Genomic DNA, 288,358 nt, shown 5'->3' on the forward strand with positions numbered 1-288,358 from the left:
CCTACATGATAATAGCGATTCAGAGGTATTAGTTACATACATTTGCAAATATATGAATAAGCGCCAGGCCAATCGTCAAGGCTCCTCTATACTGGCGTCCCTAGCATTAAGGGGTTCACGTCCGAGAAGCAAGGCACCCCAAAAAAAAAAAAATTCCAACCAAGGGCCATCCCCAGGGCATCACACGAAAAAGGTGATAGTGAAGTATAAAGAAAAGATGTGTAAGTATAAATCAATAAGTGTTAATGAAATGAGAAAGAATTAAAATGACAGGTTTTATCACTTGTTGTGAGTGATAAAACTCGTTGATAAATGAGGCCGAGTTTGTCTTCCCTAGTCTCAGAGACCCCGCATCCAATTCAAATTACTCACCCTTACCTAGAAAGTCCTCAATACCATACCTTCATACATATCAAAGTTCCTCATGAAATACTCTCCCTAATGCCCTTAGATCTCCCTCTGACAGGCACCCTGCCTCCTCTCTCATAACCACCACTTCACCATACTATACTTCTCCAGTGTAGCTTCCAAACCATGGAACGCTTTCACCAATTTACTGCCTACCCTACTGCCACTGGTACACCCTCGCTACTATTACTGGTAAGTGCAACACACACACACACACACACACACACTTCAATAAGTAAGGTAACAAGACCTCTCACGTGCGTAATGTTCTCTATTTCATTCTAATTTACCTCCAGACCAGAGCAGGTAGACCACTGCTTCCCCTCACGCCTCATATACTATCCCAATATTAGTTGTAAGATGGCGGGACTGGCAGAAGCATGGTCAAACATTGAGGTGCTTAGTGTGTGATCAGATTTCTGCGTCTAAAGAGCACATTAGCATCTGGAATTTGTCGCCTACTTGTTGGGGTTTACGGTAATAACGTCATGTCACAGTAACAAGTTTGGGTTTGGTGCACTGCCTTTGATAACGGCAGGACAGACGTTCAAGATGAGCAGCAATTCGGCCGGCCAAATACATCCACCACAGATGACAATTTGTGTCACATTGAAGGTCTGATTCAGGAGGACAGACGCATTCAAGTTAGTGATATTGCTGATGAACTGACCATCTCAGTGGGTACTGTGCACAACATCGTTCAGGAGCAATTGAGTTACAGGAAAAAGTGTTCACGCTGGGTACCAAAGCAACTCACAGAAGTTCACAAAACCAATAGGATGGGAATGATTCTTTTGCACTTGACGCTGTGCCATGAGGAGGGAGTGCAGCTCCTGTAGCGTATTGTTACTGACGATGAAACGTGGGTGCATCATGTGACATCGGAAATGAAGCAAGCATCCCAAACATGGAAACACACATCAACCTCATCTTCAAAGAAACTCAAAACAACTCCATCAGCAAAGAAGGCGACAGGGTCATGGGTCGCCAAGGCTCATTCATGAGCACCTGTAGCAAAGGCTCGCCCGTCTGGTTCTATCCCACAGAAGAGCAAGATGTAGCACAAATTGCTGATGCAGTTTATGCTGGCTATGCTAGAAAGGTGACAGAACACACAGTGCATCGCAGCTTGCTGCATAGCCGCAGACGTCAGAGTGCCCATGCTGACCCCTGTCCACCGCCAAAAGCACCTGCAATGGGCACATGAGCGTCAGAATTGTACCACGGAGCATTAAAAGAAGGTAGTCTTGTCTAATGAATAACATTTTCTTTTACATCATGTGGAAGGCCGGAACCATGTGCATCATTTACCTTGGAAAAAGGGCTCATAGTGGCACAGGACCTTCTAAAAAACAGGCCTGTACAGATGCAGTCCGACAGTGTGACAACAGTGGCCTATATAAACCATCAAGGAGGCACATGAAGTCCAGTGGCCATGAAAGAAGTGGCAAGGATGCTGCGATGGGTGGAATGCCATCTTCCAGCAATATTCATCCCAGGGGTACTCAACTGGGAAGCTGAATTCCTAAGGCGCCAAGACATACATGCCGGAGAATGAGCTCTTCATCCGGAGGTATTTCAAATCCTGGTGGACAGGTGGGGGGGTGGGGGTTACCAGACGTAGACCTCATGGCATCACATCACAACCACAAGGTCCCCAGGTATGGGTCCAGGACAAAAGACCCCTCAGCAGCCTTTGTGGACGCTCTGACGGAGAGGTGGAACTTTAGGTTGGCATACTTGTTCCCTCCAATCTCCCTTCTCCCAAGAGTCTTCACAAAATTCAAACAAGTAGGCGGCAGGATGATTCTAATAGCTCCTGCCTGGCCCAGGAGGCATTGGTTCTCTGATCTGACACGTCTATCAATAGACAGTCCATTTCCACTGCCCCTGCGGAAGGACATGTTCCCTGCCTATACCGGGATACCGGGATAGGCAGGGTCCCTGCCTATACCGGGATTTACCTCGAAAGGCTTTGGCGGCTTGGCTCTTGAGTCTTCCATCTTAAAGACCAAGGGGTTTTCTCCTTCAATGATACAGACAATGCTGAGAGCCAGAAAGCCAGCTTCAGCTCGCATTATTCACAGGATTTGGCGGTCATATTTTCTGTGGTGTTCTAACAAAAAAATATGACCCTAAGATATTCAAGGTATCCAGGATACTTGGTTTTCTCCCAGTGGGATTAGACTTAGGTCTTCGCCTGGCTACCTTGAGAGTCCAAGTTTCGGCTTTGACTGTTTGGTTTCAGCGCAAGATTGCTCCCCTGCAGGACGTTAGAACATTCATGCAGGGGATACTGTGGCTGCAACCGCCTTTTCTCCATCCGTTGACACCGTGGGATTTGTCTTTGGTTCTCAGGGCTCTGCAGACGTATCCCTTTGAACTCCTGGATAAGGTGGACTTGAGATGGTTGACGGCGAAGACGCTGTTTCTCCTAGCTATCTCTTCAGCTCGCAGAGTCTCTGACTTGGCAGCTCTGTTGTGTCGCTCTCCATATTTGGTGTTCCATCCAAATAGAGCTGTCCTCTGTACCAAGGCGGGCTACCTTCAAAAGGTTGTTTCTCATTTTCATATTAATGAGGAAATTGTAGTCCCAGCCTTTAAGTCTTCAGACCTATCTTCAGGTGAGGCTTCCCTTGATGTGGTTCGAGCCCTCCAGATATACGTGGATCGGACCAAATCCATCAGGAAGTCGGATGCACTCTTTGTGTTATATGGTTTTCACAAAAGGGGTTGGCTGGCAAACAAACGAACCTTGTCTCGCTGACTTCGTAGGACCATCTCTAAGGTTTATACTCAGGCTGATCTCCTGGTTCCTAACAAGGTGACAGCCCATTCCACTCGGTCTGTTGGACCATCGTGGGTGGTAAGACAGGGGGCCTCTGCTGAACAGCTCTGCAAGGCAACCACCTGGTCTTCCGTGAGCATGTTCATAAAGTTTTATGCTTTTGATACGTATGCCTCCCAGGATGCTTCCTTTGGGCGGCGGATTCTCCTATCTACTCAGGAGCGTCCTCACCCTTAGGGGTACTGCTTCAAGACATCCAAAGGTAGTTCCTGTAGACCCTATGGAACCCGAAGAAGAAATATATTTCTTCTTCGGGTTCTTATCCGGGTTTTTGATAATTCTTTTTCTTCGAGGTCTATTGGGTCCACAGCACACCCACTCTGACGCACCTGGCCTCAGATGGACTTTGTATCACAGATTCCCTCTTCACTTGTTGAGTGTTTTCTGGTGACATTTTTCTTCCTTCTTCACTCTGCCTCTTTCTGCAAGGCTTGGTCACAAACTGAATGGCTGGGTGCGGGGTATATAGGGAGGGGGAACAGTGCATGCTGGGAGCTCCAAAGCTTTGCTGTTTGGTGCATTGGATGCTATCCAACTATATATCCCAAGGTAGTTCCTGTGGACCCTATGGACCGCGAAGAAAAAGAATTATCAAAAGGTATGTTACACTATAGTTCTATATTTTACATGTTTAAGGGCAGAATTAAGTATCCCTCTGATGTACCATACAGGAAAGCAGGATATACTGCATTGGAGATAATTCCTGATTTCTGTCCATTGGTGCCCACAGCAGCTGTTCCCATAGCTATTTATGAGGAGGGTATTTAACAAGATCCACAAAGTGAAGCTTTGCAGATCTTGCTTGCAGGGGCTAACAGATAGCGTCAGCCAATTACCTGCGATGGGGCTACCCTGCTGGAGAGGATCTAGTGATCCCTCTCCTGTGGGCTGCAGGACATCCCAAAGCGATTTGCAAAGTTTGCCACATTGCGCAGCTGGAAAGTCGCAGTAACCTCAAGAGGGTCAGTAGATATAAGTAAAGTGATTGCGGATGATTCGCAGTGATAAGGATCCTTAATTTTCATGGGTAAACTGCATATTTTGATAAATATGCCCTTATAGCCATATAGATTTCACATTCATGACATCAGTAAGTGACCCATACGCCATTGTTAGGTGCCATTTTTCTTATTTTTTTCTTGTCATATTACGGACCTGATCACAGAGAGTGTTTCCCTTTGTTCATTTGTAGAATCTCACTTTACACTGTTGATATAAAATAATTGGGGAGTGAAATTGAGGTTTTTGAAAGTAGGTGCTAGTCACACCCTACAGTACAGGCCACACCGTCATGATACTGGTCACACCCCCTGTGACGGCCAGGGGCGTTTCTAGAGAGGAGGTGGCCCGTGTGCAGTCTCCGACATGGGCCCCCTCCTCTCACTGAGCTGTGCGCGGCCAGCGCCGAAGTTATAGACTCTGGGCACTAGAGTGTACCCAGGGTCTATAGTGTATGCACAGACCACCGGGAAAATGGCAGCGAAGGCCATTTTCCCTGTGCTGCGCATGCGCAAATGACGGGAGAATGGCTGCCACGGTAAATGTGCATCATTTACCTTGGAAAAAGATGGCACCAGGATGCACTATGGGAAGAAGGCAAGACGGCAATGTTCTGCTGGGAAACCTTGGGTCCTGGCATTCATGTGGGTGCTACTTTGACATGTATCACCTACCTAAACATTATTGCAGACCAAGCACACCCCTTCATGGCAACAGCATTCCCTGATGGCAGCAGCCTCTTTCAGTAGGATAATGCATCCTGACACACTGCAAACATTGTTCAGGAATGTTTTGAGGAACATGACAAAGAGATCAAGGTGTTGACATGGCCTCCAAATTTCCCAGATCTCATTCCCATTGAGCATCGGTGGGATGTGCTGGAAAATACAAGTCCGAGCCATGGAGGCACCACCTCGCAACTTACAGGACTTAAAGGATCTGCTGCTAACGTCTTGGTGCCAGATACCACAGGGCACCTTCAGAGGTCATGTGGAGCCCATGCCTTGACGGGTTTAGCTTGCTGCTTTAGCGGCACAAAGGAAATCTACACAATATTAGGCATGTGGTTTTAATATTATGGCTGATGGGTGTATAGATGTGCTATACAATGCTAACAATGTATTAAACTTGTACCAGAAATATAATACAAGATTGCTTATTTGCAGTTTTTTGTTCCTAAAATTTTTTTATTGGATTTTCAGGTGAAATATAAAGATACAGATTATAGAAAACACAGACATTTTGGTAATATAATATAATCATTGCATCTAACCATCTAACAGGTGTTTATATTATGCAGATAAATACATCCTATCAGGCAACGGAGTATTTAAAATTCTCTTGTGACAAGCATACGGATTGGAATGATGCAAATACATCCTGTCTAGTAGACATAAATCAAGAGAGACATGATATAAAAAAGTGTCTATCATCCATAGATATGAAATATACGGGGGGCGGGGGAAAAGGACAAAAAATACAAAGTCAGAGGGGGAGGAACATAGGGATAATCTGTAAGCACTGCAGCCACTTCTGTAGAAAGACAACTTCTACGCTATGAGAAGAAAGATCAAGGTAAATAGGTGACTGCGAGTGAGTTAAGCATTCACCAACATTTGTCTATGTAAGTACCATTCTGTTGTTTAAAAAATTTTAAATATCTGAGTTTGGGTATTCTGATCCAATTTATCAATATATTTACCCCATTTTCTGTAGAATACCAGTACACCTGTTTCTATGTGTAGTTGTGCAGATTTTCTGTCAAAATATAGAAACCGGAGTAATTTCACTATAACCTCTGCGACGGAAGGGGAAGATCTAGAGACCAGTGTATCAATATAATTTTTTTTTTATATTGTCATAAACATGGTGAGAATTGGAATTAAAGAGGATTGGGAAGGACTCAAGTCCCATTTGGAGAAATTTGCGCGGAAACACGTTAGCGGATCAGGGAATGCATTGTTTGCATATAAATCATTTACATACATTGTAACTTTATTCCAAAAACGTTTGACCTTTCTACATTCCCAAATGCAGTGGACAAAGGAAGCAGATATACAGTTATATCAGGATTAAAGCGGACATGTTGAGAAGGCGATATATATGCCCTGTGTATCGTACGTAGGTATACTTCCTGGAGGTATGAAGAACTAAGAATTCTCATTGTAGAATCATAGTGCGATAATAGTTGGTATGGGGAGGTAAGAGAAGGAATATCTTTCTGCCACTGCAGAATCATCCCAGTCCCACCGGATTTGGTATGTATTCCAATAAGAGGTAAGTATATATATTTAATAAGATAACTGACCCTTTCGCATAAACTGATGATTGATAGAAGAATATCAGGAGAGGAAAAGGATGAACTGGAATATGTGGGATGAAGTGAGGAAAGCTAGTGTCCTACTTGTAAGTACATGTAGAAGTGTGATTGAGGTAGATTATATTTTTCCCTAATATCTGCGAATTGATGTAGTTTCCCTCCAGGATCATATACCTTGGAGGAATCGGTGAGGCCTTTCTGTCTCCAAAGAAGAAAATTAGTGTTAGTAAGAGATGGGGAAAAGTGGGAATGCCCCACAAGGGTGTGCGGGGAGATGATAGTGGATTTCTCTGGATTTTTTTATTTAGTGATAGCCATGAATAATAGATGCCATAAAATAGAGGTTTATGAAGTATATCTGGGGGGATATCAGAGGCCTTAGAGTGTAGTAAGGCACCTGGGGAGAATGGGAAAAAGAGAGCTCTGGCCCTGATTCAGAGCCGGACGCTCTGACAGAGCACTCGCTCTGAATCATGGCCGTCCCTCCTACTTTTTGGAGCGGACTCCTGGCCGCTCGCATAGCTGTGGGTGACCACCCACAGCTATGGCGAGCGGCCAAAATGATGGTCGCAATGGTCAAGACCATCGCGACCATCGGGCTTGCGACGAGACCCTTGCTGTAGGGTCTCGCTGCCGCAAGCAGTGGAGTGCTTTTGGAACTAGTGATGTCAGTGAGGCCGGCCCCAGACGGTAGGCGTTCCCATGGGAACGCCTCCGTCTGGGCAGCCACGCCCACCAAAGGGGGCGTGCTGTCAATCACCATCGACAGCATGCCCCCTTTGGTGCGAGACCCATAACGACGGCTTGGCTGTCATTCGGGTCTCGCGCATGCGCACAACGGAGCCGCCTCCGTCGTGTGCATGCGCACTTGGGCAACATCGACCCGCTTGCGAGCGCTCAACGCTCGCGAGCGGGTCTGAATTAGGTCCTCTGTCCAACCTAGAGTCTGTGTATATACTCCTGTCTAGCAGCCAGTCCAAAATGTATCTGAAAAAGATAGAGAGTGAGTAAGAAGCCATATCAGGGACTCTTGTACCTCCCATCTGTCCTGCAGCTATAAGTTTGTTGAAGGCGATTTTAGGTTTTTTTTGCGTTCCATATAAAATGTGTCATTTTCTTGAGCAGTAGAGCAATGTCTTTTTTAGATAAGGCTATTGGAAGCATTTGCATTAAATAAAATATTTTTGGGAAGATAATGCTTTTGAGCACTGCCCCCCTACCCAATATGAAGAGTGGGAGTGATTTCCAGTCATCTAAGAGTTATGCAAACTTGGCAATCATAAGAGTGAAATTCTCCTCATAGAGTCTAGACAAATCCGCCGTTACCTGAATCCTTAGAAAAGTCAAATTAGCTGAAGCCATTTTAAATGAAGGTAATGATGTAGGTAATTGGATTGGAGAAGTATGCTTGTTGAGGTGCAGTAATTCAGATTTAGTAATGTTAATACGTTATCCGGCTCTCATACCAAAGGAAGTCATTAAACGCATTATCTCTGGGATGGAAGTAGTCGGATTTCTGACGAATAATAGCATGTCGTCTGCGAATGGACTGAGTTTTAGCTCGACATCCCTAACTTTGATACGCTGAAAGAGACATTATGTCCTTAATGCTATTGCCAGGGGTTCTAAGGCGATGGCGAATAAAAGAGGGGAGAGGGGGCAACCCTGCCTTGTCCCTTTGCAGATAGTGATGGGAGTGGAAAGAAGCCCGTTACAGGCTATTTGCGTTCTTGAGTCCAGATATAGTTTTTCTTGAGGAGATCTACAAATGTTATCAGGAAACCAAAGTGGATCAGAGTCTGAAAAAGCTGGTCCCATTCTATTAGATCGAATGCCTTTTCGGCGTCTAGGGAAAGGATGACATTTGCCTGCGAGTCAGTAGAGGAAGTAGAAGAGTGAATGGCTGAGATGACCCATCTCATATTTACTGCAGAGTAAAGACCCGATATGAATCCTGCTTGATTCGAGTGCACTATGCTGGGGAGCATAGATTTTACTCGGTCAGCCAGGATTTTTGTGAGTAACTTGTAGTGTAAGTTTAATAAAGAGATAGGTCGATACGAACCTGGGAGTGAGGTTTTGGGAGAACTTTTAAAACCACAGAATTAAAATGAGGTGGTAAGGTTTCCACAATGAGTAATGACTTAAGCACCAAAACTAAGGAATCTCCAATTAATTGGAGAAGTACTTTGTAAAAATCACCCTTATATTCATCGGGGCCCAGGGCTTTATCACTTTTAAGACAACGAATGGCATTTTGTATCTCCTCTAAAGTTTTTGGGGCTGTGAGTGTCTGTGCCATCTCATCTGTGAGTTTAGGACAAGGCAAGGTTTCCCAGAAATCTTGGGGAAAAGAGGTTTCCAAATTAGTAGTAGAGGTGGGACGTCTATTGGAATAAAGGTCTGCATAGAAGGATTTCATTGTTTCGGCAATTTCAACATTAGAAGTAGTAAGAGGGCCCTGAGGGTTTTCAGTGGGTGAATTATCATGGGAGTGCGAGAACCGTTGAGGAGGTTGGTAAGAAGTTTGCCGGTCTTATTGCCAAATCTATAAAAGGGGTAACTGACTGAGAATAGATATCTCGTACCTAGCCCCTCCATAAATTCATCAAAGTGTGTCTTAGCCAAGACGTAAAGGTGTTTGGTGTGGGGAGTGGGGTCTGTTTTGTATTGCTGGAAAGCTGTTGTCAGAGATGACTGAAATTCAAGGTATTGCATGGCATAACGTTTGTTAGTGGCTGAAACGTAAGAGATAATGACATCCCTAATGACCATCTTAGCCAGAACAGTAATGGGTCAGACTCTAGGTGGGAAATATTGTCACTCTTGTATTCCTCCCAGGCAGCCTCCAATTTATTTTGACATTTAATCGACTTAGAGAGATAAGAAGGAAACCTCCAGGTTTTAAATGTGCCAGAGGATTCAGGAATATGTAAGGTAGCTGTAACCAGGGCATGATCCGAAATTGAAATTGTTTCAATTCGGGAGTCTGTTATTTTAGAAAATAATGTGTGTGAAACTAATATGTAGTCTAAGCGAGAAAGAGTATGGTGCGCTGCTGACAGACAGGTGTATTCCCTATCGATTGGGTGCAAGGCTCACCATACATCTACAGATTGGAGGTGTTTAGCTATTGATGGGACACCTAATTTTGGTAAAGAGAGTGTTCGGCGTGATTGATGAGATTTATCTAGAGTCCCTGAAGAGATCAAATTAAAATCTCCACACAGAATCAGGGAGGCTGGGAGAAGTGGAGTGAGAATAGCTAGTAGTTTACGGAAAAACAATTTGGAATATTTATTTGGTGCATAAATGTTGGAGAGTAAATAAACACAACCTCTGATTTTTAGAGAGATTATCACATATCTGCCCTCCTCATCCGCATATGTTTTCAGAACTTCCATTGGGATATGACGTTCGATCAGTATAACCACCCTACGTGTTTTGGAATTATGGGAATAAAATTTAGAACCAAAAAAGAAAACAGGTAGAAAAGATATTCCAGTTGGGACATGGTTATGGAACCGTACTTCCAGGAAACTGATCTAAATAAGAGTGTAAGTAGTACGAAACAAACACTAACAATAGGCAACATGTGTGGGATCAGGCTCCGACCAAATCACCAGAGCATCAAGAATAGTGATATATATATATATATATATACCTGGGTAATAATAGCTATAGAACAATCTATCAAAATATTATAAGGTGAACTAGTACAAGACTTATGCATTGGTAACAATGAAAAATGATTAGTCATTGTTTGTAAATGGGAGAATCAGCTGGATGATGCATTATGCAGCTAGTAAGAACCATATGTATCAACACACATACAAATAAGACCCAATGCGGTCTACCAACAGTGAAGTATGAGCAATAATAATAGCGAGAAACAACAGAGTTATACATTCTAATATTTAAAAATTCAGAAATGGCAAGCCTGTAATATAACCCATCAACGAATTTCAGCCAGAGGGAGAGTTACTGATATCGACATAAGAAGCATGGATCAATTCTTCCAAGTGCTCTTTAGCATCAGCAGGAGTGTAATATAACCCATCGACGAATTTCAGCCAGTGGGAGAGTCACTGATATCGGCATCTGAAGCATGGGATAATTCTTCCAAGTACGCTTCAGCATCAGCAGGAGTGGCGAAATCTTTGTGGCAGGATCCCTCATAAATATGGAGACGAGCCGTGTACAATAAACTGAACTTGCGGCCTTCCGAGTTTAATTGCGAGCAAATAGGCGAAAATTATTTACGGGCCCTAGTTAGTTCTACGGATAGTCCTGAAATATATAGAGTTTGTGACCCTCCCAGGTCAAATCTTTCTTGCACCGGGATGCTGACCAAAACGCCATCTTAAGTAGATTATTTAACCATTTAAAAAGGGTGACTCGGGGACGTGGCTTATTTGGTGAGGGTGGTGGTCCCACTTTGTGTACCCTCTCAATGACCAAGTCGCTGCACTCTTGCTCTGTACCCAGAATGGTGGGTAAGGTATTGCGGACGGGTGAGAGAGGACCCTTTCACAGATTCAGGGAGGCCTACTAGCCTTACATTGTTCTCGCGGGAACGGTTTTCTATGTCGTCTAATTTATTATGGATTTGGTAGTTTTCAGAGGTGAGTTTCTTCACAGCTTGCTTAAGATCTGCTCCCTCATGAAAAGCTGCTCGTATTTGATTTTCAGTGTGAGAGACTCTGCGAGAGCTGCTGTATCTGCAGCGTGATGTCATGCACAGCCTGTGAGAGGTGAGGTGTCATAGTCGACTTTATCGCCTCCACTATTTCCCCAGAGGTAACAGGGGAGTCTGGTGGAAGACATACCTGGGCCGGTGGCGTGATGTCTGTATCAGCAGCAGGCTTTTTGGGGGTTGGAGAGGTAGGATCGAGGTTTCTGATCGGCGCCACGTTGCCTACTGCACAGTGTTTCTCCTGGCGCGCTGAGAGCTGGCCGGGCTGCGAGGACGCGGTAACAAACCGATCCATATGATCCCGTCACAGTCGGGGGAGCAGCGGAGGAAGTATTCAGTAGGTTGTGGAGGCAGACAATGCCATTAAAAGGTTCACCCCGGGGATTGGTGACGGAGCTCAGGCTTGGTGGATCCTCACACTATGACGCCAGAACCGGAAGTTTCCTTGCAGTTCTCTATTTATTGCATACATAGCATACATTTAAGAAGGGAAAATAGACTTATACCTTCCAAATCCAGGTATCCAAAAACACTGGTCACCGGGCGTATAATCTACAATAAACATATAAACATACTCTACTGCAATACCATAAAACTAGTATGTAAAACACACTACTGCAATACCATAAAACTATGTAAAACACACTCTACTGCAATACCATAAAACTAGTATGTAAAACACACTCTACTGCAATACCATAAAACTATGTAAAACACACTCTACTGCAATACCATAAAACTACAAATTTTTATTCAAAAGGGGAGGGACCCCCAATCATAATATGGTCACACGAGAGAAAACAATACATACTTTAATGACTCCACCTCCACATCTGTGGATCTCCAAAATTGTTCACCTAAATCACCATAACAATCACTGCATTATAGAATGGATCTAATGCCTCAGGAAAAGTCTATAAAATCCCGGTAAAAGTCTCCGAAAGCCAGAAACAACTAACGCTTGGAGACGATGTGTACCATCCTCGTTAGCGATGCGTCCCTGCGGGGTGCCGGAATTGACAAGTGCATACACACTTGCCGATACCTGGAGCGATGGCGCGAGAGCGGGGGCCATGCTGCATATGCAGGTCCGATGGGCGATGTTGCGGACGATGCGTGGGAGCGCAGATCGTCAGTGACATTGAGGGTGCACACTAGCCGATGTGACCGATATGTTGCCCTAGCCGGCATTAGGGGTATGTTTACTAACGAGTGGGTATTTAGAAGTGGAGATGTTACCCATAGCAACCAGATTCTACTGAACATCTATCTAGCACCTTCTTGAAGATAATAGCTAGAATATGATTGGTTGCTATGGGCAACATTTCCACTTCTAAAAACCCGCACTTTAGTAAATATACCCCTTACCTAGATTGTATAGACTTTTTCTAAGGTATGATGCCAGTGAGTATTGATGAGTCAGGACTATTTCTGTGAGTAAGTTATGGTTTCAGGGAGGGGAGGGTGAGTAAAGGTGCCCACACACATACCGATGTTCTCACGATCCGACGATGTGTCCAATTTCCATTGAAACTCTCCCCGGCAGCTCTGAACACGATATGCACACGATATGCTGTCCAATCTTCATCCGATCTCCTGCAGCCAGAGTTTTTAACAGTGCATTTGTGTCTAGATTGTGAGATCTGCCGTACTGCACGGCAGATCTGAAGATGCAATGTGCGACCTGCGGGGGCACGCATCGCATCTTGATCGTGAGTGGGGACTCACGATTTGGGCATTTTTTACCCGCTCTGTCGTTCCAATGTGTCGGAATCGGCCAGATGGGGAAAAAAATCGCTATGTGTGTGGGCACCTTTAGGGTAATTACAGTACTTGTATGAGGTATGGGACATTGTTTTATGGGTCTCCTGTTAATTTGTTGCCTAGGTTCTCGCAAAGCCTATGGCCGCCTCTGGAATGAGTAAGGGTGTACTGTTTTTTTTTTTGGGTGGGGGGGGGGGGGGGTTTGATGATGTCGCATGGAGGAAGTGTGTAATGTATTTTAGGACGCTCTAGAAAGTGCTCTACTTACCGAAGCCGGCGGCCCTGCACCCTAGACATGACAATTTTAGGGGCAGGGCCGGCACAGGGCGGCATTGAGCCCAGTTATGGAACTGATCAGTCGTGAGGCAAGAAGGGCACGTGCCCTGGACGCTACATCAGACATAGATAATTTGTATATATAAAATTAAATAAACTAATAGTGTTTGCAGTGTTGTTGGTCATTCACTTCAAATTTCCAATCCACAACAGTTTGTATGTGCACATGGTATTCATCGCTGTTGCGTTTATGTTTTCTCGTGATCTTGCATTTCTCCTAAGTTGTGTTTCTAGTGCGTCTGAGTACCAACATAAGAATTCAGAATGAATTTTAAAGGATTGTTTTCAAGGGGAGTCATCAACTTCAGTTACACCTTTGTACCACACTTAGCCACGCCCCCAACAGCGGTTTGACCAGCTATAAGTTTTTAGTTGGATTCTAACCTTTGGCTTCCCAGATGGTTCCTCATGCCCCAGTACAGCACTGCCCATTCCCCACTTACAGAAGAATTGCACAGGCAATTGCTTTATTTGCATGCAATCCAGTGACGCTTAAGCATGTACACATCTGTTCACGGTGAGAGACGGGAAAAATAAAGGATTAGAGTGAAAAGAAGAGTACAAAGCGACAGGGTGATGGGGGAGCGATATGGGAAAGAAGAGTCAAAAAGATAGGGGCGGATAGGAGGAAGGGGGAGAGAGAGTGAGATGGGGAAAAGAAGACCTAGGGAGATAGAGATACAGATTGCCTTCTCTATGTACTGTTTGTCATACCCAGACTGCGAGGAGGCTCACCTTTTATATTTCAATACAATTTTTTTTTTTTTTACAGAAAATCACCTGAATGCTTAATGTAAATTTATTTACTAATGTATAAAACTGATCAGAATGCACTTGCATTAATAACCAGATTCCCATTTGTACTTTATGTAGAAGTGTTATACAATTCACCATCAGAGATTTAATATCTGGCCTTTGTGAATTGAGCACATTATTTACTGAATTCTGAGTTCGTATCCTGCACTGATCACTCTATTTTCTGACCCTGGCCAATATTGTGTCTGGTGAATTAATACAGTTCATGCTTGTTTCTCCCATTACATGCAGGTCATAGCCTATTACAAAATAATACATAATAATAAGAAAAAAGTGTGGATTCCACATAAACATCTACTCTTCAAATGTTCAGCAGACTCAACATAACAAAATCAGGAGAGGGCTTAGTAGTCCGGCCTGGGCAGTGTGATCTTCCTCACAAATTCCTCATACTTCACCATGCCATCAGCTCCCACCTCTGCATCCCGGAGGAGGTCATCAACTGCAGACAGAAAGACATGGTAGGGACAGAAAGACATGGTAGGTAGCAGGTCACCTGATGCTTAAATAACTTGCACATTTTCCCTCGTACTCCAAAACCCTATAGAGGCGCACAGGAAAATGTGTGGTGACGAATCACCATAACACTTGCTGATCTGTTCAGTCACATATTGCAACTGCGCATCAGAACCGTCACAAAGCATTTTAGCTACTAGACCCTAATTGTTTATATGTCCTAATCATAATATTGACACTTATGCTGTGTTATCTTTTTGTTCCCATGTAGAATTCTAATATAGCCTTCAGTTGCTGCTTATGGCAGACAACATTTATCTTGATTGAAGAGTTGGATGGGACATAAATCTCAAATTGAAGGGTTGGATTGAACATAAGGGGCATGGGGAGGGGTTAATTATGTTGGTACCCAGAAAAATGTAGGACCTCGGTTATTTTACATCATGGGTTCCTGGTTCCCAACCAATATTAACATTATTCTAACATTACTTTTTACTACATTTGTCAGTAGTCAGTGTGGGTTCCCCACTCTTGTAAACAATTTGTAATGTTTACAGCACACAACTGTATATCTCATTTCTTTCCTTGTCTCTACTATTACATTTATGGTTGTTGTTTTTTGTTTTTTAACCCCAGATTTTTTTATTCCTGTGAATTACTAGCGCTAGAGTAAGACTCCTGCACCCAAATCTAATTTACTACTTACAAGGTCCAGCGTTGTCTTCTTCTTCCTCTTTTGTCTTTTATACAACAGTTCTCATCTTATCTGGGCAGCTGGTAGGCTGAGGGCTCCTCTTTGCTGTGTTGCTGAGCGGTCTCCCCTGTAACATCCTGAGCTGAAGCCTCAGTAGGGGAGCTGGGGTACTACCAGGTGCTCAGCAAGTATTATCTATGGCAGCTTGCGTCCAGCATGTACATTGGGAGATGTGCACTGGGCCCTGGACATTGGCACTATGGACTCGGACAGTGGGTGTGCCACCACCAGGACATCACAGCCTGGGCGATGGCACAATCCACACGGCCATCCCTATGGCCTAGCCGCACGTCTCAGAGAATTAAATTGCCCCCTAAATGTAATGCAAAGATTAATTATATTTTTAAACTGAGACTTCTGCACACAGGCTCCCATAATAACTTACAGAGTGATAACAAACTATTCATAATTTACTGCAAACTTTATCCACTGTAGAATATAATTTTGAGGATATATGTCTGATTTTATATCTCTTTAGTCACCAATTTTATTAAGCAAAATAGTGTCTATGGGAATATTAAACTTGTTTCACATATACCAGTTGTTTATTTATTTGTAATGTATATCCTCTAGCTGTAAAGTTTTGTTTATTATACTATTGTACCTTCCTCAGACGTTAGCTTCTCCCCCATTTGGGTAAGTTTAGATTTGAGCTCAGCAAGTGGGATGAGTCCATTCTTTTGCCTGTCGGTCATTAACATGGCTACAAGAATCTCGTTCTCCGGGTCTTCCTGCTTCTGCTGGCGGTACATAATGGTCAGGAAGATAGAGAAATCTATCTCGCCATCTTTAGCTGCAGAGAAAACAAGTTACCTGTAAGATTTACATGTGAGATGTCATTCAGACACATACCTGCACATAGGGCCTGATTCAGCAAGGCAATAGCAATAGCGATTTCACATGCAGTTCAACTTCGATAATATGCTAATCCATTGCAATCGCTATGCCGCCGCTGCACTACATAAGGACGCCCACTTTACCTTACACACATCTGTAATGTTTAGCAAGACTGCAAAACCATCGGTACAATCGAGTACCATCGCAGCCTCACGCACACTTGCACAAGCCCTGACCTTACTCAGAAATTGCTAACTTCCCCGCACGCTATGAGACCTTATATGCAGTTTAGACTGTCACAGTGGATAATTTATGCACGGCTTTGAAACACACTGGCACGCCTGCGTTCGGCCGACCACCCACCTGGTTACCACTCACAAACCGCACTTCCTGTCAATTACTCTGCGATGGGCATGCGATCGCAGTCCCAATCGCAATGGCCAGTTTGCGCCCGCACACTGCGATGCATGCCCTGTATGCCATAATCGGCAGATTGCGTGCATATTAGCAACTGCACTTTTTGTTGAATCAGGTCCATAATCTCTTTGACATTGCATAACTTTCTTTCTGTACATTTTAGTATCATCATTGACTTTTTAAAGAAATACAATTCAAGGATATATTATCCAGAATAATTGAAGCTTGGGAGATCTCGGGATAAAGTTGTGATGTTTTTGTTTCTCAGAATTTAGATCACTCCATGTCCTGGGCATTCTGTTAAAGTGTGGGGTGGCAGGCCAGTTCACCTAATGTCAGCAACAAGTTGCAGGGTGGTATCATGTCAACGTGGACAGAAGGTTACAGTAACAATGTCGACATTGCGAATGTGGATAGGCGGCATGTCGAGCATACAGCTGCCCACTCCTAACCTAAATCACAGCCTAACCCTAAAATCATGTGCCAATATTCTATTGTCAACATTCACAAAGTGGACATAATATCATGTCGACATTCTGTCCTGTGAATATCAACATTCTGAACATATACCGATAAACAGAGAAACCATATAATACTTTCAATAATCCTCAATGGCTTCTTCTGTCTTTTGGTGAACTCACCTGCTGCCCTGTACTATTTGTTAGATCATACATTCACTTGAGGAGGAGCTATCGCAGAAGTATTCATGAGAGTTACTTTATATGACGGCAATAGAAATATAATAACACAGCTGAAAATACTGGAAATATTAAGTCTGAAAGCTGAGATCTGACCCAAGGTGGATCATAGTGAGTCGGACACCAGTAAGTCTATAAGTCTCCCGATCCCAAGGTTCATCCGAGTTACCAGGGACCCGGCGGATAAAGCTGGGGGAAAAGGAAGCATTATGAGGTTCAGGATGTAAGAGGTGACTTCATTTATAAGATGTCCAGCTAATGTTACCAATTATGATAGTGTTAATGCAAAACATGTCCAGGAAAATTTCAGTCAAATACAGAATTTCAATACTGACCATTTCCCCTAAAATGCAATGCACAGACATGTAAGAACATGAGATTGTGACATTTTTTATATTGTAATTTGACGGCTGTGTTATTTTTATAGAGAATAATCCCTAGTGTCCTCTCTCTCCCATAACTTCATACCGATTTTCTGGACCTGTAGGTGACGAGTGATTTCACCCGGGGTAGGACAGGTCCCCAGGCAGCGCATGACAGTCAGGAGGTCATCAGCAGGGATCTTTCCCTTTCCCTTCTTATCGTGCAGGGAAAAACATTCCTTGAACTCTGTGTATGAGAAAAGGAGTATAAGCACTGAGAGCAATGGGCAGAATAATCAGTTTTACAGCATGTTTTATCTAAAAGTGTTTATTCTTTATCTTGCCTTTAAGGTCAAGACCGGGGGCTTGTTGATGTTATTGGTGGCCTGGTATGTAATATTAGTTAGGGTTCTTATAGTATGCCCTGCCCCAGTTGTCTTACTTCTCACGGCACAATATCGATTACGTGTGCTTAAAAGAGGAGTGACCTAATTCAGTGGTTCTCTAACTGGTTTACTAGTACCCCCTAGGAGTATTTGAAAGATTGTCTGTAATCTAGGTAACAAATTAAGCCCTGTACACACTGGATAATGTGTTTACGGAGCGATATCGACTGCGGCGGGCCCGGCGGGGGTGCTGGCAACGGCAAACATGGCATCGCTAACGATATCCCCAGAATGGACTGCATATACAGATGACTGGGAATATTGTTAACGACCCGCGGGAACGCGCATCATTCGTTGGTAAGTGCATACACACTGGACGATTTGAACGATATATCGTTCAAAGATATCGTTGTCGCTCAAATCATTTAAATGAATCGTCCAGTGTGTACAGGGATTTGGGACCTCATTCAGAGTCGGTCGTTGCGGCCACACGGTCGTAAGGTAAAATGGGCCGGATATGCAAATGAAGCGCTCGCAAGTTGTGTCGTTAAGATGGGATCGTTCGCTGGACGAGCGAGGGGAGGATGCGGCCGTTAGACTAAAAATACGCCCCCTTCTCGTTCACATTACACTTCATCTCTGGGCATATAAGGATTAATCGAGACCATCGGGAACCATCGGAGCTGGTCGTAAAGCTTAAGGTTGACCATACCGTCTCTTAAGCTCTACGATCATGTCAGTGTAAAAACCACCCATGTCACATGTGCCATGACACCACTTAGTTAATTATGCACTCCCATAAAACGCTGTTTGCATAGTCAGGTACGCCTGCGTTCGGATCTCCACTCCCCCGTTCACAACCACCTTCCCCTGTTACCACCCACAAACGCCTCATCCTGTCACTCAAACTACCGACCTGGCTGTGTTCAAGGAGAGAACAATTTCTGATCGTAATAGCTAGTTTGCACACGCGCATTGCGAATTTTACGCATACGCAGTTTAGCTAACATCGGTGGCGTACGACCGAGCGGCCGCAACGACCGACTCGAATGAGGTCCTTAGACACATAAGGAAAGCAGTGTCCTAGGGATCTCTAGCCCCATACATCACAGTAGGACCCTGATAACAAAATTAAAAAGTCTATCAAGGTATCCCTGTAAAAGAAATCATATGTGGTTTTAATTTTAACTATTTCATAGTTATCCATGTTGACAGTCATAACACTAGAATGTCGACGTGGTTCAACATGTCAACAGTCACCAACTATACATCCTCAGAATGTCTGGAAGATGATGCTGGAGACGCCGCTACCGTCGGGACTAGATAAGTGACCACTGGGCCACCAGTTCAACCTTCTGTCATGTCGACATGTCATCCGTATAAACATGATAAATGACGACATGCTCATGTTCACCTTATGCATGTCGACATGAGAACTGTCGGCCTAACATACCACACCCATTTCGTAAAATGAAATACATTAAAATGATGTACAATTCTTCCTATTCTTGTGCCTTTTTTAAATCTTGTTTATAGCACATGTATTGCTTTTATATTTACTAAACATTATATCTAATAGCAATAATATTCATTACAAATGTATTGCTTTGCAAATGTGGGGTACAAATAACGCAAAGGGGAAAAGATTGAGAACCACTGGCCTTATTAATTGCGAGCTTGGCCACAGCTGGATAGGGTGGAAAGATGGATCGGGTCACTATACTATTTCAGAAGGTTTTTATGGTTCTGTCAGGTCAGAACTTAAGGAAATGTTTTATCATTTCAATTCATTAGTTTTACAGTTACATCTGTCTGTGCCAGTCACACACTAATTAAACATTCTAAATCATTAATGACATAATGAAGTAGCGCAACATGATAACATAAATATGAAGAGTGCAATTATTCATTTACAAAGCAAATATTCACCACTGACAAGAGTTGTCCAAAAAGTAGAGAGGGACTGCCCAGCCCAGGCCACCCGCATTGCTCTCACTCACTTTGTATGTCATCCTGAGACAGGAACTTGGTCTATAGAAAACACAATAATAGTTACATAAAACCACTCTACTACCAGAAACACATATAAACATGGAAATCAATAAAAAGTGGAATTTGCTTTAACATTATTCAGGCTGCTTCCTCCCCTGTAAGTCACATAGGACTGCCCAGGTCGGCCTGGTCCCCTTTGATCAATTAATGTAACTGAAAGTAACTTACCATCACTACTGTCAGAGCCGAGCTTCCTGCTTTGTGTGAGACGTTAAAGTCCACACAGGAAGACATAGGACATCCTGTCATAATTATTCTATTGCCATGGAGACCACGGGTCAGATTCCAGCATTATACACCAGATAACAGGTCCTCCAGGTTCATATTACCTTTGTAAAACAGCTGTCACACAAGACTCCTCATAAAGCATTTATAAGCTGCTGGGAGGTCAACCGCGGTCTTGGATGATTGTCATATTTGCCATTACATAGTACCTGTACCAAGAGTCAGTGGGTTCTTGGCTTCTGAGTGCACCACACCCTCATACTACTGACTCTGCCGGGATGGAAGATATGTCAAGTGCAAAATAACCTTTTTGCTTATTTTTATGTAATTTGTTCCTTTTTTTTTATTGCACTCTCTGGGGCTGATTCATAGTTGCATACAAGTCTATTTGGTTAGGTCTAAAATGAAGTAGGCTACACAACCTCTGACGTCACAACCATGTGACCCGGGCGGCAACAACAGGGGGAGGAGCAAGGTTCAGAACATGGGGCCAAAAGTGTACCCTCGCGGGCTCACTATGCTCGCCATGCTGTGGGCACGGTGGCTCGCTTTGCTTGCCAGAGGCTTATATTCTCCCTCTATGTCCACGCGATTAGCAAATGTGGCAGCTGACTGGCCCTGACATAGTGGTCACATGGTTGTGACGTCAGAGGTCCTTTCTTCCAATTTGGATCTAGCATCAACCCTACTTCAGGTGCCTGAGTGCATAGCGGATTAAGGGGTCTGGCACAGTGTGCATGCCATCTAGACAGGTCCTGTCAAATCAAAGATTGAATATTCTCATATGACCATTATAGAGGGCTGATGCAAACTGATACAACATGTATGTCCATTTTTGCACTGCACATAATCTGGAACAGAGGCCCTGATTCAGAGCCGGATGCTCTGAAAGAGCGCTCGCTCTGAATCTGGGCATATGTTTTTTTTGTGCGGCCTCCTGGCCGCTCGCATAGCTGTGGGTGACCACCCACAGCTATTGTGAGCGGCCAGAATGATGGTTGCGATGGTCAAGACCATTGCGACCATCAGGCTTGTGACGAGACCCTTGTGGTAGGGTCTTGTGGCCGCAAGCCCCAGAGAGCTTCTGGCTCTAATAGAGCCGGAAGCTCTCCCACTGACATCACTGGTGATGTCAGTGGGGCCGCCCACAAACGGCAGGCGTTCGCTTGGGAACGCCTCCATTTGTGAAGCCACCCCCTGGCCACGCCTACCAAACGGGGCGAGCTGTCAATCACCATCGACAGCTCGGCCCCTTTGGTGTGAGACCCGGAGCGACGGAGCACCCGTCGCTAGCCAGGTCTCGTGCATACGCACTACGGAGCCGGCTCCGTCGTGCGCATGCCCAGTGGGCAAACATCGACCCGGTTGCGAGTGCTCAGCGCTTGTGACTGGGTCTGAATCAGGTCCAGAGTACATATGAATACACTTTACACTGAACAGATGTAATGAGGCGATAACATGGTGGCAAAGTAAAGAGACAGCCTATTGACAATTGCAGGCTATGCTGAGTTGGACGGAAATGTAAATGCACCTGTCTCTCACGGAAATGTAAATGCACCTGTCTCTGACGGAAATGTAAATGCACCTGTGTCACACGGAAATGTAAATGCACCTGTTTCTGACAGATCTTTGAAACTATAACTATATGAAGTATAGGCTGATGTAAGTGTGCTCTGATGGTGATGATGATGGCTATAAAACTTAGCATATGTATAGGTGCAGTACATTATAGAGTTGCATGCATCTCTGCATAGGAGCAAACAATAGGCCAACTCAGCATCGGCCCCTATGTGTCCTGGCCACACATCTAATGATCATAATCAGTGGCGTAACTACCGTAGGTGCAAGGGGTGCAGCTGCTATGGTGCCCGGGCTGCCTTCAGGGTTTGCTGCTCCCCCTGCACCCAGTCATGCACAGATTGGACCTTCAGGAACAAGGGACACGCTGGGCCAGCTCCCACACAGGCATAGCTCCCTGTCACCCCCACACAGGCATAGTGAAAAGTGTGGGGGTGACATAGCAACCAATCAGCTTTGAAGTAGCATTTATCAAGTACAGTCAATAAAATAATAGGTAGGAGCTGATTGGCTGCTATGGGCAACTTCTCCACTGGTCCACTTCTCCATGCTTTTCACTGCTTGATAGATAGACCCCCTTAGTGTCTAACACTGGCTGCGCTGGCTGTATTAGGGAAGGATTGTAGGGTGGGGACGTGGCCACTGCTTTAGATCACCCACCATGCTCAGCTGTTGCCTGGGCAACGCTGGGCACTTCCAGGTGACTCAGACACTGACCAGGCGTGACCCTACTGATGTCGTCATGACGTCATAGGTCACGTTGCCGCACACTGTCCCCGGCTGTCCAGGCCCCACTGCCTTGTGAAGAGACCACATATCACCATACTAGCTAATCAGTGTTCCATTATATCTATGGATTTTTTAGATGTGGACAATGGGCCTGATTCAGCGAAGATCGCAAGTTCTAAGGCGCACACAGTTGGCTGATTTTCGTGATCTGCGTATGCATCGCAGTGCATGTGTGTGAACTAGCCATTGCGATTGGAAATGAGATCGCAGTGTGGGCCTGATTCAGAGCCGCTCGTTCGCTCCGAGCGATGTTCGCACAACTGCGCATGCGAATGGGTTGTAATGCGCATGCGCCAACCAGTCATTGCGGTCAGAAATCGAGCGCTCGCAAAATAGCGAGTGCCTGCTAATTTGAGTGACAGGATGAGGCGTTTGTGGGTGGTAACAGGGGAAGGTGCTTGAAAACGGGGAGTGGTGATCCGAACGCAGGCGTGACAAACGGTCAAAACGGGCGTTTTAAGGGTGTGCATAATTAACAAAGCAGCGACATCGACCACGTCACTTGGTTGTCTCTTAGCTTGAAATGTTCGCATAATTGCGGTAGGATAAACCTACCACAAGCACTGCGAGCAGTTCAGGTGCCTTTCGATGTACTCGATTAATCAAATAAATAGCGGAGATGACGTATGATGTAAAGACGCCCCCTGGCCGCTTTTTATAGATTTCTATGTATACACGTATATTTAAATGTATTAACCTCTCATATACATTTTTAATCTGCTGCACTTTACACTTGTTATTTTATTTGTATTTTAATATTTGGATGTTAGTCCTTTAGATTTAGTATATCATGAAAGGGCTTTTTAACAAAATCGCTACCTACATGATGACCAACTAAGATGGGTCAACTTGACAACGGCATGTTTACATGGGTGATTGACAAGTCTTTACAGGAAACCCAATGTCATCATTTTCAGCTTCATGAAACACTATTAAAAGTAACAAGCGGTTCCAGGTTGATGAGCAGAATTTTAGAAGCTTGTGTTTTTTGTAAGAATGGACACTGGACTGGAAACTTTTATAGTAGTTGTGTTAAATATGAACCTTATTGTAAATACTTGGCTTGTTTTATGTTATGTTTTCATTTTAGATATTTCGACTTTCAGTTTGTAATCCGAATGATCACTTCTGGTATAAATACCGGCTTCTTTTTATCAGTTCCTCCATACCTTGAAAAAGACTGAATAGATCGAAACGCGTTGATGATGGAGCAACATTAGGAATCAGAACCTTACTTGAGTGGAGTGTTCAACTGTGGCGACTTACCGGAGCTTGATCGCCTCCGGTTTCACGCTAATGTTTACATCTCATTCTGCTATGCACACAGATATCTTTATTTAGGATATGTATAAATCTTCTATGTGAATTTCATGTCTATAGATCTGATATACTATGAAATGAACGGTATCACATTATCATTTTTGGGGTCCTACACTACCGTCCATAGGGACGAGGGGAACAATTTAAAGACCATTATGTTGTGAATCAGACTGCCATTTAATGAGAGCCTCATTCTATACTTATTATGTAAGGACAGTGTGATCCATATTACCTTCCATAAACTGATGTGCCTGACTCACACTTTGGTCTTGTTAGTGTAACATTCTAAGGAGAAGTGTGAAGATTTCCACTGAGGTGCTGACGGTTCTTCAGACAATATTTCCTCACTCCCTCCCCTAATATCTTACATTCGTTTATATTGGGGGTAATAGACTATTGTGATTTTTCATGGTTCCATTGAGATGGATATCATTCAGAAACACAGGAGAATCTATCAGAAAAATAATTTGTCGCTCAATAAAGGGATTTATACATTTACAACACCTATATAACTGTGCACAAAATATTTCCCATTTATCAGATTAACCAAATTGTGAGATCGACCATTTTCCGGCATTTGGGCGTAAACTGACGATTGCCGATTGCTCCCATACATTACCAACTAGTTGGAGGAATTTTTACATTATCTAGCACCTGATTTCCCCAGCGGAGGGATCTACAGACTTTTTACAAAGAAACCCTGACTTCCTGTACCCCCACAATGATGAAATATACCAGCAGGATAATGCACTGTGTCATCAGTCCCAAGTTGTCCAGAATTGGTTTGGGGAGCATTTGGAAAGTTGCGATGAATGTTGTGGCCACCACATTCGCCTGACACGAACCCAATCGAACATTTATGGGACGTGTTGGAGAAGTCTATTTGCACCCAAGATCCTGCATCTACAAATATCAGGGAGCTGTGGGAAGTTATCCAGACGGCATGTGTCACCATCTCTCCAGAGGTCTTCTGTCCACTTGTGGAATTGATGCCACATTGAGTTGCTGCACTTCACATCAGGCTAGAGAGGATTCTAACCTGATACTAGGCATCTATCCCATGACTTTTGGCACTTCAGTCTGTGTATCTATCTATCTATCTATCTATCACTGTGCATGTCAATAAATATCTTTTTTTTTTTTTTTTCTTTCAAAGTCTGTATGCTCAAAATGTCTGGGTTAGGCAGCACCACCTTTTTGTCACTTACCACAATAAAACAGAGGGTTATTTAAAAGGTATGCTTATGATTGACAGGATTAAGAGGGATATAATAATAATACATATATTTATCATCTGTAAAATAGGTGGTTGGTATAATCCTTGCTTATTAGAAACCTTCTGTAAACATCCAGTTTCCTCTGGCACTCAGTAAATTCAAAGAAATTAAACATTTATGCATACCAGGTCACATACATATGACAAATTACACACGAAGGCTTACATTAAGGGAGCAACAATAGATCAGTCATGATCAAATGGATTAGGACATTAGAATTAGCAACTATAAATACCATAGGTTCAACAAAATGGTCTTTAAAAACGGTAGGAGGGTTCAATTTTTAAACAGGTGTGGTTAGTCTAACTGCTCTGGAGATAGCTCTGGGCATCAATATCAATTATAAATCTAACCCTAAGAAGCTCACACAGTTGCTAAAGAAAATATAGATGTAGTCTTTTTTTAATCATTTATCACAATAAAAAGAAAATATAGCTTTTATTCTCAAATATATATCTATATGTATAGTGCAGACATGTTTGAGTTGTCTTAACTGCATTAGCTGCCATCATTTCTGCTAGGAGACTATTACAAGCTTATCCATAAGTGATTGTCTGACGATATCCTTAGACCAAGAACTTCTAGGGAAGTGTTCTAGGCTGACATTGAAAAAATAGACGTAAGTAAAATGTATTGCTCTTCAGATTCTTTGCCACGATGATGACAAAAGTCTGGAGTTTGGTATTGTTCTAGAGAAATCAAGAGCTAAATAAAGCAATTCCTATATAGCAAAATAGAATATATATTAAAGTATCCAACTACAGTGTAAAGAAGAGTGCAGTGGTTTCCTGCTAATGATCGGCTTCTATTCTTGCTCTGTATGGTGGAAATGATAGAAGTCTACATTTGGTTCCACTCCTTTGTGTGGCTACAGGGGAAGGAGCAGTCTCCAGTCACTTTCAGTGCAAGCTATTGATGTGCAGCGTATAGAATGCCCATGGCTCAGGGATATAGATTACTCCAGGGTATTTTTTGCGCAGAATTTCATCATTCCATAACCATACGATCCAAACTGCGATGAGGAGCAAAGTGGATGAAAAGGAGAGGAGTAGGAAGAGGCCATTACTATCCAGGCGCAAACCCTTGCGCCTTTGGTGGAGGATGAGAGCGAGCATTGCAAAGAAGGTGAAAATGAAGATTATGAAGATTTGTCCTTCAGTCACCAGGTACCTACAAGAAATGGGAATGTAAGGATTCCATAGCAAAGACAAAACTGAGACAACAAATCTAAGTAGATGTATAGGTTCCTGACTATATGGGAGTGCAATAAGGATACTTGCCAGTAATATAGACCGCTAGGTGCCAGTAAAGACCAGGCTGATAAAGGCATCTGACTCTCCCCCCTCACGGTCGTGAAACAACCAGAAAAGTAGATAAACAGGATGAGGAAAAATGGAATGTACCTGTAAGAAAGCAAACACAGGAGGTTTAATTACTGTCAGACAGTGGTGATGCCTCTGGTATCTCCTCTGCTAGGATACTCTTGAACAGCCCTGATACTTAAATCATGTGCAAACTGCCATTTTCAAATGACTTTAAGGAACAGGGGGCTTCATAAATATGCCCCTTAACCATTAAAATTAGATTATTGGCAGGTGGCTTAATATTATTTTAGTGTAATATTAACAATGTTATATATTTCACAAATCAAGACACCCATGACTTCACCTTTTCACCAAACAGTATATAATTATAAACTCAAATATATTATAGGATGGCAGTTATAGAAATAGACAGGCACCTGTAAATAGTAAGCTAAAGTGCACCCATTCTATGGTCAATAATAGCCTCAAAGAGATTTTTTTTTATCTCATCCTACCATTATTAGCCTGAAAGGAATAACAACAGTGCCCTTGTTACTATATGGAACATTTAAGTTATTTAGTAATAGCTAGTATTTATTGTAAAAATTAACTAATAAATTCTTACTTTGTATTAGCATTATCTATAATATCCTCCCCCCCCGCCCAAGTATATGGTCCTCTGGGACAATTACGTGTACTGTTGCAGGTGTCACACAAACTCTTACCACATAGAATGACCCAAATATTCATCGTAGTAATACAACAACTCAAAGGAGTCCACCTGTGATATAGCAGAAGCAGATGTGATAAGACACAGGATGAGCACAGTAGATTAAAGACGAGTCCTATTTTACCTACATTCAATTAAAAAAAAAAAAAATAAGTAAAAGAATGGCTGCTTTATATTTGTGTGTGTATAGACATCGGGTCACTAATGCAGCAGATTACAACTTGGCAGACATGGCACATACATATCCAGCACACCTTCATCTGTGAGATAAAGTGTGTGTCTAAATATTTTATATATATATATATATATATATATATATATATGGTACTTAGAAAATAAGGCACTCAAAAAACTGATCTCGTGGAAAAGACATTGTCGGCCAGGACCTTACATCATAGTTAATGAGAGGTTCAAGAAATGAATTCCTGCTGGTTCCTGATCTTGACAGTGTGTCCCCTAACGGGCTTAATGAACAAATATCATAGTATTTTTTTTTTTTTTAAGTGGGTGGTGCTGTAGTATACATTGAAGTGTTCATCATTCCTTGTAGGAGATATGTGTGGCTTTGGCTAGATTTATATATGATACAATACTTCTATAGGCAACTACTTTATTGTATTTTATGTTAGCGCGTCTGTCAGTTTCTGATTTTTTTTTCTTAGATTTTTTTTTATTGTGTTAATTTGGTTTTATTGTTATGTCCATAGCTAGAGATGATCTACCGGGTTAAGATACCCCTTATTTTGGTTATGAAATCCAGTGATATAAGAATGTACTATCTATTAAATCAAGTATTTATGTGTTGCCATGCTGTGGTTTGTATTCCGCTATGGAACACACACTTTTTTGTTGTTGTCCACAGTGGTATGTATTGCACACGAGCAATGATGTCATCACGCACGTGACTTTGTGGTCGTGTATTGTTCCATCCCATGCATGGAGCAATATCAGAATGGATTGTTGTTAAGCATGCAGCTGCAATTCCTGGTGTGCGTTCCAGCGCGCTAAATGTGTGTATTGGTGGATCAGCAACTCTTCATGTTCCTGTTCTATTGTGCGTTCTGGCATGGTTCTACATACGGACACTGAGATAATGAGATACACCTGGTGGGTTGGGTTCGGTGATGTATAAGAGCATTGACATCTATTATGCATTTATCTGACTTCATCTTCACTGTCGGTGATTACTGTGGCACTCTTGACCTTGAAAACGTTCCACATAGGACTGAAACGTGGGCTACTTATACTGTTTAATACTGGTGGTATGTAATTAAAATTACACTTTTTCTCAAATAGATAGACGCGGTGAGTGTCTCCTTTCTATATATTTTACTGAGCTTTCAAGATTTCTTTGTTACACTGAGGACATACCCCAGAATTGTGGAATAATGCAGAAAGTGCAGGTTTCTACATAAATATCTACCAGTGACGTGCGGTGAGGTCACTGGCTGGGGAGGCACACACGTATAAAAACAGTTTTTATATCAAAACTCTGGAGCATGACAGGGAGTATGATAGGGGAGAGAGTATGACAGGGGAGGCTCTGCCTCCCCTACCTACCCTGAACGCACTCCCCTGATATCTATTTATATATTAGTGTGATTCCCCATTTCTCATTTTAATACAGAACAGTTTCCTCACCTCCCACATTACTGCTGCAGAACCCCATTCCCATCTTATCCCCCCGCCTTCTCACCAGGGTGGGGGGCTGCAACTTTTGCATTATTGGGTTGTCCCGCACAGACAGGTGGAGCTGATATCCGCTGAAGATCAGTCTGTGATTTACAGAGTCCCCCACAAGATGAATACTTGCCCCCATCACAAAGGTCATGATGCTGATATAGATTACAGAGTTAGGCAGGCTTTTTGGAGACCTTTCTATCAGCTGGAAGAGACAGAGACAAACATGAACAGCAGAACCTGAGAATATACTTAGATAAAGCAGGATGAGATGGCCGATTAATTATACAGCAATTGTACATCAACTTTTGGTTTTCTCCCCCATTTTTTGTTATACATGTGGAGAGTAGTAGGTCTGTTCTACCCATTTTACTTCACATCTAATATAACCCTTCATCTGGCAAGACTAAAGCAGGACTTTAAGTGCACCTGTCAACTGCACATAGTGAACTGAGACAGAGAGCAGCCTCCAAATGTATCAGGAACCAATGGCATAAATGAAGTACTGTCTGACGCTTACCTATTTATGTTCAGGAGATACTGGTTCCTAATAAACGGATTATCTAATTCTCATAATTATTAGTTAAGCCCTAGAAATTCCTTCCTTTGTTATGCGTAGGTAACAAGCCCACGGTAAGGTCCCTCTCAGCTTTACTTTACATGTGGCTCCCAGCTGATGGAAACCAAGCCTTATTGCTGGTGGTACTGCATTTTTGTGGTCTATGGTCTTATATTACTAAGACCCCAAACCATAGCTTGTTGTGGAAAATAAAAATAGGAACATACTATCTGGTCGAATGATTATATCCTACCAATAACATTATAACAAAATTACAATTGCGCTCTGTGATCACAGCACACGATACATTTATGAAGGACTTGTCTAGTTAATTGTGTGTTATAGCCACAGAGAGAGAGATTACATTCGTCATTTATCCCACGAAGCTACCACTCCATGTCCACCTTATCCTAGCAGATTTCCCACTTTGTCCCTACCATATTATTTTGCATAGGATGCCACTAGCCTTAACATGAAATGTGACAGATTAAAGGGCTAGGTAAACATAAAAATACTTCTAGGATAAATAATAAAAGTTAATCATATTTTTTTTTGCTACTACTTAAGGACTGTTCATTTTAATACATTTTCCATTCCTAATTCCACATTATTTATCATACTTTACCTTTAGGAGTAGGAGTGGAGTTATAATGTTATAAGCCATATGAAAGTAGTCGCCTGCACTGGGTTTATTCAATGGGAACCAGTCCAAGGGAAGGATAATCTGCAGAGGAAACAGGCAACGTAACTAGATTATACAAAGACTTGACTGTATAAAAATCATTTTTAAAATATTCACATTCCTTGAAGCAGCTTATTTGCTCACATTTAGATTTTAAAAAGGTATCTAAATTGGATGGCATATACTTTATTACAGTGTGAGGAACAAGTAGCATGTTGCAGCTATGCATAATAAAACAACAATACTTGAAAACACAATTGAGATTAGACAGCAACAGAATAGACAGGAATGCAATAACAGAAGACATCTGTAGGTACTAACAGAGTCTGTACGTGGCTGTAGGATAACTATAAATTAATTAGCAGCATGCAGGTACTGTAACATGCACCAAATGACCCTGTGCCCAGTACAACACACCTCATGTTACCTGACAGGATAATGTGACATCACAACGCTACGCTTCCTAGGATTACCACCTCTAAGGAGGAGAACATCACTTACTAACATTAGTAGTGGCTTATTATTGTCTGTGATAGTGTCACAGGTAGATATGTCAAACACAAATCATAGCACTTTTTTTCTGACCACTGAGCAAGAACCACCACAGCAATAGCGTGCATCGTTCACCAATTAGTATTGGTCCCAGACCTGTCTCAGACCACCAGTATTAGTTTATAATGTACCTATACGTTTCAACTGTTTATTTATTTATTTATTTTTTTACATATGCATTTTAGATGTATTTGTTCAAAGGCAAGTTGCTAAAGAGTAATCATATCCAAAACAGTCACAAATTTTCATGACAATTCTCAGTGGTGGAATAAAACTTGCATTTGATCAGGAGTCAATGCCCCCATAGGTGATCTGGTGGAAGACTGGAATTAGGCTATCGTACGCGCCATCACAGAATTCCTTCTCTCACTAATGTTCAGCGCCTTATATAAATAAACAATAATAATAATTAGTGACATGGACACCCTAAGGACAAGTGTCGTGCTCTCTGGAAATTGAGAACGCAAATGTAATTCCCCCTATCTGCATTGACAGCCCATGTCTCTCTTAGCTCAATAGTGTTCTTACCATAACAATGGGGCGCCCGAAGTCCAGGAGCCAGTTCTGCAGGGTGAAATAGAACCAGAGGTCCAGGTGAAAGTGGGAATTCCTGGAGCCATCATCCGGCTGCGCTGCGCCAAACCTGGGAAACCAGCACAAACAACAGTGCCCATTACTTTGTGCACCAGATGCCATGCAGCCCCTCCATAGGAGTGATGCCAGGCAGGCAGCGGGGACTCGGACACTTTAACTAATGCTACATAGGACACCAGTGCATGGACTGTGCAGGTAATCACCCTGCCTGGGTCTGTCCAGCTGCCCGGGAACTACAAGTCCCTGGATGCCCTGATGGGTGCTGGGGAGAGACACTGGGGGTGGTGGTAGGAGGAGGCACGCTGGTCGGGGCTGGGTACCTGGCCGGGGACCCCGCAGACTGGTGAAGTCTCCGCCGCACTGAGCTCTGCATGCCGCCGGCCGGGCTGTGTCTCCGAGGTGATACTGTTGGTGATGCCCGGGCTCCGTTACAACTATCGGGGCTGCAGCTCTCAGCGCAGCAGCCAATCAGGGAGCAGGCTGGGCTGGGGGCGGGGTTACTCAGGGGGAGCCAGCCATGTGACACAGTGACCAGCGGCGGCCGTTCCCTGCATGAAATGAGCGGCCCGGGCCGGGGATGACGGGATCACGGGCACCGGCGGGGGGTGACGTGAGAGTGTTGGGCAGACATGGCTCCGCGCCCCGTGCCTCCCCGGTGTGGTGTGCACACTGCTCCCCCTTCCGGCCGCGCACACCCGGAACCCCAGTGACGTGCGCCCGTTCCCAGGTAGACGGAGTCGGACCGGAAGTGAACACTCGCGGACTTCCTGCTGCTGCTGCGGCCCCGGGATGGCCCTGGAGGGGCTGTCTGTCTACGTGTATAAGGCGGCGGCTGAGGGCCGGGTGCTGACCCTGGCCGCGCTGCTACTGAACCGGACAGAGAGCGAGATCCGCAGCCTGCTCAGCTCGGTCACCCAGCACGGCGGCCAGCGCTCCACCCCGCTCATCATCGCCGCCCGCAACGGGCACAGCAAGGTGGTCCGGCTGCTGCTGGAGCATTACCGGGTGGAGACCCAGCAGACCGGCACCGTGCGCTTCGATGGGTGAGGAGCCTGGGGAAGCCGGAGGGGTCAGAGCAGCCTGGTGCCTTGGAGGGGGTAGGAAGGAGGGTGTCTCATAGGGGGGTGTAAGAGGAGGTTATACTCAGAGTAGGGAAGGCACTAATGGTGTTAGTGTCCCTGCAGATAGAGGAGGGGAGCAGGGCATGGGAGCTAATGTAGACATAAGTGTTTGGGTCTTGAAGTTGTCTAGAACTATTGGTCATGGTCAGGAAAGCCCCTATAATAGTCATTGTCACATTGTTATTGCCTTGGTCTTACGTGTCACTGTCCCTTCACACTTTCTTTTCTCTCTCTCTCTCCCTCCAGCTATGTCATCGACGGAGCCACGGCCCTCTGGTGCGCAGCTGGAGCTGGACACTACGAAGTGGTCAAACTGCTCGTCAGCCACGGTGCCAATGTTAACCATACCACTGTGACCAATTCCACACCGCTGAGAGCTGCCTGCTTTGATGGGAGACTGGACATTGTTCGCTTCCTCGTGGAAAATAATGCAAACATTAGTATTGCCAATAAGTATGATAACACATGCCTGATGATTGCTGCTTATAAGGGTCACACCGATGTAGTACGGTTCCTCCTGGAGCAGCATGCTGACCCAAATGCCAGGGCTCATTGTGGAGCCACAGCTCTGCACTTTGCTGCCGAGGCCGGACACTTAGACATTGTGCGTGAACTGGTTAAATGGAAGGCAGCTATGGTCGTGAATGGTCACGGGATGACGCCTTTGAAAGTAGCAGCTGAGAGCTGCAAGGCAGAGGTGGTGGAGCTGCTTCTTGCACATTCAGATTGTGATGTCCAGAGCAGAGTGGAGGCCTTGGAGCTGTTGGGTGCATCCTTTGCCAATGATCGGGAGAATTACAATATCACCAAGACTTATCAGTACTTGTACCTGGCAATGCTGGAACGTTTCAGGGATGCCGACAACATCCTTCACAAACAAGTTCTCCCTCCAATCCCGGCCTATGGCATGAGAACAGAATGTCGTAACCCGCGTGAATTGGATGCCATCCGCCGTGATACAGACGCATTACACATGGAGGGCTTGATTGTGCGTGAGCGAATACTTGGCTCTGATAACATCGATGTGTCTCACCCAATAATATATCGAGGTGCTGTGTATGCCGATAACATGGAATTTGAGCACTGTATTAAGCTCTGGCTACATGCCCTGCAGCTGCGTCAGAAAGGAAACCGTAACACTCACAAAGACCTGCTGAGGTTTGCACAGGTATTCTCGCAAATGATTCACTTGAATGAGCCTGTCAAAGCATATGATGTGGAGAGTGTATTGAGATGTAGTGTCCTGGAAATTGAACGTGGGGAAACGCGAATTCAGAATCCGCAGGAGCCTGATGCTCATTCTGCACTGGAAAACCATGAATGCAATCTTTTCACGTTTCTCTACCTCGTCTGTATCTCCACCAAGACTCAATGCTCCGAAGAAGAGCAGTCGCGCGTTAACAAGCAGATCTATCGGCTAGTGCATCTTGACCCTCGCACCCGGGAGGGATGTAGCCTCCTTCATCTAGCAGTTGATTCCAGCACACCTGTTGATGATTTCCACACAAATGATGTTTGTAATTTCCCCAGTGCCCCTGTAGCCAAGTTGCTTATAGACTGTGGTGCGAATGTTAATGCCACAGACAATGTAGGTAACACTCCGCTTCATTTGATTGTGCAGTACAACCGTCCCATTAGCGACTTTCTCACATTACACTCCATCATCATAAGCTTGGTGGAGGCGGGTGCACACACAGATATGACTAACAAGGAAAAGAAAACTCCACTGGACAGGAGCACTACAGGCGTATCGGAAATACTACTGAAAACACAGATGAAGCTCAGTCTGAAGTGCCTGGCTGCCCGAGCTGTGCGTCTGCACAACATCAAATACAAGAACCAGATTCCCAGAACACTTGAGGAGTTTGTGGAGTTTCATTGAATGCCTGTATGGACAAAATCCACTACTTATGTGCATGCAAAGATCTCCAGGATTGGATGTGCACAATTGCCTGTTCTGTGAGAACATGGGGCTTATTCAACACCAAGTCCCTTCATATGCACTGCTAAGCTGTCTTCCTGCTCTGTACAGAACTGTACTTTGTCCTGTTGAGCAGAGAAATGCTGTAAATGCTGTTGAATAGGTGTTGCTAAAACCACAAGATAAGGTGCTGAATTAGGAGTGTGGAGATCCTGTCAGGACAGGACACATAAGTGGGTGGATTGGGGCGCTAATAACCCCACAATCCCATTTTTGTTTTTTTAATCCAATTGAGGCTTTGCACATTTTTAAGTTAAATGAAGTTGGTTGTTTGACTATTTTCATGGATTGAACACTGGCTTAATTCCTGTTGTTGAAGATGTCTCTGCCGTGTGGGGAGAAAAATTTTGAAAACATGATCCTTATCTCCCCAGGTTTTCACATCTCCTATGACAGATTATGCGCGGCTTGTTCTTAGAGATGTAATGACATTGAACATGTGCCATTCATGAATGCTGCCCATATTCCAGTAAGCTATATGCCTAAGATTTTACTGCTGGCTTCTAGCTTTTTGGTATTCTAATTTTTAAGATGTCTGAATGCTCACCTTTTCTGTCTTAAATAAAAACTCAGGCTGGCTCCTTAATTCTTAGTGTATGTGCACCGTTGCTGTGAACTTCAATATAGTACTTCACATAGGAATGATTGCTTTTCCAGCTACAGGCCAAACACCCTGCATCCCAGGGGGAATACTAAAGGAGAACTCCAACCATAGTAGTATTTAAAAAAAAAAAAATCCTCCGCCATCTGTCACAACAATTGTAGCTCAATACGAGACCCCCAAATTGTGCATGCTTGCTGACAATGCATTCCGTAGTAGCTGCACGTAGAATCTTGTCACTGACACTAGTGTGGCAATGGTTGTCCCATTCTTCAAATTTCAGTCATCCTGCTAGTTTTGGAGACAGATTTGTAATGTCAGAGCATGCAATTGGTAACCGTTTGTTACTTAGCGCTTCACTATGGTTGGAGATCTTTTATAGAATGGAGTTGCATTGTCTACATTTGGACACGTATGCTAAAAAAATAAATACAAATAACCCACTCCCCCCATACAGCAAACAGGATGTTCCCTATGCCTTAGTACCTTTGTTTCCTGAAGCGAAGAGCTAGCTGGCTCTTGGTGCTGGGCTGCTATGCCATAGCTGTACAATCCTGTTGTATGGAAACTATGTGCAGTGAGCAGCATGGGATGAGGTCTGGCACATGGCTTCAGGTAGTAGGTTACCAGCAGAGGGAGCAGCCTTATTCATCTATATGGGCTTGAGCTAGGTCGGGGGGTATATTTTCTATGTCGCAGCTTATACTCTCTCCTAATAGTGCAAGCAGTCTTGTGCCATCCATCTTTAAAAATAGCACGGTTACTACTATGAATGTAAAAATGGCTACACGGTCAGGGTACACCTATGTCTTTAGTTCAGCCTAAGCCTTTAGATACACAGTACGTCTGTGTGCTGTTGTCAAGGTAGTCCAGAAAGTAAACTAATGCAGCACCTTTGTGTAGTACCGATGTGTACATCAGGTGCCGCCTCGTTGCCCCCTGCACTGCTACTGTATTAGAGGAATGCCTGGGACTAGATTAATGAGATGGAGTTTTCATATACGTTTATTTCTTTATAATTGGAGAACCATGACTAAATTTATGCTAATTAATAATTACCTTTAAGGCCCACGCCTTTTATATAGTACATTAAATACCTGTGGTGATTTTTTTAGATCATAAAAGTAAGCCCCATTTTCAGTAATAAGATACTGTACAAACGTCACAGCCTTTACTTCATGGAAATAGTATGCTGCTGTAATTCTGTATATTCTATCAAGATGTCCGCTTTAGTGCTTTATGGGGTGTGTGTACTTCCAGATACCCAATTTGGTCTATTAATTGTCTGCCTAATGTTTTATATATTTTTTTTCTCCATTATTTAAACCATGCATTCCTTTACTTATACATTTTCTCCTCCAAAATGAATTATCCTGTGCCCTTCCTCCATTTCACTTTTCTATTTATTTTTTATGACTTGAAACTTGCCTGCAGATACTGTATATTGCTCTGTTGCCTCCCTGTAAACTTGATGATATTGCACACCTGTGTTATACGTTGCATCTAGGCTTTTCCTGGTACACTGTAATGTGCTATGTAAGGTTGTATGTATGATGGTGAAATCCACAACTGTTGTACAAGCAAAGTTTAGTAGGGAGGCCATAAATACCGGATCAATACTCAAGGGATGGAGATGGCCCATTTTATAATTATATTACTGTGTTCAACTGGAACTTTCTAATATAAGATACAGTGCAGTAACATGAATTTAATATTCCACAGTGAATACTATATAGAGCAGAGGTGGGGAACCTTTTTTCTGCCGAGGGCCATTTTAATATACATATAATAATTTTCGCGGGCCTGGTGCAGGCCACGCCCCCTCTGTGTAACATCACACAGGGTTGGGGCCACAATCGCCGGTGATTATTACAGCACTGAGGATGCACCGGGGAGCTGTAAGGGCAGCGGTGTGACCATCTGAAGCTTCCTAAGGACACTACAGGCGGCACTGCTGCATAGATTCTGGCTGCAGGGTGCCATTCTAGACACCATGCTAGCCAGATGAGGCTAGCAGAAAAAAAAGCTCAGAGGGCCAAACCAAATGATTCCAGTGGCCTTATACAGCCCCCGGGCCTGAGGTTCCCCATCCCTGATATAGAACATAAACTTTCTTTGTATGTGTCACCTAGTTTTGAGAATCGGTTGTCTAGATCTGTCCCCACTTGTACACCATATGCTGACATTAGCCAGTTTTAGATTTTTATCTGCATAGTGCACCCATTATTGGTCCAGTGGAGTTATGGGAGCTAGCTGGCAAGCTGAGTGCCTTATCCCATTCGTGTGTGGTTTTGTGCAGGTTCACAGACTTGCTGGTGTTACTGTACCTGTACACGTTGCTGCATATTTCCACCTTGCATGGAAATGGTGGAATTAATTCTCTCAGGTACACGGGCAATGACTGAATGTGACTGAGCGGAGGTGTTGGCTAATTTTATAAATGTTACTTATCTTGGTGTAGCTTAAGCTTTTGTAAGTAAGAAAAAAATATATACAATAATAATTCTTGACTCTTGTGACTGATTTAGTTCTCATTCTGAATGCTAATACTCATTCTGAAATGGCCAGAAAATGTATAATAATAAAAAAAATAAAAGGTGCGGGCTAATTTTAGCATGTCTGTTTAGTGTATGAGTTGGGCAGTGCTTGGACTACCTTTGTTTCGTATTACGCGCACCCCACATGGCTGGAATTGTACCATACTGGCACTGTGTGGACCCCTTATTTGTAATGTGTGCTATTTTCCCCTGACACTGCATCCTCCGTTACCATGGATATGTACTGTACTACATTGTATTGCAAGCTTTGGGAATGAGCTTGTCGGTGAAAAACACAGGTCTGTTCATTGAATTGGATTCAAACGCAGGTGATTAATAAACAGCTCGATGCTAACAAGTGCTGGAGACTGGACACCCAGCACTGTAATGTAACTGGTGCCTGCATGTGTATAACACAGCTTCTTGTCATTGGTGCATCATTTTATCTATCCTCTGCTTTAGATAGTTTGTTCAAAAACACAGCAAGACAGGACCGTTCGTGCCCTCATTATTCTTTCCACTTTGAGTTGAAGAAATTTGGGTCCAAATGTTTTTGATATGATGGTTCAAATAGTTAGTGTAACACGCTAATATGAAATGTCATTGTATCACATCGGCATAGTTAGACATCAGATGTAGTAGCTGTCTTATATGGAGCGGACTATAACCATGACCGCTGAAGATTGTGGCACAGAGGGTGCAATTCAATTGTTCTGCTGGCAGCTATTTTTATTTTTTTTTTTTAAGACGCCCAACGGAGCAATTCAATTGTTGCCCCGTCTGAGCTCGATGGCCGCCGGCATTTCGAGGAAAAATGTGCGAGAAACCTGTGGTTAGGGCTCCTAACCAGAACTTTAGACTGGTGTAGCCATTTTCCATGGCTAAACTTAGTCTAATGAGGTATGAAGAAAGGTGATGAGCGCCCTTACCAAATGAATTGCAAGACTGGGTGCTCCTTAATTATCGCCGCCCACGCAACAATTGAATCGCCCTCATAGTCTTGGGAATTCAGCATTCTGCCAATTAGCCAAAGGCTTAGGAGACCATGGCACCTCTTTTGTATGCCAGTCAGTTGGTCACAGGCCCAAGTCAGTAATTTAAAATACGATTGCAATTTCCTCAGACTTTGGCGTTCAGTGACTGCTCAATTGCAACTTCTTAAATGCATAAATTGAAAGTTGAATAAGACTGTTCCTGTGTAGAGCTGACCACACTTGTTACAATCTGTTAAACATACCACATCATTTTTTTTTAAAAATCCGTATTTCTCAACACACGTAGAATGTTTCCATCTTATGATGGAAATAAAACACTAATGATGTTTCAACACTACTTCTTCCCTGCAGAAGCATGCAGCAGATGATAAAATGTTATTCGCAAGACAAGCATACTAGTACAAGCTCACTCATGACTAGGCAGTCGCCAATACAGCACTTAAAGTGAATCTGGAACTTACATGCAGTGTATGCAGCTGTTTTGTGACCTAAACCCACATCTGTCTTGAGAATGAATACTGTCTGTCCAGGACCCTGGGCCTCAGGAATATTTGGTCATGAAATGCCTTTAATGCCAATGGTATAAACTAAGTGAATTTTCTGCATTCTCACACATGGATGAGCCCATAAAATGGCTGCCTGAAATGGATGTAGTTGGTCAGGCCACTTTAAGGCTGCATAACACCTTAGAACTGTAATTTGCTAGGTAATATAAAATCGAATTGTCTCTGTGCATATTAAGTTCCTTATACAAGAGATTTAAAAAAATGAAGGAGCGTTTATTACTTTGTATACAAGGTTTTTTCTTTTATTATATATTAAATATATTGTAACCATTTCTTGTTCTGGTACTTGGAGCAAATGAATTGGGTGTGTTTCTGTATCAAAGTCCTAAATCATAACGGGCATGATACCAGCTGAAATAGGGATTGTCTGTGCCTACTACACTCACAGTAACTGTTCTCCATCAACTGGGCAGAAAGGAGTAATTAGGGCAAATGTCTTGTAGCTACATCATTTCTGTGTGCATAAATCTCATGTCAAATTATTCCAGATTTTCCAATAAAATATTTTTATATCATTGAAATTTTGTCCTCTATTGCTGTTTTAATGCCTAAAAGTCGCTATACATGTTGGCATGTACTTTATACTTTTGGTACCAGCACACTATGCTAAAAAGTCTATTGGCATAACTGAATGGAGGGTGCTGCTTTGTAACTAGTTACAGGACTGAAACGAGTGGGTAACATCATTGGGGAAGAGAGGGAAAAAAAGAAAAGAGTTGGAAGTGTCTTTTGAATCTGCTACTTTTTTTTTAAAAGTGCACCACCACACTTTTTTTTTTTATTCCATAATGAAAGAGTAAGTACCTCAGTGTGTATGGATGGAAATGTAAAACACTCAACAAACTTGTTTAAAATAGTATTTAATCTGGATTTTTAAATAGCACAAAATACAAAAGAACCTGTGTCATATTTACCATCTTCTGGTGCTGAGCTGGGTGTACACCTGTTTGCTTAGCATAATACACGCAAATTTGTACAGCTCATTCCCACAAACAAAATTTTTTTTTGTATACGTCCTTATTCAGATCTGACAATTGCGCCTACTTACGCAGGATGGGTGTGCAGATGCTGTCCAAGTACAGTTGGGAATTAACATAGGTACTCCCATCAGTAGCCGTATTACTCATAGTTGTCTGGGGGCTGATGCAAATACACATTGATGATCGTGATGGAGGTAGCCAGCGCTAGGCTAGCTGCTTATGATTGGCTGGTTGTAGGTTGACCTCTGAAGCTGATAGGTGCTTTCGTCATTGATCGTACCTGTATTTATGATTTTGTGGGTGTATTTTAGAATTTATATTTTGCTGCTTTCATTCATCCACAAGAGAAGATTATACCAGCTGTATTATAAATAGTTTACAAGTTGAGTCTCCCATATCCAAAATGCTTGGGACCAGGGGTATTTTGGATATCGGAATGTTCCGTATTTTGGAATAATTGCTTACCATATTGAAATGTCTTAGGAATAGGGCCCAGATCTAAACACAGAATGCATTTATGTGTTATATACACCTTATACACACAGCCTGAAAGTAATTTTATACAATATTTTCAATAATTTTGTGGCTCAAATAAAGTTTGTGTACAGAAATGAAATTCATTTATATTTCATATACACCTTATACATATAGCCTGAAGGTAATTTTTATACTTTATTTTTAATAATTTTGTGCCTTTTAAACAAAGTTTGTGTACATTGAGCCATCAAAAAGCAAAGATTTCACTATCTCAGTCATGCTAAATATATTCCGTATTTCGGAATATTTGGATATGGGAGACTCAACCTGTATTATTAAAATAAAACCGAATAGTGAATGTGGTTTTTACTATGTTAAACTTTTTTTGTGCTTGTGACCTGGCTGGGTATAAGTGGATCTAAGTCCATATGCTAACGGTGCTAAACCGGATGTATTGTGAGCTGTATGTGACTCCGCAGATTTATAATGCTTTTTTGTTTGTTTTTCTTTGACGCATGTGTTTTCAGCTCCACATCAGCTTCTTCTTTTATCCCCAGCATCTTTTACTCCAACAGCTGGTGACTATATACAATGCCTAGTTTACAATCACGCACCACCATACTAAGGTGTATCTGCCATCTACTCGCTGTGGATGCAGCCACTTAATGGACTAGAGACATTGCTGAGGCATGAGGCACTGTTACCTCAGTGATGTAACTGGTTCCTATTGTATTCAAAGGCATAACATTATTACAACCCACAAGACGGCTGTCTCTATGTGCCGATAGGCTCATTTTAAAGTCACCATGGAAATACAAAGGGCGACTCCCAAAAAAAACTTCTACAGATTAAATTGACAATAAGTGCAAATCCATACAATCATTTTTAGATTTTAAATGTACTCTGACTATAGACTGTCATTATACACATTGGGCCTGACGCAGAGTTGTAAGTACATCATGCACACATTGCTCTAATAAAGCGTATATTGGCACATGTGCAGAGCTGTATGCATCTCCAGTGGTGACCACATCTGCCTGTGCAGCATAGGTACCTGGAGTGCTGTTATCCTCATCATCCGTGAGTGTATTTTCCTTTAAGCCCAGTGTACATAGGACGCATTTGTATGAACACACCGCTGACCCCCTCTGTCACTGAAGTTTACGTGACCTCATCAGGTCACACCCTAGTTCCACATCTTCAGTCACAGGCCTAGATGCAATCAGAATGTGTTTTGCAATTTCAGTTGGGCTACTATGATAAAATGTTTATGTAATGTATAACGCTACAGGGAATTGTGTTGTACGGGATCTCGGACGTCAGAATACTGACAGCGGTATCCTAACATTCCGAATCCCGACGCCCAAAAGTAAGTACCCCTACACTAACCCTTAACCCACCTTTCCCTAAGCCTAACCCTCCCGCTAGTGCCTAAATCTAACCTGCTGCGATGCTGGTGTTGGCATTCTCACCGCTGTCCGGTGCCGGGATTGTGTGTGCTGGCATTCTGTGCGCTGGGATCCCAACTACATCCCGTGTCGCACATCTCGGCATGCAGAACAGGTAAAGAGGCTCTTTGCATTTGTAACTACACTAAAATCAGGGCCAGCTCAACAACTATAGGTTTCCTTTTATTACTGTTACACTATTATGTATGTAACTTTATATAGTCATTTCTTCTTAGAATTGTGTGTTCTTTTAAGAAGTTTTGTGTTGAGCTTAAGTTAACAGAATTTGGGGAGTGGAGATGTTACCCAAACCAACTAATCAGCTTCTAGGTAGCATTTATCAATTACATTCTATCAGAGCCCTAACTAGACTTTTTGGTGCCACGTGCCAGAGAGAGCATTGGCACCCCGGCCCCCCCCTCCACCCGTTTTTTTAAATAGGGACATAAGTGCATCTGATAAAGGGCCATGGCCTTATGGGAAAGGGCCAGGGAGGAGATAGGGGAGGCCAGGTGATGCTGGGGATAAAAGAAGAGGAAGCCACAAGTTAAGGTGCATACACACACAACGATTTTTTGAACAATTAACGATAACTATCGTTGATCATTCAATCGTTGGAAAAATCGTTCACTTTCTGAGTTAAAATGATGAACGATTATCGTTCATGCGCGTTCACGTTTCCAGTTCAGTCAGACTGACCAACTCAATGATTTTCATTAAGGGAATATGCAAAATTCATTTGTAGTTCAAAAAAATTGTTCATTACACTTTAAAAAAATCTGACAGAAAATCGTTGGTAACAAAATCGTTTGTGTGTGTATGCAGCTTAAGAATGATAATAAACAGGAACATTGACAGGCCCAAACAGTAGCCCCTGCCCTGCGGTATCCTGTGCCATCCTAGATACGACCCTGCATTCTATAAAATGCTAGGTAGCAGTTATATTCTGTTGAGCTGCAGAGACTCTTAAGCCAGAGGTTCTGAAACGCGGTCCTCAAGCCCTCCCCAACAGTTCAGGTTTTAGAGAGATCCATGGCTGAGCACAGGTGACTTAATTAGTACCTTAGTCAATTTTATTTACCCACCTGTGCTGAACTATGGATCGCTTTAAAACCTGAACTGTTGGGGAACCTTGAGGACTGCGTTTGGGAACCTCCCTATCTAAAGCTATGTTTATTTTTTTATTACATATGAATGTATTTTACTTGTATGTTTATTTACATACCAGTTTATTTAAATCTGTAATGGGAAAAATAGTACTGTTGATGTTACTGGTCCTGACTTAAATGGTATTCTTATAAATACTCTCATAACCCACAAAATGGCAGCCTCCGCTATGTGCTTCAAATTGTTTTTTTTTTTTTTTTTATAAACATTTTTACCTCGGAGGGTGATCAATGGAAAGTGATCTGTGCATGATTGTGAACTAAGACTGGGTACACGCGTAAAGATCTTCTGTCCAACCATCCAACTAGTTGATTGGTTGGAATGAAAATCTGGTAAGGTATGAAAGCAAATGACAATCAGCAATTTGCTCCCAACCGGCGGAAAATGGACAAAAACTGTTGTTTGAACAAATTATTTAGATCAAACATTTAACAAACTTGTCTGACGACCATTTTAATCTGTTTTCTGGCATTTAGGAGCAAATTGCTGATCATCAGTTACTCCCATACATTACCAGATTTTCATTCCAACCAATTAACTAGTTGGATGGTTGGACAGAAAATCTTTGTGTGTACCCAGCTTTAGGCTCTGTCTGTACCAAATCTCTATCCCAACATTCAGACTAAAAAACTATTATTTTTTTTATATCCAGCTAGGGGAAGTAGTTCTGATCTCTTCTGTTCCCTGGCCATGTTACAGGGTACTTTAGTAATAATAATAAAAAAAAGAATAAAAACTACAAAACTGATAATAATTCCAGGCTTAGAATACGGAGGGAAAACTCCAGGGAAATGGGCAGTGTGGTCTCCACCTGTTGGTAGTGACGGGCAGATTGATCCCTGAGCAGAACCTGTCAGAGCTTGCAAGTTCAGTCTTTGGCTGAAAGTTCAATGAATAGAAGTCAATAATGAAATAAATAGATGGCAAAGAGGAGGTGGGAGCTCGTACCCCCTGAGGCAGCATTCGGTGGTAACGTCCAGGTTACCCTTTTGTCTTCAACCCTGTGCAGTTAGGCCTTTTTCCGAGATAATTGCTACTGTCCATTGTTTTTCAATCATCTGAGCCAGCTGTCCTCTCTGACCCCCATGGCTTGGAGTATATATATGTGTGGGTGCAGACAGTGGGCTGAGAATTTCACTCTGCTGTCCCAGCCTCACTCCAAATCTTTGTCCTCTTCCTCCCTCTCATGGTGACTTCGTTTAAAGAATCCCAGCTGCACACACAGAAAGACAAGAATATAAGTCCTCACAGGTAGCCACTGTTCTGTAGCTGCACCTGCCTGATCACCATTCATTCTGGTTCATCTCAAGCATTCATTCTCTGGGCCTGATCCATACAGACGCTGTAGCACAGCCGCTGCGTCTCTGTACGCAGCGGCCATGTTACAATACGCAAAAGTCTTAGGAAGCGTCTTAAGTAATAAGATGCCCACTGCTGGCTTTTCTGATCTGATGCTGCATCCAGAGACGCAGCCATTGGATCAACTGTGTGAACATCAGTCATCCGAGTAACTCTCAGGTTACTCAAGATGGGCATATATTTCACGCTGCTGAGGCTGAGCCCAAGAACATATCAACTGGCCTTGGCACACCCAGAAAACAGGACTGACTCCTCCATTTTCTGGGACGCTGGCTGTCTTCACCCCCAAACGCATTTGAATCATGCTGTGGCTTAGGGGGCACTGCGACCCTCGTTGCAGCCACATATCTGCGCATGCACAGATCACCAAACATCGGAGTTGCACGTAAACCATCGGATTTGTGTACAACTCTGAATCAGGCCCTTTGTAATAAAGCCCCATAGAGGTGGCAGAAAGGGTATGCAGTCAGAATGCCGAATGTTTGCATCCCGACTCTCTAATCCCGGCAAGTGTCTAATGACGCGTTGAAATCCTGACGCCTGTCATTAGACCTACGCCGGGAGCCCGACACCCGGCTTACCGATCGAAGGTAAGCCGGGCGCGGACAGCCGCGGGGGTGGGGGGGGACTTAGGGTTAGGCACCCCCCCTGGGAGGTTAGGGCTAGGCTAGGGGAAGGGGGGATTAGGTTTAGGCACTTGGGGAGGAGTTTAGGGTTAGGTACCCCTAAGGGAGGGTTGTGGGGTGGGGGAGGTTAGGTTTGTCAATAGGAATAATACTTACCTGTCTGGATCTTCACTGCCAGGCTTCCGCTATCGGGATTTGAACCGTTGGCCATGCGGCTGGCGGTAAATCATGCTGTTTCCGCAGAAAGTAACAAACATCCACTATACCAGTGATTACCAAACTCAGTGGCTCAGTTACTTTCACAAGCGTTCATTTTGTGCTGTGTGTAATGTTAATGCCGTGTTTGCTCAATCTCATTTTCAATCTGTAGGCATGCGCCATCACAGTGTGCTGGGTGACACAGGCACACATGGTACTTCAACACTTGTAAAACTGAAGACTGTGGACGGTTAGAAGGTGAACGTACAACTAAATACTGTGGTGGGTGAAAGCATGCATAAAATTATGTACTTCACTCTCTTATGGTGACGACACAGCACAGTAGATGTTCTTGTCAGTGCTTATTCACGGCTGTAACACGGCGACTGTGCCGTATTCGTATAGTCTGAAAGCAGGCATGTATTTTTCCGTTTGACTACAAACACTCTACGGAAAAAAACTGTTTTTTTTCTGTCCGGACAAAACTGTCTGAAATAGCCCTAACAGTGCATGTTTTCCAGTTCTGGTTGGTGCACAGGTGTATTACTAGCTGAGACATTTTAAAAGATCCACCAGTGGAGATAATTATTTTACTTGTGATACTGAGGAAATCTGTAAAACATGCACTGTTGAGGCCCCTACATACTAGATGATTTTTTGAAACAATTTGCCCAATTCAGACGCATCAGAACAGCAAATTGTTAACCCAGTGTGTATGCACTATATCGTGTGTTGCGCGCTCACGTGGGGTCGTTGGTCGCATAGTCTGATCTTCCCTGCATCCAGTCCAATCAGAAGATGTTGCTGATGACACCATGCAGCTGGAATGCGGCAGGGTCCAACATATCGGGCACCGGATCGTTAAGTGTGTATGGGCCACCCAAAATGTCAGCCAGTTGGTTGTCTCATCGCTGGGTACACACGTCGTTTAGTGTGTACCCAGCTTTAGGGTTCCCACAAGGCCAAGTTTGGGAAATACTGCACTATACTATTACTGAAGGAATGTGTTGAACAATAGTGGTAGGCACCATTGCCATCTCTCGTTTTGTCTCCCTTATCCACCTTTCATCATCTCAGTTCAATGTTGTTGTACACCCATCTCTGTATAAACATGTACATTGCTCTGAATTGCTTACTTGAGACATGTTAATGAAATAAAACACTAAAGCTGCCCATATACTGCACAAAAACAGTCAACTAAATGATGGTTTGAATGATTGTTGGGCCTGATTCTGATCTGTATGTAAACCTTATGGTTTACGTACATATCTGATGTTTGGGAGTCTGCGCATGTCCAGAACAGGTCCTACTTCATTGTTCTTAATTCCGCCGTACTAAGATTGATATGCTGTGGCATTTGGGGGACAGAGCGGGCGTGGCGACTGGGACTGTTGTACAAAACGGGGTCGTGTCACTCCCTTTTTGTAGGTCTGCTAAGTGCAGGATCTGTGTTATTGAACGCAGACTTCCTGGACCTGGTAGAGGGGTTCCGATGGCCAGTCTGATTTAAGCTTTGGCTTATGGAGCCTGGCCAAGAGCATCCGAAGTAGCTTTTATGGACACTGCACTCGGATCGCAGATGCATGCAGGAGGTGTCTATTCCCTACAGACACCTGCTGCTGCATTCACATTTTAGGTGGACAGAATTGCACAACCACTTACTTGGAGTAGTACACTACCGTACATATCGGAATCGGGCACATCGTTCCGTGTATGGTCTTAAATGATAATCGCTCACAGACTGAAATCGGCTGATCATTTGGTTATCAAACCTGTTCGATACATCTGACTGTTGTGCACCCAACTTCATGCTGTGAATGGAGATCGCCTTCATACATTGTGCAGTGTATTATCAGGCCATCACTTCTCCCATTCTCTGTGTCGACTGCACTATCATACAGTCTATGGCCAAATTATGGGCCATTTATGGCCTTAGTCAGCCCCAAGGAAAATATAGGCCACCTCCATGGAGATGTTAAAAATATATATATATATATATATATATATATATATATATATATATATATATATATATATTTTTTTTTTTTTTTTTTGCTAGATGAAAAGTGTGATTTTAGGTGGATAAAAGGAGAGTTGCTTATCTGTAAAATAGTGCTTTCCAGCCCACAGTTATGGTTTGGCAAATTCGAGCCATTGCCTATTCCACTTATTTTTTAATTAGGACTGTTGACAGCTACCGGAATGCCTCTGCTGTATGGTGATTGGTGAGGAGTAAATCAAGACCACCAGAAGAAGGTGGAAACCTGTTATTGATTCTTCTAGTTTGCTGCCTCACCCCTTTTTCTGTCCATTCCAGCAACGCTCAATGTCTCCACAATCCACATCACACACAAGTTTCCAGTCCCGATTCACAGACCCTGAATGAACCAGGACTTATGGAGAAGTCAGCAAAGTTTTGCCAGAAAGTGGACGAGGTTGACTGGAAAGCAGTTGTGATTGGTTTGGGTTTCAATTAGTTGGGATGTGGCCTGAGCGGGATGGGACATTGGCTTTTTTGTACAGATTTGGCCTGAATAGATGCTGATAAAAGTTTAATTCATTGAGATAAGTGTTGGGCTTACCCCCTCCCCCAGCAAATTTATCACCTTTGGCCAAAGCCTGTTTGGCCTTTCCATATCCAAATCCGGTCCTGAAAGGGACATTCTGTTACATAGAACCTCAGTAAGGTAGATCACATTCACCTGCAGACACCTCTGTTTGGGCTAGGTTTAGCCTCATCAATGCAGATATCATGCCAACATGTGCCAATGTCAAGTTTCAGCATTTTGACATGTTTAGCATGTCAACTTTGACCATAATGACATGTTGACATGACTGGAATGTCGACAAACTTGGGTCTCAGAGGTGTTGTGCCGTCTTACTTGCGTTCCAGCTCTGGCAGTGCAGCAGTGTCTTCTGGTCCGGCGGTGTTATCTGACGGAGCATTCCGGCGGAGTCATCCGATCCAGCTGTGAGTACCCTAACCTCTATCCCTAATCCCGCAGCCTAATCCTAACCCTAATGTTGTTATTCTGCACAATGTAGACACTTCACATGTTAACATTCTGCAGATGCTCCATATCTACATTTCAGCAATGTCAACATCATAACTGCCAAGATTAATGTGGGCATGGTGACTGCATATCATTCTGGTCAACACATGAGGAACCACAGACGCAGCTTCAATAGATTTTCTATAGCAGATACACGTTGCTTCAGAGCTCATACAGATAGGGCTGACCTGTTACTGCATATATAGGGGAGACATGTTACCACCACAGACAGAGGTGATTGGCTTATACAGGTAGGGGTGACATGTAACATACTGTATCTTTATGATAAGGACACATCGTGCACACATGATGCAATTCATAGAGTGTCTATGTTTTCTCACCTTCCAGAGAGCCAGAACCAGAAGAGCAAGCAGCAGCAGCCCACCTAATGTACTGCTGATTATTATCCATGTTGGAACCTCCCATTCCTCCAGCTTAGTAATTTCAAATGCGATCTTAAAAAAAAAAATAAATAAATAAAAAACAGAATAAATTGATGCTTAAAAATAATGTGTACACACTTCTGCTAGATCAGGGCAGCCTATAGCCATTATACAGTAGTTTTATTTATATATATATATATATATATATATATATATATATATGCAAGAACAAAAATGGCAGACTTTGCTAGTATATTTAAGTGCGCAAACTTGGAGCTTTGTGAGAGGCCACTGTGCTTCTTTTGAGAGCGAAGACAGGTTAATATTTACAATTGTAAATGACCAGTTCAATTATACTAACGCAGCAAAGGGCTTTGATAATGGTATTGGGTCCTGAAAACACAAAATGAGACACCCATTTCTGCCCATTGTATGTTATTCCCAGTCTATTTGTAAACCACAGAAAGAAATTCCCGCAAAAAGTTATTTCAGTGCATTTTCGGATTCTAGCCAGCAGGAGGCAGTATTATACAAAATGAAATGTGTGCTAGTTCAGAAATGAACAGAGCACCACACAGATACTGTACATTGCATAGAAGGCTAGAAAAGCTGCACACTTATTGCTCAAAATTGCAGATTATAACATGAAATATCTGTATGTCTATGATAATGTTGCTCAGTTTTCCTTATTAAACTAAATGGCATAGTGTAAATGTGTAAATCTATTTTAATGTTATTCTTTGTGTTATTAAAAGTATTCATATATCATTAATGATCATAAATACATTCATTATTCTTTATTTATATATTGTATTACTAATAGCCAATAGAAAAATCATTTAAATTATGACTTGTTTAATTGTTGCAAAGTTGGTTATGTTTAAGTTGCTCTTAAATAAAAGACAAGGGAAATGGATTAAACTGCATATTTTGAAATGGCTACATATTCCGGGGTTACCATACTGCCGGCAATATTGGGTGATGTGCAGCAGGTTATGGGAAACCGTCATTATTAATGAAGAAAAAAACCTCCCTCCCTTTAATTCATCGGTCCCAGTCCAAAGCCGAATTGTGCACCTTCCAGTTCCATACAGAATCAGACCACTACAGAGGTGTATCTGATGCAATGGAGTTAATATCTGGCAAACCCGCCTACGTAATAGAAGGATAGCCAATCAAGAGCAGTCACATAACCATAAGGTATGGACCTGAACAACTATTCAGATAAACCCACCCCCCATCCCCAGAGGACTGGGCCTGATGTTAAGTAGCATGGCCAGCTATTGAAAAGAAGAGAGGGTGTTTTGTTTTCACATTCCTTTATGTTTTCTGTACATGCCGACAGACAGGATAGCTCAAACGGTATGCGTTTTGCATCCTGGTGGGCGGGATGCGGGACGCTTACATTACCAGCGCCAGAATACCTACGCCGGTCAGAATCCTGAAGGTGAGCAACAGGGTTGGGGGGAGGGTTAGGTTTAGGGATTAGGGTTAGGCACTAAGGGGGGAGAGTTAGGTTTAGGGTGCCGGGATGGGGAGGTTAGGTTCAGGCACTATGGGGAGGGTTAACATACCAACCAACAAGTGTTGGTATGTTAACCCTGTCGGGATCCCGGTGTCTGGATTCTGACCGCCAGGATTCCAACTGTCGGTATTTCATACAGATTCCAGCTCAAACTGCCAATCTCGCCTCTCAGAACTACTACTTTTTCCAATGGTTTTCCAGCAGCTGTTGCTTGATCAATCTCATTCTTTGCATTCTTATAATGGCAAAAAATGCTGGTATGGTTCTAGTTGCCTGGAAAACCTCAGCCCACACCATGACCACAATCAGGGGTATTTCTAGAGAGGAGGGGGCCCGTGTGCAGGCTACGACACGGGCCCCCTCCTCTCTATCCGGCGGCCGGCAGTGCACTGAACTGTGCGCGGCCAGCGCCGGAGTTATAGACTCTTGTCACTAGAGTGCGCCTAGAGTCTATAGAATATGTGCAGGTCACCAGGAAAATGGCCACGATGGCAATTTTCCCTGTACTGCGCATGCGCAAACAACAGGAAAATGGCCGCGGTGGCCATTTTCCAGTCGTCTTTACAGCGCCGGACCCCCGCGCCGACGTGGGACTCCGGAAAGGTAAGTAATACTATGGGTGCAGGGTGTGCGGTGTGGGGCCCCCCTGGACCCAGGGGCCCGTGTGCCCCGCACACCCTGCACCCATTATAGATACGCCCCTGACAACAATAGAAATAATATACTGTATAATACAATGTGTCAGCCACTAATAAATACACCTGTGCACCAACTAGGAGATCTAGAAAACATGCACTGTTAGGGGGGCAATGCTATAGACCATCTATAGGGTTAATTATTGATACTGTTTTCCAGTGCATAAGGAGACCAATATGTACAACTATGTCCAGGGCAGTTCTAGGCTCTTCTGCTGCTCCCCTAGACTCCCATTTTGCTCCCATGCTCTGGAATGGTGCCCACATGTGAAATAAATAACATTCAGCCCACGCAGGATGGCCCTACTGCTACATAATGGCTTACTGTGATCACTGGTCCTGTATATGGTGGAATTATGATATACACTACACTATGTATGACGCATATTAAATGCTAATTATGTCCTATTCTTGGACTGGCCATACTCACTCTAAAATCAAGCCTTTGGAAACCCCCCTCTAGAAATCCTGCATTTGCCACTGTTTTCAAAACAATTTGCTATCAGTTTGCCATTTCATCAATCTGCAGCACTGGCGTATCTACAATGGGTGCAGGGTGTGCGGTGCACATGGGCCTCAGGGTCCATGGGGGCCCCACATTCTGCACCCATGTTTCATACTTACCTCTCCAGAATCCCATTTTGGCGAAGCAGCCATTTTCCCGGAGATTTGCACATGAGCAGTAAATGGTGTCCCGGGTACCAAGGTGCAGACACCATGTTACCGGACAAGTGCACATGTGCAGTAGAGTTGTCCCCGGTACCATGGCATGGGCACCATGATACCGGAGACATGCACACAGGGGCACACAATGAGTAGTCTGCACACGAGACCCCTCCTCTCTTAAACCGCCCCTGATCTGCAGCTTGCCCCAAAGAATCGCCAGACAACTGTGTTTAGTTTAAGTCACTGCTTTATAAATTTTTACCTAATGGTCTTTTTTATATACTGTTTAGCTTCTCCATTCTTTATGCTCCTAATTGGCGATTTCTTTTATAGCAGGTCTAAAGGCAGATGCATTAAATGACTGGTGACACTACTTAAAATAAATATGTTTTAAATATGTTGATTTAAAAAAAAATAAAGTTTTAGTACCAAAACAAATGTCATTATTTACAAATATTACAGGTTGTCCATGGCACAACATGGAATTTAATGGCACCCAAGGAAATAGCAAAGCAGAAACTATTACGGATTTCTCAAAATACAACTAAAAGCAATTCACTAAAATAATGAAACTTAGATCTTAAAGCAACATGGCTCTAAAATGCACAGAAATTAGATATAAACATGCAATTATCATCACCTGGCGACTGGGCTCCTCCTCTCTGAAAATAAAAGGGCTGTGGAATTTCCGTTGTAAAACCGCAAAAGTAACCAGACCCACAGAGCGAAAGTTCATCTGCAATGAAAATTCTGACATCCTTAAAAACTCATAGACCAGACCCCTCATCTTCACTAACTACCCATGACAAGTTCCAGCTCTTACCACTCGGAAAGACCTCCTCCATAGCTGCCCATACAGGGCGAGTGCTGCTTCCTGATTGGATGCCAGTCTCATAGTGCAGTCAATAGACACCACATCAGCGTTACTGTGATTCTGAAAGAAATCGCAAACTGATCCGTCATCTCTGCTGATAATAAAACAAAAAATAGATTCCAAATGCTCTATTCCCGAATTTTCCACTTAATTTCCTGTTCCAGTTATTGGCTTTCACCAATAAATTAAGCATAGGTATCTGCAATCGGAAAAGAAGTAGGGAGCAGATGATGTACAAGCGGTTATGTAGTATGGCCAGAAAGAACGTGTAACAAATTAAGATGTGAACCATGCTCCAGTAATAGTGTAATAACTAAAAACATCAAATTAAAATTCTACTATAATTTACAAATAGAATAACAGGAGAGAAGTACCAACGAATCATTTATGAAGATTTCAGTCTAGTGTTCCACAGCAAAGTTAATCACAGACAGTCAGAGCAAAGTTACTACAGTTCCAAGATTGTGTCAAATGCTGTGAATAGTGTATTACACACAAAGGTTAAGGAAATCAGAAAATTCAAGTTTAAATGCTACATATGTCAAAATGTGAATGTTATGCAAAGCAAGAACTGCAACAGCGAAGAAGAAGCAGCCCTGAGTGTCATAGAAGCCGCAGAAAGGATTGTTGGTATATTCGAATCAAGTGCAACAAGGCATTTTAGCTGCAATGAGGAATAGTTCACTACAGTGACCACATGTGATCCTATCACATTCAAAGGAATTGTGCAATCAAGTGCTTACAGCTACAAAAGTTGGAACAATTAAGGCAACTTGAGAATTGGAACTAGAACAAATGTCACAGAAATCCAAGACACTGCTTTATGTGCCGGAGATGGGAACACGTCTTATAGCCATCAGTGTCCTAGAACAGAGAGGCTACAGAGTTCACTGTGCTAAAGGAAAGTGCATTGTGCGGAACAGAAAAGGCACCGTAATAACTACAGGCACTCTATTTCAGCAATTGTACATTCTTGATACACAGTATTGTTACAGTATGATGATGACTGATTCACAGTCACTGGTCCTCTGGCATAGAAGATTTGGTCACCTTGGATACAACAGTGTTCAAAAACTATGGCAACCGGAATGTCAGTCACTGACACAGAGAAACCCATATATAAGAGCTATGTACTGTAGAGCTACAGCACCACTTGAGTTAGTAAATACAGATGTGTGTGGTCTGATGGAAGTAAAGTCAATACGTGGATACAGATATTACGTGACATTCATAGATGACTTCACAAGAATGACAGACATATACTTCATTAGAGAGGTCTGAAGTAGTGAAGAAGATTGATTCTTTACAAGTATCTTGTAATCTGCAAACAGGTCACAAACTCAAAATCCTGAGATATGATATCGGTGGAGAATATCTAAACAGGTAGGTGGAATTATTCTTGAGAAAATAAGGAATTGAGCATCAATTAACCATTGCCTATACTACTGGACAAAATAATGTAAGCAAGTGAGCAAACCATACACTAGTGGAGAAAGCAGGATATATGCTTAAGGATGCAGGTCTAGACAATCAGTTTTTGGTGGAAGCCATGTCCACAGCAGTTTACCTGAAGAAACATTCATCTAAAGTTGCCTTGAATGATAAGAGACCTATGGAAGCATGGTCAAAGGGAAAACCAAGTGTAAAACATCTCAGAACTTTTGGAAGTAGTGCCTACATACACATACAAAAGTAAAGAAGATGCAGGCTCAATTCAAAATCTGTAAAGTGCATCATGCATGGCTATTGCCATGAAAGTAAAGGCTACAGATTATGGAATCCAAGTGCCAGAAAGCTTGTCAAGTCAAGAGATGTCATAGTCAAAGAAACAGCACAAGATACAGAAAAGCGTGAAATTGAAAAGCAGAACAAGTATGTGTTACTCTATATGCCAGCAACTGGAGTTATGTCTGGATCACACGCTACCAGTGTGGACATTTAGCCACAGAAAAGGTCTTTTGCAAGATCAAATATCAGAAGGCCCCCTAATAGATATGATGAGGAATTCGGAAATATTGCATTCAGTGTATGGCCTGAAGCAGAGTGCTATTCCTAAAGATGAGTGAACTGGAAGCTGCTTGATATGTTGATGTTTTCTAATTTGACTCACCCTGTATTTTTTTCTAGGTTGCTATGAAGAAGCTTTCAGTAAATGTTTGTGTAACATAGAGAAGCTTGTAGCGAGGGTGGGTTTAAAGATGGAGATTGCTACTGCGCACACTGCATTTTGGAACCTCGATGGAGAATTCACTCCCTTACCAAGATGGCAGCCGAACCTAGTACTGCACATGCACGGCACCATCTTGTTCACGGTGTTAGAGTGCCACAGTGGGAGACGCAAATCTTCCACAAAGCTCCATGAGACCTGCGATATACTGCATTATACAATAATCCCCTGCACCGCTACCTGCATACCCTAACCGGCTGGTGAGCTGTATGACGATCCGCTCAAGCTCTGCTCCGTAACTAATTGTGGATAACTGTGAGTATGGCTTTACTGCCACTACGATCAATAAACCACCCCACTGGTTAAGAAATCTGGGCTGTTCGTTGTCAAGGCTTCAGCTGATGGGTGCACTATCTCTGCCACACCAACCTGTACACACATATCCCAACATGTATGAATTACCAGCTGCGGGATGTGACTCAGGTCCTCCACTGATGGCCTCCTTCTGTAATCCGTACTGTTGCCCCACACATTGCAGTTTTCATTCCCCTAATACAGCGAGAACAATGATACATTGAGCTCTGCATGCCTTAGAAGATGTCTGTAGTTTGCTCACAGCAGGAAGCAGTACCTGGTCATTGATGAGCTGCTGTAGTATAAGCAGACGGTTCCCTCCACGAGTAGCCACTGGCACAGTTATCTTAACAGTGATGTCCTCAGGGAAAAAGCCCAAATTTTGGATCTGAAAATATGAGACATGTTTAGGATGTGACAAAGTAGGTGAAAACTCCTAATACATAAAGAGGGAGTGGTTGCTGCCCAAATCTATAAGTGGTGTTATGACCCTTTAAAATAAAGTAATGTACCAATTAGTTTAGAATACAAGACCTGATTCAGAGGTTCACAGTAATTCAGTCGCAGCTGCATCTTCTTGCGCAGTGCCACTGCGTCTTTATGCTAATGTCACAGACGATGGAATCCACACAGAGATGCCCACCGGCTGTGAATGAAAATCGCTGCTTTGCGTATAAGTCAGCACCATTATGTGCATCCGATGGTACTGATAGTGCCACCATCAATACCATCGGAAGCACATCGGTTGCACTGTCAGACATTAGAGCAGCCCTATAGTTGCTCATAATGTCCATCAGAAAGCATTGTCGCAGCCGGTGCCAGAGCAGCTGGGAAAATCAGTCGCAATCGCTGACTTCAACAGTCAACCCCTGTTGCCACCCAGGAACCGCAACTGAAATGGTCTCTCTCTGCGTCCAAATTTATTCTGTGACCTGCGGCGGTAACCACCAGGACACATGCATAGATCGACTTAGAAGCATGAGCAGCCTAAATACATCGACCAAAATAAATAAATTGGTATAATGAAAACGGTGGATATGGTCAACACATTGTCAATACGTTCAATGCTCATATATAGTCCAGCAGATTCTTCTGGTCAAGCTAATCTCTAACTTACCTTAAAGGTGCAGTTGAACGGAGGCCCGATTGCATTGTATCTGTCAGTAGACCGCTGAGAATTGACTTCATACTGATCCAGACTGGAATATCTATAACAGAAGAATCATTGTCAGGAGTTGGTCAGGTGACTGCCCTCCTGTACTGACCCCAATTTACACTTATCAAGAGCTTTAAATGGACTCTTCTTGCTTGCTGAGTAGTGCATAGATACAAGGGAAAGAATGTGCACTGGTTCCAGAAGCATGTGTCCCATATTTTCCTTATCACAAACATGTGTCACAGTGACATGGTCACATGTCACATCTGTACTGACAAAATAGAATTCCACATCAACTGGCATCGCTAGAAGCTTTTAAACACTCGCACATGTCTGGTCTGAAATGTGCGCAGGTAATAAAGAGACTCTTAATATGACAAGTGTGCAGTACACACAGCCAGACACCTCACTGTGAGTATTCTTTCTGGCTCTTGATTAAAGCACATACATATGCTGTATCATTTCTGCACTGTGTACGTTCCAATTTCCTAGTGTCTTTTGTACTTGAAGGTCACCCAAAAATTTCTGAATAATAACTGGAAACAAAACCAGTTGAAATAACTGTCTAGCGCCAAAGGCAAGTGAAGCTGTGGTGCATTGCTTTGTACCCTTCTGTGCCGTGTAATGGAAGGGGGTAGGTTCCAATCACAGGTAATAAGAAAACCATATTCATATATCAGGTTTCTAACGCGTTTCACTGCAATGTATGTTAGAATAGTCAGCAGCGGAAAGAGAACACAATGAAGGGAAAGCAGACCCAAGGCATGGACAGTTACTTAATAAATACTTGTTGGTTGGACACATGAAATAGGAGTATGAGATATTGAAAAACTTTGCGAAGCCTATAAACTATGGATCCCGACCAGAGCCGTAACTAGACTTTTTGGTGCCCTGTGCCAGAAAGAGCATTGGCGCCCCCCTCATTTTTCAAAGGGACATAATGCACCAAAGGCCCAGGACTTCATGGGGAAGGGCCAGGGAAGAGATAGGAGAGGCCAGGAGATGCTGGGGATGAAATAAGAGGAAGCTACAAGCAAGAATGATAATAAACAGAAATTTGACAGGCCCAAACAGCGCCCCCATGACCTGTGGTGCCCTGTGCGATGGCACCGGCCGCACTACCCTAGCTACGGCCCTGATCCCGACTATACTGTTCGGGAGGAATATTGGCTCCAACATAATGCTATACTTAACAATGAGAACACCACAACATAATCAGCAAATGTTAGGTCTTAAGGGTGAAAGCTCAGCTAATTGTTGTAAAATGTTCCCCATCCACAGAGAAAAGAAAAAAATAATTATATAAGGGCCAGCTATACACCTGTAATACCTCCAAGAGATAGATATGAGCCATCAAGAGTATTTATATAGCAGAAGTACCTAGTGAACAGGAGATCAGATTCATACTTCAGGTTGAAGCCCAACAAAACCTCATTATCGGCAATCGTCCCCTCAAGTTCTTCACTGTCACTGACAAAAGACATAAGATAATTCAACAGGTGACACATCTGATTCTATAATATATAATGGGAATAATTTACTCAGACTGTAATATATAAATATAGAAAATTCACAGAGGAGTTCAGCCAGCATACCACATGCACACGTATGCTGGCCGAGCGCTTTTATACAGCTCAATGACATCTGTGGTGATATCCTTTTTAGCTTACAGTAGCTGCTTGTGTTTGGTGATCCACAAGACTGGTCGTATTTTTAAATGATGACCGATATAAGAATATGACCAAACATACTGAATGAACAAGTGTAAAATACATAAGGGATTATGGGGGTCATTCAGACCCGGTCGTTAGCGCCGATGCGCTCGGACCGGGTGGATGGCCCCCCACAGAGCATGCGCACGACGGCACCGGCGCCGTTGTGCGCATGCGTGAGACCCGCTAAGACCGACAGCGCCGGTCGTAGCGGGTCTCGATCCAAAGGGGGCGAGCTGTCGATGTTGATTGACAGCTCGCCCCGTTTGGAAGGCGGGCCGGGGGGTGGCAGGCCAAACGGGGGCATTCCCATGGGAACGCCTACCGTTTGGGGGCCGCCCCACTGATATCACTAGTGATGTCAGTGGAGACCTTCCGGCTCAGACAGAGCCGAAAGCTCTCCGGGGCTTACGACAAGGGAGACCCTACCCTAGGGTCTCGTCATAAGCCCCGATGGTCGCGATGGTCTTGACCATCGTGACCATCACCTTAGGCGGTCGTAAGGCTGTGTGTGATAACCCACAGCCTTACCACCGCAAAGGAGGACGTCTTGAAAATTCAAGACGTCCCCCCCTCATTCAGACCGACCGCACGCTCTGTGCGACCGGCTCTAAATGAGGTCCTATGTATCCAACAGTGAAAACAGTGGAGAAGTTGCCCATAACAACCAATCAGCTTTGAGGTAGCATTAATCATGTACAGTCTATAAAATAATAGGTAGGAGCTGATTGGTTGCTATGGACAAATTCTCCACTAGTCCACTTCACGCTTTTCACTGCTTGATACATAAACCCCAATAGTTATGTTTTCACTCTCTGGCATGAATGAGATGTTTTGTGGCCTAATATGGTCACCATAGTAAAATATATGGTTACTGTTGATGAGAGACAAAGATAATGATGTATCCCACATCTGTTTAAACACCACTCACCTATTATAATGAAATATAACAAAGCACAGAATACAATACACATTAAATACTTATGCCATACAACGTAATAGTAAGTAACACACAAAACAATATGGGATGTAGTCAGTTTAACCCCGATTGGGATGCCGACGGGAAAAGTACCGGCATCGGAATCCCGACAGACGGCACCCGATCGTCAGTATAGCGGTTCCAGTTAGCTTCTAGCTGCGAGGGGGGGAGGGGTAGGTTTAGGCACCATGGGCGGGTTAGGGTTAGGCTGCGGGGGTGGTAGAATAGGGTTAGGCACCCCCGGGGGTGGGTTAGGGTTAGGCACCACCAGGTGGGTTAGGCGCCACCAAGGGGGGGTTAGAGTTAGGCACCACCAATGGGGGGTTAGGGTTAGGCAATAAGGGGGAGGGCTAGGGTAAGGATGCAGGAAGGAAGTGTTAGGGTTAGAGGGTGAAGGGTTAGGATACTTACCTAGCCCCTGTCGGGATACCCCTTACCCAACTCAACAACATAACAGTCTCCAGTTACATGGAGACTGGTATAACAGAGTGCTTCCAATACACATTGGACAAACCCACAGGGGGCTGTGTAAGTTCAAATTCTGTTTTAAAAGTTTTTGGCTTCTTTGCCGAGTACTGCAATGAGAGCTTCTACTTGCAGAAAACTATAAACAGAGCATACTTGCCATCTCTCCCAGAATGTCCGGGAGACACATGAATTTCGTTAAATTTCCCCCCTGGAATCCTAAGACAGAAGTCAGCTCTCGCAATTCCATAGTAAAATATGTATAAAGACAATAGGTAAGAAAAACAACTTACAATGAATCACTGCATTTTGCAGCGGATGCAGCACTTTGATGATGTAAATCATGTGCCATGGCTCTCTGATCTGCCACTTGCACCTTCTCTTTGGGTAGAGATGGCAATCGACAGGTTAACTATCAATGGTCAAAGAGTTTTTTTTAACCATTGGGAGTAAACCATCAATGGTTGAACCATCGATGGCCTCCTACTGAATGTACTCAGACCGCGGCCGCCATCCAACATCAGACTTACATCAGACCAATGGTGAACATCCATCATGGTATAACTATTTATAATGGTGTCAGACCATTGATGTTACTACCATATATGGTCTATGGTCATCCGGGAGACACCAGTAGGGGAGAGCAGCTAAAATGTAAATATGAAACAGGGCGAAATGCGCTAGTTTGAGGTGATATGTGTGGAGCTTTCCCTGGGTTTTTGTACAGTACATAGAACACACTTTCTGTCTATCCTGGAAACCTAACAACCAGCTCACTGAGAAATAAGGAAATTCATCAGTAACTGAGGGCCTGATTCAGACCCGCTCGCGGGTCGATGGTGGCCCAGTGCGCATGCGCGAGACCCGGATAGCGACGGGCAAACCGTCGCTCCGGGTCTCTTACCAAAGGGGGCATGCTGTCGATGTTGAGTGACAGCACGACCCCTTTGGTGGGCGGGCTGGGGTCGTGGCTGCCCAAACGGAGGCGTTCCCATGGGAACGCCTACCGTCTGGGGCCGGCCCCACTGACATCACAAGTGATGTCAGTGGGAGTGCTTTCTGTTAGATCCGAAAGCACTCTAGGGCTTGCGGCAACGAGACCCTACCACAAGGGTCTTGTCGCAAGCCCGATGGTCGCGATGGTCTTGACCATCGCGACCACCTTCCTGGCCGCTCGCTATAGCTGTGGGTGGTCACCCACAGCTATGCGAGCGGCCAGGAGGCCGCTCTAAAAAAACAGAAGGCCGGCCCTGATTCAGAGCGAGCGCTCTGTCAGAGCGTCCGTCTCTGAATCAGGCCTTGAGTTACCTGGTAGGGGCATGTGTCAGTTCACACACTGGGATGAGGTCCAGAGCACTTTCTGGAGAACAAACAGAACACATAACTACTCACCTGCTTGCTGTAAGATGGATTTGCAGAGATGGAAGAAACATAGATTTACTAAATTCAAAGTCTACTCGGAAAGCCACCTATTAGTCAGAAAGACATAGACAGGATCAGGATCATATCCTGGCAGATTGCTCGCTACATCCACCCTATAGTGAAAGCGTCTTGTTTTATTTCCCCAGCTTTAAATGGATCATTGTAGAACTAATCAGTGCAGCAGCCACTAGTGCAATCTCCCTTACATTTAGCTTATAATCGAAATACAGTTAACAGGAGAAATTCCACATCATATCGTATTATTGAGAGCAAATCATTCAAGTACAGCTATAGTAGTAGCGTCAACTGCAGTTTGTAAAAAGTAAATACACTCAAATAAATGTAAAAAAAACCTAAAATTCCTTTTTTTTTCCCTGAAGCACATTGTCATAATAAACTTATTAATAGTGGAACTTTCATCATGATAAGTAGAAATTACATATATCATGGAAGAGCTCTAGATCTAGAAAATAAATCAGAAAACACCACAACCTAAGGACAGTATTAGTAATATAAAGAGGGGTATTTTTCCTACATATAGATCTACTAAATACCGTGGTGGTATGCTAGCAATAGGTATACAGAGCATGCCAATCAGTAATCGTCTGTTTGCCTACCTTGGCTTTGGCTCTGAAGAAAGGGAAGCTGATGTTACAGATTTTGCAGTGTGGAATACGGTCATCACTCTTACATTCAATTTTAATGTCTGACTCCTCCTGCAGGAGATACACAGAGAGTTACCAGAGGGTGTGACAGTGGTTCTGCAAGCCACAGTGGGCCTCAATAGGATAAGGTCAATTTAAGGAACAATTTTCATTATTACGTATGTCTCTGTTACATGCTGGACATAAATATAGGCAGAGGTAGAGGCAGCACTATAGGATTTCAGGAATATGCAATGAAGTGTAATGGACAAAACAGCCGGCACAGACCATTTGCCAGAAGTCTAAATCCAGCAGTGATACCATGGCAGAGGACGTAAATAGTGCATTCTTCTGCCGGTATAACCAAGTCCTGTGAGAGCCGTTTTCTACATTACATGTTTTCTGCCAATATCGCATTGTGGGTTTTGCTTTTGCACTTTCATAATTGAGCCAGAATCTGTACAATTCTAGCACCAAGAATTGGAAACATGATATTTCTCTCGGCCTCACACAGCAGCCCTTGGTCCCACGAAAGGCTGCAAATGACTTTAGCAGAGCAGCATCGGATCACATTATGATATCATCGCAACAGAATGAAGTGTTCACAAAACTCTACACCCTAAACTATGTCTGGCTACGCCGAGTGAATGGACTGTGTCCACTGTGTGACATCAGATTCAATGGGAACAGGTTCAAGGTGGGGAAATTAGTATGGCCAACAAGGAAGTCATATGACCCAGTTGTGTGCTGCCCGTGGCCCCCTGTGCCACCTGTGGCCCTCTACTGAACTAGATCAACAGTCCAATTTACCATACATAAAGCCCATTCCCAACTCCACTCCTGCACACCATAGAAAACTACGGTGATCACTAAATATTGGCCGATACTACTGCTTGCCATACTCCAGCGCCAGATAACCAACCTGTGGTTCAGCAACTGTCGCAGAACTACAAATATCAGCATGGCTGTCAGTCTCAGGACGTCTAAGCTGCTTATATGTGAAATATTATAACCTCGGTATCACTGAATTCGAAGTTTCCTATTGTGTGTTTCTGCTCTTCCCATGTCCCAGGCTTAGACCCTTTTACCCTCCAAGTGTCTGTATAAAAACAGGAGCATCCTGAATAGATGACCTGTGTTCATGCAGAGGCTTATGTGCTCTCACCTTGGTGATCAGGCTGGCAAATTGCAGGTTCCGAGAGTGGGAAATGTTGATCACGGTACTATATGCGTTCTCCCCTCTGTTTTCCAGTGTTGCCTCCAAGGCTACGCGCCTTCTGCTCCCTTGAATGATGAAGACAGAATTGTCGAATGAGCGCATAAAGGTAGCGCATTCTGAAGGGGATCTTCTCAGAGATCGCTGGCAGTACTCCCTGAGTGCAGGAAGGAAGATGACACCATTATCAATAATACAATGCACAAAGTTACCCTGAAAGAACCTGCTGATACATTATCTAGTAAGAAAACAAGGCATCACATTGTGCACAGAGGAAGACTATAGCATCTAATTAAGGTCTAACGTTCTTTTTTTCTTTTGCAGCTTAGAAAATGAAAACCAACTTTATTAGTTGTTGCGGGTAACAGCACATCTGTGCATATTACATATTTTTACTAATTAAGCACCACTCTGTTTGGTTTATTCCACTCCATCCATTTGAAAGAATGATGAAACATTCAGAGCATATGTTGAAGTCACATCTAAATTTCACCTGACACATATTCATAAAACTCTGCACCTGTGTCATTACTACACAGAGTAAATTACAGGGCTGTTTTCATAATTCATGGAATATTTTCCATTGTAGGGTCTCAAGTCTACTGCGAAATGACACATTGGAAGATACTTTGAGGAAATTATTACATAAGTGGAAATACTGAAACAATTCACTGACATGCTCATTTTAAAAGGATAGCCAAGGAAATTTAAAGTAACAAAATAACTGATTGACATTGTACAGAGTTTTTCTTATATATTCTGTCAACGGAGGTCGGAGTAGAGATGCTATGGCCAAGTTTATTTTCATGTTATAGGAACTTTCACATACATGTTTGTGTAACTTTTCATATGGGATAAACTTGTTTATTAGGTTTGTGGCCATTTAACTAAACTCTGTGTCTGTCACTGCTGAGACCTATTAAATAATGGGGAGGCAGTATATCCAGACATAGGAGGAATGTAATAGTATACTCTCCACATCTGGCCATGTGCTACTTAGTCTTATTGTTAGCGTGCAGAGGGACTGATGGAAACATTTACATTACACTAACGTGATCTACATAACTCCCCGGCTCATGCGTAACTCAGACAATCTGGATTAGGCAACCCAATCACGTGAAGATACATCTATTTTGTGCCCTCATTAAACAAAGGTTTAGGACACATACTGTATATGGGTAGTGTATTAGTCAATAAACACAGCAATATCAACACCGGACTGTGGACCTGATTCAGCAAGGATCGCTATTCTGCTAGAACGCACGCACCACAGTTGCTAATATTAGCGGCAAAATGCAAATGTTTGCAATCGCATTGCGATCACAGCCTAACATAAGGACGCCCACTTTCCCTTACACACATCCGTATACTTGGACAATATAGTTAAATAATCAGTAATCGAGTAACATCGGACCCATACGTACAGTTAAGGCAGGTCAGACCACACTCAGGAATTACTAACTTCATGAGCCCTTATGCTGCGTATGGTATTGCCATGGATAATATATTCATGCGGTGTTGCAACGCACTGGCACGCCTGTGTTCGCCCGACCCCCCCATCACCACCCACAAACGGCACTTCCTGTCAATCAATGTGCTCTGGGTCTGCGTAGCCTCTGCAAATGCATTTCCCATCGCTATTGATAGTTCACGTACCATGCGCATTAATCGACCGATTGCGTGCGTCTTTGCTACTGTGATCCTTGCTGAATCAGGCCCTGTATGTATAGAAAACAGGCTAGCTGGAGAATATATTTTAAAGGAGCCAAGATGATCAAGAATAGGCAGTTTTTCCAGCCCATATTTCCCTTTAGTTCCCAAATAAGCAGTGGCGGGCTGGGCCGGGGGGCCGGGGGGCAGGGTGCCATGTGCCCTCCGGGCCGCTGCGCCATCTACTGTCCCGGGCCAGAAGGGTGACTGACTGAGGAGGTTCTGGCGAGCATGAGTAGCAGGCATGAGGGAGGACGCGTAGCGGGAACACTGTGGGTGAGGAGGAGTCAGCAGAGGTGGTGGAGCGGGAGGGGGGGTGTCTCGGGGGGGATTGGATCGCCGGGATAGTTCCCGCTGGGCCATTCCCTTTCATGCTTGTAGGGACCGGCGGCCACTGGTCACCCTTCCCTCTGCTCTGTGCCCGAGCTGCCGCGATCGGAGCTCAGCTCCGATTGGGCAGCGTACAGCTTACTGTACATAAATAAAAATGCCTGCCGGGGGAGCTGCTGCGCATGTTTAGCAGCAGCTCCTCCAATGAGCCTTTGCGGAGCCTGTTAGTCAATACTGACGGCTCCGCCTCCAGCCAGTCGGAGGACCATCTTCTACGATGTGCACGCTGCTACAACAAGCAGCCGCACACACAGACGGCCGGGAACAGCACCAGCCTGCAAATTCTGACTGTTATCACAGTCAGTAAGTAAAACTGTTTTGCTATATTTGAAATATGTCTGCCTGCCAAATATAAATATATATATATATATATATATACACACACACATACATACATACATACATGCATATATATACATACACACACATATATATATATATATATATATATATATACATACATACACAAAGTCTCCAGGTCCGGCACTCCAGATAATCAACCAAATCCTGCAGGGGTGCCCTCACATAGGGATAAATAGAAGCATGAAGGTGCAGCACTCCCCTCTCAATAAATCAAGCAGAGACCAAAGGATCAATAGAACGTTTCAGTACTTTTAGTACTATCTTCAACCATATGAAAGAGCGCTCGCTCTGAATCAGGGCCGGCCTATTTTTTTTATTTGTGTTGCGGCCTCCTGGCCGCTCGCTAAGCTGTGGGTGACCACCCTCAGCTTTAGCGAGCGGCCAGCTGATGGTCGCGATGGTCAAGATGGCTTGCCGACGTCTCGTCAGGGCTTGCAACGAGACCCTTGTGGTAGGGTCTCGTCCATCGCAAGCCCCAGTGAGCTTCTGGCTCTAATAGAGCCAGAAGCTCACTACTGAGGCCGCCCCCAAACGGCAAGCATTCTGTCGGGAACGCCTCCGTTTGGCCGGCCACCCCCCTGCCCACCTCCAGAACGAGTGTGCTCAATCATAATCGACAGCCACCCCGTTTTGGTGCGAGACCCGTAGCGAAGGACCGCCCGTCACTGGTCGGGTCTCGCGCATGCGCAGTGGGGGACCATCAACCCGCTTGCGAGTGCTGTGCGCTCGCGAGCGGGTCTGAATCAGGCCCTCAGTCCCGTCAACCCACCCTCACTGAGCTGTGACTATATGGGAGCGCCCTGTTAGAGTACTGTTACACATATTCAGCCATAAGTGAAGATGCACTTGAAACACCCACAGCTCTGCATCATTTGTATTCCTATACACTTTAGAGTATTAGCAGAGGGCCAGATTCAGAGTTGTATGCAATACAGATGTTTACGGAGTGGAGGGATTATCAGCAACCAGGGCCACTTTGTTGTACTTGCCCCCCAGGCTAAAAGTTGCAAGCCAGCCCCTGCAAATAAAATTAAAAACATCTATGTTTTCCATGCACACTGTGCATTTTTGTGTAGCCAGAGTTTGAATTATGGGAATACAATTATTGTGCATGATTTTGGGTGGAAAAGGAAGAGATTGTCCGGTGATACTGACAGGATACATGGCAGCCTGAGAATAAAGTATGATTTATAAAAATTATAAGGGCGTTAGGAATAACATTAAGCTAAGTGACACTATAAACGTATGGATCTTCTGAACCTGTAGAACCTAAGTTTATGGAGTATAAGCATAAGGGACTATAAATTTATGCCCAGGGGCAGCTGATCATCGGATTTTTCCTGCACATTGCATTGTCAAACACATTCCCTTCCATCAGCAATGCAAATAAACTGAGCAATTGGGGACAATCACCTGAGATAATGAGGGGATGAAGTCTGAATCCAGGCATGCGGGATGCAGACGGTCAATATACCGGCATCGGAATCCTGACAGTGTCTGGATCCTGGCTCCTGAATCCCGATCGTTGGCAACCCGAAGGTAAGTATCGGGTGTTAGGGGAGGGTTAGGTTTAGGCACTAGGGGGAGGGTTAGGGTTAGGCACTAAGGGGGGAAGGTTAGGTTTAGGCACTAGGGGGAGAGTTAGGCACTAAGGGGGGAGGGTTAGGTTTAGGGTGCAGGGAGGGGGAGGTTAGGTTTAGGCACTGGGGGGGGTTAGAGTTAGGCACTAAAAAGGGCGGGTTGGGGTTAGGGTAGGGAGAGGGGGAGGGTTAGCATACCGTCCAACAAGTGTCGGTATGTTAACCCTGTCGGGATCCCAGTGTTGGGATTTTGACCGCCGGGATCCCGACTGCCGGCAACCCATACCCAGACAGTAGGTCTGATTCAGAGTTGCACTCTATTGCAGTTGTGACTGTGTCTTTTGCTGCAGTGCAACATTGTCTTTATGCTAATGCAGCCGATGGGATTCGTACAGAGATGACCACCAGCTGCAGAGCTAATCAGCTGCTGTGCACATTGAGATGCACCATCTGCTGTATCAGTTGCACCAACGTATGCACCATCAGAGATTGCACCAGCCTTGTGACAGGTGTATTTTCTTCTGTCTGAGCATGGCCGCAGGACCAGTGTAACTGCTTAAGACACATTCGCTGACCGAGACACGCCTGTGCCTGGCTAGCCACCCCCGTTATCACCCAGAAACGTCCACTGAAATGGTCTCTCTCTACGTCCAAATTTGTTCTGCGGCTCCCGGTTGCAACCATTCTGAGGCATGTGCAGCTGGACTCAGACGCACGCGCAGAATGACAACATCGTCCGCTAGCGTGCGGCATCCACACTGCGTGCACCTCTGATTCAGGCCCAGTGTTGTTATATTCTGTTTTGTGTCAGAGGAAAGATGTATCTAACCTTCTAAAGAGAAAAAGTGGAGAAGTTGTCATAGCAACCAAATTATTGGTTGCTATGGGTAACGGGTAACTTTATCTCTCTGATATATCTCCCCCAGAACCAGCAAAGATTCTTGTAGTTTCAATGACAATATAGTTGATTAAAATATAGTAGGGTCACGGGTTTATGTTAATGGTTTGGAATATATAAGTGATTCTATAGAACAATAAAGTGGATGGGTATTGTATAATGAGCCATATATTATAGAAGTCCCTATGTTCACACTCACAGTGCAGTCGGGATATCGTGTTTCACATCCAGGAATAGGTCGGGTACACAGCGCTCATCCTGGCTACACCCATTCCAAAATGGAACCTGGAACAGCAGAGAAGTCATCAGCAGAAGGCATTGAAGAAAGAAAATAATAATTAGAATTAGGTAAAGCTGAGAGGAATGTATATCAGGGCTGATCCTGTTTCTTGTTAACCGATTCTTGTTGTTTCTAATAAACATCACAACCCCTGTCTGACAGCAATCCATATAAACCAGGCTCTCTGATTCTTCTCAGCTTTGTTTTATTTCTGTCACTGATCCCCACCACCCAACACTCATGTGTGGAAGCAATCGCCAGAATTGGCACATAATAAATAAATGGTAGAAAATTGAATTTGGGAAGAAAATGATCAATTGCAGAAGCCGGGATTTGTACATACTGAGGGCCTGATTTGTCTTTTTGCACAACAGAATCTGCTTCTTTATGCAAATGCCGCACAGATTCTCAGCCTACTGAGACTCCCACTAGCATCGGTGGTATTTTGTCACCGATTGTTCTAAGATGCACCATTAGTCACAACATCGAATATTGCATCTACCCTATGGCAGGTGCAATTTTGCCATCTGAACACGGGCGTTGGTGACAGTGCAACGCGATCGCGACACTCCCATCTCTGACTAACCATCCCCGTTTTACCTCCAAAAATGCCACTGGAATGACATCTCTCTGCCTGCAATTTAGATCTGCATCTTAGAGCAGTAACCATCGGGATGCGTACGCAGTTCAAATAGGACCCTGCGCAGACTGAAAGCATCAGCCGTCTGCGTGCGGCATCAACATTGCGTGCACCTCTGTCCCTGAATGAGATCTGAAAGAAACTAGAGCCCAGCACTCAGTCTCACACACTTGAGAATCCTGGCATCTAACAGTAATGTAAATGAATATCTGCTAATATTATTCTCAGGTCTTATGTGACCAGGGGCGTATCTATAATGGGTGCAGGGTGTGTGGGGAACACAGGCCCCTGGGTCCAGGGGGGCCCTGCAACGCACACCCTGGACCCATAATATTACTTACCTCTCCGGAGTCCCACGTCGGCGCGGGGACCGACGCTGTAAAACGACTGGAAAATTGCTGCGTCGGCCATTTTCCCATCGTTTGCGCATGCGCAGTACAGGGAAAATGGCCGCCGCGCCCATTTTCCCGGTGACCTGTGTAGACTCTGGGCACACTCTAGTGCCCAAAGTCTATAGCTCCGGCGCTGGCCGCGCACAGCTCAGTGCACTGCTGGTCGCCGGGCTGAGAGGAGGGATCCTGTGTTGGACACTGCACACGGGCCCCCTCCTCTCTAGAAATGCCCCATCACCTTTCAGTAGGTGTCAATGGTTGTTATTGTCAGTCAGTGTAGAGAAACAGTGAGTGGATATGTCACAGCCAATTTGCTGGTTGTTTCTGGATGAATTTTCTCTCAACATTTCATTTTTATTTTATCAGGAGCGGTTTACCAGGAACTTTCCATATCAATGTATGTGATATATGAAATGATATTCTGGATGAGACATAATGGAAGGATTATATAGAGAACCTCTAATAAAGACTGATTCAGAGCTGGAAGTAGTGTCAATGTCAGACTCAAGTGGACGATTTTTTTGGTCTGTGCATGTGTCCTGATTGTTACCACTGGGGGACACAGAACAAATTTGGATGCAGAGAGGGGCAATTTCAGTCTGCTTTCCTGGGTGGTAACAGGGGAGTGGGCTAGTCAGCTGTGGGCATGTCACGAGCACTGACTGTGACTTTTTACGCAGTAAGCGCTGATTTCACAGCAATGTTCAGACGGACATTCTGTGCATCTAGGGGGCTGGTGCAATGTTCTATGGTGCGACTAACGTGCGACCAATGGTGTGCTTTAATACACAAAGAGATGGATTAGCACCACAGCCAGTGAGCGTCTTTATACCTATTGGCTGCAGCATTAGCATAAAGCAGGGGTGGGGAACCTTTTTTCTGCTGAGGGCCATTTTGATAGATAAAACATTATTTGCGGGCCCGATGCAGGCCGCTCCCCCTCCATGTGACGTCACACAGGGCGGGGCCACAATTGCCAGTGATTACAGCAACGCTAGGAGCATCCTGAGGATGCTCTGGGGAGCTGTAAGGGCAGCGGTGTGACCGTCTGAAGCATCCTAAGGACACGCTAGGTGGTACTACTGCATAGATTCTGGCATCAGGGTGCCATTCTAGGCACCCTGGTAGCCAAATGAGACTAGCAGAAAAAAGCTCAGAGGGCCAGACCAAATGATTCCGCGGCTCTTATATGGCCCCCAGGCCTCAGGTTCCCCATCCCTGGCATAAAGGCACAGTCGCACTGCCTGAAAAAGAGTCAGTAAAGGCTGTATTATCGTCCACCTCTGCATCAGGCCCTCCATGGGCAGTTCCCTCTTGTCAGTGTGTGATAATACTTCATGGGCTAAACATCATTCAACTTCACTATATCGCAATCTAAAAACAAGGACACTTTACAATAATGTTATTTCCGCATAAAAAGTATAGGGTGGGGGTTAATAGTAACATTCAATTCATTCCATACTAAACTTGTGATCGTGTGCAGTGAACAATTGTCACTTGAATCTGCTCACCTCACATTGGGGGCAAATTTATTTACTGACAAATGTGCTTTAGTACCACTGTAATTCATAATTAATGTACTGTTTATGCAAAATTAAAAGATTATAAAAGTATTGTAGTTATTAAGACAGACATATAGTTTTCCATCCAAACAGCATGCCCCAGAGACTTCCTCCCCATGCCAAGCTGTCTGGTTATATCCAAGGGAATAAAAGCTTATAGGGCTTTATCCTACTGTATACTGTATATACTGAAGGGATTACTGCTGGTAATAAAGCAGGGTGAGATATTTCTGGCTCTTGCTCTACAAGGCTTCCCTGTGTTTAAGCATGTAAAACCTTTAATATAGTATTGCAGCGATGCAAGTACATATATATTTATATAAATATATATTTAGAGAGAGAGAGAGTCACTCAGCACTCAGCAATCATATACCAGCAACCCGGGTGCCCTCCACACTGGGGAAACATATTCCAAAAGGAAACTGGCGGCACTCCCAGGACTTAGCAGCAATGTGAAATAGAGACAATACAGTAGGCTGGACAATCAATGTTACAATTCATCTCAGTAAATTTTCATCAGGATACAACAGTATGTGAAGGTAAGTGTTCACATACTGTTGTTGTATCCTGATGAATACCTTCGGTGTATTATATATATATATATATATATATACATATATATATATATATATATATATATAAAACAAAAATAACAAACGCCTAGCCCAATCAGGGCAACTAACTCACTTCTTCAACCCTCTCTACCGTGGGTGCAGCTAATCTGCTAACAAAGCCTCTCACAGTCTCTGTGCCTTCCCTGTATCCTCCAGGTATACAGTCGGCCCTGGCTTCCTCAGCCTGCACGCCAGCTGCCTCAATGTCACTCAGTCTGAGAGTTTGTGGTCCCCCCTTGCCTCCTGCAAAGTCCAAACACAGGCCTCCTGGCCCCCAATGGCTCGCTCAGCTTCACTGGGCTCTCTGCTGCCACAATCCCACATGGACTGTTTCCCACAGCAGCCTGACTCTGGCACTGGTGAGCAGCAGTGCTCACCATATATATACATAGTTTGTTAATGACAGTTAAACTGTTTATACTGGAAACAGCCTGTAGTCATTATGTCGACATTCAGAATGTCGGCATGGTCAATGTGGATGTTACAGCTACGGTGAACGTGGCAACAGTCACAATGTTAACAGAGGGTTAGGCTTAGGGTAGGGCTCTAACATTACAAAACTTATGTTGACATGCTGTCAACATGCACAATGTTGATATTATGTCCATTATGATTATTCAGGTGTCAAAATTTCATATCACAGCCTTTCCTGAAATGATGTAAATTATGTTTAAACCACAAGTACTTGTCCAGATGAATGCTCCAAAATGCAGCGCAGTGCAAGAAATCCCTAAAAATGCTGCAGGCACCAGAAGGATTGATGCCAACACCGGCATGAGGTTGCTGTTCATGTGTAAACTGTGGGCCAGTCTAAATGCTGGGAAATCATGCTCGTATAGCATATGATAAAAGTGTCATTAGTACAGCTAAGGTGCTGCCATAAGGATCAGTTAGCAGTTCCATTTGTACCAGAAGGTGAATGGCGGGTGCATATGTGCTAAAGTAAAATCTGCATCTAGTGTGTATCTAATACATTTTAGTCATGATTTATTTTCTATGTAATGCTGGGAGCGAGGACTTAGTGCTGATCCTGTTTTTAGCTAACTGATTGTTGTTCTTAATAAGCATCACTACCTCCATCTGATAGGAAACCATATATACCTGGCACTATGCACAGTTCTTTCAGCTTTGCTGTGTGTCGCTGTCCCTGACCCGCACTCCTTAAGTCAGGAAACAGGGACATATGCCAGAATTGGGCAACATTTTCATAAATGATAGAAAATTGAATTTGGAAAGAAAATAATTGGTTGCAGAAGTTGGGGGTTGTGTTGCAATAGTTTGTTCATTATATAAGTAATATGTGTAAATCAGTTACAGTTCTGTAGGATTGTATAGAAATATTCTCATCTGAGCAGTATAATACCCCTTTTACACCGACTGAAATATCCCGGGTTGATGCACGTGAACGCGCCAGTGACCCGGGGATCCGACCCTGCTTGATTGCAGGGTTGAGCAGGGGTTGTTCCCGTGTCACCCTGCAATGCAAACGGCGCGGCCCGGCTCACGATGACCCGGGTCGTGCCGCATGCCGCCTGATTGGCCGGCTTCAGTAGCGCTTGGAGATGACATCATCTCCAAGCGGCCACTGCAAGCAGCGCCAGCCCGAGCGGCACGAAGCAGCGCACCCCACCTGCTCTCCCTGCCTCCGGAACCGCTGCAGGATAAGGTAAGTAGGTCGCAGAGGGGGAGGGAGGGGAAAAAGCGCTGGTCACCTTCGCCGGACAGACGGGTCAGTGCTGACCCAGGTCAGGTGTGAATGGTGCCGACTCGGGCATAGCCCGGGTCGGCCCCGCAGTGTAAAAGGGGGTTGTCCCGGGTCTGATCCGGGCTGGAAACGTGTTCCAAATACCAGGTCAGACCCGGGGACTTTGGTGTAAAAGGGGTATTAGTGTAGTAGGGGGTATAAGAAGATGTGGCTTTATCTAGAACTCTCACTATAAACATCTATATTGTAGTTATGAGGTACAAATGTAGCAAAAGCTCAAAACATTTAATAGATGTAGATGTATAAAGCTATAAAATGTTATAGAATACTACAGCCTAAAGTGTCACCTGATAACAATGAAAGAGACATGACCCATTTCACAGTTATACAAGAGCCAGCTCCTGATTCAGTAAAAAAATTAACTAAATGTGTTTGTTTTGGTTTTTGTACATTCATTGCATTCGGGAAGCCGACTGCCTAAATACCGGCAGCCGGCTTCCCGACTGTCATATCCCGGCAAGGGTGAAATGCCGGGCGTCTAGATGTAGACGCCCGACATTTACCCGACGCCGGGAGACCGGCGCCCGGCATCCCGATCGTAGGGATGCCGGGCGCCACGAGCAGACAGCCGCGGGGGGGGAGGGTTAGGTTTAGGGCTCCCAGGGGGGACTTAGGGTTAGGCACCCCCCCCAGGAGGGTTAGGGTTAGGCTAGGGGGAGGGAGGGTTAGGGTTAGGCACCCCCGGGGCCGGCAGTATTTCATACCGATTCCATTTATTGCACCTTACTGTTACAAAGTTGTTGGGATATTCAGTAGTATAGAATTTTGGAAGAATGATCTTGGAAAGCATAAATAATGACCTCATAGTGAGTAACAAATGTCACTGAGTAGGAAATGAAAGTTTCTGGGTCTAGGTCAAGTAGTGCCCAGAGCCTACGGTGGCAGAAGACAATAGATCAGTGATTCCTGAGTCTTTATATGAAGAGCATATTTATTCTAGAGACCTGCAAGAGTTGCCGGGAACATTCACACCTTGCAGGGACATTATACTAACTCATTATTGAAAAAACCCCAAAAACCAATAGTAGTAATATGGTTTATGGAGGATTTTTTTGCAGATATAAAATATGGCATCTCTCTGCTTACTGTATCTGTCCAATGTAAAGCAATGCCATATACATTTTTAAAAAACCAAATCTCAAAGTGCCAGCTGCCATTTATAGTATTAAAAGTGTGTTACACTACTACTTTTTTTTTTTTTATTTCTTGTCTTGGTAATGCTGAACAGAACATATATGTTCTCTTAAGCTGTCTCTCAGGGGAAAGCTTCTCTCCCAGGAAATATAAGAACTGTTGGCAATTCTCATCCACTTAATAGGATTTCTTTCTTCCTAAAGCACAACCACGTCCTGCCCACCAGCTAAGTGGGGGCCGCGGCAGATAGACAGTATGCTGCATCCATTGCATTACTTGTCCTTACATATAGATGGCACCTGATACACAATATGGCAGTTGCTCAGATCAATTTTTAGGTGCAAGCAAGGGAGGGGTTAATCTAGACTAGAAAAAAAAAGCAGAATTCCCCCAGCACACTGCAAACAGGCTAGTAACAGACATTTACAATTCTACATAATAGAATATGCAGAGATTTCAGTTACATACATTTGCAAACATATGGTAAGCCTCCAGCGATGGCTTTGGAGGTCCTAATGCTACATAATAATACGTAGTACCTACTTTGGGTCATATGTTCATGTATTTCAAAATTGAGAGCTAACTTATGAGGAGACCTCCAAAGATTCTCCAATATGGCACTACAAGGACCAGCATAACCTCCAACTGTGATCCTATTAATGCCTCTCAGAACAGTGATACACAATATGGCATTTGCTCAGATATAGATGGCACATTCAAGAAGCGGTTTCAGCACTACCGTTGCCTGCACATTCCGAAAAGATGACACTCCATGGGGTAACTGTCAATCTCCCATGAAGGTGGAGTAAGTTGGTCACACAGTGGACCTCATTCAGAGGCGCTCGCAAAATGCGAAAGCTCGCTCTGAGGACCTCATTCAGAGCCGCTCACCAAATGCGAGTGCTCGCTCTGAATGAGGACGGCCGCATCTCTAAAATGAGCCGGCCTCCTGGCCGCTCGCTAAGCTGTGGGTGTCCACCCACAGCTTTAGCGAGCGGCCAGGTTGATGGTCGTGATGGTCAAGACGATCGCGACCATCGGGGCTTGCGACGAGACCCTTGTGGTAGGGTCTAGTCTGCCGCAAGCCCCAGTGAGCTTTCAGCTCTATTAGAACCGGAAGCTCACCACTGATATCACGAGTTATGTCAGTGGGGTTGCCCCCAAACGGAAGCCGTTCCGTTGAGAACACCTCCGTTTGGCAAGCCACCCCCCCCGCCCCGCCTACAAAACGGTGCGAGCTGTCGATCACCATCGACAGCCGCCCCTTTTGTAGTAAGCCCCGGAGCGAGAGAATTTCTTCCTCGCTCCGGGGCTTGCGCACGCGCAGTGCGCCCGCTGCGCGCTTGCAGGGCCTCTACATTGACTCGCTTGCGAGCGCATCGTCGCTTGCGAGCGGGTCTGAATGAGACCCAGTGTGCATGCGCATGTTTGTGTGTATGTGTGCAGAGTTAGTAAGTTTTTTTTGTGGATCGTGGGACAAAAGACAAATAATGAACTTATTAAATGAAAATGTAATTTGTGTACATTTTCAGATTTAATTAATGTACCCTCCAACTTGTGTTCAGATTTAATTAATGTACCCTCCAACTCGTGTTCAGATTTAATTAATGTACCCTCCAAAAATTACAGTCAACACAATTACAATATACAGTTTCAATCTATTCTCTATCTTATTCCAAACATACCGATGCTTTGAGCGATGTTGGCCAGCCCTCCTCCAGTAGAGGCCCCTGCTCTGGAAATGCCAGCTCGTACTCCATGGAAAAGGTGATCGGCTTTACATAGTCTGCTGTATCCTACAGAGGAAGAGTCACATATAATAAAGAACATAAAATAGGTTTTTACAAATGGGATCTTTTCCCTAGTTATTCATCCTATTAATTTCTGCTTGGTAAGTATTAGCCTTTTCTGGCTCATCACTTGATCCCCAGATATGTTACCCATTCTAGCAACATTTGTCAAAAACAGTAGTAAAATAAAAATAAAAAATACAAATTTTAACGCCAACCTCGAACCGTAAATTTCAAATTGTAATAAATTTAAATCAGGCTACTCGGGATTGTGAAATTTTAACAATTTTGAACTGTTTCTATGTTCTCGAGCACCTTTAATCATAACTCTTTCAATCTTTCGAGATCTAAAATTTGCTTTTACTGTCTAACTTGCACTAGTATAGGTTTATATCTTTAAGCAATGTTAATAAATAAACCTTAGTATGTATGTTCTATCCTAATCTTTCCTATAGAGATATGCATAGCATGATCCGGGGCTGCATGGCGTCAAACAATTGACAGGAGGTACACCTATGAATACCTTCAGATTTTGTATCGTAATGGGGCACAGTAATACTCAGTTTCACACCCACCAAGACATGGAAGTTGAGCTGTTGGCACTGGCTGTGCCCACTTGTGGCTCTGATTGTTTTAATGAAGTGCTTGTCTCCTCCAATGTCATCAATAACAGCGCGGGGCGTGTATCTCCGCTCATCGATCGTGACATTGTATTTAATGGCTGAAAACACAAAAAGAACATAAGCAATATCACCAGTCATGTCAACAGGATGAAATATATATCTTATTCCTGAGTGTTGCAACAGGTCATTATCACATTCTGTAATGTAGTATGATCACATCATCTATCATAGATAGAGCTCATAGATATTGTGCACAAGATTAATAATTCCATTGTCAAATGCAAATGTGACATCCTATTCTGGTCTCTTTGTTTAATAGTTATAGCTTGCTAAATTCATCAAAACATTTTATACTTCAACCACTTCGGCACTAATACATTGGGGTATATGGGGAATGCTTAGTATAAAATGTTCAGTAATGTATAACAACTAAACAGCAATTAGGTTTGATTGATATAACGTAAGACAACGGACCTCATTTACGAAGCGCTAAACAGCAGAGATGCAGCTCAAAACCCTCATTGACTAATTCACCTCAATTCGTACAAGTGTGCCTCAATTTCTACCAGGACATGGGTTTATGGAGCAAGCCGCCACCATTTGTGGTGAAGCAGAAGTTTACGTGGCTGAAGGGAAAAACAAGAGATATGGTAAGAACTTACCTTTGTTATCTCTGTTTCTACGAAGTCCATAGGGTCCACAGGGTTGACCTTGGGGTATAGGTTGGGAACCAAATCCGGGCACCACGCAGTTAAAGCTTTTAGCTCCCAGGATGCACTTGGGTCCACTCTCCCTATAACCCCACCCCCAAGCCAGAGGCACCTCAGTTTGTAAGTAGCCAAAGGCCGGAGGAGGAGAGAAAAAGAGAGAGAAAACTGGAACACTCGATAACCATACTCACAGAAATGGGAGACGGAAAACCGGTGACCAGCCACACAGCCCATTTGAAGCCAGGGGCGTCAGGGCGGGCGCCCTGTGGACCCTATGGACTTCGTAGAAACAGAGATAACAAAGGTAAGTTCTTACCATATCTCTTGTTTTCTACTTCAGGGTCCATAGGGGGTCCACAGGGTTGACCTTGGGGATGTCCCAAAGCAGTTCAACCAAGGGAGGGGACGCTCCTGTGCTGAGAGGAGAATTCGCCGCCAAAAAGGAAGCATCCGGAGAGGCAAAGGAAACCAATGCCTAGAACCTTAAAAAGGTGTGGACAGAAGACCACGTGGCCATCTAGCAAAGCAAAACAGCCAAGGCGCCACAGCGAGCCACCCACGAGGGTTACATGGCTCGAGAAAAAACAAGTATCAACAACAGAAAGGCCTACCCATGGGTAGGCACCTGAAGAAGACATACGAGGCCATCCAGCCAACATTTGGCCACAGGCCGGCCATCCTTTCCTGTTAAAACCAGAAATCTCAGACCACCAATAAGGAGTCCGATTTCCGTCAGGAACTTGAACGGATCACATAAATCCACAGAGGCCGGACCACAGTCAATGAGGCCACACCAGCCGAGAGGACTGGGGACTGAATGGCCTCACCATAAGTTCCAGAATAATATGGAACCTAAAAATCACTAAGAAGAAACACAGGGTGAGAGCAACTCACACCCTGACAAGATGCCCTCCAGAAGAGGGAGCCACATGAGAACGCTCCCAATTCCGACACTTACCTGGGTGATATAAACTCCCTGAGAGAAAGAGAGAAAGCCAAAGCAATAGACCCTGTAATGGCTATCACAACCAGCGGTTCCATTAACTTTCCCCGGAGTTAACGAAGAACCACTACTAACTCCCAAGGAGTCCCTAGGGAGGACAAATGGAGGCATAATCCAGAAAAACACTCCAAAGGATGAACTGGATACCAGAGCCGAGCAATTCCATATCTTAATCATACTGACAGTGTAGAGATCCGCACTGTCAGGAAGGCCAGGCCGAGGGTGAAACCCAAGCCAGCCGGAAGGAATGCCAGAATATCTGGAAATCCTGGACACCAGAGGATCATATCGACAGGTATAATACCATAAGAATTATGGCTGCCACAGTTTGTGGTAGGTCCCAGCAAAAGCTGATCCATGTGCTCTAATCATTCCAACGATGACAAAGCCAGGGAAGCCGTAAGACCACTGTAGGGACGCAGTCAAAGACAAACGACCCAGGTCCAAGGCAAACCCCAGGACCCTGAGACAACAGGTCTGGGCAGTGAAGCATCAGGAATGGAGTATCGATGGAGAGACTCCGAAAAACCAAGTATCCCTGACATCTGGGGCAATCAGGAGCCACCAGCAGGAAAGCATCTCCGTCTCGATTGAAACACTTCCCTCGAGGAAGAATGGAGACGCAAATTGGAAGAACCACTTCACCGACAAAGAGTCACTGAAGGTTGCTTCAGAATCCCCAGAGTTGGACTGTAACACCATAGTGTGATAGAGTCAGAAGGCCATGAGGGTCACCTCAGGAGGACCCCCCCCTGCTCACCAGGAGATGAAACCTCTCTTGGGGAAGAGACTAGTCCCCTGGATGCACGTCGTGACGGCTGAGGACTCCCGCTTCCCAATGGAGAGCACCTGAAATGAACACTGTCGAGATGGTCGGGAGGAGACCCTCAGACAATGTCCGAATGTATGACATACCTGACATTGCCACCCAACGAACAGTATTGCTAAAAAGGAAGCCACTGTTCTGACCCTGTCGGACTGAACTTTTTCAGGTTCACCGGGAAACAAGGGCTATGCCAGAGTGAAGGCCCAAGACAGGCTAAAGTTCCAACAAGTTAATTGACAGGGTGGAATCGACAGACATCCAACTGCACTGAAATGGATGCGAACCAGACACTGTCCTTAGCAAAGAATACCCTGGACGAGATGGCCATAGTCACCCGAAAAGGGACCGACTTGCCTCCGGGGAGAGCATCATCGTTTGAACAGTGATCAGACAGAAAAAACTTGTTCCATCTGGAGATAAGCCAATTATGGAAAGGCCTGGAATGGAACTAAGCCCATTCCACCCTTCCAAAGGCAGACACTGAATACTGGACCATGCATCCCAGAGTGTAAAGACATATGTCGACTGCGCAGACATCCATGTACTCCTAATGGAAGAGTGGAGATGCCGTCTTACGCCAGAAGAATTCTCAGATTCTGAGAATCCAGCAGGGCTCCTAGGTGAAGAATACCCAGAGAGGGATGCAGGGAGGACTTTTTCCCCATTGATTAAACGTCTGCACCCTGAAGAAGCCACAGTCAACCTGACCCGGCTGTAAAGTACCCCGGTGATCCTGCTAAGAGCAGGAGGCCATCCAGGTACAGGAGCATTGGGATATACTGAACAGAAGAACTGTCAGAAAATCCAAAACGCTGGTAAACCCCTGTGGGGCTGAGAGCAGTCCCAACAGGCAGAGCCCGAAAAATCGTAAGTGCTGTGATACAGCGAACCTCAGTCCATGCTGAGGCAAGGTCTCTGTAAGTACCCGTAGGCACGCGTCCTGTATATCCAGTGATACCATAAAGTCCCCAGGTGCCAAACATAGTATGATGGAGCATAGGGATTGCCTCCTGAGCCCAGGTAGCTTTAGGAACTGGTTCAGGGAATTGAGACAGAGAATAGGCCAAAGAGGACCATTCAGCCACCGCACCAGAAAGAAAGCAGAACAACCAGTCCCTCGCTGAGAAAGTGGGGATGGCCCAATTAGCTCCGCTTACCGCAACAACTGTATAGCTTTCTGGATTTGTAAGGCCCTGTTCCGAATAAGGGCCTGCGTACCATCACATGGAAATAGGCCGCCTGAGCAAAGAGAGTGCGTACCCTCCTACCCACGTAGCCGCGGCAACTAGACACTAGTACCGGGCAAACTGAGAAATCGCCATCTCCCAGTGGTAGGCCTGTCTCGTCAGGCTGACAATATATCCGTAAGTTCAGAAGCAGGATCGGCTGGCAGTCCAGGCCTGCTCGGAACTGGATATGTCGGCCCTTGTAAAGGCCGACAGTCTATGAAGAAACAGACCTTTAGGCTGACCCAGAGGACAAAAAGACTTAATAGTCTGAGGCCCCGTAGTGAGCATAGCTGACGGCGGGAAATTTGTACTGCCACTGCCAAGGTCAGGACCCAACAAAATATACCCTATAGATGGTATCTGCACCTCTGCATTCCCAGAGCGCAGCCATAGGGTATTACGGAGGATACCGTCGCAGCCGGAACTCTGAAAGTTAGGAGCTGGTATCCAATATAGGCATGTCCACCTATGACAACTGCATATATTACGTGAGCGACCAAATACATTTGAACCCCAGACGTGTTGGAGGGGAAAAAACATTACAAATGCATCAGCTCAGTATGCAATAGTATTAACCAACCATGCTATAGCCATGGTAGGATGGGTAACAACCCCTGAAAGCGAGTATACTGATTTCAGGCAGAGTTACCACCTACGGATCAGAAGAATCCGACCACGCAGGAATGGGATGCGTAGTAACGTCTGTAATCCGACGAGTAACACGCCCATCCACCCCAGGAGGGGCTCATGATGATCCTCAGGAAATTTGGGACAGGAGACCAAACACTGTTGTAATACCTCATATCCGGCAACAGCCAGAGTCCCGCCATGCGATCCACCCGCTATTCACGGTAGAGCCAAGTGGGAAGTAACCACAGGGCGTCAACCACGCCAATTTGCGTTTCATAGAAAAACGACATCCACCCAGGGTGGCTGTTGTGGTAATCCCTGCAAGGGGCATGACAGACTATTGTGGCACCAGGGGGAATTCATATACTCGAAAAACCCCTGTAGGGAGCGGTAGTCTGTGTCACAGGGGATGTGCAAGAAACTGCGAGATACCCTGAGATGAAAAAGGGCAGTATGGTGAAGTAACCCCAAGTGAGGTACAACAATGGGGCCCGCCCGGCGATCCGCAATTAAGAGGATCCCGAGAAAACAAACCGCCCAAGGGGGTCGTGAAAGGGGCCGGCACCAGATGACGCCACACACAGAACCCTTTATGAAACAAATCCTCCGCACTAACACCTGCAGCACATGACTTGCAGGATAGTAAAAAATGGGTGCAGTATAACGCTCTATCTCCTGGTCAAACATATCTGACCAAGCCTTGTGATCAAGCAGCGCCATACTGGTCCTGACTGATACTAAAAATTAGCTGCAGGGACCCATTTTCAGCGTATGCAACACACAGTTCCACTCAAAATATGGCAACGTGCAGCACGCAACAGTATGTGACAAACCTCACAAATATTAACAAGTATATAAATGTGAGGTCTCAGAACCACCCTAAGTACAGCTGTATTAGGGCAGATAAGGAAAGGGATAGATATACACTGACAGGTGAGAGAATAAAGTACAGTCAGCACTAGCATAAGTCACATACAATGCAGATATACACATATATACATAAACATGTCATATAATATACTGCACTATTACACTGCATGCAACTTACCCAGATTCAGTGTCTGGGAAGGCTACAGCGCTGTGTACACTGACCTGATGGTGAGGTACGCAGGGGGACTGGGCTCACTGCCATCTCCAGAGATTTCTGCTGCACCACAGAGAAAATGGCCGCTGGAGACCTCAGAAGAAGCGTGGCCCGCGGAGGAAGCAGCTCAGCGACGCCAGACTATAGATACTGAAAGGCGCGCTGAGCTGAGGGGAGGAGCCGCTGTAACAGGGAAGGCTGTCTCCCCTGGCCGGCTATTAACCCCCGGGACGCCGGCTCCCTGCACCGAACACTAAGTCCCTGGTGGTCTAGTGGACACACGGGGTATGGGGGGCCCGCCGCCACTGCCGGCGCCTCCGGTCTGTCCCCAGAGACCGGAGGCACAGGACTGCATTTCAAATGCGCGAATCACCGCAAACGGTGACCCGCGCCTTACCTGCTCCCCGTGGATCCGGCAGCAGTCCTGGGCGCCCGCAGAGTCCGGCTAGTACAGACTCTGGGGTCCCGCTGAGATCCCCAGATCTGTACTGGCGTCTCAGCGCCAGCGGGGTGACGGAGCGGCAGCTTAGACGTCCTATGGACAGTCTGACGCTGCCGCTCTGAAGAATCCAAAGGAAAAATAAAAAACTCTGTCCTTTAGAAAAAATAAAGCTTAGGGGCTGCTAATCAGCTCCCCACTGCACTAAACGGTGACCCGATTCTGGCCGGGCACCAACTTAAACTGAGGTGCCTCTGGCTTGGGGGTGGGGTTATAGGGAGAGTGGACCCAAGTGCATCCTGGGAGCTAAAAGCTTTAACTGCGTGGTGCCCGGATTTGGTTCCCAACCTATACCCCAAGGTCAACCCTGTGGACCCCCTATGGACCCTGAAGTAGAAAGGTGGTTTCATAAGGGTGGGTATTAGGTTGCTGGCACCAGCTCTGGTGGAGATCAGATCTCTATTTAATTCCTTCCAGTTGTTCTATGATGGAGCAGAGGACTTTGCCTTATGTAAAGCAAGGCTTCAAATACACAAAAGTGCCACATGCAATAAAAGTAGTCCTAATATTCCATATAAAAGGCCAAACCAAGCAGTGTTATAGGAGAGAAACTGTAAAACAAGAGATATGGTAAGAACTTACCTTTGTTATCTCTGTTTCTACGAAGTCCATAGGGTCCACAGGGTTGACCTTGGGGTATAGCTGGATCTGGATCCACGGGCACCACGCAGTTAAAGCTTTGCTGCTCCCAGGATGCACTTGGGTCCGTCCTCCTCTATACCCCGCCCCGGCCACAGGCACCTCAGTTGGTAAGCAGCTAAGGCCGGAGGAGGAGACTAAACAGAGAGAAGGAAGACTGGAACACACAAGAAACCATACTCACAGAAATGGGAGACGGAAAACCGGTGACCAGCCACACAGCCCATTTGAAGCCAGGTGCGTCAGGGCGGGCGCCCTGTGGACCCTATGGACTTCGTAGAAACAGAGATAACAAAGGTAAGTTCTTACCATATCTCTTGTTTTCTACTTCAGGGTCCATAGGGGGTCCACAGGGTTGACCTTGGGGATGTCCCAAAGCAGTTCAACTAAGGGCGGGGACGCTCCTGTGCTGAAAGGAGTACCCGGCGCCCAAAGGATGCATCCTGAGAGGCGAAGGTGTCAAACGCATAAAACCTCAAAAACGTCTGAATTGAAGACCAAGTAGCCGCCTTACACAGCTGAACAGCGGAGGCGCCACGTCTAGCAGCCCAAGAGGGACCCACAGAACGAGTGGAATGAGCCTTAACAGAGGCTGGCACAGGTAAACCCTCCTGCGCATAAGCCTCACAAATAACTGAACGAAGCCAACGGGCTAACGTTTGCTTGTTGGCAGGCCAACCCCGCCTTGTGAAAACCGAAGAGGACAAACAAAGAATCCGACTTCCTAACCGAAGCAGTCCGGTCCACATAGATTCTAAGTGCCCGGACCACATCCAAGGAAGCCTCACCAGCAGAAAGATCAGGTGACTGAAAAGCTGGCACAACAAGTTCCTGATTAATGTGGAACTTTGAAACCACTTTGGGCAAAAACTCAGGACGCGTGCGGAGCACTGCCCTGTCCTGGTGAAAACATCAGAAAAGGAGGGCGACAGGAAAGCGCCCCCAATTCTGAAACCCTCCTGGCCGAAGCAATTGCCAGGAGAAAAATGGTCTTAAACGTCAGCCACTTGAGCTCCACCGACACAAGCGGCTCAAAAGGAGGACCCTGCAAGACCCTCAGTACCACCGTCAAGTCCCACGGAGCCACCGGAGGCACGAAGGGAGGCTGGATCCTGAGAACACCTTGGAAAAAGGTGTAAACATCTGGCAGTGTAGCAATCCGTCGCTGAAACCACACGGACAAAGCAGACACATGAACCTTCAGAGAGGCCAGGCGTAAGCCGAGGTCCAAACCCGATTGAAGAAATTCCAAGATTCTGGAAACCCGGAACACCTGCGGATCATAGTTTCTGGATTCACACCACTGAAAATAAGTGCGCCACACCCTGTGGTAAATCCACGCGGAAGCAGGCTTGCGTGCCCTAAGCATGGTACCAATCACTGAACTGGAGAAACCCCTAGACCTCAAGACGGCTGTCTCAAGAGCCACGCCGTCAAAGACAGCCGACCCAGATCCGGGTAAAGGCAGGGCCCCTGAGACAACAGGTCCCGACGCTGAGGAAGAAGGTACGGAGCGTCGATGGAGAGGCACCTCAGATCGGAGTACCAAGGACGTCTGGGCCACGCCGGAGCCACCAGCACGAGCGTGCCGCCGTCCTGCTTGAATTTCCGCAGAACCCGAGGAAGTAAGGATATCGGAGGAAACAGATACGCCAGGTGAAACGTCCATTTCACCGACAGAGCGTCTACCAGACAGGCGCCTGCGTTTCTTGTCCTTGACCCGTAAACGGGCAACTTGTGATTGTGACGGGAGGCCATCAAGTCCAGCTCCGGCAGCCCCCACCTGTCCACGAGTAGCTGAAACACCTCTGGGTGAAGCGACCATTCCCCGGGATGCACATCGTGACGGCTGAGGAAGTCCGCCTCCCAATTGAGGACTCCGGGAATGAAGACTGCCGAGATCGCTGGAACGTGACACTCCGCCCAAGCAAGAATGCGAGACACCTCCGACATTGCTGCCCGACTGCGAGGTCCCCCTTGGTGGTTGATGTACGCCACCGTGGTGGCGTTGTCGGACTGCACCTGAACCGCCCTTCCGTGAAGAGCGGGGCCGGACGACTGCAGGGCCCTGTAAACAGCCCGCAGTTCCAGGATGTTGATGGGGAGAAGTGCTTCTTCCGCGGACCAACGACCCTGAAGCGATAATGAGCCGGTCACTGCCCCCCAACCCCGAATACTGGCATCCGTCGTGAGCAGGACCCAGTCCGGGATCCAAAAGGGGCGCCCCTCGACCAGATGCGCCGTCTGAAGCCACCAAGCCAAAGACTGCCGAACCTCCGCGGACAACACCAGCATCTGAGAGCGGATCCGGTGAGGTAACCCGTTCCATTCCGATAGAATCAGCCCCTGCAGGGGCCGGGAATGGAACTGGGCAAATTCCACCATGTCGAATGTCGACACCATGGACCCCAGAACTCTCATAGCTGAATGGACCGACAGGCGGCAACTGCTCAGGCAACTGTGTATCCGCAGCTGCAGGGAGGAGACCTTCTCTGGAGTCAGGAAAATCCGCTGCTGACGAGAATCCAGCAGGGCTCCCAAATGAGCCATCCGCTGTGATGGAATCAGGGAGGACTTCTTCCAGTTTATCAACCACCCGTGTGCTTGAAGACAAGCAATGGTCAGGTGGAGATGTCGAAGAAGCACCTCCGGGGAGCTCGCCAGCAGCAGAAGATCGTCCAGGTACGGCAACAGACGTAGACCCTGACCCCGAAGGTGGGCAGCCATAACCGCCATCACCTTGGTGAACACCCTCGGAGCCGTGGAAAGGCCAAAAGGCAACGCCCGAAATTGGTAGTGATGGTTCAGGATAGCAAACCTCAGATACCGCTGATGTGCCGGTGCTATGGGCACATGGAGATAGGCGTCCTGGATATCGAGGGAGACCATATAATCCCCGGGTTCCATCGCCAGAATGATGGAACGTAACGTTTCCATCCTGAACCTGGGAACTCTGAGGTATCTGTTCAGAGACTTCAAATTCAGGATAGGGCAATGAGAACCATTGGGTTTCTGTACCAGAAACAGAGTAGAATAGTACCCCGTCCCGCGCTGAGACTGCGGAACGGGAACAATGACCCCTGCTTGTAGCAAGGATTCTATAGCTACCTGAATCTGACCAGCTTTGGTCTTGTCCAGAGAAGGACTCGTACAGAAAAACTGGTGGGGCGGCCTGAACCGAAAAGACAGGGCGTACCCCTGAGAGACTACTTCTCGAACCCAGGCATCCGTGGTGGTATTGTGCCAACACTGGGCGAATTGGAGAAGTCGGCCTCCCACTCTGGGGTCCCCCAGAGAGAGGCCCGTCCCATCAGGCAGCAGGCTTATCCTCCTGCTTGGAAGAAGGGCGCCGAGCACTCCATGCCTGCTTCTTGGGCTTGGGTGCGGCCTTGGTCGCCGAATGTCTCGGGAAGGACTGGCCCTTGGCCTTACCCTGAACCCGAAAGGACCGAAAGGCAGAGCTCCTCACTTTAGCCGGCGCAGAGGCCAAAGGGAGAAATGCCGACTTGGACTTAGCCAAAGTATCCACTATTCTGTCCAAATCCGGACCAAATAGTAAATCACCATTAAAAGGCAAGGCCTCCAGACCCTTTTTTGAATCTGCATCAGCCCTCCAGGACCTCAGCCACAGGGAGCGCCGAGCAGACACCGCTGCAGCCGACACCCTAGAAGTGAGCAGGCTGGCATCCAAAGACGCTTCCCCAATATAGGAAGCTGCATCCCGCATCTGTCCCACTAACGCTCTCTGGATATCCGGAGCCTCATCAGGAAAGGTATCCTCCAAGGCATTGGCCCATGCCTCAATGGCTTTAGCCACCCAGGAGATAGCCATGGATGGGCGAGCCACCGCCCCGGAAAGAGAATAAATGGACTTTAAACAAGTCTCCACCTTCCTGTCCGTGGGATCCTTCAAAGAGGAGATAGACGGCAATGGCAGCGTCGCGCTTTTGATCAAGCGGGTAACGTGGGAATCCACCGCCGGCGGAGTTTCCCATTTCCTGCAATGAGCTTCAGGAAAAGGATAGTTCACCGCCAACCTCTTCTGTGGATGGAACCTCTTACTAGGTAATTGCCAGGCCGCCGCCATATGATCCGATAATTGATCAGACAGGGGGAACACAGTTGAGGTCACCTTGGCCTTTTTAAAATTAGGAAACTTCGACCTAGGAGCCGGCGCATCATCCTCAACATGTAGGATAGCCCGCACCGCCCTAACTAAGGCTGGAACATTAATGGAGGACTTAGCTTCCACCTCCTGCCCCATGACATCAGAGTCAGAGTCCTCATGGATTTCTCCATCATCTGAGGACACTTCCGAGTCCGACAACTGCGCAGCTAGTGAACTCACAACCGGACGTTTAGACACCCTTGGTGGCACATCACCTTGCAACATGGACTGAAACGCCGAGGATGAAGCCGCCAGACTCTGTACGGAGCTGGATAGAACATCCACCCAAGGCGGAGGAGCCGTCGGAGCAAAACTCTGCAAAGGCACTACAGACTGACGCGTCCCTGGGGAAGACTGCACATACACAGGCAGTCCCGAGTAAGGACCCACAGTCTGGGCCCCGGGGGAAGACCGCAACATTTGTGGAACCCTCGGGGAATGGGGGATGGTGGGCTGCGGTAACGCCCTAGAAGGGACCGCTGATGGGACCGATAATCGGTCCGCAATAGACGCCAGCACCTGTGAAAACATCGCCCAAGGAGGGTCCTGTGATACAGGGGGGTTGGAGGGGCCCGGTACCAGCTGGCACCGCCCGCACAGACCATCCTGAGATAAGTCCTCCCCATCAACTCCAGCAGCACAACGTCTGCAGGAAAATAGCACAGGAGCCACAGAGCGCTCAGTCTCCTCATCAGACATGATACCGTAAATCACAAGAAATAGGTATCACCAGAGGAATTACGGTTTTAACACCCGCGCACTCACCAGTATGCGACACAACAGCCCAGATATGGTACTGTGTAGCACACAACAGTATGTGACTGACCCCACAAATACGTGTTTTATATAAGTGAGGGTCTCAGAAAAACGCCCTTCCCCCACACACCTGCCGGGCCGTAGGAGAAGGAAAGGGATAGTTATAAGCTGACAGTAAGGAGAATAAGTCACAGACAGGCAGCACTAGCAATAGTCACATACAATGCAGAAAAGTTAGTACTCACTGCACCTTCCGCTACAATCAACCGCCCAGATTCAGTGTCTGGGAGGGCTATAGCGCTGTGTACACTGTCCTTTTGCAGGGGAGAGGTACACAGGGGGACCGGTCCACTTGATACCGCCTGGGAGTCTGCGATGTGCCAGTAAAGATGGCCGCCGGAGACCTCAGAGGAGGAGTGGCCGAGAGATAAGAGCAGCTCAGCGACGCCAGACTCCTAGTTGAAAGGCGCGCTGAGCTGAGGGGAGGAGCCGCTAGACAGGGAAGGCTGCCTCCCCTGGCTAGCAATTAACCCCCGGGTTGCCGGTCCCGCTACCAGCCTGATACCCTGGTGGTCTAGCGTACACGCGGGGTATTCCTCAATTGAGGGGGAGCCCGCCGCCGCCGCTAGCGCCTCCGGTCTGTCCCCAGAGACCGGAGGCTCCTGACTGCATTGAAGTATCCGCGGCCCGCCGCACGCGGCGACCCGCGGCTTACCTGATCCCCGTCGCGTCCGGCAGCAGTCAAGGGAGTCCCCAGAGCCCGGCTAGTACAGGCTCTGGGGTCCCGCCGCGATCCCCAGAGCTGTACTGGCGTCGCGGCGCCAGCGGGGAGAAGGAGCGGCAGCGTGGACGTCCTAAAGGACAGTCTGATGCTGCCGCTCTAACAGTGTAAAAAAAGTAGAAAAAAATAAAAAATGTATCTTTTAAAATAAAGCTTAGGGGCTGCTCCTGCAGCCCCACTGCGACAGGGTGACCCGACTCCGGCCGGGCACCAACTAAAACTGAGGTGCCTGTGGCCGGGGCGGGGTATAGAGGAGGACGGACCCAAGTGCATCCTGGGAGCAGCAAAGCTTTAACTGCGTGGTGCCCGTGGATCCAGATCCAGCTATACCCCAAGGTCAACCCTGTGGACCCCCTATGGACCCTGAAGTAGAAAATCCATTTACTGAAAGAGATTGTCTGTAAAGTAACAGGAGGTTGAACTTCTGATGTGACATTTACTTTTTTTCACAGTCCTCCATGTTAGATATTTCCACTTCTTTAGATGCAGCTCTAGACTGTGAAGTATATATTGTGTGGCAAGATCAGGGTAAGGCTACTGTCTCCTATTGTAAACTGTTACACTTGTCATGCAGCAGCCAAGTTGTAGTACAACAGTCCAGGGCCTTGTTACAAGTACCTACACCTAATCTTATTTGCAGCACAAAAATAAACAAGACATAACAGTAAATCCTGGCCTGTCCGACTCTAACTAAATTAAATGATTCCCTCTCTCAGAGTAGAAGGAATTGTCCCTCTCACAAAACAGAAGTCTTTAGCACAGCACTTACATTCATTAATCACAGTACCTCTCAACAGGCCTCTGACCTGTTCCCCAGACAGTGAGAGACTGACTACAGAGACTGACCCACCCTTTATCAGCCTCTCACAAGTGGTCTGGCAATCAAGGTACCTTATTATCAATTGGGATGAAATAAAAAAAAGGCACTAACCCACACTCTGGCCATAGAATTGGGGTGCTTTAAACATTGGGGAGAAGCAGATGAACGCTGCCATGCAAGTGGCTTCTCGTCCGTTCCTGTGGCACTCTTTACTGAAAATGTTGATCTTTGGTGGTTCGAACCTGATGGTGGCATTAACCTGTATAATGCTGCGAGTCCTGCCGGGGAGAGCACAGAAGCATCAAGTTGTTGTGAGCCAAATAACATAAATATACAGCAATAGGGGACAGAAAACCAGGAGAAACAGTCTGAGGAGATCTGACAGTATCAGGGAAAGTTGAGGTCACTAGGAGATTTATATTAGGTAGTCTATACAGTAGTATTACTATGCTATGGTATTAGGACATGCTATAGGACATGCCATAGCAATCTACATCTTCATTTGTCCAGAGACCCCAAAGTAGCAGAGTAATGGGGTTCTCGGTGCGGGACTCTGTACAGGGTGCCAATAGGTGGGAATTACATTTAGTAATTATACAGATAATGGTGGAAATATCCTTTAGACGTCATGCTTATAGAAATCGATCAAGTAGTACAGCTGCATCTGTACTGTATCATCCACACACCAAAGAACAACAGCATTTCCCATGGAACCCACTGCCAAGTCCACCAGGCCGTCCTCATTCATATCCATCTCCCCATGAATACTGCAGCCAAAATACACCAGCTGTGGAGACAGGTCGGTGGCAGCAATACGCTGAAAGGGATAAAATCAAGAACAAGAGTCACACAGCAAGATATATATATATATATATATATATATATATATATATATATATATATATATACTGTATATACAAATAATATCATACAGATACAACATAGGAACAATTCCATCTATGAAAATATATTTGATTTTTGTAAGTGATCACAGATTTGTGATCACTTGTTTTTCCAACATTGCTCGTAGTTACAGCTTGTTTGGTAAAGCAGGGCCGAAACTAGAAGCTTTGTCACCCGGGGCAAGGCTGTAATTTAGCACCCCCTTGTAGTGGTAGTTCAATAGGCGAGGGAAAAAATAAATAATAGTAAAGAATAAAGCTACACTTAAAGTATTGTATACTCATTGCCAATGCACAGCAGACAGCTTTATCTTAAAAAGTACAGCTTATAAATTCACTAGGATCTACTTACGTCAATGAGGCACGAGGCACGAAGTGCCTCTGTAATGTTGATAGTGCCTAGTGAATTAATATACTGCATTCTCAGAAATATTGGTTCATCAGACGACAAAGGCTGCATCCCTAGCAAATAGGCGAATGGTACACTTCAGCTTATACCAAACATACAACTGTAAACTATACCCCCAACTTTGGAATGCCAATGAATTGGAGGGGCATGATACGGGGCACTCTTGGGGCCAAATGTAATAGGGTGAGAGTTTAGAAAATGTGAGAGTTTAGCAGTAAACTCTCACATTGGTTGAGTTTTATCTTCAAAATAGGATAACATCTGAATGAGATTTTAAATCGTGACAGTTTTTTAAGTCTAAAAAAACATGCAAGTTCGCTCTGTTACTTTGTTTTTGGACTATATTACATTGGCAAAGTTTAAAAAGTGTCAGAAACTCTCACTTTTCTAAACTCTCACCCTATTACATTTGGCCCTTGGTGTCCATCTTTTGCTGTCGGCACTTTTTATGCAATCTTTTAATGTCACGTTGGGGGGTTGCTGTTGCTGGCCCAGGGCACCTCTGCGCTCTGCTGTGGCACTGGTCACATACCCTGGGGGGCATATCTTGCACTTTTGAAGCACTAGGCAGACCCTTACCCCCAATGTCCAACACTTTAGCACCCACTCATTGCCCCCGATCTGCAGTGCCAGTTACGTTTTGTGCAGAGCAGAAATGAACAGGACATACCTCTCAAATTTCCCAATAGGGACAGTGGACAGATCCAATAAGTTGGGACAGTTGCGGCGGATATTTTAAGGCGCAGCCTCAGGATTTAAAGCTCTGTGCCGGGGACTTCAGACTCCCGACGGTGCCTTAGCAAAGCAGGAAGTCCGGAGTCGCACCAACTTAGAGAAGACGCATCGGGGGTGTGGTGAGGAGTGGGAGGGGGAGGGATCTCCTCCTCTTCTTCGGCTGGACCATTAATCCTCTCCCGCGGCATCCACCAGCATAATATTATGAGTCAGTCTGACTCATTATAGTATGCTTAAATCTGTCACCCAGTGCACACGCACCCCTAGCCACCCTAGTTGCGGCCCTGGGTAAAGCATATGTTTTCCATAAGAACCTGTTTTTAGCTGTAAACTGCTAACTGCCACTTTGCTGCTCCGAGTGGCGATCGCCTGAGGACATTAGCACACATGGATATGACAATGATGACAAGCATGAGGTTACCACCACTCAGGAAGACAGTTGAAAGCTGGACCAGTTGCATTGTTTTTACTAGTAGCCTATTGTGCAATGACCAGTGTATCTAAACTGTACTGTGTGTTTCTAAGGTTACTCCTATATTGTTTACAGTGTATATATGGTACCACACTGACCCTGCAAGTCAGTACGTTCAGAATTAAAGCCTTGTGTTGGTGTCAACCGCTCATGTGCATTGTATGGGCGGTACTCTTTGTGTTTCTTTATGCAAATAAATATTTGGGACTTTGGAACGCCAAGTAAGCTGATCAGACTTCACAATTATTTTACTTTAATGTTTTACATACAGTACAAAGCAAAGTTCTTTACTGCCCTTGATATGACAGAAAATGATTCTGGATATAACTCTATCCAATTGCTCAGAGGAGCTGTGAGGTAGAGGTCGCTAAGGGAAATATAAATAATCAACACAGCCAGGTAGATATGAAGACCTTGATGAAAAACACAGAGGGAAGCCAGAAATATAAAGCAATAAATTTAGTGAACATTGTGGGCAGGTATATAAAAATCATTTAAGTAAATTGTCTGATAGTGGAAACCCCCTTCAAAGCTGCAATGTATCCACACGTTATTTTCAGTAGTATTACAGTTGTGGTTCTTACCTGTTTGTACCTTTTCAAAATGTTCTTTTTAAACCCATGGAAGATATAGATTGCACCTTTGTGGCCGTCTTCTAGGGGAGCTCCAATCACCACGTCGTTTAAAGAGTCCTGATTAAGATCTGGCACCGCAGCTATGGAATATCCAAAACGGGAGTCCTGCGAGCTGTCCCAGTCTTGGAGAACCCCATCTGGAACAAACCGCTTCTGTAACAACAACATATGCCGAGGTTTCTCTCTGTATTCTATATAGAAGGTACATACATATCACCTTTCCATGCAAAATTTAATTAAAACCCAGAATGGGGGTTCATTATACAAGCGCGACTTTTCAATCACTTAATTGTGCAGCCTACCTACTGATTCTTTCTCATACATACTGTTTTATATGGCTTTTGTCAGTTCATTTATTTATTATCCTTTTGCAATGGGACCTTCATATACCTAGCTATGCCTCTGGCTTTAAGTGTTAATTGTTAGTTATTATAGCAATGATATACTGCAAGACGATATTCTAAAATAAAAGTTTGCTTCACCATACTAGTGACCGTAATATACCCAGAGGCGTCAACAGCTGTGCCGGGCCCGGGGGGAGGGGGCATTACCTAATTGCAGCAGGAGTGGCCACGTCCCCTTAGGCTAAAAAAGCAAGGGGGGCACAATCAGTGTGATCGCTCCCCCCCATAGGCATATGAGATTATTACTGCTGCGTGTGCTGGGCAGCTGTGAAATTAGAGGGTGGCCCCTCTAGCAAGCTTGGTCCCGGGTAATTAGTACCCCACCCCCTCTTGGCGCCCCTAAATATACTTAAGCATCTACCATAAGAGTATAGAATAGTCCTATCTCTGTGCAAAATGCTGACAGAACAGGTCAGACCGAGTTTTTAGTAGCCCTGTATATGAGGAAGTCTATATGTAGTGTATGTCAGCACTGGTGAGCAGGATACTTACTTCTCTCAGCACATACACAGAGACCCGGCCACGCTCCCTGACATCACTGAAGAACATCGGAGCTCCAACCAAGAGAACATCAGTTACCCCATCACCATCCACATCTACAGAGTCAATTTCACTGCCGAAATAAGATCCAATCTAGCAGAGAGGAAAGAAACTTGATGATAATATTCTATTAAACTTGGAGGACAATTATAGAAAAGACGCAAATGGTACGAGTGATGTTGTCACTAGCAACCAGTGGGAAGTTTGATTCCATTTTCTAAACTGTGCTAGAAAATTGACAATTAGAATCTGATTGGTTGCCATTGACAACACCACAATTTCTCTTCCAAACAACTGTAATAAATATCCCCCGAGTTATAATTTTCCGTAGCATAGCCAGTGTGTATTTACAGTAACTCACCAACATCCATAGTAAAGAAGTCACTAGTCATCCCAGTCTCACATCACAATCACTCTCAGTATAGTAACTAGCTCACGTCATCACTGATGTCTCTTACAATGGCACGTGATTATTACCTGCTCCCCTCGAAGAGACTGGTGGATGATGAGATTGTCCATTCCCTGCATGCTGAAGATGATCACTTTCCCTGTGTGGTTGAACCGTGGAGCCCCTGCCACATACTGTCTGACACGCTGCGGGGTCATCACAGAGGTGACAGTGTAGCCTGCGCAGAGACAGACACAAACAGTGACCCCATGAGCTGAGATTGTGCTGAGCAATGTGTTAGATGTGGGTGACCTACCAATAGCATGACAAAACAATACAGTAGTCTAGTGACCTAGTGGAAAAAAACATGGCTGTGTAACAAATCCCCAAAATTATATAATAAAAAACGAATGAGAAAGGGATTTACTTAATTACATGGGATTAGTATGGTAGGCTCATATATGTTCTATAACCCCTTGCAAGCTATAAGATAATAGTGCATTTTTCTTACACTACTTATAAAATGAAATCTAATATACAAAACATTGCTATGGGCTTCCACCACATATATGCCATTAAATAATGCGTCATTGAATAAGTTAGTGCCTCTGTGACCAAATAGGTTACACTGACCCAGTTACCTGACAACGTAAAGCTGACAGAAGGAGCAGCAGACACACTATAGGACAGAGATTTTGTTTGAGCGAAGATGTTTGCACCATAAGCATGGTCACATGGTCAGTCTCTAAGGGCCTGATTCAGATTTGTACGTTATGCCGATACTTATGCAGCTCGGCCAATATTTTTATTACAGCGCACTCATCTAAGTCACACGGCGCAAGCGTCCCGGGGCTTATTCAATGTTGCTCGCAGAGAGGATTTAGACACAGAATGACTGACAGTTAGGAATCGTTTGTGGGTTGTAACAGTGGGGTGGTTAGAAAAACGTGGGGGTGTCGCAAGCGTTTCATAGAAGTGTCGATTCCATAGACTGCATCTTTGTATGCAGTATCACTGCTGCTAGTGTCTTAGGGCCTGATTCAGAGCCGGACGCTATTTGCGGACGGTCGTTCTGAAAAGGGGGCCGGATATTTAAATTAAGCGCTCGCTCTTTACGGTCTGTTGACGCCTCTATGTCTGAACGAGCGAACGAAACATGCGCTCGCTATTTTGAAAAAACGCCCCCTGGCCGCTCGCATCATACGTCATCTCCGCTATTTATTAGATTAATCGAGTACATCGAAAGGCGTATGAACTGCTCGCTATTCTTGTGGTAGCATTTTCCTACCGCAATCATGCGAGCAGTTCAGGCTAAAAGACAACCAACTGACGTGGTCAATGACGCTGCTTTGTTAATTATGCACACCCTTAAAACGCCCGTTTTGACCTTTTGGCACGCCTGCGTTCGGATCTCCACTCCCCATTTTCAAGCACCTTCCCCTGTTACCACCCACAAACGCCTCATTCTGTCACTCAAATTAGCAGGCATTTGCTATTTTGCGAGCACACGATTTTCGACCGCACTGACTGGTTGGCGCATGCGCATTACAACCCATACGCATGCGCAGATGTGCGAACATCGCTCGGAACAAACGAGCAGCCGCTTATGAGCGGCTCTGAATCAGGCCCTTAGTTCCATCGTTCATCCAGTCATAGGGTTACTCAGAAGGCCGGTGACTGACTGACCAGAGAGCAATGCTGCACCATTTCACACAGATGCATGGATCTGCAAAGCCGCACCTGGGCGTCTCAATACATCTCTGAGCGGCTGCCACATTTGCATATTTTCACATAGCAGCAGCGTAAAAAGTTGCAGTCGCAACGGGTTTAGAGTACAAGGATCAGGCCCTATGTTGTGCCTCTCTACAGTCGCTAACCGTGGTCCTGACAAACAGCTTGAGTCACAACCGCTAATGCCCAAAGGGTTAATAATGAAAGGTGTGGAGAATTTGGGATAGGATACAGGAGCAGGCTGAGGATTTTTATGCACATCTTGGCCCTGGACTGTTGGCTCGCGGCCTTTCATAACATTATTGTACAAGCTGGAAGTATAGGGGTAAGACAATCCCTAATGCAGGAGAGCAGCTCTCAGCAATCACACATTCCCCCTGCAGCAATCGCTGGGTCTGTGGTGTGGTGAGCAATTCCGGGCAGGGGGCCAGGCCTCTTTTCCACAGGACCTAACGCAATAAGACCCAGCCTGGACATTGCGGATATAAAACACTTATTTTCAGCCCCACAATTTTCCAAGTCATGTTCCAAGACATAGATCAGAATTCATAGCTGGGCATTAACCCGCAAGGTGCCCATGATCCAGTATTGTGAGTACGCATAATGCACTAAACATAAGTTATTATTAATCACTTGTGTAAAATAATTTATGTAAATAATATATGTAAGTGGGTTGGTACATGGGTCATAGAGGGATTTATGCAATCCTGTTAGTTTTCAGTATTCACACAGCATATAGGAAAGGCATTCCGAGTTACTATATACACTGTGCATATTAGAGATGCAATTGGGAGCAGTTAATAAATCAGTGGAAAAGATGTTATGGGCCAATAATGGTATTAAGACGAGACATGATCTGGCCGGGAAAAATGAAAGATTAATTTTCTATGTTAGTGGGGATTGCTATGAGGGATTTAAATTTGTAAACTCCATTATGTGCATATTCTGCTTGCCAAGATTGGTTCCATTTAATATTATAAAGTAAGTCTCCTTGGTTTATAGTTGTATAAGCAGACAGATTTGTCCAGGTGTTGCCACTCTTTCACTCAATACTTTTACAATAAAATCTCACTACTTAGCCTCATTAACTAAGCACAGAAACTTCTTTGGATTCTATGCTTAGAATTTCACAAGTCTGCCTAGATGACCACTAAGGCACATAATTTTACGAAGCACAATAGTGTGTTTTGGGAAAGAACAGAAGTTTGCAACAGCTGAAGGGAGCAGTTGATGGAACCTATAGGTTAATCAGTACAATGTCTGATTAACAGCAGAGTGGCTAGGGCCCCACACACAGACCTAGCCAGGTGAAGACCCAATAGGGTCCTAGGCAATTTACTGGTTTGGAACCCACTTCTTCTGATCGATTTGTTCCTTTATATTAAAGTATACTAATACTATACACAGAGATGTGTATAGCAGGCATGCAACTAGGTTGTCATAATAAGCATGAGTCAGTATATGGTGAACATTGGACTTTGGGTGGCATGGGGCTGTAATACTGGCCGGGTTGGGTATGAGATCCTGGCAGTCGAGATGCCGCTGGTCAGAATACCGACAGCTGCATTCCGACAGTCAGAATTACGCTGCTATGCTGTGTATGGTGGGCATGAGGGTGTGATGATGGACACACATCTGTACAGTATATGATCAGCATGGCACTGTGGTTGCAATGAGGTTATTATGCTGAGTGTGATATGAGACTGGTGGGAATGAGACTATAGTGCTGAGCAGAGGACTGTGGGAATGAGACTATAGTGCTGAGCAGAGGACTGTGGGAATGAGACTATAGTGCTGAGCAGAGGAGTGTGGGAATGAGACTATAGTGCTGAGCAGAGGAGTGTGGGAATGAGACTATAGTGCTGAGCAGAGGAGTGTGGGAATGAGACTATAGTGCTGAGCAGAGGAGTGTGGGAATGAGACTATAGTGCTGAGCAGAGGAGTGTGGGAATGAGACTATAGCGCTGAGCATAGGACTGTGGGAATAAGACTATAGTGCTGAGCAGAGGACTGTGGGAATGAGACTATAGTGCTGAGCAGAGGACTGTGGAAATAAGACTAGTGCTGAGCAGAGGACTGTGGGAATGAGACTATAGTGCTGAGCAGAGGACTGTAGGAATGAGACTATAGTGCTGAGCATAGGACTGTGGGAATAAGACTATAGTGCTGAGCAGAGGACTGTGGGAATGAGACTATAGTGCTGAGCAGAGGACTGTGGAAATAAGACTAGTGCTGAGCAGAGGACTGTGGGAATGAGACTATAGTGCTGAGCAGAGGACTGTAGGAATGAGACTATAGTGCTGAGCAGAGGACTGTAGGAATGAGACTATAGTGCTGAGCAGAGGACTGTGGGAATGAGACTATAGTGCTGAGCAGAGGACTGTGGGAATGAGACTATAGTGCTGAGCAGAGGACTGTGGGAATGAGACTATAGTGCTGAGTAGAGGACTGTGGGAATGAGACTGTAGTGGACATGAGGCAGTTACATGATGGTCATGAGGATGTACTATACAGGTGGGTTGTATATCAGATCCATGAGACAGTAATTAGTTTTTTGCAAATTAAAATAAAAGTCAGTAACAAGTGCACTAAATAATCACAGGGATTTACTCTGCCTGCAAAGTGCAAATCTGTACAGGGCTGCCTGTAACCGGCCCGGCGGTACACACTCGGTAGACCCTTTCTCTGCATTATGTGCATTTCTGGTCTCTAAGGGAGAAGGAGGAGGGAAACCTTTATATCAACTAGCAGGAAATCCGTCCCTGCACACAGGGAGCCACTGCACATGGAAACAGGCCTTGGGGAGTGCCAGCTCTTTACCGTATTGGGAGCATGGCAGATAATAGAGATAGTGTGCCTAGCTCCCTGCACTTCATGGTTGCAGATGTCAACTAATAATGACACCGTAATGTTGTTAAAGTAGAGCAGCTGGAAGTACCCAGCGGGCTCACACACAGCACAGAGCATATAGTAAAGCACTTTGAGGCCTTTAGGAGAAAAGCGCTATATAAATAAAATAATTATTATTATTATAGTAGTGGACAGACAGTAAGTTGCAATACTCAAATTTATGTCCACTTGCTGAATGCTGCGTGAGTTGGAGACCGGGTGGATAATGGTAGCCAGCCAGCACTGTAGTACTGTAGTTGGTGAATAATATGCCAACTTCTGAATTGTTTTTGAGCAAGTTAGTTACCCTGGGGACCCAACAAACTTACATCTTGCCCTGACTAAGAGGGAGTTCCTTGCAGAGTATGGAGAACATGTTGTGGTGCAGAGCAGTGTAAATATGAGGCATTTTGCAGAATGAGATTACTGAATCATGATAAAAGAGTGGAGAGGTGCATATTCTAGTGTGGTAGTAGTCTTGTGATTTTTCTACCTCTCAGTAGCAGTTTATATTTGTCACTATATCTCCTGAGAGTGGATAGTCTGCATGCAGAGAGACAGACTATCTATGCACTTTGTGCTGCATATCTGGCTAGAAGCAGAGTTGGAAGTAAGTCCGATGTATATTACTCCAAAGAAGCGTGCATGGAAAAAATGCAAATATTCACCCACTTACAGAGTTGTGTGCATCTTGAGATGCGACCGCCCCAATGTGGGCACCTGGTTTGCTACTAGTCATTATCATCAGTGCAACTGCATACTTGAACCTGCAAAGGATATGTCTCCAAACAGGCATATTTTCACTTATATCCAACTCTGCATAGTACGCTGTTGCGCTAACACCCTGTTACAGCCCAGTTACTCCTCTTCAGATGAAAGCGTCAATGCAATTGAAATGCATAAGAACCATATGACTTTGAATCTCTCTTATTTACGTGCACTAAGTTCCGGAGCATACGCAATAACAAAACACGCAATATATTCAAAGCAAAAATGCATACATTCAACTCTGCATCAGCACCGCTGTAAACATCTATGGATACCACCAGTGGCAGCTCAAGACGTGGGCGGCAGCACAGTTCAAAAGTCAATTAGGGGAGCCACACCAACTGCCACCCCAAACACTGCCAACATTGCCAGCCGGTACTCACTGGCAGTTGGTGTGGTTCCAATATTTGAATTTTGGACTACACTGTAGCCCCATCTCTCGAGTCGCCACTGGTTACCACCAATCTGGACCGCCTGGAAATCTGGTCATCTGTCCAAATTGTTAGTAATCCTGGATAGGCAGCGTCTGGAAACCCAAACTGCACGGTCACGAGTGCAGCAGATCTCTCTGCTTCCGACGATTGCCCACCTCCTCCTAACTGCAGCCCGCTTCCTCTCTGCTCCCACAAGTGGCCCACCTCCTCTCAGTTCCCGCTTGCATCCTACCTCCACCCTCTGAAGTAGACTTATGCCCATGCTGACTTCTGGAGTCCTGTCAGGCAGTGCTCCCATGCCTCTGAATCTTCACCAACAGCCCCAATATTGGCTACCATTGTACTACTGTGTACAAGATAAGTAAGCCAAGCCAAGGGCAAGGAGGCTATGGATCTGATGGCATATAGTTGCCGGCCATGAGGGGGATCTGCCTCTGGCATATAAAAGAGCTCTGATCATGGCATGTGGTTCTCTGCCTCTTGCATATAAAGGTGCATGATGCAGGGATTTGATGCCATATAAAGAGGTATAAGGGGGCTCTGACATATTTAGGGGCATAAGGGTGCTCTGATGGCATATTATAATAATAATTATTTTATTTATGTAGCACTTTTCTCCAATAGGACAAAGGAGCATTTGGGAGCTCTGAATGCATATAAAGCAGATGACATTTAAAGGGACTCTGATGGCATATAAGGTGCACAATAGGGCTCTGATGACATATAAAGGTACATGTGGTGAATCTGATGGAATATAAAGGGGCCTGTGGGGCTCTGATTGCATATAGGGTGCACAATAGGGCTCTAATGACATATAAAAGGACATGCGGGGACTCTGATTGCAAATAAGGTGCATAATAGGGCTCTGATTGCATATAAAGGGGCATGTGGATGGAATCTGATGCAGTAATCCACATTTTTGCCTTCATTAGAGTGGTAAGAAAATGTCAAAAGAAATAAAATGATTGTAACTCTATGGTGGTCTTATCCACAACCCTAAACACTTGCCTTGGCAAATCCTCCTGTCTGGGAATATGAAAATAAAAAGGTGGTAACTCTATGCACCACATAAATTAGGTTCACTGTTAAACTCTATCATAAAGATTCAAAAAAAATCTCACCCCAAATTGGATTACGCCAGGATTAAGCCAAATGTTTGTGACCGCACAATTAAAACTACTGTAGTAGTTTTAAACTCAAGGGAGTAAGAAAACTTGCCTCATAGTGTTATGAAGTTTCAACACTTCATGCTGGTAATCACTGAACTATTGTTATATCTGCACCATATTTATATTTGTGGCTTTCATCTTAATGATTCCCATTACCAAGGTAAGCTCCGTGGTTCTTAAGCTCATCGGGAAATTCTTTCAGATAGGACTCTCTGCGTGGTATTGCTTTTCCACTACTTGTTTCTTTTAAAATGGCTCCATTCCAGTCATATGCCCCAACAGCACCAAGCAATATCCCATCCTAGAGGATGAAACAATTGTTAGTTACAGGTCATAGATAATACACCTGGTGAATATATGTCTACAGTGAACTAATATCTTAATTGAAAGCATAAATGCAGCTGCAGTCTGGGCAGAGCCGTAACTAGACATTTTGGTGGTCTGTGCAAGAGAGAGCATTGCAACCAGTGGCAAACGCAGGATTTCTAGAAGGGGGTTTCCAAATGCTTGATTTTAGAGTGAGTGTGGCCAGTCCATGAAGAAGGCAAAATTAGCACTTATCCAGCTTTAATATGTTTGTACACTACAAAGTATATTGTGTTGCATAATTCGAGTATATACAGCACCAGCGATCATAGTAAGCCATTAGATGCGGAAGTTGGTCCATCCTGTCTGAGCTGAATGTTTCTACAGTACAGTATGTCACATGTGGGCACCATTCCTGAGCATTGGAGCAAGTCCGGGAGTCTGAGGGAGCAGCAGAAGAACTTAGCACAGCCTTGGACATATATGTACATATCAGTCTCCTTATGTACTGGATAGTGTATTATTATACAGTATTAATAATTAACCCTACCTATTAATGGTCTATAGCAGTGCACCACTAACAGTGCATGTTTTCCACATCTCCTAGTTGGTGTACAGGTATATTTATTACTGGCTGAAAGATCCACAGATGGTGCTAATCATTTCATTTGTGATACTGAGAAGAACATGCATCACTAATAATGTTCTACTATATTACTATTTCTATTGTGGTCATGGTTTGTCCTGGGGAGGGAGGTTTCCAGGCAGATGGAACCCCCTGCGTTTGCCTATGCCCCCCCCCATTTTTTAAATAGGGATATAAGATAGTTCCCCTGAAAAAGGGCCATGGCCTCACGGAGAAGGGCCAGGGAAGAGATAGGGGAGGCCAGGAGATGCTGGAGATCAGAGCCGTAACTAGACATTTTGGTGCCCTGGGCCAGAAAGAGCATTGGCGCAAACCTATTTTTTAAATAGGTGACATAACGCACCCGAAAAATGGGCATGATCTCATGGGGAAGGGCCAGGGAAGAGATAGGAGAGGCCAGGAGATGCTGGGGATAAAAGAAGAGGAAGCTACAAGTGAGAATGATAAAAACAGGAAAATTGACAGTCCCAAATAACGCCCCCTGCCCTAGGGTGGCATTGGTCGCACCACCCTAGTTACAGCCCTGAGTCTGGGGTCATGTGATACTTGAAGAAATCTCTTAATCTCTATTCTGAGGTGCATTTGTAATGCATTCACCTATTGGTGAATTTAGTACTGGATGAGGTGCCATGTACAGTTGCACACATGACCATCAGTATGTAAGTTACTGTCTCCCAGGCAGCTGAAAATGACTGCCAAAAAAATTCCCATATCCATTAAATCAGAACTGAATGAGAGCGGTTGTATAATACTACTGTATGTTATGTATGTGAGAGCGGTTGTATAATACTACTGTATGTTACGTATGTGAGAGCGGTTGTATAATACTACTGTATGTTACGTATGTGAGAGCTGTTGTGTAATACTACTGTATGTTATGTATGTGAGAGCTGTTGTGTAATACTACTGTATGTTATGTATGTGAGAGCTGTTGTTTAATACCAGGGGCGTATCTACTCATTGACCAGGATGGCACTTGCCAGGGGCGCGCCATCCGGTGGTGCCACCCGTGGACAAGGGGTAGATGTTTAGGGCCCCTTCTCCTCCCCCCCACCACCCAGCCCCTGCAGCCCACACAGATAGATACTTACAGTGAGGCTGCGGCAGGCTCCTCAGTAAGAGCAGGAATGCGGCACACGTGACGTCATGACGTCACGCGCGCCTTGTGTAAAAAAACCTTTATGAATCATTTGCTCGTACCACTAGCAGCCGCCGGCAATCACCAGTGCATAAGGGGCACTACTACTTTAGGGGGCCTGCATAAGCACTGTATATGGGTCAAAACTACAGGGGGCACTGCATAAGGGGCCCTGCATATGGGGCACTACTTTAGGGGGACCTGCATATAGGGCAAATCTACTGGGGGCACTGCAGAAGGGGCACTACTTTAGGGACACTGTATATGGGGCACAAATATAGGGGGCACTGCTTAAGGGTCACAATACAGATACACATAATTAAAAATGGGGGGGTATATATATATATATATATATATATTATATATACATACATGAAAATCATTTTGTGATTGAAACGTTGAAGTAAAGTAGGTTCTCTGCAACCTGCTATTGTATATTATTGAGGAGTGCCGCTGCCACTGTTGTTTGCCTATATATATATATATATATTTATATATATATATATAGATAGATAGGTAGATAGATAGATAGATAGATAAGGAGAGAGATATTTGGAAACCCCCCCCCCCTAAAAATCCTGCATTTGCCCCTGTCTGGGGACACAGGAAGGGAAAGGCTAATGACTGGGGAGGCAGAAGGGGGATGGATGGGGAGACATAATGTAATTGTTCACAAAATATGGAGCGAGGGGGCGCCAGTCCATTACTTTGCCAGGGGCGCACAGACCACTAGATACTCCCCTGTTTAAAGCTACTGTATGTTATGTATGTGAGAGCTGTTGTATAATACTACTGTATGTTATGTATGTGAGAGTGGTTGTATAAAACTACTGTACGTTATGTATGTGAGAGCTGTTGTTTAATACTACTGTATTTTATGTATGTGAGAGCTGTTGTGTAATACTACTGTATTTTAATTATGTGACAGCGGTTGTATAATACTAGTGTATGTTATGTATGTGAGAGCTGTTGTGTAACACTACTGTATGTGAGAGTTGTTGTGTAATACTACTGTATGTTATGTATGTGAGAGCTGTTGTATAATACTACTGTATTTTATGTATGTGAGAGCTGTTGTATAATACTACTGTATGTTATGTATGTGAGAGCTGTTGTGTAATACTATTGTATGTTATGTATGTGAGAGCTGTTGTATAATACTACTGTATTTTATGTATGTGAGAGCAGTTGTATAATACTGCTGTATGTTATGTATGTGAGAGCTGTTATATAACACTACTGTATGTTATGTATGTGAGAGCTGTTGTATAATACTACTGTATGTTATGTATGTGAGAGCTATTGTATAATACTACTGTATGTTATGTATGTGAGAGCTGTTGTATAATACTACTGTATGTTATGTATGTGAGAGCTATTGTATAATACTACTGTATTTTATGTATGTGAGAGCTGTTGTGTAATACTACTGTATTTTAATTATGTGACAGCGGTTGTATAATACTAGTGTATGTTATGTATGTGAGAGCTGTTGTGTAACACTACTGTATGTGAGAGCTGTTGTGTAATACTACTGTATGTTATGTATGTGAGAGCTGTTGTATAATACTACTGTATTTTATGTATGTGAGAGCTGTTGTATAATACTACTGTATGTTATGTATGTGAGAGCTGTTGTGTAATACTATTGTATGTTATGTATGTGAGAGCTATTGTATAATACTACTGTATGTTATGTATGTGAGAGCTGTTGTATAATACTACTGTATGTTATGTATGTGAGAGCTATTGTATAATACTACTGTATTTTATGTATGTGAGAGCTGTTGTGTAATACTACTGTATGTTATGTATGTGAGAGCTGTTGTATAATACTACTGTATGTTATGTATGTGAGAGCTGTTGTATAATACTACTGTATGTTATGTATGTGAGAGCTGTTGTATAATACTACTGTATGTTATGTATGTGAGAGGTGTTTGGAAAACAACACCAGTGCGCCTGTGTGGAGCATAGTGCCTGTGAGCCTGATACAGAGGTGGACTGTATTAGGCCTGCCTACCCTCCCGATTTGGTCGGGAGCCTCCCGAATACCGGGAGCCGCTCCCAACCCCCTGAAAGACAGGCAAGCCTCCCGGTTGCCGACTGCCCCCCCCCCCAACCACTACAAGAAACCCCACAGCGGGGGGGCCCGTATGACACGCTTCGCGCTTCACAATGCCAATATTTTTGGCATTGTGAAGAGGGCGGAGCCACAATTACGCAATCCTGAGGCCCCGCCCCCAAACTGCATCATTACCTGACCACGCCCCCCCGCTGTGCGCAGATATTCAGTTCCCTCCTGGAAGGAGGGAGCTGAATGTCGGCAAGCATGCTCTGTATTTCTTACAGATTTACATCTGCAAAAATATGCAGTCACTGTCTCTAATGCCAGCGATCCCAAAAGCAGCTGCGATCGCCATTGTACAGTTAGGCGATTTCGCAGTAACAAAAATAAATAGCTCAACAGCGCAAACATTGGCATAACTTCCACCTTTGAATCAGGCCCAATGACGCTGGTAGATCACCGCTAAGTGAACAAAAAGTAGATCCCAGGTCACAAAAGTCCGGCCACTCCTGCATTAAATTATATTGAAAGATGTCACACCAGTGATTTTCCGCTAGTGATCCACCAACAGCTGCTGCTTACAGTAATTTAGCCCAGAAGGCAAAATGCTACTGGAAAATATAAATTTAGAAAAATAAATGATATATAGCAATTACCTGGCACTTAGAGCATAGCTACTGCTATTAGGCAGTTCTTTGCAGTTGCTCTTTTCCTCTATGGGCCTTATTCAATTAGGCTGCGTCAGAATTGTCGATAAATTATTGGCAATGACGTCATTTTCGCATGTTTCAATTATCCTCGTATTCAATTTCAAAGACTTTTCGCCGATGCGAAAAGTCTTTGAAGAAAAACGGGGCTAAGTTTTCACCATGTTTTACATGGCGAAAAAAAGTGCAGAATTGGGGTTTAGGGTGCAGGATTTAAAAAAAATAGCCGGCACCGCTGGTAATAGCCCCTAAAAATGAAGTGTGTCAAAAAAAGTTTAAAATTAAAAATAAGGACACCTCAAAAGAATTAGTTCAATTTTGGGGTTAAATAAAAAAATCATGGGGAACACATTGTAAACTAACGAAAACAATTCAGGGGGGGTTCCCAAGTATGTGGCAGGTGTTTTAAAGAATGCGGGTGGTAGCGGCAGGTGCATGTTTGAAGAATTTTCAAAATGCACCTTAGGGACTTAAAAATAGGCTTGCACCCATTTTCATGTACCCCAGATTTGATGCACCTAGTTTTTTTTTTGTAAAAAAACCCCCTAAGTGCTCTTCTTCACCCCTTCTTCCCTGTCGGGAAAAAACACCTGCCACGGCTATTTAAAAAACATACTTACCTTCTGCAGGCCAAAATGGGGGTATCCATAATGATCCCCCATGTCAGGACATCATCATTAGGGGAGTCCCTCGATGCTTTCCCTAATATTCCTGAATTTTTTCCTATACTCACCCGTTTTCGCACCTTTCAAATTGAATACGGGGATAAAGCGGGCGTGAGCTCGATACTTTATCCCCGTAAAACCTCCGATGTGAATCTAATTTAATACGGGCCTTTGTGTGAGACCTGAAAACGGACAGAAAATCTCTCAATATTTACAGGAGCTATTTTCAGCAGTAGAAAATCAGTGACGTGAATTACCCCAATGGCAGACTAGCAGAGAACAGTGACAGCAAGCATAGGTAATGAATAAATGACTCTGTATAGAGATGGGCATTCTTTAAGAGCAAATTTGAATATCCTATTAGTGGAATTTTGCTGCATTGGATAAAACATAATTTATCATGCAGCTTGTTTTTCAAACCGCAGTAAAGTTTTACAAGGTAGAAGCTTCCTGCAGACATTAAGAACAGAACACTTAATCCATGCATTGTGCACGTGGAAACTGCTATTACGTGGCCTTGACCGACAATCAATCTATCAATTCACTAGTATGAGCTATTAACAGTGGCCAACTCTTGGCTTTGACTAGCTGCCAGTAAATTTGCAGATAGTACTGTATTTAACTTCACATAGCACTCAGGGCCTGATTCAGAGCGAGCGCTCTGTCAGAGCGTCCGGCTCTGAATCAGGGCCTCAGTACACCAGTTTGCATATAAAGAGTGTACTTATCTAATGTTTGTCCAGAGATCAGCATGAAGCAATAGCTCGTCAACGGGAATACATTGCTAGGAAAAAAATCCTAATGCGTAGCAGCGATAAGTGAATTGAAATAAAAAGAAAATATGGAAGAAGGGGGAAATAAGAGAAAGCTAACAAGAAGACGTTTAGGCACAGAATCTAAAGGACGAAGGAAGCAAAAAGAAATCATAGCCACAATAATAGTAATAGTATCAGTGGAAGGGATCATCAAATCATCATCATCGGGGTGTATTTAGCACAAGTGGTGGAGCACCCATAAGTGATCCACAACCTGACGCATGTGTGCCCTTGTTGTGGTCTGTCCTCAGCCAGTGCTTGCACACATTCATCATCCATTTCTTCTCTTCTGGTTGGGAGATGTACCAAGCCTTGGAGAGTGATAATGTGGAGAACAGGGCCGGCTCCAGGGGTAGCCGCGCCCTGTGCCCGGATGGTGAACATGGTGCCCTCTAGTCGCGCGCGGTTTACTGAAAATAGGTGTGTGACCTAATTACCATAAGCCACTTCCCCATAATTTGTAGGCGTGCACGCGTGGCACGCCTCCTGTGTAACGTCAGGCTGGGGGAGAGCCCAGCATTCCGACACTAGCTGGACTTCCCCCAGCCCTCTCCCGGCACTGAATGGATGCCGCGCTCATGCGCGCAGCATCTATTCAGCTACTCTGGGGTCTGGCACCGCCGTACAGCTAACGGGGTGGGGATGCCCAACCTCCCGATTTGACCACCCGCAGGACACTTCGGCCCATGGGTGAAACAGTGCGGTCCTGCTGAAATCGGGATGTTGGGAGGGGTGCGCCCTCTATAGGGTGGCGCCCCTGTTTGTCCGCACTGGTCGAACACCCCAAGAGCCATCCCTGGTGGAAAAGTTGCCTAAAGCAGGCAATCAGCTTTTAACTGTAATTTCAAAGACTGTGCTAGATAAATGACAGAAGATAATTGGTTGCTTTGGGCAACTTTTTCCCTCTCCAAGGCTTGATATATCTTCCCCTCTATGTGTATAGAGGCAGTAGCGCAAAGTGCATTTACATTTACATAGGCAAGGATGTGCAACACAAAACATTAGATATTATGATGAGAAAACATGCTGTGTCCAACTCTACAATAGACCCATACATAACATGGTTACTTTAGATACCTGGCTTATAAGGGAAACAATTGGGGGCTTGTCATTAAATACCTCCTCTGTACTCACCTCCACCACATGTGACGAGAACCCTGCCTGGGACATTTCAAGCCCAAATGATGTCTCATTCTTATTGGTTCCTGCGATTAAAATGAAAACATTACTTGATTGATTGGACACTATCTGCAATGTATAGTGTGATCTGTGCATGGGTTAGTGCGCAAATAAGACAATTTCTATAAAAGCAATTCAAGGGCCACTTTATAAAACAAAACCTTAATTAATCATAACTGCCTTTAGAGAGCAGCATCGAATATTTATGTTCAGTGCTCTGAAATCTTTTCACCTGCAAATGACTGTAAAACCATCCAGATCCATTCATACAGTGTAAGTATGAATGCATTTGGATGGTTTTACAGTATTTGGATGGGATTACCGAATCGGGCTTGTTTTCCAATTAGTAATGTAAACGCAAACAAATAATGGGCCTGACTAAGAGGTGGACGCAAACGGATGGAGTTGAGCGATTATGTACTATTGAGCATGCACAAAAAATACTGAAAACCACTACGGCAAATTCCACTGATTGAATGCGATTGCTTACGGGATCGCTGGCATTAGGCAAAACCATGAGTGTTCCTGAGTAGTGACTGGGAGGTGGCCTGAAGTGTGCGGAAAAAAGTCTGTCTCAGGGACGTGTGTGTTGGGAGTGTCTCGGGTGTGTCAGTGAACACGGCTGCATTCTCAGTCACAGAGCTGCAGCCACAGAGGCCATGTTTCTATAGGTAGTTGAGAAGTAGACATAGGCTGGTGCAAGGATCAATGGTGCTCGTGGTGGTGCGCACAATTGTGGATTATCCATAACCACCAGCAAAGTTGCATTGTCCACGGGCTTTGGAAGTGGCCGTCTCAGGGCTTGCACTCTCTGGCGCTCGCTAGTACACAATGGGAAAGCTGAAACTAGCATTTGCATATTACCACCGCTGCAACTCCGCAAAAAGTTGCAGGCGCAATAGCGATCACCTCTAAATCAGGCCCAATGGGTCGTTGTATGAAACAGTGATTGTGTCGCTTTCTGTGTGAGAACGCCTGGTATCCGCCAAGTGGCACGCACATACCTCTCGTGCACGCTCACTTCACTCTCATTGCCGCTGTATACTTTGTAGTGACTTTTCCCACCAAGCGTATTATCAGATGTTTCCTTCTGCAAACCTACACAGTCAATTTTCTAATACTGTACAAGCACCCCCATTATGAATTTACAATTTGCTGCTAAAATATGCAGCAGTTTAGCCCCATTTGTGGCTTAAATGAATCATGAGTGAGGGGATATACAGTAACTGATCAACCACATACCTTCTAACATTAGGGGTGGTATTCAATGCAAGCGCTTATTAGAGTGCGAGTCCAATTGGATACACACGTTAGATACACTTTCTCACTCGAGGACTTAATGAATCGCTTGGATTGCAGTGATTTTTCTCTTTGCATTATGTGTAGTGTTTTGTTTTGCACTTTATATACTAAATTCTGATTCTCGCATATCGTGAACATGGTTATTATTGTAATAATATTTATTGACTGCTTTTCTTTGTATGTATTATGTTGTTTGCCGTTTAGTTACTGATGGGATGATGTAAGTAGTGTGCTCCCTGCTCCGTATAGCCGCTATGCGCTCCACTAAGATGTATTTGGAACACAGAAGTATGCGGTTTGGAGAACACTCCAATCTCAGGTGCGGGTAATAACGTCCTTAATATGGAAAGGTTCTCTCATGCCCTGCCTTGTAGTAAGTGTTGGGTGACTGGAGCGCTGGGGAACAGGAGGTCAGTGGGCAAGTGCTGCTCGGGGTGGCAGAAGAGTCCTGCTGGTCTACAGCCTCCAACCCTACTTCTACTACTGAAACTTTCCTCCACTTTATTGAATGTTGTATTTGTATTATTGTTGTGCATATTTTCGAGACATGACACAAAAATATATAAGCATTAAATAAAAAACAACAACCTGTTAATGATTACTTTGCAGTAAGAAGAATTACCTCCTTCTAGACTGAAAATCCTTTCCCCGAGCGCATCCACAATGTCCTTTAAAGCGGCCTCATCTGTCACATTAAAGAAGTGCTTGTCATCGGGGTCACTGGCAATGAATTTGATCTCATTCAGGAAAGCTTCAGGATTAATCCCTCGTCTGTTGTAGTATCCCAGAACCTGACGGTAAATCAGAGCACAGTCATCTTCTTTTCACTTGGTACTTGTAATCACCAGTATTTACTATCCCTATAGTCCAGGGATGTGGAATCATTTGATCTGGCCCTCGGAGCTTTTTTCCTAGAATGGCACCCTGATGCCAGAATCTATGCAGCAGTGCCACCTGGAGCGTCCTCAGGATGCTTCAGACGGTCACACCGCTGCCCTTACAGCTCCCCGGAGCATCCTCAGGATGCTCCAGGCATTGCTGTAATAACCGGCTATTGTGGCCCCGCCCCATGTGATGTCACACAGAGGGGGCGTGGCCTGCAAGGCCCATGAATTATGTAATGTATACCAAGATGGCCCTCGGGATAAAAAAGGTTCCCTACTCCTGCTATAGTCTTAAGGGGCCTATCCATTAGCAGATCTTTCTGAAAGACAAAAGATTTATCTTTTGAAAATTCCTGGGGCTGCGGTGACAGATATCTGTCATGTACATGACAGATTTTTGCAAACGACGAACGATATTGCATGACATCATTCTGGGAGTGGATTTTTTTAATATTTCTATTCATTTTCATAAAAAAATCGTACGTCGTTCAGATATTTCTAATATCTGTCAGCGATAAACGATAATTGACCAACATGTTGGAGAGACAAAAGACCCAATTTGTCAGCCACTGGAGTGCGCATTTTTATCGTTCAGAGCCTATCCATTAGCAGATAAATTGAACGACTGAACAATAAATCGTTCATCGTTCAAATTTATCTGCTAATGGATAGGCCCCTTTAGCCAGATTCTTATAAATCAATGTTCCTTTACAATATCCAGGACAGTCTGAGTTGTACAGTATGCTAACCGTGTAACTTAATATGTTATGGTGCACTACAAAACCTATTGTTGCATTTGTAATATCACAGGACATACATTGCAGTATTACTCTGCCAAGATGGCTCCTGTGCGCCTGAAGGTGGTCGTTCAGCATACAATGGGCCTGATTCTGGGTTGCCCGCAATCTGCCTGCAATGCCGATATTCACGTAGTTAATCAATTATTTGCACCTGCGCATGTGCAAAAACTCCTGAAAGCCCCTACAATGCATGCATTACACAGTGTGCGCACAGAGCTGCTGCTGCATTTGGGACAGACTGTGGACCTCATTCAGAGCCGGTCGCACAGAGCGTGCGGTCGGTCTGAATGAGGGGAGGACGTCTTGAATTTTCAAGACGTCCTGCTTTTGCGGTGGTAAGGCTGTGGGTTAACACTAGGGGTGAGCGGGTTCGGATTTCTGAAATCCGAACCCCCCCGAGCCCCCCCGATCCGAGTCCGATCCGAGTCAGGCTCGACTTTTCCCGCCTGACTCGGATCTGAAATCGAGGCAAAACGTCATCTTCCCGCCTTCCGAGTCTCGCGGGTTTTGGATCCTATATAAGGTACACACGTCGGCGCCATTTTCTCACTCGGCTGTGGACAGTGAAGAGGGAGGGTGGGAGTTAGGGCTGTGTAGTGTAGTGTAGTGTAGTGCTGCTGTTGTCCACTACTTCAAAGTCCATAGGGGCTGGCTGTGTTGTGCTGTGCTGCTGTTGTTAATAGGGGCTGTGTCCACTACTTCAAAGTCCATAGGGGCTGGCTGGACTGTGTTGTGCAGTCAGTTCTCCATAGGGGCTGTGTCCACTCCAAAGTCCTGTGCAGTGTCCCAGTCCTAAAGGAGTGCTGTAGTGTTGTCCAGGGGGTGCTCTGTCCATCAGGGGTGCTCCCCCCAAGTGCTAAAAAAATAATATATTTTCTGTGTTTGTGAATTGTGTGCGCAGTAGCCGCACGTGCATCAACAAAGTAGTGCCAAGCGTGCGCCTGTGTCATAAGTAAAGGGCCGGCTGGCTTGACCGTTAAGGGTGCTGTAACCCCCGAAAGTACACTCCAGTCCAAACCAAAAAAAAAATTATTTTCTGTGTTTGTGAATTGTGTGCGCAGTAGCCGCACGTGCATCAACAAAGTAGTGCCAAGCGTGCGCCTGTGTCATAAGTAAAGGGCCGGCTGGCTTGACCGTTAAGGGTGCTGTAACCCCCGAAAGTACACTCCAGTCCAAACCAAAAAAAAAATTATTTTCTGTGTTTGTGAATTGTGTGCGCAGTAGCCGCACGTGCATCAACAAAGTAGTGCCAAGCGTGCGCCTGTGTCATAAGTAAAGGGCCGGCTGGCTTGACCGTTAAGGGTGCTGTAACCCCCGAAAGTACACTCCAGTCCAAACCAAAAAAAATATTATTTTCTGTGTTTGTGAATTGTGTGCGCAGTAGTCGCACGTGCATCAACAAAGTAGTGCCAAGCGTGCGCCTGTGTCATAAGTAAAGGGCCGGCTGGCTTGACCGTTAAAGGGTGCTGTAACCCCCAAGTACACTCCAGTCCAAACCAAAAAAAAAATTATTTTCTGTGTTTGTGAATTGTGTGCGCAGTAGCCGCACGTGCATCAACAAAGTAGTGCCAAGCGTGCGCCTGTGTCATAAGTAAAGGGCCGGCTGGCTTGACCGTTAAGGGTGCTGTAACCCCCGAAAGTACACTCCAGTCCAAACCAAAAAAAAAATTATTTTCTGTGTTTGTGAATTGTGTGCGCAGTAGCCGCACGTGCATCAACAAAGTAGTGCCAAGCGTGCGCCTGTGTCATAAGTAAAGGGCCGGCTGGCTTGACCGTTAAAGGGTGCTGTAACCCCCGAAAGTACACTCCAGTCCTAACCAAAAAAAAATTATTTTCTGTGTTTGTGAATTGTGTGCGCAGTAGCCGCACGTGCATCAACAAAGTAGTGCCAAGAGTGCGCCTGTGTCATAAGTAAAGGGCCGGCTGGCTTGACCGTTAAGGGTGCTGTAACCCCCGAAAGTACACTCCAGTCCAAACCAAAAAAAAAATTATTTTCTGTGTTTGTGAATTGTGTGCGCAGTAGCCGCACGTGCATCAACAAAGTAGTGCCAAGCGTGCGCCTGTGTCATAAGTAAAGGGCCGGCTGGCTTGACCGTTAAGGGTGCTGTAACCCCCGAAAGTACACTCCAGTCCAAACCAAAAAAAAATTATTTTCTGTGTTTGTGAATTGTGTGCGCAGTAGCCGCACGTGCATCAACAAAGTAGTGCCAAGCGTGCGCCTGTGTCATAAGTAAAGGGCCGGCTGGCTTGACCGTTAAGGGTGCTGTAACCCCCGAAAGTACACTCCAGTCCAAACCAAAAAAAAAATTATTTTCTGTGTTTGTGAATTGTGTGCGCAGTAGCCACACGTGCATCAACAAAGTAGTGCCAAGCGTGCGCCTGTGTCATAAGTAAAGGGCCGGCTGGCTTGACCGTTAAGGGTGCTGTAACCCCCGAAAGTACACTCCAGTCCAAACCAAAAAAAAAATTATTTTCTGTGTTTGTGAATTGTGTGCGCAGTAGCCGCACGTGCATCAACAAAGTAGTGCCAAGCGTGCGCCTGTGTCATAAGTAAAGGGCCGGCTGGCTTGACCGTTAAGGGTGCTGTAACCCCCAAAGTACACTCCAGTCCAAACCAAAAAAAAATTATTTTCTGTGTTTGTGAATTGTGTGCGCAGTAGCCGCACGTGCATCAACAAAGTAGTGCCAAGCGTGCGCCTGTGTCATAAGTAAAGGGCCGGCTGGCTTGACCGTTAAGGGTGCTGTAACCCCCGAAAGTACACTCCAGTCCAAACCAAAAAAAAAATTATTTTCTGTGTTTGTGAATTGTGTGCGCAGTAGCCACACGTGCATCAACAAAGTAGTGCCAAGCGTGCGCCTGTGTCATAAGTAAAGGGCCGGCTGGCTTGACCGTTAAGGGTGCTGTAACCCCCGAAAGTACACTCCAGTCCAAACCAAAAAAAAAATTATTTTCTGTGTTTGTGAATTGTGTGCGCAGTAGCCACACGTGCATCAACAAAGTAGTGCCAAGCGTGCGCCTGTGTCATAAGTAAAGGGCCGGCTGGCTTGACCGTTAAGGGTGCTGTAACCCCCGAAAGTACACTCCAGTCCAAACCAAAAAAAAAATTATTTTCTGTGTTTGTGAATTGTGTGCGCAGTAGCCGCACGTGCATCAACAAAGTAGTGCCAAGCGTGCGCCTGTGTCATAAGTAAAGGGCCGGCTGGCTTGACCGTTAAGGGTGCTGTAACCCCCGAAAGTACACTCCAGTCCAAACCAAAAAAAAAATTATTTTCTGTGTTTGTGAATTGTGTGCGCAGTAGCCGCACGTGCATCAACAAAGTAGTGCCAAGAGTGCGCCTGTGTCATAAGTAAAGGGCCGGCTGGCTTGACCGTTAAAGGGTGCTGTAACCCACAAAGTACACTCCAGTCCAAACCAAAAAAAAAATTATTTTCTGTGTTTAGCCGCACGTATATATCAAATCGATATAACATAAATGGAGGACCAAACTTTCTCCGATAAAAATAAAATAGAGAAAGATCAAGAACCACTTCCTCCTAGTGCTGAAGCTGCTGCCACTAGTCATGACATAGACGATAACATGCCATCAACGTCGTCTGCCAAGGCCGATGCCCAATGTCATAGTAGAGGGCACATACAATCCCAAATGGCAAAGTTCAGGAAAATGACCTTGAAAAAGACATTTAAATCAGCTGAAGAGAAACGTAAACTTGCCAATATGCCATTTACGACACGGAGTGGCAAGGAACGGCTAAGGTCGATCCCTAGTATGTTCATGACTAGTGGTTCAGCTTCACATGATGATGGAAGCCCTCCTCCCACTAAAAAAATCAAAAGAGTTAAGCTGGCAAAAGCACAGCGAAGAACTGTGCTTTCTAAGAAGATATCACAAATCCCCAAGGAGAGTCCAAGTGTGGTGGTGGTTGCGATGCCTGACCTTCCCAGCACTGGACGGGAAGAGGTGGCTCTTTCCACCATTTGCACGCCCCCTGCAAGTGCTGAAAGGAGCACCCACAGTCCACTTGCTGATATGCAAATTGAAGATGTCACTGTTGAAGTACAACAGGATGAGGATACTGGTGTAGCTGGCGCTGAGGAGGAAGTTGGCGAGGAGGATTCTGATGGTGATGTGGTTTGTTTAAATCAGGCTCCGGGGGAGACAGTTGTTGTCCGTGGGATGAAAAAGCCCATCACGGTCATGCCTGGGCAGAAGACCAAACATTCCACCTCTTTGGTCTGGCAATATTTCTATCCAAATCCGGACAACAACTGTCTTGCCATATGTACCATATGTAAAGGTGAAATAAGTAGGGGTAGGGACGTCAACCACCTAGGAACATCCTCCCTTATACGGCACCTGCAGCGCGTTCATAAAAAGTTACTGTCAAGTTCAGAAACTTTGGCTAAGACCGTAAGCAGTCCAGGGACACCTAAATCCCGTTGTCCTGTTGTATCCAAGCGCCTGCAAACCACACCGTCAACTCCCTCCTCGTCAATTTCCTCCTTAGTCAGGATCGGAAGTAGTCCTGCAGGCCATGTCACTGGCATGACTGACTCTCCTATCCGGGATTCCTCTGGAGGATCCTGCATTGCTACGCCTACTGCTGCCGCTGCTGCTGTTGCTGCTGCTGGGAGTCGTTCATCATCCCAGAGAGGAAGTAGGAACACCACTACTTTTACTAAACAATTGACCCTCCAACAGTCCTTAGCGAGGAGGATGAAGTACGACAGCAGTCATCCTGAAGCAAAACGTATAACTGAGGCCTTGACTGCTATGTTGGTGTTAGACGTGCGTCCGGTATCCGCCATTAGTGCAGTGGGATTTAGACAATTGATGGAGGTAGTGTGTCCCCGGTTCCAAATCCCGTCTAGATTCCACTTCACTAGGCAGGCGATACCGAGACTGTACAGAAACGTCAGAAAAAGTGTCCTCAGTGTCCTGAAAAATGCCGTTGTACACAATGTCCACTTAACCACGGACATGTGGACAAGTGGAACAGGGCAGACTAAGGACTATATGACTGTGACAGCCCACTGGGTAGATGTATCACCTTACGCAGCAACAGCAGCAGCGTCACCAGTAGCAGCATCTCAGAAATGCCAGCTCGTTACAAGGCAGGCTACGCTGTGTATCACCGGTTTCAGTAAGAGGCACACCGCCGACAACCTCTTAGAGAAACTGAGGGAAATCATCGCCCAGTGGCTTACCCCACTTAGACTCTCCTGGGGATTTGTGATATCTGACAACGCCACCAATATTGTGCGGGCATTACATCTGGGCAAATTCCAGCACGTCCCATGTTTTGCTCACACAATAAACTTGGTGGTGCAGAATTTTCTGAAAAGCGACAGGGGCGTGCAGGAGACGCTTTGGGTGGCCCGAAAAATTTCTGGCCACTTTCGCCATTCAGCGACTGCGTGCCGAAGACTGGAGCGCCAGCAAACACTCTTGAACCTGCCCCGCCATCACCTGAAGCAAGAGGTTGTGACGCGGTGGAACTCAACCCTCTATATGCTTCAGAGGATGGAGGAGCAGCAAAAGGCCATACAAGCCTATACATCCACCTATGACATAGGCAAAGGAGGGGGTATGCACCTGACTCAAGCGCAGTGGAGAATGATTTCCGTGTTGTGCAAGGTTCTCCAGCCCTTCGAACTTGCCACACGTGAAGTCAGTTCAGACACTGCCAGCTTGAGTCAGGTCATTCCCCTCATCAGGCTTTTGCAGAAGCAGCTGGAGAAAGTGAAGGAGGAGCTAAGACGGAGCGATTCCGCTCGGCATGTGGGACTTGTGGATGAAGCCCTTCATTCGCTTTGCCAGGATTCCAGGGTGGTCAATCTGTTGAAATCAGACCACTACGTTTTGGCCACCGTGCTCGATCCTAGGTTTAAAGCCTATGTGGTGTCTCTCTTTCCGGCCGACACAAGCCTGCAGAGGTGCAAAGACCTGCTGGTGAACACACTGTCAGCTGAAGCGGAACGTGACACGTCAACGGCTCCTTCTTCATTTTCTCCTGCAACTGGGGCTGCCAGGAAAAAACTTAGGTATCCTAAGCAACCCGCTGGCGGTGATGCAGGGCAGGCAGGACCAAGTTTGGACATCTGGTCCGGACTGAAGGACCTGGCAACAATTTCTGACATGTCTACTGTCACTGCATATGATACTGTCACCATTGACAGAATGGTGGAGGATTACATCGGTGACAGCATCCAAGTAGGCATGTCAGACAGTCCATACCTGTACTGGCAGGAAAAAGAGGCAATTTGGAGGCCCCTGTACAAACTGGCTCTATTTTACCTGAGTTGCCCCCCCTCCAGTGTGTACTCTGAAAGAGTGTTTAGTGCAGCCGGGAACCTTGTCAGCGAAAGGCGTAGGAGGTTGCTTCCACAGAATGTGGAGAAGATGATGTTCATCAAAATGAATTATCAGCTCTTCCAGGGAGACCAGCCTCCAGAAGGTACAGAGGGACCTGTGGTGGTGGATTCAAGTGGGGACGAGTTAATACTTTGTGAGGATGAGGATGTACACACTGAAGAGGGTGAGGAATCGGTGGATGAGGAGGATGAGGATGACATCTTGCCTCCATAGAGCCAGTTTGTGCAGGGACAGATTAATTGCCAGCTTGTTTTGTGGGGGCCCAAACGAACCAATCATTTCAGCCACAGTTGTGTGGCAGACCCTGGCGCTGAAATGATTGGTTTGTTAAAGTGTGCATGTCCTGTTTATACAACATAAGGGTGGGTGGGAGGGCCCAAGGACAATTCCATCTTGCACCTCTTTTTTTTCTTTGCATTATGTACAGTTTGGGGCCTAGTTTTTCAAACTGCCATCCTGTCTGCCACTGCAGTTTCACGCCTAGATGGGTCACGTGTTTGTGCCGCCCACTCGTGTCGCTTAGCATAGTCATCCAGCTACCTCGGTGCAACGTTTTGGACATAAAAACACTATTGTGAGGTGTGAGGTGTTCAGAATAGACTGGAAATGAGTGGAAATTAAGGTTATTGAGGTTAATAATAGCATAGGAGCAGAAAAACCTACAAATTCTGTGATTTTAGCTGTTTTTATGCTTTTTTAAAAAAAAATACAGATCCAAAACACAAAACCCAGAACCCAAAACACGGAAGGGTGGTTTTGGCAAAACCAATCCAGATCCAAAACACGAAGAAAGATCCAGATCCAAAACCAAAACACAAAACACGAAAAGTGGCCGGTGCACACCCCTAGTTAACACCCACAGCCTTACGACCGCCTAAGGTGATGGTCACGATGGTCAAGACCATCGCGACCATCGGGGCTTACGACGAGACCCTAGGGTAGGGTCTCCCTTGTCGTAAGCCCCGGTGAGCTTTCGGCTCTCTGAGCCGGAAGCTCTCCACTGACATCACTAGTGATGTCAGTGGGGCCGCCCCCAAACGGTAGGCGTTCCCATGGGAACGCCCCCGTTTGGGCTGCCACCCCCCCGGCCCGCCTTCCAAACGGGGCGAGCTGTCAATCAACATCGACAGCTCGCCCCCTTTGGATCGAGACCCGCTACGACCGGCGCTGTTGGTCGTAGCGGGTCTCACGCATGCGCACGATGGCGCCGGCGCCATCGTGCGCATGCTCTGTGGGGGGCCATCGACCCGGTCCGAGCGCATCGGCGCTAATGACCGGGTCTGAATGACCCCCAGTATCAGATATGGGCGGCAAAGTGATGGGCGGTCCTGGGTGGCGGCTTGAAGTGAACGCAAGAAAAGTCAGTCTCGTAGGCATGTAATGGGAGTATCGTGGGCGTGTCATTGCAGGCTTAGGAGGATGCGGTCAGACCGACAGACTGCACATGCTATAGGGCCGATGCAATTTTCAATGGTGCCACCAATGGTGACGTATAAGGATGCACCAATCGGTTTTACAGCGTGCACAGACGCTAAACATGGGTGTCCCGCTCCTTGCACATTCAGCCGCAGGGATTTACAGAAGGGAAGGAGTTTGTAGGTCGTATGCATAAACTCCAATCAGGCCCAAGGTGTGGTCTGTAGGAATAAAAACACATATCTGATTATCTGTACACCTAAAGTGGCACACAATCTAATCCAAAGTAGGGACTGTGCAAAGCTTATTAAACTGAGCTGCTTCTTAGACATGACAGTATCTGTAGTAGGGACATGCAGTCAGTGTAGGCAGATTACCTGTCATACTCCTGAGATTTGATATAAAAATGATTAGAATAACACAAAGAAGAACTTCTAAACATCTTCTTTGTTTATTGTGGAGCTCCCTGGGAGGCAACTGAGAGCGCATAAAGTAACCAAAGACCAATGATTTAATATCTCGGTAAAAGTGTTTGTAAAAATAAAAAAACATAGATATACAGTATATGACCCCATGGGGAACAAACACTAGAGCAGTGATTTTCAACCTTTTTTAAATCAAGGCACACTACACAAGATTTTAAAATTGCCAAGACACACCATCCGGTGATTTGGCGTGCGCGACCTATGAAAAAACACACTACATTGGCCCCCGCAGGAATAAAACACACTACATTTGCAACCACAGGAATAAAAGAATCACATTTTTGGGCCCCCACAAAAATAAAAATAAAGCAGTCACATTGGCCCCCACAGAAATAAAGCAATCATATTGGCCCCCACAGAAATAAAGCAATCATATTGGCCCCCACAGAAATAAAGCAATCATATTGGCCCCATGCAGAAATAAAACAATCACATTGGCCCCATGCAGAAATAAAACAATCACATTGGCCCCCAAAGAAATAAAACAATCACATTGGCCCCCAAAGAAATAAAACAATCACATTGGCCCCCAAAGAAATAAAACAATCACATTGGCCCCTACAGAGAAAAAAAACACATTGCTCCCCAACTGAAAAAAAAGCAGATTGGCTCACCCTGCCCCCGGGCTGGAAGCGCTGGCTCTGTCACTGTCGCGGGGCAGGAAGGAAGCGCCGGCTCAGTCACTGGCGCGGGGCGGGAAGGAAGCGCCAGCTCAGTCACTGGCGTGGGCAGGCAGAAGCGATGGCTCTTTCAAAAGTACGGGCAGGAAGCTCCGGCTCATTCACTAGCGCGGGCTTTCTGGAGGCAATGCGGCTTGTGTCACTTGTGATGTCACGCCACCGTGTCTAGGGAGGTGACGGCCTGGGCGCGTCTGAGCCTCCCTAAAGAGCTCAGCAGCAGCCCGGACCATACATTAATTTATAATGTGCCTGGCGGCTCTGACAGCCGCCGCGGCACACTTCACAACTGCCCACGGCACTAGTGTGCCGCGGCACACCGGTTGAAAACCTCTGCACTAGAGTATAGTAATCTAGCGTATACAAATAAAAGCATAAAATAAACACATAATATACAAAATAATAAATAAAACAGAACTAGCAGCTGACAATACCCATTAAGGGCAGACATATATATATATATATATATATACACACTGTGGCCACAAGTTGTAATCAAATATGTAAATGCAGTCCGACTTAAATGCTAGCTTTTTATACTCCGCACATCCTGCATCCATATTTTTAATACTTACCTCTCCGGAGACCCACATCAGCGGTATCAGTGCTGCACAAATCGCCTGGAAAATGGCCAACACAGCCACTTTCCCGGCGTTTCGCGCATGCGCAGTAAGAAAATCGCAGGGAAAATGGCGCGGCAGTAGACTCTGGTGCGCTGCCGGAAAGAGAGGAGAGGGCCCCAGACGGAGACTGCACACAGGCCCCCTCGTCTCTTAATACGCCCCTGCGCACCAGCACCGCCAAGTCAGACGTCCGTAGCAGTGAAAGAGATCGCAGAGACAGTTGATTTTCGGATCAGCTCTCTCCATACCGGAGCAATGTTGAATTGCTCCAGTGAATATGTATCCACCGCTGCCACTCGCAGTGAGTTGGATACTTAATTATCGGGGGCTGCTCGGCCCCCGATTAAATAACATGCTGAATGGACCCCATAATGTTAACTACTGGGGGCCGCCCAGCCCCAATAATTAACATAATGAATATGCCCCCAAGTCTGGGAGAGTTTTAGGACCAGCAGTCAGTGAGAAAACCTAGATCATGAATGTTTGTAGGGGGTTTTCTTCCTATATATAAAGCAGGTGTGGTTGAAATAGGGGCACTTTGGGTGGCAATTCTGGGCACTAACAGTATGACCTGGTTGAGAGAAAAGGTGATCTTGGTGTGGGGGGATTTGCTGAATATTACTTTGTACCTTGAAGCTTGCTATGTAGATTTAATGTTATCTCCACTGGATTTAAAAAGAAAAGATATTTTACTGAGTCATCATACACAAAAAAGCATGTCAAGCGGGGGCACATGACTGTATCATTATCCCAGGCCCATGGTAGGTTTAAATTCTACTGATCTAAGGCTTTTTTCTCTGTATAATCTAATACATGTGCTGTAATCACAGTAAGCTGACAGCATGTCTACCACATGTAAAGTACTCATTTTTATTACTATGGCAGTGATAAATACATTGCTTTTTTTAGCACTGGCCTACTAATTTATATATATATCTATATATATTGCTCTCACTATGTTTATCTGATGCGAAAGCTATGTATTTATTAACTCAGTAATAGTATAGCCCTCCTATTGAAAAACAAATTGTTTAACTGTAATTTTTGGATTGATTTATATTAATTAGGGGTGAGCGGGTTCGGATTTCTGAAATCCGAACCCCCCCGAGCCCCCCGGATCCGAGGCCGATCCGAGTCAGGCTCGACTTTTCCCGCCTGACTCGGATCTGAAATCGAGGCAAAACGTCATCATCCCGCTTTCCGGGTCTCGCAGGTTTTGGATCCTATATAAGGTACCCGCGTCGGCGCCATTTTCTCACTCGGCTGTGGACAGTGAAGAGGGAGGGTGGGAGTTAGGGCTGGCTGGGCTGTGTAGTGTAGTGTAGTGTAGTGCAGAGTAGTGTTGTGCTGCGCTGTGCTGCTGTTGTCCACTACTTCAAAGTCCATAGGGGCTGGCTGTGTTGTGCTGTGCTGCTGTTGTTAATAGGGGCTGTGTCCACTACTTCAAAGTCCATAGGGGCTGGCTGGACTGTGTTGTGCAGTCAGTTCTCCATAGGGGCTGTGTCCACTCCAAAGTCCTGTGCAGTGTCCCAGTCCTAAAGGGGTGCTGTAGTGTTGTCCAGGGGGTGCTCTGTCCATCAGGGGTGCTCCCCCCAAGTGCTAAAAAAATATTTTTTGTGTGTTTGTGAATTGTGTGCGCAGTAGCCGCACGTGCATCAACAAAGTAGTACCAAGCGTGCGCCTGTGTCATAAGTAAAGGGCCGGCTGGCTTGACCGTTAAAGGGTGCTGTAACCCCCAAAGTACACTCCAGTCCAAACCAAAAAAAAATTATTTTCTGTATTTGTGAATTGTGTGCGCAGTAGCCGCACGTGCATCAACAAAGTAGTGCCAAGCGTGCGCCTGTGTCATATTAATATATATTTATGTTAAATACCTGACATGATGACTTTTTAATATATTTTTTAATACTTTTTGGTTTTGGGTACTTATATTGTCTGTTGTGGGAATTGTGATCTTTGGGTTGTATATGTAGTCATTTGTTATTTATTTATTTTGAGGTTTGTTTTTTTTGCTTTATTCCCTGAGCGCAGGGGCGCCGAGAGGGGGGGGATTGTGTACAAATTACCCAGGCCCGGGCTTCCTGAGGGGCCCGGTGGGGGCCCGGGTCCGACGCCGCCCCCCCCATCACAGCAACCCAGCCACAGCCATAGGCGAAACTGGGGGGTGGTCCGGGGGTTCACAGGACTACCCATTAGCCCAGTTCGCCGAACTGCCCCTGCCCACCCACCGCTGTCCAGGGCAGTAGCCGGCAGCCGCCGTGCACCCTCCCACACCCACTGCCACAATCGGAGCTGAGCTCCGATCGAGCAGCTCTACAGTCTCCAGCTTCTGCGCAATGCGCATGCGCAGAAGCTTACCTTTTTTTTAAAGAGGGAGCCCACACTGCACAGTGCTCACCCGTACTTCTGGCACCCCCCACCACACCGGACCACTGGGGTTCAGGCGGCAAGGCCACACCCCTTCCCAAGTGACCACGCCCCCTGTCCATGAGGCCATGCACCCTTTCCGGTGGCGCACGGCGTAGCAGCGCACACAAGGTCTCTCCCCACACAGAGTAACACCATGGGGACAGACGCCACTGGTGTGTGTGTGATACTGTTTTCTTTTCCAAGAAACAGTAACACAATATTTGACATGCTAAAACTGGGACCACCCATTACCAGATCTCTAGCTTTGCCTATGGTCACAGCAGTCTCCTATGCCTGTGAGGGGGGAGCGATCACACTGATCGCGCCCCCCCTGGCTTTGCACCGGGCTGAGGGGTCTCAGAGCACAACCCTCGCCAGCGCGCGGCGCTGAAAATATATTTTTTTTCGAAGGGGGCGTGGCCACGCCTCCCGTGATTAGGCCACACCCCCTGTTACCCAGGCACACCGCGGCTCTTGGCGGGCCTGCCTGAGCGTGCTATAAAGTCCCTACCATTTGCACCATTCCCTTTATCAGATATGTCGGGTCCATTAGGCTTGTAGATCCAGGATGCACAGTATAAATTTATGACTATAACATTGGGGTTTGCGCTCTTTTTTGCTTTACTTCCTGTTTGCGTCCCACTGGGTGTTCCAGTGCGTTCCGCACAGCACACTTCTGGGTAGGCGCTTCATGCTTTTGGGCTGCTCTATGGAGGTGGTATGAACACTTCCGGGTGCAGCATGTATCAGTATTGTACTGGTGGCCGGCTTCTTGTTTTGCGTTCCATAGTGGAAAGGTATATATCCCCTTCAGTTTCTGTACCTGGAAGTGACATGGAGTGAGGGTGGAAGTGTGGTTCCCTGCCCATACAGTCCACCAAAAACATTAACTTGTCCCCTCTCGGGCTCGCTTCGCTCTCCACGCTTCGGGCTCGCCACAAGATTGTATTCCCCCTCTATGCCCACATGGATGGTAGGGAATGACGTTGGACAGTAGCTGATGACGTCACGGTACAAAAACTGAAGGGGATCTATCCACTTACAGGGCCAGGAGGGGCATGTAATAGAAAGCATCAGGAGTATCTCTGCAACTGTATAAAATGATACATTATGTTCATTATGAACTAACCAAAACTTACATATTTCTCATTTCCAACACCAGCTGTGCGCTGAATGCAGAGAGCTACAGTACTTACTGCCACTGCATAGCGTGTTATATTGTCCCTTTCACTGGTTTCTATCACCCTCTGAAGGTCAGGGCTGTCGTGGGATTCCCCATCTGTAATAACAATCATCACTTTCTTGGCTCCCTTCCGTCCACCATGCTGGAATGCCTCAGTCCTGCACAGGGATATAAACATCAGTGTATTCCGACAGACACATATATTAATTCTTTAGACATAATGTATATTAGATCTCTGTGTACACAACATGTTCATGTCTCCTTACGTGGCTTTCTCGATCCCCAATGCAGTGCGGGTCTCTGTGCCTCCTCTCTGCTCAATACGTTTTGCAGCCTCCACCACATCATTCACTGAGCGAAAGTCATTCAGGTAGAATTCATGGACGACCTCCTCACCATACTGCAGTACCCCAACCTGTCACAGAGAGCAGGGAGTGTTAGGCCACGCATGGCTGTCATACAGCACTACAGCCAACTGTTTACTGTGTTACCTGAATCTGACCCGGTGCAATATAGAATTTCTGCAGGATGCTGATGAGGAAGCTCTGTACCTCCCCCCAAGGGTAGATGCTGTTGGACCCATCCATCACAATGACAATATCCATGAAAGTTGGGCATTCTGAAGACGGAAACCAGGGGCACATATATTGTAGGCACTTGCAGGATTTATGCTACACACTGTCAAAATCACTTGTTCAGTCTTCTCCTTATACTAAAACAGACTGATCACCTATGATACTATGAGAAGTCACCTGAGTGCTGGCTTTATCCCCTAAAAAAGATCTCAGCCCCTATGTGTGCCACCTTGCCTCCCCCCCTATAGTTTGTAATCTCTCACAAACAGGTGCCCCTTCCCTCATGTACTACTGTATTTCTTTCCGCAAGTAAATTATTATCTACCCCCCATACTTACAGTGGCCCCCCCTGAGCCTGTCAGTTGCACCCCTCAGCTAGGGTACTGCTTTCAGCCATCGCTGACTTTGTTGTTATATCTGTATATGCAGAAGTGTCTGTTTATTATCTGGCTTGTTTGTATCATAATGTTATGTAATATACATCCTATTTGTTTGCACTTTTGTTCTGATTCAGTGTTGTACGCAGACGCGATGGTTTGCGACTTTGCGCACAATACCAATGGTGAGAGATCTGCTCACGTGGAGAATCAGCCCTGCGCTATTACACAAGACGTCTCCGGCAGCATTAGCAGATCTACACACAGCTTCTATGTCCACCTCTAAACATACCTATAAGTAAAGGTTATTGATGATGATAATAATAATAATAATAATAATAATAATAATAATAAATATGATCAGAGTCTAGCAGACAGCCACATATAAAAGTATGTGTGCTGCACTGCAGGCAACAAGCACAATATCTTGGATAGGTTGGGGTTAGTTTCTCTTTGAATGCGATTGATATCTACCTCTGAGTAACCACAGTATTATGTATGTCTGTATCATGGTGGCACTGACAGTTCTGAGCCCACTTCTTAGTGTCTCATAGAGTAGGTGACACGGCCAACTATACTCCATACTGGATTGTAGGTTGTGAAATTCATGTTTATTTTTGTCTTACTTTGCAGAGCAGGGGCCACAATTCTGGAGAAGCGGAAATTGGCATTGACTCTGGAGCACATCCCGGTGGTATAATAAGAGCTTCCACACTCATGAGACCAGAGTGGACTGCATGCCTGAAACATGAATTATAATGACAATTAATGTACACTCCACATTGGGTATGGCTAATACTGATGAATGAGGCAGGCAAGACAGAACAGAAACAAGGCCAGCCAGGATTCACTGAAGGTAACTCAAGAAAGGACACAGACAAAGCCTGGGACATAGGACACATCATGCTGCAAGGATTGCTTTGGAAGACAGGGAAAGATCCAAGGCCGGTGTATGGTAGAAAGGGGTATCTAGGGTAAGCTCAGAAGACAATAAAACCTTACCACAAAGCTGTTATCTTTGGGGTTTGTGACTAAGCTCATTCCCAAGCGCATGTTATCCTTTCGCTCCGAGATATTGGACAGCGTCACCCTGCCTGAGAGACCTCCAGTTACCAGAGACACAGACCTCTGAGACCTCCATAGAGACCTGAGAAACCTCTGAATTACCATAGAGATCTTAGAGACAACCAAACTACCACATAAACCCGAGTCTAACAAAAATCTCCATGGGGGAGATGTATCAAGCCTTGGAGATAGATACAGTGGAGAAGTTGCCCAAAGCTTCTGTTATTTCACATACATGACACAAGCTGATTGATTGCTTTGGGCAACTTCTTCCCTTGATCTCTCTCCAAAGATTGATGCATCTCCCCCCATGTCCTGCCAGAATCAACAGCCAAATATCATATGTTACATGAATATAAATGGACTAAATATTAACTGAGGCTCCTTATTGTATGCTATGTAAATTGTCATGTTATACACCCTATGTCATCTACAAGTGCACTGTTCATCTGTGAACCATACACAGTGCATGTTAATGTAATGGTGTGTGAGTTAGGGTGGTTACTGTCACTTACCAATTCCAAGCTTGCTGCAGTCATTGGAGGTATCATTGGTGACTGAACATCGGTATATGTCCCCAGTCTTCTGAGCACCATTCTGATCAAAGGGGGCTCCCACCACCAGCCTGCATAAGGAGACACAACATGAAACTATGAGTGAGAAGGAGCTGGACAAAGTGCATACTGATAACTAGCAGATGTACCCGGTTTCACCAGGGTAGACCTTAGATATTTACTGTTTCAATTTCCATCTCACCACTCCAATAGCACACTAATCCTTCACCTCTATAGTAAAGCATCACTGCTATAGTAAGACATTAACTTCCCTTACCTGTGTACTAACATATTCCACTCCCTCACCTCTGTAGTAACACCTTTGCCTCCCTTGCCCATGTTGTAACACATTCGGCATTCCCCGCCCTCACCTGTGTAGAAATACAATCCCTCTCTCACACCTGTAGTAACTCATTACCCTTACTTACCCGTGTTGTACCACATTCCCTTCCTTCACCCCATAGTAACACATTTGACATTCCCCTCCCTCACCTCTGTAGTAACACAGTCCCCTGCCTCACCTGTGTAGTAACACATTCCCCTGCCTCACCTGTGTAGTAAAACTTTCTCTTCCTTTGCCCCATAGTAACACATGATATTCCACTCCCTCACTTCTGTAGTAACACATTTTCCTCTCTCACCTCTGTAGTAACACATTCCTTTCCCTCACTAAATAAATAGGGGAGCCACACCAACTGCCAGTGATGTTTGGCAGCACTTGGGATGACAGTTGGTGTTTGAATATGACTTGTGCTACAGCCACGATGAGTCAGGCAGGCAGGACACTGCACAGGGGGAGGAAACATTTTAGCCCTTTTCACCCCCTTAGGAGTAGAATTTCGAAAAAATCCCTTTTTAATGGGCACCTATGTCATGGAAGGAATATACTCCACGATTTTCATGTTTCTAGGTCCAGAAACATGATAAATGAAGGCAAGTTAGTCATATGTGATTTTCATAACTAATTATGTTCTCCATTAAGTAACCCTATTAAACTTACTGGACAACAGGCATATTGCTAATAATTAAGTAACCCTGCTAATATATTATGGAATGACAGCTGTCTCAGGTGGATGTAATATATGCTTCTTGTCTAGTTAAACCCACTTAAGAAAACAAAATCTATTTAGATTATAGAGAAGAGTGTGATCAAGTATTACTGTATTAATGATCTACCACATGTTCTCCAATTGTAAGGCATTATCATACTCATTCCTGCAATAGATGTGGAAACATCTCGGTAAGACTTGGATGGGTGAAAACATCAAGTGCCCGCTCACACAGCCCAGGAGGGGAAACGCTTATTACGGGTGATTGGTGACTGCTTAACAGACTGGCCATTACATGGTCTTTCAAACCTATTTCTGGGAACGCACTTCACCATTCAACTCATAGGGGTCTATTTACTAAGCAGTGTTAGGAGAAGTGAAAAGTGAAGAGTGAAAAGTGATAAGGTGCCAGCCAATCAGCTCCCAACTACCATTTTTCAAACACAGCCTGTGAGATGGCAGTTAGGAGCTGATTGGCTGGCACCTTATCACTTTTCACTCTTCACTTTTCACTTCTCCTAACACTGCTTAGTAAATAGACCCCATAATCTTATATGCTTCTGTTACTATTGTTTGGGTGCGCAGTTTTAATATAAGGATTACCAGGTCAGTTCATATCAGGCGCCCAGAGGTGAAATAGACGGTGGTGCCCCCTCCCTCCTATAAGGTGTTTGTTACGTTTTATTTTGTATATTACTGAAGTATGTGCAAATAAAAGTTTATCTGGTATGCAATTCATGCACTATTGGAGAATTTTTTTCCTTTTGTCTTCTATTGGTTATGTCTGTGAAAACACTATGGGGTAGAATAGATGGCTGATCCAGGAAAAGATATGTATTATACAGTGTAAGAAGTAAGGGCAATACCTTAAGGGGTCCTTAGACCCATTTCTATCTATTTACCTACAGGAGCACTATGCCATCTCTCCACACTTGGTGTGTTTATTATGAGGATAACACACTATTATGTGGAATTGGACTTCTCTGAACAATGAGGAATCTCCTCAAGGGCATAGCCATACTTGCCTACTCTACCGGAAGTCTCGGGAAGCTCCCGATTTTTCGGGTAGCCCCCCTGAAAGAGTAGGAAGATCTCCCGCATCCCGCCCACTTCCTAGTGAAGTGAGCAGGATGGGGAGATTTTACAGGGAATTTGCAGGTTCGTAGAGAGGGGGCGGGGCTAATTTACGTGTATCGCATAATTTATCTCCATCCATTCCTTGTGGACTTGCCCATAAAAAGGGGTGGGGCCTAATAATGATGCCTACAGTCTGGCCCAGCCCCCACAAGATGACAGCAGTGTCTCCTCTCCAGGCTGCTCCCGTAGTATGGGGCGTATATATAGTAGGTGCAGAGATTGAGGCTGCTATGAGGCCCAGGCCACATCAGGGGCCTGACGCTCTCCCTGCATTGAGTTACACTGCCATCTCCTGAGCCCCGTCATTTCTATCCTCCCCAGAGTGCTGCTGCAGGGTATCTGGGCCCAGAGTTGATCTAAGCTACAGCCATCTCTAGCTGCTGCCTGCATGCATTGTGATGTCAAAGTGCAGGTCACAGCCCTATATAAAGGTTGCTCTGCTACTGGCAGCCATTTTGTGTTGACATTTTGTCCTAGTTGATACTCTGAGTAGTTCCTGCTTTTAAGCAACTTTGGATAATGACTACTGATATGCACTTTGGATTACAGCTTTTAATAAGGTCCTGAAAAGCAACATCTTCAGAAAAAGAATCTGAATAACATCTTCAGGTAAGAACTATATAACTTTTTTATTTTTTTTGCTTATAATACTTATTGTACAGTATGCTAATCCCCATTCATTTAATCCTGCATGTCAGAAAAGTGGGCAGATAGTGCATATGGGGGGGGCTGTGGATATTTTGCTATGGGGCCTCCATAGGTCTTGCTATGCCCCTGATTCTACTGTTTTGAGAACATTGGTGGATTATTGAAAATAGACTGCCTTAAGCCGCATACACACTAGACGATCTATATGAACGGTAACTATATCGTTCAACGATATATATCGTTCAGTGTGTATGCAGTAAACGACCAATGATGCGCGCTAACAATGTCTTCAAGATTTGCCTGTTCAGAGATGTGGCAGGATGAGTCTGCACTACAGAAAGTTCAAGGGAAATCTTTCACCAATATCGTTCATACAGCACATTGTCTAGTGTGTATGAGCCTTTAGCCTTTCATAAGGGATTCAGTATGATTTACCGCCAGCCGCATGGGGTTCAAATCCCGACAGCGGCATCCCGGCAGCAGTAAAAACTCTGATCGTCGAGAGGTAAGTATTGACTAACCTATTCTCCACCCCTAACCCTTACTTAGGGATGCCTAACCCTACCCCCCCAGTACCTAACCCTAATCCTCCCTCTAAGTGCCTAAACCTAACCCCCCTTCCCCGCCGCCTAAACCTAAGTCCCCCGGGGGGGTGCCTAACCCTAACCCTCCCTTCCCCTAGACTAACCCTAAACTCCCAGGGGGTGCCTAACCCTAAATCCCCCCTGGGAACCCTAAACCTAACCCTCCCCCCATGGCTGTCCGCGCCCGGCTTACTTTCGATCGGTAAGCCAGGTGTCGGACTCCCGGCATAGGTAAAATGACAGGCGTCAGGACTTCGATGACTGTCATTTAGCCCTTGCCAGGATTAGACATTCGGGAAGCCGACGGTTGGGATTCCGTCCATCGGCTTCCCGACTGCTTCCCTTTCCTAAAGACTGATTTCATTGATTGACTGTTGGATATACATTGGTGTCAGAGGAAACCTATATGTTTGTTTTATATATGTCAAGTGGAATTGCTTGGCTCCTTTAAAAGGGTAACCTAGGCTAGCCTTTGTTTACAGTGCGCCTTAGTGGTTTACATTTTCATTAAATGTATTACTGCATAAATGACCTAACGCATGTTTTCCAAATTTTAAGGCATTGTCATACATCCCACTAATATAGAGCATTTTTGTTAAACATATGCTATAATTTAATTACAATGTAATCAAATTATATCTTTTTTTAGATTAGCGTTTTTTTATTACAAATTACAGTAATAAATGTATTGCTATGTATATTTGTTTTTAACTTAGTAAGTATGCATTAAATTCTTTTTAATTTTCCAAGTAAACCTCCTGTTCTTTTAACTCCTTTATAGCAAAATCATTTTGAGAAAACAGTGTTTCCCTTTTCCATGCTGGGGACCATCTCGTGGTTAGGGATATGTTTGTGGTTTCTCTTGTATGAGAAATCACAGTGGAGGAATATTGTGCTATTACAGTATGTATGCCATTAGTTACATGCTTGTTCTTCTACTGGTCTTCTGTAATCTTTAGTAAAGTTAAAGCCATGCAACACTCATTATCAATATCATTAACCACATGCAACTGGTGGGGCATGACTAAATTGCAGTACACCTCAACTCTTTTAGACAGCATCGCTAGAGTGTGGCTTATTCAGAGGTAGACGCAGTGTCGATGTCAGACTCAAGCTGCGATGCTTTCAGTCAGGGCATGTGTCCAATTCACACTGTGCATTCAGCCCGATGGTCACAGCTGAGGGATGCAGAACAAATTTTGATGCAAAACGAGGCAATTTCAGTGCGCATTCCTGGGTGGTAAAAGGGGGGTGAATGCATTTTTCTGCACATGCATTGATTTTGGTGGCCATGTTCAGACAGAAATTCTGTGCGTCCATAGTGCAATGTCCGATGATGCGACCGATGATGCATCTTTGTATGCCCAGCACTGGATTAGCAAAGCATCCGGTGGGCATCTCAATAAGAAGCCCATCCATTCTGCAGTTGCGGCTGCATTAGCATCTATCTCTGATTCAGGACCTAAATGTGCCCATGTGCAAAACGCTCCTGCTACCGATATAGCAATAGGATTATGGTTTGGACTATGGGGGAGAAGTATTAAACTTTATAAAGGAGTGGTGGGTGACAGGTGGCCCTGGGGCCACATGTGGCCCTCCAAGCCTTCACTTGTTGTGCCAAGCTTCTTCCTGCTTTGTAATCATATTTATTATAGATTGTAACACTTGTTAACAAGTCTGCTGATATATTATTACAGAAAGGCGCCTCCTTCATTGGTTATATGTATTCATTTAACTTACTACTGACATTAAGAGCAATGTATGACCCTTTTGAAGGTTAGGGGCCACCCAGTGCGGCCCCCAAAGTGTATTAGGCTGCCTGTTCTAAAGAGAAAAAGTGGTTGAGTTGCCCATAGCTGTTATCTTAAGACTGCATTTATTCCATTACATATATATATATATATCCTATTCGTTTTACTGTGATTAATATCTGGCATTGTGGTCACATCCTGCAATAGCCCACCAATTTCCCAATATAAGCTTGAGCTATCAGAATGAGATGCCAGTTTAATGGTTTAACATATATAAAGCTTCATTAAGGCCAATTAATTACTGATCCTGCAATTTGTCTTATGTAGTTTGTAGCGCGCAGGAACTTAAATAGTGGCTGCATAATCATGTGCTTTCTTCCACATCTGCTGAATGTAGCAGTTCCCAGCCTGTATGCCTGGACACATGTGTATCCTGGTACTAGATCCGTTGTGTCACAGGCATGTAGGTGCGATAAGTGTACTGCAGTGTTCTGTGACACTTCATTTATACTGAACACTCATCTAGTTTGGCCCCATGTGAGGCTGAAGATGACCACACACACAGGATTTTAGTGACCAGATTTACAGTCGTCTCCAATAATGACCGAATCAGACTACTACGAGCTTTTTGGGGCACAGGGCACCAAAAAGTCTAGTTACGGCTCTGAACATTGTTAAACGATTAAATGAAAGCTTCTATACAACAAATCTGTACCTGCAGGTGTAATGTCTACATTTGCAGATCCTTCAATAAAAGAAGCTGCCAGTCTCATTATTCGGACCTGGCTGCCATCAATGGAAATTTCTCTTTTTTGGACCTCTCTGCCAAATGTAGTAACATGAGGCACGCCACCACTAGTCCACAAACACTGCATAACCAGACAACACAGAACACAGCTGCTAACTAGCCAGAGGGACCAAGATAGACATTATATATGTGTATCCTTATTTACCAGAAGATGCATCACTCACAAGTTGTGTAGTAATCTGTAAACATTTTATTTGATACGATTTGCCTAGTCTATATGTGTCATTGCTGTAGCAAAATAAAATTACGTCTCAGTTTTGCAAATGTCTCTAAGATTACAGCTATGGCTTCTAGAAAGACTGTGGCAGGTGAACCTAGGCGTGCTCACAGGAAATGGAATGTTTATGTGGGAATGTGTCCATTTAATCATATACTGTACTTATCATTTCGTAATACAATTGATGCTACAATAACAGAGTCACCACAGGGAGACCATACTAAGGGGCCCATTTATCAATGAGTTTTATCATACGCAACGAGTTTTAAAACTTGTTGCGTATGATAAATGGTGCTCCAGCCAATCAGTTCCCAACTGTCATTTTTCAAACAGATGACAGTTAGAAGCTGATTGGCCGGAGCATCATTAACATACGCAAGAAGTTTTGAAACTTGTTGTGTTTGATAAAACTTATTGTGTATGATAAGTGGTGCTCCAGCCAATCAGTTCCCAACTGTCATTTTTCAAACAGATGACAGTTAGAAGCTGATTGGATGGAGCATCATTAACATACGCAGCAAGTTTTGAAACTCATTGCATATGATAACACTTGTTGATAAATGAGCCCCTATACCCATAAATCCAAACTGTCTCATATTTGGCTTCAAATCCCCCATCCCTTCTTTGTCCCTCCAGCTTTGTCCCTCTGTTAGATGTGTTGTGCAGATTTGTACAGATTTTTCATCACCTCCGCCTTCAAAACCTGTCTATTTTGCTCTGGATAGCATTTACCCAACATATCATTAAGCAATTTGTGCATTGTCCTGCTTACAGGAATGTACTGCATGTTATGTTGTTTATGTTGTTTATAATAATCTGTAAGAAGAACTTTCCTGAGCCACGTGTGCATGTCTGCATGCATGCAAAGACAACTGTTTGCTTTATTAGTAAAGTATAGCATCTTTCATTTCCATCTGTGCCTATTGAAATTGAGTGAGGTATCTTAGGGGCCTTTGTATTAATAATTGCAGAACTGCCACCATTATTAAGGTTCCGTATCGCGGATAATATTTAAAATTTTTAAGGAAAATATGCCAGATATGTACCAAGGGAAACTCGCAGGGACAGCGGTTGCGGTAACCGCTGCCCCAAAAATGGTCGTGATACGACAGCATTTCCGTCTCCAGCTTTCCTTTACGTCCCCCAAATGCTCCTTAGCTACCAATCCCTTTGTGGCCAGATCCTTTCTGAGACTGGCAAAGGTAATGACACTTGACGCATTTGCAGATCACTGATAATTGCTCAACTGGGTAACCATTGGCATTGCATCCATCTATGTATTAGACCCTATGTCCATGGGGGTGAGTGGTCTATGACTGTGGGGGCCAGGGTTAGGTGTCCATGTCCTTGGTGGGGGGGGATTTGACTGGTCTATGTCCAGGAGGTGGGGGCGGAGGTTAGGTGGCGAGTAATCTATGCCAGGAGAGGGTGTTGTCGCGCACCCCTTAACCACAGCCTTCTTAAGCAAATGCAATAAGGTAGAGTATAACAAGAAACAGCCCAAGCAAAGCCTGCTAACTTGATGAATCCAGGACTCTCACTGCCCATGTACAGTTGCAGTTTAGGAGTGTGCAAGATGTAATTTTATTTTATAGGTTTTGGGTTCATTCTCAGTAGACAAAGCGACTTTATGATTCTATCCATAAGACCGAGGCGGCAGCCAAAAACTACTCAGCAAAACCAGATGTACAGGGAGGGTTTGTATTGTCTCATTAAGCAAGGGGGACCTTAGCTAAAAATGTTATCCTATAAAAGACACAAGTATACACTGCACCACACAACAAGTGTATTTTTGTACCTAAAGACGCACAGAACTGCTCATGTCTATAATCAGTGACTTTATGAGTCCTTGCTGCCTCCCCACACACAGTGCACATCTCTTGCTGTGCACATGTGGCCACGCTGCTGATGGGGACATTCCGAAGAACAGACATAAAGGAGGAAACTTCTACCATCTGGCCTAAAGGAGCAGTGCCAGGAAAAAAATAAGCAGCAGCAGAAGTGTAACCCAGCAACGGGATGGACTTGTGAGACTCTTATGTGAGAGTCGTACAGACTATATGACAGTATGCTTAGATCTGATGACACCCAATATAGAGATTTGCTCTCTATTTTCACATACAGTAGAAATGTATTAAACCTTTTGGAGAAGGTTCTCCCATAGCAACCAATCAGCTTCTACCTATTCATTTATAGAATATACTTGATAAATCACAGCACTGAGGTCTTGGGTTTGATTCCCATCTCAGCCCTAACCTTGTGGAGTTTGTATATTCTCCCCGTGCCTGCGTAGGTTTCCTCCGGGGTTATCTGGTTTCCTCCAACAATCCAAAAATATACTGGCAGGTTAACTGGCTCCTGACAAAAAATTAACCCTAGTGTGTGTATGTGTGTGTACTTGGGGTAAGGAATATAGGGCCTGATTCAGAGCTGGACGTAATGGCGATTACGGGCGCAGATCGAGCGACTGTTTTGCATTGTGCATGTGAATAAGCCACACCGCGTGCGCGCAGTGTTTGCATTGCGACTACGGACGCACAGAGGAATCCATCACAGAGTGAGTGACAGGTTGTCAGCATTTGGGGGTGGTGACGGGGGGTAGTCTGAAAAACGCAGGTGCGTCTGTTTGAACGCCGTTACATGGGTGTGCATAAATCAGCCCATGTTGATCTTCTATGTAGCAGATGTTACAGATATTTACACAAATAAGTGATGTTGTATGCATATGAGAAAGCAGCAGTGGGCATCCTTATGCTCGGATAAGCTTTGCAACCATTAGCATATTGTCGCAGCTGCGATGTGTACAAAATCGCAGCTGCAATTGCATTAGATTGTAGATTGTAAGATCCACTGGGGCAGGGACTGATGTGAGTGGTCAAATACTCTCTGTAAACGACTGTGGAATATGTGTGCGCTATATAAATAACTGGTAATAATAATTGCTAGCTAGAATCTGATTGGTTGCTTTGGGCACATTACCACTCTATAGAAGGTTTAATACCATACTTGCAAGCTCTCTCGCAATGGCCGGGAGGCTCCCAAATATCGGGTGAAATTCCCGCGCCCCCCTCCCCCCGCAGGAGATGGCAATTCTTCTGCTTTGGCTGCCAGCCCCACACCTCCCCGCACTTACCTGTCTAAAGTGGGCGGCCCTCAGGGGTCAGATAATGCGATTCGTGCTGAATTGCATCATTGTAGCCCCGCCTCCTGCCTTACAATGACAGAAATCTCAGCATTGTATAGCGTATAGCGGGGTGTGGAGTCCGATAATGGCAGCCAGAAAGTCGGCAAGCGTGTTTAATACATTTACCCAATAGCATTTTCTATGAAGAGTACAACGGAGATACTGGTTTAACTTTCCCGTAGACACTACAGTAAAAGGACCCATACTTGTGCAACTGATTGCCGCATTTCCCCGTTCGGGGATCAGAGAAAATTTAACATGTTGGATTTCCCCGACTCACTGATTCCGACCAAATAAATGTCGGGATCGTAGAATAGGGATTTTCAACACTGTGTTTTTCCCTGATCCACCAGCGGATCGCCGATCCTCGACGACTGCAGTTTTGATAGCCGGGGGATCTGATCTGCAGAACGGGGAATCGGGGGACATAGATGTACAGCCCGCATTAGATCTCTAAATAACTGATTCACGTGGCAAGGGAAATGGAAATGCCATAGTTACTGTACCAGACGACAATTATTAGAAAAAAACAATGGGAGCTTTCATGTCAAGTAATAAATTGTCTTAAAAATGCCACAGTTAAGTAATATCTTATTGCTTGTGGCACTGGCAATACTGCTTTACTGTCCAGGTTTGCAGTCATCAAATCCAGGGTCATCCTGAGGATCTGCCATAATACCACTGTTCCAATTCTAAGGAGCAGAGACATAAGAGAGACACAAGGCAGGGCCATCCTTAGTGTGACAGATTGCATACAGTATGAGTTCTTAAGTTGCAGTTTCACAGTGAATGTCACTAGTACAGACCTTGATAAATTCTAATAGTCTAATACAGGTCTGGCCAACTTGTGGTTCTCCAGCTGTTATGAAACTACAAGTATACCCTCCCACCGATCAGCTGGTAAAGCATGCTGAGACTTGGTCTAATAGGTCCAGAGTAGGGTAACAAGAATAACCACTGTATGTATTGTGATGACTTGGGGTATTTAGATCAGCAGAGGGTGGATGGGTGCAGTGTTTAGGTGCTTATTGAGGGTCCACACAAACGGTTTTCAAGCAAACAAACAATGCTTTTACTTCCAGCTTGTGAATTCAGGATACAGAAAATAACAAACAGAAAATAACAAAACAACCTAGCCCCTGTTTACGGCATCTAGCTCACTTCTTGAGCCCTCTCTAGTGTGACGCAGCTAGTCTGCCAACAAAGTCCCAGCCTGCTTCTTGCAGGCCTATCGCCGGCTCCAGCCTGGCTTGGCTGCCACAGCTACACAAACACAATCCTGGTGGCCTTCCCTGTATCACACAGATATAGGCCCTGGCTTTCTCAGCCCGCAGCTTTACTGCTTCAATGTCCCCACGGTCAGAGAGTTTTGTGGTCCTCCCTTGCCTCCGGCAAGGTCCAAACACCGGCCTCCTGGCCCCCAATGGCTCGCTCAGCTTCACTGGGCTTTCTGGCTTGTAAAGTCCCAACTTCTCATTAGCTCACACCTGAGCCCTCTCCACCAGGCAGGTGTATCACCAGTCAGTATTTCAACCCTGTGTGGGAGGATCTCTCCAATCCCACACAGAATCTGCTGCTCACCAACGCCACCTCTGGTGATACTGCCACAGTACTTATACATTTGCTCTAAATTTTTGTAAAACCACATTTAAAAGATTTAACACATTAGTTATTGTTATCCTTTTATAGACAAGTAAGTCCTGTTTCTGTAATTAATACCTTATTTTGCACTTGCTATAGGGCGGTACAAATGCTGATGATGCCATGTCGTAAACTAAATGCATAAGTTGCTTATGCAGAGGCCAGATGGGTATGGGTCGGCATCTGCATATGTGCAGAAATCCACAATGTTTGTGTGAATCTATTTTTTTAAAAAGCAATTTGCACCCATTTTGCTACCAATTCTGGGGCTGATTCTGAGTCGCACGCTGTTGCTACCACTTTAGCATCTTTTGTGCAAGTCCCGTCTGTGACTTTATGCTAATGCCAGTGTCTTCCCCTTGTGTACAAGCGTGCGTCTGTATGCACAAGGGCTGGGATGCCCACTCTGTGCAGCTGCAGTCACAACCATTAATAACACCATTGGGACTTGCACCACCCATATGCTATGCAGAATCTCCATCAGTGTGTGGCCTCCATATATAGGCATATTTATAATGGGTGCAGGGTATGCGGTGCACAAGGGCCCCTGGCTCCAGATGGCACTGCACCGCACACCCTACACACAAAATAAATATACTTGCCTTGCTCAGGCAAGCGGGCCCCTCCTCTTCCTCCACAGTGCCATCTACCCAGTGACATCTTCAGGAAGATGGCACTGTGTAGTGACAGCAAAGACTGGCACTGTACCAAAGCCTTTTCTCTCTAGTGTACATACACCATCTTCCCGAATCTCACTGGAAGGACGGTGCCACAGAGGGGGAGGACAGACCCGCTTTCCAAAGAGAGGTAAGATTCCTGGTTGAAGGGGCTCGCTGCTCAGATGAGGGGGTCCGCTGCAATACGCCCCTGCCTCCAATGTACGCGATTAAGCGTCTGAGTTCACAACAACTCCTGCGACACTCCTATTACAAACCCATAAGATGGAATATTTTCATGCGTGTTAGCCCAGGAATGCCCAATACTTTAAGGATTTAGACGCATGTGCAGTTGCAAAAAATCGCCACTTTACATGAATATCATCATTGATTGTGACTCAGAATCAACCCCTCTGTGTCAGCTACTTTATAAGCACATTGTGCCACAGCAGATCATGCAAAATGTATTTCTAAGATTCTGGCATGTCATGGGCTTGCCTTAGTTACGTTGTATAATACCTACTTTTTAACACCTGTCAGGTGTCAACTAATGCAGTCATACATCTACAGCCTTAATTCCCCTTTCTGACTATACGATCCGATCCACCAATCAGTGACCTGAAAGACAGCATGTTAAAATTCCCAGACTCTCCGGTCCAGACCATTTCTTGGTCTGGGAAATTTTCGAGTTGGGAAATTCCAACATGTTGAATTTCTCCAATCCCCAGAGCTAGCCGTCGGCAGAACGGGGAATTTCGGTAATCAGTCGCAGATGTATGGGCCCTTTACTCCATATAATGTAACAAGGCAGATTTCTCACCATGTCCCTTGACAGCTAATCTTTCTAATGAATTTGTCATAAATCATTAGTTGCCTTATTTTACCCATACATTAGAGACAGTACTTGACAGATCCATAATTAGACCTTGATGGCAATAGATTTTTTTTTGATCAGTGCTTGATCATCAGTAAATCTACAGAAACAAGTTAGTTGAGGTATAATTTTCTATTAATCTAAAGTTACTAATGACCTAGAGTTGCGGAAGTCTATAGTAATTCAGGTTTGTCCACAGTCAGTGGAGATGGTGCTGTATGTAACCTCTAGTTTTGTTTGCTTTATAACATGTTCCTATTTCTAAATGTGAAATATACCAGTTGGTAGCTCACAGCAGAGGATCTGAGAAGTTATGCAAATGTTGCAGCCGCCATTTTTAGTACAGAGACGCCCACCTCCGGCTTCTCAGATCCGCCGCTTGCATACAAAGACGCTGTACAGGATGAACATCCATCACATCATTGGATCACTGGGCAATCCTATGGTTGCTCAGTATGTCCATTGCAACTATACTGCCGGGGCCAGCTGGCTGCGACACGCCACTGAAACGGTGCATTTTTTACGCCACTCCTCCGTTACCTCCCCCAAATGGTTGCTGTCTGTCAATCACCCTTATTATTATAATTATCATTTATTTATAATGATTTATAATTTATCATTTCTGCAGCGCCCTACAAAGTACATAAACAAATAGGTGACCAGTGACTTACAGTACAATACAATGCAGGACAAGGACATGGATAATATACATTGCTAGTTGCAACATTAGCGACCATAATGCCTAGATAAGCAACAGAGCAAAGTAACCAAGTGTTAGGTACCCTAGTGGGGAGTAAGATGTAGATGAATGTAGGGAGAAGCACAAGAGGGTAAAGGGCCCTGCTCGTAAGAGCTTACATTCTAATAGGGAAGGGCAGACAAACAGGTGTGACACAGATGAGGTAGATGGGGAGGGAGGAACATGTAGCAGGGAGTTAGAATGATAGTGGGAAGGCTTTGATGAAGTAGTGGGTCTTGAGAGCCCGTTTGAATGATTGTAGAGAGGTGGAGAGTCTGATGGGGAGAGGGAGAGAGTTCCAAAGGTGGGGAGCAGCACGGGCAAAATCTTGGAGGCGGGAGTGGGAGGAAGAAATCAGTTGGCATGAAAGGCGGCGTGCATTAGTTGAACGAAGAGGGCAGACAGGAGAGTGAAGGGAGTTGAGATCAGAGATGTAAATGGGAGAAGATTGGGTGAGGACTTTGTAAGCGAGCGTGAGAACCTTAAATTCAGTTCTGAAAGGTAAGGAGAGCCAGTGGAGGGCTTGTAGGAGAGGGGAGGCAGATGTAGAGTGTTTGGAGAGGAAGATGAGCCGACCAGCACCATTGAGGACAGACTGGAGAGGAGAGAGATGGGATTTGGGGAGGCCAGATAGGAAGAGGTTACAGTAGCTCAATCTGGAGATGACCAGTGAGTGTATGAGGTTTTTAGTAGCATCCTGTGTGAGATAGAGTATGATCTTAGAAATATTTTTGAAATGGAAATTTCAGGACTGCAAGAGGTGCTGTATATGTGGTTTGAAGGAGAGGGATGAGTCCAGGATGACTCCAAGACAGTGCACTTTGGGGCTAAATGAGATAGTTGTGCCATCAATTTATAAAGAAATAGGTGTAAGTGAGGTTATGTGGGAGGGAAGACGATCAGCTCAGTCTTAGATATATTAAGTTTAAGAAATTGCTGTGATATCCAGGAAGAGACAGCAGAGAGACAGTTGGAGATACGAGTCAGTACAGAGGAGGAGAGATCAGGGGAGCATAGAGATGATAATGGAGGTCAAAAGAGCTGATGAGTTCACCTAGAGAGGATGTATAGCAAGAGAATAGGTGATGTTCAACTACAGAACCTTGGGGAACACCTATTGTAAGAGGCTGTGGGGGAGGGGGAAAGAGGAGTCAAGAGAGGAAACAGTGAAGGATCAGTCAGAGAAGAAGGAGGACAGCCAGTAGAGGTCAGTGTCACGTAGACCAAGGGAGTGAAGGATTTGCAGCAGGAGAGGGTGGTCCACAGTGTTGAAAGCAGCAGATAGGTCAATCGAGAATGAGCAGAGAGTAGTGGCCCTTGGATTTGGCAGCAAGGAGGTCGTTGCTTACATTCGTGAGGGCAGTTTCAGTGGAGTGGAGAGAATGGACGCCAGACTAAAAAGGGTCAAGGAGGGTGTGGGAGGAAAGAAAGGCAATAAGATGGTTGTAAACAATGCGCTCAAGGAGTTTGGAGGCAAAAGGGAGGAGAGAGATGGGTCAGTAGTTAGAGATAATGTTAGGATCAAGGGTAGGTTTTTTAAGAATGGGGGAGACAAGGGCATGCCTGAACGCAGAAGAGACAGGGGAGAAGGATGTCAGAGTCTGTAAAAATGGATGGGGAGGGGTGATCCAGGAAAGGAGGAGGTGGAGAGCCAGGGGACTGGTGGGTTATGATGTCCCAACATATGGAGAGTCAATAGCAGAAGGGAGGCATTGTATAGGGAAGCAGCTTGTTCAGAGCAGGAGAGAGAGAGGATAGGGGAGAGAAGTGAGTCAAGCAGGGAAGAAAAGGAAATGGTGTTGATAGCCTCAATGTTACGTTTAGTGATGGTGGCTTTAGGAGGTAGAGGAGGGGAAGGAGAGAGGGATAGGTTTAAAGAGAGAAGGTGATGGTCAGAGAGGGGGAATGGGGAATTGGAGTAATCAGAAATATCACAACGGTGAGTGAAGACCAGATCAAGCAAATGCCCACTCACATGGGAGGGTGAGGAGGTCCATTGGGAGAGGCCAAATGAAGAAGTGTGGGTGAGGAGTTTGGAGACAGAGGATTCTGTGGGGATATCAATTGGAATATTGAAGTCACCTAGGATAATAGAGGAAAGGTCTGAGGAGAGAAAGTGAGGGAGCCAGGAAGCAAAGTTGTCAAGGAACTTGGAAGTAGGGCCAGGGGGATGGTAAATGACAGCAAGCTGGAGGTGTACTAGTTGGAAGTGGCAAGAGGTGTGAGTTGGTATGAGTAACCAGGGATAGAAGAACACCAACACCACCACATGGTGATCCCCCAGGCTGGGGGGGGGGGGTGTAGGAGAAGGTGAGGCCCCCAAAGGAGAGAGCTGCAGGAGAAGTGGTGTCAGAGGTTGAAATCTAGGTTTCAGTAATGGCTAGGAGATTCAGGAAGTTGGAGATGAAAAGGCCATGGGTGGGGACCAGTTTATTACAGACTGATCTGGCATTCCAGAGGGCATAGGATAGAGGGACAGAGTTTGTGAGAGAGATGTGAATGTGATTATCAGGGTTGCTGTAGCATGCAGGTGAGATTAATTTGGGGGACCGAGATGAATGGCGTGTATTGATCGTGCAAGCTCCAGTGCTAGAAGGCGAACCTGTAGGAGGTGGGCAGGGAGAGAAATTAATGAGATGTGGATGGAGGTGGGGTGAAGTGACAGGGAGAGGAGGGTGGGAGGAGGGATTAGCAGTGGGGTAGTAGGACCCCCGTGGGGTATAAGAGAATGAAAGTGGAGTAATGGGAGAAGCGGGGGAGGAAGGCAGACAGAGGAGGGGAGATAAGGGGAGGAGGAAGTGGAGGAGACCAGGGGAAAAGGATAAAGGTGGAAGCAAGGGGCAGAACAAAAGATTAGGTAGACACTGAGTAAAGGGGGGAGTTGAAGAAAACATGGTCATGGTAAAGTTGACGTAAATAGGGGAAGGAAAAGCTGAAAGTAGGACTGAAGAAACAATGTAATCCCTGCACTCTAGTTTACCCTGAAACTGGCATAGCAAGACTATCTCCGCACATACTGCATCGACCCCTGAATCGGGCCCACTGTGGAGCTGATCCTGAATCGGATGCAGCTGTGTCCATGTCTGGGGGAGATTCAAATGTTTTGCCGGTGGCTTTTTTTTTTTTAAGACGCCCGACGGAGCAATTCAATTGTTGCTCCGCCAGGGCGCGATAGCCGCCGGCGCCGGCATTTCTGCTCGCACCCTCAGGAGGGTGCAAGCAGAAATGTGTGAGAAACCCTCTGGTTAGGGCGGGCTAACCACAGTTAGCGCGCCCTAACCAGAATTTAAGATGGGTTTTGCCGTTATACATGGCTAAACTCGGGGTGAAGAGGGCAGTAATTAATGAGCACCCAGAACAATTGAATTGCAACACTGGGCGCCCATTAATTATCACAGCTTAAAAAACAATTGAATCGCCCCCTGTGAGTCTTCTGTGACTTTATACTAATCCCGACAGCGTAAGCCCGACTGCAGTGGACTGCATAGTCTCTAGTAGTTGAGCAAAATATTGTAGGACGCACCAGGGAATGACCATGAGCTCCCAAAAACTGGGTGTGGCTCCCGGCTGCTCGGAAAAGTGTCTCCTGCACATACCCACACTCCCACCAGCCACTCGCAACCCCCTCCCGCAACTGCCCACTTACAGGGCACAAGAGGGTGTTCCGTAGGGGGGGTGATGATGCATTTTGCGCTGAATTGCGCCATCGTAGCCCCCCTCCCACTATGCAATGCCTGTTTTCTCTGCACTGTATACCAATTGAGCAGCCACGCCCACTGCACAGCCCACCTTTGCAGCTGTCGCTTCCTTTCTGTGCCAACCTGGCTGCCCCGAGGAGGAAGCAGCAAAGTCGTCTAGTATACTGCAGTCAACTATAGTGGTCCATGAGGAAACAGGCAAGACTGAGGGGTGACTACAACCATGGGGTGTAGGAGACTGTGTACGTGTTTCCTTATGCTCAGGAAGACCCTGAACATTTTGATTGGAGCAATATAAGAAAGTAATTCAGTAACTGTGTGGGTAGGTCTAAGCAGGACTTCTTAATGTTGTACAATATATATTTCAATAATCACTTGTTTGTGTGTCATTAAATATTTTACCCAGTGCTGTAACACGACTTCCATGTGCACTGTGCCAGTCCTGCCCCTTGAGCTCATGGCATACTCAGAGGATCCAAAGGACACTTCGCGCGGCACTGCCAAAGTGATACTTGCTGCAGGGTGCGGTCATAAGCACCCTGCTAGCCAGAAGCAAGCACCATGGGGGAAACGACTGTGCCGCCCACGGAGCCCTGCACTCTGTGTGGTGGCACCAAATGCACACCCCTAGTTACGGCTCTGATTTCACCACAAACACCCAACATTTAAGGCTGACTTTTTATTGCTAAAATATCTAAACAAAAAACTTGAAAATCTGCAAAAGACCTCTCTATAGGGGGAAATTTATCAAAGCTTGGAGAGAGATAAAGTACTAACCAATTAGCTCCTAATTGTCACTTTACAGGCTGTGTTTGAAAAATAACAGTTAGGAGCTGGTTTGTTGGTACTTTATCTCTCTCCAAGATTGTTACATCTCCCCCTATAATGTCAAGCGAAGAAATCAGTATTGTTTTGGTTTTTTGCCTCATATATTTGAATGTTACCGAATTCCTTGGCAACGACTCCTAGAGCACTGCATGTGAATTTCCAGGTTCTGCTATTCACACAAATACCACAAATATAGGGAAGAAGCTACAGCTTGTAACACAATGTCAAAGAAAGGGTGAAGAGTCTCCAGTTCAAGCTTCGCATCATATCAGTAATAAGACATAAACCAGACTTTCTCCAGCAGGAAAAATCATATTCTCCTGACTCAATCTCCCCTTTAGATTCCTTAATGTGGTGTCTGGGCCAGAACTGCACAACATTCATTGAACATCATATCTCCTCTTCCCGCACATGCTGTTACTGCCAAACTGTTGTATACAAAGAATGATTCTTACATCACTTTTGTATCCTGAAGTCAGTGCAGAGCTGGCACTTCTGAAATGCATTGACGCCTTCTGATCTAGGAAAGTTACGCATCACATGAACTCATTCCTTAAGCCTTCCATTTAATGAGAACCTTCCCTTGGGTCAACCTCACATTACACTAAAACCTGGACACAATAACACTTGTTACATAACAGTGATAATATCTCCGCATCCATACTCTTCGCACAAACAGTCCCATTCACTGTTCCAGAGGTGACATGACTAGTTCTTGCACATATTAAAATATAAGCGATCATTACATTTTATAATTCCATTCATTATATTTATTTGTGTGTCATTGTCATCCATGTGCCCATGACAGCTGTGGAGATAAATATACTGAAACAATAATTTCATTTTCTGTCAGAAAATAATACTACTATTCATAGCTACAGGGGAATCCCAGTGGTAACCACCTTAGTTGTGGACTATAATACAAATATATTAGTTACTGAGGATATTATGGAGACATTGAGTCAGTAATTTAAGGGTATTTGTCATAAAGAGTTTTGCTAAATATGGTGGAACAACCACAGTGGACAACAAAACCTTTACATTGTGACAACAGTCTGAATATTGTCCATTAATCTCCTCTACCAAGAAGTGTTGGGCACCACAGTACACACATTGCACGTCCATAGCACCCAAAGAGTAGTATTGTGACAAATAGGTCATGTCCAATGCAAGCGGCGTATCAGTTGATCTTGTTATATGTTGTTTAATATTTTTGAACTGCGCGCTCTGGGTGACCTGTAAGGGTTCCACCACATTGACATCCTTGAGGCCGGCCTCTAGGCATGTTTGGTGTAAACAATGTGAGGTGAAGTGAATAATGAAAAACACAGCGGTTGGTGATTGTGATCCCTGCAAGTCACATTGATAAATGTGGTTGCAAATAACTATAACAGTTTCCAGACTTCCCAGCAGATCACATGTTCCAGGTCACCCAGCAGGTGCACAGGGAGAGTTCAGTAACTGACACATTTCCGAGACCACCCAGCAGATCACATGTTCCAAGTCGCCCAGCAGGTGCACAGAGAGAGTTCACCAACTGTCACATTTTCAAAATCACAATGTTGATGCATTGTAAATGGCAGGCAGACGTTTTGCCCCATAACTCGGAAACGAAGCAACCAATTACAACCCAATATTTTTCTGCAAATCTACAGACCAAGACCTTTAATTTGGTATATGATGTACCCTGCTCAGACAATGGCATCATAGAAATATGAGAAAACAGTGCTGGAAACAATGTAATTTAAAAAAGTTTAACATTTAGGGGTCTATTTACTAAGCAGTGTTAGGAGACAGAGTGAAAAGTGATAAGGTGTCAGCCAATCAGCTCCCAACTGTCATTTTTCAAACACAGCCTGTGAGATGGCAGTTAGGAGCTAATTGGCTGGCAGTGTCTCCTAACACTGCTTAGTAAATAGACCCCTTAATCTTATAAATGCAACATCAATAAAAACATACTAATAAAGCTGGCATGGAAATGTATGAAAGCAACCTTGGCACTGGGGAAGAATAGTACAGTTCTTGCATACCAGGTAGTACATTCAGTAATGGACACTTGGAGTACAGCCAGACACCTTTGAAAAAGCTGAAAGTCAAGCAGCGAAATGTGTTAGTGACTGCACCCTGACACTGGATTATTGCTTTGGGAAGCTTGCCTGTACCTTTGGGACATTATCCTGAGATTGGGTTCACCAGCCTTCAATTTCCTGAACTGTAGCCAAGGACTCCATATTTGTGCGTTGGACCTCTGTGCTGATTTGGACTATCGCTAATCGGGATCCTCATTCATTGTTGCCACAAGCCGGTAAAAAGCATTTTAATTAACTGGACTACTGTTACCCATTGGACCCTACCTGGTATGCAAGAACTGTACTATTCTTCCCCAGTGCCAGGACTGCTTTAATAAATTTCCACACCAGCTTTATTATGCTTGTACCAAACTGTCCTATGATGTTGCACTTACAAGATTTATATGTTGTTAAACTTTTTAAAATTACATTGTTTCTAGCGCTGTTTTTCCATTTTCCTGTGCATGTGTATACTAAGGAGACTGACTATCTCCAAATAACAGCTGCTTGGAGAAATAACTCGTAGCAGTGCCCTTTTTTTACTATATTTCTAGTAATTATTTTCTCTATTATAGAAATATGTCACTTATAAAAGTCGTCCTTCTGCTATTAATATATAATCAAATGATAAATCAAGCAAACAGCATTTTGATCCATCTACACGTTCCTTAAGGGGGGTATCCACTAACGATAAAGTTGAACGATTGAACGATAAACGTTTCCATTTTATCTTTATTCTGGAATTGAATCAATTGTGGGCAATGTCCACAATGTGCCAATTTCAACACCATATTAATTAATTAATATTTATATTATACAATGCTTTCAGGGAATATTTGGCCATTCACCTCAGTCCCTGCCCCAGTGGAGTTTACAATCTATATTCCCTACCACATGTACACATACACACTAGGGTTCATTTTTTGTTAGGAACCAATTAACCTACCTGCATATTTTTGGATAGTGGGACCCGTGGAGAATATACAAACTCCACACACTCATGCATACTCACCTACAATAAAGTTCTACTGTCAGTGTGTGAGTCTTGTCTTAAAGGCCCCCATACATCAGCAATTGATTGCAGCAATTGTGCAATTTGCAATCGATTGTGTATAAAATTTTTTCCCTTTTTCCATCGATTGCAGATTGCAGAATTGCCACAATCGATTGGAAAAGGGAAATATTTTTATAATTAATCGATTGCAAATAATCAAACATGAAATCACTAGTCAAAATTGAACCACACCAAATTAAATTTAGAAAAAAAGGCTTACAAAATCGAATTTTTGTAAATGTGGGATTTTGACAGTGATTTCTACATTCAATTTGATTCGGTTTCAGGTGAGCTAAAGCGAACATAAAATCGAATGCAAAAATCAAACTTTGATAAATATACCCATTTGATTTTGAGTTCGATTTGTGGGCTTGCTAGATGCGTTCGCACATAGCGAAAGTATGCAAATCCGCGATCGCGCGACAAAGCAATAGCATGCCCACTATGTCTTGGCGTGGGATTGCGGTGTGTATTTAGATGCCCACCAGCCTGTCTTAAGACACCCACTTTCCCACGTCATGTCCAGGAAGTGTATTCAACCATCGGTAACATCGAGTACCATCAGAAGCGAACGCAGCACTTGTGGTTGACCATACCCTACCTCAAGCACTGCGAGTGCTTCAGTGTGTAAAACATCCATGTGACGTGTACTATGATGCTGCGTCTTAATTATGCACGCCTCTGAAACGGCGTTAAAATGCTCAGGCATGCCTGCGTTCGCACCACCACTCCCCCGTTTCCATCGACCATCCCCTGTCACCACTCACAAACGGCTTGTCCGGTCACTCATTCTAGCGAGCTGGCTATGTGCAGCGAGCGAACGCTTCCCAGTTGCATGGACTAGTTCGCGCACTGCGCTGCATATGCATGCGCAGATTGCAAACATCGGCAGGCTGCGTGCGAACACAGCCTAGCGAGCGGGTCTGAATCGGGCCCAGTGTTCGATTTACAAATCGAATTTTAGTAAATCTGGGGATTCTATATTCCTCTATGGGAAACCATTGATGTTTAGCCGATATTCGAATTTGAGTGGGATTTGACTGGGATTCGGTTTAATGTTCAATTTTACATCAGATTCGATTTTCCAAATCGAATGAAAATTGAATGCAAATCAAATGTAAAATCACTCAAAACTCAAAATCGAACTTTGATACATATTTACACCATAGTGTTGGACTGTAAGGCAGACAATCCATACATAAATCAGGAACATATAAGATAGACATGATAAATGCAGACAGATATCATAGGGTAGTGGAGGGTGGTTAGCAGGGATAATGCAAGATGCAGATCAGAGGGCCTGATTCAGAGCCGCTCGTAAGCGGCCGCTCATTTGCTCCGAGCGATGTTTGCACATCTGCGCATGTGTATGGGTATTAGTACGCATGCGCCAACCAGTCAGTGCAGTCGGAACTCGTGTGCTCGCAAAATAGCGAATGCCTGCTAATTTGAGTGACAGGATGAGACGTTTGTGGGTGGTAACAGGGGAAGGTGCTTGAAAACGGGGAGTGGAGATCCGAACGCAGGCGTGCCAAACGGTCAAAACGGGCATTTTAAGGGTGTGCATAATTAACAAAGCAGCGTCATCGACCACGTCAGTTGGTTGTCTTTTAGCCTGAACTGCTCGCATGATTGCGGTAGGAAAATGCTACCACAAGAATAGCGAGCAGTTCATACGCCTTTCGATGTACTCGATTATTCTTATAAATAGCGGAGATGACGAATGATGCGAGCGGCCAGGGGGCGTCTTTACAAAATAGCGAGCGCATGTTTCGTACGCTCGCTCAGACATAGAGGCGTCAACAGACCGCAAAGAGCGAGCGCTCAATTTAAATAGCCAGCCCCTTTTTCTGAACGAGCGTCCGCAAATAGCGTCCGGCTCTGAATCAGGGCCAGAGTTAGATCTAAGAGGGCAGGAGGGAGAGTAAATTTTCGTTGAGATCTGAGATGTATGAAAGCTGGTGTTGTTGAGGGCTTTGTAGTTATGGGTGAGTAACTGGATTCTGGAGAACACAGGGAGCCTGTATAGGGTCCTGCAAAGTGGTGCAACAGATGTGGAGCAGTGGGAGAGGAAGTCTTACTGCAGTGTTTAGGATGGATAGAAGTAGTGGTAGATAGGTGAGGACAATGTCAGATTGGAGGATGCAGTAGTCAAGGTGTGAAATTATGAGAGTTTTGTTAGCACTGTGGGTAAGAAAAGGGTATATTCTGACAAAAATGCAAAGGTGAAGGTGACAGGACTGGGGGGAGATAGAATATGAAGAATAAAGCAAAGGACAGTATCAATTGTGACACCAAGGAAGCAGACACTGAGGAAATTGTGGCGTGAGTGATGGTAAGGAAGATCAGGTGGTGACTCTGGAAGGGGGGAGATGGTAAGCTCTGTTTTCAACAAGTTGAGCTTTAAAAAATGTTGGGACATGTGTGTGGATATACCAGAGATACAGCCGGTTACACAAGGAAGAGGTAAGGAGAGGAGAGGTAGATGTCAGAGGTGGTATTGGAGGCCGAATACGCAAGTTAGTCATCCTACAGTAGAATTGTAATAAAAAAACAGAGGGCAAAAATTAAAGTCTTGTAGGGCCCCAACAGATAGCGGGAATGGAGTGGAGTATGTTTCAGAGATAATGGGCGGGATGTACTAAAGGTGAAAATGCAGTTTTCGGGGGGGGGGTTACCGCATACCCCATATCTACTAAGCAGCGGAATACGATGCATTTCGGTGCTTCGTCCCGATGGGTAAAGCCATCTTCAGGTGGCGTTAACCAATAGAAGCCTATGAGCTTCTTTTTGGGACGCCTCTCCTGAGGGGGGTCCAACCAGATCCCTCCCATCACCCCCCATGGCCGGCGTCCTACACATGTGCAGAAGGACGCCAGAGGGTGTTAAACTTGGAAGTCCCTCTCTCTGGAGCCATCACAAAGGACAGCTCTTATGGGGAGAGCTGTTTTTTGCGATATTCTAGGTACATACCATGGTAATCAACCATGGTATGTACCAAAAGAGAGGCGGGAAGTTCCGCATCGCTAATGTAATGCTTAGTACATCCCGCCCAGAGACACTAAAAGAGCAGTTCAAAAGGAAGAGAGTGAGGAGTGAAAGAGGGAAACTGATCAACAACAAAAGCATCAGAGAGTTCCAGGAGTATAGTATGGAGAAGTGACACTTTAGACTTTGCTGGACAGTGATTAGCATTGCTGTCTCACTGCTCTGGGGTCATGGCTTCAACTCCAACTACGGCACTATCTGTGTAGAGTTTGTATATTTTCTACATATTTGCGTGGGTTCCTCTGGTTTCCTCCCACACTTCAAAAACATGATGAACATGTTGACACTGGCAACATGTCAACATATTCAAAAATACATGTCTACATTATGAACATAGCTGTGTTAGGATTAGAGTTAGGGTTAGGCTGCAGTAGGATTAAGGTTAGGTCACCGTTAGGGTTAAATAGTGTTGTCGACTTTCACACTGTCAACGTGCATAATGTCGACATTATGTCAGTGTCTACTTAGTTAATGTCGATGTCACAACTGTTGACTTTTAAACCCTGACGACATTTAGACTTCTCGTGTCGACACGGTGAGTGTCTGCATTATGAATATAGATCTCGTATACCACAACCTCTATGTGTGTAGTATGTATGTGGTATGTGTGTATAGTATGTGAGTGGTATGTGTGAAGTATGTAAGTAGTATGTGTGTGGCAGGGACAGGGCTGCCATCAGAAATTGTGGGGCCCTGTACTGACAAAATAGGTAGTGGATGTGGGTGGAGCTACTTTGGGAGCAGGACATCAACCAGTTTAAAAATTCTCAAAGTTTAGTCTGTGGGGGCAATTGGACTAGGGGGGCCAAGGGCAGGAAAGGCCAGCTGGACTGGACGAGGGGCAGGGTAGGCATGTTGGACTAGTGGGGCTCAGGGAAAGCTGGCTGGACTGGGGCAGGAGAGGCAAGCTGGCTGGACTGGGGGGTGTTGCAGAAAGTCCGCCTAGACTGAGACAGGGAGGGAAGACAGGCTGGACTAGGGGGATGCAGGGAAGGCTGGCTGGACTAGGGGGACGCTGGGTAGACTGACTGGACTTGGGGGACGCAGGGAAGGCTGACTGGACTAGGGGGATGCAGGGAAGGCTGGATGGACTAGGGGGACACAGGGAAGGCTGGCTGGACTAGGGGGATGCAGGGAAGGCTGGCTGGACTAGGGGGATGCTGGGTAGGCTGACTGGACTTGGGGGATGCAGGGAAGGTTGACTGGACTAGGGGGACGCAGGGAAGGCTGGATGGACTAGGGGGACACAGGGAAGGCTGGCTGGACTAGGGGGACGCTGGGTAGGCTGACTGGACTTGGGGGATGCAGGGAAGGTTGACTGGCCTAGGGGGACGCAGGGAAGGCTGGATGGACTAGGGGGACACAGGGAAGGCTGGCTGGACTAGGGGGACGCAGGGAAGGCTGGCTGGACTAGGGGGACGCAGGGAAGGCTGGCTGGACTAGGGGGAGAGGCAGGGAGGCAGACTGGCCTTCTATATAAGGCTGGCTGGACTGGGGGTTGCAGACAGGAGAAGGCAGGCAGGCTGTCTGGACTGGGCTAGGGGGAGCGCATGAAATACTGGCTGGACAATAACAGAGTAGACAGGCCAGGTGCAGATTACCTCATGTCTCCATAACGAACACATGCTCCGGCGCCAGCAGCATTTCCTGATGGAGAGGGGGCCCGGGTGACAGCAGGGAGAAGTACACGCCAGCAGGCACAGGCAGGGAGAATAAACATCAACGCGGCAGCAGCATTTGAAATAAGGCAATCAGGAGCGGTACGGGACGGCCGCGAGCCAACCACAGCTCCCGGAACGGCAGCCGCTCCTGATTGGCTGCCATTCCGCGAGCTGTGATTGGCTCCTGGCCAGCCCCATATGTCAAATGCAGCTGCCGTGCTACGCCGATGCTCCTTTTCCCTGCCGCCCGTGTATTATACCCCAATGCCATCCGGGCCCCCTCTCTCTCTGGGCCCAGGACTGGAGTCCCGACTGTCCCCTCCTGATGGCGGCCCTGGGTAGGGAAGTTAGTCTAGAAGCTCCCATGTGACAGGGACAGTTTCAAATCATTACATATCTGAACAGTGATGTGTTTTCGTAGGCAAAATATAAATAAATCATTATAATAATTTGTGGCATTTTAATTTGATTTACTCTTGCAATTGTAATATTCTCATTCTGCTGCTTGGTCTTTGCCAATTCCAAATTGTCATCAATAAGAAAAGTGGAAGGCGGATACTCCCAAAGGTATCTGATGTTTTATCAAGAAAAACATGACTAATTCCAGCTGCCTGTGATTATATTGTTACCATGGTAAACAAGCAGACCCTCCTATACTGGCGCTGAGATGTACTGCTACAGAAAATAATGAGAAGGGAAAGCTCAGTGTCAATAGGAAGGATAGGGGTACAGTACTAAATAATAATAATAATAATAAATAGGAGTGCAAAACATTAAGGATCAAAGATCTCATACTTTCATTTCAAATCTATGAATTAAAAAATCACATTACTGCCGCGATTATTAACGGTCCAACTTGCCAGGGATATTTTAATTTTTAATAATAATATCCCCGCTATGTACTATAGGAAACTCACAGCGACAGCAGTTGGGGTAAAAGCTTCCCCAGCAAGTTATATCCCCGGCATTAATTTCTGTGAAATCTCCTGAATTGTGCTATTAGTACATATGATCGATACATAAAATTATTCCGAAACTGCAGTTTCTGCATAATTTTATGTAAGAATCAGCTTGATACATATGCCCCCAAGTCTTACAATGTGGGGTACAGATAAATTCATCCTTTTGGCTATTTTATGTCTGGCCCGGGTATGCTTTGTTCTCGGGGTAGGGGCTAGGGTGAATTGGAGGCAACAGACGAGGAGGTAATATATAAGTCTTCCTCAAAGGCCACTCACAGATATTGGCAAGACCTACACCAGGGCGTGGAGTCTAATCCACCCAATGGTATTCACCAGTGACCCCTCAAAGCAGGATATGGGTTTCTCTGCACCAGGTGAACAGGTCGCGGCACCCGGAGTAGGTATCTGAGAGTAGCAAGTAAACAGGGGACAAAACCACAAATGTACTGGAGGGACAACTAGAAGGACAAGCAAGATGGGGCAGGTGGCAATAGCGATGGGGACAACTCTGGCACTCCAGGTAATGTTTGCCACGGATAGCTGCACTGGCACTACGGATAACTGCACTGGCACACCAGACGCTGTATGGTGAAATAGTACTACTAGTTGATCTGGTCGCTGAATAGTGGAGATGAGACCCCGAGTATCCAGATGCAAAGTAGCAATAGGCAACAGCCTGGAGTGAATCAGATGCTGTATAGTGATGGATGACAGCTTCGAGTGAACCAGACGCTGTATAGTGAGGGATGACAGCTTCGAGTGAACCAGACGCTGTATAGTGAGGGATGACAGCTTCGAGTGAACCAGACGCTGTATAGTGAGGGATGACAGCTTCGAGTGAACCAGACGCTGTATAGTGAGGGATGACAGCTTCGAGTGAACCAGACGCTGTATAGTGAGGGATGACAGCTTCGAGTGAACCAGACGCTGTATAGTGAGGGATGACAGCTTCGACAGATGCTATATCACCCGCGCACGCAGGGGGGGTTTCCGAGTACCTAGAAACCCCCCCTGCCCGCCACTCCATCGCAGCCCAGCTTAACAATATATATATTTTTTTGTTTAAAACATGAGAGAGCCCAACAACTGTCCCTGGCTGAGCTGCCTGTAGGGGGAGCTGCAGCGCTTGCGCACAGCTCCTCCCGGGCAGTTCCCATAGAGCACAGCACAACAGCATTGTTGGAGGCTGAGTCATCGGAGCCTGCTGCGTGACAGTGACCGGTGCTCTCTCCCAGAGCCGCACCACAGGTGGGTGTAATGTTTGACATGTTGGGGGAGGGTGATCTTTGTCAGTGTGTGTCTAGGCTTTGTCAGTGCAGTGTCTGTCAGTGTATATGTGTGTCAGTGTGTGTGTGTATAGGCTTTGTCAGTGCAGTGTCTGTCAGTGTATATGTGTGTGTGTGTGTGTGTATATGCTTTGTCAGTGCAGTGTGTGTGTTAGTGTGTCTGTGTCAGTGCAGTGTGCGTATAGGCTTTGTCAGTGCAGTGTGTGTGTTAGTGTGTCTGTGTCAGTGCAGTCTGTGTCAGTGTGTGCGTCTGTGTGCGTGTATATGTCACTGTGTATGTTTGCAATGCCGCCTTTTTATTTATTCAAGGAGCTGAAAAGCTCCATATAAATATAGTCAGGTAGACTCCAAATAAAAAAGTTCAACACCTGGGGTGCAGATCCTAAGAACTAAGCAGACCGCTCAGTCGTGAAAATACAATCACATGCTGGCAGCGCTCCTCAGGTACTCAGTAATCCAAGCTTGTTAATCCATTACTGTGCAACGTTTAAGATGCAAGTATTACATATTTCGTCAAGGCATTGATGAAATATGTAATAAATTCATCTGAAACGTTGCACAGTAATGGATTAACATGCTTGGATTATTGAGTATTGATTATTGAGTACCCGAGAAGTGCTGCCTGTATGTGGTTAGATTTTTTGCCATTGGTTTTGTAACCAAGTATTGGAACCCCCCCTTTCAAAATCCTGCGTTTGCCACTGTATATAGTGAGGGATGACTGCTTCGAGTGTACCACAAGCTGTATAGCGATGAGAATCACAGGGGTTGCAACTTGATAGAGAACACTAGGGAATAGTGTTGAGCCTATGACGCAGTCTCAGCAAATGAACACTAGAGAAGCGAAGTTGCCCAGGCAACTTCCTGTTCCATAGACTAAGCTCAAATACCCTTAGGTAGCTGGTCATTGGCTGAAAGAAGCAGCTGACCGACCACAGGCTGCCAGTGGAGGTACTAGTCAGATGACTCGAACCAACATGACGGCGCCCATGTCCACGCTAATGGAACCAAGACGGGCACATGTAGGAGACCCCGGGTAGAATACTCAGCCGCAACCACTCCTAGGCCTGCCATCCAAACGCCTTGGAGCACGAAGACGACGGCGTAAATGGTGAGTAGCGGCCGATCCCTGGACACATCCTAACATTTTAGAGATGTTAATAAGAACTGTATGGCACTGGAAAAGAAAACACTAGGTTTATTACTGTTAAATAATCCATATGACATTTATTTCTGATGGGAAGGCAAATGAACCATATAATCTGTAACTGATTTCCATAAGGTAGCAATTGCCAGACAAAACCTAAAGTCATTGTCCAAGAGATACATTCTTATTCTCACATTTCGAAGTTATTTGTAGAATTTGTTGGCAGTCTGTCGGGGCTCTGTATAACCTGGTTGCCATTCTAATTGTCTGTCTCTGCTATCAGAGCCTGCACTGTATCAAGTGAACATTGAAGGCACCAGTAATGGTTTTCTGTCATCCTGTGTGTGCTTGTCAGCCCTGCTTTCACATTATGCAAAGTTTCTGTACTCTAGTTTTTATAATCATCAGCAGTCTGTATATTTTAAACTATTGACTAATCTATATATCTTGAGCTACTCTCAATAGTTTCCGCTAATGATACAATTCCAAGTGACTTATTTGATTTATCACTTTTCTGACGCTAACTCTTCACAACCAGGGGCGTATCTATAATGGGTGCAGGGTGTGCGGGGAACACGGGCCCCTGGGTCCAGGGGGGCCCCGCACACCCTGCACCCATAATATTACTTACCTTTTTCCGGAGTCTCACGTCGGCGCGGGCGTCCGGTGCTGTAAAACGACTGTCGGGATTTCCTTGTCAGGATTGAGACCGTTGGCATTGCGGCCACCTGTCTCGTAACTATATCCAATATATACATACATGGGATACATTCAATTTTCCGCACTTTGGTTGGCAAAAATTACGCGGGCATCACAATAATTTTTCAAATGCAGCAGCTATGCGTGCTCCCGATAGCCACGGTATTACATCTTTAAAATATGGTTGCAAATATTTGAGCCTCTCGTCACCTTCCGCAGACATAGTTCACAGCAGAGGGGCAATATGCCCATATCACAGCCTCTGCTCAGAGGGGGGAGTGGGCTCTCTCGGGGCTGGGTGCCCCTGCCACTTACGGTAAGGCCAGGTACAGTCAATAGGAGGTCGCACTTTAGCAGCACCCCACACACACATCAGCAGCACCCCACACACACACACCGGCAGCACACACACACATCAGCAGCACCCCACACACACACACCGGCAACACACACACATCGGCAGCACACACACATCAGCAACACCCCACACACACACACCGGCAGCACACACACACATCAGCAGCACCCCACACACACACCGGCAGCACACACACACATCAGCAGCACCCCACACACACACCGGCAGCACACACACACATCAGCAGCACCCCACAGACACATCAGCAGCACCCCACACACACACACCGGCAGCACACACACACATCAGCAGCACCCCACACACACTCACCGGCAGCACACACACATCAGCAGCACCCCCCACACACACACCGGCAGCACACACACACATCAGCAGCACCCCACACACACACCGGCAGCACACACACACATCAGCAGCACACACACACATCAGCAGCACCCCACACACACACACCGGCAGCACACACACACCGGCAGCACACACACACATCAGCAGCACCCCACACACACACACCGGCAGCACACACACATCAGCAGCACCCCCCACACACACACACCGGCAGCACACACACACATCAGCAGCACCCCACACACACACCGGCAGCACACACACACATCAGCAGCACCCCACACACACACACCGGCAGCACACACACACATCAGCAGCACCCCACACACACACACCGGCAGCACACACACACATCAGCAGCACCCCACAGACACACCGGCAGCACACACACACATCAGCAGCACCCCACAGACACACCGGCAGCACACACACACATCAGCAGCACCCCACAGACACACCGGCAGCACACACACACATCAGCAGCACCCCACAGACACACCGGCAGCACACACACACATCAGCAGCACCCCACAGACACACCGGCAGCACACACACACATCAGCAGCACCCCACACACACACACCGGCAGCACACACACACATCAGCAGCACCCCACACACACACACCGGCAGCACACACACATCAGCAGCACCCCACACACACACACCGGCAGCACACACACATCAGCAGCACCCCCCACACACACACCGGCAGCACACACACACATCAGCAGCACCCCACACACACACCGGCAGCACACACACACATCAGCAGCACCCCCCACACACACACCGGCAGCACACACACACATCAGCAGCACCCCCCACACACACCGGCAGCACACACACACATCAGCAGCACCCCACACACACACCGGCAGCACACACACACATCAGCAGCACCCCACATACACACCGGCAGCACACACACATCAGCAGCACCCCACAGACACACCGGCAGCACACACACACATCAGCAGCACCCCACAGACACACCGGCAGCACACACACACATCAGCAGCACCCCACATACACACCGGCAGCACACACACATCAGCAGCACCCCACACACACACCGGCAGCACACACACAGCAGTACTGACCAAAGTCTTGGGTGCTCAGCAAGAAGACGGAGATAGACTTCAGCATGTCGGGGCAGCAGAGGAGGAGTAGGACAAGGCTGCCAGAAGGTAAGTCACACACATGCATACAGTCACATACCTAAACACATAGGGGTAAATATACTGTACTAAGATGGGAGTTCTATTAAGAAGTGATGTTGCCCATAGCAATCAGTCAGATTCCATGTATTATCTTCTAGAAGGTGCTAGATAAATGAGAAGTAGAATCTGATTGGTTGCTATGGGCAACATCACTTCTTAATAGAACTCCCATCTTAGTAAATTTATCCCATACAGTCACACACATGCACACATACATAGTCACACCTGTACACATACATTTATAGTCACACATTTATATTCCTACATAGGGCCTCATTTATCAATGAGTTTTATCATTCACAATGAGTGATAAAACTCGCTGTGTATGATAAGTGGTGCTCCAGCCAATCAGCTCCCAACTGTCATTTTTCAAACAGATGACATTCTTGAAATTAAGGTAATGGGCCCCTATTAGGTTTTGAGGGATGCACATGTGAAGTATGTCATGTTGCCCATCACTGGCTTACATAATCATTTACAATTATAATTGAGTCGCGGACATTTAGATAGGGGCAGGGCCAGAAGCAATATCATATAATCGCGTCATTAAGCCCTGCCCCCTCCACCGGACCGCGGATTCACTGTAAGATTCTCCCCATTCTGGCAACTTCACTAGGAAGTGGACAGGATGTGGGAGAAGTGTGTACTCTTCCAGGGGTGCCAGGGTCTACTTAGTATTAGTATTTAGACTGATGCAGAGTCTAATGTGAGTGATTATTGTAAAGCACCGTGTTATATGTTAGTACAATATAAATAATGATTAACAATTATGTGGACTCATTCTTCTTGAATTTTCGCCTTTATTTGGAATCATATCCAAACTCTAGACACCTCCTTATATAATTCCTCCAAATATGACCCAGTCAGCACTGGAGATTCCTAAGGATCCCAAATGTGATACAAACACACCACAACAATTCAAACACATGGAATCCTCCTAACTGTATCACTGCAGTGTCACAATACTAAAATCCTGCTCTGTCTTTTATAGTTGGTGCAATGGGCCTGTTGGTAAATACGCTATATTGGAGCAGCATAAAGTATAATCAAACAGGAACTCTTTATGTATAAACAGGAACAAACACTTGCTACAAACTTAATATGCTGCTTTCAAGATGGAGGAAAGGAAAGAAGGAAATCCCTTCTTCTATAACAGAGTCTGGATAAACACATCCCCTAGCTACCTTCTTTTTTAACTAACACCAGGACTGATTCAGAGAAGGACGTAAATCCTGTTGCGACTGGTAATGACTTAGCTGATATCTTGTGCACTGAGACACCCACCTCTGGCGTCTCGCATCCGACCTCTTTCGTACAACATTGGAAATCCTTTAGAATGTAAGCTTTTACGAGCAGGGCCCTCTACCCTCTTTTGCTTCTCCTTACTTTACTTTTATCTACTTCTTACTCCCCACTAGGGCATATAACACTTGGTTGCTTTGCTCTGTTGCTTATCTGGGTGTTATGGTCGCTAATGTAGCAATGTATATTATCCTTGTCCTCATCCTGTATTGTATTGTACTGTAAGTCACTGGTCACCTATTTGGTTATGTACTTTGTAAGGTGCTGCGGAACACTTGTGGCGTCATATAAATAAAGGATAATAATAATAATAATAAAACATCAGTCGCACATCTAACCTCTGAGTAAGCCTATGCTGTCTCAGATAGAGTGGCTATCCTAAGCCGCCGGGGCCACTCTAGCTGTGAGAGACTTTGCCGAGGCCTACTAGAGCACGCTCAGAAAATGGTCTTAACACAACTGTGTTTTTCTAAGCACCCGCTGTTACCCCCCCCCCCCCCCCCCCGAAACGCTGACTACCTGTCTCTTATTTTGAGAATAAACCCTCTCTACAACGCCTTTGATAATCTTTCGGCACGCGTGCACAGTGGCAAAAAATTTACATTGCGTCCATCTCTGAATTAGACCCTTTATCAGCAGCTGAACGCTGATGGCATCTGCATGTATAATGAGCACAATTGAGAACAGTGGCTGCAATATCAAAATTCCAAATCCTCTCAGCTCACTACATCATTTGCACTATGACTGTGGTTGCCATAGTAGTCCTCAGTCATAAATAATTAATAGCAGCCAGGAGAAGGAAAACAAAGGGCGAGATGTTAAATACCAATATTTTTTTTATAGTTTACCACAGAGATTTATGTTAAGTAAAACACCCATGATTTTTTTCTCATGGGTTTGCTGCTATTAATTACTTCAAGCATGTCAGCGGCAAACGCTCACTGACATTTGTTTTTAAACTCTGGTAATCCATTTAAAGGCATTATGTTGTATAAAGAGGATGCTACATCATCCAAAACACCAAAGGTGTTGCCCCCTCCCAGAGGGGATCCTGAAAGTTGGCAGGTATGGCATTTGCATGAAGTTGGGGTGATACTCGCATAGTTGAGTGGATGCTCCCAATAGTAGTAATAGGTAGTAAGCAGGCTACCACAGCCGGACGGTAAGGCGGCCGTGGATGCGTCACACAGAATCAGTATATTTCAAAGTACATTAATCCAAAATGTCATACTTACAAAATATGCTCCAAATGTGATATATACTACGAGGATTAAATACCCATTATGTGCCAAGTCATTTCAGGAAAATAGCATTTATAAATCAAATTATAATTTCTAGAACAAAGATACACATTTTATTTTTACAAAGGGCGCTGTAGTGTCTGCCGGCTGCTGTGGTGGGGACTTCAGAAATGCATGGAACGAACATACTGGTTTTGTTAACACTTACTATAAACAGAAAATATTCAGGGGATAAAAAAGCAATTCCCCAAATGTCACTATAGTACATTGGGGTATTAGGAACATCAAAATCTACTTAGCTGCACCATCTTGACCTGCTAAGCCACATGTGACAGATTCACACATAAATCACATATATGATGTCACAGCATTGGTCTTGTAGCTTTGTAATGTATAATTAGCACTAGTTACTTCTTTTTTTTATTAGGATTTATTTTCTAATTCAAACTACTCTTTTACAAATATCTAAACAGCTTATTCTGTATAGTGACACAGTATAGGCGGTCTCTAATTAGCAGCGCTAAAGTAGCGCTGCTAATGGATCGCGACGGGACTATCCAATTAGCCCCGAAGTGGCACCCGACGCCAACACTTATCGTAGACCTAATGTGTCTTGAAAAATAATCCACGAAAAGTGCTGTTTTTTCACAGCTGAAATGCCGAAAACAGATAGGGATCTATTTACTAAGCAGTGTTAGGAGACAAAGTGAAAAGTGATAAGAAAGTGATAAGGTGCCAGCCAATCAGCTGCCAACTGCCATCTCACAGGCTGTGTTTGAAAAGTGACAGTTGGGAGCTGATTGGCTGGCACCTTATCACTTTCTTATCACTTTTCACTCTGTCTCCTAACACTGCTTAGTAAATAGACCCCATAGGTCTGTAAGCTTATCACGGATCCTATGTTTTTTCGTGAGAAATATAGTATTATTTGTCCGAAATAATAGAATAAGGGGGGAAAAAAACATCGCCGAAAAACATGAATAATAGTCGAAAAATCCCAGTTTTTTGCCAATCGCAACTAATTGGATACCCCCTTATGTCTTCATTTGCTGTTCCAAATTTGCTTGTAAGTGTGTTGTACTTTACTGTATTACAGTGCTTCACAAATCCAGTCCCCGAGACACACTAACAGTGCAGGTGTTCCATAACTCCTTGCTGGAGCCCAGGTGTATTTATTCTTGACTGACTAATTTTAGAAGATCTACAAATGGTTCTAAATCTAATTATTTCACTTGTGATTCTGTGAGGAGACATGGAAAACATGCTGTTAGTGTGTCCCAAGGAAAGAATTTGAAAAGCACTGCTGTGTTATACTATAATGTACTATACAATGGTTCCCAAACTCAGGCCCTGATTCAGAGCCGGACGCTCTGAAAGAGCGCTCGCTCTGAATCAGGGCGTTTTTTTTTTTTATTTTGTGCGGCCTCTTGGCCGTTCGCATAGCTGTGGGTGACCACCCACAGTTATTGCGAGCGGCCAGGATGATGGTAGCGATGGTCAAGACCATCGCGACCATCGGGGTTGCGACGAGACCCTTGTGGTAGGGTCTCGTTGCCGGAAGCCCCAGAGAGCTTCTGGCTCTAATAGAGCCGGAAGCTCTCCCACTGACATCACTGGTGATGTTAGTGGGGCCACCCACAAACGGCAGGCGTTCGCATGGGAACGCCTACGTTTGTGAAGCCACCCCCCTGCCACGCCTACAAAATGGGGCGAGCTGTCGATCAACATCGACAGCCGCCCCTTTTGTAGTGAGTCACGGAGCGAGAAAATTTCTCTCTCGCTCCGGGCTTGTGCACGCGCAGTGCGGCCGCTGCGCGTGCGCAGAGAACACCATCGACCCGCTCGCGAGCGGGTCTGAATCAGGCCCTCAGTCCTCAAGGCACTCTAAAGCTGGGTACACAAGTAACGATTTTCTGCCCAACCATCCAACTAGCTGACTGGTTGGAATGAAAATATGGTCATGTATGGGAGTAAATGATGATCAGCAATTTGCTCCTAAATGCCAGAAAACAGATGAAAATGGTAGTCAGACAAGTTTGTTAAATGTTTGATCTAAACAATTTGTTCAAACAACAGTTTTTGTCCATTTTCCGGCATTTGGGAGCAAATTGCTGATTGTCATTTGCTTTCATACCTTACCTGATTTTCATTCCAACCAATCAACTAGTTCAATGGTTGGACAGAAAATCTTTACGTGTGTATGCACCTTTACAGTTCAGGTTTTAAGGATATCCATGCTTGAGCACAGGTGGCTTAATTAGTACCGTAGTCAATTTAATTTGACCATCTGCTAAAGCTTGGATATACGTGAAACATGGACTATTAGGGCCCCTTAAGGACCAAGTTTGGGAATCTCAGCCGTCTAAAACAGTGATCTATGCTCTTATTAGCACTATACTGTCCAATTAGTAAAGTACATCATGATTAAAAAGTGATTAATATTCCAGTGTTCAAACTGGATAGAATGTGGTTTAAATTATGAAAATCTACCTTTGTAATAAGTATCATTGACGTGGAAAGTTTTTTGGTAGTTTGGTGGGAAAAAATAGCACTTGAAATTCCACATTTTAAAGTGTTTCCTGAAGCTTTCAATGAATATTATGTTTCTATATAGTTTAAATCAATAGTTCTCTGCTTCAGGTTGAGCTTCATGTTTTACCAACAGGTATTGTTTTGAATTGAACATTTATGTCTGTGGAACTGTGCATTATTAAAGAAATCCACAAAACATGCCCTGTTAGTGGTATTTGAGCAATGGAGTTGAAAACCACTGGATTAAATTGTTATCTATTCAAATTTGCTGCCATTTTACTTTCCCCCTCAGAAACAATCAAGTAAAGGAAGAACTATGGTAAGAGCGTTACGTAGACAAGTGACAGAAATGGCACCCATCTTTGGTAAGGAGGTATCTATAACTGGTTTCCCACCACAATTCTCTGAACTTCCTATAACTGGGGCCTACTCAGGCCATGCACATATGCTCCTAGACAAATAAGGCAAATATTGGGGAGCACGTACCATTTCTTGCCTGCAATCTGATGCTGCTGTACCGTATACCCAAAGAAAGCATCCTTTGACCCAGGGATTATCCTCGGTTTCTTGTCATCAATGTTGAATGTATTAGTGAGACCTGGAAGAGAAAGAGACAGAATAAAGTGAGACTGAGGTGTTTAATATATAATACAGCAGGGTTTCCCAAACTCGCTCCCCAGGGCATCCTAACAGTCCAAGTTTTAAGGATATCCATGATTGCGCACAGATAGCATAATCAAACTGACTACGGCACTATTTATGTCACCTGTGCTTAAGCATGAATATTCTTAAAACCTGGGCTGTTAGGATGCCTTGAGGACCAAGTTTGGGAATCACAGTAGCACAAAATAAGTGCATGTGTCTAGTGCAGTGGTTCCCAAACTGTGTGCCATGGCACCCTGGGGTGCCTTTGGACACTTGCAGTGGTGCCTCAGGTTGGTGGTTCAGCACCAAATCAAATTATTTATGGTCAATGTAATGTAAATAATATATGAACAAACATAAGCACCTGTCCTACACCACATAACTGACCCTAAGGATGACAGGTAACCACAATTTACTTTACTTTGCTACATTATTTTCTGAATTTCTCAATAACTAACTTAAATGTAGGGGTGCCATGAAAACAATGCTGATACTCTAGGGTGCTGTGATTCAAAAAAGTTTGGGAACCACTGGTCTAGTGTATGAATCAGCTGCATCCCGTAGGCTGAGTAATGGCGTATAGGTGTGTGCTCTTAGGCTGGGTACACACCTAAACGGCCGGCAATCGTGCCGATGTTCAGGGTGATTTGCCTTCACCCTGGACATCACATGATTGCCGGTACACACTTAAAAGATTTAGGGGTCTACGTACTAAGCAGTGATAAGTGACAGAGTGAAAAGTGATAAGACAGTGATATGTTGCCAGCCAATCAGCTTCCAACTGTCATATCACAGGCTGTGTTTGAAAAATTACAGTTGGGAGCTGATTGGCTGGCACTTATCACAGACTTATCACTTTTCACTCTGTCACTTATCACTGCTTAGTAAATAGACCCCTTAATGAACGACGGAACAATCACTGTTTCTTCCTTCATTAATATGTACAGCCTCACATGCACATATTAGTGTCTGTGAGCTATTACAGACAGCTTGGCTACAGACAATGAAGGCATGAGAGCAAAGGAGCCCCGTATACAGGTGAAGCAGATTGATATCTGTGAGAGCTATACACATAAACTATAAAATGTAAAATATCCAACATGGCACCATTAGCTTGGCTAGCCGATGACCACATTGTGCTATCATTGAATCAGATTTACCTTTCACCCCATGACATCTAATATTTTGACAGGATTAGTAGTGGGGGTGGTAGTGGAGGAGGGGGGTGAGGGGTGTTTGGAGAGGAGGAGCATACACAATGTCATTTGTAAGATCTAAAATGGAGTAATAAACCATCACAGTTGAAGTATGCATGGGCACTATATTGACCTGAATGAGAACTATTAGTCCACTTATGAATTAGCAGCAATAGAAAAGTCCTCAAAGGCTCATACAGTAACATTTGTCTATGCAGCATTCATGTACTAAGCAGATTCACAATATAATTCCTCTCTCAATAATTGACTGTTATGATTCAGTCTTATTTGTTGAAATCCAGATTACATTTCTTTGTAATTAAAAGACTTGTCCATTATCCCATAGAATTCCACATTTGCTCCATTGTCCACAGAACATTATTTGATTAGTCTTTTGGATCATTTAAGTGGTTTGTGGCAAATGTGGGACAGACGACATTGTTAATTATTGTGGAGAGCAATGGTGTCTCCCTGTATATCTTCCCATGAACACCAGCAGGGCCGTAACCAGGGTAATGCGACCTGTGCACCGCAGGACAGGGGGCACTGTTCTGGCCTGTCAATTTTCTGTTTATTATCATTCTCACTTGTAGCTTTCTTTTCTTTTATCCCCAGCATCTCCTGGCCTCCCCTATCTCTTCCCTGGCCCTTCCCCATGAGGCCAAGGCCCTTTTTCAAGTGCGTGTCTTATGGCCCTAGTTGAAAAATAGGAAAAGGGGGGGCACCAATTCTCTTTCTGGCACAGGACACCAAAAAGTCTAGTTACGGCTCTGAACACCAGCATTGTTCAGGGTTTTCCTTATAGCCAAGTTACAAACAGTTGATAAAATAATAGGGTACTTCGCGCTCACTGCCATTTGGCAGCAAAATCCTAGTATTGAGGTCCCCTACCTCTTTTCAATGGTAAACAAAAAAAAGTTACAAACAGTAACATTACACAAAATAAATGAAGCCCGCAAATCCACAGCCATTCGTTTGGGATCTATGTAACCACCACTCAAAGTATTGAATACAGTACCTTGGCCTATCACAGAGGCATTTTCAATAGCTGGGGAGCCTATATGTATGAGCCCCCACCATGCAGCGACCACCATATCTTTTCCTGGCTTTGCCATTCTTCCGATCCGGTAATATATTTGAAAAGATGGTATATAGACGCTGGCATGGTGAGTCTATGCCAGCTGTTGCGAGGAGCCATCTTTCCCAATATATCACCGGAAAGATGGGGAGGCAGGTGCGCTGCTTGGCAGACACTGGTGAATTGGATGCAAGGTGTGTAGCGCAGACCAGCCCTGGACACATGGACTGGTGCAAATCAATGGACTATTGCAAGACAATGGAACTTATTTATCAAAAGGTGAAAAGTCCTGTTGCCACCGAAAACCAGAGGGATTCTTTTGTTTCTTCTTCTATATCAAAGGGTTATTTGTTTCCTCGGCTTTCTCCGATAAAGGCTCTCACAATGTCTTTGCATGGAAAAGCCTATTAAACAAGTATTGAGGCAAAATTTGTACCAACTGTTCTGTTATTGTTATTTCCAGATCACGATAATAGATTCATATAATGTTATACTTTCTTATTTAAATAAAGTTTTTTTTACAGAATATTTATGTACCTTTTTTACAGGTTTTTTTTTTTTTTTAAATCTTTTTCTTTTGAAAATAGTATGTAATATACAATAGCAGGCAAAAGATTAGGATATACAAATCCAGTAACAGTAAAAAATGTTGTTGGTAAACTTGAAACAAGAAAGGAAAACATTGATCAACTTCTAGCGGTTGGAGAGGAAAGGGAGGAGCATGTAGCAGAGGGACCACCATAAGGTGCTGAGAGGAAATGAATAGGTAGGTTTGATGACGGTGAAGAGCAGTGTGTGGTAGGGGCTTTGGGAGGAAGGGGGGCAGGAAAAGGGGGAGATGGAGCGAGCCAGGACGGAGAACAGTTTAAAAAAAAAGGCTTGGCAATGCGCTCAGTTAACTCATACTACTCCAGCCCACAATATCTTTTTTTGCAGTGACGAGTCATTCCCTGCTGCGATAGCATACAAATACAAAATCTTCCTTATTTTTGCATTCAGGGCTCTATTGATAAATAAGTCCCTAGTCTGGTGGTATTTTAACCATTTTTGTGAAGTCTTCAGAATCTTGTTTTTTTGTGTGACATAACTCACTTCCACAGTAGACTGATGGTAACAACTAAGGTTTGCGTTTTCAGAAGTGAAGAAGAACCCAGGGGGCATTTTGAGGGAGATGACAGAAAAGGATCTGGTTAGTTGCCCAGTTGTGTGAGAGATCCAGGTACTGCATTTAAGATTTTAACACCAAACCCAGTACTCCCAGCATTATGTGGATTAGAGTGCGCATGAGTGATGTCATCATACACATGGAGGCCTACTCTATACATTGGCGCATGATGTAATTGCAAAATAAAATTAGCACATTTGTAAAATAGAGCGGAAAAAGAACAGTGGAACCTGGAAGTTATTGCCTGGGAGTGATACACTGGTACGGTATTGTGGCTTGGCAGTTGAGCTGTATTACTGTATATATTATATGAGCACTGTGCCTAAGACTTAATGGGGGCATTTAAAGATATGGCCACCAGTTGCCTTCATTCAGACCATTTCCCCAGCAATTTGGCAATAGATAATTATTACACAATGACAATTTAAAAATAATTAAATACATTTGGATTAAAATTAATTATTTCCAAGTTGTCAATTTTGCATGTACATTTCTCAGCAATATATCAACAAATTCAATATCGAGAAAGCAAATTGTAGACATGGGCCTGATTCAGAGCCGCTCGCTAGATGCGATCGCTCGCTCCCAGTGTATGCAAATCCAGCGCACGCCCAGGAAGGCAAGCGATCGCTCGACAAGGCATTAGCACGCCCACTATGTCTTGGCGAGCGATCACTTTGCGTAAGTAGATGCCCACCAGCCATTCATAAGTCGCCCACTTGTACACATCATCTCTAGAAAGTGCATGAAAACATTGGTACATCGAGGACCATCGGATGTGCTCGCAGCACTTGAGGTTGCAAGCACTGCGATCCCTTCAGTGTGAAATACAACCAGGTGACGTGTACAATGACGCTGCCTGTCAATTATGCACGCCTGTGAAACGGCGTTGAGACACTTAGGCACGCCTGCGTTTGCGCCTCCACTCCCCCGTTTCTAGTGGACTGCCCCTGAAACCACCCACAAATGGCCTCTCCTGTCACTCATTCAACTATTCAACTGGGCTGTCTATGCTGGGCGAGCGAGCGCTTCCCGGTCTGTTGCAGTGGTTCGCGCACGCGCAATGTGATGCAGACGCATGCGCAGAATGCAAAAATCGGCCAGCAATGAGCGAGCGCATCCTAGCGAGCAGGTCTGAATCAGGTCCATAGCTTTATGTTATCCCTGAGTAAAGCTATGAGCAAACTATGGCTTTTTTAGTGACTAAGGGGCCTATGTATCATGCTGTTTTTTCTACATAAGATGATGCAGAAACTGCAATTTCTGCATAATATTATCTATGTACTAATGGCATAAAGCAGGAGATCTCACAGAAATCTCTGCCAAAGTGCTAATTAGCGCTGCAGATTGCAGTCCCCATTTTTAACAATGGGGACTATGATCTGACCCCTATGTACTAAACTCCAAAAAGCAAAGCAAAGTTCAGATGGTGTAAACTAGTACAAGCCTATGGAGGCTCCAGGTGCAGGAGAGAGATTTTTCATTGTCTCTCTCGCAGCCTTCGGCCAGCACTGAAAACCGACGCTGTGCGCATACGCATTGTCAGCTTCCCCCCGGAGAAGTCTTTCATTTCTGTGAAAGACTTCTACAATTTGCTGGGGATATAACTCGCAGGGACAGCTGTCACCACAACCGCTGTCCCTACGGGTTCCCCTTTGATATGTATATATAATAATCATCGGTTTCTATAGTTACAGCGTCCGTCACGTGTCTACATGAGTAGGGATCAAGACACGTGACACGCGCTGTAGAGTTTCATGAGCAGATGGGTTTGAACAGGAGGCTCGGAGCGCGACGTAATCTGACGCCACGCCCCACTGCCTAGCTATGGCCCGGTCACGTGACTTGATGAAACCAATGAGCATCTAGTGATTTGTAAACAAACAACCAAGGGACCGCTTACTACCACGATCGGACCCGCAGCTCCTGTAGTAAGTAGTTACTCTAGTTTTTCTCATTTCCCAAATTTGGTAGTAGTATGGAATAGGTTTGCCTCATAGTATTTATTTATACACTATTATGTCTTATAAATGCATGAATTTATATGAATGTGGATCTTAATTGATTGCACCTGAGGACGATTTGGTACAAATAGAAGGTACTATATAAAGGCTGCTTAACACGCATACAGACACCTTGAATAAAGCTGCCACTGTGCAACGAAACACATTGGTGATACCTACCCTGCTATTTGGCACTTATCAATTTGGACTCTAGCACCCTGTCACCCTTTGGGGGCACCATTTGGATTTGGGACTTTTGTGCAATACATCCAGCATCTGGTCACCACGAGGCTTCATCTGTGTCCGTTGGACCATATCATTTATGAAGACCATCGCTAATTAAAGAACTCAGCATCGTGATTACAGGCTGGTAATATACCTATACCATTTCTGGACTTTGCCACCCATTTATGACTTCAATTCATGGTGCATGTTCATTTGTCATGCTGATTTACCCAGTGCCTACAGGGTACTAAAGCTTTATGCCTTTAGGAATGAATTAACCTATGTTCATGTCATAATTTTACAATTTATTGATTTCCTCAGTACTGAGTTTTATTTTGTACAATATTCATTGTTTATCTTATTAAACTGTTTTTTTGTTATCAGCGCTGCTATTATACTGTAAACAAAAAATATATAACCACATTAATAATATATGCTTTAAAAATACAAAAGAAATAAAACAAAACTGTAAATCTACAGCCATAGTAATTAAAAATCATAATGTCTATTAGGTGTAACACAAGTTGTGGCAGACATGGTGATAACATGCAACTTCATGTGTGCAGAAAACTGCAGGGACTAAAGGGGAAAAAAACAGAATATTGTTGGCTGTGCTTCAAATAATGGCAGCAGGAGTGAGGCAAGTGACAATACTGGCTTCTCTGTGGCTTACAGATGCCAGTACTTAGTACATGTCTGTATAAGCGTATGCCCTCAGTGATATAGAACTGTGGATTGTATGCAGAGGCAGATGTGAGCCGCAAGTTGTTATAAGTTTTCAGATGACCACAAACCAAAACAGCTTGTTTCAGCGTTATAAAAGCAAGGCTAGATTTAAACATGTCGGAAAAATCCTCCTATTTCCAACTCTATTGCTATCATCTATACATGGAATAACAGAAGGAATAAGTGATCTTATGGTTAGCTGTAAAAAAGTTACAAGTACCGGGCTGACGGGTGCAGAAATGCATCATTGGAAAGTAGTTAGCTGGCGTTGTGTGTGATGCCGTTAATGTTAAGCAATATACATACTGACCTGCTGACAGCAGCAGGAAAAACTCTGCTTATAACAGTTACCAACAACAATAATATACTGACAGCATGACTATGCTGTATGCCTTGATTTGTATAAGGGCACACAGATAGCACATAGATATATGATATTGATATTGGGGTTTGGTGAGACGAAGAAGCTTACACTTGCTGATGGGAGGATATATGTAGTAAGTGCACCATTGCGCCAAGTTGTCTGGAGCAGTGCAAAAAACACTATTCAATTTGCGTAGCAAGATAACTGAAATGAGGTAATGACGTGGGGAGGGCTGCTTTGGTTTCACAGGATAACGTGTCAGCAGACTAGTAAGTGAGCTCTACTAAGAATATTGTAGCACCCTCAGTAACCGAGTATGTCCCACACTCCAAGGTGCAAGAGCCAAAAAGTCAGATTCAATATCCAAGATTGGACTCAACAGGAAGCAAAGTTATTTTAGACCCCTGTAGTGTCGAGGCCTACTACAAGCTCGGATGTAGGACACTTTCTTACAGGCAGCTCTGAGCTGCAGGTTACAATTCAGTCCAGCCGCAAACTAGCTACTGTAAGAGAAGAGCCCACCAGCTGGACAACAAATAATGGTTTCCGTGCTGCTGACACCACAAGCTGGTACCAAAGTGTAATGGATGCCATCTTGACTATATACATTGAAGTGGTCATTATAAATAAATAAAACAGCTGACACACACTATAATCAGGTCACATATATAATAATTTATCAATCTACAGTATATATTAACCCCTGCAGGAAACCAATTGCCCCAAATTATGCCCCTACTCTAAAATGTTGCAGACTCCATCAGAGGAAACACCCATCAGCATATGTGAAGCCTAACCCTGGTATCACTAGCAAAACTAATAAATATCTATATTAGCGGCTTAGTGGAGGCTGGAATAACACAGTATCTTTAACTATGAAGTTGTGTAATCAGCCCGGCTCAGCCGAATTACTAAGCAGCAGACATACATTCTTCTCATATACTCATAATTATACTTCTGTGTAGATTCTCTCCTGACGAAGAAGTTATCCCTCCAACAAATGCAGACTATAGATATTCTACCAATAACATGGCCAAACCATGCAACCCTGATATAGAAATGAGATTTAAAAACTATATACACTAACTCCCCCCTCCCCCAAATCCATGGAGATTAGCAAATGATTTACTATCATTAACCGAGGCCAAACAACTCTTGCAGGAAACACTACACATTTTTACACAAGCAAACGCCCCAGAAGACACATTAATATTTACGTATTGGTGTACTCTTAAGGCAACAGTAAGAAAATAAATGAACAAGAACAGTTTCATTTCTGAAAATAAATTCTATAACTTAAAGAGCAACATAAAAGATGTCCCACAAACATTTATATTTTCCACAAAGTTTCAGGGGTAGATTTACTAAAGCTTCTAAAAATTAAAAGTGGAGGTGTTGCCCATAGCAACCAATCAGATTGCAGCTATCATCTCTATTGCTTTCTAGAAAATGATAGACAGAATCTGATTGGTTGCTATCAGCAACACCTCCACTTGTCTGTTTTTGAAGGTTTAGTAATCTATCCCTCAGACAAGGAAAACACTCCACACACTTGTCTCTGACACAAACGTAAAGAATTATTGCTCCCCTGAGAAAGTTTTACACACTTGGCAGTTGAGCAAGCAGATTGCTAGCTTGTATGCAAACTCATACTCCTCTCACACTACAAGCAATAACCCGGGTTACTGTGCAGTGTGAAAGGGCCAGGATGAAATAGGCCAGGTCACGAGAAGGGTTGAACACTGGTTCAACACGGCTCGTGATGCAATGAGAACGGGTAACCCGGGTCGATTCGACCCGAGTCCCGTTCGCTGCATAGGAAGAGCTGGCATTTGGAGATGATCTCATCTCCTAGTGCCAGCTCAACACGTGACGGCTGCCAGTCTGAAAGGGTCCTCAGCGAGGTTGTACCCGGGATGGACCTGTGAACAAAATCCCAGGTGCGACCCAGCATTCTAATGTGAAAGGGGTATAAGAGGGAAAATAGCACTACAAAGAAAAAAGAACATAGATTATTATAAGCAAGGGGTTCAAGTATCAAACCCTCTTGATGGTTCGAACAGCTGAACGCCTAAACGGCTTATCACGTGAAACTACACAATCTAGAAAACAACTCTGTATACAACCCACAATAGATTAAATAAATATCCCCTTGGACCATATAAGATTACCAACTATAACTCCTGAAATAGCACAATCTCTTTGTACCCCTTGGACAGTTGAGGAGATAATAGGGTCACTCACAAAGCCCCAGACACAGACTACTATATATCACATTTCAACAAGACCTAGCACCAATAGTAATTAGATTATTTAATAAGGTCACTGATGAAAACTACTTACAGTACATAAGTAGATAATAGAAGCCAGATCATTACTATGCCCAAGCTTGGTAAAGAAATACCCCTTACTATATCTAAACTATCGCTGGTGAAAAGGGTCTCCGGGCTGTGGCATTACAGCCCGGCTGTTTTGGGTCCGGTGCTGGTTTTAAATATAGGGGGGACCCTACGCAATTCCCCCCCTATATTTAAAACCAGGACTGGCCCTGCAGCCTGGTGTTGGTTTCTAAATTACGATGGTACCCTACACATTTTGTTCCCCGTAATTTTAGAAACCAGGACAGGCTGGCAAGTCCGGGGCTGGTTAAACTTTAGGGGGGGGACCCTATGTATTTTTTTTTCTGATATTTAAATTTTTTTTATATATTTACAGGCAGAAACATACATGGATCACAGTGATCTGTTTATGTTTCTGCCAAACTCGCAGATCACAGGCAGGTGTATTTATTTCACAAGTTTTTACAGGGGAGTTTTCCCATCTCATGAGAGTTTAGAAACTCTCTGCTTTGTAAATTCCAGAATCCTATCTTCACTAGTGAAAAGGTTCTCCAGTTTTGCCGATGGTGAATTGAAGAGAGTTTGCTATCTTTCCAGTATTTTCCCGTAGCAAAGGAGGAGATCCCTCTCCAGAGTTTGACATTAGCAAATTTGCAAGTGGGAAAAAATTACCAAACTCTCCTGAGTTTGCACACTCTCCCAAACTCTCACTTTAGTAAATTTACCCCTAGGAGTTTTTTCAATATAGAAGTTTCTCACATATAGGGCTCTATTTACTACAATCCGCATATTGAATGCAGATTGTAGTGTGATATTAACGACTGAATTCGCATTGCAATGTCACAGGGATTAACTACAAATCCCTTGCAGGGACAGAGCTTGCGATAAAGCTCTGTCCCTGCGAATCCCCGTGACAAAGTGCCCACGCATGCGCCGACCGGCCGCCGCTGCTACCCCCGGCGCAAAGCCCCGCCCCGGACGCTAAGCCCCACAATCGCGGACCCCCCGCGACCCCCCCTCCCTTAATTACACTTACCTGCATGATCCGGGCCTCCAGTGATGTTCTCCATACCACCGGTCAGGTGATCTCCCATACTGCACTAGGACCTGATGACCGGGCAGCAGTGCACTATGGGAGACCAGCTGACCGGAGGGAGGACATCACCCGGAGCCCCGACCACCGGTTCCTGGAGTCAGGTAAGTTTTTGCTATTTTTTTTTGTTGCAGTAAATAGCGTGCGGTCTGTTTAGACCACACAGCTGATTACAGGGATCGACTCCCGGCTCTGCTCTCCCTGTTAGAGCAGAGTAGGAGGCCGGTAACCGGGGGAGACCCTGGATAACGCCACCTCCAGGTGGCGTTATAATCACAGGGATTTCTCAGGTATTTTTTTACAATTTATTTTTAGTAACTTTGGTCGGATCACATTTCCCATTACAATTATGGGAAATGCGATCTGGTTACTAAAAATAAGTGATACTTAGGGGTTGGAGTAGAATTTTACGAATTCTATAGCTGATACTAAAATAATGTGAAAAGGGTGTGAAAACACCCCTATTCCCTTTATTTTAGTCAAAATAATGTTAATAAATAGAGCCCATAGTGGTCTAACCCTCAGATCATTATCATTATATGTATAAAGAAAAAGTGTTTGGCTGACCTCTCGGGTATTTAACAAATGTACTCACTAAATTTGAGTGTACATGCTGATCCTTGCAAGAGATTCTTATTCTATACAAATGCCCGTCAGCACCAGTATTTAGTAATGTATCCCTTTCATCTTGTTTTAATATTAACAAAGGAACCAAGGACACCCCCCTATCTTCCCTGATATTTTTTCGTGCTACATAAATATTAGCTGACAAAATATGTATGACAGATAGATTGTCAAGGACACTTGTGTAGGTAATACAGATCACAAGTTTTTTGCAGACCATGGGGTATATTTGCAGACCATGGGATATGTTTACTAAGCAGCGGATTGTCAAAGCTGCCCCTTGTCAGAGATCCGGGCTGCCAGATTTCAAAGATCAATAATACATATGCAACCAAGAGTGTTTTGCATTTGATATTATTGCCATTTTAAGCCAATGGCCAAAACTGTCAGTTAGTGGAAATGCTTCAAGACCATGCAAAATAATCTCTGTATAAAGTTAGTACTGATAATTTGGAAGATCTTCCTATAAAAAGTTAGAGAGAGATGCTAAAGCCTCTTAAAAATAATTTCACGTGTAACTGGCAATCCAAAGCATTAAGCTACCTAGTATACAAATTCTCAAACATGAATGAAATATGCTATTAAATACGCTGAACTAACTTTACCAAACATACATCGTCCCAAGTATTAACAAGCCCCATACTCTTACTAACAAATGGTACTCCCCATCTCCACAGAAACTATGGGTATGAATGAGACTTTACCCATAGTAGACCTTGTATAGATCTTAAAATAATTATACCCAACAACACTGATACTCCAAGACTCACCACAAACTCATTCTGCGCCTATGATAAAATGATATCCCTTACCAAAGAATTTACCCAACCGTCAATTAATGATCAATCCTGGGCCTAGCTAAATTAGTCCTAGACTTAAACCTTAAATTTTGGCATTAACCATACTTGCCCACATTTTCTTACATCCCCTTAGATCCTGGAGCGGAGGTCCTGGGGGCAAGTGCAGGTGGCAAGACAGAAGGATTTACATCATCATAGTGCCGTCCTGCTACACAATGCCGCAAATCACGCCATGCAGTAGGGTACGAGGCCAAGATGATGTGATTAACAGTGATTCACATCATCAAGCCCGGCTCACTTTACTAGGGAGGGTGACTTGCTCTACCAGGAAAACTTCTAGAGCTTTACGGACATTGCGGTAAAATAGCCAGATATGGCATAACCATGGAATTACTAAAATACAGAACATCTATCAGTCTCATGACCTTTACTCATATCCAAGCTAAATACAAAAAATAGGTGTGCACGACTTCTACACAAGAAAGACACAAGCTACAAAGCCATCTTATCTACTCTCTAAGCTATTGTCACAAAGCCACAAAGGAGGCATGGGAATCTGTGACTGGCTTTACATATTGTTACCCAGTCGAGATAATAAGCTAGCAGTGCAGACTCCGGTGGGAAGCAGTTCTTTAGATCATGTTTTCTACATCAGCGTGGGAGTCGATCTTACAAAACTGCTACTGCTGGTCTAAATGTATACATCATTCAGAAAGGCTTCCCAAATTAATTCACAGGTCTTAGTTAACTAGATATAGATTTCAGAAAATCTGGCGAAGTACAGCTAAATACTGTTGGTGAGATTACAGAGGAGTGGGAGGTCTGATGCATGAATATAACCATTGTGGATAGAAGCATTTGATTTAATCCACCAAGTGACAGGTCCACGCTTAGATCCTTCAGCAGTAATAGCAATTCTGTACTATTTTCCCTTAAGTTTCCAGGACACAACAAGTATGTCTCAGGTCATATTCTCATAGCTACTAGAGAGCAGCACTAGCAAGCCCTGGTGGGGCCCTAATTCTCCACCCTTCCACAAGATTATAGCCAAAATTATCAAAAAATATGAGATGAAGACAATAGGATTTAAATTCACCACAGCAGCACCCTCCACGTTCATCCAAAGTCATAAGTGGAAATAACATCAAACAAATGGAATGTCTGATAACCTAATGCTAACTGCTGTGATTAAAACATTCTCTTGATGAAGAATAGACAGGATTCAGTCACCAGGTCTACTAAACCTAGACCCTTGTCAGTTGTGTCTTGTGACATTACTTAATGACTTGGATGTCCATCTACAGTAGGTGCATGGAACAAAAGGTGCTTTGCAGTGCACATTGGGTCTGATTCAGAGTTGCAAGCAAGTCTGAACTGAGCACGCGTCCAAGCCAGCCATATGCAACTATGGGCAATTCAGAGGCATACACTGGGGTGCTGAGAGGTTGGAGGGGGGGGGGGGGGGGGGGAGTGTGTACTAATTACCCAGGCCTGGGCTTGTTGGAGGGGCCTGGGTCCACCCCTGTACCACTTCTTACCTCTCAGCTGTAGCAGCTTCCATCCCCAGCCCAGCGCACGTTGCTGTGAGCTGGGCTGTGGAGAGTCCAGGCCCATCCTCGTTCTCTACTGCCCTGATCGTATGTTTCCTAGCTGCATTTCCATCTGACTGATAGGGTGTAGCTAGAAGTGTGTGTTGTGTGTGTATATGTGAAACCATGGGCATGGTGAGTTGTGTACATGCAGAGATATGATCGATTTCAGACTGATATCTTGCACCAGGCATAGGGCTTGGGCAAATGTTAATAGTTTGGACAGTTACTTTCACAAGTGAACGGATAGGACCATAGGGGTAGTGCAGCCGCGTCATAGTTGCAGCCAACCCTGAATATGGGCAAACATCCGCATCTATTTCCAAGCATGCAATGTGGTCCAATCTGCATCCGACGTGTGCGCAACCCTGAATTGTAAATGATACTCAAGGCCTCCATAGGAGCAGTGGTTTAGTTTCAGGTCTGCGTGATGCATCATTGTGCACAAGTTGGGAAAGCATGCATTATCTGGCTGCTGAGAAGAATATTTAGTTACTTACAGAATAATGTCCTGAGAAAACCTCCAGACGGAAAGTGCACAACCCACAGGAATGTCGTAAAAAAAATGATCTGCACGGGAGCTGTTCTTAAATTAACCCATATGAGTGCTCAGGAAGGGATTTCAGGCTGCTCTGCAAGTTCTCCGACGAATACTTGTAGCTGATATCATAGCAGGACCATAACATGGAGAATATTATACTTTACTACAGTATTGATGGTGGTCAATGCAGCTCTCATTTTATATTTCCCTATGTGAAGGCCAATGAGTAACTCTGACATTACAATGATAACACTAGCAGTATATTAATACACGTCTTCATGTACAGTAGTATATGATTGCACTAACAGTATCTATACTAAGTTTATGTATTCATTTTATTTTATATTTAGTAAAATGTGCAAAAATTCTCGAAAGTGAGGAAACAGAAATCTACAGCCAGTCTCCTGATCCATGAGGATAGATTGTAAACATTTTGTCAACGTGTAATCTGTCCACATGTTTCATGTTATATGAGAGCTAGAGACTTTTCTGTGGCTTTCTAGTTCTGTAAAACAGTGGGATAATTATAGAAAATGTAGCGACAATATCACCAGTGGGAGATCCACATCTGTTCCCAGGCATAGGGAAAGGGCTCGTACAGTTGTCAATGCCCCAACTGTTTTTCTTCCAATTATTATTATTTTGTATTTATTCTGCTGTATAACATTTATGGAACAATTATAATAAGTGTGGTTCATAAAATCACATTAGTACAAGTATACAACACCCTTCATGAAAGATGCAGATTTAGCGAGGCCATTTAGGACATTTAGGAGATTTAGGAGCAAAGCAAAAAAAATAAATAAAAAAAAAAGGGTAATATTTGCTCCTGGATAAACCTAGTCACAATGTGGAGTGCAAATGCTCTTATGTATGTTTGCATGCAGGGAAAATACGGGCTGCTTTTGTATGTACCGTAGCCCACAAATACTGTGCAGAAATTTAGAATCGAGCTAGGACATACCCTTTCCAACCCAAAAATCGTCATGGTTTTGTTTATAAAATACACCTAAAAGTATATCTTACAGGGGAATGGGAAAGAAGGTTGTCTAAGCCCCACCTTCCCTTTATTTTTTTGTTTCCTTTTAATTATTTTCCTATGCTTTAAAGTCATGTACAGTACATTATTGGTTATGCAGGTTTATAGAAGTGGAGATGTTGCTTGTAGCAACCAATCAGATTCTAGCTATTATCTTCTAGAACACGGGTGAGGAACCTTTTTTCTGCCGAGGGCCATTTTGATACATATAACATTATTCACGGGCCTGGTGCAGGTCACGCCCCTCCGTGTGATGTCACAAGGGGGCGGGGCCACTATCGCCTGTGATTACAGCAATGCCCAGAGTATCCTGCGGATGTTCCAGGGAGCTGTAAAGGCAGCGGTATGACAGTCTGAAGCATCCTAAGGACACTCCAGGTGGCACTGCTGCATAGATTCTGATTGCAGGCTGCCATTCTAGACACTCTGCTAGCCAGATGAGGCCAGCAGGAAAAAGCTCAGAGGGCCAAACCAAATGATTCTGAGTGCCTTATACGGCCCCCGAACAGTAGGTTCCCCATCCCTGTTCTAGAAGATGCTAGATAAATAAGTAGAATCTGACTCCACTTATAGAAGTAGAATCTCCACTTCTATAAACCTGCACTTTAGTAAATATACCCCTATGTCATTAGTCACTTGGAGCAAATTGACTAGGAGGTGGCTGGCAAATACCGCCTCTTCTCTGCCTTTTTAAGTAGGAAATTTAAAACTTCAACGCTATTCAAAAACATGCCGTGTTTTGCTTGGAATACTAGTATTGCCATTTTAAATGTCTTGCTTACACAAACCGAGAATCTGCTCTAGTTTACTAAGTTTATGCCTTGAAATGTTAGAAAGAATGTTCTATATATTATACATACATTGCATAAACCTTCATTATAATCTATCTTTGGCTTCACTCTCATCGTATATATCTTCTCTGCTCAGGGTAACTCTGCTTTTTCTATTCCTAAACTACATTAACTGATCACAATAAAATCCTCAGGTTAAAAAGTCATTACTCCATAAAATAGATACCAATAAATTATTCATTTGGTTTCTTCTGATTGCCCCCTGAAATCCCATAAAATCTCCACACTCCAATAAATCTTGTTGTTCCATAGATCAACCAGTGACTCATGACTACTAGATATACTTCATCCATACTACTGCTGCTTAGAACGTCTACTTATAAGTTATAATGCAGCTTATGCATAATAACACAGACAAGTCTTATTGCTCAGTATAAGTACTTTTTACCTATTCTTCCTACAATTCATACTGTGACACTCATTATATATTCAGGTATGGTATCTGTTGAGAAACCTATTATCCAGAGAGGTCTGAAAATAAAAGTAAAAATATAAATTGCTTCATCCAGGTTCTTCTAAGCAATCCTGACAACGGACACTACACCTGTTTCTAAAACTGGGTACATACTTGTCCAATTCTCATCCAATCAGGTGCGTTTTAAAAGAGCGCCCGTGTGCAGACTCAGTGCGGCCCCCTCCTCTCTGGCAGCACAGTAGATTCTGGCTTGATGCCTTATTCCTGGGACATGTCTATTGCACATGCGCAAGTCACTAGGGAAATAGCCGCTGCCATTTTCCCTGTGATTTTTTGCTGCTCAGCAGCACAGCCCGGCACTGCAGAGCAGCACTCCGGAGACTGCGAAGAGGTAAGTATAACTATATATGGGTGCAGGGTGTGCGGTGGTGGCCCTCTGGATCAAGGGGTCCCTGTGCATTGCACACCCTGCACCCATTATAGCTAAGCCATTGCATCTAATCCAACCTACCAGTTGGGTAGACAGTAGAGAGTGCACGCTCACACAACCTCTGGTTTCCTCCAATCCTTCTTGTCAAAAGAATGTTAAACCTGATGAAAAATCAGGAGACCAGATCGCCAATCACCAGATCAATTTAGAAGTGTGTGCACTCCTGAGACTGGTATGTCCAATTCTTCTCCCAATTCATCCTTGTGAGTAGCAGGCAATCTGCCAAAGAAGGAAGAGTATGTACGGTCACACAATTGGCAGATGCTTGGCAGAGATCTTCTGCAAAATTGGACAGGTGTGTACCCGTAGATTGGGTTTTGTATCTGCGACCAGGTTTCCAATAGGATTGAGTCAATAGTCTGGTCTAAAGTGGGATCCCTGGAGATGTGGACAAGTGTGCACACAGCTTTATACTCTTCAAATTGCTCCATATTAATAAACACATCATCTTACCCACTTTCTGGATGCCCCCTCCAGGAGTGAGCGGCCAGATCGGCTATGCAGGAGTTGTAGTGCAGCAAAGTGGGCAGTGCGTGGGAGAGTGACAGCACGATTGTCTCATCATATCTCTGCCCTGTGCAACACAATGCTGCTATTGCCAGCATTTTGAAGGGAGAGTGGGGCCACGGTGACACTATTTGGCACAAATTGAGTCAATGGCCACCCTGATTGCCCACTTCACTCGGGAAGTAGGCAGCTGCGGTAGCCTCCGGGAGACTTGTCTACTCTACTGGGTGTCCGCGAGTGCCACCTGAAATTCGGGAGCCTCCTGGATGTTTCGGGGGGAGTAAGCAAGTACAACACACATCCTGCCCACTTTTCCTTATGTTCTTTCTACTGGAACCTACAAATATCTGGTGCAGACCTAAATTTCATTCGCATGGGGAGTACGACAAAAGGGTGTAAGCCAGAAAATGTTAGCTTCAAAATCCAATAATGTATACAGTGTGTGAATGGAATATGTAATCGGGTTATAAACAATGACCTCAAGATAAATTGATGCGGTGTCCTACTGAAAGTACATTTAGAGGTATTTGAGGGAAAGGGTTAGCAGGCTGTAAGAAAGTGATGGAAAGACCTTTTATGTCACATACACCAATGACTTGTACCTATTACTCCAAGTAAATGCCTTAAGTAACTATTTCTACCGCATATAAGCATTTTTCTCAGTTTGTAGAGGTTACCCATTGCTTCTGTTTGGATACCAAGGACAACAGAACTGTTACATATGCCTATTGTCATCATTTATTACACAAGGTTCATGAGAAGCCCACATTTTAAGAAAGCAAGAAGTGTCCTGGGAAATCTAAGACACATTTGAGGCTTAGGCTTTGGCACCAACTTACATCACAGTGGGCACTGCCATAGAAGGGATAGATACCAGTTCCCAGTTATGGATGGATACCAGCTGTTATCATGGAAGAAATATTCAAGTCACAGAACTGTTTATAACTAAGGTAAATAGAGTTTATACTATTCAGCCAGGAAGTTAATCTGGTAAAATGGACGGATGGTAAAACTTTTTCCAGACCTGTTAGCTCACACAAGCAGTTACTAAATGAATAATACTCAGGATTCACCTAGTGAAAGTAAAGCACTTCCTTAGGCGTCTACTCTCTACTAGTAGGTGACTTTCAAAATGAAATAGAAAAGCTTCTATTAGCATACTGGGTCATGTCATTATAACAATTTAGTAGGCACACCTCTCTCTCTATAGAGATACGTTAGCACTCTGCACCCTGTCCTGTGTTTATCAGCCACAGGAACCCATTGGTTGTCAGCTGATCCTGAGCACTTAGCTCACAGAGTTCATCAATGTTGGTCTGACAAACACCTCGTGTTTATTTGCTCATTCTGCCTAGACTTAAGGAGCCCTTACATCTAATGCCCCGATTCCCCATTCTGCAAATCCATTGGTGGATCGGGGGATATTCAACATTTCAAAAATCCAAGACTCGCCAATTACAACCATTTTTGGGGTGAGATCGGGGAATCGAGATTTTTCAATATGTTGAATATCCCAGATTCCATGACCCCAGCTTCAGCAGAATGGGTAATTGCTGCAGTCAGTTGCAGATGTATGGGTCCCATTAATAGTCAGCATGCCTAGACTGGCAATTGTCAGAAGGTGAGCTGTTTTGGACTCAAAAATGATTGTTAAAATGGGCTGTGCAGACTCTCTCAGTGTCAGCTTCCCAGCCCTGCTTAGGGTACGCTTCACTTTGTCACACACTTTGTCACTGGTTTGGTGTTACTACAAGAACATAGCTGAGAAACTGAGGTGGAGTGCCTTGTTTAACATGGTTATTTTTTCTTAGTTTGCCCATTGTATTAACAAGATGGAATTAACTACTTAACAGAACAACAGCTAAGCCAGAACTAACAGAAGGTTGGTCAGCAGGAGATGAACAAGGGTAATACCATTCTCATAGAGGTGGAACCTCTCCAGAGAGAGTTATACCTATGTATCTCCATCTAAAACTTCACATTTACATTATACAGGGCCGGCTCCAGGCACGTTCGACCAGTGCTGTTGAACAAAGGCGCCACCCTAGAGGGCGCACCACTGTCAACCACCCCGATTTCAGCGGGATAGTCCCACTTTTCGGGCACTGTCCCGCTGATGGACCCACGGGCCGAAGTGTCCCGTGGGTGGTTGGGAGGTTGGGCACCCCCACCACCACAGCTGTGAGGTGGTGGCGGACCCTGGAGAAGCTGAATGGATGCTGCACGCATGCACGTGACTTCCATTCAGCGCATGGAGAAGGCTGGGGGCAGCCCAGCTACTGACGGAGTGTTGGGCTCGCCCCCAGCCTGACGTTAAATGGGAGGCGTGTCATATGGACAGACCCACAAATAACTTAATTTAAGGGTGTGGCCTATGCTAATTAGGTCACGCCCTTTTCAGTTGTACACAGCTTTGCCGTGCGCAGGGTTAACGGGGCGCCTCTGTCCCCTTCTGCACAGGGCTCGGCTCCTACTGGAGCCGGCCCTGACATTAGATACCGCTATGTATTACGCCACATTTACATCTGATATAACCCACCTATCACTTCACATTTACCTGTCATATAACCCACCTATCACTCCACATTTATATGTTGTATAACGTTATCTATCACTACATATTTACATGTCATAGAACCTTATCATTCCATATTTACATGTTGTATAACCCTACCTACAGTATAACTACAAAATGTATGTTATATAACCCCACCTACAGTATTACGCTACATTTACCTATTCATCATCACTTCATTTTTAAAAAAAGATGATGAAAATTAACATTTTCACCTGCAATTGTAAAAATTAAGTTATCGGGCCATTCATTAAAAAGGTAAAGAAGAAGAGAGAGAGAGAGAGATGTAATAGAGGTCAGTTGAAACAGCTGTCGCCTTGTGTGGAGTGGACAAGATGAGTATTCTTATACCATTTATTCTGGACCCTGCACTGCTGCTCATTTACCTGCATTTCCTTGATTGGGTGCTATCTCATATAAAGATTGTATTTATATTACTTCTTAAAGAATAAATAAATAAATTTTATTTGTAGGTGCCACACACAATACTGTTATTTACTCATAATTACCCAGCTTTTTAAATAGCAATTTACTAGCTCATAATATACAACTGCTTCCGGACATACTGATCTGTGTCCTGCAGGATAGTCCCATCTTTCCCCAGGTACCATACTGTCCCATCATTATTATCCCTTTTCCTATGACGTGCACTCTCCTTAGCCCAGTGACGTGACGCTGAGTCTCTCCTGACATGCTGACAGTTCCTAAAATATTTAAAGTCATTTCGGACCTGTCCTCCACTGCCTCCTTTCGGTCCTGAGCTCCCCAATTCTGCAACATCTACAGAAGATACAAAGCCCTGCACCCCTGCCCCCTACCCCACTGCTCCTGCCTTTCATCTCTCAAGCCCCCTGCTCCTCACATTTCTGCTATGCTTTGGGATTTTGGGCTGATGGGAGATTTTGTTTCCAGTTACTGCCAGATGTTAAGCTCTCGGGGAGAGTCCAGACAGACAGAAAGGGAAGATTACTCCTCATTAAAGGGACAAAGTGTATGATCCATAACACAGTACCAGCTCCTATCGCTATGGTCACCACTTTACATGTTAATAGCAGATCTCCTTCCATACATCTCACAGCAGATGTCCTGCAGGTGACTCTGCTTCTCATGTCTTTAAATCCAGCTACCTTTGTATTGCCTATAATGCTGGGTGCATGGCAATTATAATTTCTGCATGCAAAACTTTATTATAAGGGTTAAGTCTGAATGGATGTTACTAAAGTGGTTACAGCTGTTATAAAAAAAAAAGTCATTTTTTAGCTCTCATTAAGCAATAACCTTATTGTAAGCGCTACAGAATAAGCTGGTGCTAATAAAAATATGTTATTAAATAATTGTTATTAAACAGTTCCCTATGACTTTAGGCACTTCAATCATCTAAATAACTTCTCCCTCTTACAATCAGGAGGACTATGTAGAATGTATCCACTCTCAGGAAATGTCTATGGAGGTACTTTTATTCCCAAAGAGCTAACAATTTATTTTATTTTATTGGGCTTTATTCAGGGTATTATTATCAAATGAACCAAATACGATGAATCAGACCATGTCGGCTCTACAGCAATAAAGTTACAGCATTAGATGCAGTTTAATGTGACATTTTAGGGGTTAATCAGAAGATGATGTGACTTTTAGGTCTGTGTGTCAATTGTGCAGCTCACCTGTCAGTAGTAGAAGAGTCCAGGCAGTAATGAGCCCTTTCAGGTGGTACATGCTCCAGGCTCTCATTCTGTCAGTGGTGATCCCTCTGCCAGACTGGTAGCTGGAGAAGCTGCCACTTTCCCACTTCAGTCTCCGCTATTCCCTGGCTCCCAAACTTTAGATTTTCATAGCAGACGGAGGAAGTGGGAGGACCAGACTCTAGTAGGAGGTGTATGTGGTGCAGAGGACAGGACAAGAGCAAAATAGTGGGCTGTAAGGGGGCATTAATCATATGGTCATCAATAAGAAACCAAGAATGTGAACCCTTCTAGTGTGGCCCCTTAAATAGACCCATGAGTCAGATCATATATAGAGATGAAGGACTACTATTTCAGCTTCTGTGTTGCAATGCTTTGGATACCTGCTCATTTTTTTTGTTCATTTTTTTTTCTTTTGGTCTTCTTGGCAAAAATCTCAAAGGGATCTGTAGTCACTGATACAGTGTCAGTCTGAGTCATAAACTGTCTTCACATCTGGCAGCATCTTATTACACAATAACAATTCTGGTGTAAGAGCTGGTGCAATAATATAATACAGGTTGAGCCTCCCATATCCAAATATTCCGAAATACAGAATATTTCGAAATATGGAATTATTTTGGCCTGACTGATATAATGAAACCTTTGATTTTTGATGGTTCAATGTACACAAACTTTGTCTAAGGCACAAATTATTAAAAATATTGTATAAAATTACCTTCAGGCTGTGTGTATAAGGTGTATATGAAACATAAATTAATTTAATTTCTGTACACAAACTTTGCTTGAGCCACAAAATTATTGAAAAGATTGTATAAAATGACCTGCAGGCTGTGTGTATAAGGTGTATATAACACATAAATGCATTCTGTGCGTTTATTTGGGTCCCATTCCCAAGATATTTCATTATGATATGCAAATATTCCAAAATACGGAATAATCCGTTATCCAAAATACCCCTGGTCCCAAGCATTTTGGATATGGGAGACTCAATCTGTATAGCTCTTCACAGGTGCATGAAAAGGGAGGGGTTATTCAAGAGAGGAAAAAGGTAAAAATGTCCCCCCAGTACTCTGCAAAGGGCCAGCAATGAGATTTGAGTAGTACATGTTAATAGAAATACAGAGATCAGTTTGCATATATTTTCAAATATATTTTTTTATGCCACCAGGCCGCATCAAGGTTCTTTTGTTCTGGTGGTTCCTAACGTTACGTGATAATAGCACCCACTTTGGGTCATATAATTGTATCCTGTTAGGCTATACGATAATAGTACATACATTAACATATCTAATTTGAGAACCAACTCACCTGGAGGAACCCAAAAGTCCTCCAAATGGCACTACATGAACTAGCACACCCTCCAAATGCTGATCCATCCATGCCTCTCAGAACAGTAACGGCTCATACACTCTGGACGATGTGTGTATGAGCCGATATTGGCAGCGGCGGAACCGGCGGGGGTGCCAGCATCTGTCAGTGCATACAGACTTGTTGATGCCGGCATCAAGGAACGACGGCGTGGGTGGGCGACCATGATGCATTCAGCAGCATGGCATTGTTAACGATATTCCCTGAATTGGCTGCATGTACAGCCGACTGGAGATACCGCTAATGACCCACGAGAGCGCGCATCTTTCGTCGGTGAGGGCACACACATTGGGCTATCTGAAAGATATATCGTTGAACGATATCATTATCGTTCATATCGTTCATAAATATCGTCGAGTGTGTATCGAGTGTTTCACTCACTATTGGCCCCAAAATTTTCCTTATAACTTTTAAAGTGAAGTAATTTAGTGAAATTTGACACAAACATACCTTGGTCTAAAACACAGGTTCTCTCCTCAAGACCCCAAACAGTGCATGTTTTCCTCAGATTCAAGTGAAACGATTAGCTCCACCTGTGGATCTTTTAAAATGTGCCATACTCCTTGACAGCAAAAACCCAGGTTTTTGGATGTGAACGTGCATCAACCCGGGTTTTTGCTATATGTAAACAGGAACGACCCGGGTCGAAGTCCTGGGTCCATGACCCTGCTCTGTACTACCCCTTTCACACTGAAAATGGAATTACCGGGTTATACCACTTTCAGACAGAAAATGGCAAAAAACCCGGATTATCCCCGACTTTTGTGTACCGGGTTGTTTTGCCACTCTCTGTCTGTACCCCCCTTCAGACAGAAGAGCAAATTACCGGGTCTAAAATTTCAACCTGGTAATTTGCTGTTTTACACGTGTATTTCTTGTGTCTGAAAGGGTCAACCCGGGACTAAATTCCTGTGTCTCCGACCCTGGTAAATTCCTGGGTCGAAGTCCCGGGAATTTAGACACGGGATGACCCTTTTAGACAGAAAAAAGTCCTGTGTAAATCACCAAATTACCGGGTTGAAATGTTTAACCCAGTAATTTGGATTTCTGTCTGAAAGGGGTATAATTCACTTTTACCCATTGTCTCCGGGAGTTCCGCCACTGCATACTGACCACATGGCTGGGGAGCAAATTAATTTAAGTGTGTATTATTTTTAGAGATGTGCACCGGCCCCCGTGTTTTGGTTTTGGATCTGGATCTCCCCTGGTTTTGGATCTGGATTGGTTTTGCCAAAATCTCACCTCCGTGGTTTGTTTTCGTGTTTTGGTTTTGGATCTGGATTTTTTCTTAAAAAATAAAAAAACTGCCAATTGTGGCTGAAATGATTGGTTTGTTTGGACCCCCATAAAACAAGCTGCCAATGTGATATGGACATGGAAATGAAAATGATCCCATACACAAACTGGCTTTACATTACTAGTTGTCATCGTCCTCGTCCTTGTCATCCCCATCAGTGTGTACATCCTCTTCTTCACTCAATATTAATTTGTCCCCGCTGGAATCCACCATAGGCGCCTCTGTAATTTTTTCATGTAATTGTTGGTAGAGGTCTTCCTCATAGAATTTGTAATTAATTTTAATGAACATCATCTTTTCCACATTTTGAGGAAGTAACCTCCTACGCCGATCACTGACAAGGTTGCCAGCTGCACTGAAAACTCTTTCGGAGTACACACTGGAGGGTGGGTAACTTAGGTAATGCAAAGCCAGTTTGTGTATGGGACTCCAAATTGCCTCTTTTTCCTACCAGTTCTGAAAGGGACTATCTGACATGCCTATTAGGATGTTATCTCTGAAATAGTCCTCCACCATTCTGTGAATGGAGACCGTATCACAGATAGTCACGGTAGAAGACATGTCAGTAGTAGGCAGTTCTCTCAGGCCTGACCAGATGTAATTTTTTAGTGAACGATCTGCATGACCAGCAGGCATTCTGTAAGGAAAATTGAGTCTTTTCCTGGCAGCTGCAGAAACTGAAGGAGGAGATGATGGCATTTCACGTGCGGCTGCAGCTGACAATTTTTTACCAACATCTCTTTGCATAGTTTTAGATTTCGGTCTGTTGGAAAAACTCACAAGGTAGGACTTCAACCTAGGATCCAGAATGGTCGCCAAAATATATTTTTCAAATTTCAATAGATTGACGACTCTTGGATCCTGGTGAAGTGAATCAAGAGCTTGATCCACCAGTCGACATCCGTTTCACCCCCTCCTTCAGTTTCTCCAGCTGTTTTTGCAAAAGTCTGATGAGGGGAATGACCTGACTGGATGGCCTTTTGCTGTTCCTCCATCCGCTGAAGCATATAGAGGGTAGAATTCCACCGAGTTACTACTTCTTGCTTCAGCTGATGGCAGGGCAAATTTAACAGTACCTGCTGGTCATGCAATCTTCGACAAGCGTTTGCCAAATGTCTAAAATGTCCAGATATTTTTTGCGGGCCACGTAGAGCATCTCCTGCATGACCCTGTCATTTTAAAAAAAATGTTGCACCACCAAAATAATTGTGCGAGCAAAACATGGGACGTGTTGGAATTCGCCCAGATGTAATGCTCTCACAATATTGGTGGCATTGTCCGAAATCACAAATCCTCGAGGAGAGTCCAAGTAGGGTAAGCCATTTAGCAATGATTTCCCTGAGTTTTTCTAAGAGGTTCTCAGCGGTATGCCTCTTAGTGAAACCAGTTATACAAAGAGTAGCCTGCCTCTGTATCAGCTGTCTTTTGGTAGATGTTGCTGCTGCTGTTGCCAGGGCCGGACTGGCCATCGGGCACATCTGTCATATGCCGGAAGGGCCGATGGCCTAAGGACCGGCTCGAAGACGGGGTGAAGGAAAAGACCCCGCCCTCCACCCAACGGCTCCGAAATCATTAAGATTTCACGGAGCCGGAAGGGGTGGAGGCATGTATGGGCCGGCAGCGGCTGTACTGGGCCAAAGAGAGACAGGGGCGTGCGCGAGGCCAGTCCCCGTGACTCGTGACACGCCCCCTTTCATTTACCACGCCCCCCTCTACATGGTGCAGGGCGGACTGCCAGGGCTGATATACAGCCCCAGTCCATCCCTGACTGTTGCTGTTGTAGGCAATACACCTACCCAGTGGGCTGTCACAGTCATGTAATCCTTAGTTTGCCTTGTCCCACTTGTCCACATATCAGTGGTCAAGTGGACTATGGGTACAACGGCATTTATGAGGACATTAATACGTTTTTTTTTAATGTCCTTATACAGATTTGGAATTGCTGTTCTAGCGAAGTGGAATCTAAAAGGGATCTGGTAGCGAGGATACATGACCTCAATTAACTGTTGAAACCCCACTGCGGTAATGGCGGATACTGGAAACACATCTAATACCAGCATAGCTGTTATGGCGTCAGTAATCCGCTTTGCAACTGTGTGATTGCTGTCATACTTGTTTGCCCTTGCAAACGATTGTTTGACAGTTAATTGTTTTTTGGAAGATACACTACAAGTAGTCTTCCTACTGGTCCTCTTCTGGGATGAAGATCCACTGACAGCAACAGCAGCAGCAACAGGCGTAGTCATCAAGGATCCTCCTGAGGATCACGGATAGGAGAGGAGTCAATCATGCTTCCAATAACAACATTGGATGCAGCAGGACTATTCCCGATGACGAATGAGGATGTTGATGATGCAGGTGTTGGTGTTGGAGATCGAAGTTGCTTGGATCCCACAGAGAGGGTGCAGGTAGGTGACACTGGACTTAAGTTTTGAGTTTTGGAACTTGGCGACGTACACTTTGATATTTGATGAATGAGCTCCAGGTGACGTAACAAGGAGCAGGATCCTAGGTGGTTTAGGTCCCTCCTTCTACTCACTCTTGCTAGGCAGCATTTACATATGTCTTGTCCGGATTGGAGTGGAAATAATTTCACATGTGAGAAGTGGATTTTTTTGTCTTTTGCCCCGGCATGACAACAATGGGCTTTGGTGTTTTCAATCCATGGGCAACAGCTGTTGCCTTACTTACACAAAGGACATCCTCGGCATCAACATCCTCATCACCAACATCTTCATCATCAACATCCTCATCATCCTTAGCGCCTTCAAATACCAAAATATCCTCGTTCTCCATGTGCAATTCCACAGAAGCATCCTCACTGACTATGTCTGCAAGATGTTGACTGCCTTTCCCCACATTTACAGAGGGCACACAAATGTTGGAACTTGGAGGATCCTCCAGTACACTAGTATTTAGGTTGGGCTCACACATGACAACCGCGGACACACTTGCACTCTCCTCTGGGATTTGTGATTTCGATTTCTCAGGGCACACAGTTGGTTTTTCCGGAGCTGTCTTAACAACTTTCACATTTTTAATTGGACCACCACCACCACTACTACTACAAGCAGAAGGGCTATCAGAATCAGCAGTCTTCATAAAGAAAGGCCAAGGCCTTATCCTTTCCTTGCCACTTCGTGTAGTGAATGGCATATTGCCAATTTTTTGTTTATCTAAAGGCAAATTTCCTTTCAATTTTTTTTTCTTAACTTCAGTAAAACTTGCTTTACCATATCGATGGCATGACTTAAGCCCTGGGGCATGGGCCTTCATAGAGGACGAGGAAGTTGACGGCCTTGCACTGCTTGTGACAGCTACAACATGTGGTTCTTGAACTGGCTCTCTTGTCATGTGACAGCCCTCCATATTTTATGCGTTCTTGAAGCAGTGTCATAAGCACCAATAGTGTAGCCAAGGTGTGGTTACAAAATTCACACACGTGCAGTCGTGCGGACACAGACAAATAATAGACGAAAAAAATTCTTTACATTTTTTTTCAGGTCCAGAACTTGGGCCCAGAGCACTGATTGATGACGACTGGAGTTGGGCAGCACTAGGTTGCAACTTGCGTTGCTGGCTGGATCTTGTGCAATTAAGCCTAACACGCACACGCACACCCAGACAAAGATAAAAAAAAGACAATTTATTTTTAATTTTTTTCAGCTCCAGAACTTGGGCTCAGAGCACCGATTGATGATGACTGGAGTTGGGCAGCACTAGGTTGCAACTTGCGTTGCTGGTTGGATCTTGTGCGGTTAAGCCTAACACGCACACACACAGAAATATATTACACAAAAAAGACACTTTTATTGGTTTTTTTTTTGACAATACATATATATATATTTTTTTTTTTGAGTCCAGAACTTGGGCCCAGATGGACGCAGCACCAGCCCAGATGTATCTGCACCAGCCCAGATGGACACAGCAGACAGCACAGCACCGGCCCAGAATGGATCAGCAGCACCAGCCCAGGATACACCAGACAGCACCAGCCCAGAATGGATCAGTGCACCTGCCCAGGACACAGCAGACAGCACACGAGCACCAGCACCTCTCCCAGCCCTACACTACCCACCCTCCCTGTTCAGTCTCCACAGCCGGAGTGAAATGGCGTCCGCCGCGTGGTCCCTATATACTACCGCGAAATTTCCGACTCTATGGTTTGACTCGGTTTTGAGATCCGAGTCAGGCAGGAAACCCCGAGCCTGCTTGGATCCGACACGGATCTGCTAAATTCGGGTGGGTTCGGATCTCAAAAAAAGTTTGGAAACAAACTTTGTGGCCTTTACTCTAAAACAGCAAATTTTTATATTATGTCATTACTGTGAACAAAAAAAAAAGTCCCCTTTAAATCCACACCAAGTTCCAGTGCAGACCTGGGTTCAGTGTGAACGTATTCGACCCTGGAATTTCCCGGGTTTTGGTGTGGTTTGAATTGGGATCTCAGACTAAAGTTGGGCATACACTATACAATTTTCTGTCAGATATCTGTCCAATCTGGCTGGTTGGAATGAAAACCTGGTAATGTATGGGAGCAAATGACAGTTGATCATATGGTTTTTAAACACTGAAAAAAGTACAAAAAAGACCTGGGAATTTCCAGGGTTGATAGAGCCGGGAAGTACCCATGTATTTCCCGAGGCTGATGTCTGAAATGTGTATCAGTGAGTAATGAATACACCTGTGCACCTGATGGGTGACCTGGAAAACATGAACTGTGTGGGGTCCTGAGGACCAAGTTTGAGAACCACTGGTCTAATACCCCTTTTCCACCTAAATTCCGGGTCTGACCTGGAGTTGGAACAAAGTTCCTATCCGGATCAGACCCGGAATTTTGCCGGCGCCGACTCGGGATATTCCCGAGTCAGCGCCGCTCACACAGCAGTCGGGTCTGCATAGACCCGGCTTTTGCGGAGTGAAAGTCGTCGCTTGGAGATGACGTCATCTCCAAGCGCCACTGAAGCCGGACCAATCGGCCGGCTAGCAGCGCACTCCGGGTCATCGTGACCCGGAGTGCGCTGTTCTCACAGCAGGGTTTCACGGGCTACTCCCGTGTTAAACCCTACTAGTTACCTGGGTTGGATTGCCGGGTCACTCGACCCGGTGATCCAACTCTCTCCCCTTTTACACCAGGGAGCTGCCCGGGTTAACCCTTCAAAAACCCGGGTTTTAGCTCCGGTGTAAAAGGGGTATAAGAGAAAAATGAGGAAATCATAGCCAGTGTTGAAAGTGTTCGCCATTAGCATCCAGGCCAACTGTTCACACATGTGCAAAGTTAAGGCCAGTTGTTCCCCACCCTATTCAGCATCGCATGCATCGCATCGCAGCATTAAACCTCAATATTAAAAAGTGAAGTCAGGTGAGTATACACCGATCAGCCATAACATTAAAACCACTGACCGGTGAAGTAAATAACATTGATTATCTTATTACAATGGTACCTGGCAAGGGGTGGTATATACGTATTAGGCAGGACGTGATCACTAAAGCTGGCCATACACCAGACCAACTCTCCTCCAACCATACAACTTGTTGGTTGTTTGAAATGAAAATCTGGTAATATATGACAATCAGCCATTTACTCCCAAACACCACAAAACACGAAAAAGGTCGTTCAGGCAAGTTGGTTAAATCTGTTTGATTTAAAAAGAAAAAACTTGTCTGAACAACAGCTTTCATCAGCTTTCCGGTGTTTGGGAGCAATTGCAACATTGTTTGTTCCAGATACAAGGTTACTTACTTTTTTTTTCTGTGCTCCCAACCCAGAAGGGTAATGTTTACCTGGGCCCTGGCTTGCTGGAGGGTCCCGGGGCTGGCGGGAGCCCAAGTCAGTTGCTGAGAGGTATATCCTCTCCCCCGGCACTATCATCCAGCCTGAGCATCCGATAATCAGTCAGTTACGTGGCGGCTGCACAGCTCGGCCGGGATCAGGGGATATGGTCCAGGCAGCAGCAGCAGGAACAGCCGCTCTGTGTTCCGCTGGAGGAGGCAGAGTACCTCAGCTGCATCCTCACTGCGGCCATGCACACGTGTGAACTCGGGGCCAGATAGGAAGGGGTAAGTAAAACTTTTATTTCGGTAGCATTGTTGGGGATATAGGGGACAACTGCTTTTTCGGAGCAGCTTTCCCAGAATCGGAGCCAGGGGCTGGCTGGCAACTTTTAGCCTGGGGGGCAAATGCATGCAGGCGGCCATGGCAGAGGAGTAGTGTGTAGCCAGGGTGCCCGGAGCATGTGCGTGCTACGCCCCGCCCCCCTCAAGTGTTCCAGGGAGGAGGCGGGTCCATATGGGATTAATGCAAAGTAAAAAATAAAGATATGGGGCAGCCCCCTGTAGTGGTACCCATATGCAGTGCCCCCTGTGCCCCAAGAGAGGACCCCCTTATGCAAGCCTCCAGTAGTGCCCCCAGTAGTGATCCCCCCTATGCAGTGCCCCTTATACAGTGCCCCCAGTAGTGGTCCCCTCTGTGCAATGCCCCTTGTGCCCCCAGTAGTAAGCCACTTACATAGTGCCCCCAGTAGTGGTACCCCCTATGCAGTACCTCCAGTAGTGGTACCCCCTATGCAGTGCCTCCAGTAGTGGTACCCCTTATGCAGTGCCCCCAGTAGCCGTCCACCCCCCATGCAGTGCCCCCAATAGTGGTAACCCTTATGCAGTGCCCCTTAAATAATGGCCCCAGTTGTAGTCCCCTCCTATGCAGTACCCCCAATATTGCCCTTTATATAGAGGCCCCAATAGTGGTCCCCCGATGCAGTGCCCCCAGTGGTAGTCCCCACCCCCTATGCAGTGCCCCTAGTAGTAGTCCCCTCCCCCCTATACAGTGCCCCTAGTAGTAGTCCCCTCCCCTTGTAGTGCCCCTAGTAGTAGTCCCCCCTTGTAGTGCCCCAGTAGTAGTAGTCTCCCCCGCTTGTAGTGCCCCCAGTAGTAGTACCCCAGTTGTTGTCCCCCCCCTTGAAGTGCCCCCAGTAGTAGTCCCCAGTAGTGGTCTCCCCCTTGTAGTGCCCCCCAGTAGTGCCCCCAGTAGTAGTCCCCCCCCTTGTAGTGCCCCTAGAAGTGGTCCCCCCCTTGTAGTGCCCCTTGTAGTAGTCCCCTTTGTAGTGCCCCTAGTAGTAGTAGTCCCCCCCTTGTAGTGCCCCCAGTAGTAGTCCCCCGCTTGAAGTGCCCCCAGTAGTAGTCCCCCCCCTTGTAGTTCCCCCAGTAGTGGTCTCCCCCTTGTAGTGCCCCCAGTAGTGGTCTTCCCCTTGTAGTGCCCTCCCCCTTGTAGTGCGGTAGACACACATAATAGAAAAAAAACCACTTACCTGGATCCCCGCTCCCGCCACCATCCGCTCCTCCGTCTGTCCTCCCGGGCCGGCCCGCTCTGCATTATGGGAGAGACGTCATGACGTCTCTCCCATTACCCACTGCAGGAGCCGGAAGATGGCCCAGCTCTGGCAGTGGGTGCAGCAGTCAGTGAGAGTCTGACAGACTCTCATTGGCTGCTACTTAAAGTAAACACACAGGTGCCGGGCACCGGTGGCTGTGTGTTTGTCACTGTGTAGTGCTGACCGAACTCCGTCTGGTCAGCACTACATGCGCGGTGCAGCTGTGTCACAGAGACACAGACTGCCCGCAGCCCTCATGGCGCTGTGGCCTGGGGGGCACATGGCACCCTGCCCGCCGGCCTAGCCCGCCTCTGATCGGAGCCATACTGAATTGCTCTGGTATGTAAGTATCCACTGCTGTAACTCATGGCGAGTTGGATACTTAATTATCAGGGGCCAACTAGCCCCCGATGATGAATAGGCCCCCTAGGAGAGCGATTAAACAAATCTTTGAGACAGATAAAGTGGAGAAGTTGCATTGTAGCTGTCATTTTTATAGCACAGTCTATAAAATGACAGTTAGAAGCTGATTGGTTGCTATCCCCCTAGCTCTTTATTCATTTCACAATCCAGAATCGTGAAGAGCAATATTTGATGGTGACAGAATTTTTTTGTTTTGTTTTTACAGTGAAAAGTCCAGTGAAGCCCACATCTGATTATTACCTCACTCATTGGAGCATCTGGCTCGTGTTATCCCTAAACACAACTGATTACCCCATAGGTTCACATCATTTTTTTTAACAAAGACAGTCAATATTAGACCAGTGTATTCAATTAACATGAAAGCCTTACATACTCTCAGTAAGTTGATTCATCAGATCCTCTTATCTATTATTAGGACTTAGATGAAAATCAGATAATATTTTAGATCAAATAAATGGAAGAGCGCAGGTAGTTCTTTGTAGGTTTCTACCCTGCTGTAGTTACTTACCACACTCATAGTTATTTTTAGAGCTTAAAGAAAAATTCAACCTTTATATAATACTTGTAACAAAGCATATATACGCCAATAAATGTGTATGAGTATATTATCCGTTTTCAGGCTGTGCATCATTTCAAAACTGCTGTAAATACACCGATGTATGGCAGCACTGGTGCCCTACACACTAGCGGTGGTGATACTGTAAAAGGGGCGTGGCGTGCATGTTGCCTTCTGCCGTGTAGGTGTAGACCTGTGGCTTACCTTATGTCGCACCCTCTCGCCTTCAGGCCGTTGGGTAATAGATGGTCCTGGTATGCAGCCTGGACACAAGCACGAAAGAGGAGGTATAGGAGGAAGGAAAGGAGGTGAGAGCTTTCCTCACTCAAGCCAACTGTCATGACCTACCGAGCCGAGAACCGCTCCCAACGGAAAAAGGAATTTGGGTTTAAGTGAAGATGATCACTGGCACTTTTGGACTCAGATCCCAACTTTCACCTATGGGTACTCATGCACCAGTGGAAAACCCACTGTCTGCTCAGAAGGAAGATAGACAGAAAGAAGCAGACAGACACAGAGCTTCTCACCAGTGGCACTCATAGAACACCGTGCAGGGCCCTATACTAAACGAACAGTGTCACACTAATACACTTAATAATATGTACATTAACCATGGCCCTTACTAACTGGCCCAACAACCTATGTGTGTAGTGTAACACAATCTACGAAAGTAAACACAACAGTGCTAAATATATTTACCCTGCACAGCTCAATAATACGATGAACATAGCAAGGACAGTTATACCGTTCAAAAGAAAACAGACAATAAACCAAAGTACTTTCCATTTAAGCCCTGCCTAACTAGAGCTGGTCAGCTCCTCTACTAACTGATGGGAAACCACACTATTTAATGTGGGAGCCTGACAGCTCTCCACATGAGGGCAGGGCTGGAGCAAACCCGTTAAGTAGATCAGTCTGTTGTTGCTGCTGCCAGCTGATGCTGCGCCTGGCACAGCTGAGCCTGAGCGACTCTTCACACAGACTCCCACCCCTTGCTGTACCCTCTCCTGGCCAGGCCCCTCCCCATCCTCTCATCCCCTCTGCGCTGAGCCTTACATGCTGTTAAGGCAGCGTCTGAACCTACCTGGCTAAGTGGCTCCTTACCCGTATGCAAGCTTGGACTGGGTGGAGACTCCGCCCTTATATGTGAGGGGGCGGGGGTCAGGCGGCGGGTTGACAGTGCCCAGCATGTTCTGGCTGTCAACTTCACCCTAAGATACCCAGCGGGTCACATGACTGCTGTCATGCTCGGGGCTGGTCACTTCTGCAGCTGCTGCCTGTGAAACTGTCTCTGCTTCCTCCACTGCCTTAAACTCCGCCCCTACCCTTTCGTGAGTCTCCGCCCCTTTATTTCTACCCTGTCTCTGTCCTTCTCCTCTATCCTCCTCCCATAGTTCCTGTCCCATCCTCTCCTCTACCTACCTGCCAGCTTCTGGGTGTATCCTCCGAGTCCTCCTCTGGAGCTCCACTGTGCTGAGACCAGGCAGCTTTCTTCATGGTGAAGTAAGTGCATGCGGAGGGTATGGGTGAATGAATGCAATATGGGGGTGGGGAGCATTAATGTTATTGTTATCTGTGTTTATGTTCATTTTAATGGAATTGGGGGGAGTATTATTATTATAAATATATATTGTTGTTATCAGGGTGTATATTAAAGCTGTTTTGGGGGTATAGTAATATTGAGTGGGGGTAATATGGGTATAGTAGTGGGAGCAGCTGCAGATGTGGTAATGTATTGATGTTTTCCATATAAATACACACACACACACGTACACACACACCGAAAGTTTCAGGTTCTTTAACCACTTGCCTGGTGTGGTCACATCAGATGTGACCACACCAGGCTGGGCTTTCCCTGACATGGTCGCATCTGATGCGACCAGTCAGAAACAGTTGCAGGAAGCTAATCTTCCAGCAGCCACCTATATCAGAGGGACCTCCCGGTCCCTCCGCAATCGCAGCTCCACCTCCAATTACTCCTGATCACTGGCCATAGTGATCGGGTAGCCCAGCGGCACCCTCAGGCCCCTGCCCAACCCTGCAGCCACGGCTCTGCCCTTAGTGTCCTGATCACTGTGCCCACAGTGATTGGGTAGCCCCACACACAGAGAGTTACCCTCCCAGCCCTGCACTGCAGCAGCAGCTACCTCTGCCCCCAGTGTCCAGATCCCTGTGGCCACAGTGATTGGGTAGCCATGCGGCACTGCCGGTCCTCCGCCCAGCCAGCATCCGAAAAAATCTGCCCTCAGTGTCTCGCCGATGACTTTGGCCATAGTAGCCCCGTGGCACACAGAATTCTCCTCCCAGTGCCGCACTGAAACCACAACTACCTCTGCCCTCAGTAGCCCCCAGTCCAACACTGCCCGCACATCACTGCTCACCACTACCAGTGGCACCGCCACTCTTGTTCCCTCTAGCCCCATCTTCCCGGTGCGCCTAACCTGCTGATGAACCTGTGCTGTCAAACTGAATGGCAGCCAGGCAGCAAGCTGAACCTGCTCCTGAGCCAAGCGGCTCTTTCCCCTGGCCGGGTCCCCCCCCCTTCCTCCCCTCCCCTCTCCGCTGAGCATGACATGCTGTTGAATGACAGCCAGGCAGCGGGCTGAGCCTGCCTAGCTAAGCGGCTCCTCACATATTCTGCGTCCTGATGAGGCTTCGGTTAGTAGCTATGTAAGAGTACATTTCCAGGTGATTTCTGCAGCGCTGCAGGCAGCGCCAGGCCGACAAAGAAGTAAGTATATTTAATTGGGTGCAGGGTGTGCATTGTGTGCCCCCCCCGGGCTTGTATGCACCGCACACCTTGCACCCATTATAAATACTCTCCTGCTTCTAGGAGAACTGGGACACAAGGGACCATTATGGAAATGAGGAGGGCACAAATTTATAGTTTCCAAGGGGAGCGCTGAACACCCTAGCACCAGCCCTGCATGAGGGGTAATGGTTTTAGCTAAGTGTGGGGAGCCGGACTGCCCTCCGCACAGGGGATGTAACCCTAGGGTGGGTGGCACATGGCTACGTCACTCCTCAGCTACAGATCCCAACACACATCCACTTTTAACTGAGCCTGCTACCCAGGCTCACCAGAGAGCACTTTTCAATTAACTGGGTCTAATGTACAATCACACACAAGGGCTAGTGCCTAGGATCTTACAGTTGGTTCAGTCTCTTGGGCCTGCCCACTTATAACAGCAATGGTCTGGGCCTAATGCCCAAAACCACTCACAAAGGGTTCAGGCTTAATGCCTGCCTACTGGTGTACAATGGGATCTTGGGCCTAATACCCAAGGTCCCTTTATGTAAAGAGGATTCAGGCATTGCAGCCTGTCTAAGGGTGGACACAAATAGTGACTTGGGCCTACTGCCCAGAGTTACTTTATTCAGGGCTCAGGCCTATGGGCCTGCCTACTTAGGGCACAAAGAGGGACCTGGGCCTAACGCCCAAAGTCTCTTTACTTATTGGTGCTCAGGCTGTTGGCCTGCCTACTGGGGCCACTCTTAATGAGTTGGGCCTGATGTCCAAGGCCATTATTAATGGCACGGGCCTAATACCCACCCAACAATGGCACAATTAGTAACCTGGGCCTAATGCCCAGTTCACTCACACCTAATTGGGGGACAGTTTCAATCTACAGGGCCTAGTGCCCTCTAAGGACCTCGGGCCTAATGGCCGTCTACTCACCCACAGGCCTAATGCCTGACTGGCTCCACAGGCCTTGTGCCTGAACACCCTGGGGTCTAGGGAGGATTAAAGGTAGGCAGTTGTGGCCCAGGGTCACCTGCCTGTATCGCTGGAAGAGGCTGCAGTGGGGTGCTTCATCAAGCTCTTTTGCATTCCACCACTGCAGTTCTCTCTGGTCCTCAGTCACAACTCTGCCTACTCTGCGGCCGCCGGAACTTCAATGACTGTGCCCGCCTTCTTCTTGCTTGGTCCCTCTGCCTTCTGCCCTCTTCCGCAGCCACTGGAACTCTTCTCGGGAGGTCCTTCCTCCTTTGTTGCTGCCATCGAACTAACTGCCCCCATGGGTGGAGCTATGATGCGGCGAGCCCTGATTGGCATGCCACAACCGATTCCTATTGGCTGCCACGACACAAGCCATGATTGGCTTGCCGGTGGCATCAAGTTTAAACTGCTGCCCGACTGGCACCAACAGGTGCTCCCGGCACCGGACTCCCGCCGTGACCATACATCTGGTGCTGGGAGCCAACAGGCGGTCCCGGGCGCTGGACTCCCGCCATGACTGCACCTCCGGCACTGGGAGCCAATAGGTGGCATCAGACAACCGCCGCAACTGCACCTCCGGTGCTGGGATCCGACACCCTAACCCAGCGCTGTCAGCCACAGCAAGGGTGCTAGGGCACCTTTCCACAATACAACAATTAAATTATGTTGCAGTCCACATTCCTGCAAGTAAAGGCTCTGAGCAGGAAAATCAGACATTTGGTCAACATTTTACTAAATTCATAAACTGCACTAACTAAAGCATGCTACATCAGATCTCTAATAAAGGGGTGTTAAGTAACAATGTTGATGGTCCTCCCTGAACTAGAAAAAAATGTAATTACACTTAAGCTGGCCACACATGGCGATTTTTTACCCGATTTGGAAAATTTCGACGAATCGTGAGGACAAATCGTGTAGAATATGGCCAAATCCTCAGTAAATCGTGAGTCACTCATGATCATGATACGATGCGCGTCCCCGCTGGTCGCACATCGCATAGTCAGATTTGCCGTGCAGTAGGGCAGATCTGACAATCTAGGACGCGATGCACTGTGAAAGTCTGGATGCAGGAGAGATTGTATGAAGATTGGACACCAAATTGTGTGCAGATCGTGTGGAGAGCTGCCGGGGAGAGTTTCAAGGGAAATCATACACAAATCGTACACATCGGCTGATCGTGTGCAGATCGCCATGTGTGTGGCCAACATGACTCTTAGAAGTAAGAAAAGCAATAGCAGGTATTCTTCCACTTCCTTCTTTTGCAGTTGAGTAAACAGCACTTGATGCTCTCACACTTCTTGGACACTTGCTTTGGAATTCAGGACATATAATAGACTTCCACTCTTGCCAATCATAGGTTGATTTAGCAACATGAAGTATCTAAAGTACACAGTAAGTCCAGCAAACTCCAGTTTTTTTGTAGGTTTCCCCTTGTTGCTCCTCATGGAACTAATTTTCCCCAAATGGTTATTTACTTTTGTTATTTCAATTTCTGACATGCTTTCAGCTCAGGCATATCCAGCGACACAGGTCCTTGTGGCTGTATAATACTCCTGTTAATTCTAACTGAAGTAGTCTTGTGAAACACAATGTCACATGATAGTATGAACTTCTGTTTTTAGGATTCCAAATCTTTGCTCTGATTACAGTATCCTAGCATGATGTACTCGATGAACTTGTAATCCAGTTTGTGTTTTTTTCTCTTTGGGTACCTTAGAGTAAGATCTACTTCCGAATACATGTAGATGGCTTTTTACCAGTCCACACATCCAATGGTGGTATCTCCATGACTGGCACTGTGGGTGATCGATTTTTAAGGTAAACCGCTGTTTTCACTGCTTCAGCCCAAAACTTCTTGTTGAGTTTTAAATCATTCAGTGTAGCTGGTGTTTAGGCAATAACACTGCACGACAATGAAAATGTTTCCGATGTGAAAATAGTTACTTCTAATTGATTTCAGCATGCAAAGAATGAATATGACATTTAAAACTCTCAGTTAGCTCTGAGTTCCGAGATATAGCTCATTTATGACGATGTAGGGGTATTCCTAGTGAAGTGGGCAGAATGGAGAGAATCTTATCAGCAATCTGCGTTCCGCGCAGAGGGGGCGGGGCCTAATGACCCAATTAAATGAATCAGTTATTTGTCGCCTCCCCTATTCAAATATATGCGATTCTCGGGATTACCCACACAAGATAACTGTGGTCCACTGAGTGACAAGCATAGTGAGCGATTCCACTAAGACATTTCAGCAATGGAACAAAGATATCAGGGTAGGTGAATCACTACTGTTGGACAGTGACAAGAGATGACCCTGAAGAGGAGTACCAGCGACAAGCAAAGCGAAAGCAACACCCATGAATAGGCCAAGTACTTTCGTAAGATGTATGTTTGTTTCGTATGCTGTATGTTTGTTTTGTATGCTGTATGTTTGTTTCATTTTGTGTTATTATTTGTGAATGATTGAATTAAAACAACTGTTATTTATTTTCTATCAAGAAAATATCAGATTATTTTAAAATAGCTTTTCACTATGACTATATTACTAATGTACATACAGTATAGTGCAATTAGTGTAGCTCAAAAAATAGAGCTATTAAAAAAATTCTGAAATCATTTTAGATTTTCTTGACTTCAAATTAGTAATGTATGACTATTTTTAGAAAGCAAACAAATTAAAAGTATTAATTTGTTGTACAGTGTAATTAGCTGATGCTGTATGTCATTTTCTTTCAGATACTTAGTTAATTCTCTATTCTAGTATTCTCCACCATTGTCAGATCTTAGCACTTTCAGCTTCTGGCCTGTTTGGGTTTCAACAAGATTATTGTTTTTTTGCTTTAACCCTTCACTGTTTGTTTATTATACATGTACTTCACTTTTTTATTTTCATTCTTTATATGCAGCTGTGGCAGCTCTTAACTATCTCTTTTACACTGCACTTTTCTTACTATGGCGGTGCCCTGGGGCGGCTTAGCTGGGCTAGTTTGGTGGTGTCCTGCGCTCTGGATTTGAACCCTAGTATGTTAGGGACCTACCCTAAAGAGGTTACCTGGATATGGTGGGTAGGCCCATAACCTTGGCCATGATTATGCTAAAAACCTCTATTGATTGCAAAATTTTATTGCATTTATATATTATCAGTAATCTGGAGTTGTGCACCTGAGATTTGTCTGTTTCTGTGCCTGCAATTAGTCTCATCAGGTAGCACCTCCCATTATATATATTAAGGGTGTGCAGTCCAGTAAGCTTTCCTATACACTCATGGATTCAACCTCCATTGGTGCACACACGTCACTATGCACTAACTCCAATGACACTTGTGCTTCGGATGCGAACTTAGGAAGGTGCAACTTGTTTGCTTGCCCTTCACATAGCTCTCATATGCTGGTCTTTCATGACTGACCTTTGACATCCGTCACCATACCACTCCGAAGCCTCTGCACATTGTCATAGCCTAGGTGTCCTAGCTGCTTGTGCCACAGTTCAATTGATTGAGTGGATTCCTCAGCGACCATTGAACAACACTCCACAGTGTCTAGGGGGGATGTAGTTACAGTAAATTGCAGGCGTTTGGAATGCCGGCCTTCAACACTCCCGATGCCTAAATCCTGAAGTACTACTAAAGACTGTCACCAGAATCCAGACGTGGTATGAGATCCCGACATCTAAATCCCGACGCCCGGCATCCCAAACGATATTACAGCGGGTAAGTATAGTTTTACGCTGTGCGGGGGGAGTTAGCTTGCGGCACCATGGGGGGGGGTTAGCGTTAGGTTAAGGCACCACAGGGGGGGGTAGGTTTAGGCACCACCGTGGGGGGGGGGGTTGGGGTTAGGCACTACAGGGGCGGGTTAGGGTGCATGAAGAGAGGGTTAGGGGGTTAAGGGGGGAAGGTCAGTGTACTTACCCGTCTAGGGTATATAGTTTTAGTTCCTGGGTTGTTGCAGCAATAACAGTTCCTCTTTGATTGTAAACAATGCACTTACCTTTTGCAAATTGGACTCTGCATCCTCTGCTTTCAAGAACACTTATGGCAATTAAGGCCCTGATTCAGAGCCAGACGCTCTGACCAGAGCGCTCGCTCTGAATCAGGGCCCACCTCCATTAATATGGAGCGTCCTCCTGGACGCTCGTATAGCTGTGGGTCACCACCAACAGCATATACGAGCGTACAGGATGAAGGTCGCGATGGTCTTGACCATCGCGACCATCGAAACTGCGAGCAACAGCCTGCGGTTGAGGCTTTCAACCGCAAGGCCAGGAGTGATTTTGGCTCTATCAGAGCCAAAATCACTCCCACTGACATCACTAGTGATGTCAGTGGGGCCGGCTTCAGACGGTAGGCGTTGGGAACGCCTCCGTCTGGCAGGCACGCCCACCAAAGGGGGCGTGCTGTCAGTCAACATCGACAGCACGCCCCCTTTGATGAGACACTCCGAGCGAAGGAAAGTCCTTCGCTCGGCGCGTCTTGCGCATGCGCATGACGGAGCTCCCTCCGTCGTGCGCATGCGCAGTGCAGACCATCGACCCACTTGCGAGCGGACAGCCGCTCGCGAGTGGGTCTGAATGAGGGCCTAAGTTGGTTCCTAGCTTAGGCATAAATAGTGTTAGAGGGAAGTGCGATCCTGCACTGTCTCGTCCTTTGATGTAACATGTTGGCGAGATGACCTCACTGTCAGGCGTGTGCGCATGCCTGAACTCCATTCACACCACTGTGCAGAGTGCCACAGTACTGGACAGACTGCAGTATTTAGCTCCTGTTAGTGAGACCTGTATTACCGCTGCCATTACTGTTACTGCTTTTAACCCTATGCTTACTGCTGTGTTACTGCTACCACCCCTGTTAACCCTGTGTATACCATCTGTTACCAAACAAAACATCCAGTCTGGTTCAGGACATCTGTCTGGACTAACCTCCATTTCACATTCCAATGACACCTATTGTGACCAAACAGGTTTTACTAATAGGTCACCGACATACCAATATGTTATGGTCCTAGGGCTTGATTCAGCAAGGAACGCAGTTGCTAATACGCACACAATCGGTCGATTGTTGCGTACTGCGCATGCGTGTATGCTAGCCACTGCAGCCAGGATTGCAATCGCAGTGACTACTCAGACCCATCGCAGAGTGATTGACAGGTAGTGCTGTTTGTGGGTGGTTACAGGGGGGGGGTTGCCAAACACAGGCATGCCAATGCATTTCATAGCCATTGCAAGGGAGTGCATAAATTAGCCACTACGATGCCCTATGCAGCCTGAGGCCTCATAGTGTGCGATGAAGTTAGCAATTTCTGAGTAAGGTCAGGGCTTGTGCAAGTGTGCATGAGGTTGCGATGGTACTCGATTGTACCGATGTTTTTGCAGCCTTGCTAAGGATTACGGATGTGTGTAAGGTAAAGTGGGCGTCCTTATGTAGTGCTGTGTCGGCATTGCGATCGCAACGGATTAGCATACTATCGCAGTTGAACTGCATGCGTAATCGCTATTGCATTTGCAGTTGCGATCTGTAATGAATCAGGCACCTAATACCCGGAGTGTGAAAGTACAGAAAAGTCCTGTATTTGGATCAAGACAGAAAATGCAGTGTTGTAGCCAGCATGAGCTTTGTCAGATTAAGAAGCCTAGGGATTACGCCACTTGGAAATTCGCTATGGAGATGCAGCTAATGCGAGTAAAGTTGTGGAAGATCACAAATGATCCTAATGACAATGATACATGGACTGTTGTTAACAGACCGAGCCACATCAAGGCAGTTAATAACAAGTGGATCTTTTGTAAAAAAGATAAATACAGATGGTACTTTTTCCCATTACAAAGCCTGCCTTGTTGCTAAAGGATATACACAAAAATCCATGATTGATTGTGGGGAAATCCTCTCGCCTGTTTCAAGCTACAGTACATTATGTTTAGTTATTGCCATATCTGCCATGCATGATTTACTGCTGTACTAATTATACTTTGACTCAACTTTCTTAAATGGATAATTAGTTGAAGAAATGTATATGGAACCTCCTGAGCAGTACAATGAAGACATCTCCCAAGATGGAAAAGTTTTCCTCTTGAAAAAAGTATTGTATAGTCTAAAATGGAGCTTTTCAATGTTGGAACATTAAGCTAGATGTTATACTATTAGAGATGGACTCTGAGTGTTCAGAAACTGAACACTCAATAGAGCAAAAAGTGTTCATTTTAGTAATATACATGGATGCAGGGGCGTATCTATAATGGGTGCAGGGTGTGCGGGACACTTGGGCCCCTGGGTCCAGGGGGCCCCGCACACCCTGCACCCATAGTATTACTTACCTCTCCGGAGTCCCACGGCCGCAGCCATTTTCCAGTCGCATGCGCAGTACAGGGAAAATGGCCGCCGGTGACCTGCGCATACTCTATAGACTCTGGGCGCACTCTAGTGCCCACAGGCTATAACTCCTGCGCTGGCCGCACACAGCTCAGTGCGCTGCCGGCCGCCGGACAGAGAGGAGGGGGCCCGTGTTGGAGACTGCACACGGGCCCCCTCCTCTCTAGAAATGCCCCTGCGTAGATAATCTGTTGCTAGCAAGTCAGGAGAAACATATAGCTTGTGTCAAGCATCTGTTAGTCAAAAATTTAAGTTAAAAGACCTAGGGCCTGCGCATTACCTGTCAGGCTTAAGGACCTACCAGAACTGTCGCAACCGATCAACGGGGATATATAGAGGCAATACTTACTAATTATGCAATGACAGGCGCAAAATCAGTCAGTAATCCCATTGACAAAGACACAAAAATAACAAGAGCCATGTCACCAACAAGCGAGGCAGAGATAGAGTAAAATCAAGGAAGTTCATTATCAGAGCGGTGTTGGAAGTTTGATGCATGCAAGCATTGGAACTTGTGTAGACATCACACATGCTGTGAGCCAATTCGCAATTAACCCTGGGAAACAACGCTGGACTGAGGTTAAAAGAATCCTGAGATACTTAAAAGGAACAACTTCCTTAAAATTTGAGTTTTCAGAGTCTAGAAATTCTGTATTGAAATCTTTCTGTGATGCCGACTGGGGATGAGGTGACCATCATTCATATATGGGATACCTGTTTGTACTTGCAGACACAGCCATCAGTCGGGCAAGCAGAAAGCAACCCACAGTTGCCCTGTCCACCACTGATGTGCAGTACACGGCACTTACAGAAACCAACAAGGAAGCCTAATGCTTAAAAGAGACTTTGGGCCTGATTCAGAGATGTACGCTATTCCGATTGTGTGCGGGATCGCAGCTGCAAATGCATTAGTGTACATCTCTGAATCATGCCCTTTGTGTGATTTAAGTCTTCTTAGCCAAGATGAGACTATCAGCACTGAGTGTGACAACAAGGGTGCAGCTGACTTTTCCTATAGCACCAAGCACCATGGACTATTAGTGCCTGATTAAGAGATGTATGGGAGCTGCACTGTAATGCTATTGTACAGCGCCTGGCTACCGGTCACTTAGGAGGAGTCGGCTTTGCTGGGAGAGTCTCTGGGGACAGCCTGACATCTCTGGTAGTGCTGTGTTTGCCTGCAGAGTGATGAAAGCGGAAGGATAGGGAAAGGCGTGACTACACCCCTTTCCCGGTAGGCCACACGCCTGTTTTGGACACACTAGATGTCATAAACCCCAGTGACGCTGCTGAATATACCACCTGTTACCAAATAAACCATCCAGACTGGTTAAGAACATCTATGTGGACTTACCTCCATTTCACATTCCAATGACACCTATTGTGAACAAACAGGCTTTAACCAATAGGTTATACCAGTAATAGTACGTATTCCATATCAGTGACAACTTTCTTGCCTCTCACTCTTAAGCAGAGTATATTTGTCCCGACTTTTGCCTCCTATAATTCGAACTTTGGTTGAGATGCCTTGTAGCTCCTGGGTCTATGTAATAGCAATCCTTATGGTAGCTATCTACTTAAGGCTGGCTCATTCCATTAAGTGATGAGATGTTACTTGATACATTTGATCTGCAATCTGAGGCGTTATGTCCCAACTTGTTACATATGAAACATCTGATCTTAGGCTTTCTGTACTACAAACTTTTTAGACAACAGATTCTCAGTATTTATTTCAGTTGAATATTATTATTATTATTATCCTTTATTTATATGGCGCCACAAAGGTTCCGCAGAGCCTTACACAGTACATAGATGAGCACACAAGAAAACAGTTAATAGTAATACAAAACAATGTAGGACAAGGACATGGTTTATAAACATAGCTGCAGCAGGACATGAGCAACCAGGTGTTAGGTGTCATTGTGGGGAGTTAGGAGTAAATTATACTATAAGTAGGGGGAGGAGAAGCACGTGAGGGATGAGGGCCCTGCTCGTTAGAGCTTACATTCTAAAGGGGAAGGGCAGACAGACAGGGGCGACACAGATGGGGTAGATAGTGAGGAAGGAGCATGGAGCAGTGGGTTAGGATATGTACTGCGGTATGTGTGTGTTTAAGATAACCTGATGTTATGTCAAGATTATGCACTAGGTACAGTATGCGCTCTTGAAACTGCAATAATTTAGCACGTACAGTTTCTGTGGTTTGCTTTGTAGTACTTGATGCTAATGCTACTACCAAGAAGCATACAATGTGCATCTCACGTTAATTCTCCTCATGAAGGGCGTGATGTACCAAAAGCAAAAAGCAGCAGAAACTGCAGTTTTCGGGGTTCTGGCCACACTCCTAGGCCCGTCAAGAGCCGCACCGAGCCCTGGTGAAAAAAGGGGCGTGACTTAATCACGGGAGGTGTGGTCACACCCCCTTAGGTAAAAAAAAATAATTTTGCAGCTGCGCGCTGGCGAGGGGGTGGCACAGTGAGCCACCTCAGCCAGGCGCATAACTAGTGAGAGGCGCGATCAGCTTGATCGCTCCCCCCACAGGCATACTGTAGGAGACTGCTGTGGCTGCTTCTTAGCAGCCGCGAGCAGTCTCCAGGGCAGTCCAGCACACAGCAGCGTGTGCTGGGCTGCTGTGTGATGTAACAGGGGGGGAAGCGGTGTCGGGCCCCTCCAGCAAGCCTGGGCCCAGGTAATTTGTACCCGCCCCCACACTTGGCGCCAATGCACACTCCTCATATGTATCAAGTTCCAGAATGCAACACTCTCCAAAGCTTGGACCCGTTAGGCAATGCCATTTATAGAGCATACTGTAGGTAAGTGGAAACCTGATGCTGGGGGCTACAGAAAGGCAGCAGAAAATAACCCTATAAATAAGTCACCAAATCTTGTAAACACATGAATACAGAAAAGACAAAGGGAAATTAAATATTGCGCCAATCTTGTTCCAGTCAAACGGACCATCTCAGTCCAATATATAAGGAGATCTGGGCCTGATTCAGACCCGCTCGCGAGCGCTGAATGCTCGCAAGCGGGTCGATGTTGCTCAAGTGCGCATGCACACGATGGAGGCGGCTCCGTCGTGCGCATGCGCGAGACCCGAATAACGACGGCCAAGCCGTCGTTATGGTTCTCGCATCGAAGGGGGCGTGCTGTCGATGGTGATTGACAGCACGCCCCCTTTGATGGGCGTGCTGGGGGCGTGGCTGCCCAGACGGAGGCGTTCCCATGGGAACGCCTACCGTCTGGGGCCGGCCCCACTGACATCACTAGTGATGTCAGTGGGAGTGCTACCACAAGATCGCGACCATCATTTTGGCCGCTCGCTATAGCTGTGGGTGTTCACCCACAGCTATGCGAGCAGCCAGGAGGCCGCTCCAAAAAGTAAGAAGGATGGCCCTGATTCAGAGCGAGCTCTCTGTCAGAGCGTCCGGCTCTGAATCAGGGCCTCTATGCGGGTTCACTCTCAGATGTGTACAAATTCCTCAGTTGAAGAATATACCATAAAATCACATAAATTAAATATATTCGAAAAATGGTCTGAAGTCTCTACAATACACTCTGAGTGCAGATTTTAATAGCATGCAGGTGAATGTCCTACGGAAAATAGCTCAACCAGAATAATAGCGGAACACTTCATCATCAGTGGTAACTACTGGAAAATGCCTAAACACCAGATAGATGTAACAAATGGATCAGCATGAAACAGCACAGGGATGGAACCCGGGTATTTCTATAACTGGAGCTGCTCTGGTCCCTCTGGTAATGGATAATAGATCGCCCTCTGGCCCTGATTCAGAGCTGGACGCTCTGACAGAGCGCTCGCTCTGAATCAGGGCGTCTTTTTTTTTTTTTTTTTTTTATGGAGCAGCATCCTGGCCGCTCGCATTGCTGTACAGCTAATGCGAGCAGCCAGGGTGATGGTCGCGATGGTCAAGACCATCGCGACCATCGGGCTTGTGACGAGACCCTTGTGGTAGGGTCTCGTGGCCGCAAGCCCCAGAGAGTTTTCGGCTCAAACAGAGCCGAAAGCTCTCCCACTGACATCACTTGTGATAACCCCACGTACAGGCATGTATCACATGCATAGCAGCCAGTAGCAGTGTTATCATGTCACACAGCCTCCCTCAGTGACCATCACACACCTCCCATCCAGCTGCTCTCTTATCTCCATCCTCCGTCACTAGGACACCGGTGCCCACTGGATCCCATCCCCAGATGTGACAGCACTACCTGAACGGAGAAGAGCACTTAGCAACCACATTGCCACCTCCTTATTACCCAGCACATGAACAGGAGGTGATCAGAAACAGAGAGGAGATGGGAAGGATGAGGGGGATGTGGCCAGAGAGTAGATGGGACAGAAGGGGAGTCGGCCAGGCAGGAGATAGGGTGGAGATCAGAAGGAGAGGGGCGGCCAGGGAAGAGATGGGATAGAGGGGGGTGATCAGATGCAGAGAAAGAAAGGAGATTGTCAGGCGCTGCTGAACAGCGACCCCTACCTTATGACTCCCTGTGTTATGTCACACGTTGCACCGCCCAAGTTACGGCCCTGGACGCAAATGTGTTTCAGCTGTGATCTCTCATGGATTCACAATTGCAAAAATTTCTAATGAGCCACTCACCGTCCAGTGCTTAGAGACGCCCCTGAAAGCATCTCACATCTGACCGTCACGCACAAAATCGGAAACATCTTCCTATTGGCCAGGATGGCGCTTGTCATGGGCGCCGGATTCCACTCGCGGCCAGTTCTTTCTCTGCTGCTGCTGATCTCTGAGTCAGAAGCATCAGCGCTGGACAATGAGAGGAGGTGGGGGGTGTGATCGCCATCCGTACAGCCAAGAAGGTGTCTGTTTACTAACTGCTTGGATCAGATTGCCCCCGTCCCCTCCCTCGTTGTCCAGCGCTGGTGCTTGTGACTGAGAACAGCAGCAGCACATACTTTTAGGAGACCGTACTGAGAATAGAGCAGGGGGGGCTCCAGGAGGAAGCCGGAGGTGAGGATGTAACAAGCCGCCTCACAGGTGTATCTGGCTCATAGGGAGCAGGAACATTGCAATTAGGGGTGTGCACCGGCCACTTTTCGTGTTTTGTGTTTTGGATCTGGATCTTTCTTCGTGTTTTGGATCTGGATTGGTTTTGCCAAAACCACCCTTCTGTGTTTTGGGTTCTGGGTTTTGTGTTTTGGATCTATATTTTTTTGAAAAAAAGCATAAAAACAGCTAAAATCACAGAATTTGTAGGTTTTTCTGCTCCTATGCTATTATTATCCTCAATAACCTTAATTTCCACTAATTTCCAGTCTATTCTGAACACCTCACACCTCACAATAGTGTTTTTATGTCCAAAAGGTTGCACCGAGGTAGCTGGATGACTATGCTAAGCGATACAAGTGGGCGGCACAAACACGTGGCCCATCTAGGAGTGACACTGCAGTGGCAGACAGGATGGCAGTTTGAAAAACTAGGCCCCAAACTGTACATAATGCAAAGAAAAAAAAGAGGTGCAAGATGGAATTGTCCTTGGGCCCTCCCACCCACCCTTATGTTGTATAAACAGGACATGCACACTTTAACAAACCAATCATTTCAGCGCCAGGGTCTGCCAGACAACTGTGGCTGAAATGATTGGTTCGTTTGGGCCCCCACAAAACAAGCTGGCAATTAATGTGTCCCTGCACAAACTGGCTCTACGGAGGCAAGATGTCATCCTCATCCTCCTCATCCACCGATTCCTCACCCTCTTCAGTGTGTACATCCTCATCCTCACAAAGTATTAACTCGTCCCCACTTGAATCCACCACCACAGGTCCCTCTGTACCTTCTGGAGGCTGGTCTCCCTGGAAGAGCTGATAATTCATTTTGATGAACATCATCTTCTCCACATTCTGTGGAAGCAACCTCCTACGCCTTTCGCTGACAAGGTTCCCGGCTGCACTAAACACTCTTTCGGAGTACACACTGGAGGGGGGGCAACTCAGGTAAAATAGAGCCAGTTTGTACAGGGGCCTCCAAATTGCCTCTTTTTCCTGCCAGTACAGGTATGGACTGTCTGACATGCCTACTTGGATGCTGTCACCGATGTAATCCTCCACCATTCTGTCAATGGTGACAGTATCATATGCAGTGACAGTAGACATGTCAGAAATTGTTGCCAGGTCCTTCAGTCCGGACCAGATGTCCAAACTTGGTCCTGCCTGCCCTGCATCACCGCCAGCGGGTTGCTTAGGATACCTAAGTTTTTTCCTGGCAGCCCCAGTTGCGGGAGAAAATGAAGAAGGAGCCGTTGACGTGTCACGTTCCGCTTCAGCTGACAGTGTGTTCACCAGCAGGTCTTTGCACCTCTGCAGGCTTGTGTCGGCCGGAAAGAGAGACACCACATAGGCTTTAAACCTAGGATCGAGCACGGTGGCCAAAATGTAGTGGTCTGATTTCAACAGATTGACCACCCTGGAATCCTGGCAAAGCGAATGAAGGGCTTCATCCACAAGTCCCACATGCCGAGCGGAATCGCTCCGTCTTAGCTCCTCCTTTACTTTCTCCAGCTGCTTCTGCAAAAGCCTGGTGAGGGGAATGACCTTACTCAAGCTGGCAGTGTCTGAACTGACTTCATGTGTGGCAAGTTCGAAGGGCTGGAGAACCTTGCACAACACGGAAATCATTCTCCACTGCGCTTGAGTCAGGTGCATACCCCCTCCTTTGCCTATGTCATAGGTGGATGTATAGGCTTGTATGGCCTTTTGCTGCTCCTCCATCCTCTGAAGCATATAGAGGGTTGAGTTCCACCGCGTCACAACCTCTTGCTTCAGGTGATGGCGGGGCAGGTTCAAGAGTGTTTGCTGGCGCTCCAGTCTTCGGCACGCAGTCGCTGAATGGCGAAAGTGGCCAGAAATTTTTCGGGCCACCCAAAGCATCTCCTGCACGCCCCTGTCGCTTTTCAGAAAATTCTGCACCACCAAGTTTATTGTGTGAGCAAAACATGGGACGTGCTGGAATTTGCCCAGATGTAATGCCCGCACAATATTGGTGGCGTTGTCAGATATCACAAATCCCCAGGAGAGTCTAAGTGGGGTAAGCCACTGGGCGATGATTTCCCTCAGTTTCTCTAAGAGGTTGTCGGCGGTGTGCCTCTTACTGAAACCGGTGATACACAGCGTAGCCTGCCTTGTAACGAGCTGGCGTTTCTGAGATGCTGCTACTGGTGACGCTGCTGCTGTTGCTGCGTAAGGTGATACATCTACCCAGTGGGCTGTCACAGTCATATAGTCCTTAGTCTGCCCTGTTCCACTTGTCCACATGTCCGTGGTTAAGTGGACATTGGGTACAACGGCATTTTTCAGGACACTGAGGACACTTTTTCTGACGTTTCTGTACAGTCTCGGTATCGCCTGCCTAGTGAAGTGGAATCTAGACGGGATTTGGAACCGGGGACACACTACCTCCATCAATTGTCTAAATCCCACTGCACTAATGGCGGATACCGGACGCACGTCTAACACCAACATAGCAGTCAAGGCCTCAGTTATACGTTTTGCTTCAGGATGACTGCTGTCGTACTTCATCCTCCTCGCTAAGGACTGTTGGAGGGTCAATTGTTTAGTAAAAGTAGTGGTGTTCCTACTTCCTCTCTGGGATGATGAACGACTCCCAGCAGTAGCAACAGCAGCAGCGGCAGCAGTAGGCGTAGCAATGCAGGATCCTCCGGAGGAATCCCAGATAGGAGAGTCAGTCATGCCAGTGACATGGCCTGCAGGACTACTTCCGATCCTGACTAAGGAGGAAATTGACGTGGAGGGAGTTGACGGTGTGGTTTGCAGGCACTTGGATACAACAGGACAATGGGATTTAGGTGTCCCTGGACTGCTTACGGTCTTAGCCAAAGTTTCTGAACTTGACAGTAACTTTTTATGAATGCGCTGCAGGTGCCGTTTAAGGGAGGATGTTCCTAGGTGGTTGACGTCCCTACCCCTACTTATTTCACCTTTACATATGGTACATATGGCAAGACAGTTGTTGTCTGGATTTGGATAGAAATATTGCCAGACCAAAGAGGTGGAATGTTTGGCCTTCTGCCCAGGCATGACCGTGATGGGCTTTTTCATCCCACGGACAACAACTGTCTTCCCCTGGAGCCTGATTTAAACAAACCACATCACCATCAGAATCCTCCTCGCCAACTTCCTCCTCAGCGCCAGCTACACCAGTATCATCATCCTGTTGTACTTCAACAGTGACATCTTCAATTTGCATATCAGCAAGTGGACTGTGGGTGCTCCTTTCAGCACTTGCAGGGGGCGTGCAAATGGTGGAAAGAGCCACCTCTTCCCGTCCAGTGCTGGGAAGGTCAGGCATCGCAACCACCACCACACTTGGACTCTCCTTGGGAATTTGTGATATCTTCTTAGAAAGCACAGTTCTTCGCTGTGCTTTTGCCAGCTTAACTCTTTTGATTTTTTTAGTGGGAGGAGGGCTTCCATCATCATGTGAAGCTGAACCACTAGTCATGAACATACTAGTGATCGACCTTAGCCGTTCCTTGCCACTCCGTGTCGTAAATGGCATATTGGCAAGTTTACGTTTCTCTTCAGCTGATTTAAATGTTTTTTTCAAGGTCATTTTCTTGAACTTTGTCATTTGGGATTGTATGTGCCCTCTACTATGACATTGGGCATCGGCCTTGGCAGACGACGTTGATGGCATGTTATCGTCTATGTCATGACTAGTGGCAGCAGCTTCAGCACTAGGAGGAAGTGGTTCTTGAACTTTCTCTATTTTATTTTTATCGGAGAAAGTTTGGTCCTCCATTTATGTTATATCGATTTGATATATACGTGCGGCTAAACACAGAAAATATTTTTTTATTTTTGCTGGAGAGTAGTGCACTTTGTGGGTTACACCAGCCTTTAAGAAATGAGCCAGCCGGCTCTTTACTTATGGGACACAGGCGCACGCTTGGCGCTGCTCCTTTGTTGATGCACGTGCGGCTACTGCGCACACAATTCACAAACACAGAAAATAATTTTTTTTTTGGTTTGGACTGGAGTGTACTTTTGGGGGTTACAGCACCCTTTAACGGTCAAGCCAGCCGGCCCTTTACTTATGACACAGGCGCACGCTTGGCACTACTTTGTTGATGCACGTGCGGCTACTGCGCACACAATTCACAAACACAGAAAATATTTTTTTTTTTGGTTTGGACTGGAGTGTACTTTTGGGGGTTACAGCACCCTTTAACAGTCAAGCCAGCCGGCCCTTTACTTATGACACAGGCGCACGCTTGGCACTACTTTGTTGATGCACGTGCGGCTACTGCGCACACAATTCACAAACACAGAAAATAATTTTTTTTTTGGTTTGGACTGGAGTGTACTGGCTTGACCATTAAAGGGGGTTACAGCACCCTTTAACGGTCAAGCCAGCCGGCCCTTTACTTATGACACAGGCACACGCTTGGCACTACTTTGTTGATGCACATGCGGCTACTGCGCACACAATTCACAAACACAGAAAATAATTTTTTTTTTGGTTTGGACTGGAGTGTACTTTCGGGGGTTACAGCACCCTTTAACGGTCAAGTCAGCCGGCCCTTTACTTATGACACAGGCGCACGCTTGGCACTACTTTGTTGATGCACGTGCGGCTACTGCGCACACAATTCACAAACACAGAAAATAATTTTTTTTTTGGTTTGGACTGGAGTGTACTTTTGGGGGTTACAGCACCCTTTAACGGTCAAGCCAGCCGGCCCTTTACTTATGACACAGGCGCACGCTTTTCACTACTTTGTTGATGCACGTGCGGCTACTGCGCACACAATTCACAAACACAGAAAATAATTTTTTTTTTGGTTTGGACTGGAGTGTACTTTTGGGGGTTACAGCACCCTTTAACGGTCAAGCCAGCCGGCCCTTTACTTATGACACAGGCGCACGCTTGGCACTACTTTGTTGATGCACGTACGGCTACTGCGCACACAATTCACAAACACAGAAAATAATTTTTTTTTTGGTTTGGACTGGAGTGTACTTTCGGGGGTTACAGCACCCTTAACGGTCAAGCCAGCCGGCCCTTTACTTATGACACAGGCGCACGCTTGGCACTACTTTGTTGATGCACGTGCGGCTACTGCGCACACAATTCACAAACACAGAAAATAATTGTTTTTTGGTTTGGACTGGAGTGTACTTTCGGGGGTTACAGCACCCTTTAACGGTCAAGCCAGCCGGCCCTTTACTTATGACACAGGCGCACGCTTGGCACTACTTTGTTGATGCACGTGCGGCTACTGCGCACACAATTCACAAACACAGAAAATATATTATTTTTTTAGCACTTGGGGGGAGCACCCCTGATGGACAGAGCACCCCCTGGACAACACTACAGCACTCCTTTAGGACTGGGACACTGCACAGGACTTTGGAGTGGACACAGCCCCTATGGAGAACTGACTGCACAACACAGTCCAGCCAGCCCCTATGGACTTTGAAGTAGTGGACACAGCCCCTATTAACAACAGCAGCACAGCACAACACAGCCAGCCCCTATGGACTTTGAAGTAGTGGACAACAGCAGCACTACACTACACTACACAGCCCTAACTCCCACCCTCCCTCTTCACTGTCCACAGCCGAGTGAGAAAATGGCGCCGACGCGGGTACCTTATATAGGATCCAAAACCCGCGAGACTCGGAAGGCGGGATGATGACGTTTTGCCTCGATTTCAGATCCGAGTCAGGCGGGAAAAGTCGAGCCTGACTCGGATCAGACTCGGATCGGGGGGGCTCGGGGGGGTTCGGATTTCAGAAATCCGAACCCGCTCACCCCTAATTGCAATACACATTTTTTTTCTAAGCGTGTCTAATAGTTATACTGTAGCTGATCAGAGCTGTATTCAAGGGGAGTACAAATATACAACTGGATGATATAAAGGCACTGTTGAAAAGGAAAGTATACACAAGCCCAACCAATACATGACAGAAAGCAGCAGCAGACTTTTGACAGACAGCTGGACAGGCAGAGCCCTCCCTTCCCCTGGTTAGGTGTCACATACTGCACCTGTCCCACCCACCAAACACATTTCATAAGGGGGGCGGGCACCAGTTCCCTACTTTGCCAGGGGCCCTCAGACCCCTACAGCTTGAAAGTTTGTGAACTCTTCAGAATTTTCTATATTTCTGCTGAAATTTGCCCTAAAACTACCTCAGATTTTCACACAAGAGAACCAAATCAATCAAATGAGTCAAAAAAATTAGACCTGCTCATTTTTTTTATTGAGAAAAATTATCCAATATCACATATCTGTGAGTGTCAAAAGTATGTGAACCTTTGCTTTCAGGATCTGGTATGACCCAATTGTGCAGCAATAACTGCTTCTAAACGTTTCCGGTAACTTCCTGCTTCTAACCATTTCTGGATCAGTTGCTACAATATACTAATGCATCAACCAGCGGAATTTGTATTGAGACGCCCACTGCGTTCACAAATGCAGCATTGGACGCAGATCCTCAAAACATTGAATCCTCAAGTGAGTCTATGGTCTCTCTAAATGAACATGGTGTTTGAGATGCTGGAGGTTTGTTGAAGCGTGCGCAGTTGCAGGCTCTGGCTCGTACACGCCCAGGAAATGGCCCCGACGCACCTGCGTTTTTGCCGGCATCCACAAACGGTCTCTTCCTGTCAATCGATAGCAAGCGAATCTTCACAGCAAGCGCGATCGCAATTCATTCACAGCGCGTGCGCAATGCGGCTGTGACGCATGCGCAAACCACCGATAATCCCTCAACTGCGTGAACATCGCAATAGCGTTCAACTCTGAATCAGGCGCATAGATTCAGGAAAATGTTGGCATTTCTGTCTGGATTGGGACAGGATTTGGGTAGATTGGAGAGGATGTGTGGATTGGGGACCAGTGGCAAACGCAGGAATTCGAAAGGGGGATTTCCAAATATTGCATATACCTCCAAAAAACAAACGACACTAGGACACTGGGGTAAAGAACAATAGCTTGTCGTCAGGACCATACAAACTGTTGATCTTGTTACAATAAAATCTATTGTTCTTTACACCAGTGTCTTAGTGCCGTTTGTTTTTTGGAGGCGTATGATAGTGGATTCTGGCACAGGATCAAGTTTTAACAGCATTGTTCAGAGTGCCAGCAGAAGTGTGTGTGTGTGTGTATATATATATATATATATATATATATATACATACACATACATACACACACACACACTATATATATATATATATATATATATATATACACACACACATACACAGTATATACATATATTTGGATGATGGACAGTCAGTTCGGCATCTCACACACAATGACACAGACACGCAAACAGACACACACACACTCTAACCTAGACAGACAATCACAAAGACTACACACAGACACACACACCAACGCAGACACTGACACACATATATACACACACACATCTTTCACAAACGAACATAAGCACAGGCAAAGAAGTACAGCGTCAGTTATTAAACACCCATACTGGCAACCTCCCCCCCCCCCCGTGCTGACAGTAAACCCCCGCCGGCAGCTCCTCTTCCACTGGGCACCCCCCACATAAATTCACCTTGGCTCCAGGTCCAGGAGAAAGCACCGGTAACGCAGTCACCCGGCGGCAGCTCACAGCCTGGCCCTCTTGCAGTCAATCCTTCCTAGGAGGAGCTGCGCGCTGCCGCAACAGCTCCCCCTACAGTCAGCCAGCCCAGCTCCAGCTGCAGGTACAGTTGCTCCTGCGGTTTCCGGCAGCTCCTTTTAATAAAAAAAATATATAAAAATGCTGTTTAGCTGCGCGGGGCGATGGAGCGGCGGCCAGGGGAGTTTCTAGGTACTCAGAACCCCCCCCATGCGTGCGCGTATGGGGACAGAGCCTATTTTGTCCCAATTTGGTATTTGTAAATGTTGCATGAGCTTAAGGACAAGATGAAGGGATTATGTAGAAGGGATATCGAACCATGGTAACTCTACTGAATGGTAACTTCTGCAACAGACCTAGTGACACCATACCTCCCAACAATCCCACTGCAGCACTGTCCTGCAAGCGGGGTGGGTACCAGATGCCGACGCTCGGGATTCTGTCAGTCAGAATCCCGACGCCGGCATCCCGACAAGGTTAGCATACTGACACTTGTTGGTCGGTATGCTAACCCTTCCGACCCGGTGTCTGACCCTAACCTCCCCCCCCCAGTGCCTAAACCTAACCTCCCCCTCCCTGCACCTTAAACCTAACCCTTCCGCTTAGTGCCTAAATCTCCCCCTAGTGCCTAACCCTAACCCCTACTGCCTAACCCTAACCTCTAAACTTAACCCTCTCCCCAACACTTACCTTCGGATTCTGACCGGCATTGGGATTCCGGCGCCGGTAATGTAAGCGTCAGCATCTCGACCGCTGGGATGCTGAACGTATCCCCCAGAAAAGATCATGGGTGCATAAAAGCGTAGTGAGGTATTAAATACCACCATAGAAAATATTTTCTTCACATTGATAGGACAAGGAATAATCATTGGTGATACATGGTAAGGTTTGCATAAATGAGACAAATGTGTCCACACTAGGGATGAGCGGGTTCGGATTTCTGAAATCCAAACTACCCCCGAGCCACCCCGATCCGAGCCGGGAACCTAGTCTGGCTAGGGTTTTCCCGCCTGACTCGGAACTGAAATCGAGGCAAAACATCATCATCCCGCCTCCCGGATCTCGCAGATTTTGGATTCTATAAAAGGTCCCCGCGTTGGCGCCATTTCTCATTCCGGCTGTGGACAGTGAAGAGGGAGGGTGGGAGTTATTGCTGGCTGTGTTGTGTTGTGCTGTGCTGCTGTTGTCCATAGGGGCTGTGTCCACTCCTCCAAAGTCCATAGGGGCTGGCTGGGCTGTGTTGTGATGCTGTTGTCCATAGGGGCTGGCTGGACTGTGTTGTGCTGCTGTTGTCCATAGGGGTTGGCTGGACTGTGTTGTGCTGCTGTTGTCCATAGGGGCTGTCTGGGCTGTGTTGTGCTGCTGTTGTCCATAGGGGCTGGCTGGGCTGTGTTGTGCTGCTGTTGTCCATAGGGGCTGGCTGGGCTGTGTTGTGCAGTCAGTTGTCCATAGTGGCTGTGTCCACTCCAAAAGTCTATAGGGGCTGGCTGGGTTGTGTTGTGCAGTGTCCCATAAAGGCTGTAGTCCTAAAGGGGTGCTGTAGTGTTGTCCAGGGGGTGATCTGTCCATCAGGGGTGTTCCCCCCAAGTGCAAAAAAAAACATTTATTTCTGTGTTTGTGTGTGAAATGTATGCGCAGTAGCCACACGTGCATCAATAAAGGAGCAGCGCCAAGCGTGCACCTGTGTCATAAGTAAAGGGCCGGCTGGCACGTATGTTAAAGGGTGGTGTAACCCCCAAAGTGCACTCCAGAAAAGATTTTAAATTCTTCTTTTCTGTGTTTGTGAATTGTGTGCGCAGTAGCCGCACGTGCATCAACAAAGGAGCTGCGCCAAGCGTGCGCCTGTCTGTGTCATAAGTAAAGGGCCGGCTGGCTCATCTGTTAAAGGGTGGTGTATCTCCCAAAGTGCACTCCACAAAAAATAAACAATTCTTTTTTTCTGTTTGTGTGTGAATTGTGTGCGCAGTAGCCGCACGTGCATCAACAAAGGAGCAACGCCAAGCGTGCGCCTGTGTCATAAGTAAAGGGCCTGCTGGCTTGTCTGTTAAAGGATGGTGTAACCCCCAAAGTGCACTCCAAAAAAAATTTTAAATTCTTTTCTGTGTTTCTGTGCACCTTAGCCGCACGTATATATCAATATAACATAAATGGAGGACAAAACTTTGGGCCTGATTCAGACCCACTCGCGAGTGGCTGTCCGCTCGCAAGTGGGTCGATGGTGTGCACTGCGCATGCGCACGACGGAGGGAGCTCCGTCGTTCGCATGCGCGAGACGCGACGAGCGAAGGACTTTCCTTCGCTCGTTGTGTCTGATCAAAGGGGGCGTGCTGTCGATGTTGATTGACAGCATGCCCCCTTTGGTGGGCGTGCCTCCCAGACGGAGGCGTTCCCAAGGGAACGCCTACCGTCAGAAGCCGGCACTAGTGATGTCAGTGGGCGTGATTTTGGCTCTGATAGAGCCAAAATCACTCCGGGCCTTGCGGTTGAGAAACTCAACCGCAGGCTTCGACTCGCACTGGCGATGGTCACGATGGTCAAGACCATCGCGACCATCATCCTGCACGCTCGTATAGGCTGTGGGTGGTGACCCACAGCTATACGAGCGTCCAGGAGGACGCTCCATAATTATGGAGGTGGGAAGAGATTCAGAGCGAGCGCTCTGGTCAGAGCGTCCGGCTCTGAACCAGGGCCTTTGTCTGATAAAAATAAAATAGGGAAATATCAAGAACCACTTCCTCCTAGTGCTGAAGCTGCTGCCACTAGTCACTAGTCATGACAACGACGATAAAATGCCATCAACGTCGTCTTTCAAGGTCGATGTCCGATGTCATAGTAGAGGGCATATAAAATCTCAAATGACAAAGTTCAGGAAAATTACCTTTTAAAAAACATTTAAATCAACTGAGGAGAAACGTAAACTTGCCAATATGCCATTTATGACACGGAGTGGCACGGAACGGCTAAAGTCTTTCCCTATGTTCATGACTAGTGGTTCAGCTTCACATGACGATGGAAGCCCTCTTCCCGCTACAAAAATCAAACGAGTTAAGCTGGCAAAAGCACAGCGAAGAACTGTGCGTTCTAAGAAGATATCAGAAATCCCCAAGGAGTGTCCAAGTGTGGTGGCGGTTGCGATGCCTGACCTTCCCAACACTGGACGGGAAGATGTGGCTCTTTCCACCATTTGCGCGCCCTCTGCAAGTGCTGAAAGGAGCACCCACAGTCCACTTGCTAATATGCAAATTGAAGATGTCACTGTTGAAGTACAACAGGATGAGGATACTGGTGTAGCTGGCGCTGAGGAGGAAGTTGGCGAGGAGGATTCTGATGGTGATGTGGTTTGTTTAAATCAGGCTCCGGGGGAGACAGTTTTTTCTGGCAATATTTCTATCCAATCCGGACAACAATTGTCTTCCCATATGTACCATACGTAAAGGTGAAATAAGTAGGGGTAGGGACGTTAACCACCTAGGAACATCCTCCCTTATACGTCACCGGCAGGGCGTTCATAAAAAGTTACTGTCAAGTTCAGAAACTTTGGCTAAGACCGTAAGCAGTCCAGGTACACCTAAATCCCTTTGTCCTTTTGTATCCAAGCGCCTGCAAACCACACCGTCAACTCCCTGCTCGTCAATTTCCTCCTTAGTCAGGATCGGAAGTAGTCCTGCAGGCCATGTCACTGGCATGACTGACTCTCCTATCCGGGATTCCTCCAGAGGATCCTGCATTGCTACGCCTACTGCTGCAGCTGCTGCTGTTGCTGCTGGGAGTCGTTCATCATCCCAGAGAGGAAGTAGGAAAACCACTACTTTTACTAAACAATCGACCCTCCAACAGTCCTTAGCGAGGAGGATGAAGTATGACAGCAATCATCCTGAAGCAAAACGGATAACTGAGGCCTTGACTGCTATGTTGGTGTTAGACGTGCGTCCGGTATCCGCCATTAGTGCAGTGGGATTTAGACAAATGATGGAGGTAGTGTGTCCCCGGTACCAAATTCCGTCTAGATTCCACTTCACTAGGCAGGCGATACCGAGACTGTACAGAAACGTCAGAAAATGTGTCCTCAGTGTCCTAAAAAATGCGGTTGTACCCAATGTCCACTTAACCACGGACATGTGGACAAGTGGAACAGGGCAGACTAAGGACTATATGACTGTGACAGCCCACTGGGTAGATGTATCACCTTATGCAGCAACAACAGCAGCGTCACCAGTAGCAGCATCTCAGAATCGCCAGCTCGTTCCAAGGCAGGCTACGCTGTGTATCACCGGTTTCAATAAGAGGCACACCACCGACAACCTCTTAGAGAAACTGAGGGAAATCATTGCCCAGTGGCTTACCCCACTTACACTGTCCTGGGGATTTGTGATATCTGACAATGCCACCAATATTGTGCGGGCATTACATCTGGGCAAATTCCAGCACGTCCCATGTTTTGCTCACACAACAAATTTGGTGGTGCAGAATTTTCTGAAAAACGGCAGGGGCGTGCAGGAGACGCTTTGGATGGCCCGAAAAATTTTGTCCACTTTCGCCATTCAGCGACTGCGTGCCGAAGACTGGAGCGCCAGCAAACACTCTTGAACCTGCCCCGCCATCACCTGAAGCAAGTGGTTGTGATGCGGTGGAACTCAACCCTCTATATGCTTCAGAGGATGGAGGAGCAGCAAAAGGCCATTCAAGCCTATAAATCCACCTATGACATAGGCAAAGGAGGGGGTATGCACCTGACTCAAGCGCAGTGGAGAATGATTTCCGTGTTGTGCAAGGTTCTCCAGCCCTTCGAACTTGCCACACGTGAAGTCAGTTCAGACACTGCCAGCTTGAGTCAGGTCATTCCCCTCACCAGGCTTTTGCAGAAGCAGCTGGAGAAAGTGAAGGAGGAGCTAAGACAGAGTGATTCCGCTCGGCTTGCCGATGAAGCCCTTCATTCACTTTGCCAGGATTCCAGGGTGGTCAATCTGTTGAAATCAGACCACTACATTTTGGCCACCGTGCTCGATCCTAGGTTTAAAGCCTATGTGGTGTCTCTCTTTCCAGCCGACACAAGCCTGCAGAGGTGCAAAGACCTGCTGGTGAAAACACTGTCAGCTGAAGCGGAACGTGACATGTCAACAGCTCAGTCTTCATTTTGTCCCGCAACTGGGGCTGCCAGGAAACAACTTAGGTATCCTAAGCAACCTGCTGGCAGTGATGCAGGGCAGGCAGGACCAAGTTTGGACATCTGGTCCGGACTGAAGGACCTGGCAACAATTTCTGACATGTCTACTGTCACTGCATATGATACTGTCACCATTGACAGAATGGTGGAGTATTACATCGGTGACAGCATCCAAGTAGGCATGTCAGATAGTCCGTACCTGTACTGGCAGGAAAAAGAGGCAATTTGGAGGCCCTGTACAAACTGGCTCTATTTTACCTGAGTTGCCCCCCCTCCAGTGTGTACTCCGAAAGAGTGTTTAGTGCAGCCGGGAACCTTGTCAGCGAAAGGTGTAGGAGGTTGCTTCCACAAAATGTGGAGAAGATGATGTTCATCAAAATGAATGATCAACTCTTCCAGGGAGACCAGCCTCCAGAACATACAGAGGGACCTGTGGTGGTGGATTCCAGCGGGGACGAATTAATACTCTGTGAGGATGAGGATGTACACAACACTGAAGAGGGTGAGGAGTCGGTGGATGAGGAGGATGAGGACAACATCTTGCCTCCGTAGAGCCAGTTTGTGCTGGGACAGATTAATTGCCAGCTTGTTTTGTGGGGGCCCAAATGAACCAATCATTTCAGCCACAGTCGTGTGGCAGACCCTGGCGCTGAAATGATTGGTTTGTTAAAGTGTGCATGTCCTGTTTATACAACATAAGGGTGGGTGGTAGGGCCCAAGGACAATTCTATCTTGCACCTCTTTTTTTTCTTTGCATAATGTACTGTTTGGGGCCTAGTTTTTCAAACTGCCATCCTGTCTGCCACTGCAGTATCACTCCTAGATGGGCCACGTGTTTGTGCCGCCCACTAGTGTCGCTTAGCATAGTCATCCAGCTACCTCGGTGCAACCTTTTGGACTAAAAACAATATTGTGAGGTGTTCAGAATATACTGGAAATGAGTGTAAATTAATGTTATTGAGGTGAATAATAGCATAGGAGCAGAAAAACCCACAAATTCTGTGATTTTAGCTGTTTTTATGCTTTTTAAAAAAAAAATACAGATCCAAAACACAAAACCCAGAACCCAAAACATGGAAGGGTGGTTTTGGTAAAACCAATCCAGATCCAAAACAAAAACACCACACACGAAAAGTGGCCGGTGCACACTCCTAGTCCATACAAACTTATTCTCAAATAATGGTAGAAGTACAGAGCATGACCACTCTGGACACTGCATGCTGCAGCGGTGTGCCAGTCACAAGGCAGGATCAAGGTCTGTGGGAGCCCCTGGCAACAAATGTGTGGGGGTCCCTATCAATAAAAGTTGTGTGCATATATATATATATATAATTTAGGGGTGAGCGGGTTCGGATTTCTAAAATCCGAACCCCCCCGAGCCCCCCCGATCCGAGTCAGGCTCGACTTTTCCCGCCTGACTCGGATCTGAAATCGAGGCAAAACGTCATCATCCCGCCTTCCGAGTCTCGCGGGTTTTGGATCCTATATAAGGTACCCGCGTCGGCGCCATTTTCTCACTCGGCTGTGGACAGTGAAGAGGGAGGGTGGGAGTTAGGGCTGTGTAGTGTAGTGTAGTGTAGTGTAGTGCTGCTGTTGTCCACTACTTCAAAGTCCATAGGGGCTGGCTGTGTTGTGCTGTGCTGCTGTTGTTAATAGGGGCTGTGTCCACTACTTCAAAGTCCATAGGGGCTGGCTGGACTGTGTTGTGCAGTCAGTTCTCCATAGGGGCTGTGTCCACTCCAAAGTCCTGTGCAGTGTCCCAGTCCTAAAGGAGAGCTGTAGTGTTGTCCAGGGGGTGCTCTGTCCATCAGGGGCGCTCCCCCCAAGTGCTAAAAAAATAATATATTTTCTGTGTTTGTGAATTGTGTGCGCAGTAGCCGTACGTGCATCAACAAAGTAGTGCCAAGCGTGCGCCTGTGTCATAAGTAAAGGGCCGGCTGGCTTGACCGTTAAAGGGTGCTGTAACCCCCGAAAGTACACTCCAGTCCAAACCAAAAAAAAATTATTTTCTGTGTTTGTGAATTGTGTGCGCAGTAGCCGCACGTGCATCAACAAAGTAGTGCCAAGCGTGCGCCTGTGTCATAAGTAAAGGGCCGGCTGGCTTGACCGTTAAGGGTGCTGTAACCCCCGAAAGTACACTCCAGTCCAAACCAAAAAAAAAATTATTTTCTGTGTTTGTGAATTGTGTGCGCAGTAGCCGCACGTGCATCAACAAAGTAGTGCCAAGCGTGCGCCTGTGTCATAAGTAAAGGGCCGGCTGGCTTGACCGTTAAGGGTGCTGTAACCCCCGAAAGTACACTCCAGTCCAAACCAAAAAAAAAATTATTTTCTGTGTTTGTGAATTGTGTGCGCAGTAGCCGCACGTGCATCAACAAAGTAGTGCCAAGCGTGCGCCTGTGTCATAAGTAAAGGGCCGGCTGGCTTGACCGTTAAGGGTGCTGTAACCCCCGAAAGTACACTCCAGTCCAAACCAAAAAAAAAATTATTTTCTGTGTTTGTGAATTGTGTGCGCAGTAGCCGCACGTGCATCAACAAAGTAGTGCCAAGCGTGCACCTGTGTCATAAGTAAAGGGCCGGCTGGCTTGACCGTTAAAGGGTGCTGTAACCCCCGAAAGTACACTCCAGTCCAAACCAAAAAAAAAATTATTTTCTGTGTTTGTGAATTGTGTGCGCAGTAGCCGCACGTGCATCAACAAAGTAGTGCCAAGCGTGCGCCTGTGTCATAAGTAAAGGGCCGGCTGGCTTGACCGTTAAGGGTGCTGTAACCCCCGAAAGTACACTCCAGTCCAAACCAAAAAAAAAATTATTTTCTGTGTTTAGCCGCACGTATATATCAAATCGATATAACATAAATGGAGGACCAAACTTTCTCCGATAAAAATAAAATAGAGAAAGATCAAGAACCACTTCCTCCTAGTGCTGAAGCTGCTGCCACTAGTCATGACATAGACGATAACATGCCATCAACGTCGTCTGCCAAGGCCGATGCCCAATGTCATAGTAGAGGGCACATACAATCCCAAATGGCAAAGTTCAGGAAAATGACCTTGAAAAAGACATTTAAATCAGCTGAAGAGAAACGTAAACTTGCCAATATGCCATTTACGACACGGAGTGGCAAGGAACGGCTAAGGTCGATCCCTAGTATGTTCATGACTAGTGGTTCAGCTTCACATGACGATGGAAGCCCTCCTCCCACTAAAAAAATCAAAAGAGTTAAGCTGGCAAAAGCACAGCGAAGAACTGTGCTTTCTAAGAAGATATCACAAATCCCCAAGGAGAGTCCAAGTGTGGTGGTGGTTGCGATGCCTGACCTTCCCAGCACTGGACGTGAAGAGGTGGCTCTTTCCACCATTTGCACGCCCCCTGCAAGTGCTGAAAGGAGCACCCACAGTCCACTTGCTGATATGCAAATTGAAGATGTCACTGTTGAAGTACAACAGGATGAGGATACTGGTGTAGCTGGCGCTGAGGAGGAAGTTGGCGAGGAGGATTCTGATGGTGATGTGGTTTGTTTAAATCAGGCTCCGGGGGAGACAGTTGTTGTCCGTGGGATGAAAAAGCCCATCACGGTCATGCCTGGGCAGAAGACCAAACATTCCACCTCTTTGGTCTGGCAATATTTCTATCCAAATCCGGACAACAACTGTCTTGCCATATGTACCATATGTAAAGGTGAAATAAGTAGGGGTAGGGACGTCAACCACCTAGGAACATCCTCCCTTATACGGCACCTGCAGCGCGTTCATAAATAGTTACTGTCAAGTTCAGAAACTTTGGCTAAGACCGTAAGCAGTCCAGGGACACCTAAATCCCGTTGTCCTGTTGTATCCAAGCGCCTGCAAACCACACCGTCAACTCCCTCCTCGTCAATTTCCTCCTTAGTCAGGATCGGAAGTAGTCCTGCAGGCCATGTCACTGGCATGACTGACTCTCCTATCCGGGATTCCTCTGGAGGATCCTGCATTGCTACGCCTACTGCTGCCGCTGCTGCTGTTGCTGCTGCTGGGAGTCGTTCATCATCCCAGAGAGGAAGTAGGAACACCACTACTTTTACTAAACAATTGACCCTCCAACAGTCCTTAGCGAGGAGGATGAAGTACGACAGCAGTCATCCTGAAGCAAAACGTATAACTGAGGCCTTGACTGCTATGTTGGTGTTAGACGTGCGTCCGGTATCCGCCATTAGTGCAGTGGGATTTAGACAATTGATGGAGGTAGTGTGTCCCCGGTTCCAAATCCCGTCTAGATTCCACTTCACTAGGCAGGCGATACCGAGACTGTACAGAAACGTCAGAAAAAGTGTCCTCAGTGTCCTGAAAAATGCCGTTGTACACAATGTCCACTTAACCACGGACATGTGGACAAGTGGAACAGGGCAGACTAAGGACTATATGACTGTGACAGCCCACTGGGTAGATGTATCACCTTACGCAGCAACAGCAGCAGCGTCACCAGTAGCAGCATCTCAGAAACGCCAGCTCGTTACAAGGCAGGCTACGCTGTGTATCACCGGTTTCAGTAAGAGGCACACCGCCGACAACCTCTTAGAGAAACTGAGGGAAATCATCGCCCAGTGGCTTACCCCACTTAGACTCTCCTGGGGATTTGTGATATCTGACAACGCCACCAATATTGTGCGGGCATTACATCTGGGCAAATTCCAGCACGTCCCATGTTTTGCTCACACAATAAACTTGGTGGTGCAGAATTTTCTGAAAAACGGCAGGGGCGTGCAGGAGACGCTTTGGATGGCCCGAAAAATTTTGTCCACTTTCGCCATTCAGCGACTGCGTGCCGAAGACTGGAGCGCCAGCAAACACTCTTGAACCTGCCCCGCCATCACCTGAAGCAAGTGGTTGTGATGCGGTGGAAGGAGGAGCTAAGACGGAGCGATTCCGCTCGGCATGTGGGACTTGTGGATGAAGCCCTTCATTCGCTTTGCCAGGATTCCAGGGTGGTCAATCTGTTGAAATCAGACCACTACATTTTGGCCACCGTGCTTGATCCTAGGTTTAAAGCCTATGTGGTGTCTCTCTTTCCGGCCGACACAAGCCTGCAGAGGTGCAAAGACCTGCTGGTGAACACACTGTCAGCTGAAGCGGAACGTGACACGTCAACGGCTCCTTCTTCATTTTCTCCCGCAACTGGGGCTGCCAGGAAAAAACTTAGGTATCCTAAGCAACCCGCTGGCGGTGATGCAGGGCAGGCAGGACCAAGTTTGGACATCTGGTCCGGACTGAAGGACCTGGCAACAATTTCTGACATGTCTACTGTCACTGCATATGATACTGTCACCATTGACAGAATGGTGGAGGATTACATCGGTGACAGCATCCAAGTAGGCATGTCAGACAGTCCATACCTGTACTGGCAGGAAAAAGAGGCAATTTGGAGGCCCCTGTACAAGCTGGCTCTATTTTACCTGAGTTGCCCCCCCTCCAGTGTGTACTCCGAAAGAGTGTTTAGTGCAGCCGGGAACCTTGTCAGCGAAAGGCGTAGGAGGTTGCTTCCACAGAATGTGGAGAAGATGATGTTCATCAAAATGAATTATCAGCTCTTCCAGGCAGACCAGCCTCCAGAAGGTACAGAGGGACCTGTGGTGGTGGATTCAAGTGGGGACGAGTTAATACTTTGTGAGGATGAGGATGTACACACTGAAGAGGGTGAGGAATCGGTGGATGAGGATGACATCTTGCCTCCGTAGAGCCAGTTTGTGCAGGGACACATTAATTGCCAGCTTGTTTTGTGGGGGCCCAAACGAACCAATCATTTCAGCCACAGTTGTGTGGCAGACCCTGGCGCTGAAATGATTGATTTGTTAAAGTGTGCATGTCCTGTTTATACAACATAAGGGTGGGTGGGAGGGCCCAAGGACAATTCCATCTTGCACTTCTTTTTTTTCTTTGCATTATGTACAGTTTGGGGCCTAGTTTTTCTAACTGCCATCCTGTCTGCCACTGCAGTGTCACTCCTAGATGGGTCACGTGTTTGTGCCGCCCACTCGTGTCGCTTAGCATAGTCATCCAGCTACCTCGGTGCAACCTTTTGGACATGAAAACACTATTGTGAGGTGTGAGGTGTTCAGAATAGACTGGAAATGAGTGGAAATTAAGGTTATTGAGGTTAATAATAGCATAGGAGCAGAGAAACCAACAAATTCTGTGATTTTAGCTGTTTTTATGCTTTTTAAAAAAAAAATACAGATCCAAAACACAAAACCCAGAACCCAAAACACGGAAGGGTGGTTTTGGCAAAACCAATCCAGATCCAAAACACGAAGAAAGATCCAGATCCAAAACCAAAACACGAAAAGTGGCCGGTGCACACCCCTAATATAATTGCATAAGAAAGTCCCGGCACTCCTTAAGCCCCAAGCTGGGCAAATACCTTGTTCCAGGTGCCCTCAATGAGGCAGAGATCACTCGCCTCTATCCAAACCACAGCATACACAGCGGCACTCAGGAGACTTGACACTGAGGTGAAATAACGTGTTTACTTCAACGTTTCGGGATACGGGATATGTGTGTTCCTGAAGACGGGTTCTTCGTATCCCGAAATGTTGAAGTAAACACGTTATTTCACCTCAGTGTCAAGTCTCCTGAGTGCCGCTGTGTATGCTGTGGTTTATATATATATATATATATATATATATATATACACACGCATATATATACCCATATATGTGTATATGTATGTAGGGATGTAGTTAATAACCCAGGCAAAATGCTGACGCCGCTATCTCTGCACGAATCAGGATACCGGCGTCGGAATCCCAAGGAAGAGCGTCCCAATAAAAAGCCCATAGGCTTCTATAGGGTAATGCCACCTTAATGTGGCATTACCCATCAGGATGACCTGTGCTTTGTACATATGGGGAATTAGGTAAATCCCCCGAAAACATAATTTTCAGGGGTTTTACCACATTTTCGCCATTAGTACATCCCGCCCATAGACACGAAAGTTTGAGAATCTCTACTCATGACAAAGCATCTAAGTCTTGCCGTGTGTCTTAAACCAATGGAGCAAAAACAATTGGTGAATGAGGACACATCTGTACACACGGCGACACCTGGCAGCTTACTCCTGGCTCTGCTCCTTAACTCAAAAGAGAATATTATTAACATTTCTGGAATTTGACAAACAGCTACAATTGAAACTAAAATCACATATGGTCACAAAATCTAAATGGGCACGAAAGAGGCAGCTTGGGTCAGAATTACTTAATCAAGGAGAAAACAATAACCCACTATTTCCTTCTCTGTTACTGGATGTGCTCCCTTAGTTCTAGACTCAAGTTCCAGAATCCCACAATTAACGAAGCGTTTGACCCCTGTAGCACCATAAAAGTGTCTGTGGCAATAGGTGACCTCATCCCCGTAACTGGATCGCTGCTGTACCCTCAAACAGGAAGAGTTAACGTGATTATATCAGAGCTCAGGCTGATGTGAGGTTTGGGAAAGAATTTGCAGACGGATATTTTATCTGTTTATAGCTTACCTTGCGCAATGCGAGGGACAGGCAGGAATGTTCAGAAAAGAAATGGAACAGGCGTCCTAGGACAGCTGTGGATCAGAGGAGATCTCTATAAATCATCCATTCCAATAAATGATACACACTAGGAATGTCACAATGTGCCATGGCTGTGACCTAACCACACATTTATCTTCATCACCAGTATTTTTCCATAGTAGAATCTCCTGAGCTTCAGCCCACCACTTACATAATGTGGACCCATTAACCCCTTGCACTCCATAAGCAGCAACAACTGCCCAGTCGATAAAATTAGGGATCTTAACACAGATGTGGAACACAGAAGATTGATACATAAAATTATATAGTGATATTATAGACAGGTATGAAGTGCAGAATTTAATTCCATGCGGAATGCAGGCAAACGTATTAAACAAAAATTGAGTTCACTGATGATGTCTGTTTATAATACATTGTGTACTTTGTTATACGGAAGGAGAGAGTATACAGGGGGGAGATATCCAGGCACAAGAATGTGGTGCGGTGTCCCGCAGCAAGGAGGGTGGCGTACTCACACCTGAGATGCTCCTCTAACTCTCCGGGTCAAGGTTGTAGAGGGAGCTGGGGTACTACACGCCACCCACTTGCAGCATCTTAAGCCAGTGCATCTCCGTCAATGGTGCATATTTAGACTAACCATTGGCGCACCATCATAACTTGCACCAGCCCTATGGAAGGGGCAGTTTCTCCATCTGCGTATAGCCTCCTGTGTGAGCAATTGTGCTTCTTTGTATGCAGACACTTTCAGAGAAATGCCCGTGTAGTCTTCGCAGCCCCCTTTTACTGTACCTCCCAGGTATTAGCAGAGTAATCTGCGCCAACACTCTGGTCTTTAACCTATTAGCAGAGTATAGAGTTAACACGTTGCTGGAGATTTGGGCACCGAGCCTATGTCATATCAGCGGAGTGTGAAATGCAAGCAGACGTGCTGGGTACAGTAGTACTCCAGACAGTTGCTATGCCAGGATACATACAGTATATATTTGGCCAAGGTGTTGAATATGTAATGCACTTGTTGGTGCTGGTGGTAGTCCACATGTGGTACAGCTTAACCAGTTTTTAGATTTATTGAATCAGGTAGAACAACAAGTAGCATAAGACACAGGGATGTCACAGGTGTAACAGCGGCATGCAGATATATACTGTATATTATATATATGAGTCTCCCCTCTTGTTTGGGGATTTTACAATATTGGATTTATATGTGTTTTTGTAAGTATTGTCTAGTTATTTTGTGTTAGTATAATTTTTTATGGGAGGGTGTTTTCTTGTTCTGTGAGCCGATTGTCTGCCTGACCTGTGAAATACTGGGTATTGGCATCAACATGTACCATCTGATCTACCTATATGATCTTTATGCATACTTGCCGACAATCTGGCTGCCCCTTCCGGGAGGGAGCAGCCAGATCGGCATGACTGGGGGGCGTGGCCAACAAACGGGGGCGGGGCCGGCCAGTGGATGAGAGTTTGCGGGCGGGCGGGGGGCGGAGCCACGGAATCACGTAATTTTGGCCCGCCCCCGCTACACACTGCCGATATTACAGGCAGTGTGAAGTAGGGGGCGGGGCCAAAATGACGCGATTCCACGTGAATTGCGTCACCGCTGTCCACCGCTGCGGGGGCTTTACATGTAAGTACGGGGGGGATAGGAGGGGTCGCTGGCAGCCGGGAGGATTGCCTGCCTTCCCGGGAGGTCGGGAGCGGCACCCGATTTTCGGGAGGCTCCCGACCAAATCGGGAGGGTAGGCAAGTATGTCTTTATGGGGGATAGTATAGTTGATGTATTACTTTGGAGAGATATGTGACTATGGTGGTATTTGATATCTAACCATTATCTGATGTATATATTATGATTCCCATGTATGTTATGATGTCATGGGTTAATGTTCGGGAAGAGCGTAGTGGTGCCTCCATTTATACTGGTTACTATGGTGATGACGTCTTGTCTTGTGTCTTATCTGTTGTTCCCGACCAGGATGCGTTCCAATTGGTGGACCGCATGCTTCCTAGTTGGGCCACTGATGATGCGCTGCTGACGTCTGTTCCCTAGCCCGCTGGAACTTCCGGATGTCTTGCGTTCCACTGGTTGGAGCGCATGTTACTTCCGGTTATAGTATGTGGGTTTTTTTTCGGTGTGTTGGCTCCGGTTTGGGGCTCCGACAAACGGATCTTATTCAGTGCTGGTGTGCCTACTGGTTAGGTAGGCACATGATATCTGTAGTACTGGCTATGTATTGTATATAGGTACTTCTGGGTTGTTATTGCGGGAGGGACCTACTGGTATGCTTTGGCTATATAAATGGTTGCTGCTATTTCCTATGTGGCTAAAGGACCTCTGTGACGTATCCACCACGTGACCGCTGCAGGAGGCTGGACCGCTCCTGTGTTACCATCCACTAGGGCATAGAGAGGGAATAAATATTTGTGGCGAGCGCAGCGAGCCTCCGTGCCCGAAGCGTGGCGAGCGTAGCAAGCTCGTGAGGGGACACGTTTGGTCCCCCGTTAGCATCCCCGTCCCTCCCCCTTTCTGGCCAGGTCACGTGGTTGTGACGTCACAGGTCCATCAGCCTTGTATAGTCTAGACCTAACCCTATATAAATCGGCTCACACAACAGGTGGACTTGGGGTTTTCTGTGGTGGAGATATGCTGGTGATTTTGTTGTCTTGACAAAGGTCTACCTGGATCGAAACGTCGACCATTACCTTAGATCATGTGAGTGATTAAAACACTCTTGCAACTGATTGGTGAGTGCCTATTCCGTGTCTGGACTTATATATATATATATATATATATATATATATAGAAGCCAATGGTACTCCGGCACTCACTAGGCTGTAATCCAAAGAAACTTGCTCAGGTGCCTTCCTTAATAGGGAACAGCGTCCCCACAATACCAATCCAAATAAGGCGGCACTCCGAGTCCATGTATTAATGAAAGTGGGTAGTGTTTATTAACACATTCATCGACGTTTCGGGGCCATCTGCCCCTTCTTCAGGATTTCATCCTGAAGAAGGGGCAGATGGCCCCGAAACGTCGATTAATACATGGACTCGGAGTGCCGCCTTATTTGGATTGGTATATATATATATATATATATATATATATATATATATTATACATATATATATATATAAATGTGCAACAATGATCCGGCACTCACAAATAAAAAGAGGATAATACTTGCTCCGGTACCCTTCTTGACAGGGAACAGCGTCCCCACAGCATACTTGCACAAGAGGCTGCACTCAGAGTCCAAGTGGAAGGTGAAAAAATAGTGCTGATTTATTCAAACATACATGCATCTTATCGACGTTTCGGGGCCACATGCCCCTTCATCAGGATAACAAAGATGCATATTATAAATGAAAAATAATCTTAAATAACTTACCTAACGGACGTGTGCTCCCGTCATCCGCGCCAGCCTGGGTCCCGGAAGTCCAGCGATCACACATGTAAACCATAGTGAATAGAACCCTTACATAAATAACACTGGATGCATATTAATGCATAATCCAATGTGGTGATGGTGCTGTAACTTAATACCATAATTTAGCCACAAAATAACATCTAGTGACCAAAAGTGAATATGAATAATAAATAAATACTGAAATATGTCATATCAAGCAAATATGGACTCAAACGTGAAGAAAAATCTAAGGTGAAAAAAATATATACTGTTTTACATGAAGGCAATACCAAAGTGTGCTCAAGTGATATATTGTATCTATACAACATTTTTTTTAGTGAAAATGTTTTAATAAAAAATGTGCTACCCATCAAACTGCCTATGTTTGATGTGTTTAAAACTTGCTAATGCAAGACACATATATTTGAGACCATCAGAATCAACAAAGTTAGTCATAATGTGTTAAAGAATGTGACTGAAATACATTAAGAGCATCATGATGAGCTCTTATTGCTATCAAAAATGCTGATATGTTGTGGTAAATTAACCACCTATAACAAAAACAGAAAACATGTGAATACCATGCAGTAATGCAAATTGTTGCTTGCTTAGAAACTACAGATATGTATATAGACAATATACAACGTGCAGTTAAATGTTTGAAAAGAGGGAATGTTCAACATGCAATTAAACATATGAGGAAAAAACTATTACTCATTGAAACTCACAAGGGCATAATATAATCGCTAAGCAAGGCTACTATTTAATGCTACTAGTGACTGCAAGAAAAAAGAACACAGAATACTGTGCAATGGGTGAACCCATACAAATGTATGAGTAGTGCTAAAGATGACATTGAAGTCCCAGGGGACTCAATGAGTCCGCGGAGGGCTAAGGTATCTAAACGAAAAATCCAAGATGTTTCTAATTTTAATAGTTTTCTAGATCTATTGCCTCCCCTCAAAGAGATGGGCACATGGTCTATAACCTTGTATCTTACTGTGGTTATACTATGTTTTTGTTGAGCAAAATGCCTTGCGACCGGTTGGTCGCTGCCACCAGCAAGGAGTGCTGCCCTAATGGCTGCCCGATGCTGAGCCATCCTCTCCTTGAACTGACGCTCTGTCTTGCCCACGTAGTATAAACCGCATGGGCAAGACAGAACGTAGACAACAAAACGTGAGCTACATGTCAGAGGACAATTGATGCTGAACTTTTTACCAGAGTAGGGATGAAACACATAAGTGCCAATCTGCATGTAGCTACATGTGGTGCACCCCAAACATCTAAAGCAGCCATTTTTCCTGCTCAAGAAGTGTTCACTGGGTGCCGCTGTTTTGAACGATGTGATGTCTCTAGTTGGTATATATTACATTTGGGGTGAGCGTTTGGGCGTAGGACCCCCGAGGCTACTCTGGCTGGGCCTCCTCAGGGCATCACCACTTAATACACATACTGTAGTTACTTTTCACATCACTTTTTATGTTTGTTTTTTATTCATGTAATTTTTTCACATATATTTGAACCCCTTTTTTAACACTTATTAACTACTCGCACACATCTATATATTGCATTGTCATCCTTTTTCCATTTTTCGTGTGATGCCCTGGGGGGGTCCTGGGGTGGATGTTTTTTGGGCTGCCCTGCGTCCTGGATGTGAACCCCTTAGTGTAAGGGACTGCTAGTGACAGAGAAGCCGTGACGTGGCCTAGCAGCTTCCCATGTATTTGCAAATGCATGCAACTAACATCTCTGAATTTCTATTACCATATAGTCTTCATATATTGTTGCAAGTATAATTCAGTGTGCTGGGGAACAATAGGGGGTTAACCCCCCCTTTTTTCTACTTGGTATGACCACTCCCTTTCATGCACCTGAATAGTACTGCATGATTGATTGAGCAGCTGCCATTTTTTGTCTTTTTGATTGTTGTCAAGATTCATGTATGATTGAATAAATCAGCACTATTTTTTCACATCATCTTTCATGGACTTTTATCCAGGAATGATGTTTGTCCATGAAAGATGACGTTTTGCCTCTGTCTGAGACCCGATTTTTGGCGGGAAAAATCTGAATTTGGAGGGAAAATCTGAACTAATCCGAGCCTGCACATCCCTAATTTTATATATATATATATATATATATATATATATATCAACCAGTAAGGGCGGCACTCAGAGGTTGTAATTTTCGTGAATCAACTAAGGATATTGAATTAGAACCTCTATACACTCCTGCCTATACCTTCTAATATCCTGCCTATAAACCTCTAAGGATGATGCTATTTTGCGTACGCAGTCATATAGTAAATAAAGACTCCAGACCTTTTACCCGTGGTTCCGAAGCACAAAGTGATATTTCAAGTAAAAGTACAGTCAGTTACACGCTATGATCTAAGTACAATTTAGGGCAAAGAATTATACAGACCCAAGTACAGTTATACATATGCAGTGTTTCTGGACCAGATGTAGGCTTCAGCAAGAAACCCCCGTCTATCAGCATTCAGCAAGAAGACTCAGACTGGGGTCACAACACACACATTTATACTCTCACAGAAACAGACAACACAATAGAGAGGCTTGTCGCTGATGCCATTGGTTCCCAGGAGTATGCATCTGTTGCAGAGCATTTAACAGGTTGATTCAAATAGACACAGTCCAGCCTCTAACAACTGGTTGTCTCTGGTTTCCTGTTCATGCACATCCTAACAGTTGGTCATATAATGTACATTTTGGTGCTTTAAGTCTCTGCGGTCCATAAGTTGAGAATGCATGTTGTGATCTTCACACTGACGATATCAAACTGCTGTTGAAAGAGTGCAGATCAGTATAATATCAAACATGACTTACTTATCATGTATTAAACCTTAGCTACCAAATAACCTTTATTTCTCAGCAATTATAATAAATGAACAATCTTGAATCTTATACTTTAAAGCTTATGAGATCTTTTATGTGAATATGTACTGTGTAAGTATTTGGTGTTTGATATAAAGATGCTAGTTAACTTGGGGCAGATGTGTGCGCATGAAGCTAATAAACAGCGTTTTCATACAGGATCTTATGCATTCGCTAATATGCGACTAGTTAACAGCGCAATTGTGCGTAATAATGTGTGTATGAGAAATGGTGAAAGATGCAATTGCATGATGCTAATAGTAATAGCGCCATATGTACTTAAGTGTGAGTTTACCTAAAATGGCGCTTGGGCGGCCATTCGCAAAATGGCGTCTTGCGATCTCATCTTCTAAAATGGCGTCTTGCGGCCAGTCACAAGATGGCGTCTTTACGATCTAATTTTAATCTGATCTTGTCTCAGCCAATTATCCAGCTTCGACAGTCCACCCTTTGATAGCGAACAACATGCTATCACAATCTGATTTTAAAAATTAATTTAGGCTTACATTTATATATTATTTAAATGTAATTAAATGATCATGATTATGGGATGGCACAAGGTGGTTCTTAATCCATCAATAATGTGTCTCTGAGTGGGGACATAAAAATACTATTATACGCACACCGCGGATCTTGGAAGATCATGTGAAAGGTGTGGGGACACACCTTTCACCTATAAAGGCAGTCTTGAAGGGGAATTTGAGACTTTACATTATCTGAGGTGTTTTAAAAATAACATTTCAATAATACATTTTATGCAGGTCTAAATATAATACATTAAATGATGGTATTTCCTAGTTCAGGGTTGTAATGCAGTTCTATATTTACCTCGGTATTCATATTGTCATTGCTGACCACCATCATAATTTTGTTCTTTCGTTTTACTTTATTTTTACATTTTCCACACTTCAACACAATAGGAACACACCGGACACATATGCCAATTATTATGATGACAATCAGTATAAGGATCAAGAATTTGCCTATGCTGGCGATTACTTCCTGGACCCATTCCCCTAGACCTGAGAACCATTTCACTGGGTTCAGCCATGAAACCCATCCTTCTATCTTCTCCCCTACTTCAGCCACTGAGGCATTATGGTTCTTACGAAACTCCCATTTTAGCTGCAGAATTTCATCCATCTTCCAGTCTATCACCTCCTTGGGGTCGCTGGTATCATTGGTGACATAGGTGCAACATTTTATTCCAAATTGGGTGGCCAAAGTTACGCAGTACCCTCCAGTAACAGCAGTTAAATAATTTAACACTAGCCTGTGTTGTACCAGTTCTTTCTTGTACGCTTGCAATTCTCTCCCTGTATACCTGAATGTGTCATCATACATCTCGGTGATATTATCTATCAATTTAGCAAGTTCCTGAATATATCTAAAATTTAATGTACCCCGAGCGATCCTGGTGGGATCCAGTGCGACTAAAACTTGGAAGCCAGTTGTCTCACTAATTAAGGGTCATAACTTCTGGGACTACACTTCCCAGGTAACACAAACCTTCGGAACTCGGGGAGAGCCGCTTATACGCCTTTCTTCCACATATAAAATACACATTATTGGGGAGAACATAAGGGATGGTATGCATCATTATCATTAAACACATTTCCCTTGCAAACAATCCTATCTCAGGCTCTTCCATCTGGTATATGCAAGTTTTTGGTTGTATTATTTTAGCACAATAACCATCTGGTACCTTACCAATAATTTCTTTGGTGGAACTCAATGTATACCGGTACCTAAAATGTTTCCCACTAGATTTAATTGAACGTAACAGACCATGATTTACGGACTCATTATCAGCTCTCTGTGAAAAGGTCATCGTCTGATTATTCCCTGTCACTTCCCAACTCCCGGGTTTATTGGGGTTGGTTATGTTCAAACACAAAAGTGATCTATCTACTTGGAATTGATAGAGTTTAAAATGAGGTGGTTTGGATGAGAGTAATTTTCCATCCAATGTTTTCCCTTTTTGCAATTCTAAAATTTCCGTGATATTCAGTGGAAATGGCACCAACCCTACATTATGCTGTCCCTGTGGCACATGTGAACACAGCCAGCAATCAGTTTGATTTAATATTTTGCCTACCATGCTATGATAATCCTCTAAAGGATACCCACCCCAGTACGGGTTATATTTAGGCTGGCACCGTTGAATACAGTTCTCATCAACTAGGGACTCACAAAGCTCACAAATACAGGAATCTTCAGACGATAAACTTCCATACCGTCCCCGAGTATCCAGAATAACAGCTTTCTTAACAATAACAGTACTAAGATTGGTCAGACACTCCCCTGATTGGCATAGCACTCCTCCTGATTCCACTCCATCAGCACTGCCATCAGCTCCCATCTCCTCAATCAGTCCCCCATCACAGAAATCGGATATCCCAGAACCAACCAGAATGGTGAACACTCTAAAAGAGAATATGAAAATGAACACAGCAGGCCCGTCCATTGCCACAACAAGACCTGCAAATTTCTTTTAGTTCAGGTATCTCACTACGACCTTTTCAATCCTCCTGGAACAAGTTCGCGATTGACAGGTCCACGCTATCAGCCTTGTCTCCGACTTGTTTCTCCACCGGTTGATTGACCTTTTTGCAGTGAGTGGAATGGACCCAGGTATCTCTCTCAGCCACCTTCAAAGATGTAGTACTTGTCAGCAGCACCTGGTATGGACCTTCCCACCGATCAGTCAAACAACCTGAACGCAAGAAATTTCTGATCATAACATATTCTCCTGGTTCAACATCATGACAGTTAGTTTTAATTGCTTACTCATTGATATAAGATACCTTACAGTTACCTCGTTGTTACCTTTCAAGTCTTCCTGTGGACTTATAATCAAATGAGGTTGTCTACCGAACAGTATTTCAAATGGGGACAGATTTAGAGAGGGTCTAGGAGTGGTCCTTATGCTATGCAGGACCAACGGTAACGCTTCTGGCCATCCTAGTCCAGTCTCTGCCAAGATTTTACTTAACTTATTTTTAATAGTCCCGTTCATCCTCTCTACCTTGGCACTTGCTTGCGGTCGATAGGGGGTGTGAAGTCGGCTATTAATACCCATCAGCTTACACATATTTTGGAAAACATCACCTGTGAAATGAGTACCCCTGTCACTCTCGATGACTTTAGGGATACAGTATCTGCATACAAATTCCTGAACTATTTTCTTGGCAGTAAACGCAGCAGTATTAGTGGCCGCTGGGTAGGCCTCAACCCAATTAGAAAATACGTCAGTGCACACCAATACATACTTGAGATTCCTGCAGGGTGGTAATTGGATGAAATCAATTTGTATCTCCTGGAAAGGTCCATCAGTCGGTAGAATGTGGGATGATTCGGTAGGGATCGCTTTCCCTATGTTCTTCCTGAAGCAGGTCAGACAGGACATTGCTCTCTTTTCTGCTTGTGAAGAAAAACCTGGTGCACACCAGTATGCTCTTACCAATTTGCACATACCTTGCTTTCCCAGATGAGTCAGACCGTGTGCTGCCTCAGCCAGGTTGGGGTAATATGCCTTGGGGGCTACTGGTTTACCTTGTCCGTCCCTCCAGAGCCCGGAGGACTCTTGCCCACATCCCTTAGACTTCCAGATGGACCTTTCCTGGATTGAACACAAATTTTGCATCTCAATTAATTTCAGCATATCAATTGTTTGGAAATACATAATTTGTTCAGTTGGAGAAAGCATTTTTAACCCTGCTTCATCGGCTCTGTTGTTGCCCAGTGACACCGGATCATCCTCACATGTATGGGCTTTACACTTAATTACTGCCACCGCTTTGGGCAGTTGGATTGCTTCTAAAAGATGTTTTATGTGTCAGGAATGTGCAACTGGTGTGCCTGCTGCTGTCATAAAATTTCTCAGACGCCATAGAGCCCCGAAATCGTGCAGCACCCCAAACGCGTACCTCGAGTCAGTGTAAATGTTAGCAGTCTTGCCTGCTGCCAGTTCACACACTCTAGTTAGTGCTACTAACTCTGCCACCTGCGGAGTGAGGAGGACCAAGAGGTTTAGCTTCTATGATGTCTGTGTCATTTACAACAGCATAACCTGTACATAATTCACCTGTGTCTGTTTGTCTATGACAACTCCCATCCGTGTAAAAAGTTACATCTACATTCTCTAAAGGTGTGTCATGTATGTCAGGTCTAGCAGTAAAGGTCTGATTCGTTGCATGCTGCAACGTTTAACAGTGATGTTTGCAGGTGCGATTAGAGCTAGTTCCCATTTGGCTGAAGAGACGTGTCTGGTTTGAGCAGAGTTCAGCAGAGCAGATACAGCGTGGGGAGTATAGACAATCATATCATGACCCAATACTATGTCCTCACTTTTACTCACCAATAGAGCGGTAGCTGCTACACTTCTCAAACAGGTGGGGAGTGATCTTGCCACAGTGTCCAATTGGGCACTGTAGTATGCTACGGGCCTACTGGCATCACCATGTTTTTGTGTGAGGACACCTGCAGCACAACCATCGGCTTCCGTACAATACAAATCAAAAGGTTTTTCATAATCAGGTATTCCCAATGCAGGTGCTTTTGTCAGACTATCCTTAAGATTAAGGAAAGCCTGTTCTGATTCCTCTGTGTGTATGACACGATCGGGCTTTGAGGAAGAGACTAAGGACCTCATTCAGAGTTGGTCGTTGCGGCCGCATGGTCGTACGCCACCGATGTTCGCTACACTGCGCATGCGTAAAATTCGCAATGCGCGTGCGCAAACTAGCTGTTACGATCGGAAATATCTCTCTCCTTGAACTTGGCCAGGTCATTAGTTTGAGCGACAGGATGAGGCATTTGTGGGTGGTAACAGGGGAAGGTGCTTGTGAACGGGGGAGTGGAAATCCGAACGCAGGCGTGCCTGACTATGCAAACGGCGTTTTCTGGGAGTGCATAATTAACAAAGTAGTGTCATAGCACATGTGACATGGGAGGATTTTACACTGACTTGATCGTAGTGCTTAAGAGAGGGTATGGTCAACCTTAAGCTCTACGACCAGCTCCGATGGTTCCCGATGGTCTCGATTAATCCTTATATGCCCGGAGATGATGTGTAATGCGAACGAGAAGGGGGCGTATTTTTAGTCTTACGGCCGCATCCTCCCCTTGGTCGTCCAGCTAACGATCCCATCTTAACGACGAAACTTGCGAGTGCATCATTTGCATATCCGGCCCCTTTTCCCTTACGACCGTGCGGCCGCAACAACCGACTCTGAATGAGGTCCTAAGTCCTGCAAAGGCAAGGCCAAAATAGAAAAACCTGGGATCCACATTCTACAGTATCCACACATTCCCAAGAAGGTACGAATTTGTTGTTGATTCTGCGGCAGTGTCATGTTCTGTATGGCCTGGATTCTATCATTTGTGAGATGTCGTAACCCCTGGGTTAGGCAGTGTCCCAAATATTTTACTCTGGATTGGCACGGCTGTAGTTTGTCCTTAGCAACCTTGTGTCCTGTATGCGAGAGATGAACCAACAAAAGTTTAGTATCATTCAAACATGACATAAATGAATCTGAACATAGCAATAAATCGTCCACATATTGAATTAGAACAGATCCATTGGCAGGTTGAAAAGATTGTAAGCAGTCGTGCAAGGCCTGGGAGAAGATACTGGGGCTGTCTATGAAACCTTGGGGCAACCGTGTCCATGTATATTGTACACCTCTGTATGTAAATGCAAATAAATACTGACAGTCAGGGTGGAGAGGCACAGAGAAGAAAGCAGAACAGAGGTCAATGACAGTGAAATGGGTTGCGTTTGGAGGGATCTGCATAAGAATGACAGCTGGATTTGGCACTACGGGGAATTGGCTCTCTACTACTTTATTAACACCTCTAAGGTCTTGTACCAGCCTATAACCCCTCCCACCACTCTTCTTCACCGGGAAGATGGGACTGTTGGCTACACTAGCTGTACGAATTAAAATTCCCTGTTGTAATAATCGCTCAATTATTGGAAAAAACCCTAATTCTACCTCCTGTTTTAGTGGGTACTGGGGAATTTTTGGAGCTTGCCTACCGCCTTTTAAATTTACCATTACGGGGCTTACGTTTGCCATTAATCAAGTGTCCTGTCCATCCTTAGTCCAAAGGGAATCTGGAATTTGGGACAACATTTGATCTACCTGAGATGGATTTTAATTTAAACTGGTAGAGTGATACATTATCCTTTGGGGAGTGTCTAACATATCCCGCACCTCGTGCGCAACTCTTTCTGGGATATCTAGAAATACACCATCAGGGGTGCAATATATGACACATCCCATCTTACATAACAAATCTCTACCCAGCAGGTTAGTAGGAGCCGCAGCAGCCAGAAGGAAAGAATGCCTGGTATGCAACGTCCCAATAGTAACCTCTGTGGACTTTGTTAAAGGATAATGTTGCACTTTTCCTGTTACACCCATTGTTGGTACTGTCTCGTTGGTCACCTGTAAATTAACGGGAGATTTGATCACTGACCTGGTCGCACATGTGTCTACAAGAAAAGGATATTCAGTACCAGCTACATCAACCATCATGACCGGTTCTTCCCTAGTACTTCCCGTTAACCTGACTATCTGTAGACTACAGGTATGACCTGACCCCTAGCGTTGGCAGGGCCGGTTCTATGGTTACGCATGGTATGCAGCCGCGTAAGGCGCCACGTAGTGAAGGGCGCCGCGGCCGCGACCATGCAGATTTCAGTGGCTTACAGTGGTGCAGACTGTGTCTCTGTGACACAGTCTGCACCGCGCGTGTAGCGCTGACCGGACGGAGTGCCGCCGGAGCCGGCAACTGTGTGTTTGTTTCAGCAGCTGATGAGAGTCTGTCAGACTCTCATCGGCTGCTGTAGCTCCCACTGCGGGAGCCATCTTCCGGCTCCCGCAGTGGGTAATGGGAGAGACGTCGTCATGACGACGTCTCTCCCATAATGCAAAGTGGCCCTGGAGAATGGTCGGGAGTAGCTGATATCGGCGGCGGGAGCAGGAGCGGGGGTTACAGGTAAGTGTTTTTTTTTTGTTTTGTTTTTTATAACGTGTGTCTCTACTGGGGGGGGGCTACAAGGGGGGATTACTACTGGGGGCACTTGAAGGGGGGATTACTACTGGGGGCACTTGAAGGGGGGGATTACTACTGGGGGCACTTGAAGGGGGGATTACTACTGGGGGTACTTGAAGGGGGGATTACTGCTGGGGGAACTTGAAGGGGGATTACAGGGGGCACTAGAAGGGAGGATTACTACTGGGGCACTTGAAGGGGGGATTACTACTGGGGGCACTAGAAGGGGGGGCTACTGGGGGCACTTGAAGGGGGGATTACTATTGGGGGCACTACTACTGGGGGCAGTTGAAGGGGGGCTACTACTGGGGGCACTTGAAGGGAGGATTGCTACTGGGGGGGACTACTACTGGGGGCACTACATGGGGGGGAAACCTCCACTGGGGGCACAACAATGGGGGGACTACTACAAGGGGGGACTACTAGGGGCACTACAAGAGGGGGGACTACTACTGGGGGCACTGTATAAGCTTACTAATGGGGGCACAAGGGACACTGCACAGGGGGGACCACTACCGCGGGCACTGCATAGGGGGGGCGCCAAAAAACCTACTCGCTTACCAAAAAATATGGGCTAGAGCCAGCCCTGAGCGTTGGCTATCATTCTCTAATAAAGCATTAACGGCCACAATTGGAGCTGGTGCTTGCTGGATATTTGCTGGCCTCTGTGCATATCCCTTATGGGGATATGCATGTTTTCCCTGATTTGAGGGTCCTACCCTTCTTACTCTCTAGTTTCTAATTAAATGTCCTTGCTGGTTACAATTAAAACATGTTCGTGGATCGGATGAAGACACGGGTTGTTGTGAGGTTTGAGCAGGGGGAAAAGGTGATGGATATGGGTAGGGATATGGAGGATAAGGGTATTGTGGGGGGTATGAAGTTTGTGAGTAGTATGGGACCTGTGGATGTGTAGGATTAGTTGAATAGAGCTGTGTTTGCTGTTGCGTGGGATTAGTGAGGGCATATAACTGTTCAGGTGTAAGTGTGTGTGTAGATGCAAGTGTGTCTGCTGGCTGTGATGTTACCGTCATTCCTTCCAGAGCCTGGATACTGACAGCCATTAGTTTTTCGCTCTGGGTCTCTCTCTTCTTTGAGATGTTCTTATCATGTTCTATGGCAGATTCTTTGAGGGTATCTATTGTGATTCCCCTCCAGCCAGGTTGTGAGGTCTGAACCCGAGTCTTTAAGTTTTCTTTAAGACCGTCCATGAGTACCGTGACTATCATTCCCCTGTGGTGAGTGCTATCTTTAATATCTTCTATCCCAGTGTACTGGGTGATAGCCTGCAGAGCCCGGTCGCAATAATCTTCTGCAGATTCACTCTCCTTTTGCTTTATAGTGAAAATTTTGTTCCAGTTAACTACTACCGGAAAATATATACCCAATTGAGGGCCTGATTCAGAGCCGCTCGTAAGCGGCCGCTCGTTCGCTCCGAGCAATGTTCGCACATCTGCGCATGCGTATGGGTTGTAATACGCATGCGCGAACCAGTCAGTGCGGTCGGAAATCGTGTGCTCCAAAATAGCGAATGCCTGCTAATTTGAGTGACAGGATGAGGCGTTTGTGGGTGGTAACAGGGGAAGGTGTTTGAAAACGGGGAGTGGAGATCAGAACACAGGCGTGCCAAACGGTCAAAACGGGCGTTTAATGGGAGTGCATAATTAACAAAGCAGCGTCATTGACCACGTCACTTGGTTGTCTTTTAGCCTGAACTGCTCGAATGATTGCGGTAGGAAAATGCTACAACAAGAATAGCGAGCAGTTCATACGCCGTTCGATGTACTCGATTAATCTAATAAATAGCGGAGATGACGTATGATGCGAGCGGCCAGGGGGCGTTTTTTTCAAAATAGCGAGCGCATGTTTCGTTCGCTCGTTCAGACATAGAGGCGTCAACAGACCGCAAAGAGCGAGCTCTTAATTTAAATATCCGGCCCCTTTTTCAGAATGACCGTCCGCAAATAGCGTCCGGCTCTGAATCAGGCCCTGAGTTACAATGCGGGAAATGTTACCTTGGTTTACTTGGTCTGTTAAGGGAACGTCACCATCCAATACACAATCCGTGATAAATTTTGTCACGTCGGTATTGCGTGGTAGACAGGCCCTGAACAACACACGCCAATTTTTATTAGTTGGCTCAAGAGAACTACCCAAATTCCTCAAAAATCTTTGACATTTGACTAGTTCCTTTTTGGGATCGGGGAAATCATTTATGATGGAATTCAGTTCTGCTCTTGTCCAAGAACAATGCATTACCACTTCCCTCGTGGGTACTATACCGTTCGCATCTGCATTTCCATTCAGAACAGTTATTGTCCTTATGGGATGCAGACCGGTAGCGCTGCTACCTTTGACCTTGTTACCTGGCTGGGGGTTTAATCTGCTGCTGCTACGTATGGTATTAACGACTTCCTCTACGGGTGCAGAGGGGGCTAGCACTTCCCTTACTGTTACCGATGGAGATGGCGGCACCACTCGTGATTGTTGTGGTGCAGCATCTATCATCTGCACAGCATGGGAAATGGCAGACATTACAATAGGCTCATCATCCACATCATGAACATTTTCTTTATGGTTGCTTAAGAGAGGGTACAAACTGCTTGTTAAATTTTTATGGGTATTTTTGATAACTGTACTTGCACCTCCATCCACATAAGGTGGAGGTGGTGCGCGTGACCTGCCGGCAAGACTTTCCACAACGCTACCTTGCTGCACATGCACGCCATTTTGCAGCTCGCCCACATTGCAATTTAGTGTCGCGGATGTATTCTCTGGCAATGCGCTCACAACGCTAGCATTTTTAAGCCACGCATCCCCTTCATGCTGCCACAACTTTAAACATTCATAATATTTGACCCTTTTCTCTCGGGAGCGCATCAGGCTGATGTGATCCCGGACATTATCGAATACATCTTTATCAAAACTACTAATTCTGGGAAACTGTCTAACACTCTTCATCGTCATTTTAAACCATACATCACATTACCTTATTGCATAAGTACCGTACTTAGTATGCATAATACAACGGGGCGATCCAAGCGGCGCTTCCATTAGCAGCACATCATTGTCTAACATCTCTATGGTTTGAATGGCTCCCATTCTGAGACAACTCCTCCGTTTTTCAATGAAGATTTAAACTGGTGAAAGACAGTCAAGATACTTTCACTTACCTGTGGACGATTTAAACGGCAGCGCCCACACACCTGTGAAGATTGGAAGAAGGCTACTCCACGCACCCGGATAAGATTTAAGAAGGCAACTTCCACACCTATGGAAGTTTAAGTCGGCTACTTCCACGCACCTCTCTATAACAAAGACAAAATGTACACCTGCTACTGTGTATAGAACGGTAAAGCTGCTTACCGAGCGGCTAACACTTAGCCCTTAAAGGTCATACGGTACCTCTAACTTTAGGGAACAAGTTACCCCTACCAACAAATACTCACTGTTACACACTTTTTTCCTGCACAGAAAAATACACGTTAACCCAGATATTGACAACAATTGAAAAGAATGTAAACCTCAACGGCTTTGTTTAAACACGTGGCAGCACAACCGGAAGTACATATAAACTATTGTGCAACCAGTCGCATACACAATAATGCGACTACCACACAACCATATGACAACCTTTAGCTGCGTACACAAAAGTGCGTCTTGACTGTGTGCAAAACTGCGACTCAGCCACGTGCTCAATACTGCGGCACCCCTCTAAACATAAGCTTCTAGCAACAAAGGAAAACAAACTTTTTCCTCTCTTGTCCCTGGATTCTAGTCAGCGTCCCTGGCTCACACGAAAACAGGTAGCAATTTCTCGGCACCGAGCGGTTGCAGGTAAACCCTGCATGTGGCCACTCCACCCTTTGGTGAGATATCGATAACCGTATGTATCGTGTGAGTAGGTAAGTGACTTCACTATGAGCCCCCATCTAAGGATATTGAATTAGAACCTCTATACACTCCTGCCTATACCTTCTAATATCCTGCCTATAAACCTCTAAGAATGACGCTATTTTGCGTACGCAGTAATATAGTAAATAAAGACTCCAGACCTTTTACCTGTGATTCCAAAGCACAAAGTGATATTTCAAGTAAAAGTACAGTCAGTTACACGCTATGATCTAAGTACAATTTAGCGCAAAGAATTATACAGACCCAAGTACAGTTATACATATGCAGTGCTTCTGGACCAGATGTAGGCTTCAGCAAGAAACCCCCGTCTATCAGCATTCAGCAAGAAGACTCAGACTGGGGTCACAACACACACATTTATACTCTCACAGAAACAGACAATACAATAGAGAGGCTGTCGCTGATGCCATTGGTTCTCAGGAGTATGCATCTGTTGCAGAGCATTTAACAGGTTGATTCAAATAGACACAGTCCAGCCTCTAACAACTGGTTGTCTCTGGTTTCCTGTTCATGCAAATCCTAACAGTTGGTCATATAATGTACATTTCGGTGCTTTAAGTCTCTGCGGTCCATAAGTTGAGAATGCATGTCGCGATCTTCACACTGACGATATCAAAATGCTGTTGAAAGAGTGCAGATCAGTATAATATCAAACATGACTTACTTATCATGTATTAAACCTTAGCTACCAAATAATCTTTATTTCTCAGCAATTATAATTAATGAACAAACTTGAATCTTATACTTTAAAGCTTATGAGACCTTTTATGTGAATGTGTACTGTGTAAGTATTTGGGGTTTGATATAAAGACGCTAGTTAACTTGGGGCAGATGCGTGCGTATGAAGCTAATAAACAGCGTTTTCATACAGGATCTTATGCATTCGCTAATATGCGACTAGTTAACAGCGCAATTGTGCGTATTAATGTGTGTATGGGAAATGGTGAAAGATGCAATTGCATGATGCTAATAGTAATAGCGCCATATGTATTAAGTGTGAGTTTACCTAAAATGGCGCTTGGGCGGCCATTCGCAAAATGGCGTCTTGCGATCTCATTTTCTAAAATGGCGTCTTGCGGCCAGTCGCAAAATGGCGTCTTTACGATCTAATTTTAATCTGATCTTGTCTCAGCCAATTATCCAGCTTCGACACAACTTAGGTGTTTATTCTTAGAATTTACAGCCTCTGTCCTGGTTGATGTGCATGGAAGTTTTCTTCTTGGAGAGGGCACCGGAGTGCCGGGTATTGCAGTTTATATATATATATATATATATATATATATACTGTAAATATGAGCAGCTTGGAATTTAGGGTGCTGCTGGGCATTGTAGTGTAATGGACATGATAGCGGAAAATACACAGGCGGATGGTAGCACTATTTCCCCGACTACAGTGTACTTGCAGTGTCCAGTATAGGCGCTATATAGCTCTATAGCTGGTGAGTCTCCTGAGTCCGTCCATTCTCATGGGACACCAGGGAGCAAGTATGCACGTAGACCCCATGCATGCGCAGTAGCACATGTCAGAGGTCGGCCCTGTCGAGTCAGCTTACCTTGCATGGTACTGTATAGGAGGCAGCAGAGCCATAACTAGAGCTGTCATGACATTGCGCATAGGGGGGCTGGGCTGCCGGCAACCCAGATCTGCAGCAGTGCCCAGAGAGTCTTGAAGACGTTCCGGGCAGCTGTAATTAAGGGAGTGTGTCTGCCTGTAGCATCCTTCCAAACCAGGAACGCCTACTATAATTCTCAGACCATGCATCTGATTCTGTGCTGCGTCTCTGCGCAGACAATTGGGCAGTATGTGAGGTGCGACCCAGGCGCATGTGCAGTACAAAAAACATTGGTCAACTGCATGCATACCGGCACTGCATCCTCCTCTGAAGCAGGTCCAAAGAGTCTACTCAATAACTATTCCCTTATTTCCCTACATGAGCTGTAATCATTGATTTGTTTGGAGCGATGACCTGGTCACTGAGCTACACTGTCCTTCTGTATTTGGCAGCTAAACAAGATAACAAGGTCTGCAGAGACTTGAAAGTTCAGACTTGCCCAAGTGGAGTCGTATGAGGGACCAGTTCCCCTTTAATCTCGGTCTGGGTCCCATTGTGGTGTGGCTTCAGTAGTGTAACTCATATTAGGATCTGGACATCCTGGACCAATGCTCCACCTCGCCCTTTCATCTTTTCTGTTGCCCTATTTAATTATTTATTTTAAATAACACCCTATTGAAAAAAGCAATGTGTGCAAAAAAAAAATCTTAGTTGTCTGTAATGTTGACCTGTGTGTTCCTGAGGTTCTGGGAGCCTGATTCAGCAAGGATCGCTATTGCAAAGCTGCATGCAGGCTATAGATATATGATGTATGCATGAAGGAAGCTTTGCAATCGCAATCCTTGCAATAATGCAAATGCAGCAGGTGCAAGACACCCCCTGCTACATTTGCGATCCCAGCACTGTGACGGAGGCGGCTGGCTGGGATCACCATTGCGGGCATCGGTGGTCGATGGTCGCGATGGTGGATGGCACCAGGCAGCTGGTCAGCTGAGTAAGCCTGGGTCCCTGAGAACCGAACCCATCCGAACTTAAGGGATCCGAGCCAGATCCGAGTCGACTCTGGTTTTCCTGCCTGACTCGGATCTGAAAACGACGCATAACATCATCATCCCGCTGTCGGATTCTCGCGGGTTTTGGATTCTATAAAGGTCCCGCGATAGCCGCCATTTTGAATTCCGGCTGTGGAGAGTGAAGAGGGAGGGAGCTGTACTGCTGTGTGCTTAATGTCCATAGGGGCTGGCTGTTGCATATATAGGGGCTGGCTGTTGTTGTGACTGAGGTTGTCCTGTCCATCCATAGGGGCTGGCTGTCTGTTGTCCATATCTGGCTGTTGTCCTGTCCATAGAGGCTGGCTGGCTGTTGTCCATAGGGGCTGGCTGTTCTGTTGTGTTGTCCAGGGGGTGCTCTGTCCATAAGGGGTTCTCTTCACCCCCAATGTGAAAAAAAAATAAATTCTGTGTGCGTGTTAGCCACACTTGTCAGCAATGTAGGTGCGCAGGGGTGCTGTGCTGCTGTCTGTCAAGGGGCTGCTACCTCTTTCAGGGGTGCTCTTCACCCACCTCCCGTGTGAAAAAAAACTATTTTTTCTGTGTGCGTGTTAGTCACACTTGTCAGCAATGTAGGTGCGCAGGGATGCTGTGCTGCTATCTGTCAAGGGGCTGCTGCCTCTTTCAGGGGTGCTCTTCACCACCAGTGTGAAAAAAAAACATTTTTTTCTTTGTGCATGTTTGCCACACTTGTCAGCAATGTAGGTGCGCAGGGGTGCTGTGCTGCCTGTGTCATTTACCAAGACGCTGCTGCCTCGTTCGGGTGCTCTCCCAAGTGCCCCCCAAAAATGTATTCAATTAATCTTTTTTTTTGGTATGTGTCAGGGGTGCTGCATGTGTAATTTATCAAGAGGCTGCTGCCTCATTCGGGTGCTCTCCTTCCCAAGTGCCAACAAAAATGAATTCAACCAATCAGTCACTCAATTAATCAATCTTTTTTTGTGTGTGTGTCAGGGGTGCTGCCTGTGTTGTTTATCAAGAGGCTGCTGCCTCGTTCGGGTGCTCTCTCTCCCAAGTGCCCACAAAAAATTAATTCAATCAATCAATCAGTCAATCAATGTGTTTTTGTTTCTGTGTGTGTGTGCGCGTTCGCCATGGCATCACAAACGCCTCTGCTGAGATTTGCATAAACATTTTCAAAGGTGAATATAGAGGATATGGTTTAAAATATGGAATAAAGCAGCTAAAACTGTGTTCTCTGATTATCGTGTCCCTACTCCCTACCCATGGCCCCTCTACCTGACTTTCAGCGAGTCAGAGGGGCAACTCCATGCAACCATATTCCAGAGTACAGCTGCTTCTCCTGTAGCCCAGGTCAGAAGATATGTAGGGGGTGTGGTGATGATATGGACTAAAATGGAGCTCACATCCACTAAAGTGGACAATGAATCCCCAATCTAACAGGGAGCGCAGCTGTAATTTATACACAATACAGGATGGGATGATGATATAGGCTTGGGTGATGGCATAATCTGGGGTGATGTATACATCATCCTCTTCACACAATATTAATTTGTCCCCGCTGGAATCCACCATTACAGGTGCCTCTGTAATTTTTGCACGTAATTGATGGTAAAGGTCTTTCTCATAGAATTTGTAGTTAATTTTGATGGACATCATCTTTTCAACATTTTGGGGAAGTAGTCTCAGGCTGATCACTGACAAGGTTCCCGGCTGTGCTGAAAACTCTACACACTGGAAGGTGGGCAGCTCAAGTAAAGTTGGAGGGAGAGGAAAGGCTGCTCTCCTCCCCTCTCATCTATAGTTCTATTGCCTAGTCCCGCCCCCGGCCACAGACTTACTGCTCCAAAGTTACAAACTGTGCTGGGGGAGGGGGGGGGCTGAGCCCGAGTGACGTGAATGGACCAGCTCCTCCCCCAGCTTTAGCACTGCAGTCGGAGTCCTGTTGCCTTGAACGGCCCAGCTGGAGGTGGAGGAGGCCCTCAGGAGGGGCCACTCTCTCAGCCCCTCCCCTCTCCTGTTTAAATTCCAGCGTTCCCCTCCCGGCTTCTTTCCATTCATACCAACCATACGGCCTCCGATGATGAATAGGCCCCTATATGTGCTTTATAGAGAGTCTAGTCACTGCACCCTAGAGTTTCAGAATAGTTTTCATAGCACCCCATGGCCAAAATTTTCTTATTGAAAAATTCTGAGAAATATTAAGTAAACTGTGCTTATGTCATCCTTAGGGTCAGTTATTTGGTGAGACAGGTTTCACTTTTGTTTGTCCACAGATTTTCTGATTGGAAGCTACAAGCACTGGTTTTGCCTATTACATTTACCATAAATAATCTGATTTATTTAAGTTACCGACGTCGCCCTGCAGAGTTTACAGCTGCAGAAAGTATATCAGGAGCAGAGTGATATGTTAGTGAAGACAGGGCAGCATGTGACAGGGTCGGACTTGCCCACAGGGATACAAAGGAAAACCCCCGGTGTGTCCCACTGCCTAGGGGCCTACCCCCCTCCTCTAGGGATCAGGATCAAGAAAATGCCCTTGAATTATACATTATACATATCTGACATTATACTGCCCAGGACTATGGTGTATATTCTACTATGTATTGCTGTTATTATTCTGGTACTTTATCCTGCATGCACTAGCAATATTTACTATATATATTTATCAAGGGGCCCAGACCATGCACTCGGTAATGGTTAGCCAAGCATCTAAGCATGGGCCCAGTGGCGTAAGTTCATCCCAGATGCCCGGAGGCAAGTTATCATTTAGTGACCCCCTATCCCCCATGTTTACAGCCCTAAATGGGGTGAATATATTGTGGGTGATTGAGGAGGTGCCCCTTCAGTGCTGGCGCCCGGCAGCAGGCGCCTCCATTGTCTCCCATGCTTCTGCCCCTGCATGGGCCCCTACCACTGCATTTCCCCTCTGGGCCCTTCATGCCCCAGTCCAACACTGAGCAGTGACCTGATGTGAGGATGGGAAATTGGGGTGCGGGGTGCCATGAATGTGGGGGGGGGCAAAGCATATTCTTGCACCTGGGCCCACCATTCTCTAGTTCCACCACTGGTGTAAAGGGCATTACTGTGTGGCATAATGTGTAAGAGGCATTGTTGTGTAGCATAATGTGTACAAGGTCACTACTAATGTGTGGCATAATGTGTAAGGGCACTACTGTGTGGCATAATGTGTAAGGGACATTATCGGGATAACAACCATACGGATGCCGCTGTTGGCATTTTGACAGGAGGCATCCCGACAGCCGGCATTACATACCGATTCCACCACCCACGGCTACCCACTTACAGAGCACAAGTGGGTGGCCCAGAGGAGCCAATGACGCAATACTCGCTGGATCACATTTTCGCGCCATTGAAATAAAGGATAGTAATGTTTATCTCACATAATGCTTATGAATACTGTGCAGGAGAAAAACATGAAGGAGTCATTTGAGATAAGTTTGAAACCAAGAATTTAAAGGTGCATCTATTCAGGGGCATTTCTAGAGAGGATAGGGCCCGTGTGCAGTCTCTGACATGGGCCCCCTCCTCTCTGTCCGGCGGCTGGCAGCGCAATGAGTTGTGCATGGCCAGCACCGGAGTTACAGACTCTGGGCACTAGAGTGCGCCTAAAGTCTATAGAGGATGCGCTGGTCACCGTGAAAATGGCCGCGGCGGCCATTTTCCCTGTACTGCGCATGCACAAACGATGGGCAAATGGCTGTGGCGGCCATTTTCCAGTCATTTTTACAGCGCCGGACCCCCACGCCGAAGTGGGACTCCGGAGAGGTAAATAATTCTATGGGTGCAGGGTGTGCGGTGCGGGGCCCCCCGTGTTCCCCGCACACCCTGCACCCATTATAGATACACCCCTGCATCTATTCTAGTTTTATTTTCATCTTAAAAAGGCTTGGATCTATTACTACACCCATTTTCCTCACTATTCCTCAAAGCGTGGTCTCTCACTGGGTGTGACTGTGTAACTGTAACTATGCAAGTCATTACGTTATTACCCTATGAAGGATTTTTCTCTTTCTTTGAGCCAACATTTGAAGGAGGAAAGGAGGACAGGAGGACAGGAAGACCTCTGGAGAAAATCACTGTTACTGTATATGCCTTTAAGTATCTCTATGTGGTATTTTTCAGTGTGTGCTTTATGCCAATTTTATTTAGTATAGTTATCTGTATTTTATTGGTGGATACATTTATTGACAGTTGCGACCTAATATTCAGCGCTCTTTGTAACCAATGTAGTGCACCCAACATGGCTGCCTCGCTTGGTACTCTATTGTGCAGAATGAACAATGCATTTATCTGATGATTTTGCAAGGATCTCAACCAGTATTTTTTTTATCTCCCCATTATGTTTAATCAATTCCAGACATTGCCTATTCTGATTAGCTAAAATGGCTGCCACACTGTTGTATTATATTCCTGTGTTATGTTCATGGTTTCTGTATATTTTGAAAATCTAACACTCTGTATTTTGGGCCTGATTCATATGTGGACGGTATAGCACAGCCGCAAGGAAGCTGAAGCTTACTCAGCCAGGCCATCCTAAACCCTCTGCCAGGTCCAGGAAGTCTGCTCCTCCGACAACACAGACCCTGGACTTGGCACTCCCACAAAATGGAGACAACATGTGGAACGGACCCGGTTGCCACCCACAAATGAACGCAGCTTGTCAATCAGGCTGCGACTCAGGGGGCTCTGCGACTGCGATCGTAGGACCCGTTCTGCACATGCGCAGCATAGGTCCTGCACATGCGCAGACGCCCCACCTTCAAAAATGTAAGCAAACCATCAGGTTTACATACATATCTGAATCGTGCCGTATGTTCATACTAACTGTTAAGCTCCTTGAGTAGTATTGGGGAACAGCACAATATAAATAACATTATTATTATTTCATCTGGAAGAGCAGAGACATAAGGCCATTTGACAGAGTGATCAAGCTCATAGAAGACACAAGATCTATGAAAAAGAGATATGATATATCTCTTTATCAGCTAAGGACACCTCAATGGTAACTCCCGTAAACTTCCCCAACAAAGACAACAGCAAAGGAAAGATGGAGAAGTTGGAAGATGGAAGCAAGCAGTGATGGATGGAATCATCAAATGTTTGAAGACTAAGAATAAAGTGAACAGTGATGACGAGTGAAAGGGGAAGTGAAGGTCGCTGCTGTAACTATGCTAAGCCCAGAACAGATAGAACAGTGTTTCTACTGTTTAAGACATCACTTAATGTTTATTCATCAGGCTTCCCATACTGTTAGTGGAAGTTGAAGCTTCAGAATGCAGTCATGACATTCTAGGTCCATATCTGATCATACTGGAAGATGTGTACAGTACATTGTGAGGAGGCCAGAAGAACCGTCCTCGGGGAAAGAAAAGGAAGGAAAAGAGGAGCTGAATGACGGAGGGTCTTATCGCAGAACACTTCATGGAATAAGGAATCTTTCAGTGATACAAATGCTTCTCGATAATGTATCATGAAGCATTTACTGTTGAGTTGAAGAAGTCCAGCACAGTATGACTAACCTTCATGAGATAGTACCTTCGTCTATTGACCAGATCCACTTTACTGTTTATTTTTGTAGATGTCCCATTAGTTAGTTTCTTGCAGTCTGATTTTATGAGAAAACTCCACATGTGAATGTTGTTTCATATTCCATTAACTTCTTTCTTTTATTTTAATTTTTAATAGTAATATTAGTATTTACACATTAGTCTGAGCACAAAACCGTAACAAATTTAAGTTAACAAAGCATACAAGAGCAATATTAAGAAAGTTACAATAATAAAAGGTTACAATCTGCATACTAAAAATACAACTATGGTCACAAAAAGGAGTAAATAAGAGTAGAAAACAAAACAAAAAAAAAACACCGCCCCACCGGGAATCTGATTAGAGAATCACCAGGGGACACTAATTTCTAAAAACAATTTGGAACCTCTTGGATTCCCTATATAAGCTGCAACCATATATCCCTACTCACAATAGATGTACAAAACGGGGTCACCTTTAGTAAGATATGAATCTGATCGAGTTTTTGTTTTTTCAAACTCGATTTTCTTCACCGAAACTCAGGTGATCTTCCCATTTTTAAACTCTCAAATTTACTAAGAAGTGAGTTTAGCTGAGAGTGAGATGGCCGATGGTGAAGCAGATCGAGATTTCTCCCCCAAGTAGCAAGTTTAGATGAGATTACTCACCTCACCCGAGATTGCAGTGTTTTCTCTCTGCAAAACTCTCCCGAGCAAGCAGCCTGCACATATCAGTGAGATATGTGAAGGCTGCTTGTGTGGTCTACTTGTTAAACAAGGGTTAAATCTATTTAAAAAATTACGTAGTGTCCACCCCCAAAAGCATAACCAGCCCCAAACTGCTCAGCCAGTCCTGGTTCCTAAAATTATGGGGAACAAAACGAATAGGGTTCCACCGTAATTTAGGAACCAGCACCTGGCTACAGGACTAGTGCTGGTTTTAAATATAGGGAGGAAAAAATATGTAGGGGTCCCCCTACATTTTAAACCAGCACCAGACCCAAAGAGTCTGGGCAGAGACTCTGGCTGCAGGTGCTGCTGCACAACATCCACGATCGGAGCTCAGCTGATAGCTCCGATTGGACCTGGCAGCAGCAGTTTGAGGGGCGGGAGCATCTGGACAGTGGCTAATGATTAGCCCCAGGCTGGCTCTGAGACTTCACCCAATCAGAATGAGCTTCTGTGCATGGGCAGAGGCTCATTCAGGACTTTAGGTAATGGTCATGGGAGGGCTGCTGCACTATGGGTCTTTGCGGAGCTAGGAGTAGTGAGTCACACCTTATGGCTCTGTGTTCCACCTCCAGCAGTCGTCACACACAGGTTATGGGAAAACTGGGTCCGCCGCCCGCGGCTTGCTGTATGTTGAGTCGGAGAGTTCTGCAGGCTACGCTCAAGTAAAGTAAGCTTGGAACTAGCAGAGGGTCAGGGTACTGTGGTGCTCACTGATGGGAGAGGGGTGCTCTGCTGGGATAGGGGTGGTGGATGACGATGGGTGCCGATACTTTGCTGTGCTGGGATAAGGAGTTGTTGTACTGGGTGAGGGCCCCTTCCATGAGGCCACACCTCTTTTCAGGATCCCACGGGGAGGGGGCGCCACTGAAAATCTTGCCTAGGGCACTAATTTGGCTAGGGCTGGCTCTGGGTCTTGACAAAAAAACAAAATGCAAACCAATCCAGATACTTACATTAGCAGTGTATGTGTGTGACCACATACAACGCTACGCGGCTCCTGTCTGATCAGTGTGAACTGCCAGGGGCCGGCAGCCAATCAGCGGCCGCTAACTGTAGAGCGGCTGTTGATTGGCTCCGGTTCCTGACAGTTCCCACGTGGGCTAATGGCTTAGTACATAGACCCCATAGTGTACTATGGGCCTGATTCAGAGCCGCTCGCTATTTGCGGTCGTTCATTCTAAAACAAGGGGTGGCTATTCAAATGAACCGTTCGCTAATTGCGGTCTGTTCACGCCTCTAAGTCTGAACGAGCCAGCAAAACTTGTGGTTGTAATTTTGAAAAATACGCCCCCTGGCCGCTCGCATCCTACGTCATGTCCGCTATTTATTAGATTAATCGAGCACATCGAACAGCGTATGAACTGCTCGCTATTCTTGTGGCTGGTTTTTTCAACCGCTATTTTGCGATCAGTTCGGGGTAAAAAAAACCAAGTGACGTGGTCAATGACGCTGCTGTATTAATTATGCACTCTCTTAAAACGCCCGTTTTGACCTTTAAGCACGCCTGCGATCTAATTCCACACCCCCGTTTTCAAGCACCTTCCCCTGTTACCACCCACATACGCCTCCTTCTGTCACTCAAAATAGCAGGCATTCGCTATATAGCGAACAAACGTTTTTCGGCCGCACTGACTGGTTCACGCATGTGTATTACAATCCGTACGCATGCGCAGATGTGCGAACATCGGTCAGAACGAACGAGCGGCCGCTTACGAGCGGCTCTGAATCAGGCCCTATGTACTTAATGAACGTACCTTTAGAACTCTATTGCAGTGGTTCCCAAATGTTCTCCAATCATGGTGCCCCAGAGGCATGGAATATATTCCATGGTACCCCTAGACCAAAAGTTTCCTACTGAGATACTCAGCAAAAATTATTAAACTAAGAAAATTCTGCTTACCTGTCAACCTTAGGTTCAGTTAGATAATGGATGTGCATTGTTGTGTTTCTGTTTGTCCACGTACTTTTGGATTGGCTGGTCTTGCCTATCACATCAACCAGAAGAAGAGCAGGAAAGAAAACCGGGAAGAGGGAAGAGTGTAATACAAAGGGGGAGATGTGGTGCAAATGGACAGAGGGTTGTGGGAGCAGAAAAACACAGAAAAAGCAGGGATGGAGACAATGGAAAGGACAGAGAGGCACACATTTTAAGAGAGACAGGTACAGGGGGCGTTGCTTGGTCAGCACTGTGAGCAGACGTGCTGCTTTTTGCTCCTGACCTCCGGAACCGTTTTGAGGGAAATCATAGGGGCTTCCTGCCTCCAACCCACTATCCCAGTGCTTGCTCCGGGCCCAGACTCCTACCCGCTGCACTTGGATTACCCGGGAGGCAAGAGGCGGCTCCGTTAGCAGAGCTCCAGAGAGTCGGGACTACCATTAGGCTGAAGCTGTGGGCTGGAGTGTGGATGCGGCTCCTTTTCTCCGTGCCGCTCATGCGCTACCACCGGGACTTCGGATCATCCATGGGACCGCCGGTTACTGCCTCCTGGACACCTGCTTACAGCTGGACACCCGCTGCCACTGACAGGGCGGCCCACAGGTACACTTAATCCCCGCTATCGCGGCGCTCCCGTCTGTCATTTTGGATACAGGCCTGTGTCTCTAAGCTGCCGGGGCTCACTGCTGCCAGGGATTGAAGCGGGTTTCTATAAGTTTGGGGCTGATTCAAGTCATGCTAAGTATTGGTTGCCCTGGGATTGGTGCTTTCACCTTTGGAAGACACACTGCCCTGCTGGCTACCTTCTTCATACATGCATTTCTGCCTGTATCCCTCTAGAGCCTGAATACACCATCAGAGGGCCCTCTATGGTATCCTGGAGAAGATTTAAATCATTATAGAATGGCTCTATAGTGCTCAACTTGTCAGCTGTTTGTCGTTTGACTTGTACTGCCCTCTCACAGCATGTTTCCCTTTTAGGGATGGAGTCACCCTTGCCCATGCAGTATTAAAGTGCATAAATGTCCATATCACATCACTACCAATCACTACCTGACTTCTGAAGGTCAATTACACGTTTATTTGTATTACATCCTGTTCTGCAATACCGCCTAAACATGAAGGGAAAGCTCAGAGTTTACTAGCACATGTCCAGTTCCCTACTCCATCCTCCACTAAACAGAAATCATCAACTCCGGCGTCATTGAAAAATACACCAACCTCTGTTGCCCCATATTCCCTTGGCTCCATGACCCCGGCTGATTTGGGCCTAGATCTGGAAACAGCAGCTCCTCTCACTACACAATCTATGTTCCAGATGTTTGCAGCTTTTCGCACTGGTATTCTCTCTGGGGTGGAATGCTCAGTTCAGTCGTTTAAAATGGAGCTCGTGGCATTAAGTGGTCGTACAGATCATTTGGAGGGAAAGATGGGCGAATTGATTTCCTCACACAATGACCTTCTAACTGCTCACTCTGAGGACCTCATTCAGAGTCGGTCGTTGCGGCCGCACGGTCGTACGCCACTGATGTTCGCTAAACTGCGCATGCATAAAGTTCGCAATGCTCGTGCGCAAACTAGCTGCTACGATCAGAAATTTCTCTCTCCTTGAACACAGCCAGGTCGGTAGTTTGAGTGACAGAATGAGGCGTTTGTGGGTGGTAACAGGGGAAGGTGCTTGAAAACGGGGGAGTGGAGATCCGAACACAGGCATGCCTAATTATGCGAACGGCGTTTTATGGGAGTGCATAATTAACAAAGTAGTGTCATGGCACACATGACATGGGAGGTTTTTACACTGACCTGATCTTAGTGCTTAAGAGAGGGTATGGTCAACCTTAAGCTCTACGACCAGTTCCGATGGTTCCCGATGGTCTCGATTAATCCTTATATGCCCGGAGATGACGTGTAATGCGTATGAGAAGGGGGCGTATTTTTTGTCTTACGGCCGCATCCTCCCCTTGGTCGGCCAGCTAACGATCCGATCTTAAGGACGCAACTTGCGAGTGCATCATTTGCATATCCGGCCCCTTTTCCCTTACGACCGTGCGGCCGCAATGACTGACTCTGAATGAGGTCCTGAGTTACAAGCAGAAGTATCATCTATTCGCGATAAAAAGGCAGATATGGAAGACAGGTCAAGAAGGAATAACATTAAAATTCGAGGTATCCCCGATTCGGTTGCTCCTACAGAATTACAAGAATACGTGACCATATTATTCCAAAAACTCCTTCCCTCTGCTTCACCTCAAGATCTCCTTATCGACACAGTTCATCGCCTGCCTAAGCCGAGAGTGGGGACTAACAGCTTCCCTAGAGGTACCCTATTGCGAATTAATTTTTTTTCATGTCAAGGAACTTATTCTGAGAGCTGCCAGGCAAACTGAAGGATCCGATACACTGGGAGGTCTGCAGATCTTCCCGGACTTCTCGGCACATACCTTGGCTAAGAGTCGTTCGTTTCATTCCATCGCTTCAGCGCTCCGTGAATACAATATTTCCTACCACTGAGGATTCCCAGTCAAGCTCCTAGTACAGTATGAATCATCCTCATATGTTATTTCTTCAGTTGAAGCTGGCATTAAATTACTAGCGGAATGGGACATGGGACTGATCGGGCTCCTCCTGATTGATCGTGATCCCGAGAGATCATACTATATGTAGATATTTCTCTCTTTCTTAAATGCTATTGATAATAAAGATCCCTACAGATTTCAAGTGTTTATGTAGGTGCCTTACAATTCTACCATTTCTGAACGATATCTCTGTTCTATATCTCTTGATCGAGTTGATATGTATGTATATTATTGTTCTTTTATATAGGAATTTTCACTTTTTTTATTTTTTTACTGATATGTTCCACTTAATTCAGCGATTTGCAGATTAGATTATAATTTTTAGGTGGTGACTAGTATTATTATAACTTCTATAATTCCTATGTAGTAAGTAGTGATTGTTTATATCATTTATATCTTTAAGCTGGATTCAAAACATCAAGTATGTTTTAACATTTTTAGAACTGCTTAGTTTTGTTTCGATATTATTAGCTGACTGCATGGGTGGGTGGTTTTCATGCTGAGCCACCTCCCCGATGTGTTTTGTTTTGCCATCATTTTTCCCTTGCGGAAAACATTCTAGCCCCGGTTCTTGGGCTAATTTATTTTATTTTATTTTTTTTCAATATATTGTAGTGTTGTTTTTTTATTTTTTTCCCTGTTTATTTTTAGGAATCCGGATGCACTATTTTATATATGTTTGTTAGAGTTTTGGATCTATGTTACCAAATGGTTAAATTTTGTTCTTTAAATACACATGGGCTGAATTCCCCCAATAAAAGGAGATTAGCACTGGCCACTTTTCAGCGGGAAAGAGCAAAGGTGATAGCATTGCAGGAAACGCATTTTTCTTCATTAGCGCCTCCGGTGATCTGTGATTCTAGATATCCAGAAGTATATTATGCCAATGGTCCCTTTATACCCAATGGGGTGATTATTCTATTTCATACTGTAGGTCAATACATTTTGAACTCTCCTGCAAAACTGCAGATAGGGACGGCAGATTTATTATCTTACTGGGGAAATTAGATGATAGAGAAGTTACCTTGGTTTTCCTCAATGCTTCAAACTCGAGACAAGTTCCCTTTTTAAAAAAGGTGTTAGAGGCTATCAATAAAGTCCAAAAAGGTCATCTGGTGATCATGTGTGACTTTAACTTGGTCCCTGATATTAAACTTGACAAATCATCCAATGTAGGAAATTTGAGTCAGGAATCAGTTCCCTCCAATAGTTTCCGTAACCTAATGGCAGAGGACGATTTGTACGATGTCTGGCGAGTTCAGTCCTCCGACAGATAAAGATTACACCTATTTCTCCCACGTTCATAATTCCTACTCCCGAATCGATTTGATTTTATTAGATAAATGGATATTGCAGACTGCTCGCCAGGCTAAAATTGTCCCTATAGTATGGTCTGACCATGCAGCTGTAACCTGGTTTTGGGACTATAGAAACTCTAGATTCCCCCCCTAGACCATGGAGATTCCCTGAGTATTTGTTGTCATCTCCTGAAGCAACGTCGTCTATTTCTGATGCTTTTTCCACCTATAAGGCTACTAATTCCCCAGAAGACACGTCTATCTCTCTTGGTGCGCTCTTAAGGCAGAGGTGAGGGGAGTAGCCATTCAGACTGGCTCTAGGCTAAGACGGCAATATCTACAATAACAATCAGACCTAGAACAATGTCTTGCACGAATAGATTCCCTGAATCGTATTAGACCATCTCGCTTCCTTAGGAGAAAAATGGTGGCCATCCGAAATCAGCTTCAAAAATAATTTTTGACTCAAATGAAAAGTGCTCTGTCTAAGCTACAGCAGAAGCTCTATACTTTGGGCAATAAGTCTGGTAAATTTCTAGCTCGAAAGCTGCGATTACGCCATACAAGAAATAAAATTAAAGCCATTTATCACCCCAGATAGACAGAGGTTACTTAACCCTTCGTCCATAGCAAACGCATTTGCTAGCTACTATGAGAAACTGTATAATTTTGATAAAGATCCCACCACTCCTCAACCCACAGAAGATCTTATCACTATGTTTTTGGACAAATTGCATTTGCCCAAATTGAAAGCTGATGAGTTGGAATCCCTCAATGCTCTGTGGACTGAGGAGGAGATTTTAGCTGTTATTAAAACACTTCCTGGACCTGACGGCTTCACCAATTCCTTTTATAAACACTTCTCAACTGAAATTGCCCCTGCTCTTACTATGCTTTATAATTCAGCTATTAAGTATGGTTCTCTCCCTGCTGAAATCTTAGAGGCCCAGTTAATCACTATTCCCAAACATGGGAAAGATGCCTCTTTATGTCAGAGTTATAGACCTATTGCTCTCCTTAATTCTGATGTGAAGATTATTTCAACATTAATAGGTAACCAGCTCTCTCCCTTAGTTCCCCAACTTATCCACCCTGATCAGGTGGGCTTTGTCCAGGGACGTCAAGCATAGGACAACATCCGTAGAGTTTTCGATTTAGCTGAACTTCTGGTCAAAAAAAAACAGCAAGCTCTTTTGCTTTCTTTAGACGCTCAAAAGGCGTCTTCATTGGAAATTCCTTACTGCCATTTTAACAAACTTTGGTTTTCAGGGACAGACACTTTCTTCCATTGATGCTCTATATAGTAACCCAACAGCTAAAGTATTGAGCAATGGTTTTTTATCTTCTTTGTTTGGTATCTCAAATGGCACAAGATAGGGATGCCCTCTCTCGCCTTTGATGTATGTTTTAGCTATCGAACTCTTTGCAGCTACCATTTGGCAATTATCACTTTTCCCAGGTATCATCGTAGCCTCCTCTTCTCTTCACACAAGTTATGTCTATTTGCCGATGACATTTTATTATTTGTGACTAAACCGGAGACATCACTGCCCGCCCTGCATGAAGTTATAGATAATTATAGTAATGCCTCATTTTACAAATTAAATACCACCAAGACAGAGGCACTACCCTTCAATATCCCCCAGAATACATTGTCCCGTCTCCAAAGTATCTATAAGTATCAGTGGAAGAATGATTCTCTTTTATATCTGGGCATACATATCCCAAATAACATTTCCACTTTGCCAGAGATCAACTTTTCCCCTATCATCTCCCATGTGGCTGATCTCTTAAAAAGTTAGGTGGGTTTTGAGGTCTCCTGGTTGGGTAGACTGGCAGCATTTAAGATGATGATACTACCCAAATTAATGTATCTGTTCCGCACAATACCTTATTTAGTCCCTCGGCGGTATATTAGACAAATCCATAAATTAATTTTGAACTACATTTGGAAGGGTAAAACCCCACGAATTGCCTATCAACGCTTAACACATCCTAGACACCAGGGTGGTCTCAATGTACCTGACCTTTTGGCATACCAACACGCATGCTTAGTGGCTCAGATCAGTGATTGGACTCTACCTCTTAACTCGAAACCGTGGGTTGATTTGGAAAGAACTCTATTTCCTCAGTTCCCTCTCACAGAATTGATCTCAGCTCGCGCCCGGAGCCAAGCTTCTCTCACCGACACTTTACCGCCGCCACTGATGGAAGGGATCAGGCGGTCCCTTCACCAGGTACCCACCACGGTGGCTTACCCGGCGCTGGGAACAAACACACTGTCCCAGCGCCGGGCACGGATGCTGTGCCGATGCTGGGATCAGACACTTGATCCCAGCACCGCTTTCCACAGCAGCAGCCAATGAGAGTCTATCTGACTCTCATTGGCTGCTCTAACAGACATTGTTGTGTCTGTCTCTGCAGGGGGACGTGCTGTGCTGCAGCCAGCTGTCAGGGATTGGCCACAGCACAGCGCTTCCCCGGGGACCCGAGTACTTTCAAAAAGTGAGTCCCCAGTGACCGATATCGGGTAAAATACGCGCTATAGCGAGTATTTGCGAACACTGCTATTAAAGGTATTTCATATTTGATATTCGATGTTTTATGTGTGTATGTGTAATCGCTATATATTTTCCTAATGTTTCAATTTTGTGATATCAATGTATGGACAGTGTTGTCTGATGCCTTCCCTCCTTTTTTATGTTTTCCTTTACCTGTAATTTTTATGTTCACTACCTATTTTGTTATTGGAAAATAATAAAAATGATTGATGATAAGAGAGATAGGTACATATACATGGGGAGACGTACTAAGCTCTGGTAAGTGATAAATTGCTAAGTGATAAACTACCAGCCACTCAGCTCCTGTCATCTTACAGGCTGTGTTCGAAAAATGACAGTTAGGAGCTGATTGGTTGGTACTTTATCACTTTCCAATGTATCACTTTCCAGAGCTTACCAGTGAGACAAGAACAGTGCATCCGGAAAATATTCACAACTCTTCACTTTTTCCACATTTTGTTATGTTACAGCCTTATTCCAAAATGGAATAAATAAATTTTTGTCCTCAAAATTCTACACAGAATGGACCTTATTCAGAGGCAGCCGTACGGTCTACGACCGCACGGCCGCCTTGATGTTTGGCCAGTGCTCATGCGCACGAGGGAGCCGGCTCCCTCGTGCGCATGCATGAGACCCGCTGCGACCGACAGCGCTGGTCGTAGCGGGTCTCTTTCCAAAGGGGGCGAGCTGTCGATGTTGATTGACAGCTAGCCCCGTTTTGGAAGGCGGGCCGGGGTGGTGGCAGCACAAACGGAGGCGTTCCCATGACAGAGCCAGAAGCTCTCTGGGGCTTACGACAAGTCAGACCCTACCCTAGGGTCTCGTCATAAGCCCCAATGGTCGCGATGGTCTCTGACCATTGCGACCATCACCCTAGCGGTCGTTAGAGCTGTGGGTGTAAACCCACAGCCTAACGACCGCAACAGAGGCGGGCGGTCAGGATGCAAGTGGCCGCACAGTTTCTGAGCGACCGCTTGCATCCTCCAACCGCCTCTGAATGAGGTCCAATATCCCATAATGACAACGTGTAAAAAAATTTTTTGAGATTTTTGCAAAATTAATAAAAAAAACCCACTAAGAAATCACATGTACTTAAGTATTCACGGCCTTTGCCATGAAGCTCAAAATTGAGGTCAGGTGCATCCTGTTTCCGCTGATCATCCTTGAGATGTTCCTATAGCTTAATTGGAGTCCACCTATGGTAAATTCAGTTGATTGGACATGATTTTGAAAGGCATACACCCAGGGCCGGTGCAAAGTTTCAGGGCGCCCTAGGCAAAGGTTCACAATGCCACCCCTGTTTTTCCCCAAACCCTCCGTCCAGCTCACAGACACATTCACATGACCCTATTTAAAGGGATGATTCCCCCTGCAGTGCCCCCAGTAGTAAGGGCCCCTGTAGTGCCCCAGCTGTAATGCCCTTGTAGTGCCCCCAGTAGTAATGCTCCCTGCAGTGCCACCAGTAGTAATGCCCTTGTAGTGCCCCCCAATAGTAATGTTCCCTGCAGTGCCCCAGTAGTAATGCCCATTGAAGTGCCCCCAGTAGTAAGGGCCCCTATAGTGTCCCCAGTTGTAGAGCTCCTAATAGTGCCCCCATAGGATGCCCCCAGTAGTAAGGCCCCTATAGAGTCCCCCTGTAGTAAGCCCCCCCAGCGCACACATATACACACACACAAAAAAAAATACTTACCTTAAACCCCGCTCCAGTGCCTGCTGCCGTCCATCCCCAGCGCCCGCTCCTCGGAAGTATGGGAGTGATGTCATGACGTCACTCCCATAGTGCACTGCGGGACCCGGAAGCCGGAGCTCAGGAGTGAGCTCTGTCTTCCGGCTGCCGCTGGCGCCAGGGGGGGGGAGAGAAGGAGCCGGACACCCGCTGGTAACACAATCTCAGTGGGCGCCCGGCAAATGGAGGGTGCAGGGGGTGCGATCGCTGGGCCGGCGGGCCCCTTAAGCCACCAGGCCCCATAGCAACCGCACCCCCTGCACCCTCCATAGTTAGGTGGACTCAGAAGTGCCCTCTGGTGGCCAGGGTCCCTAGGTAGATGCTTAAGCTTGCATAGTGGTAGTGCCGGCCCTGCATACACCTGTCTATATAAGGTCCCACACTTGACAGTGCATGTCTGAGCACAAACCAAGCATGAAGTCCAAGGAATTGTCTGTGAAGTCCAAGGAATTGTCTGTAGACCTCCGAGACAGGATTGTCTCGAGGCACAAATCTGGGAAAGGGTACAGAAAAATATCTGCTGCTTTGAAGGTCCCAATGAGCACAGTGGCCTTCATCATCCGTAAATGGAAGAAGTTCGGAACCACCAGGACTCTTCCTTGAGTTGGCCGGCTGTCTAAACTGAGCGTTCAGGGGAGAAGGACCCTAGTCAGGGAGGTGACCAAGAATCCAATGGTCACTCTGTCAGAGCTACAGCATTCCTCTGTGTAGAGAGGAGAACCTCCCAGAAGGACAGCCATCTCTGCAGCAAACCACCAATTAGGCCTGTATATTAGAGTGGCCAGACGGAAGCCTCTCCTTAGTAAAAAGCACATGGCAGCCCACCTGGCGTTTGCCAAAATGCACCTGAAGGACTCTCTGGTCTGATGAGACAAAGATTGAACTCTTTGGCATGAATGCCAGGTGTTATGTTTGAAGCAAACCAGGCACCGCTCATAACCAGGCCAATACCATCCCTACAGGGAAGCATGGTGGTGGCAGCATCATGCTGTGGGGAAGTTTTTCAGTGGCAGGAACTGGGAGACTAGTCAGGATAGAGGGAAAGATGAATGCAGCAATGTACAGAGACATCCTGGATGAAAACCTGATCCAGAGCGCTCCTGACCTCAGACTGGGGCAACGGTTCATTTTTCAGCAGGACAACGACCCTAAGCACACAGCCAAGATATCTAAAGGAGCGGCTTCAGGACAATTCTGTGAATGTCCTTGAGTGGCCCAGCCAGAGCCCAGACTTGAATCCAATTGAACATCTCTGGAGAGATCTGAAAATGACTGTGCACTGACGCTTCCCATCCAATCTGATGGAGCTTGAGAGGTGCTGCAAAGAGGAATGGGCGAAACTGCCCAAAGATAGGTGTGCCAAGCTTGTGGCATCATATTCAAAAAGACTTGAGGCTGTAATTGCTGCCAAAGGTGCATCAACAAAGTATTGAGCAAAGGTTGTGAATACTTATGTACATATTTCTTACTTTATTTTAAATTAAATTTGCAAAAATCTCGAAAAAACTTTTTACACGTTGTCATGATGGGGTATTGTGTGTAGAATTTTGAGGACAAAAATTAATTTATTAAATTTTGGAATAAGGCTGTAACATAACAAAATGTGGAAAAAGTGAAGCGTTGTGAATACTTTTCCGGATGCACTGTACACATACAAGTTGGAGACGGAAAAACAAATACAAAAATGGTGACAGACACACAGAGGGCGAGCAGAGGCACAGACAGAGGATGGGAATCAGGGATGGACAGGAGAGGAAAGAGGCCTTACTTCAGACTGTCTTTATGACCACATTGTACCTCTCAAAGGCAATAGGCAGCTTGTTGACCAGCCTAGAAAGATGCCAGCCCAAATAATTTGACTATGTACCAGGCCACCCACCCATGGCACCCATGCAAGCGCACTGAAGCTTCCCGGGGTGTCATAGCACCCATTTTGGGAACCACTGCTTTACTGTATTTTACTAAACTCAGCTGGAAAAGTTAAAATTGACAGAGGGTAAAACAAGCATTTGTCAGAAGGTTTGTTAGCACAGGTCCATTTACTTGTGTTAGAATAATCAACCAAGAATACAAAGTTTTAATTCTAGATTTTGCATTTTCTCCTGTAAATATCAGGTAACAGAAAATATACTGCTCTTCCACTGGGAGATCCTGATAGCCTGTATACAGCTTAGGCACACTGTGATAAGTTAGTTATGTAAATAAATTAGGATTTCCTTCTACAAATACCACAAATATTCTTAAGATTTCCTGTTCTTCAATAGTCTACACTATTATAAGCTCAGGAATATATTATAAGCAGAGGTCTGTTTGTCATCCATCATGAAGTTTAATCCAAAATGCATTAATGTCACTTAGTAGCGCAGTCTAGAAATGTGGATACAAGAGTTTCATATTTAAGTGCATTACATTTCATAGCAAGACAACATTATTCTGGCAGCTTGTACATTGCTTTAAAACCTATGCTATATGCCTGTGCCCCATATGGTTGTAGATACTCATCTGAATTGATCAGTAGTTGTGACTGTATTACATGGGGTAGTTAGAAATACTCATTTTTGTAAGGGGATTGCCATGGCAGATGTACAAGGTTGACAACCCAGCACCAAATTTTACAATTCCCCAAACAGTCAAATGAGTGAAAGTCTGTTATTATGATGAATCTTCAAACTATGAAGATACAAAGTTCCTTTTCACATCAGAAAATTACTCAGATACTTGTGCAATACCTGACTTCTCTCGCCCTTGTGTTGTATCGCTAACTGTAGCCATATTGATTAGCAACTATAGTTTCAAGTGCAAAACCTAAGGGCAACTGACAACCGTTGAACACATTGAGTCTTATATATAGTAGGATGTATATCTGTTTTGGTTTTTTTGGAGGGTTTTTATTTTCTTTTTAACAAGCATTTCTGCCACTGTTCACCAAAACATGTACGCTGACATCCATATATTGATTTTTTTCACATTGCTGACTTGCGTCCCATTATGCCAGGATATGCAGAATGAAGGCAGGATCCCAGCTATATTACATGAAGTCACAGCCATCTTTTTGCATTGCATAATTGACATTTCCATTTGGATTTGAAGATTCCTATTTAATTTTTAAAGGGAGAGTCCACAGATGTTTGTATTTTATTTAATTACATTTTTACATGAAGCCTGCTTTTACATTTAGTAATAACACTGTCAAGATACCATGTTGTATTTTATCCTTCATTACAGTAATATATTGTGTACAAGTAAGGTAATAGGATTTTAGGACTTTCTACTAATGCTGTTAAGCAACATCTCTATGCTGTTGTGTGGGGTAAGTATGCACGTTTGTTTTCCCTGCGGAAAATGCTACTATTTTTTAGCTCGATCCAGCTTGAGATGGATCTGACTGAAAATATGCACAAAAATACATTTATCATTTCACATAAATATATTATTGTTCATAAAAGTTTAGTCATTATCTATGGAAATATTGCCAGCTGCAGAACAAAATTCTATCTCTCTGCTCTTAGGGCCTGGGTCAGAGGTTGCATGTGACTCAAAATCAGTCCCTTAGTGTTCCTGGTAGGGCCATATAAATTGTCCATGTTGCCCATTTAGTAAAGTGGCCTCGTTTATAGTCACTCTAGGGCAGGGATGGGGAACCTTTTTCTGCCGAGGGCCATTTTGATATATATAACATTATTCACTGGCCTGGTGATATCACAAAGGGGCGGGGCCACAATCGCCGGTGATTACAGCAATACCCGGAGCATCCTGAGGATGCTCCGGGGAGCTGTATGGGCAGCAGCGTGACTGTCTGAAGTGTCCTAGGGATGTTCCAGACGGCACTGCCGCATAGATTCTGGCTGCAGCGTGCAATTCTAGGCACCCTGCTAGCCAGATGAGGCTAGCAGAAAAAAGCTCAAAGAGCTGGACCAAATGATTCTGAGGGTCTTATACGGCCCCCGGGCAGGAGGTTCCCCATCCCTGTTCTAGGGAAACAACCACCATACTCTTATTTGGAGTTCTATTGATTATTTGGAGTTCTATGAGAGTGTTCATTAAGTAGCTTTGATAACACACTTCTAATGCATTGTTACAGGTGAGCACAGGGGTTTCTCTGCTTTTAACTGTGCACAAGTCTAAACTCAGAACTTAATACATTTTTTATGCATGAAGTTTGTGTTTTGTCCACAAGGACTACAGTATAGGCCACAGTCAGGGCCTTAATTAGGAGTGTTGTGCAAGCAGTGCCGTCACACAGAGAGCAGGGCTCTGTGAGTGGCACCGTCCCTGCCCCACATCCCTTCCTTCTGGCTAGCAGGGTGCACAGTCATGATCATTGCTGCAGTGCTGTCTGTAGCACGTCCTTTGGACATTCAAGACATGCACACTGCAGCCTTTACAGCCTCCCAGGGTGACCTAAGGATGCTCCGGGCAGATCTATACATTCTCACACTTGTGGCCCCGTCCCCTTGGAATGACGCCATGATGTCATCTGGTCAGTGTGTGTGGCTGGCACAGGGTGCAGAGACGTCTAGTTACAGCACTGGCTACAGCCAATATGGAAACAGGAGCGGAGCAACCACAATAATAGGTAATAACGGTATATTACTCATCTGTCTACGAGTGCCACAACTCATGGATGGATAATGGATGCTGGCCCGGGATTGGCGAGACCCAGTACTGAGGCGCGGAATTTAACATGCCAGCGGTATTCACCAGGGACCCCTGCAAGGAGGTTTGGACTTAGCTGTGTCCGACATGCAGGTCGCTGCCCTCAGACTTGGTTCCCTTGTAGAGGTGCTGGTGTACTCTGGATTGGAGTGGTGTACAATGAAGGCATGCAACGTAGTCAACAAGCCGAGTCAGAACCAAACAGACAAGATGGTACCAGGGAGCAGACGTATGCAGGTCACAGAGCATAGCCGAAGTCAAAACTGGAATACCAAGCGCAGTATCAGGGAGGAGACAGAATCAGGTCACAAGCAAAGCCAAGGTCAGGAACGAGCAGTAGGAGTCACTAGGAACGCTGGAGTATGGTTTGGGAGCTTATACTCTGGGAACTTCCTTTTATAGGGAGGTGTCAAATTCACGTTTGGCGCATCTGTCCCATTAAATCATCTTGCAGGTCGGCGCACACACCCCTAGAGGGAATCACAGCTGCCTGCACTTGCAGCCGCTGAGGAAGGACGAGAGAAGGAGCAGGGAGCTCTGCCCACTGCCCTGTGCTGACCAAGACCCCAGTGCTGCCAGACCCGGAAAGTAAGGGTTGAGATCAGCCATGCTGTGACAAAGAGTGTCAGGAGCAAGTAGTTCATAGTCCACAATTGGTACACAACTAAGCACACAATGACAAGCAAGGGTTAAACAAGGCATAGACCAAAGAAAGCTCAGTGATGCACTGTATAATCCAGAAGCAAAGTCAGAGGTTCGATTCACAGCAATACAGGTATAAGCAGACAAGGAAGAAGCGCAACACAGTTGGGTTGGTACACATTTTTTATCAGTCAAGGAGCAGTCAGTGGGGTAGCATCACATTCAAAGTTTGGTGGGTATGCACAAATGAAGATGCAGATTTCAATCACCTAGCACTGACTGCTAGGTGAGATCCCATTATAATGTACTAGGGGTAAACTTACTAAGAATCATGTTTGACTTCTAAACAAACACGCTGGACATCGCTAGAAAGTTTTAGACTCAAAATCACTAATTTACTAAAAGGCAATTTAGACTGTCTATTTTGATCCGATGGTGATACTGATCAATTTCTGGCATGTGTGATTTCAGTCAGATTGCCCCGTTTTCAATGCACTCCGTAGCCGAAGAGAATTCAAAGCACTGCAAAGATCAGTCTGATCTGTGCAGGATTTTTTGTTGTACATTAAAAAAAGGGTTAAAAAATGTTAAAAAAAAGTTGGTGTATGATTCCCCTGACAAATGCATCTCCAGCCCCTGACCTTATAGCCCGTTCTGGTACTGACACATCGAGGGTGCGGGAGGGGGGAACCAGTGTGGGGCCTTCTCAATTTTTCAATAACCATCACCAGATTGAACCAGCCTTGAGGCTTATGCTAATAGCAGGGAGACAGATAGTGTCGGGTTCCGCTGCCATACTATAAAACCATCCTCAAACTGGTCAGCCCAGGCCTGGAATTCCTCCTCGAAAAGCGGTCTGACTCTTAGTCAATCAGCGCTATAGTGCAGAGAACCACATGGCAACTGCCATTCGGGTTGCTATACTGTATAGACAGTACAGTGTGTCCGTAGGCTTGGAAAGCTGCATTGTTTTATTTTTCCAAGACAGGATCTCTACATAGACAAGGGGGCCGAGCACTGCCAAGGAGTACAGTAGGTGAGTATGAAGTGTGTGAGTGCAAGTGTGTGTAATAAAGGATTAAATCAGTCTGTGCATGAGTCCTATCTTTTTTTATATATGTTCTTTACACTGGGTTTACAGGTGCCAGCAACTACTTACTGTCCAGGCATGCTGGCACTTGTGGTTCTCCAAGTGCCAGGCTGCCAGAGCAGACTTCCTGTGAACTCTAGTCCCCCTGTAAAGAACAATTTTACATCTATATTTGAAACGATTGCGTAGCACTGACTGTGACAATTTGCCCTAATCAACATCAGTTTACAAATCTAGCTATTTAATTGAATAGAATAAAACCTGGATTTGTTTTCCATAACTAATATGTTATAACCAAGTAATACTGTAAATATAGTTGTAATTATCTCTTACTGTACAGTATAACCTGTGACACAGTTAGGTTAGGGGGTCCCTCTCCTGGGTAGAGGACTCCTTCCTTACACACACTCACAGCAGCAGGGAAGCAGCACACCAGTCTGGATGCAAGTACAAGCTGGTCGGCGCCAGTCTTTATTGTACAATGTCAGAAACATAAAGAAAACATAAATCCTAGCCCTGTCGGGGCACTAACTTCACAGGTAGTTCCCTCACTACCAGAACCTGGCAGGGCCTAATGCCCTCGCCAGCAACAAAAGCACAGCACAACACTCACAGTTAGGTATCCAAGTGTCTCTGAGCAAACTCCCTGCCTGCTCTCCCAGGTGAGACCATCAGCCCTAAACACACTAGGCTTATATTGGCCACTCTCAGGTGGAAAACTAACAAGCCTGTTACCAGGCTGCGAGAACCAAAACCTGGAGTGGCTGTGGGTGGAGCCCTCCCTCTCCTCTCACCCACAACCCCCAGGTCCCAAACCGACTTTTCAAAAAACCGAAACTCAAGCCTGCTACACTGCAGACTTTCTCCTGGGGGTTTAAAACACAAAAGACAGGAATCTGGGACAAATGTACCTGCCACAGACCACTTTACCAGTGATCCTATCACATATCCCCCCCCTTTGTTTCGACCTGTGGGGCGGAACAACTGAAGCCCCCAAACAATGAACGCGTGACAACGCGTCAGCATTGGCCAGCTGGCTTCCTGGCCTGTGTTCCACTGAAAATGTAAAAGTTTGTAACGCCAAGAACCATCTTGTAATTCTCGCATTACTGTCCTTATTTTCAGACATCCACTTCAGAGGGGCATGGTCAGTGATCAATTTGAACTTTCTTCCGACCAAGTAGTACCTGAGAGCCTCTAACGCCCACTTTATGGCCAACGCCTCCTTCTCCACTGTGGCATAGTTTCTCTCATGTACATTCAACTTTCTGCTAAGATAGAAAATAGGGTGTTCCTCACCCTCCTTGTTCTGGGACAGGACCGCTCCTATACCTACTTCTGATGCATCGGTTTGTACTATGAATTCCCTTTCAAAATTAGGAGTCATCAGGACTGGTTGGGAACACAACGCTACTTTCAACTCCTGAAAAGCTTTCTCTGCCTCAGGACTCCATTCTACCATGACTTTTTGTTTGCCTTTGGTCAGGTCAGTCAGTGGGACTGCCATTGTGGCAAAGTTGGGTATAAACCTCCTGTAGTACCCCGTAATTCCCAAGAAGGCTCTCACCTGCTTCTTATTCAGAGGCCGTGGCCAGTTTTGTATGGCATCAACTTTATTGAGCTGAGGCTTTATCAGGCCTCTGCCAATGGTGTATCCCAGATATTTTACTTCCTCCATGCCTAGACAACACTTTTTTGGGTTGGCTGTCAAACCTGCCTTATAGATGGAGTCCAACACTGCTTGTACCCTGGGTAAGTGAGACTGCCAATCAGGACTATGAACGACCACGTCATCCAGATAAGCAGCCGCATACCGTCTATGGGGCCTTAGAATCCTGTCCATCATTCTTTGGAAGGTAGCAGGTGCCCCATGTAACCCGAAGGGCAACATCTTGTACTGAAACAAGCCCTCTGGCGCTGAAAAAGCTGTCTTTTGTTTGGCGCTCTCGGTTAACGGTACTTGCCAATACCCTTTGGTTAGGTCAAGAGTGGTTAAATACCTTGCCGTCCCTAGTCTCTCAATCAGTTCATCCACTCTTGGCATCGGGTAGGCATCGAATTTTGAAACACTGTTCAACTTTCGGAAGTCATTGCAGAAACGCACACTCCCGTCGGGCTTTGGAATCAACACAATGGGGACTTGACCATTCACTATGTGATTCTTCAATAACCCCTAACTCTAGCATATTTTTAATTTCTTTCGACACCGATTCTCTTTGTGCTTCTGGTAACCTATAGGGCTTTAGATTATCTTTAACCCCTGGGTCAGTGATGATGTCATGTTTAATGACCGAGGTTTTCCCAGGTACGTCAGAGAACAGCACCCTATTTCTAATCAGAAACTCCTTGACCTCTTGTTACTGAATTGCCGACAGGGTTTTTGCCACTGTCACTTCGGGAACTAAGGGCCCTGGACTTACTGGAGGGTCTCGGACGGCCGACAGTACCGTTCTATCTTTCCAGGGCTTTAACAGATTTATATGGTATATCTGTTCCGGCTTTCTTTTCCCCGGCTGGTAAACTTTGTAATTGACCTGCCCCACTCTTTCTAAGATTTCAAAGGGCCCTTGCCATTTAGCCAAAAGTTTATTTTCCACAGTGGGAACCAATACTAACACTCTGTCCCCAGGAGCAAAGCTGCGTAACCGAGCATTGCGGTTGTATACCCTCTGCTGTGCCTGTTGAGCCTGTTCCAGGTGCTCTCTCACTATCGGCACTACCGCAGCAATTCTCTCCTGCATTTGGGAAACATACTCAATCACCGTTTTGTAAGGACTAGACTGCCCCTCCCATGTCTCTTTGGCAATGTCTAGTAACCCCCTTGGGTGTCTCCCATACAACAAGTCGAAGGGTGAAAACCCGGTGGAGGACTGGGGAACTTCTCTTATGGCCAACAATAAATACGGCAATAAGTAGTACCAATCCCTACCATTCTTGTCGACCACTTTCCTAAGCATGTGTTTTAACGTCTTGTTAAACCTCTCGACCAGCCCATCGGTTTGGGGGTGCTAAACCGAAGTTCTTAACTGTTCGATTTTGAACAGGCGGCATAACTCTTTCATGACTTTGGACATAAACGGTGTACCCTGGTCAGTTAGTATCTCCTTAGGTATACCCAGCCTGCTAAAGACATGAACTAGCTCTCTGGCAATGGTCTTGGTTGACGTATTGCGCAACGGGATCGCTTCCGGGTACCTGGTAGCGTAATCCATTAGGACCAGAATATACTGGTGTCCCCTGGCAGACTTCATTAAGGGTCCAACCAAATCCATCGCTATTCTTTCAAACGGCACCTCTATGATAGGCAATGGAACTAGTGGACCCTTAAAATGTGGCCTGGGAGCATGATACTGACATTCAGGGCAGGATGCGCAAAAGTCAGATACCTCTTTATGAAGCCCGGGCCAGAAAAACCTCTGCATTATTCGCTCAGTGGTTTTCTCTACCCCTAGATGGCCTGCCGTTATATGACCATGGGCCAGATCCAACACTGTTCTTCTGTAGGCTTTGGGAACTATTAGTTGTTCCACAACATCTTCCCCCTTCTTAGTCACCTGATATAACAAATCCTGACACATTGCCATGTGGGGATAGGACAAAGGACTATCAGGGTCTACGGGTTTACCATCAACTACTTTTACATTCTCCCTGGCTTTTACCAAAGTAGGGTCATTCAACTGCTCCACGGCAAAGACCTCTCTTCTGACCTCTAAATCAGGCAGACGATCACCTGGCCCAACAACATTTCCCACCTCAATGGGAGGCACATCAGTTGGCGGACCACCGTCACGTTCCGCATTCTCTAGTTCGCCAACCATAGTAGAAAAAGGGAATAACTCAGACTCAGAAGAAACTCCCTCCTCCACTACATCGACAACCTTCTCAAATGGATCGGGGTTGTTCACCTCTGGAACAAAACGGCTTTCCCACAACTTCCAGAAGTGAGCAAAGTCTCTCCCCAATATTGCATCGTACACCAGACCATGCACCAAACCCACAGAAACTATAGCAGAGCCACATGGTGTCTCGATGTTCACCTCGGCCGTAACATAATATCGAGTATCCCCATGTATGCAGGTCACACCAACAGTTTTCCCTGTATGCCTCAAGGGGTTCACCAGCTCAGCTTTTATAAGTGTCACCAAGCTACCAGAGTCTAACAGTGCCTCTACTCGGTTGCCATCTACAGTGAGTACACACATATGCTTATCAGTCTCAGCCTGCCGGTCAGCCGTACAGGCTATCTGTGCAAAGAGAGACCCCCTGCGGTAGACATGAGCAGTATCACATTGCATAGGTTCAGTTGTAAGTGCACAATTAGCGGCAATATGGCCGAAGCCAATGAGTGTAGGGCACTTGGATTCTCCCTGCAATAAGTCCGTAAAGTACACAAGTACACACATATGTATATATATATATATATATATATACATACATACATACATACAGTATATATATATATATATATAAAGAGAGAGAGAAAGAGATGTGTGTATACTTAATGAATTATAGGAAATTGTTTTCCAGTAACTAATGTTTTACTGGAGTGCAGCTCACTAGGTGGGACGCTGGAGCGGCTTACAGTGGTTTTGAGGAGTTGAAGTGTTCCTCAGAGACCATGTCACATCACAGTGGGGGTAGGAGAGTTGAACTTGTAAGCTAGCTGCTGCTGTGCACACATCGACAGGGCAGGTGGAAGTGAAGTGAAGAGCAGGAAGTGGAAAGGGCGGAGCCGGCTGTCAATTACGGGTGGTCAGTAATTGGCAGGATCGGCCCGGGCTAGCGCTTTAAAAAAAAGAAAAGCACTTTTATTTTAGTGCGCCCCTGCACGGCCCTGACAGTAAGAAAAAGTGCTGCACATAGGCACCGACGGATGGGCATGATTGGGTATTGCATATGACGGCGCAGTGAAGGGCTTTACAAACCCTCCCTGCACCACATGACATTACATAGTGTACCCTATGTGATGTCACGTGATGCAGGGAGGGATTGTAAAGCCCTTCACTGCGCCGTCATATGCAATACCCAATCATGCCCATCCGTGACACGACTCAGAAAATGAATGGAGATATTCTAAGGGGTGAGCAGGGGTGGTCCTGCGGCGGTGTTTGTATACAGAGGGCCTAGGAGGACGGCCGCTGGCAGCCGTGCCAGGAAAAAATATGTTTTTCCTGTCAACGATGTCTTTCTCCTGTGGGCCTATTTTCATGAGGGGCCTGGAGCTGCAGCTCCACCCGCCCCATTGCTAATCCGGCCCTGCTAATCATGAAGACAGACAGTGGCGCAATAGAGAGAACATAAGATAGGAACAAACAAGTGGGACATAGAGCAGCTGAAACCACACATTTCTTAATTTCTACATTTCTTCAGAAAAGCCTAAATGATGACTATATTCCCTTCCTGTGGCTCATAAAGTAGACTGCACCGAGCACAGTAGCATATGTACAAAACAGACATTTGTCCACTTACTATGGAACACTGAAACAGCCTCCGTACACATACACTAGCATAGATAAACACCTAATGCCTCCAGGAGTGCGGGGAATGCTAGATCCTCGGGTCCCCACTTTACGAGGATTTCCAGCCCTGTGCTGACCAGTTTGGGGCTGGTTTTACATTATGGCAGTAGGACCCCACACTGTGTCTCTCTCTTCTATAGTGTAAGCACCCAAGTTGGTTCAGCCCGGTGCTGGTAACTAGAAAATACAGCGGACCCCACGTTGGTTTTCCCCCCAATTTCCCAGTACTGACCGGGGTCAGAGATCCGGTGCTGGTTATGCTTTTGGGGGTACTCAATGCCATTTTATTTAATTTTTATATTAACCCTTTGCACATTTTAACACAAAAGCCTGCACAGATCAGTATCAGTAGCGCTTTGGACAAACACGTCGGCCATAGATAGGTCTATTTATTTTGTGGATTGTGCTGCAATTTTGTTGTGATTTTTACCTGTGATTTGCTGTCGATTTGGTCTGTAGCAAATCTCCAATTTGCAAAATCAAAAATCACACCCAAATTGCAGAAAAAGCACCAAATCGACCAAAAACAATCTCAGTAACTTTACCTCTAGGACTCAGAAATCTGAGCACAGAAAGGCTGGCTGGTTGCATATGTGCAGTTGTATTCCAACAACCCTGGGACATGGAAGTCTTTCTCAACTGGCAGGCAATGTCTTCGAACACCTAAGAGCCATACCAAGATGCCAACTTACCAAAATAAGTGACACTGACTTAAAATGTGCACTGAAACATCACAACATATAGCACTGACTGTGACAATTTGCCCTAGTCAACATCATTTTACAAATCTAGCTATTTAATTGAATAGACTAAAACCTGGATTTGTTTTCTATCCCTGATATGTTATAACCAAGTAATACTGTAAATATAGTTGTAATTATCTCTTACTGTACAGTATAACCATAAATAGTATCAGCAAAAGGGAATTCAGTAGTTTACCATAATCTCGTACTAGTTATGCCTTTACATTACAAACCTCCCGCAAAGAAAAAAGAGTTCATCTTTGCTGTTGCTGCAACGTTTAGTCCTTCCGCCATTAGGGTCCAATGTCCAGTCCTTACGCTAACCTTACGCTCCTTACACTAACCTAACGCTATGAGATAGTCCATTCCTAATCATGAAGACAGACAGTGGCGCAATAGAGAGAACATAAGATAGGAACAAACAATTGGGACATAGAGCAGCTGAAACCACACATTTCTTAATTTCTACATTTCTTCAGAAAAGCCTAAATGATGACTATATTCCCTTCCTGTGGCTCATTAAGCAGATGGCACCGAGCACAGTAGCATATGTACAAAACAGACATTTGTCCACTTACTATGGAACACTGAAACAGCCTCCGTACACACACACACTAGCATAGATAAACACAGATGTTTTCACTTGCTATTGGCCTGCATAGGTTTGAGTTCTATTCAGACACCTGCTATGTGAACTTCTGAAGAATAAAAGTTACAACATCAGTAACCATAAAAGAAGAAAGACTTGATTTCTAAAAATCAGATGGGGATGCAATCGGGAAGCTGACATTATACCGACAGCCAGCTTCCTGTCATATCCCGGCGAGGGTGAAATGCCCGGCATCTAGATGCAGACGCCGCTCATTTCACCGACGCCGGGAGACCGGCGCCCGGCATCCGGATCGAAGGGATACCGTGTGCCACGAGCGGACAGCCGCAAGGGGGGAGGGTTAGGTTTAATGCTCCTGGGGGGGACTTAGGGTCAGGCACCCTACGGGAGGTTAGTGTAAGGCTAGGGGGAGGGAGGGTTAGGGTTAGGCACCCCCGGGGGGAGGTTAGGGTTAGGCACCCCCCCCGGGGGACTTAGGTTTAGGCACTTAGAGGGGAGTTAGGGTTAGGCACTTGGGGGGGAGGTTAGGGTTAGGCACCCCTAAGGGAGGGTTAGGGTCAGGGGGGTAGGTTAGGTTAGTTAATACTTACCTAGGGACGATCGGGATTTCCAGCGCTGTCGGGCTGCAGCTGCCGGGATCTGTTCCAGTGTCGGGCTGCGGCTGCCGGGAATCGGACCGTCGATTCCATCAGATGTATATAATAAAGTGTACATCACCAAAAACCAGGGGCTGAATTTACTAAAAGTCAATTTTGGCTTTTTGGTCCTTTTGCCGTCTATTTTGCAAACCGACCATTTACTAAAGTCAAATCTGACAGCAAACCCGACCAAAAACCCAAATTTAGAACAGTTTAGAACATAGTAGCAACTATCGGTTTTATAACCGACCATAAAACTACGAGTTTCAGTGAAAAACTGCAAAGATCTCTATGATCTGTGCAGGCTTCAATAGCTTAAAATGTAACAAAAAGAGTAAAAATGAAAAACAATGTGTAGGGTCCCCCACCAAATCAGTAAACAGCCCCGGACCGCTGAGCCTGGGCTGACATTCGAAAATAATGGGGAAAAAAATGGCATTGGGTTCCCCCTATTCTCCAATAACTAGCACCGTGTTGAACCAGTGAGGAGGCTGACACTATAGCAGGGGGCTACACAGAGTGGGGTCCCCCTGCCATAATGACAACCAGCCCCAACTGGTCTGCCGAGAACTGAAATCCCTTGTAAAGTCAGGACACCAAAAATAAAATGGGATCCTCCTCCCAGGGGCTATTCCTCGCACCCCTGGTGGCAGTGGATGTGGGGTTAATGGGTAATTTAAGAGTTAATAATATTGTTCTTTACAGGTGGCCTACGAGTTCCAGCAAGTCTACCTGGGCATGATGGCACTTGTGGAACAACAAGAGCCAGCATATCTGGATAGTAAGGTCCCGCTGGCACCTGTAGTCCGACTGTAAAGAAAATATTAAAATAAAGAACACTGACACCGAATGTTGTAACACTTTATTACAAAACAGCCCCCTCACATCCCTCTATTAATACTTACAAAATCCTTGGATGGACTTCTCTTCTTTCAAGTAGGCACCCACAGGTCTAGGCAAATTAACAAACCATTCGGAACCAAACGGACAAACTTCTGGCAAAGACACCCCTATAGAAATGAATGGGGAGCAGACATTGCCATAGCAATCATTCTCACGCTCTTAGCCAATCAGTGCTTCTCCATTAATTTCTATGGCAGTGTCCTCAAATGACCTGTCGTATTTCAAATGGCAGTCAAAAACGATGCATAGTAAATGCTGTTTTTTTAGACTGCGATCTGACATCGACACCCATTGTTGGCAGTCGGTTTTGAAATACACTCAGAAGCGACAGTTAGTAAATTTACCCCAGGAACTTAAGAGGGTAGAAATCAAGCCAACTGAGGTTTATGTACCTTCCATTTATACATGTCTTAAGACAATCCAGGCCTTAGGACCTTCCCTGCACCCCTGTCTGATCCACACCAGCAACTTGATCAAGATGGGGGAGGATCTCCCCTATCCTGGCTTCAATAAACGCAGGAGCAATATCATTTTAAAGAAATGTGTCCCATCTTTCAAATTGTGTGCCCCCTTAGTAGTTATTGTCCAGTGATCAACAGACAATAGCATCATACACTATAGAAAACATTAAGAGATGGAGGAAGTTATAATGCCCAGATCTTCCCTATCCTGAGGCGCTTAGTCATTTAATGTGGTAGGGTTAGGAGCATTTTTAGAGATTGGGAGGCCAGTGTGCAGTGGACTCCCCATAATGCATTGGGCCCTCCCCATGCATGTTGCCAGTGGTGCCATCCTTCCATTGATGCCTTTGAAAAGATGGTTTATGCAATGAAGATGGCAAAGGCTCTTTGCTAGCCCTTGTGTTGGTGCCATGTTTCCGAAGACATAGCTGGAAAGATGTTGCAGCAAGTATAGGGGGGGGGGGGGGGGGTGCAAAGTATATACTGCACCCATTGTAGATGCACCACTGGGTAGGTTGTCTAGTTTTCAAAATGATCTGTCTTGTTGGGCTGCACATTTTATTCCTGCACATTTTTTGCTTTTTGTTCAAGTCACCGTAAGTTAGCCATACAAGATGCATTAATCATTTTCATATGTAGATTTTATTATGAAAGCCTGCGTGTAGGGACCGGCCTTGTGCTGTTTTGGAAATATGGGTTGATACCAAAAAAAGTACCATAAGGTATTTCTTGGTGGTGTTCTGAGGAAGAAATACACACATTTGCGTTTTGTTTACTTTCTTGCAATAACAGCAGCGCTCTTCGGCCGGTTTGGGTATTTTTCTTTGCCATGTCAGGAAATACAAACAAATTATTGATATTTTCTGGAAAGTCAAAGTCTTATGAAAGAAAATAAGGGATCATTGTGGTGGGCACAGCATAAACAAATTACTGATACTGATATTGGAATGTGACCAGCTCAAAAAGTGCCAACATACAGTAGGCCCAGCACAGTGGGAAAAAACCTCGGCAACAAGAAATCCCCCTTGTTTCAGGACTAATGGCCCCAAACCCGAGAGAGCATTTGAGTGGGGGAAGAACCAAGTGACAGCTACCTCCCAGGTCGGCATTTTCCCGGTGCTCATATATAGTTGAATGCGTTTGCAGCAAAAGACACATAAAAGAAGTGTGAATATGTTAGGCCAGATGCATCTCATTATTATCATATGCTCCAGTCTTACCTCAGGAATCCATGTAAATGTGTCTTTTACTAATAAAAAGTCACAATACCCTATTCGTTCATAATATCAGTGCTCAAAGTGTGCCGGTATACTAAGGAATGGTATACCGGCACTTCAAGCACTGAGCCCAGGCTGCAGAGGCGCCGCCGCTGCCTTCTCCATATGCCGGGTGCTCGCTCAGATTTACTTACCAGCGGACACCCAGCGGCTCCCTAATTCCAGCTGGAGGACGGAGCTCACTTCTGAGTTCCACCTTCCGGCTCCAGCAGTCTGTGTGTCGGGCGTAAGGAGCGATCAGATGGCGGCGGGCGCAGGAGCGGGGCTTCAGGTAAGTACTATTTGTTTGTGTGTGTGTCTGTCTGTGTGTCTTTAAGTGTAAGGGGCACTACTACAAGGGGCACTACTACTTTGGCCAATGTATAGGGGACACTACTACAAGGGACACTACCATTGTGGGCATGGTATAGGGACCCGACTGCAGGGTGCACTACTACTGTGGGCAATGTATAGGGGGCACTACTACAAGGGGCACAACTACTGTGGGTATTGTATTAGGGGCACTACTCAGGGGCATATCTATAATGTGTGCAGGGTATGCGGTGCACAAGGGCCCCCGGATCCAGGGGGGGCCCGCACCACACACCCTGCACCCATACTTTGTATTACTTACCTCTCCGAAGTCCCGCGTCGGGTTTCCCAGCGCTGTTCAAATGCCGTAAAATGGCCGCCACGGCCATTTTTCCGCCGTTTTGCACATGTGCTGTGAGATTACCAGGAAAATGGTGGCTGCCCCATTTCCCCGGTGATCTGCACATGCGCAATAGACTCTAGGCACACTTTAGTGCCCAGAGTCTATTGATTCTGCAGTGGCCGGCCAGCTGCATCAGTAGGCTGCCGGCCACCGGAGTGAGAGGAGGGGGCCCGTGTCAGGGGATGCATACAGGCCTCCTCTCAAAAGACGCCCCTGGCACTACCACTGTGGGCAATGTATAAGAGGCACTACTATAAGGGGCACTAATATTGTTGGCAATGTATGAGGGCACTACTACAAGGGGCACTACTACTATGGGCAATGTATAGGGGACACTACTACAAGGGGCACTACTACTATGGGCAATGTATAGGGGCCACTACTACTGTGGGTACTGTATAAGGGGAACTACTACTGTGGGCATTCTATAAGGGGCGCTACTACTGCGGGTATTGTATAGGGGGACTACTACTGTAAGCATTGCATAAGGGGCACTACTATTGTAGGCATTATATAGGGGCACTACTACTGTGGGCATTGTACAGGGGTCACTACTACTGTGGGCATTGTATTAGGGGCACTACTATTGTGTGGCATTATATATATATAATTGGTACTACAACGTGGTACACTACACTGATGAAAGAGGGGTGTGTCTTAAGGACACATCTCATTTGAGTGGCCACGTCCCCTTTTCTGCCGTGCACATATGTACAATCTTCCATACCCCCACTTCAAAATTACCACTTCTACCACTGCAGAATACAATAATGTAATATGCACACAGAGAAGAGTGTCTTGATAGTGTTATTAAATACAAAACTTGCCTTTATTATATAAAATATACTTTAGTACAACCACAAATTCAAATTCATAATAAGTGAAATTAAATACAAACATCTGCTTTTTTTCCCTTTTTTGAATCAAATGGGAATTTTTTGTCCTGATGCAGTTCAAATATAAATATTAATTAAATAATATGAGTATGACTGTTGGTCGCCATCATCATTACTGGGTTTTGCTGCACTAGTCCTCCAGTATGCCTCCTGACAGACGTATTTGCAGGGTGCCCTCTGTCACAGTTACATGAAGATGCCCTTACAGTACTCAGATGACGTTGCTTGCCCCTTCCCTCTCCCATTCCACCTCTCCAGCCGTAAAGAATAACAAGTGGAAGATGAAGCCAAATCTATAGACATTTTGGTACGCAGGAACCTGAGGTACTTCTACTTTGTACAAACGTGAACTTCCCACATGGCTGTACTGTTTCTGGTATGCCTGTAGTCAGCTCCCCTACAAGCAGCGAGGAATGTAATCACGCCAGTCAGAATGAATACATTGGGGACACTGCCCTGTGGCCTATTTCATGTGTGAACTTTGTGGAACAAGAAGGAAGTTTGACCCTAGGATGTGCACTTACTAAAAAGCCTCACATCAAACTGTTACAGTGGCTATGATACATCTTCAGGAGGAAGAAATGCCCAGTAATGCGACTTGTTTAGATGTATATTTAATACATGTTTCCTAATGTCCATATTAGTTGTAAATGAGGGTTAACGTGACATCTGGATTCAGGTGCATAGGGTCTAGTTTAAGAGAATTGACAGCAGAAAGACTTCTAAAGAGGCAACTTCAAAGAGATTCACAGATTACAAGCAAATATTCATCTGCATGTGAGAAGCATCAGGACCCAGCAGATATATGGATATAGTACAAGGTATGTTATCCATTGAATAAAAAGTTATACAAATTAAGGGAAAGTGCAAAGTGGGGGAAACATTCTAAGGACTATCTTTTAGTCAAGTAAAATAGAAACACACAAAGCAATTTTCAGTTTACTATATTACATTATTTTGCTAAACAGTTGTTCCAGCAAATAAACTCTCTGCATACTGTATGATAGACTTTGCATGGAAATAACATCTGTATGGTATAATAAAATGAGGATGTAGTTGGCATTCCGGCTGTCGGGATGCTGGCGCTCAGAATGCCAGTTTCCTGAATCCCGACACCAGTCAGAAACCCGGCGCCAGCATCCCAACAGTAAATATTGGGGTTAGGGTTAGGCACTATGTGGAGGGTTAGGGTTAGGCACTAAAGGGAGGGTTAGGCACTAGGGGGAAGGTTAGGGTTATGCACTAGGGGGAGGGTTAGGCACTAGGGGGAGGGTTAGACACTAGGAGGAGGGTTAGGGTTAGGCACTAGGGGGAAGGTTAGGGTTAGACACTAGGGGGAGGGTTAGGCATTAGGGGGAGGGATAGGGTTAGGCACTAGGGGGAGGGTTAGGCACTAGGGGGAAGGTTAGGGTTAGGCACTAGGAGGA

At 45.4% G+C, this 288,358-nt stretch overlaps 4 protein-coding genes across 4 annotated transcripts; 1 reads left to right on the top strand and 3 right to left on the bottom strand.

Moving 5' to 3' along the window:
- Nucleotides 1–14,230: 14,230 nt before the first annotated feature.
- Nucleotides 14,231–20,398, bottom strand: CALML4 (calmodulin like 4). Its single transcript, XM_088452892.1, has 5 exons — nt 20,318–20,398; nt 20,098–20,128; nt 17,818–17,958; nt 16,002–16,190; nt 14,231–14,629 (listed from the first exon to the last, which is right to left on the bottom strand). Exons 1-5 carry the CDS (start codon nt 20,396–20,398, stop codon nt 14,532–14,534), a joined length of 540 nt encoding a protein of 179 aa, XP_088309018.1. The 3' UTR covers nt 14,231–14,531.
- Nucleotides 20,399–25,757: 5,359 nt separating this feature from the next.
- On the bottom strand, nt 25,758–32,226 carry CLN6 (CLN6 transmembrane ER protein). The gene is made up of 7 exons (XM_088452783.1): nt 31,760–32,226; nt 31,374–31,488; nt 30,237–30,335; nt 29,069–29,257; nt 27,368–27,423; nt 26,619–26,741; nt 25,758–26,508 (listed from the first exon to the last, which is right to left on the bottom strand). Exons 1-7 carry the CDS (start codon nt 31,810–31,812, stop codon nt 26,238–26,240), a joined length of 906 nt encoding a protein of 301 aa, XP_088308909.1. The 5' UTR covers nt 31,813–32,226; the 3' UTR covers nt 25,758–26,237.
- FEM1B (fem-1 homolog B) lies at nt 31,971–35,838 on the top strand. The gene is made up of 2 exons (XM_088452782.1): nt 31,971–32,482; nt 32,807–35,838. Exons 1-2 carry the CDS (start codon nt 32,229–32,231, stop codon nt 34,440–34,442), a joined length of 1,890 nt encoding a protein of 629 aa, XP_088308908.1. The 5' UTR covers nt 31,971–32,228; the 3' UTR covers nt 34,443–35,838.
- Nucleotides 35,839–40,084: 4,246 nt separating this feature from the next.
- ITGA11 (integrin subunit alpha 11) lies at nt 40,085–186,262 on the bottom strand. Its single transcript, XM_088452780.1, has 30 exons — nt 186,108–186,262; nt 164,668–164,779; nt 127,379–127,488; nt 126,801–126,892; nt 126,425–126,539; nt 125,338–125,465; nt 125,113–125,261; nt 124,860–125,004; nt 110,617–110,785; nt 108,648–108,718; nt 101,325–101,469; nt 94,267–94,415; nt 93,742–93,882; nt 92,795–92,998; nt 90,379–90,509; nt 89,804–89,970; nt 76,500–76,645; nt 75,820–75,930; nt 67,947–68,032; nt 62,756–62,963; nt 61,564–61,662; nt 60,917–60,993; nt 57,749–57,838; nt 56,330–56,420; nt 55,490–55,600; nt 55,321–55,407; nt 52,641–52,751; nt 52,458–52,553; nt 48,890–49,003; nt 40,085–44,525 (listed from the first exon to the last, which is right to left on the bottom strand). Exons 1-30 carry the CDS (start codon nt 186,172–186,174, stop codon nt 44,466–44,468), a joined length of 3,582 nt encoding a protein of 1,193 aa, XP_088308906.1. The 5' UTR covers nt 186,175–186,262; the 3' UTR covers nt 40,085–44,465.
- Between the last annotated feature and the right edge of the window lie 102,096 nt (nt 186,263–288,358).

Source organism: Taudactylus pleione, unplaced genomic scaffold (genome assembly GCF_031769625.1).
Source record: "Taudactylus pleione unplaced genomic scaffold, aTauple2 ptg000556l, whole genome shotgun sequence".
NCBI classification, from domain to species: Eukaryota; Metazoa; Chordata; class Amphibia; order Anura; family Myobatrachidae; genus Taudactylus; species Taudactylus pleione.

Excerpts from the sequence above, each read along its gene's own strand:
- ITGA11 (XM_088452780.1), bottom strand. The coding sequence starts at position 186,174 with ATGAGAGCCTGGAGCATGTACCACCTGAAAGGGCTCATTACTGCCTGG. Across the intron at positions 126,540-126,800 it reads CCAAAGATAACAGCTTTGTG|GCATGCAGTCCACTCTGGTC; the intron begins GTAAGGTTTTAT and ends TTCATGTTTCAG. Across the intron at positions 101,470-108,647 it reads TCTCGTCACATGTGGTGGAG|GATGGGATATTGCTTGGTGC; the intron begins GTGAGTACAGAG and ends TTCATCCTCTAG.
- FEM1B (XM_088452782.1), top strand. The coding sequence starts at position 32,229 with ATGGCCCTGGAGGGGCTGTCTGTCTACGTGTATAAGGCGGCGGCTGAG. Across the intron at positions 32,483-32,806 it reads GGCACCGTGCGCTTCGATGG|CTATGTCATCGACGGAGCCA; the intron begins GTGAGGAGCCTG and ends CTCTCCCTCCAG.
- CLN6 (XM_088452783.1), bottom strand. The coding sequence starts at position 31,812 with ATGCAGAGCTCAGTGCGGCGGAGACTTCACCAGTCTGCGGGGTCCCCG. Across the intron at positions 31,489-31,759 it reads TCTGCGGGGTCCCCGGCCAG|GTTTGGCGCAGCGCAGCCGG; the intron begins GTACCCAGCCCC and ends CTGGTTTCCCAG. Across the intron at positions 29,258-30,236 it reads CTCCACTCCTACTCCTAAAG|CTGATAGAAAGGTCTCCAAA; the intron begins GTAAAGTATGAT and ends TGTCTCTTCCAG.
- CALML4 (XM_088452892.1), bottom strand. The coding sequence starts at position 20,398 with ATGACAGGATGTCCTATGTCTTCCTGTGTGGACTTTAACGTCTCACAC. Across the intron at positions 17,959-20,097 it reads GTCTCAGGATGACATACAAA|AGTTCAAGGAATGTTTTTCC; the intron begins GTGAGTGAGAGC and ends TCTCATACACAG. Across the intron at positions 16,191-17,817 it reads CCTACAGGTCCAGAAAATCG|CTAAAGATGGCGAGATAGAT; the intron begins GTATGAAGTTAT and ends TTTTCTCTGCAG.